This window comes from Myotis yumanensis, unplaced genomic scaffold (assembly GCF_028538775.1).
Source record: "Myotis yumanensis isolate MYYU_CA2020_CCGP unplaced genomic scaffold, mMyoYum1.0.hap1 SCAF_6, whole genome shotgun sequence".
Lineage (NCBI taxonomy): Eukaryota > Metazoa > Chordata > Mammalia > Chiroptera > Vespertilionidae > Myotis > Myotis yumanensis.
The window spans coordinates 73,412,549-73,700,614 of record NW_027223757.1 but is presented as its reverse complement, the minus strand read 5'-3'; the positions used below and the strand labels follow the sequence as shown (position 1 = coordinate 73,700,614).

Below are 288,066 nucleotides of genomic sequence, written 5' to 3'. Positions count from 1 at the left end.
GTTCCTTATATTTCTGGAGTACATAATTTTTAATAATAATTATATATGAATTGTATAATTTTTAAAATACAGAGGTAAAATTATAGGAATTAGAAACATCATGACTTGGTGACAGGGTGGATATAGAAGGTGAAAAGGAGTAAGTAATCTCCCTGGCTTTCAGGCTTGAAGAAATAATTGAATAAGAAATTCATCAAATGAAATTAGAAATTCAAGAAGGGGAATGTGTTTGAGAACATGGTGTAAGAATGATAAATTCTATGAAGAACAACTGTGTTGAGGACCTGTGTAATACAGGTATCTCCCACTTTTTGAAAGTTGGAATTTTGCCTCTTGCCTTTTACAAAATACCTACAGTAGTGCCTGTTTTCACTAATTAAAAGAAATCTGAAGAGGATTTTCACTTTTACTAAAACAAAGATGAAAACCAAAAATAGCATTGAGCGTTTTTTTTAAAAGGAGCAGATCCATTAGAGAGGCAATGTACACCCCAAGCAGAGAGAGTGGACCCTCTAAGATCCTCCCCCAAGAACTACACTCAGCATGTCAGCATGAAGCCACCAGAGCTTTGCACTGTGTGTTTGAGCACCTGTGTTTTATCTCAATTTATTTTGTGCGTTCCAGCTTTTACTATTTGTTAGTGTTATTTTGCGTTTTATGTGTTACTTGGTATTTGGTAGGTTATTTTGGGGGTCTGGGAATGATCAAAATTTTCCCATATAAATGAATGATAATTGCTTCTTTGCTTGACATCATTTTGGCCTACAAAAGATTTCATAGAACTATATTGAATAAGAGTGGTGAGAGTGCACATCCTTGTCTTGTTCCTGATTTTAGAGAAAAGTTTTCAGTTTTTTACCATTGACATGATACTGCCTGAGGGTTTGTCATATATGAACTTTATTTTGTTGAGATATAATCCCTCTATTACCATTTGACTGAGACATTTTTATCAAAAATGGGTGCTGGATTTTGTTAAATGGTGCCAATTAGAAGTCAAACATTAAGTAAATGAGTTATTTCCCATCCATAAGGTGTTAGTTCTTTTCTATGAAGATTAATGTTAAAGTACTGCTTTTATTCATCACCACTGATCATTTTCTTAAAATATAAATTCATTCAACAAAGTCTCATTTATTAACCAGACAATAGACAACATAGTGTTCTAAGCAGTAAGTACTAAGTTACTATGTACATTTGGTAATGCAGAATCAGAAGCTAGAAGAAGAATCCTTAAAGAAGTCAAAAGAAATGTAGGCTGGCCAAAGTTCTGTTGTTTTTTTCTTTCCTTTGGCATGCTCATCTTGGCTTTAATTTCTCTTCTTATGCTTAAATTTGTAAGTAATGAAGGCTTGGTATCTATTTATACCAACTTGGACTTTAATGGATTCATTATTGGTCTAATTCAAACATCACTTTCTACCTCATTTCAGAGTCACCTTCCTCCAGATTATACAGCGCACTCCCCATCCCTGCTCCCCACTGGTCTCTTCATCCCTCTCACACCCAGCTCAACCCCTGAGTAGTTACCTTGTCTTTATGTGGGCCCCAGAGGAAACAAGACAGTGAACTAAATTCTGTACATTCTCACTTAATATTATATAGGTTCTAATTTTATCATAGGCTAATTGATATAACCAATAGTTAAATTTCTGTGGCAATTCCTGGTCACAAAACTCACCAAACTTCAAAATAAAGATCCAAAACACTTCTAATATTAAACATTGAAATAAATGTGAGCTACACATACATTTAAGAAAGATAAAGACAAGTAAGATTAATGTCACACAGAAAGCGGCCTCCATCAGGAATCAATTCTCTCTCTCTCGATGTTATAATGAAAAAACATTGAATGGAATGATGTTATTCAAGGACCTGCTATTTACTTTTAGATTCCAAGGGGAGAATCCTACAAAATAAAACCCTGCCCCCTCCTTGGGTGTTTTGTTTGTTTGTTTTGGTTTAATTTTGTGTGTGTGCATCTGTGTAACTCCAAAATAACTCCTGCATAACTCCACTGTGAGACTCTCCATTCTATTTTTTTGAGACATCTAATTGTCTATTCACAACCTCTCTCCCTTCCCACTTCCATCCTGCAAGCACAGTGCCATAACTCTGATTCATTTAATCCATGTAATGTTGGAAGAACGGGAGGGGTGCTTCAGCAATATAGGTGGTGGAAAACATGGCTCTCAGTGTCCACTAGATTCAAGGACCTTCTGGTGTCCAAGTCTCACAAAGCCCTTAGGATTCTTTGTTTGCGTCCATGCTGCAGGACAATATCTTGAACAAAGGATATACTTTTCAGACAAAGACAAATTGTCAGTCAGTTTTGTTGATATAGCTTTAATCCTTAAAGAAGCACAAGATACAGTCTTCATTTGGGAGAGAACTCTGCCTTCTCGTAGAGTGAGGCACATTATTAAACAGAGAAGTAACTGTACTTCTCAAGAGTAGATCGCTTAGAAAAGAAGTTTGGGACAATTGTTCTATCAAGTCCTCAATAAACTTCTTTGCCAAACACCCTCGTTCTCAATTTCCACCTGGGGAGGTGAAGGAGGTGGTTTACTCTCCAGTGACTTCTGCTTATTTCATTTTGGAAGAAAGGCCAAAATCCACCATGACACCAATTTCAGGATACCATCTGACCTATCTGATATCTTAACTGAGCCATCTGTTTCTGCTCTATCCAAAATCTTTTCTTTGCAGTATCTCATGGTGACAGGGAATAGGTTTTTAGAAGTATTTATTTGTATTTTCATAGCACTTTTGATTCAAGACAGCCTACAGAAATTACCAGTACTTGTTGAGTTAGTCATTCAACAAAACTATTTTAGAGCGTCTCACTCATTGTGACTGACATTGGGAAAAGAGAGAGGAATAAGATACAGGTTCCTGCCCTTAAGGAGCTCACAAACAGTAAATTATTAGCCCCACGCTGTGTGATAATTGGCCTCATATCATGTCATTTTTCTGTCCCAGGATCCCATCCAGTTTACCGCATTATATTCATTTGTTATGTCCCCTTAAGCTCCTCTTGGCTCTGACACTTTCTCAGACTGGCCTTGTTTTTTATGACTTGGACAGTTTTAATATTTGTCAGTTATGTTTCAGAATGTCACCCAATTTGGGTTTTTCTGAAGTTTTCCTCATGACTAGACTGAGGTTATGTGTTTTAGGAGGATATATAAATTTTTCAGTACAAAATCTCATAAATGTAAGGGCAAGGCTGATCTTAGGCAAAACTGAAAAGTAGAGTTCCCATGGTCAACCCCCACTACACCCACACATGTTTCCACCCCCACTTCCTCAGCATCAACACCCAAAGCTGTCTCTCACCTACTTTTCCATACTTCTCAGGTTCTTCTCCAAAGAAAGCTTCCTTTACCTCCCTCTCTTCCTCTCGCTACCTGCATCCACTGGCTCACTATAAGATCCTAGACCATGCTTCTTTCATTCCTTAGAGCTACTATCTGCCTGGAATTTCTACACAACACTCCCCACTCCCCTCGATGACCATCTTACTCCTTTCCACATCTCATTTACATAATACCTCCCATTCATACTTCTGGTCTCCTGCAAATGTCAGCTTCCTCAGGAAGACCATCTGCCACCCCTGGCCACACCCTGCCTCTCAGGAAGTCAAATCATGGGGAAGCTTTACTCTTAGAGAAGCTTGAATGGCTTCTTCATAGTCTTATGATCAGGTTCACATGTGATTCTTTGATTCATGCTGACTTCCCCCTACTATCTGTAAGCTACACGAAGGCAGAAAATCTTACCATTTTTTTCTCACCTGATATTATCAGTGCCTTGCACAGGATGATAGCCAATGGATGCCCATTGCACAGCAGTCAGAGGGAGGAAGGGGGATTGGAAGATCACGGCAAATACAAGATTGGTTCTTTGACCTGATTAATCACCACCCTATGAACTATAGTATGGGATGATGGTACCTAGAGTAATTAGAAAATTGGTCTTGCATTGGCATATGCTATCCCACCTTATGAGACAGAAGTCTTGAGACCAACATCTTAAGCTATCTCAAACACTATTACTTACCTAACAGCTGATAGATCAATTTTGAAAATGAAATGCATTTTAATAAACATATAATTATTCAAAGTGTGTATATACATTTTGAGACACCCTATATATTAAAGATGCACTGTTATGAGAAGCCATTACCTACAACTCTCAACTCTACCTATAACCAGTAATTTCCAAACTGACTTTCTATTAGAAATCATAAACTCTTTCATATAGGAGTATGCACACATACATATGTGTGTGTCTGTCTGTCTGTGTGTGTGTGTGTGTGTGTGTGTGTGTGTGTGTGTAATGGGTACACTTGAGGAAGATTACAGCAGCAGGAACCAGCATTAAACCTCTGTTGGAATCATGAAGGATATAAGTAAGTAATTAACAAGTGAGGGATTAAATTCAGTTATATATATATTAAAATTTTAAGAAGCAGCATAAACAACATTATCCAGAAAAGAAATAAATAACATCCATAATATATTTTATATTCAGTTATGGCTGCCACTTAAAATAAATGCTAATGAAAGAACTGCATTATTCTAATTATATTTTTGGAACACTACCTAAGAAAGTCTCTAAGCTGACCAAAAACCCAAACGCCAAAAGCATGCAATATTTTTCCTGACACATACACACACCTCCCTAACACAGTGATAGTTTACAATCAAGGGACAGCAAGACAAGTTTTAGGTGACTGACCCAGCATCATACACAGCTGATATATGTTCTAGTATTTGAAGTTCAGTCCTTCTCATTCCAAAGTGAGTGCAAGTTTGGAGGAGACTTCAGAGATTATCCATCTTGTACCTGCAACATAGAATTAGCCCACTTACCGCGTCAATAGTCTATGAATTATTCTGGATATTTGCTTAGGAGAATAACAGTTAAAACAAAACTAATGGAAGTATTCCCATATGGAGTTCTTTTTCAAATTTTCTTAATGTTAAGAATAAGTTAGCACTTTGTAAATTATGATTGATTTAGGCAAGTGAAAATGAGTTGAATAATGTGACTATTTTAGAAAGGAATTCAAGAACAAGGAAAATTGTTTTAAATATAACTTTGATTGGATCCTGGAACAGAAAAAGGACAATTATGGAAAAACTGTTGAAACCCAAAAAGAGCCTTTAGTTTAGTTTAATAGTACTGTACCAATGTTTATTTCTTAGGCTGACAAACACACCCTTGTAATGTGGGATGTTGATGTTAGGGGAAGGAGAGTGAAGGGCATAGAGGAAATCTCTGCAAAGTCTTTGCAACTTTTGTGCAGATCTAAAATTATTCCAAAATAAAGGTTATATAAAAACAAACAAGAGGATACTGCTACATCTCATGGAACCCAAGTAGTTGAAATACCCCACCAGGAATTAGAACCATAAAAGAAGAAAAATTGTGCAGATGATCATATGCAAAATGTTCAACTTCACTAACAATTGAAGAAACAAAAATGAGATATAATATACTTACTGGTATCAGCCAATTTATAATGATAACCAATGTTGAGTAGATTTTGGAAAATTATCCTTTTGCACGCTGCGAAGGATATTTATCATATCAGGATATTTATATTACTGGTAATAGAAACTTACCTCACACTAGGAAAAGAGGCAATCTTTTAGTTCTGAAATCTGAAAAATTCAAAGTTAGGTCAAACTTCAAGTGAGGTTTGGTTCTAGTGTATAACAATCCAGGTTATTTCTGTCTCTCCTCTCTGCTTTCTATGGTGTTCATGGTACCTAAAATTTACTCCCCTTATAGCACAAGACTGCCAGCTGTTCCCATGGCGGTCAGTAGCCTTCCTCCTTTCCATCAAAAAGAAAGAGAATAATTTCCCCACTCATTGTGAAAAAGTAAGTATTTCTCACCTTAATGGCCTGAGTTAAGTTATGGGTCCATCTCTGAACCATTCACTTTGTCTTGGGAAATGGTTTCATGGATGGTGCTAATCCCTCTAAAACCGTCTGGATGAGAGTATCAGAGAGAAGGTCTATCGAAGGAAGTGGAGATTACTATTTCCAAGAAGGAGAGGGATAAATTAAACTTCCATAGAAGCCTTTTTAAGATAGGAAATTTCAAACAATTTTAGCTTTTTAATTTATTTCCAGTAATCAAAGTTATACAAAAAAGGAATTGTGCACAGAGATGTTTTGGTAATTTTATGCAAAAAAAGTTTGAAATAATCTTAATTCCCAGCAATAGTATGTTTGTTACATAGATTACAACATACTGCTCAATGGACTAAACATCGTTTTCAAATAATATTTTTAAATATGCTTTTATTAATTTTTAGAGAGAGAGAGAGGAAAGAGGAGGGATATAGAGATAGAAACATCGATGAGGAACATCATCCATTAGCTGCCTCCTGCACTCCCCCTATTGGGGACCAAGCGCACAAGCCCACCTTATGCCCTGACCAGGAATCAAACCAACAACCTTTTGGTTTCTGGGTTAATGCTCAATGGCTGAGCCACACCAGTAGGGCTCAAAGAATATTTACTGACATGTGAATAAAAGTCATACTGCACGGGAAAGTTCTACAAATAATTATTGATATCTTACCATGTACCAGCCACTGGGCTACATCAGTGAACAAAATAGACCAGGATTCCTGATCTCCTGGAATTAAATTAAAAAAAATATATTAAAAAGAATACAAATCAATGTTTTTAAACACCAACATTCTCAGATGCATGCACACACAAATGTCTGCAAAAAACAACATTTTCATATGCCTGCATACACAAATATCTGCAAAATTATACATTAATATGTTAAAAGTAGTTTTCTCTGACTGGTGGTTTAAACGAGATGTTTTTGTTTCTTTTTTGTCTTTTACTATATTTTCTAAATTGTCTACCATAAACATGTGTTGCCTTTTAAACCGGAAAATAAGTAACAAATTTGCTATGTTTTAAAAGAGTGAATATTGGATTTTTTTGGTATCTTGGCATTTGCAGAACACCTTTTAAGTATTTAATTCTTTTCTTTCTACTCTTACAGATTTGGGAATTGGATAGTGAGAAAAGAAGGGAACTTATTTTTCTACACCAAGATCTAATTCCATTTAATTTGCTCAAATCAAACATTACTGCATCAAATTTATTTATTTTCATAAATGCTGATGATGAACTTTTATTTCCCAAGGTAGAACTGCATTTTTAGATTTATGAAAACACAAGAGTAAATGGAAGGAATGGACATTACCTATTTTTATTATTTAAGATATGATTGCTGAGAGAATTACTCGTTCGCATTTTAGAATTCCCACCGCATGAACTTCTGTCATGTGTTAAAAATAACCCCAATACTGTCCAAGACATTCTGTATTAACCTTGGTGTGTGAATTCCAAAGTCATTCCCAGGGGAGAGATGTTTCTAAAGCCATTTCCCATGAGAAAACAAAACATCTGACTTTTGGTGATATGAAAAATAAAATGTCTACTCAAATAGCCAACTTTTCTGTTTTAACTATTCACTACCATGTCAACAGTGGTAACAACCTCCTTGGTCTGTATGGGCTTAAGGTAAGTCTTTTGAGGAGGCTTGCTCTATGGAATTGATTCCTACACACAGTTCACATGATGTATTAAGCTGAATGTGATTGACTTTGACCTTTTAGGATTGATCAAACAAGACTATAAAGGTTCTTTGGAACTTGTTGAGTGATGAGTGAATTCAAATGGACTCCCAGGAGTGTCGTCATTAAGTTACTACTTACTCACATAGTGAACAAAAATCTCTGAAATTCTTTTATAATCAGAGAAATTTAAAATGGTTTCATGCACATGAGGTGTTCTCTAAACATGATGACATCCTAGTCTGAAGGATTAATGACTCCCTCCTAAGTCCCAGAAGGTTCTGTTGTAACACTGACCTACGATTTACTCAAGAAAGAAATAAGAACTATTTTCTCACTAGATTCTAACAGTTGTCCTCTCACTATTTTTTAAACACCATTTAAGAGTCTTGATTCATCAAAATAAATATCTGGTATGTCAATTATTTTCATGAAAGGACACCCAATGAAATCATACAAGTATCAGATATCTCTTATTCCCAAATGTTTCTTTAGATCTTGGGTAATAAAGATATTTCTGCTATATCACAAATATATAATCACTCAGTATGGATGTCTGCTCAAATACATGGACTGAACTCATCACTTCCAGAGAGTGGAGAATTCATTTTAAGAAAATTAAGGCAGCCTTGTTTTTCTGTGAGATTTAACTTCTTTCGGAGCAAGTGATGATTAAATGACAGAGGCCAATGACAGTACAACATCTGCTCAACAGCAGATATTTTCTGCAAAAAGAAATAATTGGAAATAATATTAGATATAAACAGATTTAATTGATCCCTAACACAGTTTCATAAGTTTTATTATATCTTTTATGACTTTCTCAAAGATTTGAAACTTTTAATAAACTCTAATTTCAAATAAGATTTGGAGAATAAACGTAAGTGTTGTTATTTTTTAAAGACAAACACGTTCCAAATTCAAGGTCCATAGCACAATAGCAATAAAAGAAACGTCTTAAATGTTGTTTTTAAATTCTTTGTAAAACATCTTAACAATACTGCTCAATCGACAGTTAAACACAGAAATACACGCTGATATTCATGGCTCAGTATTAAGAAACTGATTCTGCAGAAAATCACGAAGATCTTCTAATGCTTAATACAAATTTCAGTGTTCAAATGGGAAAAACTCTAAAATAAATGTCTACTCTGGCAGTCCAAAATCACAAATTCTCCTTTCACTGTTGTAACAGAATATGCTAATCCTATATAATAAAAGGCTAATATGCAAACCAACCCAACAGCGGAACTACTGGTGGCTATAATGCACTGTGGCAGCCAACGGGCCAGATCCCCCATCAGCCCCTCCCCAACCAGACCGCCCCCATTGCCTCCCCCAAGGTGTTGAGCGGCTGCCCTCCCCCTCCCCCCCCCCCCCCCACACACACACACTTGGTCTGTGTGGGGCCGAGGCTGCTCCAGCAGGTGAGCTGCGCCCACATCTACAGCGCCCTGGACCAGATGGCCCACAAGATCAACCTGGCCAAGTTCACCCGGCAAGTGCTCCACCTCATCGTCAGTGACCTGGTGGCCCCGGGACTGGACATCCCTCTGCTGGACAACGTCACCAACTTCAGCTTCCCAGCCAAGGGCAAGCTCTTCCTGCATCACATGGGTGTAGCCAGGCTGGCCGAAGTGGCACAGCCTACTCCTTGGTGGCCCCAAATGAGGTCCCCTAGCTGCTGGACTTGGGCCTGTTCCTGGGCGGTGCCCTCACCCTCGCCCGCCCCCACGAGGAGCCTTCAGGTGCAGTGGGCGGAGAAGGCTTGCTGGGCCGGGTGTCACAGAGCGTGGTGGATGGACGACAAGGACTGCGGCCTGAGGAGCACCCTGGAGGCGTCGCTGCAGCCGTGGGGCCTGGGCCGCGTGGCCGACAACGCCCAGCAGCAGTATGTGTGCTGGCGGCCGGCGTCCTCGCCAGATTCCATCAAGCCGGCCAAGGAGCTGCACCTTGCGGGGCTGGGCCTTCACCCCCACTGCAGCGGCTGAGGCTGGTGGACAGCATCAAGCAGTACAGCTCGCTGGCGACCATCTTTGAGATCAACGCCTCCAGTCGGACCCTGAGCAGCCAGGTGATGCGGGCCAAGCTGCAAAGCCATCGCCAGCTTCGAGCAGGGCAGCAGGTGCTGCCCAGGGTGGCAGGCAGAGTGGCCTGGGACAGAGGAGGAGGTGGCGGAGGAGGGGGCAAGCATGGAGGATGTCTACAGAGCGGCCGTGGGCCTGAAACAGCAGCCAGGACCTGAGCGGGGAGCCAAGAGGAGGAAGGAGGAGGCCCGGCTGCTGGACTAGGATTTCTATGTCCCCTATCGGCCCAAGGACTTTGACAGTGAACAGGGCCTGAGCATTGGTGGGGACGGGTCGCCTTTGAGCAGCAGGTGGCTGGCGCTGTCCTGGACCTGATGGGTGACGAGGCCCAGATTCTAACCAGGGGCAGGCAGCAGCTCAAGTGGGACCGGAAGAAGAAGTGGTTTGTGGAACAGGACAGGAGGACAAGAAAAAGATCAAGACAGAGAGTGGTCACTACATCAGCAGCTCCTACAAGCGGGACCTCTACCAGAAGTGGAAGCAGAAACAGAAAAGCGCCATACGCTCAACACTGAGACCCCGTGGCCGCCAGCAGTCGGCCCTGTTGGGGTGCTGTTTTGACCCAATCCGGTCAGGGCATGTGCAGGAGCCAACCAATTGATGTGTCTTTCCCACATTCATGTTTCTCTCTGTCTCTTGCCTTCCCTTCTACTCTAAAAGTCAATGAAAAATGTCCTCAGGTGAGGATTAACAAAAGAAACAAAATATGCATACATATACACATATACATATATACATGAATATTAGGGAGTTGGGGGGCAGGGCCCCACATGTGCATGAATTTCATGCACTGGGCCTCTAGTTAATAATAAAATGTACAATTGTTTGGCTTTATTATAATAAACCTTTTAAGATCAAGAATAGGGTGAACTAAACTAATAAACAAATAACTAACTGTTAAGTATCTGCTAGGATTGGTATCATTCCTGAAAAGCAAATTAAACTGCCTGGGGCCTTGATATTCAGGAAATGCACTCAGGAGCAATTCAAGTTAATCTGGATTTTGCACCTGGATTTATCAAATTCTGTTATTTATAGACTTCCACCCAGAAATATATTTAACTCTAGAAAAGCTTTAACTTCAGGTTCTTCTATGTGCCAGGGCCTGTCTCAAGGCCCTTGAACGAACTCTAGCAATGTTTGACATGGTGATATGTTTTCAATAATTTAGCTGTGACCTGTTAAGACCTTTCCACATGGACTTCTTCTCCATCATACTTCTCCTTACACGAGGCCATGTTGAAGAGGCCATGGACATTTTGGTGATATGGCTAAGAGAGTTGCAGTTGGGGATCCCTTTGGTTTGGTTTGGTGGGATATATTCATGAAGTTTGCAGTCCCTCTCATGTATAGTTACATATTTGTTCACTATCTCAGTGTACAAAAGGTGTCCAGGAACTATCCAACTGCTACAGCTCAGCCAGCATAGAGGCACAAAGATTCAAAATACAAGGAAATGATATAAAATGTCCTCGGGCATCTGGCACTGGAAATATGTGGGCAATAAAGAAGGAACAAGCCTTAATGTGGATAGAGAATTGGCCAGAAGACAGAAGGATCATGGATTTGATTCGAGTCAAGGGCACATACTTCAGTTGGAGGCTGATCCCTGGCCTAGTTGGGGCACATGCGGGAGGCAATCAATCCATGTGTCTCTCTCACATCGATATTTCTTTCTCTCTGTCTCCCCCTCTCCCGTCTACTCTCTCTGAAATTCAATGGAAAAAAATATCCTCCGGTGAGGATTAACAATTAACAACAAAATGAAACAATATTATTCAGTTTATTTGTGATCTCATGAGTGGATTTCAGATAAATTCAGGATAATAAGTCTAATAAAATGGACATGTGATTTTAAATTATTCCTGCAAAAAAACTTCAAAATATATAATCTTCATGCAAACCCAAGAGGATAAGAAATAGAGAAGCTTACAGTTCTATTCTTAGTATGAACTGACAGCCACATTAAAAGACAAAATAATGATGACCTAATGTTATGTGCTAAGAAGCTGTTATAAATTATGTTTACCACACAAGAATAATAATGCAATATGACTTTAGATCCTTATCCTAGGGTACATTGTGCCTTAAGATATTTACTAATGCCAGCACAAAGACACTCTTCACCACAGCAAAACATGAAAAAGCAAAGGCAAAACACTATTTCTAAGAGCAAAAAATGCTTTATAACAGTAGTACATTTTAAAATATTTTCAATATATTATCTTCCCTGAAGAACACAGATGCAAAAGGCTTAAAAAAATTAGCAAACCGAATCCAGCAATACATTAAAAAGATCACACACTGTGACCAAGCGGGGTTTATTTATAAACTAGAGACCCGTTGCCGGAAGATTCCTGCAAGAATAGGGCTTCCTCGGGCCTATTCCTGCAAGAATAGGGCTTCCTGAGACTAGAGCGAAGCAGAGAAGGGAGCGAAGCCCACTGAGGCAGGCTTCGCTCCCTTCTCTGCTGCCTTGCTCCCTCCCTTCACCGCTGCCTCACTTCCTTCCTTTTCCACTGCCTCGCTTCCTCCCGTGTTCGTTGCTTCACTCCCTCCCTTCCCCGCCGCCTCCGCTCCCTCCCATGTCCGTGGCCTCGGTTCCCTCCATGTCCGCCGCCTCGGCTCCCTCCCGTGTCCACTGCCTCGGCTCCCCCCACCCCCCATGTCCGCCGCCTCAGCTCCCTCCATGTCCGCGGCCTCGGCTCCCTCTCTTCCCTGCTGCCTCGGCTCCCTCCCTTCTCTGCCACCTTGGCTCCCTCCCGTGTCCTCTGCTTCGCTCCCTCCCTTCTCCGCCACTTCACTCCCTCCCATGTCTTCTGCCTCAGCTCCACTCCTGTCTCTGCTACCTCCGATCCGTTCCCTTCTCCACCGCTTGGCTCCCTTCTGCAGTGCTTGTCTTCCTTCTACACTATCTTCAGTCTTCCCTGGGCTCCTGTGTATGCAAATTAACTGCTACCTTTGTTGGGTAATTTGCATACTCTTCTGATTGGCTGGTGGGCATAGCGAAGGTACAGTCAATTAGCATCTTTGTCTTTTATTAGTGTAGATGTTTATAAAGCACATAGTGTGTTAATATTTGTAGCTAACATTTACATTACACCAGGCACTGTTCTAAGTACTTTACATATGTTAATTAATCCCCAAAGCAAATCTATGAAGTAGTATTATTATTCTATTTACAGAAGAGGAAATTGAGTAACTTGCCTTGGCTAAGATCATACAGACAGTACAAGACGAAATGGAATCTGAACACAGTTTCTTACCTTACTAGTATTCACCTTACCCCTTTCTGTCCACTCTCCTTCCACAGCACTTCTCATCTTCTGAAATAAGAAACTAATAAAAGTAAGTGATAAAGTCAGGGGGAAGTATTCTGACACTCAAAAGGAAATATTAAAGAAAAAAAAAGGAGATCCCTTGGAGTCCAGGCTAATATAGAGGGCCTTCTCCCTCACCTTCCTTCCCCAGTGGATAAATTTCTTCTAACCTTCCAAGAGACTTGGCTTTATATTGAGATTTTAGTTGCAACTCCATAACTTACACGGCTTCTTGGAATCTGAATGAGATGCTAAAACTCTTGAGTCAAGACCAGAGAAAGCAGAGAAGTGAATCCTGACCCATTCCCGGCACCCAGCTGAACTTGAGGTTGGCTAATACAGGTGGACATGTGGATACCTCTCTTTGTCATCTTTTAGATAAAAATGAATATAAATGCATACAGAAAAGTTCTGTGTCTGACTAATATTTCTAACTGATGTCTATTGTCTGTGAATGTCCATATAAGTATCTGTTCTTAACAAAAAGCAAAATGTTTAAAATTGAATTTATCTACCATAGCATTTTCATATATTACAGTATATAGAATTTATTAGCTCTGAGAAATTTTATTTAGGGGTAAGGAAGAGTTCTAATTTAAAGTGAAAACTGTAAATTTCTCATTTTGTTTATCTCACATATCACTATGATGTGATAATTGTTCGAAAGGTGTGTAACATTTGACATTGTTGATAGTTGTAGTTCATTCGTTTGCAAAGCTACCTTAGGTTATTTCATAACGTTAGAGAATTTTCTGATTGGGAGGGTTTTCCAAAATCAACATTTTAAAAATTCAGAAACAAAGGCATAACTAAATTAAGCACCTTGCTCCAAACCTTAGAGAGACGAAGGCAACTCTGGAAATAAAACGTAGTGTTGTTCCCTATTTCTCTCTTGCTCTGTACACATTTCTCTCTTGCGTTATACAGATCTTCCTATTCCAAAATAAAGCTCAACATTTTAAAATAATTTTGCAACCTACTTTTTAAAACTTATATACACATAATTTTCATTTTTGAGAGCAACTTTGCATAGTCATAACATATCTTTTCTACTTCTGTGATGTCCTAATTTAAAATACCAACTAATAATTCCCCTAAAAAAGAAAGAAAGGAAGATCCTACAGAACAAGGAAACTTTTTGTTCATAATTGTATCTTTTGGCCACAAAGAAAGGCAGCCTTGGGTCTAACCAAATGCAAAACGATAACCCTGAGTCAGGACCTTCCTCGCAGCTTCAAAACCCCATTGCTGCTTTACAGCTGTGAGATCCTGGGCAAATGCCTTAACTCCTCTGAGACTCAATTTCCGCATCTCAAAGTGCGGCGGGAGTCTGAGGGGTGAGGGTTTGGGGAATAGCATCAGTTCATGGGGTTTTGAAAATTCATAAGGCTCAATGTTATGAGTATCATATAGAGGCTCCAAAAAATACTCTTAAGTATATCCTTGTAGAAAACTATGAGTATCATTTCCTAATATAATCCAAGAATAATAAAACCTTTCATTTCAATGAAGGAGTTTCCACTATTCTTATACTTTTAATAGCAAGATTGTTATAATTTAATACTAGGAGAAAATGTGAGTTTCCAAATGCAATGCTCATAGCAACAAGAAACTAGCTGGATTTTGTAAGCCAGCTCATGTGGAACCTATTTCAGATGAGGGGGTTTTGAGTTAGAATCCTTTAAGATCACACACTCAGAAGCTGTTCAATTGCCATTGAATGTAATTTTTCTATAGTTCAAATAACTGCAAATTGTTTGGCTGCATAAAGACTTCAGTTACTTTAATATTAAACCAACAGATATTTAAATCACTTCCTCGTTTCTGTTGATGAGGCTAGCCATGCAATAAGAATACATTCAATATTAAAGTAAAAAATGTTTGGGGGTTTAAACTTACTATTTTGTCATTTAAACTAATTTACAACTTCAAATAATAGTTTAATAAATCAATTGAAAGATTTTCATCAAATTGGACTCACCTCATCTGTTGTTTCTCAGAGACTACTGTTTTTGTTGCCTAATATCCAGGATCTTGAAAACCCTTCCCTTTATTTTGACTGTATTTTTCTTGCTATTGCTTCGGCAGGGAGAGCAAATATGCTTCTTGTTACTCCTAAGCTGGAAGCAAAGTTCATGAACTGATTTTAAGAAGAAAGTGTTCATGAACAATTCTTGAAAGTGGGAAATCCTTATGCTGAGGTAATTGTAGATGATGACATGCCAGGCCTCGTGGAATAGAATGGGAAGTAGCAAATGCAAATTGAACTGATTTATTATTGTTTTAATATATTTCATTGATTTTTTACAGAGAGGAAGGGAGAGGGATAGAGAGTTAGAAACATCAATGAGAGAGAAACATCAATCAGCTGCCTCCAGCACACCCCCTACTGGGGATGTGCCTGCAACCAAGGTACATGCCCTTGACTGGAATCGAACCTGGGACCCTTCAGTATGCAGGCCGTCGCTCTATCCACTGAGCCAAACCTGTTAGGGCTGAACTGATTTATTATTTAACCAGACACAGACATTTTGATTTAGTCCACTCTAGAAAGAATGTGAACATGCTATTTATCAGTCAGCTTAGGGTAATATTTGCTGCAGAAACAAAGAAACCTCAAAAGTCCACATATTGCTCTGTCAAAGGACTCAGGCTGATAGAGCCCCCTCCATCCAAGATGTATCTTGTTTGAGGGCAGAAGTAAATGTGAAAGTGCTGAAACTGGAAATGTTTTATAGCTTCTGCTCAGATATGGCACACATGATGCTCCCCACATGCCTATCCCCAGTAAAAAGTGGCCCTATACGTAAGGTTCCTTAATATTTTTTGAAATTAGCAAAATCTCCCATGTCAATAAAATTTAAAATAGTGGCTCTAAATCTCCTTTGAATTCTTATGAAGTTTTCCCAGGAAAATACAAATATGTAACAAAAATGGATATTTTCCATATAATATCCTAGGCTTTGTAAATCCCTGTAGGCTACCCAAGGACTGGAGGCCGTATATTCTATAGTTTAAGAACCTTTGATTATATAACTTTGATGTTCTATAACTTTGGGGCCAAGAGAAATCTTAGTCACATTAATTTAAATTTTATAAAATTGAAAGCTCATATTAGTATTTTGAGAAAACCAGAATATATTCTAATTCTGTTGACTATAAACTCTAATCAGATTGTAAAATATATTCCATTGAGTAAATATACATTTATTAAACATTTGTAATACATGAGAATTAAAAATTCATTTAATCTACTATGACTTATACTTCATTTTCAGAAATATTAGTTGAGCCATCTTAACAAAAATGTTCCTTTGACTGAAGCAAGTTTGCTAAATTTTATTTGAACTTTTAACTCAGTCATTTCATAGGGCCTATGAGAATAGTAAAACACCTGTTGGTCAGTGTTACTTCTGTTTCTTTTAAGAAATCTTGCCAGATTTGTCAGACTGAAAGTACACATGCTCCATTAAAAGTCAGAGAAGACCATAATAATATTGAAATAAGAAACAAAAGTAGTATTGTTTCATTTCTGTTTGGAGGGATGGAAAAGCAAGTAAATCAAGAAAAAGAAATACCAAAGAAAGGCCAAAGAGTACATTATTTCTCTTTAGGGCATAATTTTATCCATCTCATTTTGTATGTGAGCTCTGTATGTTCTGTTGTTCATACCTATAATCATTATATAGCATATGAAAATAGGTGAGAGTAATTAATGGTTTACAAAGCAATATTATTTTCATGTTTATAATATTTAATTTATAGATAATTTAAAGATTATAATATTGTATTTACAAACAATAAAAATATACACATACATTTTCTTGTGGTGTTTTTAGGACAAGGCAGGAAACAGATATAATTATGACACAATAAGATGACTAAATATACACTGTAGTATTCAGAGTCCCCCATTCAAAATAGAAAAATCTAAGAGCACTCATTCACAAAGGAACTATTTTTAAAATCACAGGCAGAGTGTAGGGGAACCTCAGGAATACTACAGCTCTTAGAAACAGCAGAGCTTCACTATGCAGGAGCTGGAAAGAGAACAGCCAATGGAGCCCAGAGTCAGAGAGTCTTAGAGAGAAATCTTCCTGGGGAAGAGTAAGGACACCAACATCTCAAGATGATCACCAAGAGGGGAAAGATCAAGACCTTCTTCTCCCGTCTCCTCTGCTCTGCTGGGGCATCCCATTGGTCAAGTTGAGCTTGAAGAAGCCGGAAATCAAGAAACCATGTGATGTTGGGAGTGGATCTCGAGGGGCAAATGGGAGGAATCTGGCTCCAACATATAAGTACAGAACTGGATGATTTTAAGAAAATTAAATATGCCAGGCCAGAGTGGCTCAGTGACTGACATCAATCTATGAACCAGGAGGTCATGGTTTGATTCCTGGTCAGGGCGCATGCCCAGGTTGCGGTCTCAATTCCCAGTGTGGGGCATGCAGGAGACAGTTGATCAATGATTCTCTCTCATCATTGATGTCTCTATCTCTCTCTCCTTCTCCCTTCCTCACTGAAATCAATAAAAATATATTTTGAAAAAAGAAAATTAAATATGATCAATGAGTGAATTATACTCCAGATATCTCTTTTACTTCCAAAATAGCATTAAGTATTCTTTCATCATTATTTTACCCAATTTCTCTCATGGGAAGGGGGAGAAGTTAAAGGGGGAGTAAGTTTTCTCAGAGACTTATAGTCTCAATGGTCTGCAAATTTCTTTCAATAGGATGCCACACTTAGAAATTTTTCTATCCTAAGCACCTGGCATTTATTTAGCACACAATAAATATTTACTGAATTAATCAGTAAAGTGAATGAATCGTGTTAAAATGGGAAGACATTGGTGTATAAAAATCCCAACAGTAAAAATGGAAAGCTATACAACAGAGATTGTTAATCCTAAACGTAACTCCTCCAGTGGTGTCTCATAAATCTACGTGACACGGAGATACTTTCATTCTGTAACACCCTGGCCTAGGTCTCAAAATTATTCCTTTAGGTATTCTCACACAATTCTCTGCCTAGCTACACATATAATAGGCCCCACGTTTTCCATTTATTTTATGGTAAGATGGTTCTCGAAATCCATCATTACTAATTCCTCCAGTTTTCTGTGGGTGTTATATTGTAACACATTAATCTCTAAAGGAAAACAGGATGATTTGTTGGAATCAATCAGTACGAACTTAGGCCACTCCAGAGAAATAAATTGCAATCCTTTCAGGAGAGCCAGTGGAGCCTTGTTCTTTTGGCCTCAACTTGGCTCACCCAGAGAGTGATCATCTTTAAATAGTATAAGTAAAAAAAATCAAAGTTCCTTAGAGACCTAAAATGTGTAGCTTAATCCATTTCCACGTCAGTTTTCACTTGACTGAAAACACTGCTCCCTATGTAATTCACACTCAGAAAGCCTATAACCTCAGGCTAATTATGAAGTCATTCTTCTCTGTCCTTTCCTTTCCTTTCTCTCTTTTCTGCTTCTCTACCATGCAGCAGCTATGAAACATTCCCAAGTGACATAAACATTTATATAAAAAAGGAAGGAAGGCCACAAGTATTTGTATTTTTCTCAACTTCTTTATATATTTTTCTGATAGAAACTGAGGGTGCTTTTGTTGTTGTTGTTGTTGTTGTTCAAAATGTATGTATTCTACCTGCAACATAGTTATGACCAAAATATCACATTTATCATGGATGGTGGAGGAAGAAATTGAAGAAAAGCTGGGAGGGCAAAGGAAGAGAGAAAAGAATGGAGAAAGGGAGGGAGGGAGGAAGGAGGGAGGAAAAGAGAGGGAGGCATTTTCTTCCACTTAATCCATTCATAATTTCTAAATCAGACTCTTCACATCAAAGTAACAAAGGAAAAAAGTGAAGAAAACGTATAAGAGAAACAATGTGTCGCACCAAATCTTCCCGAACCTTAAATAGATCACTATCATAGTTTGATGAACTCTAAACTTGAAATAGAAAACATTTTATAATATAGGAATAGTGTATGGCTTAGATCAGTGATTCCCAAAGTGGGCGCTACCGCCCTCTGGTGGGCGCTGCAGCGATCCAGGGGGGCGGTGATGGCCACAGGTGCATTTGGGGGCATATATCTTTCTGTTTAATTGCTATTAAAGTTTTTAAAAAATTAATTTCCAGGGGGCGCTGAGTAATATTTTTTCTGGAAAGGGGGTGGTAGGCCAAATAAGTTTGGGAACCACTGGCTTAGATAAACTGTAAGGTAAAGTCAGAGGGACTTAGGGGGATAAGATGTAAACTTTGTATGCAATAAAAACCCTTGCCCTGGCTGATTTGGCTCAGTGGATAGAGCGTCAGCCTGCGGACTGACGGGTTCCAGTTTGATTCCGGTCAAGGGCACATGCCTAGGTTGTGGGCTTGGTCCCCATTGGGGGGCATGCAGGAGGCAGCCAATTAATGATTCTCTCTCATCATTGATGTTTCTATCTCTCCCTCTCCTTTCCTCTCTGAAATCAATAAAAATATATTTAAAAGAAAAAGAAATACCCTGGGCTTTGGAGTGAGAATGTGCAGGTTTGAGTTGTGGCTATGACTCCCAGTGTGTCTTCTGACAAAGGAAAAAATGGATTCTGATCAGTTACAAAATTAAGGTGCCATAAAATTAGCGAAAAAACAATTACCAAGGAGAAGCTTCTCTTAGAACTGAGATCATTTCTTCTGTGGCTGTTCTGTGAGAAGACATATGACAAAGAAAAAAATACTAAAAAATGAGTAAATGAGATTGGTATATATAATGTACAAGGACCCTTCTAACTCCCCCAGAGTGATCCAAGGACTCCAAGACCCAGTTCTATTCCCTCTTTAAATCCACACATTCATCTTTAGAAAGCTGCTTTCAGTAATCAACCAGCATACAGCTAACAGTCTTATAGAGCAATTCAGTGCAGTTCGCTAGCAAAGGGTACGTTTTGACACCTAGTTCATCTTAGTGGTCACAATGTGAAATTATGTTGCTTAAGGTTAGACATTCTTTGGATGGTTGAGGTTTTAATGGTGGGAATTTAATGACATCATTTTTAAACTTTTTTTTAAAAAAACTTTTTTTAAATGTTTCCAAACATATGCATGTCCTAGGATTCCTCAGACACTAAGATTGGTAGAGAACAGGGAAAAAGTGGGAGAAAAGATAAGAATTTCAAAGTTCAAAAAATGGTGCTGGGAAAATTGAACAGGTACATGCAAAAAAATGAAACTAGACCACCAACTTACACCACACACAAGAATAAGCTCAAAATGGACAAATGACTTAAATGTAAGTCACAAAACCATAAAAATCTTAGAAGAAACCATAGGCAGACAGATCTCAGACATCGCTCACAGCAATATGTTTACCGATACATCTCCCAGGGCAAAGGAAACGAAGAGGAAAATAAACAAATGGGACTACCATAAAGCAAAATGCCTTGTGGATAGATTCACGTGGCAACATGTAGCCAACAGCTGGATAGGAACGGAGGCCTTCAATCCAACAGTCCTTAAGAAACAGAATTCTAGCAGTTTCTGCACTTGGATTTAGCTCCTTTGTCAGTCCAGCCTTGGGAGTCTCTGAAGCAGAGGACCCAGCAAATCCGTGCTGATACTCTTGACCCACTGAAACTGGACAGTATGAAAGCATGTTGCTTCACACCACTATATTTGTAACTATTTATTATATAATAATTGATAACTAGTATTATGAGGAGGGGGTGGTCTGAGAATGTGAATTTTTAGGAGCTATGTTTGGGCTAAGAGATCAGGTACTCTGGCCACACTATTAATTAATCCATAGGTAGTCTCCTCACCTAAACTGGCCATTCAGAATGTCTCCCAAGAATTTAACAGTTAGAAAATAGAGAAGGGGGTAAAGGTAAGTCACATTCCTACTGCCATTCTAGAAAAAAAAGGTTGAAAAATCATACTCCTATTGCTGAGGGTACAATTCAATAAATCATATTTCTATCAATGGCAAAGTGAGTGGGTTTCAAAGAATCTCCTAAAGAATCAGACAAAAAAATACTAGATGCAATTTATCTATACAATCTTTTAGATCATAATTCAGCTGTGAGATAATAATTTCAGAAAATATTTTATATTAAGAGTTGAGTTCAATTTAGGGACAATGATTTTTTTTTAGTCAACAATTTTCATTGGTGACAATGGAATTTGGGGATACAAAATATACAAACCTAATCCTGGGACTGTGATTGAAGAAAGTAATCAGTGATAAGAGTTTAAGCTGGAAGTATAGGATGATTTAAATAAGTTATAATTTTGAGAGAATAATATGAAAAATGCAGAGGTACCTTCTTTTCTTCAGAAAATGAAAAATAAAGGAAGGATAAAATTTTATTTTTAAAAACCTGTTTATCTATATGTAAAATAATTAGATTAAACTGAATGTATTCCTAACCTCCCTTAAAAAATAAAAGAGAAAACCCATCTATTCAGCTGCCACTCCATTCTCCTCCAGAAGAAGGCAGTACTAGGAAACAAGATGGAAGAACCTTTTCTACCTTTTAAGTTCTTGGAAACCCAGTTACATTGAACATTATAAATAACCAAAGTAAAAGAAAGAGATGCTTGGGTCCAAGAAAAATTAAAAATTTTTAGAAACCTATGTTTTGGCATAACACAAAGGTATAAACTTGAATTATTAATTATGATTTGTAATTAATTTTGTATCATCCATCAACACAATTACTAACACACACAGATCACCAACAAATGAGGACTTCAATAAATATCAGTTTCTTTTCTAAAAGCAGCAGTATTTTTTGGTTCATAGTTAGGCATAAAATGATACACAGAATGTCAATGTTAACTCAAGGCACCAGGAGGCAGCAGTCACTCTGCATGGAGACTGGAATCTGATTAGCATGGCATTCCTTGCTGGTTGGTGAGAGCATGGAAATTTGAAAAGCCACTTTCCTTGTCTTTAATATGTATGCATTATCACAAGAGATGGAGAAACTGACTTGTAAAGTTGAAATAAGATGCAGGCAGGATTGTTTTTCTGTGTGGTCTCTTCTTGAAGTCTAATTCAATTTAAAAGTCTCCCCAAAACATAGCAAAGAACAATAGTGGAATTCTGAATTGATTCAACCCTTTCTTTTTTTCAGCCCTCAGGCTGTCCACAGACATAACCACCAAAATCTAAATTGTGCCTTTCGTTGCTGAGAGGATGCCTTACAGACAGTCTCATGTGTGAATATGGTAGAATTTGGCCCAATATTCTGTCTTAGGCAGGTCCAGTTTAGTTTGCAACATTTTTTTTGTTTGTTGTTCAATAATCATTACCTTAGCTGTCATTCATTAGTGTGTCTGTTAGTATATTCTGAAAAAGAATAAAATTATGCAATCATTTTTAAAATAGGAGATATTAAGAAATTATTCAGTTCAGGCAAATTTTCCTATAGTGTATAGCTGTGTATCTATTTTAATAATCAATATCTAATGTTTGTGCAAATACATTTTACCAGTAGGTAAAGGTTTTATGATGTCCACTTATTTAAGGTATCCATTGTTAAAATAATGCAAGAGCAAAATAATTCAAGTGTAATATAATTCAAGTATAAAAATTGTGAGGCAGAATTGTGAAGCAGAAAAATGTAAATGGTTGGCTAACTCAATTTAGCCAACCATTCACAAAAGTAGTTCAATTTATATAAAAATTCAGAGTCTGCACTGAAATAAAATATCTAAGTCATTGTATAACCATGAAATTAAAGTATAGTAAATATAAAGACACTGGACTAGAGTTCAAGAGACAAAGAATTAGGCTAGAACTGGCAAATAGCTTCAATTCAAGTATCAGTTCTAAATAACAGGACCTACCTTGCACACTTTGTTGAGGATGAGTTATGAACCATAGCTAGGCTCAGCAGAAAAAAAAAATACTAAGTAACAATTTCTACCACAGATATGTATGAAAAGAAGTGTGTCTGGAGAACCAGGATGGCAGCATAGGTAAACACTGGTACACATCATAATTAAAATGCCAAGAGTTAAAGACAGAGAAAATCTTAAAAGCAGCAAGAGAAAAGCAGTTAGTTACCTATAAGAGGTGTTAATATACTGTCAACTGATTACTCAACAGACATTTTGTAGGCCAGAAGGATGTGGCAAGAAATATTCAAAGTGATGAGTAGTAAGGACTTACACCAAGATTACTCTACCCAACAAAGCTATCATTCAGAATTGAAAGTCAGATAAAGAGATTAAGAGACAAGAAAAAGCTAAAGGAATTCATCACCACTGAACCAGTATTACATGAAATGTTGAAGAGTATTCTTTGAGAAGAGGAATAAGAATAAGAGTAAGAATAAGAATAAGAATAAGAATGAGAATGAGAATGAGAATGAGAATGAGAATGAGAATGAGGAGGAGGAGGAAGAGGAGGAGGAGGAGGAGGAGGAGGAGGAGAAGGAGGAGGAGGAGGAGAAGGAGGGGGAGGAGGAGAAGGAGGAGGAAGAGGAGAAGGAGGAGGAGGAGGAGGAGAAGGAGGAGGAGAAGGAGAAGGAGAAGGAGAAGGAGAAGGAGAAGGAGAAGGAGAAGGAGAAGGAGAAGGAGAAGGAGAAGGAGGAGAAGGAGAAGGAGAAGGAGAAGGAGAAGGAGGAGAAGGAGGAGGAGGAGGAGGAGGAGGAGGAGGAGGAGGAGAAGAAGAAGAAGAAGAAGAAGAAGAAGAAGAAGAAGAAGAAGAAGAAGAAATATGAACAATAAAATGGCAATAGATACATATCTATCAACAATTGAATCTAAACATCAAAATAAATAAGACATCTGATGAGCAAAATAAACTGATCAATAAAATAGAGTCAGAGGGGCATGGAAACATGGAATAGACTAATGAATCTCAGAGGGAAGGGGATTCCGGGAGTGAGAAGAGATTAACCAAAGAACTTATATGCATATATGCATTACCTGTGGACACAGACAATAGGGTGGTAAAGGCCTGGGGTTGAGCAGGAACTGGGTGGAGAGGCAATGGAGGTTGGGGGGAAGGGAGGGGGCATTTGTAATACTTTCAATAATAAAGATTATTTTACAAAGTGAGAGAAGTGTGGGGGTGGAAGGAGGGAATGGTGACCAAGTGGCATTCCTGATCTAAGCAATATTGCCAACAGCCAATTAGCGAACTGATTTTCCCCAAAGTCCTTTATTTTAGCTTTATTATTTGTAAAACAATAGAGTTGGACTATATTATATTCAACTATATTAAATCTGTGCATATTATACTCATGCATTTTAGGAATAAACTCAAAATTATTGATAACATGAAAACATTGTAAATGCATAACTTGATGCTTTTTGTGGGACCATTGGGTGAAAAGACATAATTCTGGATTGTCATAAAATCTGATTCAAGAGCCTACCAAGAGTTGTACTTACTGATGGGGTAACATTACAATTATACTCCACAGATGGAGTTAATGAAACAAAATGTCACAGTGTTTGAAGAAGAAATCGTTCATTGCTTTCACACCGGCATCTAGAATAATGCCACAAAGAAGTTTCATGACATCAACCACATGCAAAAACAGATTAGAGATCTGCTCAAGAGAAGTCTACCTGCTCCCTCAACTATTTTTTAAAAGTATATTTATTGATATTTAGAGAGAGAGGAAGGGAGAGGGAGAGAGAAAGCGAAACATTGATGTGAGAGAGAAACATCAATGGGGTGCCTTCTGCACACACTCCGACCAGGGCTTGAATCTGCAACTCAGGCATGTGCCCTGACCAGGAATCAAGCTGGCAATCCTTTGGTGCATGGGACAATGCCCAAGCAGCTGAGCCACACCAGCCAGGGCTCCCTCAACTATTAGGCCTCACATACCACATGTGGAAGGCACTATTAACAACAGATGATTTTTTCCCAGTGGTTATGATTTTATTTTTTAAATTTATCTTTACGGTTGAAAGTATTACAGATACCCCTTTTCTTTCCCATTGACCCCCTCCACCCCACACCCATCCCTCCTAGGCAACAACAGTTGATTTTTAAAAAACAAATCCATCAATATTTTACGTCCAACTATAAAAAAAAAAAAGAAACAAGATGTCATCAATATATGAAAGATTCTGTAGTAATTATGGCAAGACTTTTTAATATAAAATGCTTTAAATCAAAACTAAGTCCTTGGTAGCTATTGATCTGCCTTAACCCAAACCTGAAATTATAACTCCAACTTCAGTCTAACCTATTGAAGCCTTACTAGAATGGGGAGGGAAGTGGATTATCTCTATTACTTTGATCTATTTTTTTTCTGGTTCTTTCATCGCTAAAAAGAATATGTGGAAATAACCACATTTTTCTACCTAAAAACTGTTTTATTCAAAATTTGCTTTAATATTTACAGAGAAAAGCCAAAATATTAAAAGTAAAAAAATCTTTATTTTTTTTCTAAAACTAATTTCTAAAATGGCTGAAACTCTGCATCACCAAACCATTGCTTTTACTGAAGCATGGGCAGGAATCAGGATTAATTAGTTGGAGAAAATAACAAACCCACTCTTGTCAAGGTAACCTCTTCCTAATTTGGGGAAGATCTTCACAAGTTCTAACACACACAAAGGAAATAGTTCCCCTTCTCTTAATTCTTTACTATGAGAAGGCAATTTAAAGGCGCATTTTAAAACCAAGCCAAATAGAGAGGAGAGAGACTGGTGCAGCAGACAACTAAGTTTCCTCAGATGAAGCATTGGTAAATAATGGCAAGAGTTGTAAAAGCTCTTAATGACTTCCCTCTTAAGTCTTAAATAGGTTGTTTCTCACGTAAAATCCTTGAAGCCATTAAAAGCCAAACAAGGAATATTCTCTGGAGTTATTCTGATCCGCAGATGCAGAATTTTACTTCTGAAGTCAGATTAAATGGTAACCGATAATATTTGTAGCTTTGTGAGCAGTGAAGAAAATTGTGCGTAGGTATTTACGTCTTATGAAATCATTCTTGTGCCAGTTTTCATAAATACCTTTGGAAAAGACTGACAGTTTTTATCAAAATCACAGCAACCAAGTTGTAGCTGGAAGATACTTCCCAGCCACTCCTGCAGCCTCGTCTGGCCCTCAGCATCCATTCTCTCTACTGCAGAGTGAGCAGGGATGATGTGAGCCACATGATCTCGGCCTTGGCTTTTTTTTAAATCATTTTTATTTTCAATTATAGTTCACATACACCACAGTGACCAGACATTATATAACTTAATAATTGAGCACCCCAATAAATCCCACACCCATCCCGCACCATGCCTTGTTATTAGAATATTACTGACTATATTCCCTATGCCAGCCGTGGGCAAACTACGGCCCGCAAGCCGGATCCGGCCCGTTTGAAATGAATAAAACTAAAAAAAAAAAAAAAAGACCGTACCCTTTTATGTAATGTTTACTTTGAATTTATATTAGTTCACACAAACACTCCATCCATGCTTTTGTTCCGGCCCTCCGGTCCAGTTTAAGAACCCATTGTGGCCCTCGAGTCAAAAAGTTTGCCCACCCCTGCCCTATGCTGTACTTTACATCCCCATGACTATTCTGTAACAAGCAATTTGTACTTCCTAATCCCTTCACCATTTCTGCCCCCACCCCATCCCTCTCCCATCTGGCAAGCAGCAAAAAGTTCTCTGTATCAATGACTCTGTTTCTGTTCTGCTTGTTTATTTTGTTTGTAGATTCAATTACTGATAGATATGTATTTATGGCCATTTTATTTCTTCTTCTTCTTCTTCTTCTTCTTCTTCTTCTTCTTCTTCTTCATATAATACTGGTTTAACATTTCATATAATACTGGTTTTTGTGGTGATGAACTCCTTTAGCTTTTTATTATCTGGGAAGCTCTTTATATGTCCATCAATTCTAAATTATAGCTTTTCTGGGTAATCTTGGTTATAGGTCCTCAGTCTTATCTTAACCTTGGACATTTGTGATCTTTTCTCCCTTCCTGTGAGCTGGCGCGCGCGCACACACACACACACACACACACACCTGTGAGCCAGTTTATACCATCCAGATGAGGACAATGCTCTGGGGGAAGATGGAAGAAGAAAGGAAGAGATCTGGGTCCCTGAATGACTGTATGAAGCAGAGAAACCCCAGCAACCTGGACTGTTTCTCTAAGGATGCTTCTGTGAGAGAGGAATAAATTAATTTTTTTCTTTAAGCCACATATTTGGGAAGCTCTTTGTGTAGCAGTTTTGCACTAAAAGATTTTCTGTAGGTATTTTTATATTTGTTATGCAATGTTTTATATATATACTAGAGGCCCATTGCACGAAGAGATTTGTGCAATAGGTCTTCCTTCCCCTGGCTGCTGGCACCGGTTTTCCTCCGGCTCCCAGGACCCAGGCCTTTGCTCCGGCCGCAGTGGAGAAGGCAAGTCTCTTCAGTCTTCAGTCATCTTCAGTCTTCTCAGTCTTCGCTCTGTGCCTGCTTATGCAAATTAACCACCATCTTTGTTGGGTTAATTTGCATACTCATCCTGATTGGCTGGTGGGTATAGCAGAGTGACACCAATTTGCATGTTTGTTTCTCTTTTATTAGTGTAGATATGTATATGTATATACACACACACACACACACACACACACACACACGTATATAATAAAATAGCAACTATCCCTGTACCCTTTGCTCATAATATATAAAATATTACCAATATGGTTATGCTTCCTTTGTACTCTTTACCAATTAAAATTCATCCTTTCTTCAACCTCCAAAGTAAATATCAGGTAATCTTCAATTTGTTATGTATTGGTCCTAAACCTGTGTTTATTATGGTTTTACTAAATGTTTCCTTAAATAATATATACATATATTTTCATTTGCATGATTTATAATATTACATAATTGGTATCTTCATCAGCTAGGAATCTTAGTTACAAATGCAAAAGAATCTACTTTGGCTAGTTTAAAATCTACAGGATTCTCAATAAGGCAGTGTTGAAAACTACACAGTCTGACCACATCACAAATAATCTTTTTAACACCAACTCTTCTAAGCAGTAACTGTGATGCTATGGGATATAGAAAAAATATTTCTGTGTTTCTGCACCATTTGGGCTTTCTGAATAAATTTTTCTGAAAACTTGGCCTCCTGGGATAAGATGGTGAGAGAATTTCAGAACGATTCACTGAACTCTGAAAGTATGTTTATATTATATTTCAAGAGAAAATGAGGCCCAGGACCTCGGAGACATCTGTAGGTCATAAAAAGCCAGAGAGACCCACGAGGCTGTGGCCCCTGGAGAGAGGTACGTATATTCCAAAACGTTAGTGAGGACCCAGGATCCTTTCCATCCCTTCTCCACGGAGCACAGGTTCTCTCCTCTCAGGAGAGGAAAGGGGGCAGCTGTCGCTTTCTTCTCTATATAAGGAGAGAATCCACTTTCCTCTTTTCCCCATTAGTGGAGTGTCCAGCTACTTATGTAGACTTTCCCATCTGGCTTTCATCACATCACCTCAGGGGTCAGGACTGAGGCGACAGGGAAATTACATACTTATTAATTGTAAGGTAATAAATACAAAATCTGTCTCTGATCCAGAACACCTCATGTACACATTCAGAATAAAATGAATAAAGATGAATATTAAAATCCCAAGTGCCTGGGACTAGACGCTAGAAATTCCAACACTACTTCCCCGCAAACACTGTACTAAACAGATGCCTTAGGTCAGGTTATTGAGGAAACGGCCCACGAGGCAGAGATTTCTATGCTTGAGGTTTATTGGGAAACACTCCCAGGAACAACACCTAGAGGTGGAGGGAGAAACTGAACTGTAATGAAATTATAACAAGGATTCAGTCAAACCCCTTAGAGTAGTAGTTCTCAACCTGTGGGTCGCGATGCCTTTTAGTTGAACGACCCTTTCACAGGGGTTGCCTAAGACCATCCTGCATATCAGATATTTACATTATGATTCATAACAGTAGCAACATTACAGTTATGAAGTAGCAACGAAAATAATTTTATGGTTGGGTCACAACATGAGGAACTGTATTTAAAGGGCCAGAAGGTTGAGAACTACTGCCTTAGAGTGACCCAGACATGTAAAGTTGGCCCAGATTTAGACCAAAAGGTTGGACCCCTAGAATTGAGCAGTCATTGGATACAAGCTATCTCTGGGGAAAAGGTTTTCTTCAGCTGCTCTGCAAGGGCAAGTCCTCTGAGCTGAGAGCTATCAGCACCAATATGAGCAAATTCAAAATGAGTGCCTTAGTCTTGAAGGAGGATCTGGGCAGCACCTGCCCCAGATCACTTCCTCCACATGTAGCCTCGCCTTCCATTGCTCACTTCTGAATCCAAAGCCTGCATGAATGGATCCGATGGGAGGAAACTTTCGGAAGTACGGTGTATCCAAAGTATCAAAATCCAAGTCTATGTTCCCATAAGGACCAACAAAGTGCTCCTGTCCATGATAGAAGGTGTTTCCATTATACTCCACCTGCCATCAGTTGGCTGCCAGTTCCCTAGTGTGGAAGCAACTGCACTTTGGGAGCAGAGGGCACAGATGGGAGGGGCAGGAAAGAAGAAGGGGCAGTGATCTCAGGGTTGGGCGCTGCTAGAAACCGAGGCACTTAGCAGTGGCAGTAGCTGGTCAGCTTTTATGAAGGGGCATCCGTGCTGAGCTCTAAAACCACCATACTAGCAAATATTAATAGTTATTTCAGACTGATGATGAGAGCAGATATAAACATGACATAGAAAAATAAAATAACATATACTTATGTAGATAAGGTTTAACTTGCTTATCTGACTAGAGGAAGAAGTTGGAGTAGTCAGAATATTGCAATCAGAATATCGCAATCAGAATATTGCAGAGATTAGCAACATTATTCTTGAACAGATTTTGGTATGAGTTTCCATGTTCTCCTAAAAAAAAGGGCGGGGGGAATAATTTCAGGTGAAAAACCTGATTGAAAGCTATATCAAACTTTTTGGAAGCTCACATGCTACCCTTATAGCTTAATGTCATGTATTTAGACCTAGAAAACGTTTTTACACAAACTAATCTGGATATGTGCCAGACACTACTTCATGTGGGCCAGGTAAACATCATCAACCCAGGTGCTGTACAATATAAAACATGACGATGGAAAACATGATATAGTTCAATCAGAGGGTTCATTATCAAGGGTTCATGTATCACCCTGGGCCTCTCTGGTTTAAGTGTTCTCCTGAAATTAGAGCTAAGAAACTGTGTGATAACAATGATGATATCTGGGAATCATGCTAGCAGGCACTATTCCTATTGATGCTGAAGTGTAGTGCTGTCTCTGGAGGGTGAAAACCATATTTCAGATCCAATTATTGAAATGTGGGGTAGGGGGATCTGCTTTCCAGGACAATAGCTTCATATTGAGGACCAGAGCCTGTATAGATTTGCTCTGGTTAAAAAAAAAAAACAAACACCCTACATTTTCAGTGGAGTCACCTCTTGATTAAACTTACATTCATAACCTTTATTCTCCAAGACCAAGCAGGACAGATGAGGTAAAAGAGCCTGCAGTATAGATAACCACACTTGCATCTTTTGAGGGTTTTTTTTAGTGGAACTAACCTCCATGATTCCCTGCAGATGAGTATTTCTTCAGTTTATATTTTAGAGAACTAGTTTAGGATTTCAGTGTCTAACATTTGACTCTTCTACCGTAAGAGCCTTTATGGCATTTTGGAAATTTGATGGTATCTCTAATCCAGTCATATACTTAAGAAATAGGCCCATCCAGTGTAGTTCAGTAGTTGAGCATCAACCTGTGAACCAGGAGGTCATAGTTCAATTCCCAGTCAGGGTACATGCCTGGGTTGCAGGCTCAGTCCCCAATAGGAGGCACTCTCTCTCATCATTGCTGTTTCTATCTCTCTCTCCCTCTCTCTTCCTTTCTGAAATCAATAAAAATATTTAAAATATATATATATGAAATAGGATGAATGATAAAAGGCTGTGTTTTCACATCTGATAGGCCCACTAACATGATCCTGAGCCAAAATTCCAATTTATCACCCAACCTCAACTCCCCTGAGGCCCACTATGACTGATGAAACATAAGATATTCTGGGTATTGGTATCAGTTTTCTTTTGCTGATATAATAAATTACCCTTAACACAAGGCCCATTTATCTCACAGTTTATTAGGTGAGAATTCTGATGCATCACATGAGGCCAAAATCACAACGTTTCTTTCAGGTTCAACCTGATTGTAGCCAGGATTGTGTTCCATACATTTGTTGGACTGAGGTCCCCATTGCCTTTCTGGCTTTTCTCCATGGTCACTCTCAGCTCCCAGAGGCCACCTGCATTCTCTGGCTCATGATCAACTCCTCCTCATGTTCTGAATCTGATTTCTCCTTCTGATGTATCCCTCTCTGCCTCCCTCTTGTGATGGTACTGAAGTGTACTTTCTCAAGGATGTCTGATCTTTTATTTTATTCAAGAAACTTTGGGTTTGTGAACTATGGGCTGAAAAATTGATAAGATGCCAAGCCTACATGATGTGGCCAAAAAGGTATTACACTATTAGAAAATAGCATAATATAAACTTGGCTAAAACAATCTCTAATTCTAATGAAGTTTTCAAACATCAGTTTCCTGTAATAAAGTAATATTCAAGTAATGTTTTTAATGTTTAACAATTTAAGTTAATTGCACCCTTTATTTTAAATGGGGATGTATTATATCAAATGGAGAAATGAGGCTATATATGAGCTATTTTACATTTTGATGCATATATGTGTATTATATGATGTGTGTATGTGGTTTGAGAATACCAAACTATAGGTGTGGCATTGGACACAGAACATGTCTTTAATGTTATATGCAAACTAAATAAAAATATTTTTATTTTAAAATGTGCACATCTATTATTGTATTTCATGTAAAAAAGTAGTATAGTTCACATAAAAGAATTAGTATTATTAGTATATTGATAAGCCAAATACTCTGATAGTTAACTTGATGTTTTTAGATAGAATATATATCTGTACTATGTAACAGCATTATTTCTATTGCTGGTTATTAAGACTAAACAACAAAAAATGCATTTAGTAAGCATATTATAATATAGAAAGAACTATGGTACAGAAAGACATGTTATTTATGGGAAGCATAATATGTAGTTCAGGAGTTGATATGACACAGAGATGACCATTTATAAAATGATAATCAATTTTAAATATATTTTAAAACACCTAACAATAGCAGTTTGTTAAGTTTTATAGCTTTTTAAAAATAAAATCTTTGTATTAGGGAAATTTTTGAGCACACAAAATTAGAAAGAATGATATAAAGACTTCTCCTTACATATCTATTGTCCAACATTAATACTTATGAACATTGTGATCTTTTTTTATTTTATCCATAAATACTTTAGTCTGCATCCTTTAAAAAGTATATTTTTTTGAACCACAAACACCATTCCACCATCAAATCTAATTTACAATATTTACAGAACTAATAGTATTGTTCATAGTAACATATACCAGTCAATATTTACATTTCCCAGTTGTATCAAAGATATCTTGTTTCAGTTGATGTGTTTATATAAAGGTTCAAACAAAGTTAAAGAATTAATAAATAATAAATTAATAAATTACCTTTTATTCTAGCCTTCCAGCTCTATTCACAGTATCTCTTAACTTTGTTTTAAAAACTTGAGGAATTATATGCAATTCAGAGGAACTGTGAATGCATGTTCTGTAAAAGCAGAAGCTGAAGTAAAATTAGTTCCAGAGATGATCTTCTTTCAATGTCATGATTATTCAGGGTATTTATTGCAATGCAGAAGATGTACTAAGGTTCTCATATCTTAAAAATCCAAGTAAAAAATATATTTGTAATCTCCAGAGTAGATAACTTCAAAGTTTATACAAATGTCAAAAATATGTCAATTAAAAATAATCAAATATGTGCTAATCCTCATATTAAGAACCATATAATAAAATTCGCAATTAAGAAGCATGAGTCCTAGCTGGTTTTCTAAGTGGTTAGAGCCTCAGCCCTCAGACTAAAGGGTTTGATTCTGATCAAGGGCACTTACCTCAGGTGCAGTCTCTATCCCCAGTCACATCGATGTTTCTCTCTCTCTGCCTCTCCTCCTCCCTTTCACTCTCTCCAAAAACAATGGAAAAAACATGCTCGGGTGAAGATTAACAAAGAAAAAAGAAAAGAAAAAGACACATGATAGTTCAAGAAATCAACGTGCATACCAATTCATTACAAAAAATGTATTAAATTCTTATTGTTCAAATCTAGTTTCTATCACATGTGCTGCAGCTATTCAAAGGCAATTAAAATGTTTATTGAAAGTCCCTTAGACTCCAATGTCCACATAGATTTATGCAGGCTATTTTAAGGGTATTTTGACATGGGCAGAGTGAGGCAGCAGAGTTGAAAAGAAAATATATTGCACTGGGAATTTAGAGCTAAAAGTTCTGGCATATTCTCTTATTTTAACTAGATACTAGATATTAGGAAAGTCAGAATGTCTTTGCCTCTGCATGCTTCTCTAAAATAAAATTTTAAAAAAACAGTTGTCCTATTTAGCTCAGTGTTGTGAGCTTTTTTGTAAAGCAAGATTTCTCCAAAGATACCAATAACATTTTTCTTCCAAACAAACCATCTTTTTGACAGGCTGTTGTCAAGAAATGTGTTTTATAATGTACTCCTTTCATTCCCTTTCCAGAAACTATAGGCAGACACAGTTAACTTTGAATTTAAAATAAAGCCATTGTATTCTAAAGCTCAAAAGATCTAGTTTTCAACACATGATGTGCTTGGTGGCTGTACATACTGAGGGAGCCGTGGCCTTCCACAACGGACCAAAGTCATTCTTTCCAGTCACAGCCACATCCAAGTGGGTTTCGCCACTCTCTCCACACACTGATTGAAATGCAGTGCTGTGGCGCTTACAGCAACTTTAGAGACACCCGATGTCCTCATTCAGAGTTCAGCCAACTCCTGTGCTCTTTAAGGAAGTCCCCAAAGAGGATGATGCTTCACTTGACTTTTGACAACACTTCTATGTAAATGTGACACAAAGTAATCTTTTCTCCTCTCTTCTTTCTCTCTCCTCTATTTTTTTTCAAAATAGCTATAGGAAAACAGCTGGCTGTTCTGCAGTTCTCTCAGAAGTAGGCCTGAAGATCACTGTGGAGGAAGTTGACTGTATCTGACATTCTAGTGCCCCTTTAAAAATTTCAACCTTTCTTTGAAATTTTGTTTCAATTATGCACCATCATGTTGGGATAATGACTTTGGTAGGTTTAGAACCTGTTATGTATGTGGTACTATGTTTGTTTGTTTGTTCATTCACCTTAAAACCACCTACTTTTATCTGAGGTGAGCTTTTCTGGAAACAGGCAGAGTCTGTGAGAAGTGGGCATGCTGTGGTTGGGGGAGGCTGAGCCAGAGCCTGGCTGGAGGAGAAGGCAGACTCAAGGGAAAGAGGGCATGTGAAATTCAGTGTCCAGGATGCTCATTTGGTGTGGGGCTGCCACCTGCTTACGCAAGAAATCCAGAGATCATTTCAGAAGCAACTCTGAGATCTTTCCTCCACCTTGTTCAAAAAGTCAGACACAAAGTGGCAACTGAGTCTCTCTGCTATTTCCTTTTTCTTTGTTCATTTTTACAGACATGATCATCAAGGAGTCTTATTGGTTTTGGTACCAGATTTCACATTTTGATATATATAGATAACGTTTTCATGATGCCCGTAAAATTTCTTAGATTTTTCTGTTTCTTTGACTTGGGATTGTAATAGCCTTATACTTTGTGGGTTTCTCTAGCTTTTATTAATATAAGTTATCTTTAGTCATTTAAATAGGTTTTACATTGCTTTCCTACTGCTGCTTTGCCATGTATAAGTTTTTCTTTAAGATCAACTGTGTTTGCTACATATTTTCAAACTATAAGCTTGCTGCTGGCTGTTGTATTTTTTTCCTAAAATCTACTTTCTAATTTTTCTATGGTCAAATATCTATAAAATGAATTCGTTTGACCTTTTCCTTATTTTAAATAAATAAAATCATTCATATTTTTAAAAAGACAGTATATATACAGAACAAATAGAGTCTTTATGACGTAACCATGATATAGAAACGAGGCTTTTCTGTGGTTTAACCTAAGAGAAATTTGGACAAGTGCATGTTGTAAACTCCAGAGATACTAAAAGGTATGAGCATAGCTAGTAACTCAATAATGGAAATAAAATGGAATACTAGAATATGCTAAATCCATTAGAAGACAATAATAAAGAAAAATAATAAAGAATAGATAGAACAAACTGAAAGCAGATAGAAAGATGGTAGCTAAGCCCCAAACCAGATTAATAATAACTGTAATTTAAATGGTCCAAACCAGGTGTCCACAAACTATGGCCTTTGGGCCAAAATCCATCCCACCACCTGTTTTTGTAAATGAGCTCTATTGGAACACAGCCATCCACATGTGTTTGTGCATTGTCTATGTATACTTTGACACTATAATGATAAAGTTGAGTAGATGCAAAGAGATACTGTGTGGCCTTTAAAGATTAAAATATATGTACTATCTAGCTTTGTTACAGAAAAGTTTTCTCACTGCTCATCTAAAACCTCCAATTGAAAACAGAATTTCCAGGATAAAGGCTGGATAAAAAGCAAGATTCAACAATGCTTGTAAGATATCTTTACATTTCTGATGTAAAAATGCAGATAAGATAAAAGTCAAAAGATGAAAAAAGTGCAGACATACCTCTGAGATACTGCAGGTTTAGTTCCAGACAGCCATAATAAAGTGAGCATTATAATAAAGCAAGTGGCAATAATTTTTCTGGTGGAGGGTCTTGCCTTCAGTTTATAAAAAACACAACACCTGTGAAGCACAATAAAATGAGGTATGTCTGTATTATCATCAAATTCTTTTCAAAATAGTGCTGGGTGTTTATATTAATTTCAGACAAAGTTTATTTCAGAACAAGGATTGTTATCATTGGTAAGGAGGAGTACTTATAACAAAAAGAGATCAATTCTTTGAGAAGACAGCATTCTTAAATGTGTGTAATCCCTGTAAGGGAGCTACAAAATACATGAAGCAAAATTTAACAGAACTAAAAGGAAAAACAGCTCCACAATTATGGTTACAGATTTCTATACTCCTCTTTCGGCAATTGAAAGAATACGTAGAAAGAAAATCATTAAGAATAGAGAAAATATGAACAAATACTATTAATCAATACAGCTTAATTTATAGAAAGCTCCATTAGATGACAGTAGAATACATTATTTTCAAGTATAAATGGCATCCCATTTAATAAAAGGATAATATGCAAATTAATCGTCACTCTGTCACAAAGATGGCGGTACCCATAGTCACAAGATGGCGGCACCCAGTCCCCTCAGCCCTGCCAGAGTCCCCCAGTCCTGGGAGGGCAGCTGCTGAGAGCAGGCAGCGTGAGCCGCCTGGCAGAATGCTTTCTTCGTCGCTGCAGCAAGGAGGCAAGCATTCTGCCCCAGCCACAGAGGCCTCTGGACAGCACACATACGTGCGAAGCGGCCAGGATGGGATGCTTGCATTGCTGCAACAATGAGGCAAGCATCCCACCCAGGCCACATAGAGCCTCTGGGCCACGAAGAGCCTCTGGGCAGCGGGCCCGGAGAGGCCAGGCCCCGCAGAGAGCAGAGAACCACCGGAAGTGGGCCCAAGACATCAGGGCTCTCGGATTGGAGAGGGCTCTCCAGAGGGCTCCCAGATTGGAGAGGGTGCAGGTCGAGGAACTCACCCCCATGCACGAATTTCGTGCACCGGGCCTCTAGTATTTCTATAATAGACCTGCTCCTTAAATTAAATCTCTTTCAATTGAGTTTCCTCAAAAAATTAAAAATGGAACTGCCTTATGATTCAGTGGTTCCACTTTTGGGAACATATTCAGACACCCAAAACACTGATTGGAAAGAATATATGGTACCCCTGTGTTCACTGCAGCGCTATTTACAATAGCCAAGTATGGAATCAGCCCAAGTGCCCATCAGTAGATGAATGGATAAAAAAGCTATGGTACATTTACACAATGGAATACTATACATCAGAAAAAAGGAAGGAAATCTTACCTTTTTGGACAGCATGGATGGACCTGGAGAATATTATGCTAAGTGAAATAAGCCAGTCAGAGAAAAACAAATACCATATGATATCACTTATATGTGGAATCTAATGAACAAAATACTCAAACAAAATAAAAACAGACTCAGATACAGAAAACAGACTTACTACTGTTAGCAGGGTGGATTAGAGGGCTGGGTGAAAAAATTAAAGGGATTAAACAAAAAACACACAAAAAGAAATGAAACACAACTCATAGACACAGACAATAGTATGGTAATTACTAGACAGTAAGGGTGTGGATAAGGAAGAAAAAGGTAATAGGAGGATAAATGGTTGTGGAAAGAGACTTGACTTTGGGTGATGAACACACAATGCAATGTACAGATGATGTGTTATAGAACTGTACTCCTGAAACCTATACAGTTTTATTATCTAATGTCACCCCAATAAATTAAATACAAAATTTTTAAAGTTTGATAGTTTTTTTTCTATAAATTAGGAATCAACAAGAAATAAATCTGAAAAATATCCAAATGTATGAAAATTAAACAATAGTTTTAAATAATGCATCTATCAAAAAGGAATCAGAAGAGGAATTAGACAATATTTTGAACTTAATTAAAATCAGAATACTAGAGTTTTAAGATGCAGCTAAAGCAATGCTTAGAAGGAAATTGATAGCTTTAAATGTTTATATTAGAAAATAAGAAAGGTCTAAAGTCAATGTTTACCTTAAAAACTAGAAAACAAAGAACAAATTAAATCCAAAGTAGGTCAGAGAAGGAAAAAATAAAGATAAAAGCAGAAAGTAGTCAAATAAAAAATGAAAACAGGAAAAGAAAATTTATGTAACCTATATCTGGTTCTTTGAAATTCTAACAAATCTACCAAAAAAATATCTACTTGAATTAATAATAAGTACATTTAGCAAGGTCCCAGCATAAAAGATCAGTATACAAAAATAAATAAATAAATAATAAATAAATAAATATTTTAAAAATCAGTAGTATTTCTATAAACTATTTTAGCAAGGAACAAATAAAACGTAAAGTTTAGAACATTGCATTTACAAGAATCATCCAAAAACATGAATAACTTAAGAATAAATTTTACTAAATAATGTACACAAGACCTGTGAAAACTACAAAATATCTCTGGAAGAACCAAAATAGGTAAAGAACCAAAATATGCCATGAGAAGATTAAATATTTTTTAAATCTCAATTTTCCCCAAAGTAATCAAAAGTCCCAATAAAAATTTCAGCAGGCTTTATTTTTTTGTAGAAATGGAAAAATTTTTCTAAAATTTTATAGAAATGCCCTGGTTGATTTGGCTCAGTAGATAGAGTGTTGGCCTGCAGACTGAAAGGTACTGGGTTCGATTCCAGTCAAGGGCACATGCCTGGGTTGCGGGCTTGATCCCCCGTAGGGGGTGTGCAGGAGGCAGCTGACCAATGATTCTTGTCATTGATGTTTCTATCTCTCTCCCTCTTCCTCCCTCTCTGAAATCAATAAAATATATTAAGAATAAAATAAAATAACATTTTATAGAAATGCAAAAGCATTAAAATGGGCAAAACAACTTTGGAAAAGAAAAAGTTGGAACTCTAAAATTAAAGTAATCAAGGTGGTATGATACTGGCATAAGGATAAACATATATATCAATGGAACAAAAACTTTCTGTATATTTATGGTCAATTATTTTTTTACCAAAGTGATTCAATGGGGAAATGATAGTTTTTTCAGCAGTGTTTTATAGCCCTTTTGTGGAAAAAGGTAGCTTAACCCTCAGTCACACTAACACAAAACTTAACTCACAATTGGTCACTGGAAATATGGAGGAAACACTTAGTAAAAGATCAGTATCAGTCTAACCACTGTGCTGATTACCTGAAATTAATATAAAATATTATTAAATGTAAACTGAAATTGAAACATAAAATTAAGAAATAATTTGATCACAGACCTGCCTGAACATAAAAGCTAGAAGTCTAAATACGTCTAGACCTATGTTGTCCAATGCAGTCATTACTAGAAACATATGCCTATTAAAATTGACTTAGTTCCTCAGTTTTACTAGGCATATTTCAAATGCTCATTAGCCATATCTAAGTAGTGGCTACAGTACAGATATAGAAGTTTTCCATCACTGCAGAAAATTTTATTAGTTCTATTCTGGCAAGAAAGAAAAGGAAAAAGTCTTTATGCTCTCAGATAAATATTTCTTAGATGGAACACAAACTATAGACACTAAAAAATAGATAAAACTGTACTTCATACAAATTTAAACTTCTCTTTAAAGAACTATAAGAAAACATGTATGCAAGCCACAGATTTGAAGTAAATATTTCAAAATATAGCAAAGGACTGCTATCCAGAAAATATGGCTGCTTACAAAGCTAAGAAGAATACACTTACAGCACAATCCAGTAACTCTACTCCTGATGCCCAAGAGAAATGAAAACATCTCCACACAGACCTGTAGATGAGTGTTCACAGAAGCATTGGGTTGTTTCCAGAATAGTTTCACCCTGGACACAACCCAACTTTCTACAAACAGGTAAATGAATGATCAACTTGAAATATAGTCATACAAAGGTATACTATTCAGCAACAAGAAATAAATCATTGGTAAACACAGCATCATGGGGGAATCTCAAAAACATCACCCTGAATGAAAGAAGCCAGAAACAAAAGGTTACATAAGTATGATTCCATTCATATGGGACTCTAGAAAATTCTAATCCATAGTGACAGAAGGCAGATCAGGGGTTCCCTGGCGCTAGAAGAGGCATAAATTATCTGAGGAAAGGCACAAGAAAACTTTTGGGGTATCATGGAAATCATCTGTATCTTAATTGCGGTGGTTGTTTCATGGGCACGTACATTTGTTATAACCCATCAAAATATGCACTTTAAAATGAACGCATTTTATTGTATGTTAATTATGTTTCAACAAAGTTTTTTAAGGTAACTAATTATACTTATTAAAAATATACAGTAAATAAAATCAAGTTTTAGTTTGTATTTTGGTCTTTATATAAGCAAAAAGAAAGGAGAGATAAGAGAAAGGCGGGAGCTAGAAAAAATACAATGCAGACCAATATTAGGCTATTTGGAAATTGTGAAATGAGGAGAGCGGGAAAATATTTGTCTGATTTATTAGGATACATTTTATATTTTCATTTGAAGTATCTTTTATGTGATCAGAAGTACAAAACAATCATAATTATTCTTGCCCTCAGAATTTTCTTTCCCCTGAGTAACATTTTGTACAAATTTCATTTCATAGGCATTTAGACAGATTTTCATGTAAATACATATTTGGGAAAGAATGTCTCCTTGCCTATTTCCTTGGAAATTAGATAATACTAGGCATAAAAAGTTATGTGGTTGAATACTTTTCTTTAATTTCCATGCCTAAAGACCAAAATCTCTAATATTCAACAAACTTGTCGAATTTCATCAACAGTTAGTCTTGTGGAATCGAGAATTGGCACCAAAAAGCCACATTATTCACTGAAAATTAGAAAATGTGGTCATGTTTTGAGAAAGCACCAATATTAAATTAGTAGAATATTAGAAAAAATAAATGTGAATTTTGATTTCCCATAGAAATATATGCACTTTTTCTATTACTTGTTTCCCCAGTTTCCCCCAAACTGACTAGTATTCTATTTAGTGTTCAATGTTTTCAAGGCATTAAAATAGCCTGAATGCTTAAAATTATTCAAAGCCTTATTTCCCCATCTAGAATAATAAAAGCGTAATATGCTAATTAGACTGCTTCCAGACAAAGCCAGGACTGTGAGGGAAGCCCGGGTCCTGGGTGCCTGCCAATGACCAGAGGGAAGCCGGTGCCTGCAGCCAGGGAAAGGAAGGCCTACTCTTGCGTGAATTTCGTGCATCGGGTCTCTAGTTTACTATAAAATAATATGTGATTGGGGTATGCTAACAAAGATATCACAGTGCCTTTTGTTTTTCACAAATTTTAAAATGGAAAAAAAATATGTTTGGACACATCACTTGTTATATAGCTACAGTAAGTTTCATTCAAATAATAAAAATCAATTTTGCAAGAATCACAAAAGAAAATAAATACTTTCACTTACCTCCAAGGAGTTATTTAACAATGTACCCCTAAAAGTACTAAAAATTCACAATAAGTTGTAATTCTTAGCAACAATGAGGCTTGATTCTACACAATCTTAGTGATTCCACAAAAGTCAAATGGATGTATTTGCATATTTATGTATGCACATATCCCGTATATCAGGACACAGGGGAACCGTGCAACACTTCCTATCATCTCAGCCACTGAAGCCCCTCTGAAGCCACTTGCAGGCAGTCTGTTTAGTTAGTGCAAGAGGAGACCTGTTCCCTAGCTGATCTTGATAACAAAGATGCTGATGGCACTCAAGTAGCAAGGTTGAACATACAGAATTCTGCTTTATTCATCCAGTTAAATAATAGTAGGATAATCGAATAAATAGGCTTCATTAGAGAAAGAGGCAGACTAGAGAAAGAGTTAGGGTCAAAGTCTGAGATAAGATTTGATCATTGATTGTCTGGGTCAAACTTGTCCCAATACTTCAGCAATTAGCCACACAGGACAAGATGGTGGCTATCCTGAGACCTGCACTCCACCAGCAAATCATAACAGCTCACCTCTCATAGGGGCCTACTATGTGATGGGCACTTGTTCTGTATTTTAAAGTGAATTATCACAGTTAAAAACAATCCTCTGAGGTAGTATTGCCATTCTCTTCAGAGATGAGAATACTGGTGCTTATCATGACTAAGTTCGAGGCCACACAGCTAGTAAATGTAGGTAGCTCTGTCCAAAACCTGTGCTGCTACGACCTTCCCGGTTTCCTTGTGTTTTTCTTCTCATCTTTGATGAAGTTTCATGGAAAAGCCTATCATCAGAAAGTTATCAAATGATAGCTAATAGTTATTGAGACTTTCAGTGTCCCTGGTACCCTGCTAAGAATTTTACTAAGCTTGCCAACATCCTAGGCTTATTGGCACCACCAATACCTTCCTCCATATGATCATTATACCAATAAATACAATTCAAAAAGAACTTCAAATCAAGGCTGGTCAAGAGGTATACTTGAAAACATATTTTCAAACACTGCATGAAGCTTGCCCTTAGTGAACCTACAGACGGATGAGGGAGAGTGACAAAAAACAATTGCAAAACAGGGTTAAAAACAAAAATGCCATCATGGGGTGAATGCATAGGATGTTAGGGGAACACTTAGCAGAGGTCCCAAAATTGACCTGGGATATTCTCTCTGAATGAAACCTGCAAATGACATTCCAGTGGACAGGAAAAACAACCTCACACAAACAAAAAAACCCACAGACGTAATGTGATGTCTTTCTACTGAACTAGATAAACTGCTAGGCAGTGAAAAGTTCTGCCTGATGAACACAGATGTAGAAATATTAGATGACTTCCAGTGGCCAATTATACACTGTTTTGCAACATGGAGAGCACAATTTAGTTTATATTAAGGCTGAAAACATGAAGTTGGAGTGTGGCAATCTTGGATTCATTACTGCCCCAGTGGTTCTCAACCTTTCTGGCCCTTTAAATACAGTTCCTCATATTGTGACCCAACCATAAAATTATTTTCGTTGCTACTTCATAACTGTAATGTTGCTACTGTTATGAATCATAATGTAAATATCTGATATGCAAGGTGGTCTTAGGCCACCCCTGTGAAAGGGTCGTTCGACCGCCAAAGGGGTGGCAACCCACAGGTTGAGAACCACTGGTAGACAAATGAAACTCAGTGTTTTAATTTACAAAATGAAAATAATATTACTTAGCAGGTCCCTGTTACTTCTCTGTTTGGCTCCTAAGATTCTAAAACCTTCCTGGGCCACTACCTTTTCAGGGGGACATACAACAGCATTCATCTTTTATTCCCGGTGTGTTATTTCAGACAGTAATCATTTCCTATGTGAGCTAATGCCTCTAAAATTTTAACTAGCTTGCCCTAAACTGAACAACAAAATCATGGTATTATGTGGCATGAAACTAATCAGAGCCAACTTTCTTTCCCCCCCGCTTTTCCTACCTGGGTGCCACATATTTCTATGAATGCTTAAAAATATCTTCCCACTTCTCCTTTCTTGACAAGCTGTAAAGAAGTGTTTGTTAGTTAAGTAAAAGCCTGACACTTAAATTTAAAGAAGCTAATAAAATACATTTTCTTAAATGGAGTTAAATATATTATTGTCAAAGGGATCCTTGGGCAAGTACATTAGAAGTAAAGAATCTTAGAAGTTTCTGAAATTTTATCAGAAAATGACATAGTTCTTAACATTCTTTCCTTTTGTCCTCAGCAAATACCATCTTTAACCACAGACTTCCTTTTTCTTCTGCATTACGCATTTGCATAAGCAAAATGCTAATTAGCATTAACATTTTGCATCTAAAAATGCTAAGTTAACCCACAAAACTTGTTATAAAAGCAATTACCTAACATTACACTCTGCTTCTTATTCCTATTACCCTTTTTTTTAAAAAAAATAAAAAATAAAAGAACTAGACCCTTTGTTTCCCTGGACTGAAAATTATAGAAGCAAAACACTTGATCTTTTCACTTATGTGGACATAAGAAGGTTCACCTTTTAAATACATGTGACATCATAAAAATATACTCTCCATTGTAAGGCCATCCCAGCCCCAATCACTACCAATGTGTTCTCACTGTTTTTTTACTGAACATTTGAAGTCTGAGTCACTTCCTGCAAGCAAGCTTTCCCCTTTCCCTTTTGCCCCTAGTTGTGAAGGATGAAAAAATCCTTCCCCCTCTCCCCATCGCCCCCCAAAGTACTGAGCAATCCTCTAAGACTCAGTTTGTCAAGGAATTCTTTTTTTAAAAAAATATTTTATTGATTTTTTTACAGAGTGGAAGGGAGAGAGAGAGAGGGATAGAGAGCTAGAAACATCCATTCAGCTGCCTCTTGCACACTCCCTACTGGGGATGTGCCAGCAACCAAGGTACATGCTCTTGACCGGAATTGAACCTGGGACCCTTCAGTCCACAGTCCAACGCTCTATCCACTGAGCCAAACCAGTTAGGGCTAATGAATTCTTTATCATACAAGAATTTAATGACTCTTAAGAAAAGGAAATACATTTTCAGAAAAAGTATTTCTGAAAAACCTTTAATACTTAGAGATTTTCTAAGTTTCTATCACTTCTTCACTCGTCATTTAGAGCTAGTTTTAAAATACATTTCTTAATCTTTGGGTCTAGAAATATTTGTTTATTACAGTACCAGGGAAGGAAATTTCTCTAGGAGCCTTGTGGGGTAACTAATGTTAAATTAATTAAACAAGGAGTTCCATGAGACTGAGGTGATTTCAATGCCTTAGTAACCTATATAAATGCCTCAAGATTAGAATCTATTTTTGCTCAAGTTAACTATTTAGTTTTTACAAGCACATCCTGTGTGTTAACAACCAGGTACAAATTTCGGTTGTACCTTATCTCACAACTATCACAGTTAACTCACCTTCCCAAAGTTACTGAGGATGGTGTGGGCACATCTGGAAATTATCTATGATTTTAGTAGTGTTAATATAAAAACATTCAAACCTGTAAAGAATTTTTGTGAGTTTATTTGAGCCAAAATGTCAACAATTGCCGGGAAGCAGAACCTCAACAGATTGGGATAATGCTCAGGAGAATGGAGGTTTTCCATCTATTTTTATACATTGCAATCAAAGGAGGAGGTGTAGGTGGGTTACATGACAGCAAAGCAGGGAAACCTCTGGGATTGGATACAAAGTAAAATGATAGACACATACAGAGGTGGGTGCAGGACAGTTAACAGTCAACAATTAACATGATGACAATAACGATGAAGAAATTTATGGTCTCCTGTCTTAGCTCCCAGGGCATTTGGTTATGGCCTGAGGGGTCTGGAAAAAGGGAAGTTACAAGTTACCCAGACATTTCCAGGATATGTTATCATAGATGCAAAAAGACAGATAGGCTCAGTTAAGGTAAAGGTTAACCTTGTCAGGGAAGATACTGGCCTAGGAGGTGACTACCCACCATAACTGCTTTTAGTTAAAGTTTAATTTCAGACCATCATTTGTGGTTACTTTAGGTCTTCGAGTTTGCAAGACCACCATGCAGGCAGGCCTTCCCTGAGTTTGTCAGGTTAGGATGTGGGCCCTTTTGTCCCCAGTAGAACTAATAAAGTGATGGTCTTTTTTTCCTATCCCTTCTGCAATTTTATCCTCTTTTATCTTCACCTTCCTCCTCAGTGCTACTGCAATGGCATTTAATTAGCTTATCCACTTCCAACTGTCATCCTAATGTCCAAACCTGTACAGAATTTTTATTAGAGTTTGAGCCAAATTAACAACATGTCAGGAGCAAGATCTCAAATGCTCAGGAGAATGACAATTTTGTAGTTTCTTTTATACATTTGGAATGAAGAGGAAATGTAAGAAAGATCACATGAAAGCAAGATGGAGAAATCTTCATGATTGGGTTAAAAGATTATGTGCTCCCTTGAGGGTGATTATATCTCTGAGGGGTCTGGACTTCTAGTATTTCAAAGTCACCTTAACCTATATATGTAAGAGCAATGGACAAGGCTTGCTTAAGGCAAAGATAGACCTCTTATAGGCCTGGGGCATACTAACACCATGACCTGCCTAGCTAAGAATTTATGCTCAGCTCACCCTGTGAGGATACTTTTGGTCACTGAGATTGTCAAATTTATAAGAGCCCCTTTTTTGTCCACGCAATCATCACTAAGTTTCATCTACTCTTGCATCAGCCAGAAAGATCATCCTTCAATGCAAATCTCTTCATGCTACTTCCTCCTTAAAATCCTGAAAGATTATTCGGTATCTCCTTTTCCCTCTCCATCCCTTTTCCAACATCTCTACCCTTATCCTCTGCCACCCTCTGCAACCAGCTTTCTAGAAATAAGTATAGAATTACTTTCACTTCCACTGAGCTGTGATCTCTTGCTCAAGACCTTTGTAAAGCAGTTTCCTCTGCCTGAAAGACAAATCAATTACACCAGAACCCGCTGGTGGATCCCAAGTAAGGAAATTTTTCTAAAGCTTCTTAAGTGATTCTAATGTAGAGCCAGTACCTAAATATAACTATTTCTCTCTTATCCATATCCAGCGCTGCTAGAGAGGGGTCCGGTTCCTGAGTAGGGACTTGAGAAAACAAAAGAGACAGACACAGAGATAGAAGGAAAAAGCTGGGGCCGGGTGGGACAGCTGCACTCTGATGGAGAGACAGTGACCCAGAGCCTATACAGCATGTTTAATTTATCCAGTCTGATTAAAACAAGGGTGGATGAAAAACAAACAAACAAACAAGGATGGATTAACATGTATACAAAGGTTCTTATTTTGGTGACACTTGCTGCACCTCCCACAGCCCATTAGCTACTTAGGAAGGAATTAGGGAGGGCTACAAGGTCAGGCTTAATTATGCTAGGAGACTCTGCCCTCCAGGCTGGGACTTGTCTGTGGCCCTGCCACAGGTCAGTCCAAGGCTTAATCCTATAGCTGCTCCTTACACCTAAAACCCTTTCTTTTAGAGATTAAAAATAATAAAAAAAATTCAGGGAAGTTATCTGATTCATCCAAGGGCACACATGTCACAGACCTCTCTTTACTTTTTTTTTTAACCTTTTTTTTTTGTTGTTGTTAATCCTCACCAGAGGATTTTTTTTTTTCCCATTGAATTTTAGAGAGTGGAAGAGAGTGAGAGAGAGAGAAACACCGATGTAAGAGAGACACATAGATTGTTTGCCTCCTGCATCTGCCCCTACCAGGGCTGGGGATCAAACCTGCAACCCAGGTACATGCCTTTGACCAGAATAAAACCTGCAACCCTTCAGCCTGTGGGCCAGAGCTCTAACCACTGACCTAAACCGTCCAGGGCCATTTACCTTTTTTAAAAAAATCAAAATTATTTCAAAATTTTACTTTGAATTTCACTCTGTAAGAGCTCTAGACACTTTTCAAATGTCATCTTAAATGGCCATAAAATAAAAACGCAATCCCTTTTTCTCAGTTCTCTGTTGATTCAGAATGATACTCCAGTCAGTTGTTTCAAGTTGTCATTCTCTTTTAAGATATCAATATGGGACTTTGAAATCTATCTATTTACTCAAATTCTTCTGTGAAACCTACTTTGGGGAAGGCAAAACCCAGAAATACTTTAGTGAGAAAAAACAGTAATGTTCCGGAATATTCCTTATTTCAAATATGTTATTTGGGACAAAATAAACTTTTCTATGTAGCTTTTAAGATAAAGTTCTGTGAAAACATTCCAGAGAAAGCTTTACAGCTCAATTTAACTAAAGTATGGGTTGATTTCTGGTCTTTTCCCTTAAAACTACAGACAGACTCCTAATTTGAGTTTCCCTTCATGCTCCTCATTAGGCCCCATAGCTCTCACAGTTTAGGTTCTCGATGCTTTAGCCACAGAGCTGCTAATTTCTTGTGTTGACATTTTATACAATGTACTGTATAAAACCCTATAGGATTATAGGATATGTAGATGAACTATTCATTGTAATCTCTAGGTAATAAGAACAACTTTCTGACTTCTTTAAGTACAACACAGCTAAAATACCAGCCGCCCAGCCAGTGTAGCTCAGTGGTTGAGCAATGACCTATAAACCAGGAGGTCATGGTTTGATTCCTGGGTCAGGGCACATGCCTGGATTGTGAACTCAATCCCCAGCGGGGGCTTGCAGGAGGCAGTCAATGAATGATTCTCTCTCATCATTAATGTTTCTATCTCTCTCTCTCTCCCTCTTCCTTCCTCTCTGAAATCAATAAAAATATATTTTAAAAAACATACAATACAATACAATACAATATCAGTCAATGGACCACATTAGTAACTGAGGAATACCATGAGTGAGCTTCAAACCTGTTTTGACAATAAATTTACCACTTCGAAGAATTCATTAAAGCTCCTAGCCAGAACACTTTAATTAGATAAACTGCATCATATAAAGCTAAAGTAGAAAGTCAAGACATCAAAATGTAAATGGCTTCATTAACTGGTTTCAACTCATGAAAACAGTATTTTTTTTTTCTTCTTTGGAATAAATCTTAAGAATATAAATCTAACCATACTTAGAAAACTGAAAACAAATGTTCAGGCTAAATATATGTAGCAATAGTCCATATGATAAATGTAATAAGATATATATATAATAAATATAATAAAACATATTACTTTTATATATTTTGCTGCCCTCTACTGGGGAATCAAAGAATGGTTTCCAACTCCATCTCAAGCTTGGCCTTATGTGCTCAGATGGCCTAACATGTGTGCAGGCATGGTTGTGGTGTGTGTGTGTGTGTGTGTGTGTGTGAAGAGAGAGCAAGAGAGAATCTCTTCTTCTTCCTTTGATAAGGTTGCCAATCCTATCAGATTAGGACCCTACTCTTATGACCTCATAACCTTAATTAATTACCTCCTAAAAGCCCTATCTGTAAATATGGTCACATGGAGGTTATGGATTCAACATTTGAATTTGGGAGCGGCACGATTCAGTCCATTGCATCTTCCTATACATTTCTACAGTATTTTCTCCTTTCTTAGAATGAATGTACAGAAATCACCTGTTTCCTTACTTCTGACTCATCGATATATATGAAACCCTAATATGCAAATAGACCGAATGGCGGAACAACCAGACAACTGGTTGCTATGACATCCGCTGACCAACAGGGCATGTGAATGGAACATGGTAGGCATCGGCAGCAGGTGGGATGGTGGAGCAGGTGAGCGGGGGCACCAGACCAAGTGGGGCGCTGCTCGCTGTCATCGGGGTGAGCCTCTTGTGGTTACTGAAAATTCTTTGCTCCCACAGGCGCTGTGGTCCCACCCGGTGCTCACACCTGCTGCTGGCGCCAGCCCCGCCTGCACCTGCTGCCAGTGCCAGCGCCACTGGCCGCACCTACTGCCGGCCCCGATTGCTCAGCGCTGTCAGTGGGTGCGAGCGGGGCTGGTGCCGTCAGCATGTAGGAGCTGCGGCAGCGGGAGCAGGGCTGCCAGCAGACAGGGAACCGGGGGCTTCAGCAGGAGGGGCTGGGCGGGGGTGCAGAGGATGGGCCGAGATCCGCCCCTGTGCCCACTGCAGCCTCGCTGCCCACAGTTCCTTTCAAGGTGCACAAATGTGTGCACTGGGCCCCTAGTTAGATATAAGTTCTCTCAGGCCAGACTCTGTACAATGTTGCTATTGTATCCCTAACACAGTAACTGGCACCTAATGGCCCTGTGATCAACGCTGGTTGAATGAATTAAGAAATGGTAGCAACTACATATTCTGCTCTTTACCAGGTTTTAGCATTAAATGCCATAATTAGCAAGGGTACTAGGATGGTTAGACCTAGGCAGATACCTGGGGTTTTGTTGAAGATAGAACATCAAAGCGAGCCTTATGTTAATTCAGCTACTAAATGTCATGGACTTCATTTTCCTCCAAGGTCCTCCCTGAAGTGGTAGAATGACATGCCAGTAAAGCTAAACACCGACCAACAGCCATTTCTTGGCTTGGAAGCAAGTGCTGCCCACTGAGGTAAGTAGCATACCAAATGAATGCCTAAGCTCTTATTTCAGATGATCCAGTTATTTAAGAATAGCATATATAACTTAATACAATTATATCCACTGAATAACCATTGAATATGAATAATATACTTAACAATTAGTTTAAATTATGTATTTAAAAAGACACCGCAATTCCTCAGATCCCTTGCCTCCAGAGAACTTAAGAAACACTACAGAGAGAAAAAGAGGATTTCCCTCTCTCCCTGAGCACAAAATCAGCCGAGTCCGCTCTGAATGGCCCAGAGGTCCTAGAACAGTGGTTCTCAACCTTCCTAATGCAGCGACCCTTTAATACAGTTCCTCGTGTTGTGGTGACCCCCAGTTTCATTGTTACAAATTGAACATAATGAAAGCATAGTGATTAATCACAAAAACAATATGTAATTATATATGTGTTTTCCGATGGTCTTAGGCGACCCCTGTGAAAGGGTCGTTCAACCCCCAAAGGGGTGGCAACCCACAGGTGAGAACCGCTGTCCTAGAGGTATGAAAATCAGGCTGTTTATCACCAATGAAAGTTGAATTCAACTCTGGTTCCTACAAGCTTCTTCTACTGACTTGTCTCCTGAAACCCTGTGTTCATTTTTCTGGGATGTCCTTAGCAGATTCCAAAGGGGTTCATGACTCAGAAAGGGTTCAGAGCTACTGCCCAAAGGGTTAGAAGTTTTATCTTTGGGAGCCATACCTGCATCTGGCTGTCAATACCAGGGGGAGGAGGAGGAGAGTGGGGGTAAGTATTGGGTGGGAAGAGTTGAAGGAATTGAGCAAAAAAGGAAAAACTCATGGACACAGACAAGTTTGGTGATTGCGGGGAGCGGGGAAGGGATGGAGGAAGTAGGGGAGAACATGGGAGGCGGGTAAATGTTGATGGACGGAGACTTGACTTGGAGTGGTGAACACATAATATAGTGTACAGATGGTGTGTTGCAGAATTGTGTACCTGAAACCTGTATGACTTTGTTAACCAGAGCCACCCCAATAAATTCAATAAAAAGAAAATGAAAAGTAAATTATAGTACAGTAAAAAAAAAGACACTGCAATTAGGACTGTAAAAACTTTATTGTACTTTGAATAACAAGCATGCAACAAAACTTAAAGCATAATAAAGATAAAATATCTCAAATTATGTTCCTTACAAAAGCATTAAGTACAGTACCCAAAGACTACTCATAATATTTTAGTCTACTAAAAACATCAAGACATACTAGGAACTGTGGAGTTTCCTTTCAACCACAGCATTTATTCCCATTACCTTTGCTACAATGAACGTTAACATATATGAACGTACACATATAAGTGCAATGGAACATGAAGGCATACAACAACCATTCCAATTACCCAGCCAGTATGAAGAAGAAAGTCTTCTTACTATTTCTGAACTTCTGCACGCTTTGAATATATTGACCAGGTACAATGGCACTTACAAAAAAATACTTTAATGTTACATAACTTTCACCATTCCCTGTGTAATGTTACATAACTTTCACCATTCCCTGTGTAATGTTACATAACTTTCACCATTCCCTGTGTACTTTCTCAGCGTAGTCATTAATCAAATTTGATAATTTGCAAGTGAAATAAGAAACACATTAATCTTATTCACATGTAATACTCAGGATGTTGAGCAACCAGCAGTCCATTGCCCCATCCAATCAGCACAGACACTGGAGTAAATGACCGGTATGGCAATAAGGTCGGTCCCAGCTGAATATCAGCCCTGATCTCATTTCCAATCACCAGAAACGTTTTTTTTCTAATGAAGAAGCATGCGTTATGAGATATGAAGCATGAAATTCACACAGACATGAAATGGAACTCAAATGCTCTGCTGCATGGAGGCTGCGTGTGAAATATTTCACAGTGACTGACATGCACTGGCTAACAGGCAATGGTGGTTTTTATATTCAACTTTGATGAAAACAAACGGACTTACAAGAAACCCTTGAGATTTGGTTAATGCTACTAATCTAAAGGCTCCAAATTACTGAGGATCCTTTAAGATCAGTATATGTGACCTTTTATATATATTTCCTTAAGGAAAAATAATAATAAAAACATCGAGGTACTTTAGTTTCTTTTCAAGGGATTACTGTTGTTATCTTCCTGAGATGCATAAGACCACAGAAGAAAAGCACCATGCCTAGGTCGCTGAATGAGGCATTAGACCTTAATAGTTTGGTCCTTTTCTAAATGGATCTCTTCCGACTATTACACTAAAACATAGTGATGGGTCGCAGATGCCAGGGGGACCTGGTTGCCCTTGGACGCCAGGTTTTCCATGATCTCCATCTTTGCCAGGGAGACCGGGGTCTCCTGGGGGACCTTCTTTGCTTATTCCAGGAGGGCCCTCTGGACCTAAGATGGGACATTAGCAGCATATGAACAGAGGATTTTGATTTTTCAAGGCGATATTGCTCATCTTGTACAATATTTAAACTGAAAAAATTTCCTTGAAAATTATACATATTTGCACTAATGTGAAAAGAGGAGGTATAACTTTGTTAATTCTACATACCTCCCACTTTAAAAAGGACCATACAAAAGTAATCAGTAATTTTTGTAAAACTAAGCCAAGCTATATTAATTAATATAACAATCATGCTACTAATGAAGACACTGCAGTAACATTCTAATATTTCAATTTGTGGGCTGTCCAAACTTACTAAATTATTTGATCCACCCAAAGCCTTAGGAGGTAATAACATCATCTAAAACAATAATACACATTTATTGAAAACATAACTATGATTGTCACGTTCTGTTCTGCAAGCACTATATGCATTAACTCATTTAATCTTCCAATAATGTCATGATGCAGATGACATGTCACCACCATTTTACAAATGAGGAAACTGAGGCATGGCAATATTAAATAACACAGAGAGTGACTTAAGAGTTTTGGTTTCAAATTATTTGACATAGATTTGTGAAGATTTTCTTAAAGCAAAGTATGCAGCAACACTTATGAACATATACCAGTTCTTACCTGGTGGACCAGGAGGCCCTTGGTCTCCAGGGTACCCAAACCCTTGGTTCCCCTTTGCCCCATTTCTTCCTGGGAGGCCTGCAGTGTCAAAGATTGAAATAAGCTAATTTTTCCTATAAAATCACTGCCTCCTAGATTGTTTCTTTCCAAGCTCTTGATGCACAAATGGAAAGAAAAAAATGCATATTTTAAAAATATTTTGCTATCTGTTTATTATTACTAACTGGAAACAGAATTTTTGAAGCAAAAATTCCTAAAACTATCAGTAGTCCAGCAATATTTAATAAGGGTTAAATATTAAAAATGAAAATGATTTGGGATCATTTCTGTTAATCATACTTGTTCTCTTATTATTTTAATGAAACATCTATATTGTTTATATGATATTAAATTAGAAGAATTAGCAACCAACACTTCACATAAACATTCAAAGACAAAGAGAAGTTGTGGATTATTAGGAAGTTTGGTTGCAAAACATAATTTTTCTTATAATAGAAAAATTAATTGAATAATCTTTGATAACAGAAATTACCACAGTCGAAATAAAAGAAATGGCACCTTTGATTTTCTACTTAAAGACCTTATTAGATTCAAGTAAAATTTCTAAGTGCATTGTCAACATTTTCTAATTTGTTACTCTGCATGCTTCCTAACTCTGAACTATCTACCCATACTTGAAAATGTTGCTTCAAGAAAATGGAATAAGCATTCTTCCACTCAGTTGACAAATTATTGAAAGACTAAGGCAGTGGTCAGCAAACTCATTAGTCAACAGAGCCAAATATCAACAGTACAACGATTGAAATTTCTTTTGAGAGCCAAATTTTTAAAACTTAAACTATATAGGTAGGTACATTGTTACTAACTTAATTAGGTTACTCCTAAGGCTTAGGAAGAGCCACACTCAAGGGGCCAAAGAGCCGCATGTGGCTCACAAGCCCCAGTTTGCCGATCACAGGAGTAAGGGATTAACATAATTTTTTGGTCATCATGAAAACAAAGATGATTTTCTACTACATGAATTTAGGGTATGGATACAAAAAAAAAGTACCTTTCTTGTTCAATTGCTTACGCACGTAAGTACCTTTTATTCCTCTGGCACCTGGGCGTCCAGGAGCACCCATTAGTCCAGGAACACCATCTCTTCCTGGCAAACCAGGAAATCCTCGGGGACCTTCTGGGCCTATAGGACCAGGTGGCCCAGGGACACCAGGGGAACCATGTTGGGACTGGCAACGATCGCAATTTTGAATTCTTCCACTCTGAAGTAAGACTGGTAGCTGGGCTTAAAAACAAAGAACCCCACCCCCTTATGCTTAAGTATGAGTGGTAATTAACAATATCTCTAATAATTTTTTAAAAATTTACAGATATCTCTTGCCAGTAATTTCACTTCTAGAAATTTATGTAATTACTCATTGCTCTGTGCAATTTTATTGTATAATTTGCTTAAAATTGGGGGGAAAGGGTGAAAGTGTCCTGAAGAAAAATTTGATAAATTATACACATCCATCTTTATAAATTGTTATAATTATGTCAGAAATTTTATTAATGGTGAAATAATAAAAAAATTGCTTTATTAAAATATTACAAAAGAGAATATATAGTATTTCATCTTCATTATAAAAATACTCATCTAGAATAAAAACAGACAAGGGTTTATAAATGTTCTTTATTTCTTCTTTATCCTACTTATATGTTTTATAATTTCTACAAAGAATTGCTTTTACTTTTGTAATTTGAAAAGAGTTATTAAAAACTCTGTTTGAGACTTACCTCTTAATACATCAGTGCAAATTTGTCGAATAAACTGTTCTGAAAATTCTCTCCCCTGCATCAAATTATTAGGGGTTATAACATGTATATACCAAGTAAAAAGCAATAAAAACTATGAAAGAAAGTGGAATACATACAGGCTTCCCATCCAACCCTGGAGGTCCCCGAGGACCTGTTTCTCCAGGTTGTCCCTGGGGACCCACAGGCCCCATCAGGCCATCCATCCCAGATTCTCCTTTTGGTCCAGTGGCACCTCTGACACCAGGTTCTCCCTTTTCACCTTTCTAAAAGCAAAAGAAATCCTCAAGAGTTCTATTTAAGTATTTCAGGAGGTATAATTGCATCTTGAAAATCCTCAAGGATATGGATATAAATATAAAACATATATATGTTATATAGGAAGACACTGTTAATAATTAGGAGGAAAATTTTATATCACATTCAATAGCCATTTATCCATCCATTCCCCCCATCTACTATTTCTTCAGTATATTATGTAGGCCAGTGGTTCCCAAACTTATTTGGCCTACCGCCCCCTTTCCAGAAAAAATATTACTCAGCACCCCCTGGAAATTATTTTTTTTTAAATTTTAATAGCAATTAAACAGAAAGATATATGTATTAATGTTTCTACCTTTTTCGTAAAATATAGTAAAGAAAGGTGTAAATTAGAAACATTGAAGTTAGAAATTATGAAACTATTTATTGAACTCAGAATAGAAAGGTAATACAAAAAAAGTTAAAACAAATGCACCTGTGGCCATCACCGCCCCCCTGGATCGCTGCAGCGCCCACCAGGGGGCGGTAGCGCCCACTTTGGGAATCACTGATGTAGGCAATAAACAGTGCCAGAGATACAATGAATGTGACACAGTCCTATTTTCAAAGAGTTTAAATTCTAGCGAGACAGGCAAATACGAAAACACAAAATATTATTCATTGAAAAATATGCAGCAAAAATTTAGCACCCAGTCTAAAAGAAGAATCAATAATATTGACAAATACGTAACATTTCATACCTAACTGAATGAATCTACAGATCCTGAAAGTCACTATTTAGGAACCACTGAAGAACATAAAAGACATTTTCTGTTTGCCATACCAATTACTAGATTTATATAGTAGTGAAAATCCAAGCAATAAGAACTGAGGAGGGAGCATAATAGGTGAAGAAACATACCTCTCCTTTTGCACCATGATGACCTTGAATTCCCTTTGAAAATTAACAGGGGAAAAAACTGTAATAAATGTGTAAGCTACAGTACCAGCAATGTGGCATGCACCATTTACCACACAAATCAAATTTAATTTGTACTTTGAAAAATATTGATACAATTAGTGTCAGATTTACACAGATAAGAGATCTCCTTTGCCTTTTTAAAGGAGACTAGTGACTAGGCAATATGCTAACTGAATATATAAAAATGTTCATTTACATAACTGTTTCATTGTTAGATATGAATATTTTATATGCTGCAGGCCAAATATAAGGTTAGAATGAGATTTTATCTGAATTCTACTTAAATTTAAAATAACAATAAATTTTATGCTGAACTTAAAATATATTACTATTTTAATGAAAATTCAAATTCAAATAAGGAAAGATAATGTATATTTATTCTTTTATTTTGCAATTTAGAGTATTACATTTTCTTGTAGATGCTGGTAAAGTTATACTTTATTGCATACTACTGATCAAAAGATAAAATAAAGCAAAGATACCAGTAAAAGTGATTAATAGGGAAGAAAATGCCTATTTGTCCTATGCCTAAGCCACTCACTGCTAGTAAATCACTGGATATGAATACATGCAATGGCAATATCGAATTATTTTCCACTCATCTTTTTCAGATATTCATTCCAATGATATAATATAGATAATAAGAACTTTCAGGGAAGTCATTAAAATTTCCCATTTTTGAAATTCATCATACACTCAAGGCTCTAAGATCACCAATATCAGTTCAAAACAAGGGTATGGTTTTCCTAGACACATTATTCTCACAGATTTCATTATTCAACTTTAAAATTAAAAATTGATGTTCTTCAATTCAATATAAAATGTAGTGTAGAACATTCCGTACAATGAATTTTGAGTTTGAGGATTTATTTTTATTTATTTCTCAGTTACCTAAAAATGGATATTCAAATCAGACAAAAAGAAGTAAAAATTAGGTAAAATCAGTGTATGGCACAGAGAGAGGTAGATTCTCAAATTAAAGTGTAACTTAAAAATATAAAAATCTTAGTGAGTAAACTCTCTCTGTAAGGCCATTCATGAAATAATGAGGATTCTGAAGAAATGCAGCAGTATTCCCTACCAGACATAATCCTACAAGTGGGTTCAGTGTAAGAGGAAAGATAAAATAGTAAGTTCTCAGGACTAAAACTGAATTAAAGCTGAAACCGAAAACAGCTGTCATCCGAGAATCCACTAAGATGATTTCATGAGAGAAACATTCACTTGAATTTCATTCATAACAGGAAGGCCAAGCAATTACACACGCACAGCACTTAGTAGGAAGGCAGGTAACTCAGACTTAGTTGACTTTTAAAGAGTTTGGGCAGAGTATCCAGCTGCTGAAAAAGCAACAAGTGTTCTGGCCTCGAGGGTCCTCCACATCAGCTCAGTTCCTGGGGGTGGGAAATGCAGTTTTCAATGAAGGGCAGAAACTGCCTAGAGAATCCAAATCCTATCTTAGGGAGCAGACTTGCTATTTTCCTTGAGAAGTGAGAGAAAAACAAACCAGTGAGCTAGCTATGTGTGAGCTCAAACTCCAAAGGAAGTATCCCTCTGTTTAGAGAGTTATTGTGAGTAACAATTTCTGGTGAAAGGCCTGGGCTAGGGAGGTTGAATGGATGAAGACCCCTTCTCCTCTGGGAAGACTGTTTATAGAGAGTGAAAGGGAATTTTTGAACTGGAACCCGAATTCTATGTCCACTGAAGTCGAAGAATGAATCCACGGACAGAAGATGGTATAGGAAATGTGGCAATTTATTAAAGAACAAGTACAGACTCCTACGGAGGGAGGGGGCAGAGTCCCATAGAACAGACTCCCAAATGGGGAGGGGGAAAGGGTCCCACTGAGTTCCTTTTCCCTATGGCTTATACGGGCTGAAGATCTTGGTGCCTTGATATCCCCTCTAATTGGTCACTATTCCCTTAGCCTGGTTACTATAGTAACTCCTGGGCTCAAAGGTTGAACCTCACATGGGACACATGAGGTTCTCCCCTCCTCCTTCCTTATTGTTTTCCTATTCCCTTTGGGCTTTCTTCTTCTTCTGCATGAAGGGCTTCCTTCCCTTTATTTTGTAAATATAGACCTTTTGCTGTTTCCAGCTCCCTCATTCTATAGAAATGTACCTGTTGCAGCTTTTCAGTGTCCCTGTTCTATGGAAATATACCTTCTGTTGCTCTGCAGCCCTGTGCTTCCTCCATGGTCTCTTTAATTTCCAAAATTTCTCAAATTTCCTAAAATCTGTCTTTTTCACCCCCAAAATTCCTGTTTCAATAGGTGTGATTAACTTAGGGAAACTGAGGAGGTTGGTATATGTGGCAAGGGAGGGGGAACAGGGACAGGGTTGGTAGTGTCATCAAGTGAATTTGAATCAAGTGGAGGATCACAAAAATTAAGAGACATTTTCCATTAACATTGTGGTACCATGGGAAACTCAATCTATTTCTCCTCTTAGATACCTTGGTGCTTATTGTCAGCTTCTAAATTATCAACTCTTCTTAATATCTTGCACTCATCTTCCAGCCCATATTACAGACAACCTTGGGGCCATATGCTTTTAAACATTCTTCCCGAGAACTTTCAGATTTCTCCAAGTGAGGGACACAGAGATCCCTGTCCTTAGAGACAGCACTAGATAGTTTTATCCACGTGTCTCCGGAACTGGTGTAATTACTGAATCTTTCTCCTTCCCACACACAAAAGTGACCACCCAATGGGAGGGCTCCTATGTACAGCTTGCCCTTTAAATGTGGACCAAGTTGGAACTGAGCTTAAGTATAGGCGATGCAGCAGGAAACATGCTATGTAAATATTAATCACTTTTGTGCTCTTTTTGGTTCAATTTGGCTCCAACTGAACTTATGTGCCAGATGGTAATCTCATTAAAACACTAATTAATGAGGAGAATTTAGTCAGGGAAGAAGCAAAACAATCTTATTATGCATCTGTTTCATGACACGGTCCCTCAAAATAAGATTTTAATAAGTCTCCGGTGTAGTAATTTATATCTCTGAACAAACTAGAGGAAAACAAGTACATTCCTCCACTACATATGGCCTTAACGTTCATATTGCAAGAAGAAAATCAAGATTAAACAGTAGGTATGGAGATGCTGTTGTTGTACCGGTGCCTTTGGCCAATAAATGCTCCTAAAGTGGGTGGCATTGTCTACCTTCAGTCATGTAAATGGCCATAAAAAAGCATTGAAAAGGTTTCAGAGCCGATAAGAAAGTAAACATAAAACAATTAAAGCAAACCAGTATACCACCACCACCTAGCATTTTCATCCTTGTATGATTAGAATTCATCTTACATTGACCCTTCCTCCCTATTTTTAATGAAAGTAACCCTCACTCAGCACTGCCCAGTTATATTATTCCTTATTTCATTTTCCATGAAAGTAAAAAATATACCTGTTGCCCTGGAATCCCTGGTCTTCCATTTTCTCCCTTTTGGCCCTTTAAAATTTAACAAATGTTATTAATTAGTTTGCACAGTTATGATGCAATCACATATAAAAACAAACCATGTATTACTTTATAGTCTAGAATAAATGTCACAAAAGCAGTAATGCAACTATGTAAATGATGTTAGATGTAGGGTAGTCTCTCAACAAAAAAGTGAGAGAAAAATTAACCTAATATATTTAAAATGGATAGACAAGGAATAAACTTTGGGATAACAGGTAAATAATTGTAGGTAGCTGAGAATGTTTTTCCAAGTCCACATAAACAGCATGAAAGTAATTTAAAAATCCAATGGCTGAGGACATTTTATTAATTTCAATGATACAATTATGTTCAGTGTTGATTATACACATTTGAGGACAAGAAGACCTCTTTAAAGGAATATTTAAACATTAAAAATATACTGTAAATATATTTTGAATGAATATAATTAAATCAGGACACAGAAGAAGGGAGAAAAATTGATAAAGATATAAACACATTTGTCCACTCAATAAATATTTTTGGATATCTACCATTTATAAGACATTGTACTAGACCTGGAAGCACTACTTCATTCCTCTGTGGAACAAGATAATTGACCGTTTCTGGGAAAATATATGCCTTGATAATATAATCAATTAAAAATCTAGTGACTAAAATTTTAAATCACTCTTACATAGTGATTTGTTCATTTTCTTACATAGGTGAATTCCCAATATTCATTGACAAGCACCCATTTGTGGGACCTTAGATACATGAAAACAAAGATAGCATTGCTGCCTTCAAACTGCTTACTGAGTAGGGGAAAGATAATCAATTAAGTCAAGGGTGAAAATTTTAAAAAACAGAATACCGAAAATACTGTCTGATAAGTATACAATGTACAATTAAACATCTGGCTCGGTACTATTGAAACATAGAAAGGGGCATCTGACAGAGAGAGTAAGGAAGATGACTCAACTTTGCAACCTTTTGGGATGACTAAGAGGTAGCCAATGAGAAAAGATAAGAGGGTGTTTGAGGGAGTCAACTACAGAACAAAGGCAAGTAATTTCTTTTGGCTAAAGCAGGGGGCAAGAATGGATAACAGTGGGAGAGTGGCAAGAGATAAGACTGAAAAGAAGATTCAGTCAAACTAGGAGGAATTTTATGAGACAGACCTTATCTTGAACTGTGTGGGGCACCATTGATGGATTCCTAAGCAGATAGGTAATTCAGTTATTGCATACTGGTAAAGGGGGGCAGGGAGGGGACGTGGGTAGGGAGGAAGTAGACTGGACTCAAATAGACCAGTTAGAAAATATTACAGTGATCCAGGACCACTGATAAGAAATGATTAGGATGGGCGGGGGGGGGGGGGGGGGGGGGGGGCGGGCAGGGAACAGAAAACATCTAAGTTCAAGAGACATTTAGATATAAAATTGCATGTAAAGAAAGAGATTGAGTTTTAAGATGACTTCTAAGACTTTATTTCTTGGGTAACTGTGTGGTGGTACCAGTTACTATGACATAGAATCTATGGGTAGGAGATAGTTTATGGGGAAAGATGACAAGTCCTGATTTAAACATGTTGAGGTACATGAGACCTTGGTATTCCAAAAGCAGTACCAAGAAGAAAATTGGAATATATGGGTTTAGAGCTCACAGTTACTTAAAATTTACCTCACTCCTAATTTCAAAATTAACTTAGAAGAATCACAATAATACAATAATACTTGAGTATCTTCAGTAAAAAACAAAACACATAAACCCTGCTTTTTCTGAAAACAAAACAACTGTTAGACTGTTACAGATTTTGACTCTATTATTATCTATTTGAAATTTCCTTATATGCCTCCAAAAATTCTAGAACTCTCAAAATTCTGTGAAATTTGGCAAAGAATTTTTCTTTTCACATTAAGCTTATTCTACATAAAACTAAGCCATGATAACTGAGTTTTATAATCTTAAAAACATTGTAAAAGTACTGTCTGGACATTACATATATAATTTATGTAATTAGATATATAATTGGTGGTTAGAAAGGTCTTCCATTCCTAAAACTTAACAGGTTGAAAGACCAACAGATATCATTTATTCCAGATAAGCATACCATTGATCCTGGTAGTGGCATCCTATTTATGGGTCAGTGTTCTATTAGTGAAAAAAACCCTTTGAGTAGCTACTTAAATTGAGGTGAAACTGTCCTTGTCTTCCATAGTAGTAGCATGGTTCTCCTCTTTGTTTTTGTTGCTAAGACACCCAAAAGGAAATGACCTTCTTAACCACCCTCGATTCCTTGGCCCAACATAATTTTCTGTTTAATTTTCCTTCTGTTGATTAGTATGTTTCCTTCTATAGATTAGTATTACATTAGATATTAATAATTTCTTATCAAATTTACTTGTGCCATAAGCCATTTCAAATCATTTTGAAACATATTCACTATAAACATAAGTAAATATATATTAAAGTGTGTAATAAAATATATATCTTTATTTTGTTGAATCAATGGTTTTGAGTTTTTTACAACAATGAGGTGGTAAAAAAAATCATTTTTTATTTTATTTTATTGTTGACACTATTGCAGATGCTCCCTCACTTCCCCCCCTTTTCCTCGCCTCAACCCAGCACTCCACCCCCCAATCCTTCACCACATTATTGCCTGTGACCATGGGCTATGTGTATATGTTCTTTGATTAATCTTCCAGTTCCCCCAGCCCCCACCCATCTTGGATCTGTCAGTCTGTTCCATGTATCCATGCCTCTGGTCCTATTTTTTTTTCATCAGTTTATTTTGTTCATTAGATTCCACATATGAGTGAGATCATGTGATACTTATCTTTCTCTGACTGGCTTATTTTGCTTAGCATAATAATCTCCAAGTTTATCCATACTGTCTCAAAGGGCAAGAATTCCTTCTTTTTTATAGCCATGTAGTATTCCATTGTGTAAATGTACCATGAATTTCATACACTGATGGGTACTTGGGCTGTTTCCAGATTTTGGCTATTGTAAATAGCGCTGCTATGAACATAGGGGGGCATACATTCTTTCTGATTGGTGTTTAGGGATCTTAACGTTAGATTTGACATGGTCTGAACAGTTTAGTAATGAAAGGAGAAAGCTGGAATTTAACAATTAGATATTGACGGTAAAAGACAAAGGAAGTGGAAAAGCAACCAAGGCATTAAAAGAATAAAGACCTTATTTTATAGCCAAGCAGAAAAAAAAAAGCCAACAATATACCTGAATGCCTTTTTCACCTTGATTTCCTTTGTCCCCCTGCAAAAAGGCAGTTTTATATGTATCATAGTAGCATATTATGTCTCAAGCAAAGAAAAATATATGATCTCATACAAATTCCACAAATGCCTTATATACAGAAGCTGACTCCAACATAACATTTGGGAAGAGAATAAAACCACATTCTGTCAAAATGATGTTCTAAATGAACATTTTCTTGTGCTTTTACAGTCAAAAGAAAATTTACTACTATTTCTATTTTACCAGAAGAGGAAAACTTTTCTATATTGATCATAATCTGAAGTTAAACAAACAAGGAAAAGAGGACTTATTTTGGCAAATGTTATTTTAAGAAATCAAACTGAAAAATCTTCCATTAAGTTCATAGTAGCCACAATGTTAGAGGAAACAATGAAATAAAACATAATGTTAAGATTATATTTTTAAAAAAATATGCTTCAAAATGAAGTTTGGGGGGATTATATTCCATAATAATAAGCCTCCTAGAATTTCTCAGTTAGAAGAGACATTAGAGACCAACTAGTTCAAGGTCCTTGTTCGTATTGATAATGAACCCACAGATCAGGAAAGGAGACCGCTCTCCCAAAGTTGAACTTGGACAGTTTCCAAATTTCTTTTTACCGCACCAGGTTATCAGCAAAAAAACAAATAAAAAAAAAAACACAGCTTCTGTGTTTACAGCAAACAGAATACAGATTTTCTTTTATATGGCAAATTTCTGAACAAAGAAATGCTCGAAATCTATGTATTCACAGTAGATTTACTTAATATTCACTAAGAATCGAATACCTAATTGCTGCTATGAAGGTCATTCCTATGTCAGCAAGTGCTGCCTACTGCTAATCAGAACCGAAAGGTCAAGGATCATTCTGGGCATAATAATTTAGGGGCCAAGTAGATAATACACGAGGGACAGAAAAACAGAATGGCAGAAAAACCGAAACAGCAAAAGATATGAAGATGAAGACCTAAGAGCTTGTATCCTTTCCAGAATACTAAAAGCCACTATATCTACTTTTAACCGGAAATGCATATATTTATAGTGGCATAGACTGTTTTGACAAATGGGCAGTCACTTGTTGCTTAAAACCTTCAAACAAATGATACAGCTTAGGGTTCCTTGAAAGAGAAGAGAGAGAATTTTATATGAGCATATACGACTTGTATTTTAAACTCCTTAAAGGAATTTAATAATTTCTCTGTAATAGAATTGTTAATTGATAGGAACTTCATGGTGAAATATCTGATTGTAATTTTTATCCTTTCAGACTCTCACCCCGGTTTCAGTAAGAGCGATTCATATTTTGGTAAGCGTGCCTGACATTGAGTACTTTTCCTGAGACATTCTTCACTCACCTGGATTGACTGCAAAACAGTCTAAATTTAGAGAATAGTATTTAATTGGATGTTCAGATTTTCTGATCTGAAAGCCTCTTCCCAAGTCCTCATCTAGAAGATAATTCCCACATAGGGACATGAAAGACACCACAGCTTTTAGCATGAGCTTAAACATAATATACAGGGCAGCGTATCACTAAAGGTATAATTAGTCCTACTATCCAATTTTCATCAAAGGAAAACTTACATGTTAGCAGCTCATGAAAAGTGAATTATATCTCCTAAACAATGCTTACCTTTTTGCCTTGGATTCCAGGTAAACCCAGGTATCCTGGTTCTCCCGGGGGGCCTGCTGCTCCTGGCTCTCCCTAAGTAACACAGAAATTACAGAAATATCACAGACCTAGTGCTTATGAAAAATACCGATGTTTTTATTTCTACATATACCTCAAATTTTAAATTGCTGGTAAAAAAAATTGGATGACATTTAGAGTTATTACTATAGGAATAATAAAAAATAACAAGTTTACTGGACTCCCAATAAAACCTCTTATATATTTTTCTATAGTTAAGAATTTCTGATAGCATACCATGACATTTTATGAATATTTGGTACTTTTATTATATTTCATAACATTAATAAAGTAAATAATAAAGTAGTGAAAATAATAAACATAGGTATCTTTTTTTCCATTTACTAACCACTTTTTCTTCCTCCTTGAAACTGCTTTTTCTGATATTGCTACTTAAAAATTTTTACTTTATTGTTTCAAAAATGTTAAGTAAATAGAAGTAATAAAAAGTATTGAAAATCTCATTACCCACTATTTTTATTTTGTTGTCTATTTTCTCTCTACCTTTCACAAACACATATACATAACTTAGTTACTAATACGTGCTATGTATGCATAATTTTCATCTTTTACTTCAACACATATATATATTGTGCACTTCTTTATATGACATTATGTTTTTTAAAACATGATTTTTAAATCACAGAATAGTATTCAACTCTGTTGATTTGCTATATTTTATCGACTAAAATTCCCATAGTGTTAAACATTGGTTTTCAAAATTTTATTTTTATAAACAATATTGAGGTAAACAAACATCTTTGTAGTTAAATTGTGTGCACATTTGTAGTTTTTCTTTATACATATGGAATATTATTTTCTTAGAAGTAAACTCTTGAGCTGTTTCAAGAATAAAGAATATCCCTGAGTTATCTTAACTCAAATTGTCTACTCTTCATCATCTCATAGGGGTTATTTTCTTTCTTTCTTTTTTGAGTTCTGAGAATCACTTTATTGCACGTGTTAAGGGGCTTGGAGTGCTGGGGAGCCTGGAGAGGGAACACACAGCAGGCTCCATCCAAGCGAGAGGCTCAGGGACTGGTGCTGGGACACGACCCCCAGTGGGGGAGGCCCAGGTGGTGGCAGCAGCTGGTGCCTCTGCTGTCACCCCTGCAGGAGCCTGGCTCTGTTAGCCCTGCCCAGGCCCGAGTGTCATTGTAGATGACTGTGCTGATCCGATCCTCTTCATCCACAAAGCTCCATTGCACCTGCTTCAGCGTCCAGAGGCAGTACAGTGAGGACCCTCCTGCCAGCATGACCTGGAGGCAGAATCCCAGCACCTGCTGGCGTGTCTGTGCTGCTGCTGCTTCTACTCTGGTCCCTGAGGCCTCACTCCATGAAATTTGACCTAGTATCTTAAACATTTTAAATAAGGAGGTTCTCAGAAAGCATAGGGTGAAGATGTATCAACAATTTTGGGGTTAAAACTGTAAGAGATGGGACACGATCCTGAATGCTTCATGGTTTTTTTTGTGTTTTGTTTTGTGTTTAACCATCAGTCTAAAACTCTGTCCTAAAACCTAAAGACTACCCTCTTCTGTAGAAACTAAGTTTTGTTTTCTTTGCTCATTGTGCCTGCTCCTGAGCTGCTCACTATTACACTAGATTTTTAAAAGCTGAAGGGGATTGAAAATCTCATGAAATAAACACAAGCACGGTTTGAGGGAAACTGGTAACAGCAGCCATGGGCCCCCACTCTGAAAATAAAGCAAACAAAGGAACAGCACTATTTATGGGAGCCACCCACTCTTGTTTGCACCCATGTGGGAGAGTGATATTCTCTAGACCAGAGAGAATGTTCATATTAGCACATGACTTTTACCATTTCCAGAAAAATCAAGTCAAAGCATATTTTATGCATTTATTATCCAAACTATGAGAAAGTGTCCAAAAGACAGAAGTGAATTGGCCCACGTTGGTCATTTCCTTCCATGTACCTTAATTTTGTGACAAAGGAAATCCTAATTTCAGATAACTTTTCTTAAGAGATACAAATGTTAATTTCATCAAAGAGGGAAACTTACAATTCTTTGAAAATATTTCCAAGTGCATCAAATCTCAGTTACCTTGAGCCCAGAAACCCCAGGAATCCCTTGAAGTCCAGGTTCACCTTTATTTCCCTGTCAATGCATCAAAATCATTTGAATTAAAAAAAAATGAGTCATAATTTATCTGATATAGACATTTACAGAAATATATTTAAAATAATTTTTAGCCCTAGCTGGTTTTGCTCAGTGGATAGAGCATCAGCCTGCAGACTGAAGGGTCCTGGTTTCAATTCTGGTCAAGGGCACGTACCTTGGTTGCAGGCTCAATGCCTGGCCCTGGTAAGGGCTCATGTGCGAGGCAACCAATTGATGTGTCTCTCTCACATCCATATCTCTCTCTCTCTCTCCTCTCCTCCTCCTCCTCCTCCTCCTCCCTTCTACTCCTTCTAAAAATCAACTGAGGAATATCACTACCCACCAGAGTGAGAATGAACAAAATAAAATAATTTTTACATTTTCAACTTTCTAATTGTTTGAAACATGGACTCTATACATTGAGCCTACTTATGAAGAAAAACTCTTTTATGCAAGGAAGTGAGTTCTCACATTTATAAAAGCTCTCTAAAAGTATGTGCTTTTTATACCAGCAGGTCCAAGTATAAGGGGAGAGATTAAAATATTTAGGGACTGGAGCTAATTAGCTAGGTCTCCACACCGCACAGACTGAAGCCACATATTTTCACAGCATCCTCTGGGCTGAAGATCTTTATCTTTGCTGTTTTACTTTCTCACTATGGCTCACCCTCAGGATGCACCTGAAGGAAAGAAACCTAGCTTCCAATGTACAGTGGCCTTTGTGAAGCAATGTACATCAGAAAATGTTTAGTTTGTGCTCTTTTTCAAGATTCCAGCACAGTCCTTTCTAACAGAAACTTGGCAAGGAGGACTGAATTGACAGCAAAGAATGTAAGACAGGACAAGATGATTGGATATAAAAGAGAGAAAAGGCCTGCTGGCTAATAAGGAGAGGTTGTCAAGGCTGTTCTGATTTACAAATACACAATAATACCTGAAATCACAACCCAGTCAGTATCTGGCAAAAGCCCTGATTAAACAGGTGTGTGTGACACCTGGAAGGGGCAGGTGATGATCATCCATAGCCAAGTTGGATTCACTCATAAGGGAACCAGCTTCATTTTCAGCTTTTGAAAAGGGCTCATGTTGAGAAACATGTGAACCTGATATGTGGATTTAATTAAAGCGTGTAGCACATAACAGCAGTGTTGAGCCATAAAACAACAGCTCCTTAACATTTCTAATGTTACAAGTGATTAAGCTGGAAATCAAGGATGTCAGAAGCCTTGCCAAAAGTTACATGGCTTGATTATGTTAATATGCCCTAATATCAGTCAAGTAATGTCTTTGAAAACCGGAATGCAGTGTGGTGAAGTAGACTTCTAATGGTTAAACAGCTATTTTAAAAAGAGGTATTATCATCTAAATTAGAAGTGTTCTAAAGATCTACCACAAAGTTTCTACCTCACCCCTGCCCTTCTAAGATAGCTTTTTGTCCCACTCCAGCCAATGATACTGAAGGCATAGTCCACATACATACACTTGACAAAACTGGCAGGAATAAGCTAATAGAGAGGTCAGTAAACTATGACCCGTGGGTTAAACCTAGCCCAAAGCATGTTCTTCTTTGTGTGTGATGTTTTGTTTTATTTTTTAATATGGAATGCTTCACGAATTTGCATGTCATCCTTGGGCACGGGCCATGCTAATCTTCTCTGTATCGTTCCAATTTTAGTATATGTGCGGCCGAAGCGAGCACCAAAGCATGTTTTCGTAAATGAAGTTTTAGGGGAACACAGGCATATCCCACATGGTTTGTGTTTGCCCATGGGTGTTTTTGCAATAAAATAGAAGAGTTGAGTCGTTGCAACAAAGACTATGTGGTCCTCAAAGACTAAAGTACTGTCTGGCCCTTTGCAGAAAAGGTTTCCAAAACTTGAGCTAATTAATAAACTACATGAAAAGAACTTAAAATGTTTCGTTGAAAAGATTGCATTAATAGGTATAATTTTAACATCCTGAGTCTATTTTTAACTAAATTATTGTTCAAGTACAAGATGAGGGAAATTAAACTTTATAGTAACTCATGTCAAAATAACAAACTGTGTGATATTGGAAACAACCACTTGCCTCCCCAGCCAAATCAGCGAAATCAACAAATGCCACAAATATCTTTTAGGAAAAAGCCAGCAGATTTAATTAACCTCCAGCTAAGTAAAGAGCCAATAATGTGAAGTGGCTAATTTTAAAAAGCTGATGAATGGGGGCCATCTATAGTACTATCAAGAATAAAAAATGAAATCTTAGATTGTATTCTCAAAATTTAGAGAATCCAGAGTACGATGGGAGAGTCGTTGTATCTCAGATACTTAAAGAGTATACAACCACTCCACATCTTCTTCAAAAAATGACCTTGAGAAGTTACGGAGAACCTCTGCTCGGCAAGCCGTCACTCAAAGGTTTTACAGCAACTCCGCACACCTACTGCTGCTTGGACCCACAATACTCCCAGAATCCACATGGGTCCACACTGGTGAAAGGGCAGCTACTTTTCCCTAATCACTCGGGTCCCATGACATTTTATCCTCTCTTTTTTAATGCTTCAGAAACTCAAAGTACATTATGTCATCTACTCATTTAGTATGCCAGGTTCTATTCCCCTGGGGGCGGGCGGGGGGGGGGGGTGTCTAGTTAAATGTTGAATACCTCCAAAACAGCAATTATATAACTTTCTTTTGAAAGATTTTCCTAGAATATACTCATTAAATAGTTGAAATACTTTCTGAGTCTAGCCAGGACATATTTAGTTCCATCCTCAAAAAAAAAAAAAACACAAAAAACACAAAAAACAAAAACCACAAAGTAACAACAACAACAACAAATAGTTTTCTCAGCACAGGATTCTATATACTAGAAAATGGTCATGGTATTACAAGAATTTCATTCCTACCATGAGAATACCTAACCTGACATCCTAAATATTTTCATCAACCTTGCCTTACTTTTTTAAATTCTGAAAGTAAATATACTATCTTACCCATAGTCCTTAGGGAAGAAATACCTAATAAAACTCACTACAAGGCATTTCACATTTCATGAATAAAAATTCCATGTACATTCCACTAAATAAAAATATCACAGAGAGGACTGGAAAACTGGTGATTATGCTCAATGGTGACCATTAATGCTTTAGGTCGGTGTGTTTGGCACTAAACTTCGTAGAAATCTACGTGTTCCTCAGTGCACTCTGAGATGCCAATAAGGGAGGAGGAGCCGAGTAGTGAAGGAGCCTAGAACCTTCCCAGTTTAAACCAGACCTGCTTTACTTTAGTCTGTTCTATATGCATAATTTTTGCCTAAGATTTTATTCCTATAAGTGATTGTTCCTAGAACTAAAACCACATTCAAAATAAAATCAATTTAGCTAGTTAAAACTTTTATTTAAGTACATAAATGGTCATTTGACACGAAGTTCTCAATCTTAGTAATTGTCCTATATTTACCTTAGATCCTGGAGTTCCAGGCTGACCTGGTAAGCCATCGGTTCCCATCAAACCCTACAATTTTAAGTGGGAATTCAAGAGAAATACAGAGAAAAACATTTTAAAAATTTAAATTCATTTCCAAGCCACACATTCTCATAACAATTGATCCACTTATTTGCAAAATTTCCTTACACATATCCAAATAAGGATAATAAAGTAAATAAGCAACCTATACAAGATAGAATGAAGGCTAGCAGAGCCCTTGTATATTTTTGCTCAAAGAATCTACAACAGCACAAGTTACTGAAGGGCTGGTAAAAGACAGATGTAAGGAAAAGTTTATTTTTTTCTATACTCATTCTTCCTTTTATCATGAGGGTGAAGAATTAGATTTCTGCATAGATGTTACCTTGATCAACATTACTTAGAATTTGTATTTTCTTGAACAGTATTTTGAAAGAGTTACAATCTAATAAATTCTTTGAATAAAATAATCTCTTCAAGTTACAAAATGGCCATATTTTTAACTAACCATATAATTCATAATAAGACAATGAGAACCACTATAGCAAAAGGACCTGATTTAGTTTTTGTTGTACTTTAAATACCATCATGTATACTAAAAATATCTGCTTTCTCTTAAATATGGCAAAGGAAATGTGATGAGCAAAATAAAAATTCAATTAATATCATCAGAAAATATAATGTCAACATGGCCATATTAAAAATACCATGTCATCAATACTATGCTTTGCTGTCAATTTAGGATGTAATTGCAATTATAAAATGTAAAATATACTAGTTAATAGCACAGTATATGAAATATTAAAAATTTATTTTCTGGTTCATCTATAGTAAGGTCTCTGATCTTTACTTGGGTGGTCAAATTTCTGAGAGCCTGAAGAAATCTAGACTTTTCTAGAAAAATGGACATAAACAGTATCTCTTTCATACAAATGGATGGAATTGGTGAACCCCAAGTATCTTATTGCTGGACCCCATCCAGTTTTGTGATCTACAGAATAAGAACTCCTGGTACACAGTAACAATATTCCAAACGCCTGATAATAATGGCATTAACATACAGGTATCCCCGGAGCTCCTTTTTTCCCTAATGGTCCTGGAGGCCCAATTTCTCCCTAAAAATCAAACACAGATCACATTTAAAATTGGAAATTATCAACTCATTTCCAGAAATTTCCTACCCAAGGACTACAGAATGAAAATGCAATACCACTCAGCCCAGTGTGGTCTGTTTTCCCTTCCTGTAAGAAAGGAGCAAGGCAAGGCTGGAAACTCAGGAATTGAACACCTTAATGACGTGGGCCTGGGGTCTGTGGTGGACTTACAAAGTCAAATATTTTCATTAGGAAATCAGGTATGACACTTGCCAGTCTTTCAAAGATGACCTAGCAGTTCACTAAAAGGTGAGACAACAGAGGGGAATAATAAAGAATTTTTTTTTTACTTATCAGAGTTTAAGATCTATGATAGTAAAAACAAACTAATAAAAAAAAAATGAATACGGAATAACAGCATTCAGATCTAAACTTCTGGGATTGTGGCTCACTGGGTGCTCCAAGGGACTCTCGGAATCCAGAACAAGCACAAACAAAAACAAAAAACAGAAAGAGCATCCTCTGTGAGAAAATGTCAGTCTTCTAAGAAGTAGGGGAGGTCTTCAAATATCCCTCATTTTAATAAAATATCCTCTGGGTTGAGGCTATAATTATGAGATTTAGAGCTGTGCAGGAGTCAGAGGATTGGGGTTGTCTGAGAGTGCATGCTCAGCTCAGCAAACTGACTGCTGGACCAGCCATCTGTAGAGGCAGAACTTTCAAAGGGGGTTGAAATCGTGTCCACGTTACCAATTGGAGGCAGCTCTCCATCTCCAATTAGGCTGACAGGACTCCCACCAACTAAGATAAGCAATGAGCTCACAATCAACCAGAAAAAAAGAGGCAGCAAGCCACAAACTGAGACTCAACAGGAATATCCACAAATTACAGAAGCAGAATTTAAAACTGTATATGAAATATTTACAAATTAAAAAATGAAACCAGGAGGACTAGTAGGACTGAAAACAGAATAAGAAAATTTATTAAGAATAAAAAGATATTATTAAAAATTAGAACTTGCCCTGACTGGTTTGGCTCAGTGGATAGAGTGTCAGCCTGCGGACTCAAGGGTCCCAGGTTCGATTCCAGTCAAGGGCATGTACCTTGGTTGCGGGCACCCCCCCAGTGGGGAGTGTGCAGGAGGCAGCTGATCGATGTTTCTAACTCTCTATCCCTCTCCCTTCCTCTCTGTAAAAAATCAATAAAATATATTTTTTAAAAAATTAGAACTTGCCATGGCCAGTGTGGCTCAGTAGTTTGGAGTGTTGGCCTGCACACCTAAGGGTCTTGGATCCGAATCCTGGTCAAGGGCACATATGTGGGCACCAGTTGGGGCCAGTGCAGGAGGCAACCAATCCATGCATCTCTCTCACATTGAGCTCTCTCCCCCCGCTTCCCCCCATCCCAACTCTACCTCCCTTCCACTGTCTCTAAAAAATCAATGGAAAAGATATCCTCAGGTGAGGATTTAAAAAAAACAAACAAACAAAAAAACCCAACAATTGATTTAAATAGATTAGACACAGTAAAGGAAAAATAAGTACACTGGAAAATATATCCAAAAAATTGAACCAGAATGTAAGACAGAATAAAGAATATGAAAATAAAAAACTATTTAGGGATATACTGGTAGAGGACAAAATTAGAAGGGATAAATATATCTCACAAGAATTCCAGAAAGATGCAACAGAAAGAATGAAATAGTAGTAATATGGAGGTAATGGTTGATGTTTTATAGAATTAATACAAATGATTCCATAGAGCCGGGAAGCAAATTGTGTTCCCACCAGGATGAATAAGGAGAAATCTTTATCTAGATACACCACAGTGAGTTTCAAGAACACTAAAAACAAGAAAATACCTTAAAAGAATACCAAAGAAAGGGACAGACACAAATCAATGGTCATTAGAATCAAAGCAGATTTTTCATAGTAACAACAGAAGCCAAGAGACAATAGAAGAAATTTCTCAATGTGTTAAGAGAAAATAATCTTGAATTGTATGCTCTACAAAATTATGTCTCAAATACAAGAGTAAAATAAAGATATTCTTAGTTAAATCAAAACTGAAAGTTTACTATCAAGATATCTGTACTAAAAGAACTTCTAAAGGTATAGTTCAGGAAGTAGTAAAATTACTACTAAGAGCACAAGACAGAAAAGTAACCTAGTAAAATAGAAGGCAAGTATGTAAATGCAAATTTATATTATCTGGATAAAATAATAATAAAAACTAATTTGTAAAATAATAGCTTCTGAAATTATATCATATTTGAACAATTGAGTTGCCATGAATGTAGTAAAAAAGTATTCTTGGTGAAGACACATTGCCCTTTTAATAAGCTGATCCAGGCCCAAATCTTTCAACTTTCATCAATACTTACCTTTTGTCCCATTAATCCTTGGTTTCCAGGAAATCCTGGGATTCCCTAAAAAGAAATAAAATATATTTTTAAATAAAATGTTGACTGTATCATTAGATAATAGGTCATAATTAGATTTTAACTTATAAGTAATGCATAATTTCAAATATATCCATTTACAGTATAAGACTTCCACTTATAATAATCCAATTTGGAAAACAGAAAATTTATGAGAGTTGATACTATATGAACATCTACTGATATTAAAAGTTTAAAATAAAGGCTTTCAAAAATCTCTGAGGATATTAACTGTGGTTCTTCCTTCAGACCAACATAAGTGATAAAATAATGACATTTCATCTAAACACATTCCTGTGTTACTTATCAAGAATAATGCAAATCAAAATTGTCAAATCAGAGTTCAGATTCAACACAATAGTTCCAAAGGCCCTCACAGTATCACAACTATAATTAAAAACTGATGAAACTAAATAATTTCCTCCAAACTGAGCCTTGAAATACCCAGAAACCTAACTCCTTGTGTAAAATATGGTAATCTTTCTCCTAATGACTCCCTTGCTAATAAAATCATAAAGAATATGCAGGCCACAGCTTGTGGAGAGACAGGAAAACAGAGAGGTCTTTCACATGGCTCAACCCGAATGTACAAGTCCTCTAGCAAAAGTCAGAGGAACTTAATGTTAATTTTATACATTTGAGAATAACGTTAGTACATTTATTAATGAGAAAATTCTACTCAGTCTTTCAATACATTTATCAAAATGATCATTTCTCACCCAAACAGTGATGGTGCTAATCACATTAATCAATTTTCATTTTTTAATTGTTTTTCTTAGCTCCTTTCTCAATGATGGAATAATTACTGTGTGTGTGTGTGTGTGTGTGTGTGTGTGTGTGTGTTCACAATCTGGCAGGAAAGGAAATGTGAAAGAGAAAGAAATTGGGCCCCATCAGTATTTTTCTGAAAGACCTCTGCATCATTAGGGCTTACAAAAAATAAGCAGTGCTCTCCTCAGTAAATCAGGACAAGTGGTAGAGATGCCACTATCAGTGAAATCAAATATCTCCTATTACAGGGACAGTCTACCATAATTTTGCCTCTCACATCTTGACTTTATTAATATAGCTAGAGGCCCAGTACATGAAATTCATGCACTGGAGTGTGGGGGAGTGTGTGTCCCTCAGCCTGGCCTGTGCCCTCTCGCAGTCTGAGACCCCTTGGGGGATATCCACCTGCCACTTAGGCCCGATCCCCGAGCCGGCAGTCGGACAGCCCTCTAGCAATCAGGGATCCCTCACTTCTTACCACTCAGCCCGCTGCTCCTTAGCACTGCCGTGGAGGCAGAAGAGGCTCCTGCCACCACCGCTGTGCTCACCAGCTGTGAGCCCGGCTTCTGGCTGAGCAGCTGCTCCCCCTGTGGGAGCGCACTGACCACCAAGGAGCAGCTCCTGCGTTGAGTGTCTGCCCCTGGTGGTCAGTGTGCATCATAGTGACAGGTCATTCTGCTGAAATGGTCGCTTAGGCTTTTATTATATAGATTCTGTTCAGTGCAGGAGCATATAGTTCTAGTTTAAAACTCCACTTGAATTATAAATTGCAATTCAATTTTATTCTACTCAGCTCAATTCAGTTTGCTAGGGCTCTACGCCCTTTGCAGAGAAAAAAATGCATGTAAGCAATGGCTATCTACAGGTGTTTGAAGTCTACTTGAAAACACAAGCCTTTATAAATGTACTAACTAGATATAAAATAATATTAAATTTAAATGTAACATTATAAAACATAAACACAGGACATTCTATAAACACTCTAAAATATAAAGCAAAAGTAAACTGAGTTTTAAGTATAATGAACATAGAATAATATAAACTGTATCCTTATATACAGAAAATTTATATTCTCAAAGAAATCAAGATTAATATTGTTTAGAATAAAGGCCCCATTTAAATAGATAGCACCTGCAACCAAATCACACACACACACACACACACACACACACACACACACAATCAGTAGTTTAGATCAAGTTCTGAGTTTAAATAAAATCTCCTTATAAAATCGTATCAAGATGGCCACACATTATTCTATGCTGATACAGTTGTGGCAACAGTCTCTTGGCCCCAAGAATCCCTAATGGGGTCATGTAATTGCCCATGATACAAGCAAACCTGAAAAGCTGAAATTTTGCTGCACAGAGTAGTCCTTCATTATTTAGGGTTTCATCACTACTCAAGTCTCTATGCCCTTCATAATCTATGATAGTAATAGGAAATAGTTACAGATATCCTGACTTGTCTTGTTTCTAAAGCCAAATTAGGAGTCAGCAAGTCTGCACCTTCACCCTGGGGGCGGGGGGGTGGGGGGGGAAACAGAGTTATACCCAGGCATCCCTGAGTAGCAAGCTGGCTTCCACCTCCCAGAAATTCTTGAGAACCCCACATTTACCCACTGGGTCTGATTTGACACCCTTCTATCTGAGTAATTCTAAGACTGAGCTTGGTTTACATTAGGATATAGCCACAAATCTTACATTATCTCAACATATCAGATATTGAGAATATTTTGGGGGAATTTCAGGTTGGAAAAAAAAGGTTATTTTTCAACTATGTGTTTCTTCTAAAATTAGTGAACATTAAAATACATCTCACAGATGTGAAAATAAGTCATATCCTCTATTCCACTTACACAAAGAATTATTAAATACTTATTTTGTAACTAACAAACAAAAATATATAAAACTATATATTAAAAACAAAATGTAAAACTAATTAATAAAAGCAATTTTTGGCCAAACTAATATAATTTCATGAGCATGCATGAAATAAAAGACTGTTGAGAGAGAGCTTAACCAGAAGAGCTGAAATCATTCAGAGCTTTATTAGTTAATAAAATTCTCCTAGATAATATTTTCCTGGGCTCTCAATGCATTTACTGAAACAGACTAAACTTTGCCAATTTTACATTAGCAGAAATATCATTCAAAACCATTTAAAAGTTACCAGTTTGTTGATCCAAAAGTATTTAGTAACAATTACTTTATAGAGCAAATGTTTGTCCAAGCTAAATCTTTATATTTATCTTTCAGCCTGTGTGGTTTGGGTTCAGACAACTGTGAAATGTATAAGTAAAGACAAAAACAAGTCTTCCATTTGGTGAGAGTAAAGAGACCTATTTCTTCCACTTACGTGATTTCAGTTTGGGTTTTGAGGAAAAGGAGAGAATCAGCCAGAAATTCCTGTATAATGTTGTGGTGAAAAATGTGGGTATAAAAATAAATGTTCTAGAAGCTTCTCTGTAACCATTAAACCATTAACAAACAGTCATTAAAAATAGGAATTTAGATTAAAGTGTCTGGTCCCTATTTCCTAGCGACCACTTTATAATGAAGATGTCTCCATGGTATATTACTTAGAAAAGACAAAGCATCACTTTATACTTCCCCACATATAATAAATACATTTATCTCACCCCTGAAATTAGAGCATCTTGAATCAAGTCTGCTTTTAAGTAATGCAATATTTTCAATGCACTGAAGACAGATGCAACCCAGTAATGGTATTTTAAAACCAAAATTTTCAACGTTTCTATGTAGTGGTGAAGATACTTAATATTACACAGCTTTCAAAATATTAGAAGCATATTATGTCTTCTTTTTTATATATAAAGAAGTTATTTATTTATGCCCAGAGATTCAATGAAAGAAGAACTCATGTTGAAAGTATTATTATTAGTTACAAAGTTTACAATGATTATTTTAAAAGAACATAGAAATAGTATGAAAGTTAAAAATTTAGTCTCTGGAGTCAGTCAGTCCATTATGAAGTGGCTAATTGACTCCAAGCCAGTTATTTAAACTGTGAAATATCAGTCACTATATCAGACATGGGGAAAATAATAGAACCTACTTCATGGAGTTGGTACATTATATCAATGAACTTTCACAAGTGCTTAGCTCAATTCGGGCATGATAATGATTGGATTTTCATGACTGTCTTTTCACAGCTCCACCTTGACCTTTGAAAGTTACAAAATAAATGAGTCAACTCTTCAGTATCTCAAAATTTGTCTTTTTTCTCCATTTTGAGGAAATCTGTTTTGTCTTTCCACCTTGCCTTTTTCTATGCTCATTTCCAAAAGTTTCCATTGTTTCCAAGATGACTCTTGCAATCTACGGCTTCCCACTAGGGGGCGGCAACATGCTGGAATTACCCTCATTCATTACCTTTGCCTTTTCATGTTTGGCTGACTCTGAATATATAGAAAAATACTACAATGACTTCTCTTTTCTAAAAAGCAGAACTACAAATACATTTATATTCCATCACAATTAAAAACATTTATATTTCAACACATTTTCCCCCCAGAAAAATATAACGAAAAGTTTCAAATATATTTACAGGTGAACTCCACAACTTTTTTCAATCCAATGTTTTTAAATTCCAGACTCACAGATCATGAATGATGTACAAAAGATTGCTCTGTGGTAAGATAACTCTGAAGAGAAGTCATAGTCATAGCTGCCAGACCTTAAAGAAACCAATATAAAAGGACTTGCAATGAACCCTTAATAAGGAAATTACCGGTTTTACTACCCTCTTTAATACTTCAATACAGTTTTACTACTCTGTTTGATCTGTAAGGGGAGAAACAGCAATGGATGAATTCTTTCTCCCTAGCCTACAAACCAGGACCCACATGGGATTGGATCCAAATTACCCAAATAATTTCAATAGAAAATTCTTTGGTAAATACTTGTGGGCTCCTCATACTTATGTACAACAGAAAATGTCACCCATCTGTCATAGTAAGTTACATAAAGAGACAAGGGATGCCACAGAGAGGAACAGCTATCAGTGAGCCCTTTGCAAAGTTGCTTCATGTTACTGGCATTTCTCACTCTAATCTAAAGGCATTTATACAGTTTTAAAGCCGAGAAGATATTCTACATGATTTGCAAGTGCATTATTTTTTAGGACAAGATTTAAAAAGGCAAATATTTATTAAATTAAAATTACACACCTGAAAACCCAGAGGAGGTGGAGGAGGATGGAAATGAAATACCTGAGAACACCCTGCACTGCCACATCACAGGAATGTCATAGAACTGCCCTGACCCCTCCCCTCAACTACAGAAAAATAACCTACCCCTGGACATCAGCAAGTGAAATCATGCATGTGAAATACATTAGTGAGTTAAAAGGAACATGTACACATACACATATGTAAACCTGAAAACCAGTTCCATTTCAAAGAAAAGTTCCAAAGTAATACCAGAGCTGTTCTAAACTAAGCTCTGATCCTCTGAAACCTAAAAAGTGCAGCTCATACTATTTTGGGCACATGGGATGTCACTATATAACAAGACAAATTGTGGTGAACTTCTCATTAAGGAGAAAATGGGATATGGATTTTTCAAAGACCTTTATAGCTGACTCGGTAAAGCTGTATACCATTTCCCAGAGAAATCTGAAAATTATAATAAATATTTTTAAAAATACAAATGCAAACTGGTGCAGCCATTATGGAAAACAGTATGGAGTTTCCTCAAAAAAATAAATATAGAAGTGTCATTTGACCCAGTGATCTCACTTCTAGGAACATATTCTAAGAATCCCGAAACACCATCAGAAAGAATGTATGCACCCCTATGTTCACAGCAGCACAGTTTACAATAGCTAAGATCTGGAAACAGCCCAGTGGGCCATCAATAGATGAGTGGATAAAAAAGCTGTGGTACATTTCACAATGGGATACTATACAGCAGTCAAAAAGAAGGATATGTCCCTTTGAGACAGCATGGAGGGACCTGGAGAGTATTATACAAGTGAAGTAAGCCAGTCAGAGAAAGACAAGTATCACATGATCTCACTCATATGTGGAATCTAATGAACAAAATAAACTGTTGAACAAAATAGATCCAGAGATAGAGAAGCATGGAAGAGACTGTCAAATCTCAAGAGGGAAGGCTAGGGTGGGTGGGTGACTGGGAAGAGATTAACCAAAGAACTTATATGCATATAAGCATAACCCATGGACACACAATAGGGTGGGGAAGCCTTGGGGCAGGGGGTGGGGGTGGGGGTACAGGCAAGAAAAGGTCAATGGGGGAAAACAGGGACATATGTAATATTTTCAACAATACAGATTTTTAAAAAAGAAAATAAATTTTTAAAAAGTAATATATAAGTCAAATAAAAATATTTTAAAACACCAAATCAAAGGTGAAAGTAATTTGAAGAAAATGAATTAATTTTTTAAAATTTTGTTTTATTGCTTAAAGTATTACAAAGAGTATTACATATGTCTCCTTCCCGCCATGATAAAAAGCAAATAACCATTTGAAAATTATATCTATAACTTCCTAAGTATCTTTTATTGATAACCTCAATTTTGAAATATTACATATGTAATTTTACACCTAAATTATTGTACTTATTGTGTAACTCAGCCCATTGTGAGTTTTGTTATGTTCATACAATGTATATCCCCATTTTTTCTATTGACAATAATGAGATGATACACTAATAAACATTTACTAAAGAAAAAATTAAAGGGAATTGTATTAGCTTTCTCTTGACCTATGACAAATTACCACACACTTAGTGACTTAAAAAAATAAATTTTATTCATTCACAGTCCTATACACAGAAGTCCAGCATGGGTTTCACTGAGTCAGATCCTGCAATCCTTTCTTAAGTCTCTAGGGGAGGGTGGGAGGGGAGGGATCCTTTTCCTACTCATTCACGTTATTGGGAAAATTGAATTCCTTGCTTTTGTAGGACCAAGGTTTCTGTTTTCTGTAAACTGAGGACCATTCCCAGTTTCTAGATGAAACCACATTCCTTGGCTCATGGATCTCTTCCTTTATCTTTAACACCAGCAGTGGCCAATCAGATCCTTCTCCAGTTGAATATTTTTACTCATCTTCTTCCACGTTTAATTATTTTTTTATTAGATTGGCCCACCCAGATAATCCACGATAATCTCAAGGTCATTAACCTCTATCCTATCTGTAAAACCTCTTTACCATGAAAATGAACATATTCCCAGGTTCTGGGAATTAGGATGCGGGCATCTTTCTGGGGTTGGGGGAGTCATTATTTTGTCTACCTCAGAAATATACCTATTATCCCAGAACCAGATAGTTTCTATGTTATTTAAACTTCCCCAGGGCTTTAAAAAGATGGAGATTGTCTAAATTCAAGTAAGCCTAATAACAAAACCAGTCAAGAATAATTCCTAAAAAAGAAATCTACAAACTCATCTATATTATAACTACAAATGCAAGTGACTTCACTATTATGTTAGGGAATCAAATATATCAGTGCATAGAATAAGTTGAGCATGACTAAGTAGGGCTAGTTTCAGGATGCAATGAGTGTTCCACATTAAGAAATATACCCATATAATGTGTTATATTTATGTAAATTACTGTATTAATAGAGAAAGAACAATACAAAATCACTTCAAAAGATATTAAAAATATATTTTTTAAAGCTTATCATGCATTATTTATTTAAACTTTTTAATAACCCAGGACTAAAACTTGGTAAAACTGGATCTGAATCCGTGGGAAACCAATTAATAAACACCAGACTTGATGAAACACTAGACATTTCTATTTAAAATTAGGGATAAAACATAGGCGGCTTTGAAGTAGTAATTTCACTTACAGTAATACATCCTTTATGAAAAATAGTTAAGTATGTGTGAGTATAAGTAACTTCAATAGGAGAGGTTAAATGAAATACATCCATGCTATAAATAGATTCTACATTCTCTCTTATAATCTGATCTGGTAAAACATCCACAATATTATAAAGGTAAAATTTCAATGGGCATGATTTTTTATTATAAAAATATGTATATGTATTATTTATGTATTTGAATATGAAAAGAAAAAGTTTGAAAAGAATCTCATTGAATGAATAGCAGCTATTATCTCAGAGGTGGGAATGGGATTTGGCTAACAGACTTTAAAATTAACCACATAAGTTCCATATATTTTGCCTATTTAAAAGAATTAAATAATAAGAATATGTAATAAGAAATATAAACAATAGAATGAATATAAATAATAAAACATAATTAAAATGTTCAATAAAAATTTGGTCCATGAAGGTTTTTCATTTCAAAAAATTCTCAGAAAAAATACTCTAAGATTTTTTTCTTTATGTTTAAATCATTAAAGAAACTACAGTGAAACATCAGTTGGCCAAAATAAAAAGGTGGCTATCACTGGATTAAAGAAAAAAGCTAAAGAGAACGCAAAGATCAATTGTGGAAGAATCTTAACATGACTCATCATTGTGACCTCAGAGAATAATGCATTGGCTCAGTTTTCATGACTTGGTAGATTATTCCTGTAGATAATTTTGCACATGTTGCTAAGGATAAACTTAGACAGGGTACCAATATCTCTGAGGGAAGGAAAATGCTGTGTATCTAACTCTTTTGACAAAAGAGCTAAAATTTTGGCATTGGACAAGATTAGCCTAACCAGGGAGCATTTCCCCACTTCTCCACAGTAACAGAAATTAACTTTTCTAAAATAAAAATGCTAATACAGTATACCTAGAATTAAAAATTGTTTTATTATTAAATACTATAATAATTTATAGCATTCCAATTTTTTAATTTCTAGGAAATTTAATCACCTAAAAATGTCATGTAAAATTGAAAATAGAATAAATTTGAATGATCAAATTCTTATCTTTGTGAGGATTTACCTCTTTCACAAACAAGTTTAGTCATATTCAATTGCATATACTAGTATACTAGTATGTATCTTTGTCTTACAAGATAGATTTGTTTCTGTGATTGTGTCAAAAATAATAAAGTATTTTAAATATACAAGGAAACTGAATCCATTTGGAAATAAAATTTCACATTATCATTCATGACAATACTAAAGCTTATTTAGGCAGAGGAAGCTATTAAAACGCATATTGCCTAAAAGGATAAGGTCATAATTCCATTTTCCCTTTAATTTTTCACTAAAATTGTTTTCCTCAGTTGGGTACCATCTTTCTACTTTCATATCCCTCTATTTTGATCAACCTGTTCCATAGCCTCCATATCACTAGTTGTTAAACTTTACATAGATTCACATAAAGCATTGATTAAAAATACCATTTTGCCTCGCCAGCATGGTTCAATGCTTGAACGTTGACCTAAGAAGCAGGAGGTTACAGTTCGATTCCCAGTCAGGGCACATGCCCAGGTTGCAGCCTCGATCCCCAGTCTGGAGCATGCAGGAGACAGCCGAAAAATGATTCTCTCTCATCACTTATGTTTTCATCTCTCTCTCCCTCTCCCTTCCTATTTGAAATCAATAAAAAATATATTTTAAAAAATACCATTTCTTGGGCCCTGGCCAGGTCACTCATTTGGTTAGAGCATCTTTCCCATATGCCCAGGTTGGGGGTTCCATCCCTGGTCAGAGGATATACAAGAACCAACTAATGAATGCATAAACCAAATAAGTGGAACTACAAATCATTGTCTCTCTCTTTCTCTCTCTCTCCTTTCCTAAAACAAACAAACAAATAAATAATTCTTTAAATACAATTTATTGGGCTTCAGCTCCTGGTTCTGATTCATTAGGATGGGGTCGGGCCCAGAAAACTGAATTTTAAATGGTACCTCTGGTGATTCCAAATAAGAGAATTGGTGGATCACAGTTGGAAAAAAAGTGTTCTTTATGAAAAAACAAAACAAAACAAAAAAACACACTCTTAAAAACTATCTGTATTTGGGATGTTTAACTAGGAGACTCATCAAGGAATTTTTAATTTGATTTATTATCTGCCAATTAAATTTCCGTACAATCCATTTTATGTCTCTCTGCTTAAAAACTAATATATATCTTATTTCCCCACCAATCTTTGACTCCTGGATCAACATTTTTAATACTTTGCCTTTCATGATTAACTTCATTTTTCTTTAATGTCTTGTAACAGTCTTAACCTGCTATAAGATTTTTATGTTTCTTGAGTGAATTTTCTCTTTCCCTCACTGAAGAGCATGTGTTCCATCTGAAACCACCCGGTATAATGTTGTACATTCTATTACTGCTCAGCAAATATTAGCACCTAACTATGCATCTCAATAAGATTCTGCAACAATTCTAAGGCCCTCTAGTGGAGGCTACCCATTTTGTATGATTAACACTGAATTTGTAAAATATATTTTCAGAAATTCTTTGTTTTACCTAATACATCAGTTAAGCGCCTTCTTTTTTATGTAGACAGCAGAAGAAAATTTTATCACACGAAAAAATTATTCATAGTTTTTAAAACCAAGAAATCAGCACACGACTCCTGGGCCCTGATTTATTTTTAATATTAGTTTATCAAATTACTCTTTATACTTTATTAGCAAGAAAAAGATTTTCATTGAAAAAGCCTAGTCCCTATGTGTTAACAAAATTAAAAGAAATTTACATTCTAATATCCTGTGTTGATATTTTTCATCACATTAAATTAATGGTGAACCATTAGAGTAGCACATGACTTCTGGAATGTATTTATAAATACTAGTCTCTTTAGTTAACAACACACCTTGGTTTTTTACACAACCGACAAAGCATTTATCCATGCCAAAAGCATTTCAAAGCCACAATCTTTTAAAGAACTGAAATTAAAACAGAGTATAAACAGATAACTATGACTTAATTAGGCATGTCTATTTCAAACAATGGAACACTCCTGTTCAGTATTCAAAATTACAAAAAAAAAGTATATTATAAATCATTTCAGTACCTAGAACTACTGGCAATCAATTAACTAATTAGGTGCTTACCTCATTACCAAAAATAAAAATGAACATTAATATAAACAAAAAATATTTTAAGTGCTCTTTCTCAGATATTCCCCCTCAGTTTTTTTTTTTAATATATATTTTTATTGATTTTTTACAGAGAGGAAGGGAGAGGGATAGAGTTAGAAACATCGATCAGCTGCCTCCTGCACACCCCCCACTGGGGATGTGCCCGCAACCAAGGTACATGCCCCTGACTGGAAACGAACCTGGGACCCTTCGGTCCACAGGCCGACGCTCTATCCACTAAGCCAAACCAGTCAGGGCAAGAAAGAGATCTTTAGAATAAAATGATCTAGTTACCAAAGTGTGCACTATGGATTACATAAAAAATACGGATGTTTCCATAGCCATTGAAAGTAGAATGATTGTAAAACATTATCATATCATTTGCTCAAATGGCAGATTATATGGGTCATGAAACCAGTATTAAAATAAATGCCTTGTCTTGAGCAACACTGTTTTGTTAATTCTGTATTTTTCATGCTTTGAAAATGGAGAATGCATTTGAACTATTCAAGAATATCATATGAATATCTCTTAGGTATCAAAGGTTTTTAATACAAAAATGCCTCTGGTCCTCATATGACTAAAGAACATATTTACTCAGAGGATATGTTACCCATTCAGAGACTTAATCACACATTATTGCTTATGTTCAATTGTACTTATTCCTCTTGTCATTTCAGGGTTCAATAAAGCCTCTTCAATTACAAAGAAATGGACAAAGAAGAGGAGGACTCAAGTAAATATATTTTAATATTTATCACTGATCTTACAATGACCAGGTTATAAAAGATTTCTTCAAAACAACACCAACAAAAATTACCAATACGATAGGCAAAGATTTTCTAAACTTAAAATCCTCAACGTCACTTTATAAAGTTGGTTGATGGTGGTCTGGTTTTACTATGCCAATGAAATCATTTATAATTGGAAAGAATCAAACAGATCTATGATTATACCTGGTGGTGATTTATTAATAAATTTATACAGATAATTAGCCAACATTTGCATTTTAAGGTTAAAGAAAAGATACTATATTTTCAGTAATTACAATGCCAAATGCATATTTTGGGACGCCAAAAAAATATAGATGTTAGTTATAAATTTAGTCACTCCTATAGATACTCAGACATTTACATTTCTTAATTTAGATAAAATATACGTCACCATTCATTCAAAGAGTTATTCTCAATCAAGTTTTAAAACCTAAACCTGGAATTAGGAGGAAATTATCACTGAATTTCTTAAATTGTTCAATGTGGGTCGCCTTCACCCAAAAAGTGCCATTTGAATTTCTTAGCAGATACCAGGCTAAGGTGGTTCCACTCAAGACATACCAAGGATGTGCCACTCCTGGTGCCTGCAAGAGGAGTGGGGGGGAAAGTGTTACAAATCAGCACAAAAAACTTTAAAAAAGCTTGCCCTACAATTGTAAATCATATAAGAACAAGGACAGAACTAGTGAGGGTTTCCCCCTTATCTTTCTTCTCAATCTAAATAAGAAACACAGTCAAGTGGGCAATTAAAGACACCTCCACTTTTCTAGTATAATAAAGTGGATTATTCCACATAGGAAACCACCATAGCAGTTCAACATGAACTTTTCCCAGGAATTGCACGCTTGTCTTTGGTATTTACGCATAACAATGATATGTCAAGCAATCACACCACAGAAAAGGTGATTAAACAAAAGAGCTACTTCTCTCTTAAGTAAATGATGACTTGGAAGGGATCAGCAGTTAACATTACACCATTAACACAAGCATAACATGTGGTTTAGCAAGAATTTAAAAGGCATGAGGAAAGGAAACAACAAAGGCCTCGAGAGCCAATATCCGCAAATACAGCACAATAACCTCCACGTCTTTATTCCTGGAAAAATGATAAAGCAAACATTTCCCTCTCCCTCCCTCCACCCCTACCAAAAAAGAAAGAAAGAAAGAAAAAACTTAAGACATCCCTAACTGAGAAATATGTGCTCACCTCCATAGATCCAGAAAATGCAGCATCTTCTCTTCTTCAGTCATGGAGCGCTAGGGATCTTGGTTCAAACAGTGGAACCCTAGTCCTGCCTACACATCATCATGAGCCATAGGCTCCCTGTGCTCTAACAAGCAAAAGACTCAGAGTGCCTGAGGAAAAAGTTCCTCTAAATAGGAGATGGTACCAGGACTGAGGGTCAGGACAAGAATAGCCATGACACAGAGGCAATGGAACCACTGCTACTGCAGGTAATATGGTCAGCAACAATTGGCCAAGGCAGGCAGAACACTGGCCAACATGATAATTGGCCTTAAAAGTTGATTTGACCAAAATTAGTATTTCCAGTTATCATTTCTAACTGCTGCTAAATGCAGTGTGCTGCTGCCCTGGACTGCCCTGTCCCCCCACCCACCCTAGGTAAAATTAGAGTAAATATTTGAGAAGTTAGGAAAGCCTAGATTCAACAATTGAGGATTCTTTAAAACAATCTGACTATTCTTCATCCCCTGGCATGAAAATGAAAATGTAACCTGACAAACTAAACATCTTTTAAAGAGAAGGACAGTGTAAAACACTCAAAATCCAGGTCTTAATTTTTTTCAGAATCTATTTCAAAAGCATGTTCATGGGGGGAATAAAAGCCAGACAAGCAAAAATAGAATATAACAAACATCAGAAACCCAACCTGGGGGAAGACATGGGCAAAGTAACTCAAGTGTGATTATACCATGTTTTCCATGCAGATTCTTTCTTATGCAAGTTTTTAGAAACAAATGAGAGTTTAACAAAATTGATATACAGAAAATATTGGTGACTGAGGAGCCCTGCTTTTAACCAAATTGTTGCTAGACCTATTTATCTATTTTCTTTAAGTACAAATGTTTTTGATTAATACATGCACTATCAAGAGTTTGAGATATGGAGCAGTGTGTATTCACATGCCTTTTTACATAGGTTCATTACATAAATGATTGTTAAGGATTAGAGTAGATGAAAAGCCCAGTGTACTGGTTTCCTTTGGCTGCTACAAAAAAATTACCACAAACTTAGCTTAAAACAACAGGATTTTATTCTTGCGTAGTTCTGGAGGCCAGAAGTTTGAAGTCAAGGTCTAGACGGGGTTGTACTACCTCAGAGGCTCTAGGGGAGAATCCATTCCTCACCACTTCATCTTCTGGTAACTGCCAGCACTCCTTGACTTGTGGCCTCATCATCCCAATCTCAGCTACTACGTTCTCGTTGCCTCCTCTGAGAAACTTCAGTTTGCTCTTAATGTCTTTCAACTGATTAGATCAAGCCCACCCAGGTAATCCAGGATAATTTTCCCTTCACAGAACTTTAATCATATCTGTAAAGAGCCTTTATTCAAAGAAGACAACATTTATAGATTTCAAATTATAATAGGGTCCGATATCTTTCTGGGGAAGCAAAGCATTTTTCAATCTACTACACCTAGTATTCACAGTAATTCTTTTAAATTTTCCTTGAATCTGACTCACTATTTCTTACTGGAATGGTGGTAGTCCCATTTTTACATGTCTATTTTAATCATCCAAAGCTTAGTTCTCCTGTTTAAATGCCCTCATTGTTATCTAGATCTCTTTCATTTAAAAACATGCTAGGATCACCTCCCTGGCCAAAATTGACTGTGCTTGCTCTATTTCCAGTTTGTTGCTTGGTCTTCTTGCGCCTCCATCTATGTGATAAGATTCTGAGAGTCATGCTTTTTCATCTTACCCACATGCAATTGATCCTTGAACCCTATTGGTACCATTTAGTTCATTTCAATAATCCCAAGCTTCCCATCCCAACTCTGAATGTTCTTGCCTTAGTTGACACTGGAGGTGACAGAGCTCAACTCCTAGGCTCTGTCCTCGATCTCAGCTCACCTTCTATGCTTTCTCTATTCTATTGTCAGTGTGATCTTTCTAAAACTTCCTAAATCTGATCAACTTACTCCTCTACCTAAAACCTTTGCATGGCCCCCACCACTGTCTCAGATTTAAATCCAAATAGCACATGCATACAAGGCCTGTCTTGATTTGTAGTCTACCTAACCCCTACAACCTCGTCTTGTATTTTTATCCCATCCCCTCCATGTATCCTTAGCAGCTTTTCTCAAATTATCATGATATCTTTTACTTCTATGTTTTGGAACATGCTACAGACACCTGCCTTGCCAGCCCAAAGAACCAGTCAACTCCCATTTATATTTGAGAATTCTGCCAAAAGAGCATCTTGTTTAAGAATGAATCTCTAGCCCAGCAGTGTGGCTCAGTGGTTGAGTGTAGACCTATAAACCAGGAGGTCACAGTTTGATTCCCTGTCAGGGCACATGCTAGGGTTGCAGCTCGATCCCCAATAGAGTCCATGCAGAAGGCAGCCTATCAATGATTCTCTCTCATCATTGATGTTTCAATCTCTCCCTCTCCCTTTCTCTCTGAAATCAATAAAATATATATATTTCTAAAAATGTATCCCTATACTCTTTAAATAAATGAATTATATAGTATATGAACTATAACTCCATAATGCTGTTATTTAGAAAAATAATACATTTCTTTCAGTAGCATCCTCAAATTCATTTAGTGTTATACATGTCTTCTACAAATTTGCAAGACCCCCTGTTCTCACCTCCATAACATTTATACTAAATTATGATCTAGTGGCTCATCTGACTGCTTAAGGGCAGGGCTGTCACATTAATATTCCCATTCTCCTCCACCAGTGTGATGTCTGGCACAAAACAGACACTCAGCAAATGTTTACTGGATGAATGACTGAAATGCTATAATCCTTTGATGGTTGAAACCAATTATAATAAATCCAGCAGAAGTTAAGTGGGTATAATTTGCTACTTAGAAAGCAAGTTACTTTTAGGACTGAATTACTATTAGGACCGACAATACTAGCCTTTAAAATGCAAAGCATAGGCATGTGAATGTAATTGTACTTTAAAATGGTATAATCATTTTCCAGTAAAATACAGCCTTTGTCCTCAAGTTGAATTCAAGGAGTTAGTTCATATTTACCAACCTGCTTACATGAATGAATCATCACTGCTATAAGCTGTGTTTAATCAGCTTTAAAGCATTTTTTTCTAAGAGCTCCTGTCCTTTCAACTTAAGCTCCATTAATTTTCTTGGCTGCCACATTACAGAACAAATAATATAGTGAACATGTCCTTTTTAGTGGGGTTAAATCTTTCATTATAAATACTTAAGACCAGCACCCACATGCAACAGAAGAGTCTTCATTTCTTGGTGTCACCAAAATATATAAACTTTCATTTTTCTTTATATTCAAAGCTTCTCCACAAAGGGTAAGGATCAATCTTCACAGGATGATATTTCTAACCATATTTTCATTCATTGCCAAAATAACAGAATAGTTTGTAATGTTAATTGTTCGTAACTGGAAGAGAATAAAGACCAGAAGAAATGTATCCAAGTAATATGAGCAAATTTTAGAGGCCAATCTATTCATAGTTTTCCTAACAGAGTAGGTCTCCTGGCATAGGCGGCCTGACTGCCGCCCCACCATTTTCCAGGGAAGAGAGAGAATTGGAAGAAAAGGGATAAGGGATCCTTTCTTGCCTCTCCTGACCTGGTGGGAAAGGAATGAAGAGTCTCACGTGGTCACTCCCTGTTTTTTATCTGGTTGGTTAAGGAGGAGAGATTACATCTAAATAACCCCCACCACCCCACTGCCATCACTCCCTGCCCCAACTCCTTGCATCTCATTTTTTTTAGAACTTTCTAATTTAGATTTTGTTTTGTTATCCTTTTACTGTCTATCTTCACTATGAGGTTGTGAGTTTCTGTGGGGCAGTCCTGTTTTTCTCTCCTCACTAAACCCAATGCCTTACACATTCCAGGAATGCACTAAACGTTGGGTTGAAATCTGAAGGCTCATGCTGCCTGTATATATGCTAGTGCAGAAGCTCCACGTGGGGCAAGTCTTGAACAAAGCAGGACCAGGCAGGGCAGCAGAAAACACAAAGTGGTGTCTGCTCCTGGCTGACAGTGAGGAACAGCAGCGCTAGGAGAGGAAAACATCCCCTCAAGAGCTCATGTTGTACTTGTTTTCTTTTCAGTTTGTTAACAGGAACACAGCTGTGCTAATTTCAAAGTAAATATATTCTGTTCCCATGGCATTTTGGTTTACCTAGACTTGCTGACCTGCGCTATCACGCTGCATCTTTGGAAAATGAATCATTAATGCTTATAAATAACTGACACAAACATTTAGAACACTATTCATAATGCTAACCTGTCTCTGATGTCCATTGTCTCTTCTCTCTTCCCTTGCACCTTCTCACTCACCTGTCTTCCCTTCCCAACCCCCTTCTAATCTTCACTCACACAAGCATGAGTTCGCGCGCACACACACACACACACACACACACCCCTTATATTTTTCTGAAAACAAAAATATAAATATAGCTAGTCTCATATCCAGTTACCAGTCCTAGAGTTATACTTTAATAATAATGATGGGTCAGACATACTGAGTTGGTTTGGCTTATATGTATGCATACAAGTTCTTTGATTGATCTCTTCAGAGGGGGGAGGTTGGGGGTTAATGGGGGGGTGAGGACACATTTGTAATACCTTAACCAATAAAGAAATTAAAGATAAAAAAGCCTAGTGGAGGCCTTATTTGCCTATGACTAGTCTGTCAAAATAGCCAGGTAATTACTATCCTGATTCCTTTTGTTCATTCTGCATATACCAGTACCTCATAACTGCCTCTAAAGCACTACTTTTTATCATGTTATTCTTGTTTTCTTACACCATTTTCAAGGCAAATGAATAAAGTTTGCTTTCCAGGATCTCCATACTATGAGCCTAATCACTTTACAAATTTTACTTCCCACCAACCAACAAGGACCCTTCACAGGACTTCTTTAAGATCATTTCATTATTTCATGGGGACACCCTTAACCAACCTACCTGTGTGTCTTTTCTCATATTAGTTCTTCCTCTTATCTTCCTTTCTTTCCCAGTCACCCTTTTGTGACTAAATCTAGCCCTAAATCCTTGGTAAAAATGTTTCAATCACTTCATGAATCAAGATTTCCTTCCTATAATCTGCAGCATCTTGAATAAACCCATGCATTTGTGCAATGGTTTCACAAATGTTTTCACATTTCCTATGTAAGCCTCACAAGAAATCTATAAATCAGGCAATATGAGAAAGTACACTTTTTGAAGAGGAGAAAGGTTTGCAATGATGTGAAGTGATTTATCCAAACTCACAAAGCTGGAAGGTGGCAGAGACTATCATCAAGCCCTGGCCTCCATATGCCATGTGAAATCCATGGTTGGTAATTATTTGCATCCCATTTTTCGCTATTCACCAAAGTAGATTATAAGCTCCTGCTATGTAGAGAAACTTGCCCCAGTGCATCAAAATACACAATATGAGAATTCAAGGACTATTGGATTGAATGATTCTAAGAGTAGTTCAATCCCTCGCCCCACTGAAGAAGCTTCAGTGATCCTTCTTTCCCTCTGATGTCCAATATTAGATTCTGAATGCTTGACTGAACACTGTGATAAACTCCAATAGATAGCCTATTATTTCATTTCTTGAATCAACTCCTCCCAAAACTAAGTGCAAATTCCCTAAAGATCAGTAATTTTGACAAATAAAAGGAAATCAGCTGGTATTTAAATGTTGGCCAAGTTGGCCCAGAGCTGAAGGAATAAAAAGTGGAAAAGAACTGTATTTCCAAAACTCATCTGAAGTTGAGTCATATGGCACACTTGCCACACATACATGTATCTAGGGTTCAGGCTCAATACTTTTTCAATCTTATGTTTCTTAACCTTGATTCATATTGAACATACAATCCCAGAGAGCATACTACAAGACAATGAGCAAGTGGCAAAGTCACAATGGCTAACGGCTCACCAACAGATCATGCTGTTGTGCTAAACACACTCGGTGTGGGCATGACTGCTTGTGATTCATACTGCACAGAAATTTCCTGCTGGCAAAATTCTCCCTCCTGTGTGAAAGAGGATTAAATATTTCCCTGCTTAAAAGTGTTCCACAAAGAGCTTTGACAACTTCCAAATCTGGAAGTCACTAAAGAAGGATAGGGCAACTGGGAAGAGAATTTAAATAGTCGATAGACTTCATGACAGAGAAAGAGCTTCATCCCTTAGAACTGAGTTGAGAAGGTACTCACAGGCTCTCCCCGTGGTCCATCCTGCCCCGGAGCACCTGGAGGGCCTGCTTCTCCCTGTTAGCAGTAAGAGGAAATATAAAATTCCATTTTCATCATGCTTACAAAATAACTGTATGTATTATATTACATAGTAAAGTATAGTAGACACAAACAGAAAAATAAAAATTACTCCTAGATGATTGATATTAACTTTTCCTGGAATCAAATAACTCATTCTGCAATTCATAAAGTGACTATATAAATAGTAAATCTATATAAGACAGTGGGTGGTTAAGTTATAAAATAATTATGTACTGTGTACTCATGAGACTAGGGCAGTATTCTTATCTTCCAAGTAAATTTGACCAAAGTTTACATCAATCCTTTTAATATTTATTTTTATTTTCACTTTAAAATTGATCATCCTATTGGGTCTATTTTGATCTTGCCTCTCGAGAGTTGCATTCTTTATAACCTGCAGCAGCGATTCTCAAACTTTAGCGTCATCAGAACCACCTGGAGGGCTTGTTAGTCTGCAGATCCCAGAGTTTCTGATTCTATAGGTCTGGAGTGGATCCCAATAACTTCCATTTTAATAGGTTTCCAGGAGGTGTTGTTACTGCGGGTCTTGGGATCTCACTTTGAGAACCACTGCTCTAGCCTAGATCTCAAGAAGAGACTTCCACACACTTTCTGCTCTTACAAGTCACTCTGTGATCTGCAATGACATTACACAACTTTACACTTGGCACTGAATTTACAATGGCCAGGTTGTTGAACTTGTTTATGTAGGTGTTATTTTCCTGACTTAACATTCTTTTTTTTTAAATATATTTTATTGATTTTTTACAGAGAGGAAGGGAGAGAGAGAGAGAGTTAGAAACATCGATGAGAGAGAAACATCGATCAGCTGCCTCCTGCACATCTCCCACTGGGGATGTGCCCGCAACCCAGGTACATGCCCTTGACCGGAATCGAACCTGGGACCCTTCAGTCCACAGGCTGACGCTCTATCCACTGAGCCAAACCGGTTTCGGCACTTAACATTCTTTAAAGGTAGAAAACACATGAGATTTCCTTAATCACCCACAATATTTAGAATAGTGCTGAACAGAATGTAAGGCTATATATGAGACTATATGTCCCCTTCTTTACAAACACTGAGGCAATCTCAAGGAAGAGGGAATGGCCTATTTATTCTTAAATGCTCAATTTCAAACAGATAAATAAAATGGGAAAAAAACTTTTGTGGAGAGGGCTATAGCATTTGTAGTTGGAAGAGTATGAAGGTTAGTTATGATAACATGAGAGTCAATAATCTTTACCGAGGAGTGTTCTCTTCATTCTCTTAATGATGTTTCATTGGGAGATGAAATGATGATTTCTGACTGGCCATTTTCCTTAACATAATCAAATGCAGGACACAACTAACCTGTGAAACTCAGTATTGTAACCAGAAGTGAGCCCGATCACTTCATTACTTTCATGACCTGGAGAACTGGATACATGCACACCCCTTTGTGTGGCTGGTGGAAAATGGCATAGAGCATGCCTTCACCTCTAATTTATCATTTCACTATCTTATTAACTTCTTTCTTGATAAAAATAAATAAATAATTGAGAAAGTGTCACATTAAACATTATTCCTCAACCCAATTTCTACAGCTAATGTCAAAGATGATTTATTCCACAACAAACCAGCTATTTTTAAGAAGGCACTTTAACCAAAAGCAGACATATGAAACATGCATTGCATGGGTATTGCCTTTCATGCCATGGTCTTGGTTCTTACCCACACAAAAATAAAAGGATGGAGAGTAATTTAGTTTGTGAGCATGGCAAGCCTCAAAATCAGGTGAAAGATGTGTAACCATTATGATACAATTTAATTTTGAGGAATATCCTTACTTTGCTATTAAACACTTTATTTTGACTTTGATCTTACTACGTAGTTTATTCTTCATATGTAAACAAATCTCTAGCGTGCCAGAGGTTATTCTGAAGCTATAAGGCTGGGAAGCATCTCCTGGCTGACCAAATAAACAGACATGAAGCTCAGACAGCAAAAGGCATGGACAGGATCACACAAACTAGCCCTGGAATTTTAGTTCTGCCATGTAACTGACTGCACTTTCCAGTCAATTATTTAAGCTCTCTTAATCTGATCTTAATTTCTAAATGACATTAACATTCCCAATTTCATAGGTCTTTTCTTTACTTAAAAAATTAGAGTCTTGACCTGGCCAGTGTTGCCCAATTGGTTGGGCATTGTCCTGGGCACCAAGATATCACTGGCTCGATTCCAAGTCAGGGCACATGCCTGGTTGCAGGCTTGATCCCCAGTGCGGGGTATGCAGGAGGTAGCTTTCTCATAGATGTTTCTCTTTCTCTTTCCCCCTCTCTCTAAAAATTAATAAAAACATATTTAAAAAAAATAAAAATTTTTGTGAAAGTGCCTTGCATAGATCTAAGCACAGAAGGGAAGGTCCATAAAAGCTACTTCACTGCCACCAAAAAGGTTAGGGTTTCACAGTCCATTACTTTTATGATTCGTTTTAGGATTAAAATGTTTTATTTTTGTACTCCTGTGGCTTGGCAATATAATTTAGGCAATGTAAGTATTTTTAAAATAAGGTCGATATTTTAATCTAGCTAAAATGCATAAAAAACAGTAAAATCAATAATTTAATCATTTCCTATATTTGGAAAATATTATTTGGCTATGTTTTTTAACAATTTGGTGAAAGAAATTTTCATTAGTTATTAAATTATGGCTATATAATGATATACAAATTACCTCATCTCTCCATTCTTTAGATTCCTCAACTGTAAAAGGATAAAATTTTTTCACTTACAATTCATAATGATTTATGATATTAATGAGAAAATGTGTATAAAGTGCTGGGGAAAATGCCAGGCATGTAGTAAGTATCCAATAAATTATGTCCTTTATTATAATTTGTCCTTTTCTGTGTTTGCTTCTTTTCAAATCCAGTTTAAATGCCATGTTTCAGTATTTCAATTGCCCCCTAATTAAGTTCTTACCCCTTTACCTCACTGTTCATATACTTCACTTGCTTATGCAAACCCCAGGCCTGACCGAAATCAAACCGAAAGCCTCTTCAGACCCACGATTGGACTTCCAAGTATAGACGTGGGAGGGAAGAAATGGTACAATAGTCACACAGATTGTAACTTCCAACTTCAACCAGACTTCAATGCAGCTTCTATATTTATTTCCTTGATCTCCTCTCTGCCATAGTTTCCACACAAATATATAAAAGTTATCCAATCAACAAGAATTGCCTTTCTGTCCCATCTCTCAACAGGTGACAACTTCCACTTATTTTTTTTTTAAAAGAAAACAAGTCAAACATCTTGCCACCAAACCAATACACTTACCTGCATTTGCATTTTTAAAAAATATATTTTATTAATTTTTTACAGAGAGGAAGGGAGAGGGATAGATAGTTAGAAACATCGATGAGAGAGAAGCATCCTGCCTCCTGCACGCTGCCCCCCCCAACCCCCCCGACTGGGGATGTGCCCGCAACCAAGGGACACGCCCCTTACCAGAATCGAACCTGAGACCCCCCAGTCCCCAGGCCGACGCTCTATCCAGTAAGCCAAACCAGCTAGGGCTGCATTTGCATTTTTTTACAGTGAAATCTTTGTCCCTCATACAATCTAAGATAATCTTCCAACTCTATTCAATATCCCATTCATTTCCCATTCCGAATGAGATGGAGCTCTAACCTAGATCTAACTACTTGCTGGCCTTCTACTCTTGGATGTGCCACAAGACTCTTAAATGAACACATTATACTTCTCACCTCTCCACCCCCTCAACAGAAGATGTAGCAAACACTTTCCAGTAAACAATTCCATTGTTTAAAGTAGTTTCTAACTTCACTATACATAAAAAAGGGTACACTCTAAGAAGACTAGCAAGCCACTCAAACTTTTACATCCTGCCTACTATTGCAAGTCTAAATATACATGACATTTCAAACAGCAAAGAATTGGCAGACAATACCCAAACAAAACTACTGAAACAGAAAATATAAAATGAAAATCAAAACTTTCCTGTAAGTTTCCCTCACACAAAAATAAACACAAAGCAGAAGAAACTTGTAAAAAAGTGCTGCAGCCTAGATTAACAATATACAAGCATTTTCAGATGTTAAAAAATAATTATATAAAATAAGAATTAAATTAATTCAAAAAGTGAATTGAAAAGACAAAATCATCTTGGATATATATGATTACTAGAAACCAAAGGGAAATAGATTTAATTTTAAATTTTAAAAGGCACTGAGGAGAGTCCCGGCTGGGTGGCTCAGTTGGTTGGAGCATCGTCCCATACACCAAAAAGGTTGTGGGTTTGATTCCAGGTCAGGGCACATACCTAGGTTGAAGGTTGATCCCAGATCAGGGCATGTACAGGAGGCAACTGATTGATGTTTCTCTCTCTTTCCCCCCACTCCCTCCCTCTCTAAAATCAATAAAAACATATCCTCAGGTAAGAATATTTTTTAAAGAGGGATTAAGAGGAAACTAAACATAGCCCATAAAATAAAAATTTTAAAAAGATAAAAAGGATGAGAAAGTGAAAGAGACAGAAGACAGCCAAAGAAGTCTCAACACACCTATAAACCAAAACAATGTAAAAAAAGTTCTATTTAAAACTAAAAGAGAGGACATTCCAGAATTACAAGAAATACTGAATCTACTTATTAAAAGTATTTTGGGATACCTGAAATTCTTAATTCTGATACATAAATTATGCTTTTGGACCTTAAACATTAAGTTAAAAATTAAAAACTCTCTGGGCTTCCATACAAAAACACAAAGCCACTTACAAAGGAAAGACCATTAGGCTGGTATCAGTAATGTACATGACAGTAGTGGAGCAACATTTCCAAGAAATTCAAGGAAAAAAGGTGAGATAAGGGTTTTATAATAGCTAGCTAAGTTGTCATTCAAGTAACAAGAATTTGGAAGAATGTGTTACAATGTAAGAATTTAGAGAATACTGTATTTGCAAGCCCTACATAAGGAATACAGTCATAGAGAATTTTCATCAGACTTAAATTATGACTATTAAATATTGGTCAAGGGGCTGGTGATGAATCCTAAATATATTTAACTGCTGATCTGAAAGAAAGGTGAGCAAAGATTAGAAAAATAGTTTCTAAATATTATATGATCTGAAAAAGTAGAACTGATATAATTAAACAAATAAGGAGAATGGAAAGGGGAGAGTAGAGTAAGTTCATTAATTGTAACATAGATAACATGGTTATCATTTAAAGTTAACAAAACAAAACAAATATTAGATGCCTAAGTAAGGTAAAGGGGGACTAAGGGAATTCTGAAGTGTTTATAGACTACAAAAGGCATTAGTATAAAGACCATTCGTAGTTAGTACTGCTATATGGTGCATTTGAAAGTTGTTAAAACAATAAATCCTAAAAGTTCTCATCCCAAGAAAAATATTTTTTTCTTTATCTTTTTCATATCTATATGATGGATGTTAACTAGCCTTATTGTGGTAATCATTTCACAATATATGTAAGTCAAATCATTATGCTGTATACCTTAAACTTATATAGTTTCGTACGTCAAATATCTCAATAAAACTTAGCGGTGGGAGGAAGACAACTAGAAAAAAATACATATAAATCTTCCTAAATCCCAAAGAAAACAACAGACCAGATGGAAAAAGAAGCATAATAAATATAAGATAATGAATGTAGTAAGTATAACAAAATTCTAACATCAGTAGTATGACAAAAGACCAAATCTATTAGCCTAGCAATAAAAATAGATTCAATTAATCTCCTAAAAAAAATATTTCAGATTGCTTTGAAAAAGCAGAAATCAACTTTATGCTGGACATGAGAAACAACTAAAATAAAGTGATTCCAAGAGGTAATGCTAACACGATAGAAGGACAGGCAAAGGTCTAGTAAGAAAATAAAGATGATCAGAAAAGAGAAATGTAATCCGTTATAATTCAATGTCAAATTCAAGCTAAAAATTAATAAAGGAGACAGAAAATGAAATTTTAAAGTGCTAAAGACACAATTAAAAATGAAGATGTAACAGTTATAAATATCTATGCAACAAATAACATAAAAAAACACACCTTCATGAAACAGAAGATGGCACTAAATAGGATACCATCATACCAATAGGACACCACCCTTCCCCAGACAGGTCATATGCCCTCATCATACAACCCAACTATTCTAGGTATCAACATCCCACCCCCAAATTAAAACATATCCAACTCAGATGTCTATAAGAATATTCATATCAACATTATTCTTAACACATTGCATACCGCATAGAAATCTCTAAGACATATGCCCCAGACCGCACGTTTTGGGGCAAACTGCACGTTATTTAAATCATCATAATGCACTTTAGGTGTTGTTTTTCAATAATTATAACATTTTTATTTACAAAAACAATTAAACAATTAAGCAATTAAAGTTCCTAGTACTTTTTTAACATATAGTACTGCGTAAAACATTTTCCTCTATGAAGAGGGACCAAACAAAATTTATCTAAGTATCTAGATTCGCTCCTTTTTCCATGGGCGTGAAAAACGAGAACACTCATGAGTGGTCCTTAACAGATGGCGCGCAAAACATGAGAAAACTCCTGAGCGGTACGAAATGTGTTAACTATCAAATATAGGAAGCAAGTCAAATGTTCATCAATTGATGAATGAAAATAATAAATGTCATATATCCAAATGACTAAATACTGCATGATTACATTCATTGAAATTATAAGAGTGGTATAAGTAGTGACAGAAAGCAGAGAAGTAGTTGCTTAGTGCCAAGGATTAGGGTTAGTAATTAACTGCCAAGGAGAATAAGAGAATTCTTTGGGGTTACAAAAATTCTAAAACTTGAATTTGGTGGTAGTTACACAAAATGAATAAATTTTATTTATACATAAATTGCATTTATACACAAAAGCTATAAAATGACACTATTTACAATAACATCAATAATATTATACACTTGGGAAAACTAACAAAATATGTGTTACACCTTTATAAAGGAAACTATTAAAAATTTTAGAGACATTTAAATAGGACCTAGATAAATTAGAAATATTCCATGGATAAAATAAACACAAACACATACACAGCTATTTTCCCTTTCTTAACCATGTGACCAAATTTGGTATTACCAGGAGAAACCAAGATGGCGGCATAGGTAAACACCGGAAATTGCTGCCTCCCACAACAACTTCAAAAATACAACAAAAAGACAAAACGGACATCATCCAGAACTACAGGAAGGCTGGCTGAGTGGAAATTCTACAACTAGAAGGAAAGAGAAAAGCACACTGAGACTCAGAGGAGCTGCGGAAGTGCAGAGGTACGGAGGCTCGAGCACGTGCGGAAAGGGACTGGTACCTGAGGACGCGGCTGTCTTTTTGAATCGGGAGGGAGTCATAAGCTCCCAACTGCTCTGAACTCCGGTTCCGGGAAGTCTCTGGGGACCCAGGGCTCATACAGGGAGAAACTGGACTGTCTGGCAGCAGGCAGAACTAGGAACTTGAGGGGGCTTTCCCTCAGAGGTGCTGGCAGCAATTACTTGGACACTGAGACACGGGGGGCCCCTTAGGGCAGGGCTGAGGATCAACCATAGCTGCTTGCTCCACCCTGTTGATTCCTAGACCCCGCCCACCCAGGCTGCGGCAGAGGCTTTTGCAAATGAATGCCCTGGCCTTTTGCAACCTGAAAATTACCTAACAAATTGCAGCTGGGTGAGACAGACCCAGAACTTCCAAGAGAAGGCCCAAGGCCCCACAGCAGCTTGCATTGCTTCACAGCTGGGCCTCATCTGGGCACCTCCAAACCCCCAAAAAGGAAGGGGAATCTGCAGATCTCTTCGTAGCTCCTGCTGGGTAACATCAGGCAGAGGCTAAATTAGCACCTCCTTAGATCCAAGAGCCAGTGTACCCAGTGGTCAGAGTGGGACCATCCAGATTACAACTCCTCAGATCCATAAGGGACACACTCAGGGGGCAGACTCAGTGAGCACCAAAGCCCCATTGAAGCAAGTCTTGCCCCAGAAGGATGTCTTCAGCACAGAAGTTCTCCCACTGCAGACACAGCTGATTCTCACTGCCAATTGGCCTGGAGGTCAATTCCTCCCAGTGATACCTACAACAATCAAGGCATAACTACAACAAGACTGTGCACAAAGCCCACAAGGGGGTGCACCAAGAGTGTCCACCTCAGGTAAGTAACTGGGGAGGCTGAGCCACTGGGCCCTGTAGGACACCTAGCACAGAAAGCCACTCTATCAACACAGGGGAGCAGCCAAAATGTGAAGACAAAGAAACAGGTCACAAATGACAGAAATGGAGGAAAGCAAACTACTGGATATAGAGTTCAAAACCACGTTTATAAGGTTTTTCAAGAATTTTCTGGAAACCGCTGATAAATTTAGTGAGACCCTGGAGGATATGAAAAAAGACCAACTAGAAATTAAGCATACACTGACTGAAATAAAGAATAATATATAGAGATCCAACAGCAGACAAGAGGATCCCAAGAATCAAGTCAAAGATTTGAAATACAAAGAAACAAAAAATACCCAACTGAAAAAGCAAAAAGCAAAAAGAATCCAAAAATATGAAGATAGTGTAAGGAGCCTCTGGGACAACTTCAAGCGTGCCAACATCAGAATTATAGGGGCGCCAGAAGAAGAGAGAGGGCAAGATATTGAAAACCTATTTGAAGAAATAATGATGGAAAACTTCCCCTACCTGGTGAAAGAAATAGACTTACAAGCGCATAGAACCCCAAACAAAAGGAATCCAAAGAGGACCACACCAAGACACATCATAATTAAAATGCCAAGAGCAAAAGACAAAGAGAGAATCTTAAAAGCAGCAAGAGAAAAAAAGTCAGTTACCTACAAGGGAGTACCCATACGACTGTCAGCTGATTTCTCAACAGAAACCATGCAGGCCAGAAGAGAGTGGCAAGAAATATTCAAAGTGATGAATAGCAAGAACCTACAACCAAGATTACTTTATTCAGCAAAGCTATAATTCAGAATTGAGGGTCAGATAAAGAGCTTCACAGATAAGCAAAAGCTAAAGGAGTTCATCACCACCAAACCAGCATTATATGAAATGCTGAAAGGTATTCTTTAAGAAGAGGAAGAAGAAAAAGGAACTCTTACCATTTGCCACAGCATGGATGGAACTAGAGAGCATTATGCTAAGTGAAATAAGCCAGTCAGAGAAGGATAAATACCACATGATCTCACTCATTTGTGGAATATAATGAACAACATAAACTGATGAACAAGGACTGATCCAGAGACGGAGAGGCATTGATTGGCTGTAGGGCCTTGGAGGAAAGGTAGGGGAGGGTGGGGTAAGGGGGAAAGATCAACCAAAGGACTTACATGCAAGCATATAGGTCTAACCAATGGACACGGACAATGGGGGGGTGAGGGCATGAGTGTGGGGGGGGGGGGGGTAGCGGGAAACGTGGGTATAAGGACACATATGTAATATCTTAATTGATAAAAAATATATTAAAAAAAAATTTGGTATTACCAATAATAGGACAAATATTATGGTCCTCCTACTGGAATGTAATAGAAAGCATAAATTATCACCTATATTGTATTGCCAAAATGTTTATCCTGAATGCAATCATAAAGAAACATTCAGACAATATTTTTAATATTGATACAATAATAAAAAGGGGTCACCTTTCGATTGAAAGAGTAGAGTCATGTCATCTGTGATAGGTAATTTTATGTGTCAACAAAATAAGCTTATGTATTAATATTATATGACTAGGCAATAGTGCCCAGATATCTGGTCAAATACCAGTCTAGATAGTGCTCTGAAGGAGTTTTTAAAGATATGATTAATGTTTAAATCAGTAAACTTTGAGTAAAACAGATTACCCTTCATAATGTGGATGGGACTTATCCAATGGGCTGAAGGACTTCAGAGTAGGCAAATCCAGAGAGACAGAAAGTAGGTTAGAGGTTGCATAGGCCTGGAAATGGAGGAATAATAGCTTGGGTAAAAATAGGGAGTGACTGCTAATGGGTATATAAGGTTTCTTTTTGAGGTGATGAAAATGTTTCAAAATTAGACTCTAGTGGTGATTGCATAACTGAAAATATACTAAAAAACATTCAATTGTTCTGAAATCTGAAACTATTAGGAGACGGAGCTAAGAACTTAAGCCTCTAACCAACCAAACAAACCCATCAGAATGGCTTTTCAAAGATATCAACCTTTTAATATCCTGAAGTTTTATTTCTAACAATAAGAATTCACTATAGAGTCAAAAGTAAATGTAGTATCATTTGTAAATTACAGTGAAATAACTTTTAGCTCATTAATTTTACACCAGTGCCATAGGAGAAGTCTATTATTGGTACAGTTTTCTAATGTACATTCATAAATTACATAAGTTGTTTTATTCTTTGTGTAAATACCTTGTAACCAGGACTACCCATTAATCCATCCTTTCCATGTCGTCCTGGTTCTCCCTGAAAAATAAATACATTTATTTTAATATATTTTGCAACAATTTTTAAAGAAATATACTATCAGATAATTTTTATTCAAAGCAAAATATGCAAGAACTTTTTCTATTGAACTCACAGCACGTCCAGGAAGGCCAGGAAAACCAGCATTTCCCTTTTCACCTTTTGCACCCTGCATTAAAAAAAGAACGCTTAAAAAACAATCCTTACAATACTCTCTTAAACTTCCAACTCAAACTTAAGTAGGAAAGTAAGTTAACCTCATTATGGGTTGACAGAATTCATGAAACTACTATTTGTGTTGGCTTTGCAGCTTATCGGTGGAGTATTATTTTATCAGGCCAGTGGACAAAACAGACATTGAAAATATTGATGGATGCAGAATTATTACAAGCATCGAAACACAGAAGCCACATCTTGGAAAAATTAGAAGGGCAATGAGTATTTTATTTTTATTTTTAAATATATTTTTATTGATTTCAGAGAGGAAGGGAGAGGAAGAGATAGATGAGAGAGAATCATTGATAGGCTGCCTTCTGCATGACCCACATTGGGGAATGAGCCTACAACCTGGGCATGTGCCCTGACCATGACTTCCTGGTTTATAGGTCAATGCTCAACCACTGAGCCACACCAGTAGGGCAGCAATGAGTATTTTAAATATACAGAGAATATAATCTTCCTTCAATGTGGAGAAATAGGAAGGCCCATAAATCAATTGTCAATGGAGATGCAGCTACCCACTCCCAAGGAATCTCTCCCTATAATTATTTTAAAAGTTCGAAATGATCAATAAGACAAGGTATTCTTATAGAATATCATGCAAAATAATCACCAGTTATTATTTCAGTTTCTCATTGTTTTTAATAAGTCTCCTGAGAAATATGAATAAAACTGATTGCTATAATGGTGGGCTGGGACCAAATTCAAGTTTTCTATTTCCATTACATTGAAAGTTCAAAATGGATACTTAGTTTTGTGATCAATACTTCCCTTTTTGCCATAAAATCCAGGTGATCCTTTCTCTCCTTTGGGGCCCATTTCACCCTAGAAGACAACACACATATATTGTATTTTAGAGATATATGAATATTTTCCTCAGAGATTAAAGTAAAAGCAATACCAATCATAAACAAAAGAATTTAATATGCCAACCTTAAAATAAAACAGAAATAAAATATTTTAAACTATGCTTACAAAAGTTGTCGTCTCCAGGCTTTATAAAGAAAAACAAGGTAAAATAAGGACAGTTCATACTATAACAGGGCTTACAGTATAGGACTTATAGTTAAGAGAATTTCTATATAGTAAAGCTCATAAATTTTAAACACTTCAATATTTATGAGTGGAAATTTTAAAGAATGTTGGAAAAGCCTTGTGAACTATATTAATCTTAACTTAATCATTTACTTTAACATGATAAATAAATGCTTTATATACGAGCATTTATTTATAACACATTTGTGATATAAAGCTTGAAATCTGAAACAATATATGGCATTGCTGAATTTAAAAAGACCAGATTTCTTCAACCTTTGATCCTGGCATTCCGTGAAGCCCAGGAAAACCAGGAAGTCCACGGTCACCCTGAAAATAAAACTGAAATTAATAAAAGAAAACACATTTCAGCCTAAAAAATAACAGCATATATTTTTCAACATTATTCTTTTCAAAATCCATTGAAAATAAAACTGTGAACAGTTAAATGCCTATCTACATTAAAGCCCTCTATCTTTGAAAGATTAATGTTCATTTATCCTGTAATCCAATCCCCAGCTTCATTTCTCCCACCTGCATGCAATCTTCCTTATGTTCTCTTCTTAATTTCAAATGCAAAAAAGAAGCTGTAAAACTGTTACAGTAGGGAGCATTTGAGATCTTGTTCTCTGGCATATGTCGTCAGTTTGGCTCAAATAAACTTATAAAAATTTGCTGCAGGGTTGGATGTTTCTTAAATAACAAATCTATTCATCTTTTACCATCCTATATAATAAAAGGCTAATGTGCAAATTGCCCCCTCAACCAGGAGTTTGACCCAGAGTTCGACCCGGAGTTCGACCAGGGGGCAGGGCCAGCCGGCCAACTGCCCATGGCCCCTCCCCTTGGCCAGCCCCACCCCTGTCCGGCCTCCCACCTCGATCAGGGCGGGCCAGCCAGAACCCCCCATGCACTAATTCGTGCAATGGGCCTCTATAAAATATATTTGTGTCTGGGCACATAGCTGCCCAACTAAAGACTGTATTTCCCAATTTCCTTTATAGTTAGCAACAGCCATGTGACTAAATTCTTGCTAATAGAATGTCTATAGCACCATGATATGCAACTTCTACATCACTGATTAAAAGAAAATTATTGCTACAACTTTTCTTTCATTCTTCCCATCAGATTAGAATGCATATATGATAGTGACTAGTGCTATAGCCTTGACTATGTAGAAGAAAAGATGCTAAGAGAGATTAGAACAAAAAGAGGAGAAAACATGAGCCCCTGAATGAATTCTTAGACAATGAATTACATAAAAAAACATCTTTCTCATTTATGCCACTGCATTTTGAAGTTTGGGAAGGGATCTATTTTTTTTTTTGTTCAGTATAAACAGGAATATAATTTTTAAAAAATCTACATTTTATTTTATTTTTTTTAGAAAGCTAGGTTTTTGTTTATTTATTTATTCACTTATTTATTTTAGAGAGAAAAAGGGAAAGAGAGAGTTTACCCTTGACTAATTTTTCACCAGATATTAAAAACAATCTGGAGTATGTCTGTGTGCGTGTATGTGTCTGTGTGTCAGAGAGAGAGAAGATCCACTAAAAGCCCATATATTCTAGAGTTTGTCAACATAAGAAATGTTTTTATGAGTTTATTTAAGCCAAGCTGACAACACACCAGGAATCAAGATCTCAAATGCTCCAGAAAATGATAGTTTTGCAGTTTCTTTTGTACATTTGGAATTAGGAGGTAAGTAAGGAAGATTGTATAAAGTTGGGAGAAAGCAAGGAACAAGTTCGTTAGCAATACCATGTGTTCCAGTAAGGGTGGTCATGACACCCAGGGGTCTAAAAAAAGAGACTACTCTGGCATTTCAAAGGTGTGTTAACCAGATGCACAAGAACAATGGACAGGACTTGCCTAAGGCAAAATAAACCTTTTAACAGGGTTGGGGCTTGATTTCCACCATGACCTACACAGTTAGGCATTTGTGATCAGATCACCCTGTGAGGTTATTTTGGTTAGATTTATTATCAGACTAGAGGCTCGGTACATGAAATTCCTGCACTTGAGAGGGAGGGTTCCTCAGCCCGCCTTGTGCTCTCTTGCAGTCCAGCACTCCTTGGGGAATGCCCACCTGCTGGATTAGGGGGATCGGGCCTAAGCCAGCAGTCTGACATCCCTCTTGCAGTCCGGGACCCCTTGCTCTTTACAGCCTGCCAGCAGCAGAGGCGGGAGAGGCTCCCGCCACCACCGCTGCTCTCATCAGCTGTGAGCCCAGCTTCTGGCTGAGCAGTGCTCCTCCTGTGGGAGTGCACTGACCATCAGGGGGCAGCTTCTATGTTGAGTGTCTGACCCTTGGTGGTCAGTGTGCGTCATAGTGACCAGTTGTTCTGCCAGTCATTCAGCATGTCGGTCGATTTGCATATTAGGGCTTTATTATATAGGATTCCCTTTTTCATCCACAACCTTGTATCCCCAAAACTCAACAACTTAGCCAAGCAGAGGATAAAAGAAAAGGACAAAAGAATTTAAGGAGCCACCAAGAGACATAATAAAACTGGATGATTTTCTTTCTCTATCATGTAGACTCCTAATACAAGAACCAAAACTATCTTTTGAATATATTTTTTTTCATTTTGTTTGAAGCAGGAGGGAATGGTAAAAGTTGTTAAAGAAAAAGCAGACCAGTAACACTTTCAATAATAAAGATTTTTTTTAAGTTACTAGAGAGAGAAAAGAAATTGAAGAGAACAACTGAAGGTAACTCTTCAGAAGGCTGAAATGAGATAACTAGGCTAGATTAAGATCTAGTTGACAAAAGGGAATTTAGCTGGGCATTAAATACTTGATAAAACTACAGAAGAAAGGGGCAAACCAGGACTTTCTATTAAGACTAAGCAAAGTCCCAGCTAAGACTTCCATTCTCTGCCTAGGAGTTATAAGAGACATAACGTTCAAACTTGAATTTCCTGAAATGACAAACAAGGCTCAGATACAGTGAGGAGTCCAGGAGCATATTCATCAACACTGGGACAAAAAAATATAAACTATGTACATAAAATATGTACCTTCATGTACATAAGCAGGATTTTTAAGTAAAATAAAAAGGCATGTAAGTCATATTAACATCCAGAAGTTAAGGGGGCTGGGGAGAGAAAGGGGAGCAGAGAAACTTACTGAACAAAATGGTTGGGAATATTGAGATAGTATCTACAAAATATAAAACACAAGAAAGTGTGACCCAAACACATTATACTCAGCCAAGTTCTGGTCAAGGTTTAAAGGTAATTAGTAGCAAATGTGGTAAAGTTTATCCACAATGGGCATGTAATGTGAAAGACAAATAAATGTTCTTGTGTTGGCCACTGAGCCATTGGGTCATCTGTTACTGCAGTATAGCGTAGCCTAAGTTAACTAAAAAATAAATTGGTATAGTAGTAGAAAGAGGAGGCTGCCAAAACATCAATATTAAAAAAATATATATGGCACAGTTTAAAGGGTTATGTAGTGAGCAGTGAAAAAGTTATTGGAGGTTGGAAAAATATTTATTCATGTAATGCTATGGTGAATATTTTATTTAAAATTTTCTTATAATAACTTGCAAAGGCAAATGATGCATCAAATGAACTTATAGCTAGAGTAAAGAACTGAGAAAACAATGTTAGTATCATGAATTGACTGGTATTGCCTTAATTTAACAAGGTATTATAAGAGGTGAAAAGAATTGGCCAGTTTCCAAGTAGTAAGTAAAATAGACCACATCCAAAAGTACTGGGATTAGATGATGCAACTTTTTCTTCACTTCCAACAGATAAAGAAGTTCAATTAAAACTCAGCCTCTGTGAAGGATCAAATCAAGGGTATGAGTATAAGTAACATTTTTGAATTTTCTAAATCAATTAAGGTGGATCCACCAATAAGTCCTTTCAAGCTGGACATAATGGCTAGAAAAAGAAAAAAAAAAGAAGCTAAGGATAGCTCTAGCTGGTTTAGTTCAGTGGATGGAGTGTTGGCCTGCGGACAGAAGGGTCCTAGGTTCGATTCCATTCATATGCCCGTGTTGGAGGCTCAATCCCCAAGGTGGAGTGTGCAGGAGGCAGCCAGTCAATGATTCTCATCATTGATGTTTCTATCTCTCTCTCCCCTCTCTCTGCCTCTCTGAAATAAATATATATATTTTTAAAAGAGAAGCTAAGGATGTAGGGAATGTCTGATAAATTCAAGTCACCTATTATCAATTATTAATAATTAATGTAGAGAGGACCATAACTAATATAGGATTGTATGTTTGTGTTAGTTCTTTTTGTTTGTTTATTTTTTTATCCTTACCTGAGGCTATTTTTCCATTGATTTTTAGAGAGAGTAGAAGGGAGGGGGAGAGACAGAGAGAGAGAAACATTGATGTTAGAGAGACACATCAATTGGTTGCCTCCCGCATGCACCCCAATAGGGTGAGAATTGAGCCTGCAACTGAGGCATATGGCCTTGACCAGAATTGAACCCAGGACCCTTCAATCCTCAAGCTGACGCTCTATCCACTGAGCCAAACTGGCTAGGGCAAGACAGGACTGTAGATGCTGGTAATGGCTTGAATCAAAAATCAAAGGTACACAATTACAAATACATTTATGCCGTTGATAGAGTTATACTACCTAAAGAACCACAAACATGGACTAAAAGTGACTGACTGTTTGAAAGTTAAAAAGTAAAGTTGCATAGTCTAACCACTATTTTTAATGTTTTTATAGCCAGTTTTCACTGGCCCACAAATCTTGACAAAATATAGAAAGAAGAAAGGTAAAAACTAGAAGAAAAAAAATTAACTTTATTGATGATCATACATTTATTATGTCTAATATCCTACAAAAGTATAAATAAACATTAGTTAATTGTTGTTTAAAAATTAATAAAAGCAGTATTTTATATATAACAATAATCAATATGAAAATATATTTAAGTAAAAATCCAATTTTAGTAGGAAAAAAAGAGATAAAAATTCCTAGATATAAAACTTAGGTAATGTTGAGGACCAATACAAAAAAAAACTTCAATATTATTCCATTGAGATTCAAGATTAAATAAAAATATAAGTCATAATTTTGAACAGGAAAACTCAGTATTGAGATTACATCAATGCTTATAAAGTTTATTCATAAATTCAAAGGAATCCAAATTAAAATATGAATAAGAATTTCTTTAAAAATTGGAGAAAAGATACTGAGCTTTATCTGGAAAAATAAGCCTCCAAGAATAGCCAGGAAAATTTTAATTGTATGAGGAAGGACTGCCAATATTAAATTGCATTATGAAGTGACAATAATTAAAAACAACTTGGCAGTAGAGAAGATGAGTGAAACACAACGGAAAGCCCCAAACACCAGACCCCAATTAAAATGGAAATTCAATAATAATGGTTTTTCAAATAAATGGAGTTAAAAAGTGATATTCCATATATATTGTTGAGACAGCTGGCTAAGCATTTAGGAAAAGAGAGGGGGAAAATATGAATGCTCATTAACTTTGCTGCAAATATAAAAAAGTTAAAGGTTAAAATATAAAATAATAAGATTCTAAATTAAAATCATGGGTAATTATGTTCAAAATTATGTAAAATCTTCCTATACAGAAACAAACAAGAGAAATAAAAAGAAAAATAACTATATATATGCAAACATTTAAATTTTCTGTTGGGCTAAAATTTTTACAAACAAGTCAAAACACATAATATAAACCCGCAAAAATATTTTCACACAATTTGTGAAATGCATATAAAATCTATTTCTAAAAAGATGACCAGCCCAGTAGGAGGAAAAAAGGAATATGAATAAAAAGTGAGTTACAGAGAAATAACAAAATGTCCAAAAATCACATGACACAGTACTTTACTCACTAATAAATAAATGCAAATTAAATCAGTGCCATTTTTGATAGTGGTGAAATTAGAAACTTTAAGGTAACTCAGTGCTGATAAGAGTGTGACAAATGATATTTTCACATACTTGTTAGAGGAATAGAAACTTTCTAAATAGTAAATAGGCAATTGTGGCAAAGTTTAAATAGGAATTTAACCTTATGGTCCTATAATCAATTCATGTCTGGGAAATTTCCCTATGAATATAATCAGAAACACTTAACTTAGAAATATACATAAAAGATGTTTATTACTGTCTTGCTGAAAACACACACACACACACACACACACACACACACGCAGGATAATTAATAAAGAACCACAGAGCCCCTATGTTAGAGATTTCTTAAATTGGATAAAAACAGTCTCTATAATGTGTAGCCGGGTTTAACTTTCTGTATACAGTTTCTTTCTTTAAGTCTTTTTGAAATTTCAACTTTCCTCTAAACTGGAAAATTTTATTCAACTCCCTTCTTTGGCACTTAACACTGACGATCTTAAAATACAGTTACATTGTATGTGTTCTGTGCTTTATAATCCCAATCTTGTTAATGATTCACTCCTATGACCACCTTTTATCAATATCCAGATTCTCTCTACTCCCAAGTACAGAAAGGAACCACACTTTCCTGACTCTTGAAATTGGTGTTATTTACAAAATTTTTGCTATGGTTAATCAAAGATGAATGGGAGAGGTTTAAGAGCCACTGTTCGATTCTCCATGTACCTGCTACTATACTTATAATCCAAACTAGAGGCCCGGTGCACAAAAATTTGTGCACTCGGCGGGGAAGGGGGGTCCCTCAGCCCAGCCTGTGCCCTCTCGCAGTCTGGGACCCCTCGGGAGATAACAACCTGCTGGCTTAGGCCCACTCCCCGGTGGCAGAGGGCAGGCCCAATCCCTAGGTGCAGCCCCTGGTCGGGCTCAGAGCAGGGCCGATTGGGGAGTTGGGGCGCCGCCCCCTGTCACGCACAGAGCAAGGCGGATTGGGCGGTTGCGATGCCACCCTCAGTCACGCACAGAGCAGGGCTAATCAGGGGGTTGGGGAGCTCCCCCCAGTCACGCACAGAGCAGGGCCCATGAGGGGGTTGGGGAGCTCCCCCCTGTCACGCACAGAGCAGGGCCCATGAGGGGGTTGGGGAGCTCCCCCCTGTCATGCACAGAGCAGGACCCATCAGGGGGGTTGGGGAGCTCCCCCCTGTCACGCACAGAGCAGGGCCCATGAGGGGGTTGGGGAGCTCCCCCCTGTCATGCACAGAGCAGGGCCCATCAGGGGGTTGGGGAGCTCCCCCCTGTCATGCACAGAGTAGGGCCGATAGGGGAGTTGGGGCACCGCCCCCTGTCACACACAGAGCAGGGCGGATCAGGGGGTTGGGGCGCCGCCACTCTCACACTCAGGGCATGGCCGATGGGGAGGTTATGGCTCTACCCCGTCACACACAGAGCAGGGCCTGTGGCGGGGGGGTGGGGGAGGGTGCGCCGCACCCTGTCAAACACAGAGCCGCAGGGCGGTCAGGGGGTTGGGGAGCTCCCCCCTATCAGGCACAGAGCAGGGCTGATCAGGGGGTTGGGGCGCCTTCCTCTGTCACGAACAGAGCAGGGCAGATAGGGAGGTTGTGGCCCCGCCCCCTGTCACACACAGAGCCGCAGGGTGATCAGGGGGTTTGGGCGCTGCCCCCTGTCACGCTGATCCCAGTGCCAGGAGGCCTCGCTTCTCTGCTGATCCTGGTGCTGGGAGGCATATTACCCTTTTACTATATAGGATAGAGGCCTGGTGCATGGGTAGGGGCTGGCTGGTTTGCCCTGAAGGGTGTCCTGGATCAGGGTGGGGGTCCCCACTGGGGTGCCTGGCCAGTCTGGGTGAGGGGCTGAGGGCTGTTTTCAGGCTGCTGGGTGACTGAAGCTCCCAACCACTCCTTTTTTTCTTTTTTTTTTTTAATTCTGGGCCAAAGCCTCTGCTGCTGAAAGCAGGTACCTGGTTTGTTTGGATTCTATAATCGAAACACTGTATCATCTCCAGCTCTGAGATCCCAGCTGGCTGAAAGCTGGTTTCTGGGGTTTTGTTTAGCTTTTATATTTGTTACAATGTTTCAAACTGCCAGTTCAGAGTTCTGGCAAGGCAAGCGGGGAACGTTGGAGTCCTCCTTCACTGAAGCAAGCAAACCTCATGTTCACTTCCAGCTGCCTGGCTGCCAGCCACCATCTTGGCTGGCAGTTAATTTGCATATTGCCCTGATTAGCCAATGGGAAGGGTAGCGGTCATAAGCTAATTACCATGCTTCTCTTTTATTAGATAGGATGGTGAAACTTCTATTACCCTGAGCCTCCATTTGAGGACAATGGGGGAACCCTCACTGCTGCTAATTAATATGTAGTTTGATGAATAACAACTTTTTTTTTTAAGCCATAGGCATTTGGGATTCATTTGTTATTGCAGCATAACCTATTCTATCCTAGCTGATGCCTTGCTTGTGACTAATGGTAATTTGCTGAATATACAAAATATTTTCATTTTCTAAAATATGATAAACACTCGATTCCTCCAAGAAACTTTTTTTTTTTAATTTTTTTTTTTTTATTGCTTAAAGCATTACAAAGGGTATTACATATGTGTCCTTCTTTCCCCCCCACCCTTGACAAGCCCCTGCCCTCCCTTACCCCCCCAGTGTCTTATGTCCATTAGTTATGGTTATATGGATGCATACAAGTCCTTCGGTTGATCTCTTACTCCCCTCCCTCCTGTCCCCCAACCCTCCCTGGCCTTACCACTGAAGTCCGACAATCGGTTTGAGGCAGCTCTGCCACTGTATTTATTATTGTTCAAAAGTTTGTAATGGTCTTAATTATCCATGAAAGAATGAGATCATGTGGTATTTTTCCTTCATTGACTGGCTTGTTTCACTTAGCATAATGCTCTCCAGTTCCATCCATGCTGTTGCAAATGGTAAGAGTTCCTTCTTTTTAACAGCAGCATAGTATTCCATCATGTAGATGTACCACAGTTTTCTAATCCATTCAACTACTGATGGGCATTTAGGCTGTTTCCAGATCTTAGCTATGGTGAATTGTGCTGCTATGAACATCTGGGTGCATATATCCTTTCTGATTGGTGTTCTCCAAGAAACTTTTAATAAAACAAGTATTCTGAGGATTCACACTCTTGGTTCCATCCAAATTTACAAGAGATTAGAATCAAAGAGAATCCAAGATTTATAGTAAAATGGTTTCATTTCCATACCTTTCATGACATGAAGAGGCTGTCCATCTCATAAGTTGTTCTACAGCTATAGTTTCTAAAGTCAGGTCCACATTATTTATTTCAGTAGTAAGAGAATATGAAAAGTAATATTTTTAAACCTTATTCTTTTATGGTTTCTCAGTGTGTTTATTTGTTTTTAAAGGACATCATGCTTTACAGTAGCATAGGCATATAACTCATACATTTATCTGGGGTTCCATGCCCAAAAGTCTTTTACTGCAAAGAGTTTGCTACTTAAAGTTTGGTGATCTGTGGCCTAGAGTGAACTATCCCAGTTCCCTTAAGAGACATGTAGACAATGAAACCTGTCTCATGGCACAATCTGCGCAACCTAAACTCACTCACCCAGCCCCCTCCTCCTACTACTCACTTAGCAACAGCCAGACATTCAGGGATTCTTCTCAGAGTGCAGGCAACAGCATGAAAGTGGAGCAAACCACACTGCTACAAACTGCTCTGGCCAAAGCAGGAAAAAATGATGAAAAGAAAGCCACATTGAGATCAAGACATTTTATCTCAACTCCTTGATCCTTGAATAATTTCAAACAAATGATTTAAGTTTTTCACTTCTCAGTTTTCTAGACTGTAAAATAGGAAAGGCTTACTTCACAATTAATGTAAAAATAGGCATAGCATGACTTATTTTACTAAATGCATATGACTTTTGTTGAGGATTTCATGTGGTAAAAAAAAATGACTAAAACTGATGCAAAATATGTCTAAAAATAAAACAGAAAAATGTACACACAACACTAAAAGCCTCCAAAAGCACCCAATACATAAAAAGCTTTACACATTTTGGTTGTTTTTTTCTCCTCTCAGTTAAGAAGAAATGCTGTCTTACTCGGCTCATGCAATAATGACTTACTGGGAACTGTCCAAATCTACTCAAATGTTCCTCCAACACAAGGATGGGCATTTCCCTGGGGTTTGGTGATCACACTGGACTACTCAAGCCTAGAAAAAAAAGTAGATTCCTGAGCTCCTACTACAGGGTCACTGCTATAGTTTATCAATGACCATAGAACAGAGTATGCCCAGAGTGAAGATGAGAAGTCAAGTTTAGAACCAAGAAAATATGAATAATGCTGTAAAAATTCAATAAAAGTTGTAAGTTTCCCAATGATGCCAGTAGAGGAAAGTTAAATAGGACAGAAAGAAGCATAGCAGCCAATAAAACAGGCAGGACATGGAATTACTGGTTCTTCATAATAAACTGAGATGCAGAATCCATTTTAGAGCCTTAAAAGCAAAGGATTGAAAGATCAGAAAAGTACCCAAAGAAGTACTGAACAACTGAGCACACCCAGGTCAACACTGTCTGTACAGAAGGGACTTCCACCCTGACTTCAGAGAATATTTAGGGAGGGCACAGCTAGTGCTGCTTTGGAAGAGCCTCTGAGGAAAGAATGTAGGAAAGAAGGAAATGTGGTACCGCCTCTTCCATAAAGAGTAAAGAAAGTTTTTCAGAAGTCCGGATTGTAACAACAATTCCATGGACTCTCCAGATTCAGATAAAGCAAAATATTGTATTAGAAAACGGAGCGTGTTCATTTGATAATATTTTCATTTAATAATATTTTTATTATTTAGTATATCAATTATAACATTAATTATATCAACACATTAATCATTACTATACTTATCACCAATATGCATTTTTATATATTTGCTACATAAGTTTATATTCCTATAAGTTTATATTTCATCACCCTAACATTTAGAGACTGGAAAGTGGAAGAGATGATAAGAAATAAACTGTGAAAAAGTAACCAGTTAAAGTAAGAGAAAGCATAGGAACATGTGATATTCTAGAAGTCAAGAGAAGAAATCATTCCAAGAAGAAGAAAATAGTCAATTCATTCAAAGAAGAAGGAAACATTCAATATCTTGTTGTATATCTCAAATACTGCCGATAAGCAGAGATTATTGAAAAAATTGACTAATGAATTTTAAAGATGGTAGACATTAGTGATCTAAATATGCAGCAGAAGATTAGGATAGAAATCCTACTGTTGTTTTAAGTGGGAAAGGAAGTGAAAAAGTGCAAGTGAGTAAAGGCATGCTTACACTGGAATGGGAATGAGAAATGTGGCAGTAAATGAAGGAGGCTGTGTGATTGGTTTGAGATGGCCATTTTGGGTTATTGGAATAATTTAACTAGAAAAGATAAAAATTAATGACACAGAAAAAGGGCTAGTTAATAACACAAGGTAATGGAGAAGGATGGGATCCTGAGCACAAGAGGAAGGTTGGTATTATATATGGATAGTTCATTCATATTAACAAGAGGGAAGGCAGAATATAGGTACCTATACAGGTAAGAAGATAGATGCAAAGGAAAGGAGGTAAGGAAATTTCTGTCTGCTTCAGATGGGGCACCTCAACATTTAGATAAATGATAAAAATAAATCAAAGGTATTTCCAAAACATTTACATTATGTAATCAGCACGATGGTGGCCCCCATAAGCAAATCATCATTATCACATCACAAATTTATAGCAGTAATTTTGACTCAGCCTCATTTAATCTTCAAATAAGAGTATCCTATATAATAAAAGCCCAGCAACCTAATGGCGGAATGACCAGAACAACCAGTCGACCAGTCACTATGACGCGCACTGCCCATCAGGGGGCAGACAATGCAGGAGCTGCCCCCTGGCAGTCAATGCAGGCTGATCCCCACAGGCCACTACCCCACCAGTGCATGAATCCTGTGCACTGGGCATCTAGTAAAATAATATCATAGTCCCCATTTTCTAGATTTTGAAAATCAAGTTTAGAGAGGTTAAGAAGTATGATCGGGTGGTTAAGTAGCCTGAATTTAGAGCTCAACCTGTAATCTGTAACTGCTTTAAATCTCTCTCCCTCTCCCCACCACACACACACACACACACACACACACACACACACACCACTGTTTGCATTGTGATTCTTTCAAAAAACTACACAGGTAGAATATGGACAGATTACTCTCTCTTTTGGAGAAAGCAAAAAAAGTGGCAACTTTGCTAAACCAGTTCTATTTCTCCCTCCTATGTCACTAATGGCTTTGCTTTAATATTTTAAACTTTTTTTATTTTGCTTCAAAAACACTGCAAGAAGTAAAACTACTAATGTACTAAGTTTAATGTATCATTCCCTAACAACCTTTTTATCTCAATCCTTTGTTACTGTTCTCTCAATGTATATATTGGAGTTCTTTGATCATGACTGACTTTATAATAGAAATCATGATAGCACCACTTAATCTCTTGACTTTGGAAGCCCAGATAATGCACATAAGGGACTGATTTAAGCGGGAAATTCTCACTCATCACAGGTATTGATGCTGAGGACAATGGGAAAATGAGGTCTTGAAGGAACCATTTAAATGTTAAATGCTCTAACAAAGAAATTAAACAAAATGTATAATTTGTTCCATAATGATACCTTAGATATAATTAGCATATTGTATATCCTAAACCTAGAAAAACCAAGTCTGGATAGGTTAAAAAAGAATTTATTAATACTTCCTGTGTCTCCAGAATTGAATTTGCCTTAAAAAGTTTCATACACTTTTCAAAAACCCATAAATAGATAGCAGTTAACCAATACAACCCAATATAAGTGTTAAAAAAATTTCTCCGAACAATTTAAATATATTAGGTTTCCTTAAGGATGAGGAAGTGTTTTCAAGTACTTAAAGTATTTCTTGGATTCCAGAGAATAGCTTTAAAGCATGTTATAAAATGAGTTACCAATTGAAGACCACTTGGTGGATTAAGTGTTCCTTTTGATTTGTAAACTCAGAGGAAAAAATATCCTGCAAAATCTATATGCATTCAATTTGTCTGATATGTGAGGAACATGTTAAAGCAAATGAGAATGTACATGTAATTTTAATTATCGTAAGTGAGAATTCCCGCTATGGGAGTTTTCAGAAGAAATCCACAAAATGGAAATTGTTCTGGAAATTTTTCCTAATGGAGAACAGTATTCTGTGGAACAATCTCCCCAAAGCCACTGTGTAACGCCTGGAAGAAGTATCCTGCCCTGTCACACGTCAAGGCCCCCTCAGGGGTATGATGTTAACAGTCCCATTTCTGAAAGTCAAGGAAATGTATTATGGAGAGAGAGAAAAAAAACACAAGGAAAAGTCTGTAAGTAACTTACTAAATTACTGTAACTTTAGATAAAGAACTCGCTGAAGCCACCGGGAATGTGAGGCAGAATTTAAACGGTATTACGAAGTGATTTTAGGCTCCGACAACCATGTCAAATCAGATTTATGCCCAATGAATTTCAGAAAACAATCAATTCTGAATGAAATCATTACTGGATTGAAAACGGAGACCTTTGCATAAACATACATCTTAGTTATCTAATTCAATAAAAAGTATGGCTTTGTAAAATCCACACACATCTATTTTAAAGACAGCACAATAACCCTAACCAATAGAGCAGTTAGTTTGAGGTGTGATCAATTGAATTATTGTTATTCCTTTTTTATTTTTACTTTTTTCTTTTACTTTTAAAAAAGCACATCTATTCCCAAGGAAACTCACTCCAATTCTTTAAAGATGAATACAAAGCCACCTTTCTATATTTGGTCTCTAAAACCCAGGTAAAAGGAAAAATAAATAAATTTATTCATTCATCCATTCATAGATGCATTCATTCATACATGCATACATTTATGCATCCCCCCAATGCCTAAATCAGGCTATTTGTAAGAATGTCAAAGAAACAGCAATGATCCTGTACTGAAGGTCTTCTTTGAACAGGTATCTACCTGACCTTGCCAGAGGAATTCCCCATTCACCTGGAGAAGCACCAGCTGTCTCTCAGGATATAGAAAGACCTGAGAAATATGAGACATCTCCCATTCCTGTAAGCCTGGCCTGCCCCCTGTCATCTTTTAAGATGCACCTCTGTAATTTAAAATGGGCGGAGAGCCCTAGCTGGTTTGGCTCAGTGGATAGAGCATCAGCTTGTGGATTGAAGGGTCCCGGGTTCGATACCAGTCAAGGGCACATGCCCGGGTTGTGGGCTCAATCCCCAGTGGGGGAGGAGGGTGCAGGAGGCAGCCGATAAATAATTCTCTCTCATCATTAATGTTTTTATCTCTCCCTTTCCCTTCCTCTCTGAAATCAATAAGAATATATTTTTAAAAAGTAAAAAACAAAAGGGGCAGAGATTGCTAAGTGGCTAAAAATATCCACAGAGGCCCAAGGCCACTCAGTAGACAAGAGAATTTCATACTACTTCTCAGGAATTTTATCAATTACTGCTGCTGCTCTACCTCCTGTAACTCTCCCCCTAATATAACGCTGCCCTGATCTATTCCATCTTCTCTGTTTCTTTTGCAGTCACTAACCCTCCTGTTTCCCCTGGTGACCACTCTAACCCATGTCTGCCCATGACACACCAGCCCACCCCATGCCACATCTCAACTGAACCAAGCTGCTCGATGAATAAAGCAGAACAACAAAACAACAACCATTTATTTAAGAAAAAATCTGTACCAGGAACCATACTAAGTATTCTTTATACCATATCTCATTTAAGTCTTCACGAAAGCCTATAAGGAAATCTCCATTGTGTCAATGAAGAAAGTAAGAGTCAAAGACATTATAAGTAACGTGCCCAAGATCAAACAGCTTGAAAGTGGCAGATCCATCAGGAGATCTGTTAGAGATCCATCCAATAAGAACAACCATAAAAACATAAAATAGATATAGTTTGCATCAGGGTTTCTCACATGTGGATGCAGTGCACATTGTTTTAAAAAGATGATAATTTTGTAAAGATAGTAGTTAGAAAATTAATGCAGGTTTTTACCAGGAGCAAACCAAGAACTTAGAAATAAAATTGTGCTTTAGGAATTAAGCTAACAAATCAACATGGGGATATGAGCAAATACAAATAGGCATCTTGGATGTGGACCAGCTACCAGAGCCAGTAGGCCTTGACTGGATCCATGGGGAGGTACTAACTTACTGAATATATTTAAAGAACACGTACTTCAAGGAAAGTCATCAGTTCAAATGTTCTCTTTACCCACTGAAGCTTGAGAAGTTCAGTAAAACTAAGCCAATAGGCCACCTGCCAGACAGGTATCTATTATGGAGATGGACATGTGGATATTGAACTATCTGTGGCTAACAGGGGACACATTACATTCATATAATTTTCTCTTTTCTAAGACAGTAGCTCGCTCCCACCTCCCAGAACTTAGCCACAGGAGAGAATATGGAACCAGGATAATGCCAATAACTGTTCCATTTGACAGTGGTCATCAAGTAAAAACCACTTTCATCTAGTAATAAAAGCCTTAAAACATTTTAAATATAGTTTATGGATTTCAGAGAGGAAGGGAGAGGGAGAGAGGGAGAGAAACATCAATGATGGGAGAGAATCATTGATCAGCTGCCTCCTGCATGGCCCCTACTGGGGATTGAACCTGCAACCTGGGCATGTGGCCTGACCGAGAATCGAACTGTGACCTCCTGGTTCATAGGTCAGTACTCAACCTCTTAGCCAAACCGGCCAGGCAATAATAAAAGCTTCATTAGCCAATGGCCACTGACAAATTTCTGTAGCCACAAATCTTGGAATTCACCAAGGGGAACACTATTGAATGGGAGTCATCATAGGTAACAACATCCTTATCTTCTTTGAGTGACTAAAACAACTGGACATATTTGTGTGTGGATGTGTTTACCTTTTCACCATCTCTCCCTGGTTCTCCTTTGTAACCTGGTAGTCCTCGTGCTCCCTAAATTAACCACAAAATGAAAGTCTGTCAGTTATGGTTTTATGGCTCACTAGAAATAGTATTTCTAAAATATGCATAAACAGGTCACATACTTGTATTCCTGGGGATCCTGGAACACCTGGGGATCCTGAGATTCCCTGATATCCCTAAAGAAAAGTGAAGAATAAATAATTAACATTCCAGCACATTCCCAAAGAGCAGCCCTCCATTTCAGGATTCACGCCTGTCTCAAGTTTCTCACACCTAAGACTTCACTTAGTTAAGAAATCAAAACAATAAAGTGTCAAATGCTTAATAAGGAATTCATATCCTTCAGCTTTTAGGAAAAAAGGTCTTAAATATCACAAGATTAAGAAAACTACTCAGAAATGCTTTAATTAAAAGGAAGACTTTGGAATCAGAATATAAAGCCAATGTTCACAGCCTCTAAAGAAATGTACTGCACATTAGAAACATAGTCAACACATCCAGGAGAAAACACCTAGAATTAGAGGATTAAACAAATGTAATACATTTTTAAACTTCCTGAATTAATGACCATCTGAGCTAATCCCTAGAATAAATTAAACCTTGGTGAATGTTATCCTTCAGAATAAGTTTAAAACAGCCTTTGGAATGCTCATTTTAGAAAGCTGCTATGTTAACCTCAAAAAATATGGCTGTAACATGTGTCCCCCAGCTCCCAAGACTGAGCTGTCTGCTGAGGGCATGGTCCACTTTCATCTCCACTTCTTCTTACATATCCCTCCAGAAACTGGACCCTTGGTAAAACAGCGCATCTTTTTTAGACAGGGGGAACTCTTCATTCTTCACTTAGTATATGGGGATTAAACTCCCAAACAAACTTACAGGCCCTGAACATTTATCTAGGTTCTCAGGGTCAAGGTCAGGTTGATCTGGACCACCTGGCACCTGCAAACACATTTACCTCTTATTCAGATTTCAGTTTTCTCCCACACTCTATTCATATTCCATCTTTCTCAGATCTTACTGTTTGGACACAGCTTTCTTTTGTCGATAGCATTAACACAGATCTCATTCATGTTTCAATCACATTTTCATTCTTAAACCCAAAAGCTTTATTTGTATGTGGCTCCTCATAGATATCTGCCTTGGTCTTTGTAGTCACCCAATCACTTGTCAATACATTTTCAGCTGCAATTTTAGAGACATCATAACTACCTGCTTTTCCAGTCCCATTTCCAAATATTTCTTTTACTACTCTTTGCTAGCTCTAACAACAACAACAATACAGTGGGCCCTTGACTTAGGAGTGTCCCGACTAACGAATTTTTTGAGATAACAGCTGTCTCTCAGCCGATTTTTTGCATTGAGTTGACAGAGTAATTTGAGTTAATGAGCTCCTTAACGAGCTTGGCCTTGGAACAAATTAAACTCGTAAGTCAAGGCCCCACTGTAGTGGTTGTCTCCAAAAGATCAGTCATAGATTATAGTTTTCCTCTTTTTATATACACTTGCATTTCTTATTTTGTAAAATGCTCTCAGTTACTCCCTGAATGATGATGACTACATCATTTCTATCACTAATGATCATCCTTTCCTTCATACCCCATTCAGTTTTCACAGAGTATATCATTATGCTTTAATCAGGATTTCTCTCAACTCCCTTTGCCCGATCCTTAAACATTTTACTTCACCAGTGAATGAGATTCATAAGCAACCTTCCATACTCCATACAAAACAACCAGCGATTCTCAAACCCGCCCTTGGGCAGGCACTATCTCTGTGTCCCCTTGAGTAGAGGAACCAGATCTAATTCATTTCTGTATTTCCAGCATGAAATAGAGCATTTGGCACATTTTCTGTTTCTCAAACATTGGAAGAAGTCACCTTCAAGTCATCCACACGGCACACAAGCGAGAAACATCTCTTCCCCTCAGGAACCATGTTATGTTTGTGCTCTTTCCAGTAGCGAATTGAAACTTTAGTAATGCCATGTAGTGCATGTTCTCAGGATCAGTCAAAAGAAAGAAGAAAGTCAATCTACACAGAGTTTGCTCAGCTGTACATCTGTACCACTCTGGTTAGCACTGAATCTCCTTCCCTCACCACTTTGGAATCAAAGAGGCCTGGAAGTGAATTTCAATTCTATCACTGTTGGCACATGCCAAAAGAGAACTAGGTTACTTATAAATGCCACCACTGAGGATATCCTTCAGATTCTTCAGAATGCTTCATGAACTCTCTGGATAGTCTGACATAACTTGCAATAGGTTGTTGCAATTGGGAGAAATAATAATAGCAATGATTTATATACAACTTTCATGATCCAAACTAATAAATTCACTTGATCTTCACAACCATCCTTTAATGTAGCCTTATCTCCATTTTAAAATGAGGACACCAAAGCACAGCAGGTTAAGTGAGTGCCCAGAGGAAAGACATATTCATAAAATTCTCTAAAAGAAAGTTACCGTGGAGATTAGCTATTTATCAAAATGATTGGTCATCTGCAAAGTTCACATTTACTGAATTATTTTTCCTTTCACATTTTTTTCAAAAGTTAAGCCAAATGTCTTATCTGCTTTATTACTTTTTTCAGAAAGCTAATCTTTTGGAGAAGATCAAAAACTGCCATGCTATCTCTTCTCTTCGAAAAAGTTAATGCATTTTTATAGAGAGAACACATGACATTTCAGTGGATTAAAGTAACATGAAGATGACCCAGAATGTGTTTCCAGCTCACCTCTGACTCATAATGTGACCTCGGGCAGAGAAATCAAATCCCCAGATCCAGAGACAACACAATGAAGTGGAAAGACAATGAATTTTGAAATTGGAAAAGACCTTGAGCGGAATGTTTGCTCCTCCCTTTCTATGGGATTTTGTCAAAGTCACTTTGCCCAGTTAAACCTCAGTTTTTTTTACCATAAATCAAGATACTAATGCCCACTTTACTTTGGAAATGAAACATAGTGTCATAGGTGAAAATGTCTGGCAGATGCTAAGATCTCAATAAATATTTCTTTCTTTTCTTAGAATCAATGACTGCTGTATAATCCTATGAGACACCATGGAGAATGTTATTCTGTAGCTTTAATAGCCACCATTAATGCATGGGGAACGGCAGTCATCATCATGATTTAACCATTTTGCAACATTCGTACATATCTAATCTTGAACATGTGAACAAGCCAGTGTATTTTACAATGGCTCTGTTGGTTTTGAATTTGGAAGAACTGCAATAAAGGAATAGTAACTGCTTCCCAAAATACGAGAACCAAGCTATTGTTGTTCATTTTTTCTTACTTACAATGAGACAAGGTCTTAAAAACTTAAATTGTATAAAGAAATTCAAAGATTATTTTAGAAGCGACAGGAAGCATGATTGGTAATAAAATAAAAAACAAAACCACATCCAAAGTGGGGGAATCCCAGGGCAAAACACCAGAAAAAAATTAGATTAAATTCAGAAAAATAAGTTTGGACTAAAAACCAGGAAAATAAAGGTTAACAGGGAGGAATATCATAACAGAGAACAATTTCCAAGATGAGCAAGAAATAAAACGTTGAGTCATAGCAGGGCACACTAAAACAAACAAACAAAAAATGCCCTGAAACAGGAAAAATTATAAGCTTTTCATATAGTTTACTGAGTTTTTATTTTTCTAAATACACAAGTTTCTGTGTTGTACACTGCAACTTTCACATGATCTTTGACTGCTTAATACTTGCCAACATTAATTTTACCATTTTGCAATTATTAGTAGATCCAAATATCCACACTACCCCATCTGCAAGATTTCTGACAGTATTTAAGTTTTTCCCATGTTCAGAAAAAGTTTCTTTGTAGATGAGTCATTTTATAGGAAAAAAATATTCTCACTGCCAAATTGTAGGGTTGAAGTATACAAAGTCAATTTACTTTTCTTCCATGATTCATAGTTGCCATGCTCCAGGAAAGATATATAGCTTTGAAATGGAAATTGGTAATAAAATCATCAAATGTGCTAGAGTCAAATGTCTAGTGAGCCCAATTCTAATCACACTACAAAATATTCTGCCAATATAAATATATAGTTTTTTAAGTAGTAAGGAGGTTTCCTTTAAATACTCTAAACTTTAAAATGAGAATAAAATCCAAAGAAATTATTTGGAATATCACTCTTATTTTTAAAATGTATGAATGTAATTTAAAGTTTATTCTATTTCATAATTTTCCTCAAAGTTTTCCAAAATTCCAACATATATACCCTTCGGTACACAACCAGGGTAACTAGGTAACCAAAATCAAGTGGAATCCACTGTGGAATCTTCTAGTCATTGGTGGACTTTATAGCTCTATACAACTAAATTCAAAGGATATTCATGAATCTCTGTCTTTTCATATATATAAATTAGAAGCCCAGTGCACGAAATTTGTGCACGGGGGTGGGGTGGGGGGGAGGAGGTCTCTCAGCCCGACCTACACCCTCTCCAATTCAGGAGCCCTCAGGGGATGTGCTACTGAAAGCTTGGACCCACTCCCCGTGGTTCTCTGCTCTCTACGGGGCCTGCTTGCTCCACACCACCAGGATGGGCAAGCAGGCCCTGCTTGCCTGCTTGCAGGTCGCCATGGTGACTTCCCAGCAGGCCCTGCTGGGTGCTGCCTGCGGCCCCGATTGCCTGCTCTGCAGTCTCCACGGTGACCGCCCAGCAGGCCCTGCTGGGTGCTGCCTATGACCCCACTTGCCTGCTGGGCTCACATTGCCGGGTTGACGCCACCAGCATCCTGCCCAGGCTCTATGGGCGCCACCATCTTTGTTGTGGAGTGATGGTTAATTTGCATATTACTCTTTTAGTAGATAAGATACAGAAACTAGTTTGCCATCTAACCCAACTAATCATCAAATAGTTGAACTATTTAATTCTCATTACTTGACTAACAGGTCACATGAATGTATATAAAATTACACCTGAGCTAAGTTCTAAGAAAGAACTGTGATGCTATGGGAGATGAAGGGTAGACAGTTAAACCCTAGTCAGTTTGGCTCAGTGGATAGAGCATTGGCCTGCAGAATGAAGGGTCCTGGGCTCGATTCTGATCAAGGGCATGTACTGCAGTTGCAGACTAGATCCCTGCATGTGGGAGGCAACCAATTTATGTGTCTCTCTCACATGAATGTTTCTCTCTGTTTCTCCCCCTCCTTTCCATTGTCTCAGAGAATCAATGGAAAAATATCCTTGGGTGAGGATTAACAACAACAACAACAAAGTAGACAGTCAAGGGAAGCTTTCTGAAGACCTGAGCTCAAAGGAACACTAAGGAAAGCACAACACATAAGAGGAAGCCCTTCAATGTGCTAGGTGGCATGGTAGGATGAGCCATGTTCCTGGAGATGAAAGAAGAGATGGATGTATGCATATTGCACACAAGACTAGAATGATAGAATGGAGGTTATGTACACAGCTTGTGGGTCTTATGAAGGACTTTAATCTTAATCCAAGCCACTAAATCAGGGGTCAAACAATCAGACTTGAGCTGTAAAAAGCTCACTTTCTACACTGAGGAGGACATATTGAAGGAAGCAAGAAAAAGTATGAAGATCATATGGGAGCCTCCTGAAGGGAAGAGATAATGGTAGGGAGAATCTGAATCCATTCAAGGTGTATTTAGTCTAACCTGATGATGGGTTACAGAAGATGAGGAATTTGGAAACATGGAATGATCAGAAATCAGGCTTGTGCAGTGGATGGCTGATTAATATCACTGATTGAGTGAAGGACTCTGGGGGAAAATATAGTTTAACTGATTGCAAAATAGGAGGTATTACAAAATTTTAAAAATATTTTTATGGGCTAAGACAAATGACTTATATTTGAAAATGAGAAGCTCTATGCTTCTGTGAGAGAAGAACAGAATTGCTACTTTAAATTAAAGCAAACCACATTTACTATAAATGAAATTTAATCTAAGTCTAATCCTCCTTCCCTTAGATCAGCGGTTCTCAACCTGTGGGTCGCGACCCCTTTAGGGGTCGAATGACCCTTTCACAGGGGTTGCCTAAGACCATCGGAAAACACATATATAATTACATATTGTTTTTGTGATTAATCACTATGCTTTAATGATGTTCAATTTGTAACAATGAAATTGGGGGTCACCACAAGATGAGGAACTCTATTAAAGGGTCGCAGCATTAGGAAGGTTGAGAACCACTGCCTTAGATAAAGGTGGATGGGTGATAAATACAAAGCAACATCGGCCACTTTTCATTAATAATTAGCTTTGAGCTAAGCTTATGAAAGAATAACATTGTCTACCTTTGGCAAATAATCTCTGCAGATATAGTTCAGTTCTTAGATTCACAGAATTTAATTAAATTTTGGTAAATTAACTTGTTCCCCAAGGAAGTTTACACTTAAAGTTATACCAAGCTTATTTCAAAAGAAAAATACACAATTTTTTAATATAACAGATATCATTTTCCATAATTCTTACTTCTCAACCTAAATTTCTAATAATTATGCTTTATAGTCAAAAGGAGGTGACTAATAACTAACCCCACTTCCTCTCTTGCTGCTCTGCAATAATTTTGCCATAGTACTTACCATCATCTGATATTATTTACTTATATTTAAGTTATTATTGTGAATGGATTATCTTTCTCTCCCCAGTGGACTGTGAGCTTCAATAAAGCAGGAGTTTTGTCTATTTTGTTTGCTGCTACATTTCCTTAGCCTAGAAGAGTGCCAGGAACACAGTGAAATACCCAACAAATATTATGTATATGACCAGATGAATGAAAGAATAAAAAAAATAAAGCTAAACAGACATAGAAATAATGGTGAGCAAAAGTAGGTTTATAGTGGTAATACAAATAAATAATACAATAATTGATAAATAATAATGCAAGAATAAATTTTGTGTTTCATGTACTCATGACTATAAAGCTACTTTTGCCCACTCCTGTACTTATTGAGCCTAGCTGGTCACTAATACTGAGGGCTCTAAAAATAATCATAGAAACAACCCTGCATTCCTAGAGATTACAATCAAAAGAAGACATACTATACACATGAATTTATCTTTAAAATTATAAATACCAGATGTGGAATCAAACAATTCCTTGAATAATTTAATTAAATACACAAATAACATTATTACATATATGATGTCTATGGATACATCATTACTGTCTATACTAACTATAACATATAAAACATAAGTAATCTATTTAAGAAGCATATGCGATAAATTTGGAAAGATCCATATATGAGATTTATATAAGGGGAGTGCTGGAGAACAATGACTTAGCTAGTCAACTCAGCTTTGTCTAGGAAAGCTTCATGAAAGAAGTAAATAACATTTTGTTACAGAAAAGGAAGATAAACTGCCCAAGTGTAGAATAGTTCATTCGAGGCAAATGGCCCATCTTTTAGTTTATGAGCGTGACTCTCATGGGGGTGAGTGTGTGTGTTTTATACGAGTGGGCAACACTGAGATAATAAACACTTTTGCTAAGGAACCCAAATTGAGGTGAAGTGAGAGTCCAGGTAGTCACTGCTCTTTCTAGAAGGATGTTTTTATACACTTCATAATTAAACTTCCTCTTGTAATTCCCCTTTCCGAGCCAAATAATAGCCATGTCTTTGGCTTTTGTCCTAATGTATTCCAGTTCCCAGGTCTTTAATCTTCATGGCTCTCAGCCCTAAACTTCCCACAGCTCTTAAACTGTGGAGTCTACAATTGGCACTTTTTCAATTAAGAGCCTGGAAATAGAAAAGCATAAAAATCTTGTCTCATGGGTCCTATTGTTCTACTACTAATTATTCACCCTGTCAAGCATACTCTGCAAGCCTCAGTACTAGTCTCCCCTGTCCCCTTTCCTCTGATTCTCTACCATCATTCTTGAGTATTTTAAAACATTATCTCTTGTTTGGATTACACCTGAAGTTCAGTAAATCCTCCCCCATAGCTGTTTTCTGAGTTCAATTATCTCCCAGTTATTCTCTTCTGAATGAAATCCAGACCCTACACATCCCTAAAAGTGTAGTATCCTGAACCAAATCCAAAAGCAGGGCTGCCATCTTTCTTAATATAGACATTATATGTTTACTAATGATGCCAAAAGTTACATCATACTTTTAGGCATCCCCATCACATATGTTGCTTCCTTTTCACCAAGGTTAAATTTAAATAACATCTCCCAGACAAATAAGAGCCATATGTTTACTCCAGTTGAATTTCACTATGCTAAAATAGTCATCCTTCAAGTTTGTCAAAATTTTTTGGACCTTCCTGTCACCTCAAACACCAAAGCAAATCCCAAAAATAAAATCAAGAATTTAATATTCTTAAAAACCATAAAAAAGAAAAATGAATATTAAGTATTTTGAGCCCACTAAAACAAAAACACTGGAAGAAACTACAAGAGAAAAATATTTGTGGGAAAATATTACATTTATTAAAAGTAAAAACAAAATTATAAACCAAAGAAATAGAAGAAATATTTACAATTAGATAGATAGATAAAAAGAATGAATTCTCTTCATGCATAAGAAGTTCTTCTTAATTGATATATAAAATACTATAAAAATGGGTTTTTTTTAAAAATGAAAAACACTTCACACTTCATCAAATATCAGACTTCAATATTCAACTACCACTGAAAATTTCTATTTGACCATCTAACATAAAAAATTAATATATCCAAACCAAATTCCTGATTTCTCTTGCCTAATTTTCTCTATCCCATCCTTCTACATCTCATTGGAGTTTCCTTTGACTTTTCTCCAAAATTTACATCTAATACATCAGCAAATCCTGTCAGCTCTAAATTCAAAATATCCCCAGACTGTGAGTAGTAGTTCTCTTCACCTCACTACTACCATTTGGCCCCCATCATCTCGCTCCTGGGTTATTTCAAGAGCCTCCTGACTGATCTCGCTGCTTTTGCCCTGATCACCCTAAAATTTATTCTCAACTCAAAAGTCAGAGTAATTCCTTTTGAAATAAGTTTTATCACATTTATCCTTGACTCAGGACCCTACAATGGCTCTTGAGTTCACCCCAACTGAAAGCCAACGTCATCACAATGGCCCAAAGAACTGAACTCCATCTCTTCTCCTTTCTTCCTCCTACTTATACAGCTTCATCCCCTACTAGCCCCATCCCTACCCCTATTTTTTTATTCACGGTTTGATAAAGTCATGTAACTCTGAAATTCCCCATTTGTGCTGACTACCACTTCTGTAAGGTTTAACCCTCCATGGTAAGCTGGCCAGCTTTGGAATCCATAGACCACTCAGGGGGGATAAGGGGTGGGGAGCACTGCATCTCTAAATGTGACCTACTCTTAAGTCTACTGGTCCTGAGTCACTTCTTAAGGCCAGTGATAAGAACAATCATCTCCAGAATTCTGTAGCTTTATCCAGCTTACCTTTCTTAGCAAACATGGTGGCCCACATGGAATCTTAGAAAATCAGAATGGAGAGAACGTGGACGCTGTGTCATTTTCCAGATTAAGGAATAGGAGACTCTTAGTAACAAAGCCATGTTTAAAAGCAAAGCAGAGGGCAAAACAGCCACAGGTCTCTCCGCCTGCCAGCTAAAGCTTCGGTTTCAGTAAAGAACTTTACGTCCTAAAAAGTAATTAATAATGACGGAAAACAGACAGAAGAGAGCACTGTAAAAATATAAACTTCTACAGAATCCTAAAATAGTCCTGTTATATGTTTCCACATATGGCCTCCTTTTAAAAAAATCAGTGTTGTGTCTTTTTTTTTTTTTTAATCCTCACCCGAGGATATTTTTCCATTGATCTTTCAGAGGGAGTGGAAGAGAGAGGGAAAGACAGAGAGAAATATCGATGAGAGAAAAACACATGGATTGTTTGTCTCCTGCACGGCCCCGGCCAGGGCCCAGGCTGGGGAGGAGCCTACAACCAAGGTACGTGTCCTTGACCGGAATCAAACCCAGGACCCTTTGGTCTGCAGGCTGCTGCTCTATCCACTGAGCAAAACTGGCTAGGGCCAGTGTTGTGTCTTTAATAGTTGTTCTACTCTGATTACCTAGCAGGACAGATAAATATTTTCTTGCCTCCCCTTTTATAATGATAAAAGAGTAAAATATGTTCAGGCACTGTGCTGATATAAGTTATTTAACTAATAGAGAAATGAGAAATGAGTGGAAGGATTTGAAAATAGCTCTTTAATTTTTGTGGAAGGCATTTTCCTTATGAAAATTAGTATTTCTCCAGAGTGGAATAATTTACTATTTAAAGCTTTGGTTGACTTGGCCTGGTTATAATGAGAAAGAGAGTCAAATTGCTTATTGAGGGGGGTTGCACAGAACTAAATCCAAACAAAGCAGAATTCCCTTCGAATTGTTCCATCCAAGTTTCCTTGGTCCAGATGGCTTCCATCGCCAGCCAGAGGCTCCACCCACACCTTCCCTCTCCCGCTGCGCTGGCCCTGGACACAAGCTAATGACCCTCAGCTGTTCTGGCTCCCAGGCTCACTTTCTCTTCCTGCCTGGCCACCCAATCTCCTATCTCCTGCAGAGAGAAAGAAACTGAGGGACAGGGGATATTTAAGACAAAAGTCATGCCTCTGGGTAAACAGAATTTAGGTTAGTGTATCTGTTTTCTCTTGCTGCTATACCAAATTACCCCCAACACAGTGGCTTAAAACAAAGCAGACTTCCAGTTCTGCAGATCAGAGGTCCAAAAACGGTTCTTAGGAAGCTAAACTCATAGTGTCAGGGGCTGCATTCCTTCCAGAGGTTCTAGGGAGAACCTGTTCCTTCCCTTTTCCAATTTCCAGAGCTGCCTCACTTGGATCTCTGCTTCCATCAGCTTACCTGATTCTGATACCCCTGCCTCCCACTTATAAGGGACCTTGTGATTACACTGGACCACTCAGATAAACCAGGATAATTCCTGCATCTTCAGATGCTTAATTTAATCATGCAGGCAAAGTCCCTTTTGCCATGCAAGGTACCATATTAGCAGGTCTTTAAGATCAGAATGCTACCATTATTTTGCCTACCACCGTTGGTTAGTTCTTTCTTTAGCATCAGATATCATCTAACCACATCTAACGTCTAATATTTCCTAACATCTAATACCAAATACTACATAGCTACATCTATATCTATAATAATCTACACTAATAAAAGAGAAACATGGTAATTGGCGTACAACCGCTACCCTTCCATTGGCTAATTAGCGAGATATGCAAATTAATCACCAGCCAAGATGGCGGTTAACTGTCAACAAAGATGGCGGTTAATTTGCATATGTAGGCACAATGCAGGGAGGCAAAAGGGAAAGCACCGAAGAAGCCCCCTGGCACTGACAGCGATCGGAAACCCAGGGGGGAGCTAAGAGCTGGGGGGCAGGGCAAAGGCGGCCCTGGGGGAATCCTGGCCTTTGCCGCACTGGCCAGTGATAGTGGGAAGTAGGGGTGGAGCCAGCGATGGGAGCTGGGCAGGGGCGGAGCCCGCGATCATGGGGTGGCTGCAGCTGTTGATCTCCGCTGCCCAGAGCCCACTATCAGGGAGCGGTTGAGCTGGGTGCGGGGGCGGCTGCAGCTGGGGGTCCCCGCTGCCCGGGCCTAATGCCTCGGCCAGAGGCGTTAGGCACGGGCAGGGGCGGAGCCCACGATCGGGGGCGGCTGCAGCTGGGGGTCCCCACTGCCCGGGCCTCAGCCCACTATAGGGGGGCGGCTGCAGCTTGGGGGGTCCCCTGCCCGGGTCTAACGTCGGCCAGAGGCGTTAGGCCCAGGCAGGGGTGGAGCCCACGATCGGGGGGCGGCTGCAGCGAGGGTCCCCTGCCCGGGCCTAACGCCTCGGCCAGAGGCGTAAGGCCCGGGCCGGGGTGGAGCCCATGATCGGGGGTGGCTGCAGCTTGGGGTGTCCCCTGCCTGGGCCTAACACCTCGGCCAGAGGTGAAAGGCCCGGGCAGGGTCGGAGCGCACGATCGGGGGGGCAGCTGCAGCTTGGGCTCCCCGCTACCCTTGCCTAACGCCTCAGCCAAAGGCGTTAGGCCCGGGAAGGGGCGGAGCCCACAATCGGGGGAGGCTGCAGCTGCGGGGGTCCCTTGCCCGGGCCTAATGCCTTGGCCAGAGGCATTAGGCCTGGGCAGGAGCAGTGCCAGTGATCATGGGGAGCAGGGGCACAGTCGCTGATGGTGGGAGCTTGGGGTCCCCTGCCCAGGCCTAATGCCTTGGCCACAGGCGTTAGGCCTGGGAAGGGGTGGAGCAGGAGGTCCCTTGGAGAGCTGTGGGTCCCCTGCCCAGGCCTAATGCCTGGGTGAGAGGCATTCGGGCAGAGCGGTCAATCGCAGGGAGCAGGGGCCGAGTTGACGATGGTGGGGAGCTGGGGGTCCCTTGCCCAGGCCTAATGCCTTGGCCAGAGGTGTTAGGCGTGAGCATGGGCAGAGCCAGCGATCGTGAGCAGGGGCAGTGTGGGCGATCGTAGGGAGCTGGGGGTCCCCTGCCCACCCTGATCTGGGACACCCTTCAGGGCAAACCAGCTGGCTCCCACCTGTGCACCAGGCTTCTATCCTATATAATAAAAGGGTAATGTGCACATGCAATTTTTTTCCCCCAAATATATTTTATTTATTTTTTACAGAGAGGAAGGGAGAGGGATAGAGAGTTAGAAACATCGATGAGAGCGAAACTTCGATCAGCTGCCTCCTGCACACCCCCTACTGGGGATGCGTACGCAACCAGAGTACATGCCCTTGACGAGAATCGAACCTGGGACCCTTCAGTCCACAGGCCGATGCTCTATCCACTGAGCCAAACCCGTTAGGGCGGTAATGTGCAAATTGATCCTAACAGCAGAACGACTGGGAATGACTGGTCACTATGACACACACTGACCACCAGGGGGCAGATGCTCAATGCAGGAGCTGCCCCCTGGTAGTCAGTGCACTCCCACAGGGGGAGCTCTGCTCAGTCACAAGCCAGGCTGATGGCATCACAGTGGCAATGGTGGGAGCCTCTCCTGACTCCTCAGCAGCTCTGTGGATGTTCAACTGCAGCTTCGGCCCGCTGGCAAGTGGACATCCCCTAAGGGATGTATCACTGCCAGCTTAGGCACAATTCCCCGGGGAGCAGGCCTAAGCCAGCAGGTGGACATCCCCCGAGGGGTCCCAGACTGCGAGAGGGCACAGGCTGGGCTGAGGGACCCCCGAGTGCACAAATTTTTGTGCACCGGGCCTCTAGTAAAAATATAATATGCTAATTAGATTGGATGTCATTCCAGACATCCTTCCAGACGAAGCCAGGGCTGGAGGGAAGCCTGGGTCCCGGGAGCCAGAGGGAAGCCGGTGCCGGCAGCCGGGGGAAGGAAGGCCTACTCTTGCATGAATTTCATGCATCGGGCCTCTGGTCTATACATAAAATCACATACACATACATGAAAACATGTACATGTACTGAAGGTAATGAGACAATATGTCTATGATAGCTTAAATAAGACTCAGAGCAATATCCATGATTATTGTATCAGGCTAATTGCAACAAATTTCCAGCGCTTTCATTCATTGCAAGATATTGATAAAGAAAAAAATAAATGAAGCAAACTAGAACTGATAGCCTGTGAAGGGCCTGCTAAGCACTCATCTCCAAATACTGCCCAGGACTCTTCACCACTGAGAAATACAAAAGCCTAAATAAGTTAGCAGTGTCGGGTTGTTGTGAGATGCCAGCAGATGACACCTCAGCCTGTGAAGTGTATCTGCCTTGGAGTTGGCACAGCATGCAGCTGCCAGGAACAGAAAGTGTACATCCCAGGGAAGGGGTCTCTAGGCAAAGGAAGGCTCATATTTATAAAACTCATCTCATCCATTGTGATCAGATCAGAACCTACACAGGACCTCAGGCAGTATCTTTGGTGGGATTAGGAGTTGCAGTGAGAGAATGCAACAAATTCACGTGACTCTAAGTTAAAGTGAGAAAGGGATGAATTGTAAGAGACACTGCAAGGCTAATGCTGGAGATGAGAGGAGTTAAGGATAAAGGCAAAAGCGACATGTTGGGTTTGGAATCTACTCATTTCATTCTATCAAAATAGAAGCAGTCGGATAAATGTCACCCTGTTTTCTGAACTACACCACCTCGCTATTTCTGTACTTATTGGCTTGGTTCTCTAGCCAATATGAAGGTTTAACTACTCATGTTTTTATCCAGGATGAACTGGAACCAATGCTTTCCAACCTACCGAAAGAATTTTCTTTCTGCAAAGATCTCAAATATCCCAAGTCATCATTTTTTTTCCTTCTGCTTCATTTTTTTCATCATGAAACATGCTATAATATCTCCCATCTTTTTAAAAACCTTACTTTGGCCCTAGCTGGTTTGCTTAGTGGTTAGAGCATCAGCCCACAGACCAAAGAGTTTTGGGTTCAAGTCCCAGTCAAGGGTACATACCTTGGTTGCAGGCTGGAATGCCAGCGGGGGTGGGGCCATGTGTGGGAGGCAATCAATCAATGTGTCTCTCACATCTCTCTCTCTCTCTCTCTCTCTCTTCCCTCCTCTCTCCCCCCCTCTTCCCCGCCCTCCTCCTCTCCCTTCTACTTTTTCTAAAAATCAATGAAAAATATCCTTGAGTGAGGAGGATTAAAAAGAAAACCACACAAACCTTCCTTTTATCCCACAGACTCCCCATGCTATTACTCCATTTCTCTGTTCCTCGTTATAGCCTTCAAAAGAAGCATCTATAGTCACTGTCACCATTTTATTTCCTATTCTCTCTTGAACCCATTTCAATCTAGCTTTTGTTCTCCTCCTCCCTGAAACTCCATTTATCAAGGTCCTTAATTACCTCCACACAGCAAATCCATCTGGGCATAGAACTCATTTTTCTCAATCTCTTGATAACAATGACACAACTGATCACCCGCTTCTTGAAACTTGGCTCCTGGATTGTCACACTCTCCTGGTATTCCTCCTACTTCACTGGTCATTCTTTCCCAATTCCCTTGGCTGTATCCTCTCCTTTTTTTCTCTGTAAGAGAGCCCTAAGCTCAGTCCACTGCCACCTTCTCTTCTCCAGTTATTTGTACTTATTCCCTAAATAATCTCATCCACTCTGGTGGCTTTAGATATATCCACATGCTAAAGTTTCCCAAGTGTGTATTTTCATTCTCAAACATATCCATGAAATCAAGATTCCTATATCTAATATCCTAGGAGACAACTTCAGCATGTCCAAAAATGCAATTTCTATTTCCTCTGCAAAACTTACATCTCCCAAGTATTGCTCAGCTCCGTAAATGGCACCATAATTCACCCAGTTGCTCAAGCTCTAATCCACAAAGTCTTCCTTTACTCTTTTTTCTTCACATGTAATTTAACAGAAATAATCAACAGTTTTACATTAAAAAACAATCTAGAATCTGACCACTTCTCTTCCCCGCCACCACATCACTCTAGTCCAAGCCACTCTTACGTCTCAGGATACTGAAATAACTCCTATCTGGTCTCCTGCTTCCACTCTTGCCCCATATTAACAGGGTGTGGCAAAAGTAGGTTTACAATTGTTCATATGGTATATAATTCAATAATGAATAACTAATAATACAAGAATAAACTGTTTCACATACTCACAACTGTAAACCTACTTTTGTGCCATCCTTTATATTGCTCTTTCTAAGAAGTCAGTTCAAGTCACTTTCCTTCTCAAAATCCCCAAAGAGATTGCCATCAGCATATTTAGAATGAACCCCGGTGGGTTAGTTGAGCCTCAATGCCCCATTACCCAGCTCCTCAGCCCCAATCACCCAGCTCCTCAGCCCCAATCACCCAGCTCCTCAGCCCCAATCACCCAGCTCCTCAGCCCCATTACCCAGCTCCTCAGCCCCAATCACCCAGCTCCTCAGCCCCGATCACCAAGCTCCTCAGCCCCGATCACCAAGCTCCTCAGCCTCAATCACCCAGCTCCTCAGCCCCAATCACCCAGCTCCTCAGCCCCATTACCCAGCTCCTCAGCCCCAATCACCCAGCTCCTCAGCCCCGATCACCCAGCTCCTCAGCCTCAATCACCCAGCTCCTCAGCCCCCATCACCCAGCTCCTCAGCCCCAATCACCCAGCTCCTCAGCCTTAATCACCCAGCTCCTCAGCCCCAATCACCCAGCTCCTCAGCCTCAATCACCCAGCTCCTCAGCCCCAATCACCCAGCTCCTCAGCTCCCTGCAGCTCCAGCTGGCTACCATTTTGTTACCTCTTCAGAATCCCTTCTTTGACCACCTCTCTCTCTCTAGAGACTCACCTGCATGATCAACCCCTCTCCCATGCAACACTGGTGTCAATAGCCCCAGAACATCATTACTCTTCAAAAATTGGCTGTATTTTTTTTGTATTAAATTTGTCAGCACCTCCCAAGGACATGACAAGATCCTCTTTCATCCCAATGGGGTACTGATGTTTAACATTAAGCCTACAGTGCTTTAACTGCTCAAACATTATTGGCTCATAAGAGAAATTTTCCCATTCTTCATGGCAACAGTTAATATCTCATGATAAAAAAACTCTTAGGAGATACTTTTTTGGTGGCAACTATTTAACATCCAAAAGCTAATCCCTTATGTTTATTTACTGGTATAAACATTCTTTTTTAAATATATTTTAATGACTTTTTACAGAGAGGAAGGGAGAGGGATAGAGAGTTAGAAACATCGATGAGAGAGAAACATCGATCAGCTGCCTCCTGCACACTCCCCACTGGGGATGTACCCGCAACCAAGGTACATGCCCTTGACCGGAATCGAACTTGGGACCCTTGAGTCCGCAGGCCAACGCTCTATCCACTGAGCCAAATCGGTTAGGGCTGGTATAAACATTCTGATAGTAACTTACCTGTAAATATTTGCCAAAAATGCTCTAAAGTGGACCTGCTTTATGTTTCTTTAACTCATAAATGCCCCTTAAGTTATCTTGAACCTTAGAGGATATTTTTTTTTTTTTTTTGGCAAATTATAAGTGTACAGAAGTGCATTCATTCTTAGGAAAATAATATAACCTTAAAAAGAATTTTAATGAATAAAATAAACTGATGAACAAAATAGATCTAGAGACAGAAGCATGGACCAGATTATTGAATCTCAGAAGGAAGGTGGGGGGCGGGTAGGTGGAAATAGATCAACCAAAGACCTTGTATGCACATATTCATAACCCATGGACACAGATAATTGGGTGGTGAAGGCCTGGGGCATGGGGCAGGGAAGGCTAGAAGGGGTCAATGGGGGAAGAAATAGGACATATGTAATCATTTCAACAATAAGGATTTAAAGGAAAGAGTTTTAATTTGTATGAGAGAATTTCAATCTAAAATGAAACTGAAAGATATAAAATGGAAAATCTCATGCATGTGCAGAAAAATAAAACTTAAAGGAATGAGAAACTGATTTCCCATAAATGCCTGATTTACAGAAAACTGAGAATGTTAGAACTTTCTTAAATGATAAAAACTTGATCAGGGGTTGCCTCATATCAACCTTGGAAAGTTTTGCTCATGGTTCCCAGAGGCATGAACAAAAACTGGCTGGATTGAGCTTTGCTCGTATGAAGACTGGTTTTTGCCTGCTTGAGGAATTTTCAACACTAATCTTCATTTGTTCATGATTTTAACTGAACTCTCCCCTCTTTACATTCCTTCTCCACAAATATCAAACCCTCAAGAGACTTGGTATAGTTTGTGTGTCCTGGATTACAATTCCTCTACTATTCCCAAATAAACGTCTTTTTGACAATTCTGAGCTTGACACAATTTATCTCTATTTAGGTCAACCCTTGGGAATTTCCATAGATGTGAAGGGAAAATATAAAAGGATTTCTGAAAATAACTAAATATTGATACTAAGAATTCACTGAACAAGTTTTTAAATGTTGCAGAGATGTATGCAATTTTGAAGTATAATACCTAAGAAATCACTAGAATGCTAATTCTATTGACCAAGCCAGCCTGGATGCTCCCCTCAGCTTGACTAAACTTCAGACTGGCTTCTTCTTGACCCTAGGCCTGCCTTTCCTGAGAAGATTTACTTTGGAAAATTCGTAATTGTAAATTCTTTACCTGCCCCTTTGAGTTGTAAATCTATTTAAAAACCTTCTTAACTAACTTTACAACTAGTAAGGAAGATCCTTCTCAAGGACCAGCCCTTTGCAATGTAGTCTTCAAAAAAGATAAGTGTCTGCATCTATCAGTCTCTGTGGGAGGGCAGTACCCTAACTTCCATGGATGCCACTTAGCTAACACAGATGGCAGATGGCTTACTTACCTACTGAGGAATATGTCTGCCAAACTCAGGATAACTCAAGTTGCCCCATCCCACTAATCAACCTCCCCTCCCGCCCCGCAAAGTCCTCCAGTACTTTTCTACTAGCTCACCCCAGAACTCAAAAATCCACCCTCCTTTTGTTTGAGCTAAGTGGAGTTCAACCTCTCTCCCCTATTCCAATAGTCTTAGATAGAGTCTCCCTTGCCTGTTTAACTTTGCCAGGTGAAATTTTATCTTTGACACTATAATCCCAGGACTGGAGATGACTAAGCTTTCAGTACTCACAGGCTTACCATCTTGACCAGGCTGTCCAGGGTAGCCAGGGTTCCCAGGCCGTCCAGGGTCACCCTAGAGAGGAAGAAACACTTTTCAATACAAAACAACCAACTATATTGGTGCAGTCAGAGCCTACCAAGGTTCAGAGCCAATTCCATTAAAGGCAGCTATTTGTTATGTTAAAAACAAACAAACAGAATTCCTAAAATGGGGATTAGAAAAAATGATACCATATTCTAAATGCCTAGCTTAACGAATAAAGGCTTTTTAGTATATAAAACTTACAGGGATTTATTTGTGTGCGACTACCAGGTATAATAGGTAAAGTACATTTCCCTGATGTAAAATGTTAATATTTAAAACAGGGTACACTTTTAGAATTCTAAAAAAATGATTAAGTATCATAGCAAATACAGTTTCAATGAGAGTAATATTTCACTCATTGTCTACAGACTTAATTCTATTCTACATGTTATACTACAGTTATCACTGACCTATGATATAATAAGTCAATTCATAATTATTAAGAAAAAACAGTTAAAAGCCATGTGATCTTACACATGGGACTCACATTTAAAGCTGCACAAGTCATTTCTTTAAATCCAGTCAATGTGCCTCTTTGCCTATATTTAGAGTGTCATTGAACATGCTAAATTTCTAAAACTTGAATATTTTTATGAGAGTGAGGCCCAAGCCAAACAACCCCTTAGTCTTTTAGTACATGTAATACCTAAGAAATGAAGAAATGACCTTTGCTCTCACAAACCAGAGATCTTCAAAGAACATTATTCTGTACAACATGGCAATGAGCCCAGGCACATTCTATGGAACTCTAGACTGTTGTGCAATGGCCAGTACTAACCATTAAGAGGATCACCACCCTTAAAACAAAACAAGGAAAGCAACATTTTTTTTGAGGTGAGGTTGTTTTATAATTTAACTCTAAGAAATACTTCACAAATCTATCTATAATAATAAAAGGGTAATATGCTAATTAGACCGGGCATCTTCCAGACGTCATTCTGGACATCCTTCCTGATGAAGCTGGGCCAGCCCGGGTCCTGAGTGCCTGCGGGCGGCCCAAGGGAAGCCAGCCCAGATCCCGTGTGCCTGCGGGTGGTCCGAGGGAAGCTGGTAAGGCAGCCCGGTCCCAGGTGCTGGAGGGAAGCCAGTGCTGGCAGCTGGGGGAAGGAAGGCCTACTCTTGCAGGAATTTTCGTGCATCAGGCCTCTAGTATATATATGCCTAAGCGACTGAATGACCGAACGACCAAATGACCGGTTGGCTGGTTGCTATTATGCACACTGACCACCAGGGGGCAGACGTTCAATGCAGGAGCTGCCCCCTGGTGGTCAGTGTGCTCCCACAGCCAACCTCCTGAGGCAGGCCAAACTTCTGCGCCCCCCCACCCCCATCAGCCCTGATTACTGGCCAGGCCTAGGGACCCTACCCATGCACAAATTTGTGCACCGGGCCTCTAGTAATATCACATTCATCTATTACTGAGTTCATGAGGTCCACATGGGATATCTTGCCAAAAAAACACAAAGTCTTGGCCATCAGTACCAATAAATTCCTGCACAGAGACAACTGATTTTCAACTCAATAATTCTTCACTATTTTCAGCAAGAAATCATTCACACAAAACCCCAGTGATTATATATTAACTAAGGTTACTTCCACAGAGCCAGCTTTGCTGGTTGGAAATACTACTTCAGGCTACTGGCTAGGGAGATTTGTTCCTGAAACTAAACAGGAAAAATGGAAAGAACTGTGTGAACTCAATAAAGGAGCCAATGAAGAAGGGATGGGCTCTTCACTTAGGAGTTGCCCAAGAGGCTCAGTATAAGAAAAGGTGGAAAAAAGGAAAATGTCATTTTTTAAAAGAGAGAATCACTGTAAATCTAGAGAGAAAAATAATGCTGAAACATTTAATGTCTTGCTAAGAAGGCATAATTTGGAATTCGGAGCCAAGGATTCCAGTGTTAACTAAGAAGCAACATTCTGTCTCTCTAGAGTGCTAGAATGTTTCTCTCCTTATTTTCAGGGGATCCCCATTAATCTCTAGCCTCCCTGCCATCCTTCTCTATCCATGTTCATGTTGGACTCACTGCCTTTCAATAAATTCCATTGTTCTTTTCTCCCTGGAAGAAGATTTTCTTCCCTTTCTATGTAAGAGTCATTACGCCAAAATGTGCTGTCACTGCACCTTCCTTGTAACTCCATTTCCTCCTGATGTATTTTTCTATTGAAATGCTATAGCAGCCCCTGTCTCACTGATCACTTCTTCATAACTGGAGTTTTCTCAATTTTTCTTGATTAGTCTTCTTCACTTATCATTTGGATTTATATTCCTTGAAACATGGTCCATATTTTCTGCTTTTTTTTTCAATGCTGTATATCAAGTAGAGATTCACTAACTATTTGCTGATTGATTTATTTCAAATCAAATCTCCTGTTAACGACCTCTTTACTGGCCGAGTATTAATTATCCACAAAATCTAGGCCATAGAAAGTCTCTGAGAAGGTTTAACCTCTACTATGATGAGCCTGAAATAAAACTTCGGCACAAAAAGAAACAGAATTTGTTTCTATGCTACACAGAAGTACAAAACACACTTAACAATAACATTTTAAATGAATCAAAACCAAGTTTCCAAGGGGAAAAAAATCACCCACAAGATAAATCCAATGTGACTTCATAAGGACCATAACACTGGTCAATCGCTCCACAAACAAAAAGTAATCTCTTTTGCAGGTTTTATTATTACTGATAGATTTTAATCGTTATTTTGACCACTACCCTACTGACTTATTTGCAAAATCTCAGGTAGGTTGGTGTTGTTTCCATTAAATTGAAAGAATAAAGTAAAATCCTAACTAATTTTGGAGAGAAGGCCAACTAGAATAAAAATTCCATTTTATTACTATAATAAAAGCTGACACCCAATCTTTATTGGTTGTTGACTGTATGCTAGGGACTGCTTTTAAAAATTTACATACATTATATGACTTCTCATAAGAAAGCGCAAAGCAAGTAATCTTATTATTCGCATTTTATATGCAGGAAAACTGAGGCCTGAGAAGGTTAGGTAACTCACTCAAGGTCACAGAGAAGTAGTGGGGATGGAATTTGAAATCATCCAATTCTGCTCCAGAGACCCTGTGTCTACTTACACTACTCACCCTGACTACATTAAAATTCAAAAACTAATCAGAACCAGACCTGGGGACTGCTAGCAAATTGAACATGGAAAAAGATTTCCAAATGCATTAAATTAGACATATGACTTATCCTACAATTGTGAGTAAATTCTCAATCACTTTCTCCTAATTTAGTTGAAACATTTGCATTCTTTGAATTTTTAAAAATATGTATCCAACTGAAAAGCAAAACTTACTTATGTTGAATTGAATTTGTGCCACAGGATTTTTGAGTTGTCAACAGGAGTGGAAATGTCATGGATTGAGCTAAACCATCTCTGAACGTGGCCTCTCAAGCAGTGTAATTATGAATAATTAAAATGAAAAATAGCTGTGCTTGCAAAAGCAAGCTAATATTTTAAGTTACTCATCTAAAACAAATGTCTTCAGAGCTCTTCATGTAGGACCAAATCCCATGTTATCAAGCCCTTTTCTCAAACTCTTTGTGCTTTCATTCTAGTCTTGGTCTCCACAGGAGTATCGGACCTAAGACCTATTCCATTCTCCAAAACCAGCCTCTTCCCTCCCTCAAAACTCAAACACCCACTCTCTTAGGCAAGGAGGAATCTACTGAGCCTGGGGAAATTAACATAAAAATGTAAATGCTTAGTGGCCCCTGAAATTTTCCAAAGCCTTTTTGTATTCAGACAGAGGATACTTTGAAAGTCCAAATGAATCTCTTTGATGTAGAATTTATGAGGGTGAAACAAAGGGCATCAGAAGGAATACAGCTGGAGAGAGAGAGTGGCATTTCAGAGCAAAGAATTTATTAAGAAATTGTTCCTTTCTAAAAAAAAGCTTTCTTTTCACTTCTGAACTAATACATCTAACATTTAAGGTTAGATCAAGGGTAAAGTGTGTCCCCACAAATGTTCCTATGTCTACTAAAAGTGATGGAAGAAGCTGCCATCTGCATGTTAAGGTCTTTCAAAAGGGAGTTCTTTGTCAACTGGAGATTGCTGGACTTTTCATATAGAACAAAGGCATTCCAGATAAGTTAATAAGGAAGAGGGGTATATCTTATTTTTTCAATGATTTCATAATTCATTAAATTAAAAAAGTATTACTATTAAACACTGGGTTAGATAGTAGAATTCCAAAGGAGAGTTTAGTTTGTATTTGCCTTCATTGTGAAGTACTTGCATATAAAAATTACTCCAATAGATTCATTTATTAATTTACTCACTTCCTAGGTTTGACACTAAGGATACAAAATAAGCAAGCTATGTTCAAGGCATTCATAGTCCAGTAACAGATATATTTTTCTTTGCTTATTAAAGAGTTATAATGTCATGATAAGTGTGTGGTATTATAGTTCATTTCACCTGTTTTTTTAATAGGGTTGTCATATTTTTTGGAAAGTTCAAGAATTTATAACAGATGACATTATCTTAGAATAAGCACTTACCCACCTAGCCATAGAAGACTCTCCTCTGTTTTACTCACAGGATTCCTAGAACTCTATTTCTGGCTAATAAAATGACTAGATCTATTTTTCACAGGTAACTCTGATTGATAGACATCTGCAAAGCTTTCCAGAGAGCATCAAACAAAGACAGTCAAAAAGTCTCAATTTGATCTATAGTAAAATTGCTTCATCTCAATTAATTCCAGTTTTGTTGATCTAAATAAAACCCCATCAATTTTCCAAGTCACAAATTCTCTACAAGAAGTGCATGAAACTCAGAGTGTTGCTAGGGATTCTGTTTTTCACATACAGGTCCCTGATGTGGCTAAGGAACCACTTCCAGGGGAAAGAGCCTTAAAAGGATGGAGGAGTGTGTGTGTGTTCCTCACTTCCAGCCAGATTTTCTGAAGAAAATGGGAAGCAGATCAAGAAGGCACGCCAACTTGAAGATTGGTGGAAAACTGCAATTTCACTTAAAGTAATAGGTGGCAATGGGGTTACATTATGACTAAGAAAAGAGAATGAAAATGAGGAACACGTGAAACTTAGAAATATTGGATATCAGATAAGACAAAGAGTTCTCTAAAACTTTGCTGTAGAAACATATGTGAATAATAAACAGTGACACCACAAGATCCCTAATGAACCACTAATGAAGAATCAGAAAACATCAAAAGCATCTGATTCCTCCTCAAAAGTAGACTGCCCTTTAGAGCCCCTGGGGGGACCAGAATCATTAAGAGTGAGGAGAGTGCTCTGGGCTTTTAGAGAATAGGCAACATGGAACTCTGGTTTCCATATTGTATTTCTTGCAGATCAAATCATTTTTATGTATAACATTTCAGTATTGTAAATACATTTTAAAAAGAAGTCTGCTGGTAGGTCACAGCAAGCTGTCTTATATTCTCCTTGGAACATTTATAGGTATTTCTCATTAATGTCAAGGCATCCTAAATAACGGAGTTAGTTTAACTAAAGAATTCTTTGGTTAACTTTCTGAAAAGCAATCTGAAAATAGTTTACAATAGTAAATTAATTATAATATACTGAAGTCAAATTCCAAACCAAATAGATACATTTTAAATGAAATATTGAATGTAAACTTTTATTTCTTAAATTTAATTTATTGATTTTAACAGCTAGGCTTGAAGTATTTCATGAACTATTATATGAAAATGAATGGGAGAAATAGGTATAAAAGATAGGAAGAATTAAATTATCTTAGCAGTCCAGAAGCTAAGATTTTTTTAGTCATGGTGATTGAAATACTAAGAAAATTCCATCTAGCCCTAGTCATTTGGCTCAGTGGATAGAGCATTGGCTATCAGAGTGAAGGGTCTGGGTTTGGTTCAGGTCAAAGGCACATGCCTGGGTTGAGAGCTCGATCCCCAGTAGGGGGTGTGTAGGAGGCAGCCAATCAATGATGTTTCTAGCTCTCTCTCCCTTCCTCTCTAAAATCAATAAAAATATATTTTCAAAAAGAGAAAATTCCATCTAAATATAAATTATAATTCATATTTAAGAAAAAATTTTATGGTCACCTCAAGTAATAGATGATCAATACAGAAAACACTTTTTCCCTAGAGAGTCATACTTTGCTTTCAAGTTAGACATTATTTGTACTAGGTAATTTTTAAAATAATATTAAAAATATTATAGTGAACAGACCACTTCTCAGTATCTTAGGTTGTGTCTCTGATGCCATAGTAAATATCAACTTACTTAAAAACTTAGTCATTCATATTTAATAACATGGGAACATATAAAAGTATTTTGTTATATAAAAAATAAACTGGTTATAAAATAGTATGTACATCACGGCTCCAAACATACTTTCCCAATGTAATTACTACATAATTAAGTGAAATAAATGCATATGCCTCCATTTTTAGAATTAGACATCTAACACAACATTAAAATCAATTTTAAATTTCTTCTCCATTTTTCTATCTGAAAATCATTTTGACAAATTAAGATCTTAGACATTTAAGAATTTAGAGCATATCTTAAGGGCCCTTTCTTAATTTTTTACTGAGATGTAAGAATCATTCCAGGATCTAGCAGCAGTGTTGAGGGAGGGGGATGGAGAGGGAGCAAACAGATAAATAAGCAAACTAATATTGCTCCCTCACTCTACTGTGGGCTAGCAGTATCAGTTTTAGGTTCAAAGACAAATATGGACTAGAATATGCTTTCAAAAAGGTCACTAACACTCAGGTTTTAACCTGTTCTAAAGCATTAGGTGAAAATTTCATAACAGGGTCCATGGTGATTTGGAATTTTGTGGAAGCTCCAAATTTGGAAGCTCTTGTTTGTATATTTTAACCAAAAAAAAAAAAAAAAAAAAGCATTTTCGGTATTACTCACTTTGGGGCCTTGTAGTCCTGGTTTTCCAGGAGGACAAACACAGGGAGCTGAAGTTGAACCTACATCACTGGGGCCATTGAGACACTAGGAAGACAAAAATGGAAATAAACATGGAAAGACGCATATATATGTATATGTACATATGTATCTGTATATTTTATTTAGCCTAACCTAATAAGAAATTCCCAATCACAAAAAGGTATGAATACTAAATACACTCAAACTACATTTAAAAAGTGGGTGTAATTTCTCTAAAATACTTACAGTTGATGAAAGGAAGCTAAACAGTCGCACAATGCAAATATTACCTTAAGGAAAACAATAGTATCCAGGCCTACCTCGCCATTCTGAAAGAAAAACAATAACAAATGTGGTTGAAAATATGTTTTTAATTAAATTTCTATATTATCTTCCTAATTTTCAGATATTTCATTGTTCAGGTTATAGATGATTGAAGTATCAAAACCAACCTTTAAAACATTTATTTGCAATTATCCTAAAAAATTATTTATGTCTACATGTTATTATTACATTCACAGTAGGATAAACAAGAAAATTAACAACAATAAAGAGTAGGAGAAAATTAAAATGCCAAAGCTGCTTAATATAATGACCATGCAGAAACAAAAATACATCAATGTGGAATTTACATGCTCTCTTGAACTTACTGGAAATCCTTTAAGAACCAGAGAAAAAAGCCAAAACATATCTAACCAAGTCCTAAAGAGCATGAATTAAATTTCATGCACTCCAGGGGCACTTCTCCCTAAACAGTCTATTTCTTACTGAATAAGTCACAGTTTGAGACAGGTTAATAATCTTCCCAAACAATACCACATTATATCAGAAAATGAGAAGGTGGGAATAAGGGTATAAAAAGCAAACAAGCTATACCAAGTCACAGCTAAGAGGAAGGAAGGAGACATAAAAACACATACAAAAAAAAATGAATGTGAGAATTCAAAATCTGCCATGTAATGTTATGCCTTTATTATACGGAAGGGAAATGGTAACGGTTATTACAATGATGCAGAAATATCAATAAATAAAGTATGTACAATGGACTCTCAAAATGCAATAACATTAATATGTTTAGTAAAGATTTATATTCCAAATTATAAGTATCTAAAAGGTATATTGCTTAAGCAATTACCTATCTAGAATACCCATAATGAATCATTTGTAAAAGGTTCCATCTTTGAGTTTATTGTAGATCCATTAATTATGTTGCTCAATGTTCTCAAGACTTTAGAACATGTGGATTCATAAGTTATTAAGTTTAATAAGGAAAAAGGAGACTATGACAGCCTGACTATATAAACTAAAAAAGCTCAAATAGGGCTCAAATATCACTGGTAATCCACATTGTCAAAAAGTTTTACAACATTCTACATTATTTGCAATAGCAGCAGTACTGCATACCATTTTTTGACTAGAGGAAAAGACACTGATTATATGCCCTTGTATATATAATCAGACTTTGTAACATTTTAGCTTATAATCCTTTCTTTCTTAACAAATCAATGAAAATAGGCAAATAAATATATCCTAGAAATATAAGAAAATCTTAGGTAACAACAATAAAAATAAAACTATTGTTTGAAAAAATGTGCTGGTCAACAGGAAAATGAATCATTTCCTGCTCCAGAACTATAATGCGTAATATACTAATTATAAATTTAATTAAGAACAGAAATGTATTTCACACAAGATATTCAGACAAAATATCCTATAATTTTCTAGAGCAAATCTAGTCATGCTTCTCATGAATATTAGGACAGTCAGAACTGGACATGATGTGGGAAAAACAGTTTCTTGTGGTCTTTCATTCATTCTTACACAGTGAAACATTAAATTTTTATTTCAATTATGAGCTTCAAAATATGTTTTAATTGATATAACTTTATTTGACAATTGAAAAAATAACTCTATACATTAAGTTAAAACTCACATATTATCTGCTTTTTAGTGATGGCTTTGAAAGTACTAAAGCAACACTTGGAAAAAATAATCCATCCTACTTACAAATCCAGGAATCTCGCATGCTGTCTCCCGGTTGTTCTGTTCTGGGTCACAGTAGATTCGCAACTTTTGGACATCAAACTAGGAACATAAACCCAGTCAAGTAAAAGTTGAGGCCCAAGTTAATTGTTATATAAGAACAACTCAGAGACACAGAAACAGCCAATATAGTTAGCAATTATGGAAAGTTTAAATCACAGCATTCAACTAAAACAATGAAAATATAAAATTTGAATACCTAGCATATAGTATAAAGATGTGATACAAACTTCTCTAGCACCAAAAACAAACCTTTGATTTCCTTCAGGAACCCAGTGGAGCTTTTTAGTACCCCTGTATTAAAAGCTAGCCTAGAAAGAACTTTCTAGGACACTTAAAAAGGGTGGCTCAAAAACCATCTTTAGTCTCAGAGATTTAGTTGCTGGCATGGAATGTTGTGTGATGAGTAGGCCCAGCACCTGTTACTATTCAAATACTTACTATAAATTGACATGTAACATTAATATATAGATACCACGTGTGCAATCACAGATTTAAATGTGACAGCCTCCCCTTAATAAAAAGAGTGGGAAAGCCTTACTTTTCAAATAGACGATTTTATAAGAAATTACTTTTACATGCACACTTCTCAACCCACACATAGATAGTCCACTTTAAAGAGATATTGAAAAAGTTACTTTTGTTCATGAAGAACCCTGACATGCATTAATTTAATTTTATCTTCACAGCTGTAAAGAAATGTTTATAATGCTACTTATAACTCTAATCACATTGCCATTTTCCAAATTCATTATTTAATCTATGCCTCTCCTGGGATAGTGTATATGAAATTGTTTCATGAGAATGAGAATTCTACCCTGAACCCAGGGGAACATTTTTCTAAGTATTCTTATTAAATAGATTAAGTCTAATTTTTCATTTTCATACTTATACAGAAACACACAATTTCACTGATGAACTGACCACATTTTTTAAGTATCTTAAAGAAATTCACAATTAAGTTAAATGTGATAAATACTATCAGAAAGGACAGCAAAAGCTCCATTTTATATAATGCAAAAAGCAAGTAATTACTTATCCACCTGAACAGTTTCTTCTTTCCCAGAGTATTTTCCAATTTGGGTTTGGCCACTGATGAAGATCCCTAAAACTGGATGTAAGGATTTATTTTCAATTTGTTGATCATCGATATATAGAGTTACATCCTGTTCTGTTACTAAGAGACGAATTTGATGCCAGCCTTCATCAAACAATGTCTATAGGAAGAAAGTATAGAAGATTCATAAATAAAATTCCTAACAATCTTTTATTTTCTTCATGCTCATTCCTTTGCTGTCAACCATAAATCCACACCACATAAATTAGCTATACTATATACAAATTCTCTCTAACCTAAGCTGGGCCTCAAATGCCATTAATCAATTATTTTATTAATCCCCAGAGTTTCTATTACATATCCCAAAGTAGTTGTGTCAAACAACTCCCTCAAGGTCACAAATGAGGTCCTAATCTCTGAATCCAAATGATTTCTCTCATTCCTCATCCTTTTTACTTCATTGAACTTTGGACTCCATAACTAGCCCCTTGTCTTTGATATTCTCACTCAACTTCCATGATTCAAACCCCCTGGGATTATCTTCATTTCTTCTCCAATTGCTCATACTCTTACTCTTTGAGGACCCCTCTTCCTCAACCTGCCCTTTATTGAGGCATTCCCCACAAGTCTGTCCTTGACATCTTTCACTCTCCTCTTTGACTATCTCATCCATTCCTACAGGTCAATTATTACTTCTATGAACTAATTCCCATACTTACATCAACATATGGTACCTATAATTCCAATACTGCTAGAAAAATTTGCTAGGATGTCTCACAATCAGCCTGACAGAGTATATTACAAAACAAACTTGAACTATCCCCCAAACTTTCTTTTCCTTATTTTCTTTATATCACAGTATCTTCAGTTTCTAAACCAAAACAAGTTTCTTTACTTCCTTCTCAGTGTCAATAACAAATAGATGCAAAGTTCTACCAAATATGTCTCCTAAACATGATTGAAATTCACTTCTTCATGTCTATTCTCACTGACATAAGTTAGGCTCATGAGTAGCTTGCTTTATTTGAATAATTTTCAAACATATCTCTATCTCGAACCCTTCCCTCTCCAGGCTATCCTTCATACCTCCATTAATCTCTCTCACTGGAGTTTTGTCACAGAACATGCCCCATCTTATTTTCTTATTTCCAGAATCTAACACAGTTCCAAGATAGACTTAAAAGTATTGCTTATGAAAGAAAAAAAGAAAAAGAGAGGAGAGAGTTTCTTTCACCATGACACATCTATGGTCAAGACTTTTGAATGGAATCCTGTCATCCACAGAATGAAGTCCATACCCCTTTGGGTGGCTTTCCAGGTCCCCACAAGTTGAGCTCATAACTTGCTAGTCCCTTCTTTCATGCATCTTATACTCTATACACAGGGGATACAAATTTCCATTCTCTAAATAAAAATTCTGAATTGTACAACACATGACTATTCAATATTGAACTATTGACCTAATGTGTCCTCATGTCTCGCCATCAAAATCCTCTACAAACATGCTTCAAGGTCAGTCCAAAAACCATATCATTTATGAAGATTTTCTCATATTTTGTATTAGAATCCACTTTTCCCTCCACACTCTGCTAACTATGATATACTTCTATTAGATATCAGAAGCCTTAAATCTTTCATTATAAATAAGCTCCTTGAAGGAAAGAAACAATCCTTATTTATTTTTCATTTTTCACAGAACCTAGAATATTGCCTTTAGTGAAAATGGCAGACAACAATTTTTTTAAATTTAATCTATTTACCAATTGAAGAAATTATATAAATGCATAATTTTACATATAACTTTGTACATTTCCTAAATTATATACATCATCAGACTTTCATAATTATAATAAACATCAAAACTTGATTGTTTTTATCATCACATCTGTATTCTGAACACATGACTTAGAAAATACATTTTTATTTTTAGTATATTTATTTTATTAAATATATCCCTTTATGGGGAATAAAATGTCCTTACAATTAATGTGAATTCTGCATCCATTTTCTGCCTGTATTTAATGTTCTAACAAATGTCTTTATTTCAATATCCTATGGGACATGGCCATGTAAAACAGACCAACATGGGCTTTGAAAATGACCAGACCTAAATTCAGTTTCTATTGTCATCACTTAACTAGCTCTGTTACTTGGAGTAGGAACTTAATATCTCTGAACCTTGGTTCCTTGTCTATAAAATGGGAACAACAGGTTCTTCTTTAGATGGTTATTACAATTCAATGTGCCTGGCACTTAGTAGCAGAAATTCAAAAATGTTAGTTCCTCCCACCCCTAAATTCCACATGGATTAAGAAAGAATTTTCCTGCCCGGATGGCGTGGCTCAGTGGTTGAGCATCCACCTATGAACTAGGAGGTAACGGTTCAATTATTGGTCAGGGTACATATCCAGGTTGTGGGCTTGATCTGCAATGTGGGGCATGCAGGAGGCAGCCAATCAATTATTCTCTCTCATTATTGATGTTTCTATTTTTCCCTTCCTCTCTGAAATCAATAAAAATATATTTAAAAAAAAGAATTTTCCTTCGTTTTTTCTTTCAATAAAGCAACATTGAAATCTGAAGCTGACATCTTTCCAGTCACGTTAAAATTATAGCTCTCTTCCCCCAATACACATAAACCTAACAGTGTTTCCTCATGAATAGCATAATCATATCCAGGCATCATTACCTTAACTCGAGGGTCAACAAAGGTGACCACTTGTGAGCCATTAACCACGCTGGTTGTTGTAAATAGTAATGTTTTATCCACACCATTTAAGGTAACTGCTATTTGTGGCCTTCCATCAATGGTTAAAATTCTCCATAAATCCCATATTTTCTTGACCTTAAATCTCTGAGTGGAGACAAATACATATGATGGAGGAAGACCTTCTGGAAAAACATTGCTAGAAAAAGAAGAACATAAATAAGCTTAAAGAATTCTCAACAAAGCTATAGACATATCAAAAAATATATATCAACACATAACATTTACCTTGTGAATTCTGATAAATCAACTTTTGATGTTACTTCATATCCTTTTATCTTTGTTGGTGAAAGCTGGATTCTTTTCTTAACCTTTTTCTTTACACCCAAGCCTAAAAGAATATCAAACCCCTTCTCATCTCGAGCTGCCACTGGAATTCGTGTCGGACAGACAGATTCTATAAATCAAACGCAAAAGCAGTAAATGTTGATTAAGCATGGAATACTTCAATAAGAAAAGAAAATCAATAGAGGGATACTAGAGAATATAAGAATTATAAAATCTATATATGCATGCAAATATATATCAATGTATGTAAGTGTATTTTCTGAGAAAACATGGGAATTTTTTTTGGCATTCGAGAGTGAAGTCTCAACTGTCTTTTCTCCCATTAAAAGGGGATATACATAAAACAGAAATGCAAGAGGAATATTTGTTAATGGATTATTTTAAACACTATGCTGAAGTTTAAAAGTTACTATGTATTTTGAATATGGAGCAACCTAATACTTGGAGAGGCAGGAGGACACTGAAACAGGATTCATGATTCTCATCCAGGATTTACTATTAATTAGTCAAAAGACCTTGGATAATTCTGAAATTTCTGGGATCTAAATGAATCCTAAGATTCCTTTCTTGCATTCCTAGCATTTGAGGGGTAAAAAAAAAGTGTTGTTCTTCATATCCTTCCCAGTTCTAGCAGTTTATAATTCTACAGTTTAAATATCACTGGTTCTGTCACTCTGGAAAAAACTTAATTGTGGGTCTTCTGTTCACGAAAGTTCTAAAAATGGGCCTATTATCTCTTCTATGATTAATGACATTATATATTATAATAATCATTTGTAAATACGTAAAAACTATTTCCTTAACAAGAAGAATTAAAGTTTGCATTATACAGTCATCTATGTAAGTTATAAAATATGATATGCCTTTCACTTCTCTGGGAAACTAGTGTCTCAAATGAGGTGGAAATTTTTATATGGTTGAAATGCTATTAAACTGTTATGCTGTAGAAATGTTGTAATATTTTCAGTTTCTTCCAAGGCCCTCATATAACATACACATTGAGCATGACTGCTTATATTTTATAGAGCAGCTAACAGAACAAAACAAGAATAAACTTCACTAAACATACCTTAAAGTAATCACTCTCTTACATAACACTAGGGAAAGGGGAAGGCATTATATTTATAACACCATAAAAAGTAATGAGATGAATTTCATTAGCCCAATATGTACAGTCATATCTTATACCACAGAATATTGGAAATAAAGGATTAACATAAATAAAATCAGATGGATATTTCCCTGGGAAAAGAGGTATTTTTTTCCTCTCAGGTCTTAAGATGTGAATTTTGAAGGGACCCAATCACATCCTTCTTGCTCTGGATAGTTTGGAGCTAACTCATGAGGAGATAGGTAAATCAGGCAAAAAGAAGATGTTGGTTAGATGTGTGATTCAGTGAATTTCATGAGGCACACCCTCCCAGCAATGTAAGGCTGATTTATTCCTACTCCACCTCAGGGGCATGCTCTGCCCACTACGCTCACTTGTGGTCTACCAATTACTTTTATCAAACTCACTAATCTGAAACTTTTTTGCTCATTTAGGGATAAGGAGTGAAAGAAAGCAGGAAGAGAGATCAAAAGAGCTGGTCTAGCTAACCCCTCCATATGAAAACATGAGAAGTAGGATAGAGTCTATTACACAGTTGTAAATCATAAACCAATGCAAAAAATTAAAATTTTCCTGTCATTATGAGGCAGTATTTAGGAGGAGGATACACAAAACAATAACTTCAAATGCATTTGATTTAAAACTGAAAAAGAAAAAAGTTCAGCTGAATAGAAAACGTGTTTAACATTACATCATAAGAATATTCAGATTTCAATTGCACCTTCGATTTGCTTTACAAATGAAAAGTTATAAGATGCTAGGCAAAGAGCTCAGACTTAATACAAGAACTTTAGATTTAGACCTTAGCCTCTCTCATAACCTCTCATGAACCTTGGATTCTAATCTGTGAAGTGAGAATATGTAATTATCTCCACAGGTGATTGCATATTGTCTGAGAATCAAATGTGGTGATGTATGCAAAAGTGCTTTGTAACTCCATAACTGCATGTGAGCAAAGGGAATAAAGCACACATTGCATCCATAATTTTCAATAATAAAATCCTTTGCACTGTAATCTAATTCATCAGAATTTATAGAAAGCAGTGTGACAGTTTGTGAAATCAGGGATATAAATTAACAAACACAATATAGCCATGTTTTCATGTTCACCTAGGCACATCTCTTCAGGGAAAATGTATTTAAATAATTTTTTGGAGGAATAACCTTCTCCCCAATTTGCTCACCTACAAGGAGAACAAGATTACCCTTACAGCCCAGTCAGTGTGGCTCAGTGGTTGAGCATCGACCTATGAACCAGGAAGTCATAGTTTGATTCCCAGTCAGGGCACATGCCCGGGTTGTGGGCTCAATCCGATCCCCAGTGTGGGGAGTGCAGGAGGCAGCCGATCAATGATTCTCTCTCATCATTGATGTTCCTATCTCACTCTCCCTCTCCCTTCCTCTCTGAAATCAATATATCAATATATCTGTACCCATCTATCTATATCTATCTACCTATCTATATCTATCTATCTCTATCTATATATCTATATCTATATCTATATCTATCTATCTATCCTATCTAATAATAGAGAAATATGGTAATTAGCCATACATCCGCTACACTTCCCATTGGCTAATCAGGGTGATATGCAAATTAACTGCCAACCAAGATGGTGGCCTGCAGCCAGGCAGCTTGAAGAGAATAGGAGGCTTGCTTGCTTCAGTGACGGAGGAAGCCAACGTTCCTTGCCTGCCTTGCTGGCCTCTGAGTTTGCAGTTTAAGAAACATTGTTACAAATATAGAAGCTAAACAAAACCCCAGAAACCTGCTTTCAGCCAGCTGGGCTTCAGCCAACAGGACCGCAACATTGTTTCAATTATAGAACAAACGCAGATCCCTGCTTTCAGCCAGCCGGGATCTCAGAGCTGGAATGAGCAGGACCGCAACAGTGTTACAATTATAGAACCCAAACAAACCAGATACCTGCTTTCAGCAGCCGAGGCCTCAGAGCTGCAGCCAAGCCTCAGAGCTAAAGCTGGCCCAGAATTAAAAACAAAAGAAAAAAAGGACAGGTTGGGAGCTTCAGTCACCCGCCAGCCTGAAAACGGCCCTCAGCCCCTCACCCAGACTTGCCAGGCACCCCAGTGGGGACCCCCACCCTGAAGGGGGTGTGACCAGCTGCAAACAGCCATCATCCTCTCATCCAGGCTGGCCCGGCACCCCAGTGGGTACCCCCACCCTGATCCAGGACACTCTTCAGGGCAAACCAGCCGGCCCCCACCCGTGCACCAGGCCTCTATCCTATATAGTAAAAGGGTAATATGCCTCTCAGCACCAGAATCAGCGGAGCAGCGAGGCCTCCCAGCACCAGGATCAGTGTGACAGGGGCCAGCGCCCAAACCCCCTGATTGCCCTGCGGCTCTGTGTGTGACAGGGGGCAGGGCCACAACCTCCCTATCCGCCCTGCTCTGTTCGTGACAGGGGAATGCGCCCCAACCCCCTGATCAGCCCTGCTCTGTGCCTGATAGGGGGGAGCTCCCCAACCCCCTGATTGCCCTGTGGCTCTGTGTGTGACAGGGTGCGGCGCCCCAACACCCCACCCCCCCCACCGGCCCTGCTCTGTGTGTGACGAGGTAGAGCCATAACCTTCCCATCGGCCCTGCCCTGAGTGTGATAGTGGCGGCGCCCCAACCCCCTGATCGGCCCTGCTCTGTGGGTGATATAGGGCGGTGCCCCAACCCCCTGTTCCGCCCTGCTCTGTATGTGACAGGGGGCGGTGCCCCAACTCCCCTATCAGCCCTACTCTGTGCGTGACAGGGGGGAGCTCCCCAACCCCCTGATTGGCCCTGCTCTGTGCGTGACAGGGGGCGGTGCCCCAACCCCCCAATCGGCCCTACCCTGAGCGTGACTAGGGGTGGCATCGCAACCTCCCGATCCGCCCTGCTCTGTGCATGACAGAGGGCGGCGCCCCAACTCCCCAATCGGCCCTGCTCTGAGCCCGACCAGGGGCTGCACCTAGGGATTCGGCCTGCCCTCTGCCACCCGGGAGCAGGCCTAAGCCAGCAGGTCTTTATCTCCCGAGGGGTCCCAGACTGCGAGAGGGCACAGGCCGGGCTGAGGCACCCCCTCTCCCCACCGAGTGCACAAATTTTTGTGCACCGGGCCTCTAGTATATATATATATATATATTGCTACCCTCACATATGGGAACTGAAAAGAAAAATGCTATTTTGATTACCAGCCAATAATATTTGCATAAATTTAAGGGAAAAGAAAACAGGCAAATAATTAACATTTCCATTGTGTAGAAAAAAGAAATATATGTATAAGTATGCAACCACATTCAGAGAGGGGAATGGAAACTAAAAATAAAAACTGGAACTTGAAAGTTATAATTTTAAGTACCAGGAAAATCAAGTGCTAAGAGAAACTCAGTTGGGAACTCGCTATAAAACCTACAATAGGTAGACAGAATAATCTAGGTAAACAAATAGTGCATTCAGTAGCAAGTGCAAAAAAGACACACAGAAGACTTAACTTCACAAATGGTTGACTACACAGTTAAAATTTCAGTTTACACCACAAATAAATGCCCATACAAATAAGTGCCAGAGAAAATCCCCTAGCTTGTGACATCTCCCTCAAGGGGGAGGTGAGTGGGAGTAGAGTTTGCTTCCAATACTCCAGCTTCTCAGAAGGCTCCCCAAGAGACTGGTACCTGCCTCGCCTCACCTGGAGCATAAAGGAATCAGAATAATCTGGATGCCTGTGGACTACTGAGAACAAAGAAGAGTGAGGGGTGGACTGCTGTGGCTGCATGGCTCGGCGGGAACAGGAGAAGACACACTATTTGAGGTTTCTCCCTCACAGGAAGAGGAATGAGTGGAACATGATTCCAGTATTCCAGCTTTTCAAAGGGCTGCCTGACAAGATATGTGTCTTGCCTAAGAATGTTGACAGGAAACCAGCATATGTGGCTGCCTGGTAGTCATTGAGAACAAGAAAAAGTGGGGAAGTTATGGCTAAAGAACTAGAGAACTTGAAGTGTCGCAGACAGATACCAAAGGGAGTGAGAGATTATGAGCACCTGGAAAAGAAACCAGCAAGTCTCCCTAATTAAGAAATTACTCACACAGGCCCAGAGAAATATCATCCCCCAACCTCCTTAAAAAGGGTTCAGAGGCCCACAGAATCTCTAGTCAGACAGATTGGTGTCAGACTCCCCTGTACAAAGCCAGTTGGTAAAGTCTGGGAGAGGTGACTCTTTTTCAAATGTGTGGATCCCAAAACAAGATTATGAGATAGACAAAGAAACAGGAAAACATGACCCAATCAAAAGAACAAAATAACTCTCCAGATACCAATCCTAAATGAAGGGAATATATTATCTGACAAATAATTCACAATAGCCATCATAAAGATGCTTTATAAACTTAAGAAAATAATGTATGAGCAAAATAAAAGTATCAACAAAGAGGCAGAAAATATAAAGAGGAACCAAACAGAAATATGGAGCTGAACAACACAATAACCAAATGAAAAAACTGACTACAGGGGTTTGAAATCAGACTTATCAAAGAGAAAAAAGAACCAGCAATCTTGAAGACAGGTCATCTGAAATTATCCAGGCAGAGGGACAAAATTTTTAAAGAATGAGAAAAATTTAGAAAACCCTAAAGGACTCTATGGGACACAATCAGCTAGACCAGTACACATAGGATGGGAGTTGCAGAAGAAGAAAGGACAAAGCTTATCCTATATAATAAAAGGCTAATATGCAAATAGACCGAATGGCGGAACAACCGAACAACCGTCACTATGATGTGCGCTGACCACCAGGGGGCGTGTGTGAAACATGGTGGGCATCAGCCGCAGCAGGATGGTGGAGCAGGTGAGCGGGGACGCCAGAGCAAGGCGGGGCACTGGTTGCTGTCATCGGGGTGAGCCTCTGGTGGTTACTGAAAATTCTTTGCTCCTGTGCACTGTGGCCCCGCCCGGCACTCACACCTGCTGCCAGCACCAGCCCCACTCACACCCGCAGCCAACGCCGAAGCCGCCGCTCACACCCACCGACCCCAATCACTCCACACCATCAACGGGTGTGAGCGGGGCTGGCGCCATTAGCACGTGGGAGCGGCAGTGAGAGCGGGGCTGCTGCAGACAGGGGACTGGGGGCTGCAGAGGAAAGGGACAGGCGGGGGCATGGAGAATGGGCCGAGACCCACCCCTGTGCCCACTGTAGCCTCGTGGCCCACAGTTCCTTTCAAGGTGCACAAATTCATGCACTGGGCCCCTAGTTTTAAAAATAATAGCCAAAACTTTCTCAAGTCTGAGAAAGAAAATGGACATCCAGAGACAAAGAGAGAATTTTGAAATCATCAAGAGAAAGCAACTCCTTATGACAAGGGTATCCCAATAAGACTATCAGTGGATTTCTCAGTAGAAACCTAGCAGGCCACAAGGGAATGGGATGATAAATTCAAAGTGCTGAAATGAAAAGAAAAACTACCAACCAAAATAGTATAGCCAGCAAAAGTGTCCTTCAAAAAATGAGTAAGAAACACTTTCTCAGATTTAAAAAAAACTAACGAAGTTCATCACCACTAGACCTGTCTTACAAGAAATGCTGAGGAAGTCCTCCAAGTTGAACTGAAAGAACATTAAATAGCAATACAAAAGTACTAAAAAGTATTAAAATTGCTGATAAAAGTAAACAGATAGGTTCAGAATATTAAAATGCTATAAGGATGGTATGCAAATAACTTAATTCTGATAGAAAAGTTAAAAGATAAAAGTTTAAACAATAACTGTAAAAATGATAATGGACACACAAATAAGATGATGTAATTTGTGGCATCAATAACAAAGTGTGAGAGGGACAGGGAGATGCAACAATGTAGAGTATTTGTATGTGATTGGAGTTAAGATATTATCAGCTTAAAACAGATTTTTATAACAGTATAATGTTTAATGTAACCCCCATGGTAACCACAAAGAAAAAAACCTATACAAATGAAAGTGAAAAACAAATCAAAGCATGTCACTACAAAAATAATCAATGAAACACAGAGGAAGACCACAAGAGAGAAAAGAACAAAAAGGCTATATGACAGCAAACAACGAAAGAGCAATATGAAATCTTTCCCTATCAGTAATTAGTTCAGATGTAAATGAATTAAACTCACCACTAAAAAGACACAGACTGGTTAAACGTGTTTTTAAAAACACCAAAATTCAACTATATACTGTCTATAAGACATGTACTTTCTAATTAAGGACACACACAAGTAAAAAGTAAAAGGATGGGGAAAAATACTCCATGCAAATAGTAACCAAAAGAGAGCAAAGGTGTTCATACTTATATCAGATAAAACAGGCTTTGAGTCAAAACTGTCGAAAGAGACAAAGAAGGACATTATATAATGATAAGAAGGTCAATTCACCAGCAAGAAATAAAAGATATAATAACTCCAGATATATATATATATATATATATACACACACACACACACACACACACACACACATATATGACAGAACTGAGGGGGGAAATATACAATAACATAATAATAGTAAGGGATTTAAATGCTTCACTTTGGATAATAAATAGAACATCCAGACAGAAGATCAAAAAGGAAACAAAGGATTTGAAAAACACTACAGATCAAATGAATCTAACAGACATATGCAGAACATCCCACCACACAGCAGCAAGTACACATTCTTAAGCACAAAAAACATTCTCCAAGAAAAAAAAACATGTTAGGTCAAAAAACAAGTCTCAACATATTTATGAAGATTGAAATGATACCATGTATATTTTCCTACCACAATAGAATGAAACTAGAAATTAATGTTAGGAGGAAAATTAAAAAATATGTGGAAACTAACAACACTTATTTGAATAATCACTGAGTCAAAAAAATTAAAAGAGAAATTAGAAAGCATCTTGAGTAAAACTAAAACACAACATAGCAAAACTTATGGGATGCAGCAAAAGCAGTACTAAGAAGGAAATGTATAGCAATAAAAATCTACATTAAAAAATAAATATCTCAAATAAACAACCCAACTTTTCACATCAAGGAACTAGAAAAAGAACAAAGCCCCAAATTAACACAAGGAAGAAAACAATTAAGATTAGAATGGAAATAAATAAAATAGAGAATAGTAAAACAACAGAAAAACTCAACAAAGAGTTGGTTTTTTTGAAAAGAACAACTGACAAAACTTTAGCTAGATTAAAGGAAAAAAGAAGATTCAAATATAAAAACTTAGGAATGAAGGAGGAGATATTACAACTGATGCCACAAAAATGCAAAGGATCACAAGAAACTGCAATAATTATACTAACAAATTTGATAACCTAAAAGAAATAGATGAATTCCTAAAATATATAACTTAGCAAGACTAAATCAATAAAAAATCAAAAACTGTCACAGACCTGTAAATAGTAAGGAGACTGAATAAGTAATCAAAAAGCTCCCAGCAAAGAAAAAAACTCCAGGACCAGATGTCTTCACTGGTGAATTCTACTAAATATTTAAAGAAGAATTATGCCAATCCTTCTCAAACACTCCCAAAAAACTGAAAAGGAGGAAATATTTACAAACACTGTTTATGAGGCCATCATCACCCAGGTACCAAAACCAAAAAAAAAAAAAAGACACTACAAAAAAAAGGAAACTACAGGCCAACACTCTTGATGAACATAGATACAAAAATCCTCTACATAATACTAGCAAATTGAATTTAATAGCATATCGAAAAGTACCCCACAAAGTGACCAAATGGAACTTATCCCTGGAATGCAAAGATAATTCAACCTATGAAATCAATTAATATGATATACCACATTAACAGAATAAAGCATAAACATTACATAACTGTCTTAATAGATGCAGAAAATGGACTTCTCAAAATTCAACATCCTTTCATGATAAAAACACTCACCAAAATAAGTATAGAAATAATTTACCTCCACATAATAAGGCCATATATGAAAAGACACAGCTAACCAACATATTCAATGGTGAGAAACTGAAAGCTCTTTCTCTAAGATCAGGAACAAGATAAGAATACCCACTCTTGCCACTTCTATTCAACAAAGATTGGAAGTGCTAGCTGGGGCATCAAAATAATAAAATACTAAGAAATAAACTTAACCAAAGAGACAAAAGACTTAAATATTAAAAACTTGCTGAGAGAAATTAAAACAAATGGAAAGACATGTCATGCTCATGAACTTAAAAACTTAATATGTTTTAAATGTCCAATATCACACAAAGTGATCTACAGATTCAATGCAGTCCCTATCAAAATCCCAATGACCAGTCACAGAAGGACAAATACTGCACAATTCTACCTTTATGAACTATCTAAAGTAGTCAAACTCATAGAAACAGAAAGTTGAATAGTGGCTGTCTGTTGTGGGGAGTTGGAAATGGGGGACTTGCTATTCAACGGGCATTGAGTTTCAGCCATGTATCATGAAAAAGGTCTACTACCTACAGCACAACACTGTACATGTAGTTAGCAGTATTGTCCTGTATACTTAAAATACTTTAAGATGGTATGTCTCACATTGTGTTTTTTACAAAAATAAACAAATAGAAAACAAGATGCTCCACAACACTAATAATCAGAGAAATATAAATAAAATAATAATGAGATATCATCTCACACCTGTCAGAATGGCTATCAGTAAATCAACAAACAACAAGTGTTGGTGAAAATGTAAAGAAGAGGGAACCCTTGTGCACTGTTGGTGGGAATGCAGATTGGTGCAGCCACTATGGGAAAAAGTATGTAGTTTCCTCAAAAATATTAAAAATGGTACTGCCTCAGATCCCAGTGATTTCACTTCTGATTATACAGGGTGTCCCAAAAAATGTTTTACACACTTTGAATAATTATAAAGGCAGTGTTTGTTAAAATATATTTCATTTTCAAAATTGAGCTATCAGTTATTAAAGTGTGTATACATTTTGGGGGACACCCTGTATACTCGAAGAAACCCAAAACACTAATTCGAAAGAATAGATGCATCCCTGTGTTCGTTGTAGTATTATTTACAATAACCAAGATATGAAGCAGCCCAAGTGCCCATCAATAGATGAGTGGATAAAAAAGATTTTGATGTCACTCATATGTGAAATCTAATGAGCATAATAAACTGATGAATAAAATAGATCCAGAGACATAGAAGCATGGAATAGACTGATGAATTTCAGAGGAAAGAGGGGCGGGGAGGAGGTGGGGAGAGATTGCCAGAGAAGTTATATGGATATATGCATAACCCATGGACACAGACAATAGAGTGGCGAAGGCCTGAGAGGGGTGGGTACAGGTTGGAGGGGGTCAATGGGGGGAAAAAACAAGCAAAGGAGATATCTGTAATACTTTCAACAATAAAGATAAAATTTTTAAAAAGTTTCGGTACAAATATTCAATGAAATATTACTCAGTCATAAACAAGAATGGAATTTTGCCTTTTGCAATAGCATGGATGGACCTAGAGGGTATTATACTAAGTGAAATAAGTCAGTCAGAGAAAGATAAATATGGTATGATTTCAATTATGTGGAATCTAAAGAACAAAATAAATGAACAAAACTGAAAGAGACTCAGAGAGAGAACAGACTGATGGTTTCTAGATGGGAGGGGGAAGAGGGACTGGGTGAAAAAGGTGAAGGGATTAAGAAGTATAAATTGGTAGTTACAGAATAATCATGGGATTGTAAAGTACAGCATGGTACTTTACATTCATAATATTGAATGTAAACTGTAATTTAGAATTTAAAAAAATAAGAAAAATAATAGAAAACAAAAGAAAAAAATGTTAGACTCTGAGACAATATAGAAACCATTGCTCATCAACAAAAAGTGGACCTGAAAAAAGGAATGCAGTGCAGAATACACCTCAAGGGAAATAATAGGTCAGGGAAGATGAAATAATCCATATGGGAACAATCTTATATAATAAAGAGCTAATATGCTAATTAGACCGAACCACAGAACAACCTTCCAGACAATCTTCCAGAAGGACCAGTGGGCGGGGGGCAGGGCCGCAGGGCCATGAGGCAGCCAGGGCTGCGAGGGCCTACTCTTGCACGATTTTTGTGCATTGGGCCTCTAGTGATATAAATAATATTTTGTTCACTGTGGATCAACCACAGTAGAGCATAAAAGCAAACAGCATTAGAAAATGGTAATTGTACATGCTGAGAACCTCAAAGTAGAAGTTAATTATTTGTCAAAATATGGAATTGTCAAGTAATTCAAATGTAAATTACATGATGTGAGGCTGCTGCAATATAACAATGATAATTTAGTCAATTATCACAATCTAATATAGTATAAAAAGTCAAGTACAAAAAGGCCATATATTCCATAAGCATGATTTCAAAGACTATACTTTATAAGATAGCTACTGTACAGCATATATGTGAACTGAATAGACATGGACATTATCTACATTCTTTTTTTGAGTGTGGATGAAAAAATATTTGGCAAGATTTCAATTTTTGTTTTTGTTTTTTACAGATTGTACATTTTAGCTAAAGAAAAATTATACTCCTTTTAAGCACAGTTACTCTTTCATGGGTAATTAGAATTTTTAAAATAAAATGCATTTTCCAAAATATATATCAACAGAAAACAAAACTATGAAGCAAATATTGAGCAGACATATTTAATCAAATTTGTGTTTTAGGATGAAAATCAATGGTAAGTGATGTCTCACCATGAAGTCTATTTTAATAATGAAATATATCTACCTTCAAAACCAAATATTGTATTTTGACAATACATTAAAAATCTAAATCCCAGCCTGTTCAAGATGACAAAAGTCAACACAGTCTTACTGTTAGAGATTCATAAAGAGAATAACTGTGATGACTATTTACACTTGTTATAGTACCTTTTTAAAAGTTCATTTAAAGAATATGCTTATTTTTTTAAGTAATTTAAAAAACTTTAAAATGTTTTCATTTACTATATCCCCCAAACAGATACTTTTTAAAATAGAGGAATTAATTTTTTTCTAAGCCACAATCATTTTGAAATGTGAACTAATCAAGTTTTGGAATTTCTGATAGTAAACTGGATTAAAAAGTCTTTCGATTTTACATGAATATTATTTTTCTAGGTATATGATATATTAAATGCCATTAATGTTAAAAATAAAAGATTTGAACAAATTACCTCCCCCCAAATAATCTGATCATAAGTAAATGTTTACCAGAAACTGGAATTTTCTCATACCATGGAGTCATCATGAAGTTAGATTTTATGGTATGACATATACATCCTATCTAATAATAGACAAACATGGTAATTGACCATACCTTCGCTACACCTCCCACTGGCTAATCAGTGTGATATGCAAATTAACCCAACCAAGATGGCGGCTGGCAGCCATGCAGCTGAAGCCAGCAGGAGGCTTGCTTGCTCCAGTGATGGAGGAAGCCAAGGTTACCCACCTGCCATGGCCTGGCTCTGAGCTCCGAAAGCAACAAAGTTTCAATTATAGAAGCTAAACAAACCCCAGATACCTGCTTTCAGCAGGCCGTGGCCACAGAACTGGAGCAAGTAGGAGCCAGCTCTCAGCTCCAGTGATGGCAACAAAGTTTCAATTATAGAAGGTAAATAAATCCCAGAATAAAAAAATAAAATAAAATAAAAGGAGAGGCTGGAAGCTTCAGTCGCCAGCCAGCCTGAAAACGGCCCTCAGCCCCTCATTCAGGCTGGCCAGGCACCCCAGTGGGGACCCGCACCCTGAATGGGGTGTGACCAGCTGGAAACAGCCATCAGCTCCTCACCCAGGCTGGCCAGGCACCCAAGGGGACCTCCCACCCTGATCCGGGACACCCTTCAGAGCAAACCAGCTGGCCCCCACCCGTGCACCAGGCCTCTATCCTATATAGTAAAAGGGTAATAAGCAAACTGACCCTAACAGCAGAAAGACTGGGAATGACTGGTCACTATGACACACACTGACCACCAGGGGCAGACGCTCAATGCAGGAGCTGCCCTCTGGTGGTCAGTGCACTCCCACATGGGGGAGCTCGGCTCAGCCACAAGCCAGGCTGATGGCTGTCAGTACAGCGGTGGTGGTGGGAGCCTCTCCTGCCTCCTCAGCAGCCCTAAGGATGTCCAACTGCAGCTTAGGTCTGTTCCCTGCTGGCAAGTGGACATCCCCCGAGGGCTGCCGGGCTGCCAGAGAGATGTCTGATTGCCAGCTTAGGCCCAATTCCCCCGGGGAGCAGGCCTAAGCCAGCAGGTGGTCATCCCCTGAGGGGTCCCAGACTGCAAGAGGGCATGGGCCGGGCTGAGGGACCCCCTGCCCCGAGTGCACAAATTTTTGTGCACCGGGCCTCTAGTAATAAATAAACTGGTAAGCACTATATTTCCAAAGGTTCTCTCACTGCTGATGGAAGTTTCATTTGTCTCTCAAGTACAATTTATAACATTTTTCCAGAGCTTTAAAAATATTAGTAATTTGCCCCGCCAGTGTGGCACAGTGGTTGAGTGTCAGCCTATGAACCAGGAGATCATAGTACAGTAGGGGGCATGCAGAAGGCAGCTGATCAATGATTCTCTCTCATCACTGATGTAGGTGTCTATATCCCTGTCCCTTCCTCTCTAAAATCAATAAAAAAAGTTAGTAATGTGATCTTTCTTTGAAAAAAATAATGAAAGATTCTCATTCAGAATTATGTTCAAGAATATTCCCTGTTTTTATAATAGAAAAACGTAGAAATGAACTAAATATATAAAAATAGAGAGATTATTAAATAAATAATCTTAGGAGATTGGTAACATGTTAATAGTATGCAAATTATACACACAACAATAAAGTATGTAATAATATGAAAATTGAGTATTAAATTATATGTACAATACTATCCTTACTTAGGCACATGAATAAACTCTCAGACAATCTGAACTAAAAGAAAAAGAGAGAGAGAAAAAGAAAAAGGCCAAAATAAAAAAAGAGAAAAAACTCATTAACAGGAGTGATATGATCATGTGTAGTTATATATATTTTTATTCTTTATGTGTCTTTATTTTCTACCATCTCTACAACAGAAATGTTGCAATTGAAAGGTAAAACAACAAATATAACAAAATATTTTATTATCCAACTGTAGATTTTTATAAGTGTTTCTAAACATAAAACTTATCCATAAAAAATTTTTGCTCACCTCAATTCTAACATAAATTACTTGATATTAAAAATAACTATATGAGTGTAAATAAACGAGCTATGCCAAAATGTAAGAAAGTGCAGTTATTAATTGTTTCCAAATTATATTAAGGCTTACCTTCACAAAGTTTCTGCTTCATCACCTCTCTTATTTTGGATATCACAATATAGTCTTCAACATAAAACACATACGTAGATGAAGGCTTGTTGGCAATAGCTCTAAGTTCTGCATCTTCTGTTTCTGAACCAACACCGATGGCAAATAATGTTATTTTATTGTCTCTTGCTGCTTCTGCTGCTTCTTTGACTTCGTCTTGGGATTTCCCATCCGTAAGTACTACTGCGATCTTAGTCAGAAATCGTGGGGACTTGGCAAAAAGGTAATCAAGTGCAAACTGGATGGCCTTCCCTGTCCTTGTGTTTCCTCCTAAGTAATGTATGGATTCCATTGCTGCCACCAAATTCTCTCCCGAATCATGTCTTCCAAGAGGAATCTCCAGTACAGGGTAGTCACTATATTGGACCACTCCCACCTGAATAAACTTGGGTCCTATGTCAAAGTTTTTTGTGATGTTGACAAGCCACTTTTTCACTATTTCAAAGTTTTCTGGGCCAACACTGTAAGAACCATCTAAGATGAAAACTAAATCTGTTGGAGCAGTACGACAACCTAAGTGTAAAAAAAAAAAAGTCATCAGTGAGCATCTATACTAATAAAAGGGTAATATGCTAATTAGACCGGACATCTTTCGGACATCCTTCCGGACAAAGCCACGGTGGCAGGGGCCAAGGCAGAGGTGGTTAGAGGTGATCAGGCCGGCCAGGGAGAGCAATTAGGGGCAATCAGGCAGGCAGGAGTCCCAGATTGGAGAGGGTGCAGGCCAGGCTAAGAGACACCCCCTGCACCCCCAACCATGCACGAATTTGTGCACAGGGCCTCTAGTTTGTTATATAAAAAGCAAAAAGTGGAAAGTTTTAAAAACATGATTTTTTAATTAACCAGATAGACTGAATTCTTTCCCAATTTATGTGTATGTCAATTCACTACAATGAATATTTTAAATATTTTAAAAGTTACATGTCAATTATACCCCAATAAAGCCGATTTTTTTAAAGATCATAGTAACTATAGCAGCTTTGTGAAGATTGAGATACACTGCTTAGCTCATGAAAAATCTTAGTAAATGAGGGCTATTGCTTTGGTTCATATTTTATTTTTTAAATGAATGATTGAGCTTTAAAATGAGGAATAAAATATGTATGCTGTATATGAACATGATATCTAGATATTTCTTTGTTGTACAAGTATTACCTATCATAAAGCAGCATTTTATTCTATTTCCCCATTGAATAAATGAAAATAAATAAATGCCTGGTTTTCAGCTATACACCAACATTGCTTTAAGTTATCAATGAAATATGTTTTATTTAATACTACCTGAAATATTTACCAATATATATAAACCAATTAATAGGGAGAAAGAAATTAAAAAAAAACAACAACTTTCTGCCAACTAAGCCATCACTCTTTCACTACATGCAAATGAGTTTTTAAAGGTCTGATCTCTCATCTTCAGCAAATAATGCAGCCAAAACATTGGCTTGTGCTAAGTGAATCTATATTCAAAGTTATAAATCTATTTCTCCATAAAAATTCTTGTTTCAAGAAACCAGGAAACAGTGTGATCAGCACATCTTATAGTTCTATTGGAGAAAAAAACTAACTCTGGTGGAAGTTATATCTGGACAAGTTCTAAGCACTTTTAGAAAAAAAACAAAAAAACTCCACTCTCTTTTCCAAAGCACACAACATGCCTCTAACCCTGTCTCATTCTTTTGGTGTATGTATATTGAATACCTACTCTGTGTCTGATATCATGCAAGGTACTATCTTCAAAGATACATAAGATATCTCAAAAAAGCTCATGGTGTAGTAAGATAGATAACTGGTTGGTTAGGGAAAGTACAAAGTATTATGAAAACATTTAGGAAGGGTAGTAACCTAACTGTGGAAAGTTCGGGAAGGTTGTATGGGAAAGCCGACAGGCAACCTGATGTCTGAAAGGAGAGCTTGGGCCAGGTGAAGAGGACATTCTAATCAAAGGGAACAGCAAGAGCGAAGGTCCAGAGATGAGAGGCAGACACAGCCAAAAGACGGTTTGTTTGGATAACTCCAACAGTTTGAAATGGCCAACAGAATTCGCAGGATGGAACTGCTATATTTGCCTTCTCCTTCTCTAACTTCTGAATTCAAAGCAGCAAAAATACTACTGCTCATGGCCCATCTGATAAGGATCCCATGTCCCTGGATTTGATGGATTGGAATAATATGGGATGAACCGAGGTAATATGATAACAAATTTTAAGTCTTGTGCTTTTACTCATATTAATGGTCTCTCTTAAGTTGTGATCTGAGGCCCAATTTAAAGTTATAAGGATGATTTATTTTCTGTATACTTTTCAAATAAGATGTAATTGCAAAGAACGGTATTGGCTAAGAATTGTTTAGTGACAATTAGTATTAGTATTTTTGTATCTCTTTAGCGGTAAATTATCAGTCAATCTCTCTCTCTCTTGTCCTCTTTTCCGCTTCCTCACTCCCTCCTTTCTTCTCTTTTCCTTATCTTTGCCTACTTACATATCATATCTGGGATGATGATGACAAGGCTCACATGAAGAGTCCTTAATTTAACAGTTACCTCAATGTAACCCATCAGAGTAACCAGCTCAATAAACACTGTAATCAGGTGAACATGTCTAACAGTCAAGGCGTTATTAAAAATAAAAACATCTGCCAAAATATGGATTTGTCTCAAAAACACAAGTGTGATTATGACGTTACTCCTAAGGTGGTGGTGCAGTGCAGACGGGCACAAGGGACACCATCCAACAACCTCTGCCATGCAACCGTTGCCAGAGTTCAGGGCAGGGACAGCAGAGTGGAAGTTGGTCCAGAGGCAACTTTTCTAACCAAGGGAAATAGCTCTTCTGTTATTTTTGAACACTGGTCTTAGGTTATGCTTTTATTGAGGTTTTGAAGGACAGGAAGTTGTGTTTGCAGAGCTCTTCAGTGTTGCCCTTCCTACATACTATGAGATTCATTACTGTCTGGACCTGCCAGTGTTTGTGTGCCTCTTGATTCTGTGGTTATAAACGTTTACAGGGTTATTCTTGGCAATTCCTACCCCTTTCCAGAGCCATAAAGTATACATTTCATAACTGTAAGGTTAGCTAAGACCATGGGTACAAAAAGCAAATATCACCATTTATAAACACCAGACAAAATAGCACTCCAAGACACCTTTTCCTTAGGGAAATGAATCAGAGATGTCTTAGAAAAGAAAAGGACTGAAGATCAAAAGCATAGTTTAAATACTAGTTACAGCTCTTGCAAGCTATGTGATACTAGGTAAGCCTCTTAAATTTTATGAATCTCTTTTCCCTATTAAAAAAAATAGAGAGAGAAAAGAATATCTACTGAAGTAGAGTACTTCAGTGGATAGAGAAAAGAATATCTACCGAAGTAGAGTACTTCAGTGGATTAAACTATAAAACTGTTATGCAAACATATATATAAGCCTAATATGCAAATTGTCCCCTCGGGAGTTCGACAGGGATGCCGGGAGTTTGATTGCTTGCTATGACGTGACTGACCATCAGGGGGCGGCGTGGGAAGAAGGAAGGGCCCAGCAGGCAGCCAGCAGCCGGCAACCGGAAAGGAGGCCCCAGCCGGCAGCTGGAAGGCCCGGATCAGCCCTGATCACCGGCCAGGCCTAGGGACTCTAACCGTGCACCAATTTCGTGCACCAGGCCTCTAGTTATTTTAATAAATTTTAAGCCAAGGTAAGTGAAGTTGTCAAACCACCTGATTTAACTGTTAGAGAAACCAGAACTAATTTACAGTAGAGCCTTTATGTTTAGAAGTTTTAAGATATGAAAATAAGCAAACTCTTAAAAAGAAGTGTGGTATCTGCACTGGTGGCCTGGGTAGCAGAACTACATTAATAGAGCCCTCCTTCTCTAATGAAAGCTTTCCTCTAGGCCATCAGAATAATAGTCACCATTCACTGAGATGTCACTATGCTAAGCCATTTACATGCATTATCTCACTTACATGGATTACCTCATTATGTCTATGAGATAACCTCATAGGATGGTCCTGATATCCATCCTAATATGAAGGTATTTTTTTTTATCTTCATATCAAGAAGCTCATGAATGGCTGAACTCAACACCAGACTTTTTATTCCAAAGTCTGATGGGTTAACAGAATAAACAATTACCATAGAATTTTCTCAGAATTGCCTCTGTTCGAAGTTTTTCCTCTCAGTTAATGTGGAACATAGCATTTTAGGAAATTACAGCATCAAAGACACTAGGAATAAGATCCTTAAAACCATTGCTTGAGCTCCTCTTATTTGATTTCTACAACTTGTTGATAACAAAAAGGGGCAATGCTGGTTGTTCTTACTTGATCTTATTTCTCCATCTTCAGCGAATACAGAATTCCGTAGAAGCAGAACCAAAACTATCCAAAGACATGTGATATGGTGAGCCATGTTTCTGTTTTTGTTCTAATATTTTGGTTTTCAGATTCCTAAGGAAAAAAAGAAAAGTTAAATATATTTTTAAAATAAAGACAAATACATAGCCATTGTAAGTTTAATTTTAAAATTGCAATACCCAGACGCCACACAGTTAATTTTTACTGTCCTTAAAATTAATTTGTGTGTCTAAAATAGCCACACAATGAATAGGAGCTGAGGAAGACCATGATAAACCTCTTAATTCATAATTATCTTGAAAAATTATAAACTTTCTAAAACTTTGGGCTTTGCCCAAAATATTTACTAGAATTCCTTTTAGCATATCCGGTAATGCCTTATCACATTCTTTTTATTATCTCAATGGTAGCAAACATTCTTCTTTAAATAAGGATTTGAATTTTAAAAACACTCAAAGGATATGTGGTAAAATATTAATATGATAAAACTGAGTGACAAAGTTTAATTTTTAAAAAATGGGCTGTAATTATAAACCTTAAGATATATTTTATTTGATTTATAAACAGTTGTATGACTTTAATATATCTTTTAAGTTAGTCCAAGGACTTCACTTGTGGTTAGAATGTGGAAAGTTGTATGACTTTCACCCCAACAATGAGAACATGCAAGATAAATTATAAAACAACAGTATTTTTAAACCCAGAAGAAAAGACAGGATTTAAAGAAACCTAAATTAACCAAATTCCAACAGTTATTAATCCTTTCTAAGGCGGAACAGATTCAGAGCTGGTTTTGTCCCTTGCAGAAAGGGAATCCTCCCCAAGAAGAGGAATTTGCCACAGCATGGAAGAAACTAGTCAAAGCTGGTGAGGCAGATTAGCATCCTGAGGGGCCCAGCCACAGAACAAGTGTGCCCCACCCAGCAATTCTTCCCCATGAGTTTTAAGTGAATACACGGAGTAAACATGTAATACAAAGAAAGATGAGAGCAGTTGAAACAGCCTAGAGAGATCCTCCCCTGTTCAAATACCCAGGGTACATGTCAAATACAAATCCTTGGTCTGAAGGCCGGGAGAGGCACAACAGAGCTTAGAGGAGTCAATCCAGGCACCCTAGTCTTTCACTACAGTGAAAGAGAGATCTTGAATAGTAGGAAGCCAAGGAAGGACAGAAAAAACAGAACTCAAAAATAAAAAGCTGTAAACCATACTGAAAAGCTGAAAGAAATCTCCCAAGGGTCTTTGATTTCTGATCAGGAGAAAAACACTCTGTATAAGCAGATCCAGAGATGATCTAAATATCAGATATGTTAAACGGGGTTTATAAAACAGCAATAATAAATTTGTTATAATATCTAATAACTAGGATAAACAACAATGTGCAAAAATATGGAAAAATTAGAAGAACATAGGAAACTATAAAAAAGATACAAACTGTCCTAGCTGGAGTGGCTCAGTTGGTTTGGCGTTAGTTATCCCATGCACCAAAAGGCTGTGGTTCAATTTCTGGTTAGGGCACATACCTAGGTTGTGGTTTCCATTCCTGGTCAGGGTGCTTGGGGAAAGCAATCAATTAATGTTTCTCTCTCACATTGATATCTCTCTCTCTCTCTCTCTCTCGCTCTCTCTCTCTCTCTCCCCTCTCCCTTTCTCTCTCTAAAAAAAATCAATAAAAACATTATTATTATTTTTTCAATATACAAACTGAGCCCTAGATGGTTTGGCTCAGTGGATAGAGCATCGGCCTGTGCACCAAAGGGTTCTGGGTTTGATTCTGGTCAAAGGCACATACCTTGGTTACAGGCTCCTCCCCAGCCCAGGCCCTGATTGGGGCTCGTGCAGGAGGTAACCAATTGATGTGTTTCTCTCACACCAATGTTTCTCTCTGTCTTTCCCTCTCTCTTTCACTCTCCCTAAAAATCAATGGAAAAATATCCTCAGGTGAGGATTAAAAATATACAAACTGAAATGCTTACAATAAAAAAAAATATCAATAAAGAATTCATGCAATGAGCTTAACTGTGTACATATAAGGAAAAGATCAGTAAACTTATGGATAAGTCAATAATATATATTATCCCAAATGAAACCCAAAGGAGGTGTGGGGAGCCAGTGATAAAAGCAACAGAGCATCTGAAATCTATGTGCAAATATCAAGAAAGCTTGATTTAGCATACAAGTAATTCATTTTTGAGATGGAAAGGAGAAAGTGAATGAAGAGATACTTGAAAATACAATGGTCAGCATTTTCCAAATTGACAAACATTACAAGCAATCAGAGCAAAGATGTTCATCAAACGCCATCAAGATGTAAAGTAAATCACACTTAGGAACATCATAACCAGTTGGAAATAGAAAATTCTTAAAACTACCAGAGGAAAAAAGGCACATTACATACAGAGGGACAATAATCAGAATTTTAGATGGAAATTTCATAGTAATAAAATGGGCAACAGATCAGAAAGCTAAAAAATCTTAAATGTGTAAACATCTAATAATAAAGCTTCAGAATACATGAAGCAAAACAAAATTTAAGCTAAAAAAGAAAAAGACAAACTCAAGTTACAATGTGAGATATCATCAGTTTACAGTAATTATAGAGTTAGAAAAAAAATTAGTAATGATACAGAATATTTGAAAAACTGCTACTTTTCACCTAGTGGACATAAAGAACTTTCCACCTAACAACAGCAAAATATCCATAATTTTGTAATGCACATAAAATAGTCACCAAAATAGATCATATGGTGGGTAAATAACAAGCTTCAAGTTCCAAAGAATTCAGATTACTCAGTTTATGTTGTTTGGCCTAAATTATATTAAATTAGAAAAGAAAATGAAGATTATCTCAGAATACTTGAAAATCTAGCAATATACTTCTAAATAATACATGAATTAAAAAGAAAATAATATTATTAAAACTTTGAAGTGTAGTTTGAAATCAGGCATATACCTCCAGTTTTGTTCTTCTTTGTTAAGATTGCTTTGGTTAGTCAGGGTCTTTTGTGGTTCTATCTCAATTTTAGGATCATTTGTTCTGCTTTTGTAAAAAATTAGCAATTACACTGAATCTTTAGATTGTTTTGGGTAGTATGGACATTTTAACAATATTAATCCTTCCAATTCATAAAAAAGGTATATCCTTCCATTCATTTGTGTCTTCTTCAATTTCTTTCATCAATGTCTTATAGTTTTCAGAGTACAGGTCGTACACTTCCTGGGTTAAATTTATTTCTAGGTATTTTATTCTTTTTGATGTAATTGTAAATGGAATTTTCTTAATATCTCTTTCTGATAGTTTAATAGTATATAGAAATGCAACAGATTTCTGTATAATAATTTTCTATCCTGCAACTTTACTGAATTCATTTATTCATTCAAATAGTTTTTTGGTGGAGTCTTTAGTAATCAAAACAGTGTGGTAGTGGCACAAAAACAGACACAGATCACGGAACAAAATAGAAAGACCAAAAATAAATCCACACATATGGTCAATTAGTCTATCATAATGGAGGCAAGAGTATACAGTTTTAAAAATGACAGAATATTTAATAAGTGATGTTGGGAAAACTGGACAGATACATGCAAAAAAAAGTCAATCTGGATGACATTCTTATACCAGATACAAAAATAAACTCAAAATGGATCAAAAACTTAAATATAGCCAGAACTGGTTTGGCTCAGTGGATAGAGCATCGGCCTGCGGACTCAAGGGTCCCGGGTTCGATTCCGGTCAAGGGCATGTACCTTGGTTGCGGGCACATACCCAGTTGGGGGCATGCAGGAGGCAGCTGATCAATGTTTCTCTCTCACCGATGTTTCTGGCTCTCTATCCCTCTCCCTTCCTCTCTGTAAAAAAAAATTAATAAGATATATTTAAAAAACAAAACAAAAAAAAACTTAAATATAAGACCTAAAATCATGAAACTCCTAGAAAAAAAACACAGGCAATAAACTCTTTGACATTGGTCTTAGCAGCATTTTTCTGAATATGTCTCTCTGGGCAATAGCAAAGAAAGTAAAAACTAAACAAATAGGATTACATCAAACTAAAAAGTTGTGTGTTTTTTATAGTGAAGGAAACCATCAATAAAACAAAAGAACAACCTACTGAGTGGGAGAATATATTTGCAAATGTTATATCCAATAAGGGGTTAATATCCAAAATATATAAAGAATTAACAGCTCAACATCAAAAAAACAAACAATCCAATTAAAAAATGGGCAGAGAACTTCAATAGGCATTTCTCCGAAGAAGACATACAGATGGCCAACAGACATATGAAAAGATGCTCAGCATCACTAGTCACCAGGGAAATGCAAATCACAACCACAATGAGATATCACCTCACACTTGTCAGAATGGCTATTATTAACAAATGACAAGTACTTGCATGGATGTGCAAAAAGGGAACCCTTGTGCATTGTTGTTGGGACTGAAAATCAGTGCAGCCAGTATGAAAAATAGTATGGAGGTGCCTCAAAAAATAAAAAATAGAACTTTCACACACAGCCTAGCAATTCCACTTCTGGGTATATATCCAGAGAAATGAAAACCCTAATTCAAAAAGGTATATGCACTCCTATGTTCAATGCAGCATTATTTACAATAGCCAAGATATAGAAGCAACCTAAATGTCCATCAATAGATGAGTGGATAAAGAAGATTTGGTGTACATATATACCCAAGGGAATATTACTCAGTAATAAAAAACGAATAAAATCTTGCCATTTGTGATATGGATAGACCTAGAGGGTATTATGCTAAGTGAAACAGGTCAGACAAAGAAAGGTAAATGCCATATGATTTCACATATATGTGGAATATAAAAGAATAAAATAAATAACACAGAAACAACTAATGGATACAGAAAACAAACTGATGCTTACAGGAGTAAGAGTGGAGAGGAGGATACATGGAAAACATGAAGGATAATAAGAGATACAAACTTCCAGTTATAAAACAAATAAGACATGCAGATGTAATATACAGCACAAGGAATATACCCGACAATATTGTTATAACTTTGCATGGTGACTTCTTGTGGTGATTACATTATATAAATGTTGAAAAACTATGTTGTACACTTGAAATTAATATAATATTGTATGTGAACTATAGTTTAATAAAAAATCATAGGGGATCTTTAAAATATTTCAAACTGATCAATAATTATTTTTAAAATCAAATTAGCTATGAAAATCTACAGCTAATATTGAATAATGAAAGACTAAATGCTTCCCCTCAAAAGTCAATAAGTTAAGATATACTTTCACATCACTTCTATTCAAAATGTACAGGGAGTCCTGGCCAGTGTCATATGCAAAATAAAAAATAAAAAATATAAAAAACTAAAATATGACTGTATCTACATAGAAAATTTCTGGAAATCTACCAAAACACTACGAGAACAAATACATGAATTAACCAAGGTTCTCAAAACACAAGGTTAATAATTTGTTTTTTTAAGTGACTCTATATACCAGTAACAAAATTGGTAGCAAATGTAATATCATATATTCAATAGTAGCAAAAGCATCATATGTGAACCAAGCAAAAAAACTAATGAAAAAATGTGAAAGATCTTTATACTAGAACATACAATACATTGTTGAAGTCAATTAAAAAAAATGGAGAGACCTAATTCATGGATTAAAAGACTCAGTATTGGTTATGTCCATCCTCTTCTAATGGACCTATGGATTCAACACAATCCCAACAAAACCCCAGCAGATTTTTAAAGAAATTGACAAACTTATTCTAAAATTTATATAAAATGCAAATGATTTTAAGTAAGAAAAACAAATTTAAATGAGAAAACAATCTACACTAATAAAAGAGAAACATGGTAATTGGCGTACGACCGCTACCCTTCCCATTGGCTAATCAGCGTATCCTTATGCAAATTAACTGTCAGCCAAGATGGTGGCCGGCAGCCAGGCAGCTGGAAGCTAACATGAGGCTTGCTTGCTTCAGTGAAGGAGGACTCCAACGTTCCCCGCCTGCTGCTGCCAGGCTCTCAGCTGGCAGTTTGAAACATTCTAACAAATATAGGCCGGGATCTCAGAGCTGAAGTTATACATTTTTTCGATTATAGAACCGAAACAAACCAGATATGCAGCCTCAGAGCTAGAGCCAGAGCTAAAGCTGGCCCAGAATAAAATAAAAAAAAGGAGCGGTTGGGAGCTTCAATCAATAACCGCCAGCCTGAAAGCAGCCCTCAGCCCCTCACCCAGACTGGCCAGGCACTCCAGTGGGGACCCCCACCCTGAAGGGTGTGTGACCAGCTGCAAACAGCCATCATCCCCTCATCCAGGCTGGCCAGGCACCCCAGTGGAGACCCCCACCCTGATCCAGGACACCCTTCAGGGCAAACCAGCCGGCCCCCAGGCCTCTATCCTATATAGTAAAAGGGTAATATGCCTCCCAGCACCGGGATCAGTGGAGCCACGAGGCCTCCTGGCACCAGATCAGCGTGACAGGGAGCAGCACCCAAACCCCCGATCGCCCTGTGGCTCTGTGTGTGACAGGGTGCGGCGCCCCAACCCTCCCCCCCCCCACGGGCTCTGCTCTGTGTGTGACAGGGTAGCGCCATAACCTCCCCATTGGCCCTGCCCTGAGTGTGACAGGGTGCAGCGCCCCAACCCCCCTGATGGGCCCTGCTCTGTGCGTGATAGGGGGCAGCGCCCCAACCCCCTGATTGGCCCTGCTCTGTGCGTGACAGGGGGTGGCGCAGCAACCTCCCCATCGACCCTGCCTTGAGTGTGACAGGGGGCGGTGCCCCAACCCCCCAATCAGCCCTACCCTGAGCGTGACTGAGGTTGGCATCACAACCTCCCAATCCGCCCTGCTCTGTGCATGATGGGGCGGCACCCCAACTCCCCAATCGGCCCTGCTCTGAGCCCGACCAGGGGCTGCACCTAGGGATTGGGCCTGCCCTCTGCCACCTGGGAGCAGGCCTAAGCCAGCAGGTCGTTATCTCCCGAGGGGTCCCAGACTGCGAGAGGGCACAGGCCGGGCTGAGGGTCCCCCCTTCCCAACCCCCGAGTGCACAAATTTTTGTGCACTGGGCCTCTAGTCCATATATATAAAAGCCTAAGCGATCATCACAACCGAACAGATGAGCAAACAGGCTTCATGGGGCGACTAGGCCGGCAGGAGGGTTAGTGAGGGGCAACCAAACAACCGAGCAGTAAGCTGCATGGGGAGACCGGGCCAGCAGGGGGGTCAGTGAGGGGCGACCAGGCTGGTAGGGGAGGGGCAGTTGGGGGCGACTAGGCCAGCAGGGGGGCAGTTGGGGGTGACCAGGCCAGCAAGGGGGCAGTTAGGGGCGATCAGGCAGCTAGGCAGGTGAGCAGTTAGGAGCCAGTGGTCCCGGATTGTGAGAGGGATGTCCGACTGCCAGTGTAGGCCCAATTTCCCAACATCCCCAAAGGGGTACCAGATTGGAGAAGGTGCAGGCTGGGCTGAGGGGATCACCCCCCATGCATGAATTTTGTGCACTGGGCCTCTAGTCCTATATAATAAAAGCCTAATATGCTAAGTGTCCGGTTGTCTGGTCATCCATTCAACCAATCAAAGCATGATATGCTAATGATATGCTAAGGCCACTCAGCTGCTTGCTATAACATGCACTGACCACCGGGAGCAGGCAGTCAACCAGTCACTACGACCTGCACTGACCACCAGGGGGCAGATGCTCCAACCAGTAGGAGCGCCTGCTGCTGGGGTCCAGCTGATCAGGAATGAGTGAGACAGGCCAGACATACTTGGAGCACTCCTGTGGTCCCTCCCTGGCTGGCCAACCTCCCACATCCCTTCCCGGCCCCAATTGTGCACTGGTGGGATCCCTCAGCCTGACCTGTGCTCTCTCGAAATCCGGAACCCCTCAGGGGATGTTGGAGAGCCAGTTTAGGCCAGGCTAAGTGACCCCACTGGTACACAAATTCATGCACGGGCCTCTAGTCTTGAATAAAGAACAATCTTAACTAAAAAGAGCAATGTTGTATAATTTACACTACATGATTTTGACTTACAATAAATGTACAGTAATCAAGTATGCTATTGGTGTAAGGATAAGCATCCTATATAATAAAAGCCTATGTGGTTGTGACACCCTCAAGCGGTGATGCCCTCATGCCATAACAAGTGATCACCAGGAGACTGCATGTGCAGCAGGCACGTGTGGGTGGGCGGGGCTGTGTGTGTGACGAGGCGCACACGGGTGGGCCGGGGCTTAACAATGCGTGCATGGCACGAAGGCGGGTCACGCGGCTCTGTGCGACGAGGCTGGGGGTCCTGCGGCTCCGTGCGGTGCAGAGGCAGGACCCCTGGCTCCGGCCTACCTCTTTGGGGCAATCCATTGAGGAGCCCCAAATGAGTGGGTGGGGCCTACCTCTTTGGGGTGATCTATCATGGAGCTTCGACACTGTGAGAGGGCACAAGCCAGGCTGGGGGACCCTCCCACTGAGTGCATGAATTTTATGCACCAGGCCTCTAGTATAGAATAGAATACAATAGAGTACAGAAATAGCCCACACTTACATGGTTAATTAATCTTCAATAACAGTGACAGAGTAATTGAATAGAAAAGGAAAGTCTTCAATAAATGGTGTTGGATCAACAGAGTAAACAGAATAAAATGAACTTTGACCTTATCCCATTCCATGTACAAAAATTAGATGAAGCACAGATCCAAATGTAAAAGCTAAAACTTCTAGAAAAACACATAAGAGAATTTCTTCACAACCTTGGAATTAAGCAAATTTTCTCAGCACACAAAATGACTAGCAATTTTAAATATGGATATATTAGATTTCAACATTTCTATTCCTCAAAAGACACTATTAAGTGTACAAGCCAATATTCAGAATAAAATACTTATAAAAATGACTCATATCTAGAATATATATAAATATATTTTCTTTTACAAATCAACAAAATGGAAAACCATCCAATTTTTTTTAAATGGCTACAAGTCTTGAACAGACACATTACATAAGATATAGAAATGGTCAATAAACATATTAAATGGTGTTCGTCATTAGTCATCAGAAAAAAGTATGTTAAATCCACAATATCATTTCACACGCACTTAAATGGCTAAAATTAAAAGATTGACAATATCAAACGTTTGTGAGGCTATGTGAAGAAAAAGAATGATATAACTGTTACTGGAGAAATCAGTGGGCCAGATTTCCAAGACACAACTGGACATGAGGTCCTTAGGGTACTGCTGAAATAAGCATTTTCAGAAGCCCCAGTGGGAGAATGAGATGTGGTAAAAGGGTTTATTTGCGTGGAGTTACATTCCTCGGGTTGTAAAGTCTCATGCCCTTAACCCCGTCCTGAAAAAGGTGCAGCTGGGGCTCCAGTCGAGTCAAAAGGAGGGCCAGTGTCCAGAGCTTCCTTTCCATGTTGCAGCGGGTCCAGTTCAGCATTAATTAAGTCCATTAGTCCAGTGTGTGGAGTCCACATGGCCCATGGCAAATGCAGGGGAGTGTGCCCCCTGCAACAGGAGTCTATAGAGGGCTGAGGGCCAAGAGCCAAACTTCTAACATTTTGTCTAAAAGTTTAAATATTCCACTTTCTTGCCCTTGCAGTGGCCGTGGCTATCCTGGCCACTGACTCACTCCCAGGTGTGACTACAAACAAGTAGGCACCTTCCCATGTCACTCAGACCTTACTGGACGTGCATTTTGTTCAGTCCCTTCCCCCACTGATCAGCGGGGAACAGACTTGGAGAGTACTGAATTAGCAGAACTGTGTAAATGGCAAGCCTATATTGCCTAGTCTTCCCTTTACTCCTTTCCTGTTAAATAATAGCCAGATTATTACAACAGTTTCATAATCACTTTAGAGAACTACTAGGTTCAGTTTCTCATAAACTATGACTAGTAATCCTTCTGCTATGTATACAACCTAGAGAAATGAAAACATGACTCCACAAAAAAGACTTTAATGATGTTGATAGTAGTTTTGTTCATAATGCAAACTAAAAAGAACTCAAACGCTACCAACAGGAGAATAGATAAACAAGGTATGTGGTGTCTTCACATAATGGAATAATGTATAGTAACAAAAAAGTAATGAACTGTTATACATAACAACATAAATGGATTTTAAATATGTTCTAGTTAATGTAATAAGCTAAACACGAATATATAGAGCATGATTCCAGTTATATGAAGATCCAAAACACAAAACTAATCTCTGGTGTTAGAAATCAGGAAAAATTTGCCTTTGATGGAGAAGTCAATTGTAAAGTGGCACTGGTAAACTTGCTGGGTGACAGAAATATCCTACATTTGCAGTGATGATATTCAGGTACATGAATCTGTCTAAGACTGTTAACATGAAGGCTTGACAACTATATCATTTGTTGTGTAAGCTATATCTTAATGAAAAACATTCAGTCCAATATCACCAATGTCATTTTTCAAATTAGGCAAAGGGCTATAGAGGTTGAGAAATGTCAATGAGAGGCATTTTTGGTGAGTCATTTTAATTTAATGGATGTGCTGTCTTATGGCAACAATGTGTACTAATAAATACTGACTAACTTCCTCCTCAAAAGCCTCAAAATTAAGTTACTCTGCTCTTCTATCAAAAGCATCCTCTTTATTTCATCCTCTTTTATAGTTTTTGAAGTTTATCTTTTTTAAAATATATTTTTATTGATTTTAGAGAGGAAAAGCAGAGAGAGAGATAGAAACATCAATGATGAGAGGGAATCATTGGTTGGCTGCCTCCTGCATGCCCCCTACTGGAGATCAAGCCAGCAACCAGGGCCTGTGCCCTGACCAGGAATCAAACCGTGACCTCCTGATTCATAGGTCGACACTCAACCACTGAGCCAAGCTGGCTGGGCACATTTTCTTTATTTCTAAATAGTTTATATTTCCTTCAGAATTCTTAGGCTAAACTTTATTATCTAATTTTATTATATTTTTAGATTGACATTCTATAAAGTAATCATATGAAAAAGGGCTTCAAATACATGTTACTGCCACATTATTTAACCCTTGACACGTAACTGATATGTTTCATAAATATGTTTCATAGCTATGTATAAATATTTTTTGTGTGCTTATGTAGAATGCATATAAACTGAGGCATATCAAGTTTTAACATTTACTTCAATCATCTGGGGAGCTTTTTAAACATATGAATGTTCTAGCTTCAGATTATAGAGCAAGGGACCAAACCTTAAATTAAAAAAACCCAAAAACCTTCCCATATGCTAATGAACACCAAAGTTCTAGAAATTCTGGTATAAGGTAATACAAACATGATAAGAGAAAGAGGCCTATGGTTCCTATTGGTCCTATTCCCCTGGCAGATAAAAAAGGCGGCAATCCCAAATGGTGCAGCTGGGGCTCACTAATAACTCAGAGAATCTTTACAAGCAAAAATGTCTAAAGATTTGCTACTCAAAGAGTGGTCAGGGACTTTAAGCATCCCCATTTCTCAAAGGTTAACATACATAGAAGTCATTTTGAGATCCTGTTAATACGCAGATTCTGATTCATAGAGTTTTTTTTACAGCCCAAGATTTTTCATTTCTAACAAGCTCCCAGGTGGCATGGATGCAGCATGAAGCACTCGCCTCACCGCTAGTGAAGGGGCCTCTAAAGAATGTAAGAATATATGCTCCTTTTAAACACTGAAAATGCTGTTGGGGGAAAAATTTAACCATTTAATGCCATAAAATAAATCTTAATGGATAATGGGAAAAGATGAAATTACTTATAGCAGAATGTAGTTACGTAGAAATTTAAACTGAGCTCACCAGTTAATATGGAACATATACTACGCTAAATATAAACAGGCAATCCAGACTATAGATATAACACTTCCACTAACTATAACTTGATATCATTTTTATATGGTCTAATGTCCAAAAACAAAGGAGATGAAATGGGTGATCTGTAATCTTACCTTCAACAACAAAATAGTGATCTGTATTCCTAACCTCCCAGGATTACTGTGATAATGAAAACTTAAGAGTTCATGATGCTTGAGACAACACTCTTTCTTTTAATCTTAGGAAGTGTTGAAACAAACAAGGCAAGTGGGTAATATGGCTTGCCTGTCACATGGCCTCTACTAAGCAACAGACCTAAAACAAACCGGGGTTCTCTCCCTCCAGCACTCCCTCCACTACATTCATTCAACAACAAATATTTTCCAAGTGTCTATTATGTGCCAGATACTCTCATAGGTGCTGGGAACTTGGAAGTGAACAAACTGGATAAGGATTTTGCTTTCCTGTAGCTTATGTTCGAGGAACTAAATAATTGAATGAGATATTTTCAGATAGTGGTAAGTGATATGAAGAAATGAAAACAGTAACGTATCACGTGGGGCCAGGAGGAAGGAAGGGCTCCCTCCTTTAGATTTGGAGTTCAGAGAAGGCCTTTGAAAAGGTGCTATTTGAGTTAACACCACAGTAACATGAAAAAGCCAAGTTGGCCAGGAACCGAAGACAAACTTTCCCTTCTGGGGATAGAGTAAGTTTGATTTGTTCTAGAAACAGAAGGAAATCAGGGAAGAATGAGTGGGAGCGAGAGAAAGAATGGGGGGACCTAAAGAATAGCAAGAACCACATGTAGCATGTTAAACTTCGATTTGTTTTCCCTAAATGAAAATTAAATCCAATGGAGGGTTTTAAGCTTGGGTGCATCATGGCCAGGTTTTCACATGAAGTAGATTGTCCCATTTTCAAAATCAAAGAGCTCTATAAACTTTAAGAATTTGATTCTGAGAGAAGTAGAAGAGAGATAAATTGATCCGTTGTTATCCTTTTATTTTCACATCTCTTCTATTTCCTTACCTTATGTGGTTATCATATCCCACTGTCATTTTCTCTGGCACTTTGTTAAAACCAAAATAGGTACATGTGAGTAAATTTCTGAGAATAGTGGATACAAATGAAAGCAAATTTCTCATCTCCTTGAAATTAATGTATCTCCCAGTGGGTCCACGAGAAAGGCATGGGAATTCCATGAGGAGCCACCAAGAATTTAATAAGAGCTTTCAAAAGGAGGGACTCTCAGGAAAGATGCTTATCAAAATGTAGTTGTTTGCTTGACTGTAAAAGCTTCGAATATAATTGAAGACCAAAATAGTCCCCTCAGGAGACACTAACACTCATGCTTATTTATAGCCTGTCTTTGAACTAAAATGTAAAACAGGAAAAGGTGGGAAAACTGAAATTCTGGTCATCACGCTGTTATGCGCGCGCACACACACACACACACACACAAACACACACACGCACATGCATCTATTGTATTCTATGTTTCTGGCATTAAGGTAGTAGTACTAGTAGAGGGGAAACATCAATTGGGACAGATAGAATTAAGAAGAGCAAAATTCTGGCAAACTGGTAAAATAATTAAGAATTAATTCATGTATCTATGTAAAGTTTGGTTTGTTTAGTTATTAAAACAACAGGTCTATAGTTATAACTTTTGAAATCTCATAGGTCAAATCATGCCCCCTCAAATATGTAATTAATTAATGCCACCTTGACTGTGTATAACAATTGATGATTAACTAAACAATTGACATTTGCTATCATATCTAATATGGTAGGCAGACATGTAATCATAAATCCCCAGTTTATAGACAGGCTAGTAGATTCAAAGAAGCTATTATGTTACACATTGCAGAGTTTGCTTTCATACTGCAAAGTGGGTGGCTGCTTTCTTGGTTTCTCTAAGAGTCCATTACCTAGCATCTACCAGTATTAAAGCCACATAAGACAGCCCTGGCTAGTGTGGCTCAGTTGGTTGGAGCATTGTCCTGTAGACCAAAAGGTGGTAGGTTCTGTGTGGGTTTGGTTCAGAGCACATACCCAGGTTGCAGATTTGATACCCAGTAGGGGCACATGTGGGAGGCAACCATCGATGTTTCTCACCGCTTCTCTCTCTCTCTTTACCCCCTTCCTCTCTCTAAAATCAACTTTTTAAAAAAGTAAACAAAGTGAGATGCAGTAACTTGATTATCTGTAGCTTGGTGTAGTGATTTAAAATCCTATCTGGCCAGAGCAGCTTCTAAATATTCAAGCAACAAGAGAATATGCATGTCTGTGCAATCATTCAAAATGAGACTAATAAAAGACAGCCAAAGAACATGCAGTACAGTGTATATTATTTGCCTGTGCGAGCAAATCAATTAAAATTAGGTCGTGGGATTCTGTTGGTAGTTTTAAGCTGCGCTTAAATTTAGCCCTTTTTCATCCCTAAATTCCTATATTTTTGCCAACTTAGCTCTAATTTTGATGATAATGTATCAGGAAAGTAAATTCCCCAAAGGAAAGCTGATAACATTTTAAACACCTAACTCAGCTCAAACTGATCTCCAATCAACTATTCTTCCATTTCATCCATATACCTCAAAAAGAATGAGGATAACAAATCATGAGATGTGGGTTCAAGTCTTTAATGCTCCTTGCTTGCCTACTTAGATAATAATAAATACAAAATAAATGAAATAGACAAAAGAGGAGCTAGGGTAAAAGCAAATGGGTGGAAGTGAGCAATTTTTGCTTAAGTGATATGAATAAAATCATCAATAAACAACTTTAGCACCCTAATTGTGGTTTCTAAATATCATTTCCCATAAAAAGGAACCAGAGCCTTTGAGAAAATAGCAGATCCAGATCTAGGGTACATGATATATGAGACAGAGAAATCTTGTCATTCTGAAAACAAGGAAAATCTCAAAAATGACTGGGCTTAGATCAAAAGGACCCAAGAGCTAAGCTGAAGGACTCCTATTGGTTAAAGATGAAACCATCTGATCATAAAAATAATAACTACAATGGATTGAAATATAACAATTTACTAAATATATGAGTTCATACTTTGATAAATATAAAAAGAAAACACAGCCTGGGTCACCTTTGGAGGTTGCTAGAATACCTAAAAGAGAATCAAGCATTTACCATGCTTACCCTACATGGGTGATATTTCAGGATAATAAAGGTTATTAAATGCCAGGAGATTAATATAATTAAAAAATCATATTTTTCAACCCCTAATGATATAATGGAGCTAGGCAAAGATCACCAGAGGTGCTATTATTACATGAAAGATTAGATAGAAATTAAGTCAGATGCATTAGGCTTGACTACACTTGAACCTACTCATCTACCATTAAAGTAGAATAAGATGTTCCTCCTGACGTGACATAATTAGAAGGAGCACATTTCCATCTGCAAATTATTTTTGGCCAATAAAAAGTAAAACCAGAATTTATTCAAGTGTCTATATCCACCCAATTAAAAGAAATTTGGGAATTTGTTAAATGACATCAAGAGGATGAAATCAGCAAAATCTAGAAAATGAAAACTTATATAATTAATAATTAAATGGCATGAAAACAAAAGTAAGGGAACTTGAGCAGCATATCAATTAAATACAATTGTTAACTTTGTTGAGAATCTGATTTAAACAAACTGTACATAGATATTTTTGAGACAGAGAAAACTGATCATGGACTGCACATGAGATGTTATTCACCATTTAGCACGGTGGTTGTGTATGCTTTAGCTTATTAAGTATTCAAAGAAAAATAGGGGTAGCATAATAAAGGTATAAGCCCAAAGTAGTAAAAAATATTTGTATCACATATAATCAACAAAGAATTCGTATCCCAAACAAATTTTCTATTGTAAATTTTTTCTAAGGTGAATAGTAAATCCAGGTCTTGTGCTTGTGTTTTTCTTACTTTAAACCTTTTTAATAGCCAGGATTTATTAAAAATTATGTCACAAACAAAATTCCTAGGTATAGCTAATAGTAGCAGTACACTCAAAGACCATGCATGATAGTAATAAAAACAGCCATTTCAGTGGAGAAAGTACTATATTAAATCATTTACCTCTATTTAAAAAACCACTCATCTGGCCCTGGCTGGTGTTTCTCAGTGGTTAGAGAGTCAACACTCAAACCCATCTGGGTTGCAGGTTTGATCCCTGGCCTGGTAAGGAGGGTGTGCAGGGGGCAACAAATCCATGGGTCTCTCTCACATTGGTGTTTTTCTCTTTCTCTCTCTCTTTCTGCTTCCCTCCCTCCCTTTTATTCTCTAAAAAAATCAATGGAAAAAATATCCTCAGGTGAGGATTGGAAAAATAAATTTAAAAACTCATCTGGTTTGTAGTGTTTCTATTCTAGACTAATTACCAAATGTAGCTTAAATGTATGTGTGATATATACATATATATAGTTATATATATAGTTATATATATAGTTATATATATGATATATAACATATAGCATATAACATATATTTATAAAATAAAAAATACATAAAATAATTAGTGCAATTCCCCCAAAACTTTTAAAATAAATGTTATTTCACTGGGCCATTCTCTAAAATGTACTTATTTTTCTTCATCAAGTTTCCCCCCTCTTGCAGTTTCCAGTTTCAAATTAAACTAATTTAAAAGCTGCCTAATTAATAAAATACATCAATCTGTACCACTATGTTCAAAACCCTATGTTTGCCAAGAAAAGCAATTCTAAGCACTGCATTGTATGAGTAGTTATTTTTCTTATTTTTTTTCTAACCAAGTTTGATGAGTTTCAAAGATTGTGAAATTGTCAAGTGGACACTAGAGAAACAGATGGCACCAATTCAAATTTCCATGGATGGTTTAAGAGACTTGGTCTAACCTGAATAAATTACTCCTAAATCATTCTTAATTCTAAGAGGGCCAATAAAATTAGCGCTAAGCATTTCGTTAACATTTCTTATATTTACACTGTAGCTATGATATTCTCTAGAGGGTGTATTGGAAATGCTTTATGATACCTTGGGGTCTCATATTATTGATATGTACTGCAAACTTAGATTCATTTTTAAATGTCTGAGTCATTATTTTTCTATTTTGAATTATCATGGGTCTATGACTGCTGTTGAGAGATAGCCAATAATATATTATTTAATGTTAAATTAATTGCTAGTCAGGAATAAAGCCCCTCCCAAAATAACAATATTCATATAGTGAATATAAACCACTTAGAAAGTCATGATTTTATAGCATAATTTTACTACAAATACAAAAAAAACTTCCTACTCTAACGTATTCTAGGTTTACAGGAGAAATTTTAGTTTTGTTAGAAAAATGACACATGGATAAAAACTTAGCATTTAAGTAGGATAATGATTATGATTTTCTTTCTGAAATTATAAGTTTTCCCCCCTCAAGGAAAACAACTAATCATGGAAAATAAAAATGCATTACATTTACATGGAACCCAAGAGAAGACCTAGAGGAAGACATTTGGAAACATTGTCAAAGAAACAAAACATCACCAAGGAAAAGGTACCAAAAATAAGCGAAGGACAGATATGAAGCATTATTATGACCTAATTTAATACTGTAATTAAATTTTTCGGTAATTTCTAAGACTATTTTGTACAAGGTTGTGAAATGTATGGTTTGCACAGTAAGATATTTCTATCATAGCTTATTGAAACATAAGAAAACAAATGACAGGTACTTAAAATTATTAGAATTATTTTTTATCTGTTAAAACATAAGAAAACAAATGATAGGTACTTAAAATTATTAGAATTATTTTTTATCTGTTAATGATGTGTACTCATCTGCTACAAATCAATGAGTGAAAACATTATGTGGCTTCAAGAACATTATTAGACTTGGTGTTGGAAGGCTGTCTTTAGCCTGACTCTGCTGTTACATGAATGTAAGCAAGAGAGAAAGAAAACAAATCAGCTGGGACTGTGCTCTGAGACTTGACTTTCTTTTCTATAAAACCAGAAGGGTTGGCCACCCTGACATTCTATGAATCTATGATAATGAGTAAAATCAATTTACATGTATTCTTTTGTGTGAGTGTGTGTGTTTTTTAGCCAAAATTATAATTATGCCATTGTGTAGCCTGTTTTATGAGAAAGCAAATTGTAGACATTTAAGAAACTAGTCTCAGAGTCAAGGTATTTTATTCTAGTGGATAAAATACAAATATATAGCATTGATTAGATATACTGTAGAGTTCATCACTTAGTAAATGGTACTTTTATTTACATCATCCATGAATACTCTCATCCATATAACCTTTCCTTTTCTGAACTCCTCACAATCAGTAACATTTACTATTATTTTCACCAACTGTTTCCTGTACAGAAGAATTGTCTCTCCGCCTAGTAAGTGTACTTGCCAATGGAGGTCTGGAATTCAAAACCTGGTCCACCAATCACTAACCTGGGCAAGTTCTGGAACCATGCTTAGCCAGTTTCTTCATCTGAAAACTCAGTATAAGACCACAGCCCTTCCAGGACTATTCTAAAGATTAAATGAGATAGTAAAGCTCTGGTTTATGTGAGGGAAAATAATAGCAAGCACTTACATTTCATTCTTTATCCTCCCCTCTTCCTTAATTACAAACAAGAAAATATGTCTTTTGTCTTCCACAGAGTCCTTAATGATGCTAAGCCCGCAGAAAGCACTGAAATATTTGTTGCATCACTGACTCAATAAACACTTATTGAGAATCAACTTGTGTCAGGCCTTGGGGATAGGCATGGTGAGAAAATAAAAATGAAGAAGAACTTTACAATTCTTTCACTGAAGATTTCTAAACCAGCTAGACACCTCGTGATAAAAATATTAGAAGTATGAAGTAATTTTAACATAACTTGGAATAATTGTGACTGGAGGTTGGGGCCAAAGTATTTAAAAAGACATGGCAAAAATAACAAAAATGCATAGTTATACCTAAATAGGAAAGGTTCTAGAATATGGCCATGGTTTATCTCTCTAAATGAAAATGTCCCAATGGAGTTAAACTTTAATGGGCAGAAGGATAATATTTTTCTAATTGGAAACCTGTTTTCTTTTTCTTGGAGCAAGAATCACAGGAAAAACATTGCAGAGGTTCAAGTTCCATGATAAAGAAGAAAAAACAAAATGGGTTTTCATAGATGGGATGAAATCATGTTTCCATGGAAACACTGAACTGGTTTGTTGCAGCTCAACTTAAGTTGGCAATTTTGGCTAATTTCAACTATAAAAATAAGTTTGGCAACCTAAAACATTTGCCCATTCTATCACAATGTAATCTTCATATGATAGCTAAATACATGAACAGCATCTCACAAGATTGAAGACATATTTTTACATTTCTGTAATCATTACCAACTTCACCTGGCAAAGATATCATTTCAGTTGGAAACAAATCCAATGAACTAAGTTGTGCCAGAATAAATAGAATCTAGAATATGGTTGTCCTCTGATTCTAATGTTGGAGCAAGAACAGGGACAAGCACTTCCTCTGTTACAGACCAACAGAGCCTGTGGGTTTAATAGCTTTTACTGAATCATGATAACCAAAATAGATTCAACATCCTATTCCAAAACAGGCAAGGCTACTTTTTTTAATTTAGGGTTTTTTTCCACATTCGAGAGCCATTTGATCATTGGCATACGGTTGTTAAGCCATAAATAAAACACAAAAGTATTTGCTTTATTAATGATCTAAAAATATTTTTGTGCCATGTTTTACATTTATTAAAGACCTCATTGTTATAAGGCAGGGATTGGCAACAGCCTTTAAATTTGTTTCATATGAAATTCTTTTGTGTGACCCCCTGCCTTTAGACACGAGTAAGAAGAGCCAAAGGGTAGGCAAATATATACCTGAACAAGCAACTCTGCATTAAAACTGTCCACCATACAACCTGGATCAGCTTTTCACCACTATCTCACCATCACATTTAACTAAAGTTTAACCTCCTATGCTTTACCCATATGACAATTCCAAAAGTGAGAAGCTTACACCTAATTCTTAAACGATCATTCTTCCCTTGACTCTTTTATTTGCACTTTCCTTTCTCTCTTTCCCTTCATGGCCAAGCTCTGTGAGAGAGGCCTTCACTTGTCTTCCTCCATTTCCTCACGTCCTGCTAAAGCTTCATCTACCTGAAATCCAGCGTCTGCCTTTAGCACTGAAACTGCTCCTGTGCAAGGCACCATGGGTCCCCCAATTGCCAAATTAAGTCAACTCTTGCTGGCCATCTTTCTTAACTTTCCTGAACTGGGTTCATATGGATGAAACTTTCCCCTTAAGTTTTCCTTGACACCCCGCTCCCCGGGAGTAACTTATTTCCCTAAGAGTCCTGCCTACTGTTCTTCATGTATACAGGTTCCTGGGAGTTAGCCAGAGTCTCTACTTTTCTTATTCTGCAAACTCTCATTGCTCTGCATCCCCTTTGGTACCCCCAAGCCACAAATTTTTATCTCCAGAGCATACTTAACTCTTACATTCCAGAGTCCATTTTAATTTATTTATTTATTTATTTATTTATTTATTTAATATATATTTTATTGATTTTTTACAGAGAGGAAGGGAGAGGTATTGAGAGTTAGAAACATCGATGAAAGAGAAACATCGATCAGCTTCCTCCTGCACACACCCTCCTGGGGATGTGCCCGCAACCAAGGTACATGCCCTTGACCAGAATCGAACCTGGGACCCTTCAGTTCACAGGCCGATGTTCTATCCACTGAGCCAAACCAGCTAGGGCCAGAGTCCATTTTTTTAAAAATATATTTTTTTATTGATTTTTTACAGAGAGGAAGGGAGAGAGATAGAGAGTTAGAAACATCGATGAGAGAGAAACATCGATCAGCTGCCTCCTGCACATCTCCCATTGGGGATGTGCCCGCAACCCAGGTACATGCCCTTGACTGGAATCGAACCTGGGACCCTTCAGTCCGCAGGCCGAGGCTCTATCCACTGAGCCAAACCGGTTTCAGCGGCATTTTTAAATAATTATATCTAAAAGTCTGCTGAACATCAACATTTAAACAGCCAACACACATCTCAGTTTCAACAAATCTTAATGTTTGCTCAAAAATCTACTCCTAAAAATTGCTATTTTCTTTCTATTCTGTATTCAAATAATGACTCTATCATTTACACAGTTATCCTAAGTCAGAACTGTGTCTTCCAAAAGCTACTTTCTGTCTACCCTTTCTCACAACTAATAGCAAAATCCTCAAAGTTCTATGTGCTCTATGTCCACTGCCACAGTCATAGGATGGGACTTTATCATCCCACACCCCCCCCCACACTACTGATATAGATGCAGAAGAACATTTGAGCATTTAAACACTCATTCATTATTTTGTAATATGCAACACCCATTCATGATTTCAAAATAAAAAGGCAAGTTATTTGCAATAATAAAACCGAAATTAGAAAACATAATAATTAGTGGTGAGATGTTAGAAGAATTCTCTTTGAATAAAGCCAGGATAATACAACAATGCCTGCAATCACCACTTCTGTTTAGCACTGCAATAGACATTTTATCTAAGAAAATAAGACAGCACAAATAAGGCATATGATTGAGAAAGGAATAAAATTATTTGGGGCAATTATCTAGATTTAAAAATCTACATAAAAATAAAATGACAGATTTCACCAAAGTTGTTGCATATAAAATGGAGCTTTCAAATATCAAATAACATTCCCTCATTCTAGAAGAAACTTTTTAAATGTATTTTTGAAGATACTATTCATGATGGCAATAAAAACAATGGCATTTCTAGGATGAATAAAACCACATTATAATTGAAGTATAAAAAAGTTATAAATTATGAAAAATAAATGTGTTTTATGGCAAGACTTAATATCATAAGGGTAAAAGGTTCCCCCTCAAATAATGCATACAATTCTCATCTAAACCTAGTTTTTTATATTTGAGTATAAGAATGGAACTTGTCAAGTTGATCAAAAATTTCAAATGGAAGAAATTAGCCAAGACAATTTTGAGGAAGAAAAATGAGGAGGAATAGATTTATACACTACCAGATAGCAAACTTTATTTTAAAGATTTAGTATTGACAAAGGTTTAGACTAGAACAGTGAGTTTGTATAAACATCCTAGAAACAAACCTACCTATATATGGGAGTGGTTGTAAGAAAGACAACATTACAAAGGAGTTGCAGAAATGGATTATTGAATGTGTGTGCTGTGGTAATTGCTCATCATATAGGAAAGGGGAAATATACATAAAAGTGTACCCTTATTCACACCATATGCCAAAGATGGATCAAAGTCCTAAATGTATAAAGCAAAATGTTAAAACTCTTAGAATATATAGAATATCTTTTTAACATTGGGAAGGAAGATATTTATATTTCTCTAACAAAGGACATTACAAAGTTAAAAGATAAAACCAACCTGGAAAAAAATATTTGCCATTTACATTTTTACCAAAGATTGGTGACTTGAATATATAAAGAAACCCTATCTATATTCAATAAAAAATATAAATATTCTTATAGGGCAATGGGTAAAGATCATGAACAAGAAACTCAAATAATAGAAATCCCAGATGTCCAATATAAAAATATAAGCAATCTTGACAATAGGAATATACAAACTAAAGCAAAATGCTATTCATACCCCAAAAATATGTTAACAACAAAAGTTAAAGTGGATAAAGAAAAATAGGAATTCATGCTTCTAAAGAGAATACACTGGTGTAGCCACTTTGAAGAGCAATTTACAATGCTTAGGCTGAAAATGTTACAATTTCATGATTCTACTTCAAGGAGTACATTCTGAAAAAATACCTCTGTACAGGGGAGACATCAAGAAGACACATATATTACTACAGCAGTATGTGTAACCAGAATAAAAGGAAACAGCCTAATTCTCCATAAAAAATATAAACCCTTGCTATTTCAAACAGTAAAAATGGATATTCTAGAGCTGTGTGTACCAATATAGTGTTAAGTGAAAACAGTAAGTTCCAGGAAGAAATGAATAGTATGATGTAATCTATATGAAATTTAATTGATTTAAAAAATTTTTATTTTTTAGAGAGAGGAAGGGAGAGAAAAAGAAATATTGATCGGTTGCCTCCTGTACATGCCCAGACCTGGGATCGAACCTGCAACCTGGGTATGTGCCCTGACAGGGAATCAAACCTATAACCTTTTGGTGTATGAGATGACTCCCCAACCAACTGAGCCACACTGGTCAGAGCTAAATAAATTTAAAAATTTACAAAATAATAATATGTGTTGTGTGGCAGTACATACATATTTGGTAAAGTACAAATGTACACATTGGAATAATATATAGCAACCTTCAATGAGTGATTTATTCCTGGGTTTGAAGAGATCAAGAAAGGCATGGGAGTAGATCTTTAGCTGTTTATCTGCAACTTCATTACCTTTAAAAAGAAAGAACTACCTGAAGCAAATAAATATGGATGATGAGTTCATGGGTGTTTTGTATTATTTTTCTACGTGTTCAATATATCCTCAAATCAATTTTTAAAATTTAAATCCTTTAATGACTTTCTAGTGCCTTCAGGACACAGCTCTAGCTCTTTCTCAAACAAGCCCTTCATGATGTGGTCCCCACCTATCATTCAAGAACCATCACTGTCCATCCTGCTAAACATCATGATCCTTGTGGTACTTTCCATGGTGATAGCTTTCCCACTCAGAGAGAATTAGGATTCAGTCTCATATCAAAACTTCAAGGGACCTCTGATATAATAATTGTTTGTATACATATCCATCCTTACCCACCAAAATGTGAGTTTCTTGAGGACAGCGATATCATCTGAATATCCCTGTGTGTTTCATAATGCTTTCATCTATGAGAAATTCAATAAATGGGGGGTGGATGAATATATCTTACCTAATAATAGACAAACATGTAAATTGACCATCCCTCCGCTACACTTACCAGCCAATCAGGAGGGTATGCAAATTAACCCAACAAAGATGGCAGTTAATTTGCATACGTAGCTGTAAAGCGGCGGAGTGGCAAAGATGGAAGGCTCCGGGCCGGAGCGAAGGCCTGGGTCCCGGGTGCTGGAGGAAAACCGGTGCCGGCAGCCAGGGGTTGGGAAAAGCCTATTGCTCGAATCTCTTTGTGCAACAGGCCTCTAATATATATATATATATATATATATATATATATCCTTTGCTGAATGTCCCCTTTGATTCCCACCAGCTTAAGGTTCTTAAGGGGAGGTTCTTTACCAGTAAATTATTGGGCATAAACACATGTCCAACCCTGAGAGTTTGGGTGGCCTCTTTATCTCCTTCATGTTCACTTATGCAGCTCTAGATTTCTAGTTTTCAAAGACTGGTGCTACCACTGACACTGTACCTGTAGTTTTTGCACCACCACCCCCGCCCCCACCATTCCTGACTCACACCCTCTATCTGCAGAAATGTCCACCATCCTCACCTGGCAGTGCAATTACCTACAGATCAAAATGGAAACATTTTTGGAGATTTCCCCAAATCTAGACACTTCTATATTTTCTGCACATAATTCTAAAAACCATAGCATAGTTGAAAGAGTACAAGCTTTCAGTTAAAACAGATTTAAATTCTTATTTACCACTTATTGTGTGACTTAACACAATTTTTTTAATCTCTCTGAATCTTACAGTCCTCCTCTCTATAATCAGAAATAAATCTATCCTATCTATTTTGAAGGCTTGTTGTGAATACTAACTGAAATGGTATAAAAGCACTTTATAAAGTATCTCGCCCATTATACAAACTCAATAAATAGTATTTTTTCTTCCAGTCTCCTTAAATTTAAATTTTTTAACACCAGGATTTGCAAAAACTATGAGTGGAAAAACAACTGATTGCTATAGTTGAAAAGAATCATTTTCCTGAATACACATAGTGCATTATCTGAAAATTTTAAGCAAATATCTATCACTTTTCTATAAGGTAATATACAATCATGAAGTGTATCTCCTACTTGCCTGACTAGCTGTGAGTTCCTGGAGGGCAGGATTCAAAACCACTAATTCTGTAAGCCACACTATGCTTTACAAGCGATAGGCAATCAGTTAAATATTTTGATGGCTCACCCACCACTGGTAAGATATTTAGTTTTATGTCTTAACAACGGTGGTAGACTTCCGCTAATCCGGCTGCACTTTCTGAGATGACTTCTTTTGAAGGCACACATTAGTGGAATGATCGGCTAGGACAAAGTGTACCGAGCGTGGTTGTGGAACGCTGTAAAGTCAGCTGACACATGAGACCCACTGCCACGCTAGTGGTCATGTTCCAACCAACCAAGCAAGCCAGCCCAGATACCATCCAACTCCACAGAAGACCAACATTATTATTTTTGGAGAAGAGTTTATTTTTAGAAGTATCATATTTTAGCTTTGAAATTTTGACCCAAGTAGAGCCCAAAGGTGGCACAACCAAATATAAAAACACTAAAAAGATATCCATCCCCTGTTCGCAAACACAGGAATTCCCTTTCAGGCAAAAGATGTCTTTTAAAGCTCAGGCCACACTAGGATGACTCAAAGAGGTGCTGAGAATCCCATCCTCTCTCCTTCTACTCTATTCTCTGTTATCCAAACAATTCCCATCAGAACCATCAATAGAGCCTCCTTCCCATCGGAATCAACGGAGCCTCCTGATTATGGTCAACCTCACACAGATGTGAGGCTCGATAGTGCATGGAGCCAATGCTAAATCAGCATTATTCACTGTCTCTTACTACAAGATGATTCCAGTTCAATTCCCACCCCTAACCACCTGCAGAGAGCTATATTTTCTTGACATGTGTCTTATTATTCAGGCCAAAACTTCTTAACACATGAGGGCTAAGCTGGATTTTTCCACACCTGTTTCCATTTTTAAACAATGAAAAAAACTATCAGATCCTTTGCCTGAACATCTTTCATATTTTAAAAATAAGATAGTCATTTCTCTCTGAAAATTAAGTACATGAGAAAATAAGTTTGTATATTTAGAAGGTGAGTCCTAATTATATATTCCAAAGCAACTTACAAGTATTTCCTATATTAAGCAAACAACATATTCAGCGGTATACGTATTCTTTAATTGTGTGAAGTTCTTATACAAATATGGCAAGTCCATATTTTTTTAAAAAAATGTTTTAGGTGAGGAGTTTGAGTGCTAATTATAAGACATATATGTTTCAAAATAAGAATAAATAGTGTTTGAGAATAATACTTTAAAACGTGAATGAAGTATAATGTTAGCTTTAAAATAAGATTTCTATGAATGAATACTATGTAAGTTTCACTGAATGGTGTCCTCTCTCTGGACAATTTGACTAGTCAATGAAGAGGACTCCATTTAGTGAGGGTCCCACTACTGGGTCATTTGAAGCCAAACAACTTTATCTCAGTTAACTTAACACCAGGTTAGAATAGAAATACAGCTCAACTGTGGGCTCCAAAATAAATTTATAAAAATTTAATTAGCAAAAATTGCAATAAAACATCTATTGCTTTCATGAAGCATATTTATCCTTTGTGAGATCAGCAGAATAATTCCATTTCATTACACACTTAAGATAGCATTTTTTCAAGCAGCTGACTTTTATTGCAATAAAATTTTGCTCATCTATCCACTGAATGGCTTTGTTCAATTGGGGGTGGGGGACAAATTTTTATTGAGTGTTTGATTTACTGAATACCTGATAGTTATTGTCTGATAAGCACTGAGGTATTATAAAAATGTATAATCCATTTTAATTAAATCACTGTTTAGAAGAAGTTTATTATAAATATATTGTTTCTCCAACAAAACTAAGAGCTTTTAGGGAGTAGGATGAAGATATATTTTATATATTTTTATTTTTAATAATAACGGTATTACCACATAATACATAGGAGTTCAATTAATGTTGCTTTTACTGTTAACATATTTGTTCATTTATTTATTCAATGAACATTTATTGCCTGTCTGGCAAATGATACAGATATAATACATGTACAGCACATTGCAGGGTACCTGGCATACAGGGCTGCTCAATAAATGTCATGTTAGATGGAAAGAAAAATGGCTAGCCAGCCATGACCTGTACTAGGCAACGGGCACACATGGATGTGCTGGAGAGGACAAGGGTCTCAAGGTCTGGGCGAGTCTTTCTAAATGCTATTCTTGCTAAATGCTAAAATGGAGCACAATATTTTGCAGACTCAGCTATTACAGATGAACTTGACCAGAATCCAACTGGATATGTTTAGCCAACTGAAAAGAAGAAGTCAACATGTAATTCACCAAATAGTGTATATGAGCGATGGCTAAGCTTCCCATCCAGGAGACAGAGCTTTCTATGTGATTCCCCTGTCTACTTGCTGCAAGTAAGTAAACTACCTACTGACAACGTCTCTTCTTAAACAGAACACTCCTTGATTTTGGTAACAGATGTACAAAGAAACACAGAAAACAGCCTGGGGGAATCCATGCAAATAACCAATACTGCTTAGCAGTGAGAACTAAGGGAACGTGTGGGAAAGAAGTGAGAGTCAATGTCTTAGTATTAATGTTTTAATATTACTGAATGTATCAGTGGTATCTATGCTTACTTGACGTCAAGCTTACCTAAAATTTTGTAGCTACTAAAGACTCGAGGAAAGCCATCAGCCATTTTATGCTTTATTTAGGAATGGTTTTGTATAACTAAGAAAAATGGAATGCCATTTTAAAAATTATAGAGTTAAAAGAAACATAAGATGTCCATAATTTGCTTCAACTTATTAACAACAGGAAACTTAACTACCTCCTAAATAAACCATCAATCTTTAGACAGTTCTAACTGCAACAAGGTTTTTCCTGATAATACCCTGAACAATAGTTAACTTTTACTGAGATCCTATATGAACCAGGCAATGGATTAAGGAATCACATACATTATTTCATTTAGTCATACAAGCCCTTGAAATAGCAACTATACTATTAATTATATTTGACAATAGCACAGTGAGGTCTGAGAGATTTAAAAGGCATTAGTCAAAAAAGCAGAGCCAGAAATTTTAGCAAAGTCACTCTGAGGTCATATGAGCCCTGCTTTCTACCATACAATTCAATGCTGATCTTGAGGCAAAAATCTGTCTCTCGTTAACTGATATTCTGTAGTTCTTCTTTATGCACTACTGTGTATTTAGTTCAAGTTTTCTCAACTATTGACATTTGGGGCCAGATAGTATTTATCATGGAGTTTGTCCTGTGAGTTTTAGAATGTTTGTGGCACCCCTGGCTTCCACCCACTAGATGCCAGTAGTACATCCGTCCAGTCACGAAAACAAAAAAATGTTCCTAGTCATGGCCAGGGGACTATATCAACCCCATTGAAAACCACAGAATTATCAATAGAGGTTGCCTCAAGGATTGGCAATTAGAAGGCCTTAATGAGTGAAACTCCATTTGAACTTTGTCTTAGATTTCATGGTAGGAATCAACCATCCTTGTTCATAGTCCTTTGCCCAAAAAATAAAGCAATAAGATAAAAAGCATTAGTTTGTTTAAAATATTAAACAGACTTGAATTTGTTGGTTAGCCTTTCTGTTTCAGACTTGAAATCAACTCTACTTTTCCGCTATTAGTATTTCTAGGATTTTACTTCTATTTCGTAATCAAATGTTCTTAAAAATAGATCAAGTCATTAAAAAAATAATCTAAAAGCAAATTTAAAAAACTTACCACACTCAATTTCATGGCTTGTATTTGCTTTTCATTCTTTGGCCATGAACAACAGAGTCCTTTTAAAATTGAAAGTGTTTAAAATAAAATTGAAGGTGTTTTCTTTCTATTTTATTCTGGTTTCACAGATAATTAATTATAAATATTATAATAATGTTGCCTATGAAGATTTTTATTATACTTCACTCCCTCACATACTGGTGGTTATATGTGTCATGTTTCTCGATCCACACATCTACAAAGCTCTAAGATCTCATGCATATAATGAAATTGTTATATAGTCTGAATGTTAATACCCTTAAAAAATATAACACAAAAAAGGTACTGCTTCTCTAGGGAGTAAAATTTATGGCATGTCATCCATCTCTGTGACAAAATGCAGGTTTCCCACTGGAAGACAACTCGTTCATTTAATTCACTTGTGTAGGATAGTACTAAAGGAAAGTTCATCTGGTTACATTTAAAGTTCAGGGGGAAAAAAACATGTACAAAAATATTCTTTGGCTTTCAGCCTAGAGGATTTTCATGTGATTGTCAACTGGATATAGTTTCATTCCGTTTAAGCACATATTCTTCAAAAAGAGGGATTCCCAGGGAGGTGCTGGGAAAATTTCAAAGTGGCTCACACAGATCAGAACTCCCAGATTCCTAAATACTAAGCCTAAATACATGATGATTTTGGCAAAAGTGAGTGGATTAATTCTATTCTATGCCCATTGTTTTTTCCATCCTTTACATCTTTGCCCTCATACCAAACAGATAAGAGATCTCATGTAAGAGGTTCAGATATTTATTTTTTTACTAAATGTTTCTGAGAAAATACACAGTGAGGTTTGAAGAGATATCCTTGGTCTGTTCAGAATAAAAAATGTTTTGTAATCCCTGGCTAGAAGTTATGATTGGGCCAGTTTCTTCTGAGATAAACAGTAATCCTACCAATATTACTGTCCATGAAAAATCAGTCTATGTATCAGTTGTGTTTATTTGAAGAAAGGCTGTCAGTGACTGACAGCACTATCAGTAGGAGGAGGACAGTAATATGTGTTTTTCCTATAGCCTTTTTTTATTTACTTATTGTCTTAATGTTATCTCTCCCTTTCCACTGAAGAGTCAAAATGTCCTGCATGAAGACAATATGAACGAAAAGGCCAGTACTTTCTTATTTCATCTCTTTATTCATGCTTTATTTGGATGCCATAAGTAATACTCTTCATTCCACAACATTCCTCGCAGAAATGCCAATTTATTTTCTTTCCCAAATAACTACATCATTCAATTTTAAAAATAAAAAATATATGAAATTCTCCTAAGAATTTAGGTAGTAGGTTCATGTCATTCTCTATACATGTTGGCAAAAAAAGTGCATTAAAATCTTCTGGAAAAAAAGAAAAAGAAACTAAACAAGCAATCCCATTTTTAAAAAAATCTTTTGGAGGCCACTAACAAAAGGTTTCTGATAAGTATAGTTACTTCACTGTTTTTTTCACAGGTAAAGAAATCATTTTACTATCAAAAACGATATAAAAACTTAATCAGTGAAAAACTATACTTGCATAATGCAGTTATGGTAAACTACTTTTAAATCAAAGATGCTCAGGAACACGATAGCATTATCTATTGCCAGAGTAACAAAATGCACCAGGGCTCCTCTTGACAATCACCAAAAATGTTTCCACCTCATAAGAACTAAATTAGTATGTAATATATATTTATTTTTTATTTTAATTGATTTTTCAACTGACAATGGAGACTAGCAAGACTCTTGAGTAAGATACCATGTAATATAAATTTTAACATTAAACAAATACTTAAATTAATATATAGGAAAAGACAAAATCCTAACCCTCCCGGAAAAAAAATCAGAAAAAAGATATCTCTTTTTGAAAATTTAAAAAATGGTCACTCTAACCACTAACTTAGTTTAAACACCATTGACTCTTTCAAAACCACAATTTAAATTTCCCTCCACAAAGCCCTTAAAATATTCCATTTTCCTTTAACATCATGTGTTAAAATAAGTCTTCCTTTAAAGCAAACATTGTTCTCTGTACTAAACAGTCATTTCATTAGGTCATTTCGAGATCCTGAGCTACTGAGAAACTTCTAACCACTAGATCAGCGATTTTCAACCAGTGTGCCCCAAGAATTTTAAAACATTCAATACCTGACTATTTAATCAGGGGGAACTGACCTCTTTTCCCTTAGGTTGTCAAATTAAAAAAAACAAAAACAAAAAACGACAACAGTGAAAACAACAATAGCCATCTGGTGTGAATGAATCAAAATTATACCTATTTCTTGTCAGATTAGTAAAAAATATATTTTTTGGTGTGCAGAAGATTTTAGCAATTAGCTTATGTGTGCCATGAGATGAAAAAGGTTGAAAATTGTTGCAATTGATCAGCTGATCATCAATTCAGAACACCTAATTCTGAGTGAGACAATGACTCAAAATTTCTGAACCACTTTACAGAATTTCACTTTTAGTGCTTACTGCTGGTTCATCGGTAAAGAAACTTAAAAGCTTTAAGTAGCTAAGTTCTTTGCTCAAGTACAGAGAGAACCTACGGTACTTGCTAGAATGTCAGCAACTAAAACCTACTCTGGAAGCAAAGACCTGGCATTGGGCTGCCTAAAGTTTGTCACTTGTGTGAGTTTTCAGCTTGTCCCAGGCCAGTGGAGGTGCTGTTTGCAGGTGCTCAGTGAAAAGGAAATTATCTTCATCATAAAAATATCAGGTGAGGACTTCAGCACAAAAAAGGTCATTTTAAAGAAAAAGACTTCAAATCACAAGGATGTGTCACTGATATGAACCATAGGCAACATTTTGAAATTTTTAAATATGCTCATGACATTTAATTTTTAAATATATTAGTCATTTAAGAGAGCATCTATCTTTCTAAGGTGTGTAAATTTATAGTAGTTATGTTGTAGGTGGCAGGAATGACACCAGGTGTCTGACCAGTGGTGTTAGACTGGACCTGGGTTCAGCAACCTCAGTACTTGAGTTCTGGCTAGGGCTCAGAGCCAAGACTCCAACTATAAGAGAACACTTATTTGGAAAAATAACTAAATTATAATCAGTATTACGCCTTCTATTTTATAATATTTTTTCACCTTATTTCAAATACTCTTCCTAAGAATAAACAAGTACTATACAGAACTGTTTAAAGAATCATATTAATCAAATTCTACTTTTTAAACCCAACATCAGAAATGTTACTAATGGTTAAGTCATTCACTAATAGGAACATACTGAAACTATCAGGCATAGATGAACCCCCAACCTGGTGGCTTTTACAGCCAATTTTATGCCAAGATAAAACTCTTTGATTTCCTTACCTTCAATGATAGGAATGTCATATTATTCCTTTCCAGAAATTAGAGAAAGGTAACTTTTTTAAATCTAATGTCCCCCCCATCATTTAATTAACATGGATCCATCTTCTAAATGATTCTACATTTCAGGAGATAGGTATCTGTCCCTCTCCTTCACAATCTTCAAAGATAAAAGATCACTACCATGAGATATTTTAATTGCTTCATGAATTAAAACAATATAAAATAAACCAGTTCCTCAATTATATTAATGTTACCTGGTTTTTCAGGGCAGAATTCATTGGAAATGTTGGGAACACAAACAACATACCAAACTGTCAGCCTCCTCCCCCCGGATCCCTCCTTAACTAGCAGGTCTGCTTTGAGTCACATTGTGTTCAGAAAACCCCATTTTCCTAACTTAATTTAACTTGAATTGTATTTGTGATGGTGTTTTTTGATTTGCTTTGATTTTATGGGACAATTTACTGCTTGGTTTCTTTAGTATTGCAGTTTATGTGAAAATCAGATGTTCCTCCTCTATGAAGAGCAGAATAAAGTGACAGAACTAAATTAGACAGGATTTTAAGTTAGTATGAGAAACTTTTGATGAGACCATAAGACATAGAAAGGGGTCATTAAGAAAAATTGGGAAACAATGTGTATGGAATTTTTTTTTTTTGAATGACAAGATTCTCATCCCTGTGGGATGACTTCCATAGAAGGAGCCCACTAAAAGTTGAATGGACTTTGAAATCATTCAATTGCTTTTCCAAGGCTATAATGGTGACATACGGGGTCTTCAAAGGAACTAAGAGTAATTTTTTTCAATAACTAAAAGCAGAGTACAGTTCCAGATTACCAAAACTCTGCAATGCAGATTTTGTGACCTTGACTCAGAGTCACTGGGATGTCCCAGGAAACCACAATTTTTGGCAGATGCACATTTTATGTCCAAACGTTTACCAGATGTGAAGTTCATATGATCTATGCTGTGCAATAGAAACAAAAATGAATTTGCGGTGTAATTTGACATACCAGTTCATTTTGTGAGCCAGCAGGTAACAGGACTGCAGCTCTCATGTTTAAGCAGAGCAAAGAAAACTTCTTAAGCCCTACCACTACTCTCAATTAAAACAACCCCACATGCTTGGTAAGCCTGAAATTCCAAGAAAGCTTTCTTTCTTTAGATTAAGAAATCTATCCTTGTTAAAATTGAAATGCCCTTGGGAGACATAAACAGTTATCAGTTATTTATACTTCAGAATAGATGAATTTCAAATCCTGTCCTCACAGCTGGTTTTGATAAGACTACATGAAGCTTGGTTATTTGGATTGTAAAGACAGTAGAAAAAGATCTTTCAGAGATAAAAGTTAATACATGAATAATTATTTTACCACTATTACTTGTCTATTCATTCAATAACATTTACAACGACCTACTATTTTTCAATCAATGTGCTAAGCATTGGGGATACAAGATGAAAGAGCGAGGTAATTGGCCTTAAGATATGCAGGGTTTGGTGTAAATCTGTCAAATCCACAGTTACCACAGAAGAGCGGTGATATTAAGGGAGGTGAGTGCCCCTTGCACAGAGCTCGGAGAAATGAATACCTAAATCCACCTGGCAGAGAGAAGATGGGAAAGTTTTCCAAAAGGAGGCAAAGTCTGACCTGTGACTTAAAGAAAAACCAGGGATTTGTAGGTAACCTAAGGATAGAAAGATAATGTGGTACCTGATTTTGCCTGGAAACACTAAAGAGCAATATGTTCTCAGTGAAACAGCATTTCTGAAGTAAAGATTTCTGGAGTGAAGTAACTGTAGGGAGTGGGGGGCAGTGTCTCAGCTAGGGTTGCCATAACAAATTACCATAGGCTGGGGGCTTAAACAACAGACATTTATTTTCTCACAGTTCTAGAGGCTGGATGTCCAAGATTAGGGTGCCAGCATGGTTTCTGATGAGACCTCTCTAGAGGCAGGCCACCATCTTGCTGGCTGTGTCCTCACTATGCCACTTGTGGGTGTGGGTGCGGATGTGTGTGTGTGGGTACGTGTGTGTGCATGTGCATGTGTGTGCATGTGTGCAGGTGCAGACACACACTGGAGTGAGAGAGAAAGCTCCCTGTGTCTATTCTTATAAGAACAGCTAACCCTAATCCAATAGTATCAAGCCCCATCCTCCTCATGTTCTCATTTAATCTTCAATATCTCCTTACTAGAGGCCCGGTGCACAAAAATTTGTGCACTGGGGGGGGGGGGGGGGGGGGTCCCTCAGCCCAGCCTGTGCCCTCTTGCAGTCTGGGACTCCTCGGGAGATAATGACCTGCTGGCTTAGGCCTGCTCCCGGGTGGCAGAGGGCAGGCCCAATCCCTAGGTGCAGCCCCTGGTCGGGCTCAGAGCAGGGCCGATTGGGGAGTTGGGGCGCCGCCCCCTGTCATGCACAGAGCAGGGCAGATCGGGAGGTTGCGATGTCACCCCTAGTCATGCTCAGGATAGGGCCGATTGGGGGGTTGGGGTGCCGCCCCCTGTCATGCACAGAGCAGGGCAGATCGGGAGGTTGCGATGCCACCCCTAGTCATGCTCAGGATAGGGCCGATTGGGGGGTTGGGGCACTGCCCCCTGTCACACTCTAGGCAGGGTCAATAGGGAGGTTGCGGCGCCACCCCCTGTCACGCACAGAGCAGGGCCGATCAGGGGGGTTGGGGCTCTGTACCCTGTCACGCACAGAGCAGGGCCAATCAGGGGGTTGAGGAGCTCCCCCCTGTCACTCACAGAGCAGGGCCCATCAGGGGGTTTGGGGGGCTCCGTACCCTGTCACGCACAGAGCAGGGCCGATCAGGGGGTTGGGGAGCTCCCCCCATCAAACACAGAGCAGGGCCGATCAGGGGGTTGAGGCACCGCCCTCTATCACCCACTGAGCAGGGCCGATCAGAGGGTTGGGGTACCGCCACTGTCACACTCAGGGCAGGGCCGATGGGGAGGTTATGGCTCTACCCTGTCACACACAGAGCAGGGCCCGTGGGGGGGTTGGGGCACTGCACCCTGTCACACACAGAGCAGGGCCCGTAGGGGGGTGGGGGGGTGGGGCGCTGCACTCTGTCACACACAGAGCAGGGCCAATCAGGGGTTTGAGGCGCCGCACCCTATCACACAGAGAGCAGGGCAGATAGGGAGTTTGTGGCCCCGCCCCCTGTCACACACAGAGCCGCAGGGCGATCAGGGGGTTTGGGCACTGCCCCCTGTCACGCTGATCCCAGTGCCAGGAGGCATATTACCCTTTTACTATATAGGATAGAGGCCTGGTGCACGGGTGGGGGCCAGCTGGTTTGCCCTGAAGGGTGTCCTGGATCAGGGTAGGGGTCCCGCTTGGGTGCCTGGCCAGCCTGGGTGAGGGGCTGAAGGCTGTATGCAGCTGGTCACATCCCCTTCAGGGTGGGGGTGCCCACTGAGGTGCCTGGCCAGCCTGGGTGAGGGGCTGATGGCTGTATGCAGCTGGTCACACCCCCTTCAGGGTGGGGGTCCCCACTGGGGTGCCTGGCCAGTCTGGGTGAGGGGCTGAGGGCTGTTTTCAAGCTGGCGGGTGACTGAAGCTCCCAACCTGTCCTTTTTTTTCTTTTTCTTTTTTATTCTGGGCCAGCTTTAGCTCTGAGGCTTGGCTCCAGCTCTTAGGCTTGGGCTGCTGAAAGCAGGTATCTGGTTTGTTTGGGTTCTATAATCGAAACACTATATCAACTCCAGCTCTGAGATCCCGGCTGGCTGAAAGCAGGTTTCTGAGGTTTTGTTTAGCTTCTATATTTGTAACAATGTTCAAACTGCAAGCTCAGAGGCCGGCAGCGGCAGGTGGGGAACATTGGAGTCCTCTATCACTGAAGCAAGCAAGCCTCATGTTCGCTTCAAGCTGCCTGGCTGCTGGCCGCCATCTTGGCTGGCAGTTAATTTGCATATCGCCCTGATTAGCCAATGGAAAGGGTAGCAGAGTGACACCAATTTGCATGTTTCTCTTTTATTAGGTTAGATAGGGCTCTAACACAATTCAGTCCAGAGCAGGCAGTCAGAGAAAAGAATGACAATGATGGGGAGGATAGTAAGGGAAAAAAAAACATAAAGGGCATTCTAAATCAAGTGAAGAGGAATGGATTTTCTCTTTATAGCTCATTTTAGGACTCCACATAGGTATTTCAAGCAGGGAATGGCATTCTGGTTCATGGTTTAGAAAGCTCACTACGGCAGAAGTCGGGAGAACGATGCACAGGAAAACAGGAAAGACACTGAGGGGCAGTGAGGGCCCGAGGTGGGAGTGAGAATAGAATTGAGAGAGATTCAGGAGTTAGGAGAAGCCAAGTTTGATTGATTATATCTGTGTGGAGGGGAGAAATGTGAATTACCCTAGCCCTCCCTCTGACTTATGCATCTAGTACAGTGATGGCGAACCTATGACACGTGTGTCAGAGGTGACACGTGAACTCATTTTTTGGTTGATTTTTCTTTGTTAAATGGCATTTAAATATATAAAATAAATATCAAAAATATAAGTCTTTGTTTTACTATGGTTGCAAATATCAAAAAAATTCTATATGTGACACAGCACCAGAGTTAAGTTAGGGTATTTCAAAATGCTGACACGCCGAGCTCAAAAGGTTCGCCATCACTGATCTAGTAGATGGCAATGACCTTTCCTGAAAGAAAAAGAGAGAAAGAATCCAATTTTGTTTGCTGGGGAATGAGGAGAGGAAATACAAAGCTTCTGAGTTTTTAGAAAATTGAGTATAAGCTTTGCATGAGGTATACGTACATATGGAATTGTTTACTTGGCCACTCTGCCAGGAAAGGGCCAATGGGGAGATGAAGATGATGCTAAGCAGAGTCAGAGGATGTGAGTCCTCCCCTGGTTTGGTATTTGCTTTTGAGCACCAAGGGCTGTGATTTCAGACCATTAAAACTATTTGTACTGAACAAAACAGATGTCTAACATTACAAGCATAGCTAAATAAGTGCTGGTTCATCTATATGATGAAGCATCACAGAGCATGAAATCCATGTATTCCAAGGGTATTTAATGACATTAAAAAACAGTAAGAGATAATGCAAAACACAAACTGTAAATAAAGTAATTGATTAAAATATATTTTTCATAGAAATGTCAAAAATTATTACCTCTGAATAGTAGTGTTACAAATATATAATTCTTGCCGAACCGTTTGGCTCAGTGGATAGAGCATCGGCCTGCGGACTGAAAGGTCCCAGGTTCGATTCCGGTCAAGGGCATGTACCTGGGTTGCGGGCACATCCCCAGTGGGAGATGTGCAGGAGGCGGCTGATCGATGTTTCTCTCTCATCGATGTTTCTAACTCTCTATCCCTCTCCCTTCTTCTCTGTAAAAATTCAATAAAAAAATAAAATAAATAAAATAAAAAATATATATATAATTCTTTTCATTATGCTTTCTCATATTTTCCAAATGTGTCTATAAGGAACATATCTTGTTTAATAATCAGAAATAACAAACTTATTTTTAAGCTTGTATATATTTTTAGATAGAGTTAATATTCCAAAAGAAGGTTCTCTCTCCCACCACCAGCAGAACACATAATTGAACTATTCTCTACCAATCAGGAGAAATTGGAGTATTCAGAGTAGCAAATTTAAAAATTGTGCCTTATAAGAAGCGTTTTATTTTTTTAATGTAAAATATATTTTTATTGATTTCAGAGAGGAAGGGAGAGAAAGATAGAAACATCAATGATGAAAGAATCATTGATCGGCTCCTGCACAGCCCACACTGGGGATCGAGCCCACAACCTGGGCATGTGCCCTGACCAGGAATCAAACCCTTCATAGTTCAACGCTCAACCACTGAGCCACTCCAGCCAGGCAGTTTTATTTTGTATTCACACTCTATGTCTACTATGGGCTGGCTACGGGCTCTGCCTCACATTTCTCTATTTGGGACCCATTTCAAGGAGCACAGCCACTTACATGGCAGAGGTAAAGAGCTTTAGAAGGTCTCAAATAGAAACTAAATGCTCCAGTCCAGAAACATACCTATGACAATTTCCACTGAACTTATAGAACTTATGGAATCAGGAGATGTAAGCCCATCGTGTACCTGAAATATACTTGGCAAACAGAGCTAACAACAGTCACATATAACTACTTCCCAAAAAAATTATAGAGGAAATTTTATGGCAATGTTGTTCAAACCGCAAAACCATGACCCATCGTTAGATTGTAAAATCAATTTAGTGAGTCATGACCAGTGTTTTTCCGTGGAATGGAAGGGAAGGGGAAATGTCAGAACATAATGCAGAAAAGGTAGATATTGATCATGACACAATTACCAAATAAATACAGATGTGTCACAATGTGAACTGTCTTCCTGTGGGTTTTGTAAAAACTTTTGAAAGCAATTGTTCTATGAGAGCACCAACTAAGCCAGATATATAGAAACATAATTTTCTGTTTATACTGTCTCCTCTATTCCAGTGTCCTATAACTACCATAAAAGATTTAGGAAAATATGGGCTTCCTCAGTGGTATCAATCTTAAGAACTGAGTCCAATTTTTACTCTTTATGTAATGTAATGCTCTCTTAATAAATCAATTAAGAAATATTATGAAGTGATTCATATTTTTAGCACCTTGCAAGTACTGAATTCACTTTTTATTTATCCAAAAATTCAAGCTTCAAAAGCTTTTCCTCAATTCTACAGAGCCTCATTTTATTGGTTTGTTAGGAATATACACAATTCTTATATTAATTTAAATGGCATCCTTGACCAAGATGAATGGTACTGATTTTTTTTAATTCTGTATTCCTGTTAACATATAAAACACATTGTCATGGATGATTTCTGACTTGATGCTTTGATGTTTAAGGGAAGAATGCATATTTCAAAACTGCAAAATACCTATTGTACTTAACTTCTTGACATAGACTTAATATTTCCAGTTTTCAATTTTCTCCTTTTTATCATCTACTAAGAAAATACAAATTTAAAATATGCACATTCTATATGCTTATTCATGGGGGGAAATGCAGTATTTATCAAGTTAGTTTCAATTTTTTAAATGAATTCATCTTAATGCTTACTTTCTATCATCTATGTGAAATGTTTATAAGTGCTTACTTAAATGTGAACATTTCAACCAATTTCAATGTTTTCTACCCTTCCCTGAAATATACTGCCATGGTTTTCCCTACCTACCCTTCAGAGCAGTGCCAGTTCAAAGGCCAGCCTCTTGTCCCTACCCAGAAAATGCTAGCTAAACATCCAGGAAAAAAAACAAAATGCTTCAAAATGGTACAATCTTCTTTTGCCTCCCAGATGGCTCCACTACCACATACTAGGTATGCCAGAGAGGTTTCCTAGGAGAAAAGGAATCACTGTGAATTATTACAACCTAGCATCTTGACATTCAAGGGAACCAATGAAATATGACTAATTGTTGAAAAGAATGGAAAATGAAAAGAACATCCTCAAAAATAAACTAGTGTGCAATTTTTTACCATCTAAAAGGAAGCTCTGGTATGGAAAAATGAACATCCTGCATTTGTTAATTAAGGAAGTATTATATTCAGTTCAGTAACAGTAACTTGTTTAAAAGTGATGAGTCACAATATTCAGTTCCTTCCTGGTCTTATTCAGCTAGGTGTGGAGGAAAGAGGATTGTACCGGCAGCTGGTCCATCTCTGTCCCAGACCCAGCTAGGCCACTGGGACACGGGGAATCTGGGCAAGAAAACAAGCCTGGCTGGACTTCAGTATCTCCTCTTTAAAACCAGGATGTGAGGAGATGAATGAGTGAGCTGGAGGATCTCTTCCATTTCAAATTGACTACAATTCTATTCTCATAAATAATTTACCTATTTATTTCATTAAAACAAACCCCCCAAACAGGGTAATTTATTTCCATTATTCCAAACTGAATCTACTAGATCTAATATATGATGAATTTTCTACAAATTAGCATTGTGTGACCAAAGTTACAATATCATTAACATTTCTGTTGCATTCAAAGAGCTCCAGAGACATGCACACTATTCTGATCATTCTCTTTACATGATAGTAGTGTTTCTTTTTTATCGCTAAGATATCAGACAAAAAAATAATTCCTTAAAAATGCCCCTCCTTTTAAACAAATGACAATCACTACACAAATTCAACTGAATGATTTCAATATGGTCCTGAATTCTAAAATGGAGAGCTTCTTAAACTATTTACATTGTTCTCCCCAACACACACACACAAAGTTAGTAAATAAATGCCACAGTCAAGTTTTGATTATCTGTCATCTGTAACGGCAAGAGAGATATCTTATACAGATTTTCTTAAATGGTGGTGGAGGGGGGGAGTGTACAATTGGGCATTGGAATGTGTTTTATTCTTACATTTGAATGAAGCTATGCCTGGCATTCTGGAAACTGACAACACTGTACTTCAAGCTGAGTAAATAATGAAACTTTCTGAGGAAAAACCAACTCAAGAGAACTAGAAAACATTTTGTTTTGTATATATTTCGGTTCACACCTTAGCAAATGAGAACAGTGTGCGATGTTTAGAAAGATATTGTTAAATCCCTGCTCTGTGAGACTATTGTGATAAAAAGAATAAATTGTAGAAGGTGACATTAAGCATTTATATAATAATATTCTAAAAATTCTTGCAGGAAGTAGCCATAAAAGGGATTATGATATACAAACTTAAGTTAGTGTTATTATTATTATCAAATACATCTACAATGTAAAAAACTCATCAGGTGGGAAACTTATGCTTCACTGCTCACTCCAAAGTTTATAGGTTACATTCTCTTATACAGATGTTCAAATTCAATGATCTCAAACAGCAACATCTGCACTGGATGGACTTCATTCACGCTGGAAAACTGACATTTCTCTAGGAGAGGTGCCAAGTGCATCTCAGAATTACAATATGTCGGACTATCCAAATGGAGCTGCTCTTATTTTTCAATATCATCCAATTGTGTTCAGAAGAAATTGTAAACAAGATCCCTAAAGCCACAGTACCAGCAGCCCATCAAGGACCAACTGTGATGATCTACTACATACTGCTTGGTCCAAAATGTGCACTTCATAGTAGAATCAAGCAGGCAGCAAAATGATTTTTGATCCTTTCTGCAATTACAGGTGCTTTAGATGCTGTCAGGTTAACACTGAACATGATCCCTTCATTAACCCCATGGCCTACACTGCTGGGAAGATCAACAAAATAATAGCATTACTCAGCAATGGAAGAAAAGAAAGTCTCAGGAACAAGAGGAGGAAAAGTATCCTGACAGAGGTAGATGCCTCTGGGGCTGAGCAGGAAGCGATTTGTGCGAATGAGAAAGAACAGTGGCCTCTTGGACGTTATGCAACTTTTTCCCCATTGCACCCATGGGAAGCCGTGAGTATGGGCTCTTTGCCTAGTTTGGCAAAGCAGGCCTCAGGTAGGCTTCTCACTAGCAAAACCCAAGAGAAACTGGAAGCCACCACGTCCAGAAAACAAGACATGAACTAGGACATTGTTCAACTCCACAAGCATTAGGAGCCATCTGTAGTAAAGAGGGGGGAAATCCAGACAGTAGTAAACATGAAACTGCAAACATACATATTCAATGAAAACCGGCATCATGGAGGAAGACCATAAACTCAACAAACATGGTAATGAGCATCCAGAGATAGAGTTAATACAAACTTAAATGTAATTAATATATTCAGAGATGTGAGAATAGTTGTAAAGTAGCTAGGTGGGGGGGAAAAGTTGAGGAATTCTACCAGATTACAATGGAAAAGGACACAGATTTTCCAAAATATTAAAAAAAGAATTTTTAGAAGGAAAGCAGGGACAAATGAAGAAATAATGAAAAGCTTTCAGAGCTAAGTAAATATTTGAATCTTCAGCCCATCCAGAGGGGCTCAGTTGGTTAAGCATCGTCCTGTGCACTGAAGTGCTGCCAGTTCGATTCTAGATCAGGTATACTGGGTTGCAGGTTCCATCCCGGTTGGGGCATATACAAAAGGCAGCCAATAAATGTGTCTCTCTCACCTAGATGTTTTTCTCTCTCCCTCTCTCCATCACTCCCTCTCTCCTTCTCTCTCCACCTCTCTCACCTCTCTCCCTCTCTCTAAACATGTCTTTGGGTGAGGATTAAAAAAAAGATTTGAACCTTCAGATTTGAAATGGTTTCATAAGTACCAAATTAATTCCATATGGGGGAAAAGACCTCCTTTATATACATATTGGTGAAAAACCATAATTCAAAGGATGAAGCAAAAAATCCTAAGAGTTTCTGTGGGGGATGGGGAGGAAGAGGGGAGAATACCTAAAAAGAAATAAATAGATTGTCTGAGATTACCACAGAAGTGAGGCTAAAAAGAATGGATCAAAATCTTCCAAGTTCTGTAGGAAAATATGGACCTAACCAAAGAAACATTCATTTATGAAAATTTTGATCATCTGAACATAAAAGAACTCAAATGTTTACTATCTATTCACTCTCTCCAGTAAATTATCAGAAGATAAACAAACGAAGCTATTTGTGGGGTAGAGAATTATTTTTAAATGAACAAAATTTGCCTCTTTCCTCTAACCATTTCTCCAAAATAAACTTCTGTCTAAAATTGTTACTTTAAAAAGTTAATAACATTCTAGAAATAAAATACGAGTTCTCAAACAGGGAGCAGGGTGGGGAGTGGGGGATGAAGGGCAGTGAGGGTGAAACAGATCCTGTAAAGAGAGTAAGTACATTATCTCAGAGGTGGTGGAACGATTCCAACTGGCTATTAGAAAACCTCAAGTTGTAATTGATATAGAAATATAATGGTAACCATTATTATGTAAACAGGAATATAATTTCCAGAGATGACTGGTAGGAGAAGAAAATGAAGCCAACTTAATTCCAAACAAAAATTTTAAAAAACTAATAATAATCATTATAATAAAGCACAAGAGAGCATGGTAAAAATAAAAACCCAAGTAGCATGAAAGAGAAGAGTCCAAATATGTTAGCAATTATAATCAAGTTTAATGGGTTAAATTTGCTATTTAGAATTCAGAAATTTCAGGTGTGTGTGTGTGTGTGTGTGTGTGTGTGTGTGTGTGTGTTTTTAAGTCCATCTATATGCTGCTTAAAACAAGAAATCTACCTAAAACACTTGTTAAGTGTCAAGAATAAATGATATCGAATTGACCTGTAGTTCTCTGATGGGAGTACTAGGCTGACATTAGAATACCATGCTCACTGAAAACAGATAAATGCAAGCTTAATATAAAACTAATTAAATGGCTCCCCGATGAAGAGTAACACCTTATGCCAACCTAGTAGGAAGTTTCTAGTAATATGTTTTAGAATTCTGCCATTCGCCCTGGCCATTTAATTAGATATTTGTAATTTGGGTGAGGGCAAAGATTAGTTGCAAATCAATTTCCAGACAAAGCTAAAATCTCACCTGGATAAATAATGGACCAACTGCAAGAAGACACAATTCAAAAGAAACACAGGAAAATCCTGGGAGCCAAAATCTGGATCGTAGAAGGCTCGGTAGGAATCAGTTGGCTTACTAGCAGGTCTGAGTAGACTGAAAGGTCTAGGGTCAATGGTAAACTAAAGTCATTAGTGTGAACTGGTTGCCAACAATTCATTTGGTCTTGGGCTCTGAGAGAGAAAGAGAACAGGGCAGCACCCTTTCTATTCAGCAACCAATGGTCAGAGCGAATCAAATGCAGTGTGACCAGGGAAGGCTGACCAGATTGGAGATGTAACTCCAGACCGCTGCAAAAGAGAAGCAGTTTTAGAATATGATGTTTCACTTGTCTTCAGATACTCACAGACTGCCATGTGGAAAAGAAATTAACTTGTCCCTGTCACTCCCAGAGTACAGAATTAGGATCAATGCCTGGAAATTCCAGAGAGGACGTTTTCAGTTTAATTTGAGGGAAGTTTTAAATAAATGGGGATGTCCCTAAAACTGAAAGTGGCCCATCATTGGATGTTTCTGGTACTGAATAATTCGCACATTAGGTGTGCTAGAGAGAGAGGTTAAGGCATCAAGTATTGTTGGTGTAAACAATATTTGTATTGCAAACAATAACTATTTGTAGGATAATTTCCAGCCCTGTGATGTATTTGACTAGAGTGTGTATATAAACTGAACCATTTGTTCAAACTGAAATATGCTTCAACAAGCAGGTTCAAGCCTCACCTCCTCTATGAAGCAAATCATGACAAAAACACCGTATCTTCCACAGTGTCTACTTCCAGTATTAGACCATTTGAAGATCAATTGCAGAGTCTTAATTTGCTTCCTAAAAATTATATTTGAAATAGTCCATCTCCCAACTGTATGACAAGTACTTGGAGTAATGGAACCTCTATCTACTAGGCACCCTGGTAGCCACTAAAATTAAACACGCTGGCTTATCACTTCTCTTGTTTTTTTGTGGTTGTTTTTTTTGCAAATAGCACCTATTTAATGTTTTTAGAGTCACCAATAAATCCTTGCTGTGAAAGTGATGAAATACACATTACTGACTTCCTTGGGAGTTCCTGTGTCCCCTTTACCCCCTTGATATATCAAAATCCCTGAATTTTTCCACTTAAAACTTCCAAACTCTCTAATGAGAATAATGGTTACAGAAACTAAAATCCATTTTTGCAACTTTTGCAGATAATAAAATATGCCTTCTTCCTTTCTCTTCTTACCTTAGAACATACCAATAGACGACCCTAAGAAAACAGAAAGATTTTGAAGAAATAAAAGCCACAATTTGAAGTTCTCTAGAGTGCAGGATAATAGCAGCAAAGTCTTGCACTCTGAAGAAGCCTGGCTATGTCTCTTCTTCAATGCAGTTTGGCAAGACTGTAGCTCTGTATAAGTGGTTTCCTTGAAAACATGGCTTTGGATAAGAAAACAGCTTCAGATAAAATAGAGTGGCCTTGCCCTAACCAGTTTGGCTCAGTGGATAGAGCGTTGGCCAGCAGACTGAAAGGTCCCAGGTTCGATTCCGGTCAAGGGCATGTACCTTGGTAGCGAGCACATCCCCAGTAGGAGGTGTGCAGGAGGCAGCTGGTCAATGTTTCTCTCTCATCGATGTTTCTAACTCTCTATCCCTCTCCTTTCCTCTCTGTAAAAAATCAATAAAATATATATTTTTAAAAAATAGAGTGGCCTTGCCTAAGGATTAAAAATACTAAAGCAAAAAAGAAACGAAAAGGAAAAATTTTCTTCTGCTAAGTTTATAATAAATGCTCATCTTTGTGGATAAACTGGAAGAGGGGATAAACATACACACATTTACTTTTAAATTTGTCATTAGTATTCAAATTAAGTTTGAAAATGTGACATTATAATTTCTTTTCTAGACTTACACAGGCTGCTTTAGGCCCAAAGCTCAAAAACATGGCAAGTTACTAGAAGAAAAATTTGGAATTCAACTTGACAGCCATATCCAAGATGATGTAGAAACGCTTAAAATGCACAAACTCATTGCATGACTCAGGCTTAGCACTTAATAATGTAACAGGTCTGGCCAAAAATGACAAATCTGAAGTTACCATCTAAAAATTAAAAATACTTATAGCCACAGTTATAAAAACACAAATGCACAAGAGACCCTAAGTATCTTATATTGATAACTGTCTAGACATTCATTTAATTAAATCATTTAGAAGGAGTTGGAGATAAAAAATATTCAGCCCAGCTGGCATGGCTCAGTGGTTGAGCATGGACCTATAAACAAGGAGGTCACATCTTTCATCATTGATGTTTCTCTCTCTCTATCCCTCTCCCTCATTCTGAAATCAATAAAAACATATTTTTAAAAATTCACGCTTTTTTCCAGAGTTCTGATATCTGTCAGTTTGATTCATGTCATCATGGCTTTTTGATTTGTTTTTTGGGGGGCTGAGTAGAAGACACGCTTAGTCTAAATCAATGGTTCTCAACCTTCTGGCCCTTTAAATACAGTTCCTCATGTTGTGACCCAACCATAAAATTATTTTCGTTGCTACTTCATAACTGTAATGTTGCTACTGTTATGAATCATAATGTAAATATCTGATATGCAGGATGGTCCTAGGCGACCCCTGTGAAAGGGTCGTTCAACCGCCAAAGGGGTCGCGACCCACAGGTTGAGAACTGCTGGTTCTAAATACTTTGTAAAAACTTACTGACGTATATTATATATGTTGGACTTAGGAGAACATAGATCTAACCACAGCCACAAATAATAATAGAAGTAATGAGACAATTAACCCTTTGAGTGCCAACCAATATCCTAGGAACTATGCTAAAATTGCCAAGGCATTTTTGCTGATTTTACAGCAGTTTAGGAAAAAAATTATGAATCGCAAGTAAATGAAGTCACATATTCAAAAACTTAAGGAAACCTTTACTACATTGACATATTTAGCAATATCATCATCACTAATAAAAGCAGACTTAGAACTGGAGGCCATTTCGAAGCTTTGATAGCGCTCCCGGCACTTTTGGCGAAAGACAGGAGGAGCGCGATTGCGCTCCCTGGCACTCTAGGGGTTAACATAGGAACAACCACAAGAACCTCCTCAAGACATTCTAACCTAAGCAGCAATGGAATAGGGTTGTGGTATGACAACCAACCCTGACATTCATGGGGAAAACTCAGAAAGAGAGAATATTGTACTTATGATAATAACAAATGTTAAGCTAATTTGAGTACTTTTATCGGCCAGGCTCTATGCTACTCGCGTTTATTTGCATTATCCCATTTAACCTTGCTGACCACACTATGAAATAGGTCCCTTCGTCTTCAGTTAACAGATGGGCACATTAAGCTTTAAAAGGTTCAATGCCATGCACAAGGTCACACAGGTGCTAAGTGTCAGGGCCACAACTGCACAACACCCATGATTTTAGTTATTATCTTATATGGCCTCAATGTTAGTAGAATACATAATATTCTTTTGGCATTCACAAGAGGTAATAAACTGATTCTTCTGCTTTTAAAATGTTTTTCTCATGTAATTTTAGCCAGATTGTACTATCTGTACTTAGTGTGTCCGATATTTAAAAAGCACATCTGGCACAATATGTGCTTTATGAGTTACAGGGACATAAATTAATCACATTATTACACCATTATCTCTCATTTGTATGGGAATTCAAAATTGTAGTTTCAAATGTTTCTGTCTACAAAGCATGTAGTTATGTATTCATTTTGTATTGAAGGAGTAATACATGTATATTAAAAAATAGCCCTAACCAGTTTTGCTCAGTGGATAGAGCGTCGGCCTACAGACCAAAGGGTCCCGGGTTTGATTCCAGTTGAGGGCATGTACCTTGGTTGCAGGCTTCTCCCCAGCCAGGGCCCTGATCAGGGCACGTGCAGGAGGCAACCAATCGATGTGTTTCTCTCACATCAATGTTTCTCTCTGTCTTTCCCTCTCTCTTCCATTCTCTCCAAAAGATCAGTGGAAAAATATCCTCAGGTGAGGATTAAAAACAAACAAAAATAAACAAAAGCAAAAAGAAAATATTTATCATTCTGCCACCCAAACACAACTGTTAACATTTTGAGAAACATGTAATTTAGAGCTTATAAATATCATTTGATTATTCATATAAACATGATTTCCCTCACAAAGCCCATAATTCAGAATCAGAAAAAAAATTTTTCAAGCGTTGAAAAGACCAATGAACATTATTTATATAACTAGTGGCCTGGTGCACAGATTCATGCACATTGAAAGGAAATTAATTAGAAGAAAATATTTTAATATCGTTATTCACCCTTTCTCTGTAATAGAAGTGTCCGAGGTGAAAGAAAATTAGTAAAATGTACATGAAAACAATATATAAATTGATTAATAAATAAATAACATGATATAACAACAACAAAGACATGATATGAAAACAACAAAAACATAATATAAAAACAACACTGATATGATGACTAATAAATTGATTAAACTTATTCTAATGTCTCCTGTATATCACAGTAAGAGTAAAAACACTTTCAGAGTGCTTGCCTAATTTCCCTTGTGATGAAGTATTTACAACTTTAACGTCACACACTCTTCGAACTCAAGAGAAAGCAACATATAACTGATCATGTCTGAAAACAAGTTCAGGTAAAAATATTCCTACTCTGTCTAAAGTTTGTCCTTGTGATTTATTAATAGTCAGTGCAAATGCTGGTATCACAGGAAACTGTCTTCAAATTAATTTAAATGGTAGGCCAGTGTCAGATGGGGACAAATCAATTCTTGGAATCAGAACAACCTCTGCTTCCTCAGATCCTGTTAATACTTCAGCCTCAATTATGTTAGGTCATAATCTTGTGATAATAAATCTAGTACCATGACAAAGACCCCATTTACTATTAAGATTTCTCAGTAGCATGATGATTGCACCTACTTTCAATTTTAATTTATGGCACAGCATTCCCGAAGGAGTAATACTATTAAGAAATTTGATGGGAAAATTTTCCTTTTCAGCTTCACCCATTGAATCGATGGAATCATCACTCAAATAGGTGTGAAAATCTCCATTGAGTAAATCCAAAATTTCTTCATTTAATTTATGAACATGCTCGTTTTTAGGACAAAGAATCAACTTAGCCTTTTATAGATGTAGAATAAACTTGCTTAATTAGAGCTGCTTTCTGATTTAGCTAAACTTTTTCCAGCCCACTGAAGCACCCCAACTTCTCTTTCAGATAATTGTCAGCAACACAGCAGTAAATATCAACACAAAGCAGATTATTATTGTAGATCACCCTGCGAGAACAAAGGGTAAAATATTTAACTGCAACAGTGTTTGACTATATTCTGTGCAGTGAGAAAACCTGAAGTCATTTTCAAGGTCCACCATTTATTACTTCTTTTCAGTCAGGTGAAGTTTCTAAGGTTTCTAAATCTCTGTTTTCTGGCTAATGAAAACAGGATTCCACCAAGTCTCCTATCTACCTACTCCAGGACTTCTGTGAGGATCAAATGAGATGAGGCACAGGAAAACGCTTCACAGATATTTGGTTAAAAGTGTAAAATGTTTGCACCTGGCTATAAAGCAAGTCGTTCCAGGGCTGAAGAAACTGTAAGAAGGCTAATTGCTAGGGAGAGGAAGCTGGGCGTTGCACCTGGCGCCCAAAGCTGGGCTGGGCTGTGGGCCGCATTTTGCACCATGGGGTCTCGGCGGCATTGGCTGCGATTTGGTGGGCTGTCACTCTGGGGTGGTGGTGGGACCTGTGTCCTACTTGGGGGAAGCTGAGTGTTGCTCTGTGGGCGCCAGGTCCATGGTGCCATTTCTCTGTAAATGGCCAGTCAGATGGACACTAAGCATATTAACCTTTTATATATATATACAGTGGGGCCTTGACTTACGAGTTTAATTCGTTCCAAGACCGAACTCATTAAGGAGCTCGTTAACTCAAATTACTCTGTCAACTCAATGCAAAAAAATGGCCAAGAGACAGCTGGTATCTCAAAAAACTCGTTAGTCAGGACACTCGTAAGTCAAGGCCCCACTGTATAGACTAGAGTCCCGATGCACAAAATGCACGAAATTCATGCAAGGGCCTTGGCCCCAGCCCCCGCCCACTGCTGCTGTGGCTGGGGGCCTCTGCCACAGCCCCTGCCCGCTGCAGCTTTGTCCGGAAGGAAGGACGTCCAGGAGGATGTCCAGTCTAATTTGCATATTATGCTTTTATTATTATAGATTCCCACATGGAGGCCAAAGAAAAATTTGTTTAGCCATCATTAAAATTTTCTGGATATAAAAAGATCTGTTATTTCATTATTCCTCATGTACAGTAACATCCATCTTCAGTGCACAGTCAAGAAGTATGTAAACAGGCATTGTAGGAATGCCTTCTCCATTTCTCAGTAAATTGACTTCCCGAAGGATGCTACTCCACAGTGACTTAAACAATATGGATGCTCTAAGCTGCAATTCTTTACATGGTCCATGATGGTCTCAAAGGGTGCTTTTGACCAAGAAAAAGAAAAAAATGCAAACAGCAAAATGAAAGAAGACTTTACAATCACCCCTGCCCGGCTCTCCCTTACCATAGGCTTTTCTAAGCTACCAGCTTTTCAGTAAGTTGGTGGCAGGCTGGGATGAGAAATCAGGTTCTCCATTTCCTGATTCACATCCTTCTTAGACATAATGAGAGCATCTATTTATTTAGTGGTTAGCATATAAATATTATTACTATTATTTAAACGGTGGTAGAGAAATGACATATAACTTGGACTGTACTACTCACTACACACTCACATGTTTGCTTTCACTAAATATACAGGAATTCATAATAGGCTCCATGTGCCTCTGCTTGCCATCAAGAACTCTGAATCCCACCGGCTGTTTTGATCCCTGCTCCCTCCTCATTCCACAGGGACCCAAGAAGGGATTCTGCCTGTAACATTCTGGTTAAGACAGTTACCATGTAATCCCTGCTCCCCACAGCTTTTATTTCACTCTCATTTCAAACCTTAATCCAGAGGTGCTAGGTGACTACCGATTTGATCAGGATGAGAAAGTAAAGGCATTGTACAATTATGAGAAGGCAGACTGCTGAAAGGGAAGGGTGAGTTTCTATATTCTTAGGACCGAGGATGTTTACCTTCTCTATGGTGCCTCTCTAAGATAACCTCTCCACTTCTTGCTAAGATATACCTTCAAACCACATCCAACCCATTCTACAGATTGACACATAACATTATATCAAGTGAAAATAAAAAATGGTTTGAGCCCTGGGTGGTGTGCTAAGTGGTTAGAGCATCAGCCTGTGCACCTAAGGGCCCAGGGTTTGATTCCCAGTCAAGGGCACTTACCATGGTTTCAGATTCAGTTTCCACCCCTGGTCAGGGTATGTGTGGGAGGCAACCCATCTAAGTGTCTTTCTCACATCATTCTCTCTCTCTCTCTCTCTCTCTCTCTCTCTCTCTCTCTTCTGCTCTCTCTCCCCCTCCTCCCTCCCATCTACTCTCTCTGAAAAGCAATGGGAAAAATATCCTCAGGTGAGGATTAACAAACAAAAACATGATTTGAGAGAAACCAAGTGACACATCATGCTATGCTTATAGATTTTTCTAAATTTAAATGAAAACTCTTTTTGTCTTATACGTTTTTTCACTTAAAGATATTTATAAAATGTTATTTTTATATAATAAATTGAAGGGAATATTCCATTTAAAAGAAATTTCCAATTGGCTATTAATAGACTAACTAAACTGAAGTTAGCAACTTCTCAGAATCCTCTGAGGATAGCTAGGCATTTGATAGGCACTTAATCACTACCTGAAGAATGGCTGAACCCTTACAAAGAATATTTCTCCCTGTCTTATCTTTAATGCTCTATTCAGGTTACTACTGGAAAACACATGCCTACACAAACCCCATGAGGTGGAATCAAACTCTCTCTTCCCAATAAAGTAGCAAAATTCATGTACAAAAGTTTCAGAATTTTTAAAAGTATATATTTCAATAAGTTATTTCAATCATTGAGCCTCCTATGGATTTGAAAAGTCATCATAAAAATACAATACATATTTTCTGAATGTTTGTTTTTATTTACCCGTTACACAATTTTTAAAAAATTAAAAATTTTTTCCAAAGAATGTTTTTAGTGGAACAAACTTTCTATAAAGTTCAAACTTCATTAAAATGTCTTTTTACTTTAAATTTTAAAAAGGAAATTTTCTTGGTCCTTAATCTTTTGTTCTTAACACCAGTCACTGTAAAAACAAATAGTTAAGGGGTAACGAAACACTGCAATCATAGCTAAATTGACCTAGATCAAAACAAGACAAGTCAAAACAAAAACTAAACACTGACTCTAACACAAGCCACTGGCAGCATTCCCAGAAGGTCACCAAACTTGGACTTGAGAAAACTGTCAATGTTTCCTGAAATTTTCAACCATATCTTCTGAGTTTTTCATTAGTGAAAACCAAAATGTCAAAGAAACAATAAAGGGGGTAGGGGAGGACTAAATTAAATCCTTAGAAAAGACAAACCTAGTGGAAAAGATGATCCTTTTCACAACAGATACCTACAGAGTAATTTCTTGTCATTGTGCACATATTGTTTTCAGTGGTTTTTCATTAAGGAAATCTTTGGAATAAATAACCCTGAAATCAAACTGGGTTAAATAGGACAAAAAGACCTACAGTATTCCAAAAACACTCTCCTGGATTATGTGCCTCTTGTTACACGATCTGATTTTTCAGAAGGCAAGGTAGGTGAATGAAAAAATGCAGAGTAGAAGACAGGAAACCTGAGCTGCTATCCTGGGCCACCTTGAGCCCTTAGTCAAGAATGATGCCTCCAAGCCTGTTTCCTCATTTATATTACACAAAAATCTAATCTCCCTAACTGTTCTAAAAAGTTTATGAGTACATGGGAATCCCATGGATGCCGTTAATAGACCTCTCTTTATAAAGGACACTATTACATTATTCCTTTTCACAATAAATTAACCAAACGAATTAAATTTTTTTAAATCAGGTTGAGCATCAGCATTCTAAACTGTTCTCAAGTGATTCCAAAGTGCAGTCAAGTTTGAGAACCATGGACTTAATGCAGCGACTCTTAACGTGTGGTCTCGGGCCAGCAGCATCGGTATCTGAGAATTTTTACAGATGTTCAAAATATTGTATTATTTTCTGAGAAACTTGAAGTACTTCATGTATTCTGAAAACAAATTCCCCCACTAGCTAAAATAGAAGAAAAAAAAACAAAACATCAAATGAAGATCATGTAAATGGCTACTTCTTTTTTAGGGTCCAGTTTTCTGAGGTAAAAACAGAAAAGAGAGCTTCAGCTTAAACCATTCATTAATGTCCACAGTAAAAGAATTGCAAATTCTGCCCTAGCCAGTTTGGCTCAATAGCTAGACGCAGGGGTGGGCAAACTTTTTGACTCGAGGGCCACAATGGGTTCTTAAACTGGACCGGAGGGCCCGAACAAAAGCATGGATGGAGTGTTTGGGTGAACTAATATAAATTCAAAGTAAACATCATTACATAAAAGGGTACGGTCTTTTTTTTTTTTAGTTTTATTCATTTCAAATGGGCCGAATCTGGCCCGCGGGCCATAGTTTGCCCACAGCTGAAGAGTGTCGGCCTGCGGACTGAAGGGTCTAGGGTTCGATTCCGGTCAAGGGCACTTGGCCAGGCTATGGGCTCGATCCCCAGTAGAGGGCATGCAGGAGGCAGCCTATCAATGATTCTCTTTCATCATTGATGTTTCTCTCTCTCTCCTTCTCCATTCCTCTCTGAAATCAATAAAGAAATATATATTAAAAAAAAGAATTGCAAATTCTTATTAAGTATTTACTATGAGCCAGAGCCAGCCGTGGGCAAACTACAGCCCGTGGGCCAGATTCGGCCCGTTTGAAATGAATAAAACTAAAAAAAAAAAAAAAAAAAAAAGACCGTACCCTTTTATGTAATGATGTTTACTTTGAATTTATATTAGTTCACCCAAACACTCCATCCATGCTTTTGTTCCGGCCCTCCAGTCCAGTTTAAGAACCCATTGTGGCCCTCGAGTCAAAAAGTTTGCCCACCCCTGAGCCAGACACTGTTAAAAGAAAAATTCATGCTCTGACTGGTTTGGCTCAGTGGATAGAACATCGGCCTGCAGACTCAAGGGTCCCAGGTTCGATTCCAGTCAAGGGCATGTGCCTTGGTTGCGGGCAGATCCCCAGTAAGGAGTGTGCAGGAGACAGCTGATCGATGTTTCTCTCTCATCGATGTTTCTAACTCTCTATGCCTCTCCTTTCCTCTCTATAAAAAAATCAATAAAATATATATTTTTTTAAATTAAAAAAAAATTCATATGTGTCAACTCACTCCTTACAACAATCCTTCTGAGGTAGGTACTATGACCCCATTTTTACTAATTAGAAAAAAGAAGCAAAAAAAAGCTTATGTAACTCGTCCAAGTTCAAATGACTAGTAAGTCCCAGAGTCAGGGGTAAGGCTAGGCAGTCTGGCTGAAGAGTGTATGTCTTTTTTGTTGTTAATTCTCACCCAAGGATATTTTCCATCAATTTTTAGAGAGAGTGAAAGGGACGGGGAGAGACAAAGAGAGAGAAACAGCGATGTAAGAGAGACACGTTGATAGGTTGCCTCCCGAGCAGGCCCCAACCAGGGCCAGGGAACAAGCCTGCAACTGATGTATGTGCCCTTGACTGGAATCTAAGCCAGGACCCTTCCGTCTGACAGCCAACACTCTATTCCCTGAACCAAACTGGCTAGGGTGCAGGAGCGGGATAGAGGGGGGACATATGTAATTCTTTCAACAATAAAGATTTTTTTTACAACGACTAGGGCAAAGAATGTGTCTTTAATCATGAGGTAGAGAAAGTTGAGAAACTCAGCATCCATGGCTAATTCTCTTTGAGATTAAACCACCTGCCAGAAATAAGCATTTCAACTTTGTTTTCACAAGAATGATAATGAATCAAGCTAAAGAATTACTATTGCATGCTGAACAGTGTAATCTAAAGATAATAAATAACAAAATTAAAACATGTACCCATTTTCTGTGATGTGTTTACTCACAAGACTTTCAAGACTGGATTTAATAGTAAAACAATCCACTTTAAAACAAATAGGCCCTCAAAATGAACCCAAATGAATGCCAGGTAACTCTTATCAAAACCTTTCTAAGTGAGCCAGGTTATGTAAATCAAGTGCAATTACACAGGCTTGTTTATGATCATCCCTGCTCCAGGCCTTATGGGGAATTATAAAACTACTGCGGGGCATTGCAATATTGATCGTTCCTAATTGGCCATATCCTGTCACTGAATTGCAACATCACATACTCTCTTAGCTCTTCAGTTAAGTTATCCGGAACACTAATTTGAGTACTGAGAGTCTGAATTTGCTTCCACAATCCTTCATTTTTCCCATCAAGAGATGTGCCTCTGATCTTCCCTTTTCATCCCCACAGCTATTCATTTCATACACAGTGAGCCAAACAAAAAAAACCTACTTACATTAAAATGTAATTACAATTAATTTAATAACATTAAATTCTAATTCTATTCAATTTAATAACATTAAATTGTAATTTCAACAGTATCCTAATAAAGACCTGATTTCCTGAATGGATGAGTCACTAAGATGTTTATATGCTGGAATTTGGATTATGTTTAGTCTTTTAGAAGTCATGCAAGTTTGGTAATAGGCAGAGTTTGAAATGCAAATCAAAACTACAATGTGATACCACCTCGCACCTGTCAGAAGGGCTATTATCAATAAGACAAGTAAAAACAAGTGTTGGAGAGGTTGTGGATAAACAGAAACCTTCATTCACTGATGGTGGGAATGTAAACCGGTACAGCCACTATGGAAAACAGTATGGCAGTTCCTCAAAAAAGTAAGAATAAGTTACCATATAAGCCAGCAACCCTTTTTCTGGGTGTCTACCTGAAATTTTGAAAGCCTTTATTCACAAAAAGATTTATGTACCCCTGTGATCATTGCAACATTATTCATGGTGGCCAAGTCATGGAAACAACAGAAGTGTCCTTTGATTGGTGATTAGATAAAGATGTGGTATATACATACAATGAAATACTACTCAGCCATAAGATGAAATACTGCCATTTAGGACAACATGGATGAATCTTGAGAATATCATGCTAAGTGAAATAAGTCAGATGGAAAAAAGTCAAGAACCATATGATTTCACTCGTATGTAAGATATAAAACTGAAAACAACAAATGAACAAACAAGACAAACAAAAATTCATAGATACTGACAACAGTACGGTGGTTACCATTAGAAAATGAGAGGGGAGGTAACAAAGGGTAAAGGTGGTCAAATATATGGTGACAGAAGGAGATTTGACTTTGGGTGTTAAACACACAATGCAATATACAGATGATGTGTTATAGAATTGTACACTTGAAACCTAAATGATTTTATTAACCAGTGTCACCCCAATAAATTTAATTAAAAAAAGATGCAAGATGAGTGATAAAAAGGTACTTAAGTTAGAAATTTAATAGTCATTTTATCACTGAAGTTAAAGGAGAATTAAGACTACTTTCAAAGTACAGAAGCATTTGGCATCCTTTTTGGAATTAATATAATAATTTTTTTTTCCAGTAGAACCATTTGATCCTCAGAGAATCATCTGAATCAGGTCCAATCAAACAATGTGAAAGAAATTGCTTTTAATATATATGATTTGATGCATTTTGAAATTACTGCAATTAAGAAGAAAAATGACCTTTAAATGACCTCAACTACCCTTTTTGCCAATGTAGGCCTGTCCTTGCTGTGTGTCCTCATTTTGCTTTGTCTTTTTTTTTTTTTAAATATATTTTATTGATTTTTTACAGAGAGGAAGGGAGAGAGATAGAGAGTTAGAAACATCGATGAGAGAGAAACATCGATCCGCTGCCTCCTGCACATCTCCTACTGGGGATATGCCCGCAACCCAGGTACATGCCCTTGACCGGACTCGAACCTGGAACCTTTCAGTCCGCAGGCCAACGCTCTATCCACTGAGCCAAACCAGTTTCGGCTGCTTTGTCTTATATTGAACAAATCTTGATGTAACTGGTAAAGGTTTCATTTTATTCTCTCAAGAACCTAAGAAACACCAGACAGTACTTCCCAACTGGTTCTCTTGGAGGCCATGGTGTGCCACTTATAATGCCCTCTTCCTATCAGTATATGAATTTTCTTTTATAAGGAATGATATCCTGGATAGTGTGAGTTTAAGACTATTTAAATGTGAATGTAAATAGATTATAAACTCCACCACATGCTGAAATCCTTCACCATAGACAGGGAGTGTAGCTAAAGACAAGGCTGTTCATTTGAAGCTAGGCTACTTTAAATCTTTTTCTAGAAAGTTCTATATAAAACACAATAAAATTCTGAAGATAAATTGAGGATGACCGTATGTTCACATTCAGGTAAAAAGCAAAAACTTTACATTCTAACGGTGGTGTCGGCATGTAAATAAATACAAAACCTGATCATGTTATCAGTATCTGTACTTTTTCTATCAAGGTGTTTGGATTAGGTTTTTGTTTTCTTTCCAGTTTGTATGTGGTATGTGCATATTTTAAGCTAGCAAATATTTAATTTACTCTGTGAGACATTTTAGAAGAATCATTTCATTTAACTCAGGCAACAATTTTGGAGTATGCATTATACGACTACAGTCCCCATTTTACAGATGAGGAAAGTGAGGCCTGGAGAATTGATGCCACCATCCAAGAGCATGAGAAGCAGACCAGCAGGTGTTGAACCTGCGGCTGGAGCCTCAGACCAAGGCCCCTGTTCCTAATCACTATCTCCATCTCCCCCAGTTTTCTCAACACAAGTTTAGTGCCTGTCCCTTAACACGTTCATATACCTCAATCATAACTTGGCACAGGCAGCAGCTTGGAAAGTAAACATTCTCAGTACAGAAAGTCTTGGTACAGTTAGCACTGTGTCCGCCCCGGCACACGTGCTGGGACTGGAGTCATGCCTATTCTAGCTTTTGTGGCCAATGTTAGATTTTCTAATCCACTTAAGCTTATTTGCAAAGCCATTTTTACTTCTGTACTAATGACTTTGAAAAAGCTGGATTTTTTTTTTTTGGCCAAAATTTTGAAATCTCAGGTCTCTATTAAAAGAGGGGGGTTGGAGGGAGCGCCACTTCAGACATTCCAGAGACCTGTAATGCTGAATTCCCTCTCACTCTGGAGAATTGGCACGAATCCCTGAAAACTCCAATTGCTTTTTTTAAAAAATGAGACTGCGTATGAGTCCTGTAATGTGCGCTGATGACAGGACTGCTCTGGGATCATGTCATCGGGGGCCAAAGGTTCATGCGATTACAGCTAGAAGACTCTCATGTACATTTCTCCTTTGGCTTCATTTCAACTCTAAAGAAAAAAAAAAAAAAAATTCCTAATCTCTCCTAAAGCAAATAAGCGAATTCTACGATGTAAAAATTGCTGGAGATGATGGCAAGCATCTGTCCTTTATGGGATCCTCCAAAGTCCACAGTATACCTTAGATTTTCCAAAAATGGTCTGTTTCCTCCCCCATCCCCCCTGGGAGGGGGCTTTGCAGGTGTTTGCCCTCACCCCAGCTGAGATCCAACCCAAGCTCTCAAAGTCCGCAAACTCTAGCAGCACCTGAGGGCTCACTAAAACACAAAGCTGGGCCCGGATCCCAGTGTCAGCTCCGCCCTAGATTTTGCATTTCTAAGAGTTCCCCAGGTGACGCTGAAGCTGCGGGCCAGAGAGCACACTTTGAGAACCGCTGCTTCCACTCACTGGTTCCCAATCTACTTCACATGGGAATCACCTGGTAACAGTTTTCTACATGTGGATGCCCAAAGTCCCGCTCCTGGATATTCTGATTTCATTGGACCGGGATGCTGCTCAAGCACCGGATTTTATTAAGCTCCCCCGGTGAGTCTGCTGTGCCCCAAGCGCGAAGAACTGCTGGTCCACCCCCCGCAGCCCCAGCCCTGCGCGCCCGCGTCCCGTTCCCTGGGCGCACCACGTGCGGACGCCACAGCCCCTTCCAGGGAGATAAAGGCAGAGAGCGATGAGTTTAGGGAAGTAAATCCCCGCATGTTATTCATTCTCAGAGGCCAAACACTGAGGCAGAAATCAGCGCCCAGGGAACCTCTACATTCATTAACACCCAAGTAACTTTGCAAGACAAACTGACATCCCATCCTCCAAGCCGGGCGTGGAGTCTACCTCCCGGTTCGCCGGGAGAAAACTGCACCCTCAGAACCCCCAAAATGCCAACCTGCAGCCCCGGGGGGCCAGCTCTGAAGCCCCCTAATGGTCATTCTGGCCAGGAGAGAGGAGAAAGAGGTGTCACCTTACCTGGCGCGGTGTCCAGGGTCCGGGTTGCCCTCGCAGGCAGCTGCGTTCTGCACCAGGGGTACAGGGTGTCCCGGGCGGTGACCAGCCCCAGCGCGGAGAAAAGCTGGGCTGCAGCGGGTTTGCCGCCCTCCGCCCGGAGCCCGCGTCCCGGCAGCGCCAGTGCAGAGCGCCGCGGCTCGGAACTCGCTCTCAGCCCCCGGAGGCGGAGCCCTGGAGATAAGGTTCGCGCTCCCCACCCGCCCCCTTTCCGGGGCGAAGGCCAGAGGGTGGGTTTTGGATCTGGATCTGCAAGTGCGAACTGTTAGTGGAAGCCTGATGGAAACATACTTCAAATCCTGCTGGGACCAGAAAATGTACTCCTGGGAGGAAGCAGGAAAGATAAAGGCAACTCAGAGGTTGAAAGGACAAGCACTAAGCGAGGCGGGGGCGCTGGGAGCCCTTCCTCCCTGGGCCTGTGAGCAGGGCACTGGGGCACCTGGGTGAGCCACCCTAATCCGCCCAACAGCAAACTGACTGATGTGCCTGCCTTTAACCTCAGGTAACAGTTGCCGGAAAACCTGAGAGGAGTTCCCTCTCAGACAGGCAGTTACCTCCGAGGATTCCGGAGGTGCAGGGAAGTCCTGGAACAAGGGCACTGCCTTCTGACTATAAAAGGACGCTCTGTGCTCTGCCCCTCTTAGTCCATTCTTCACAGAGCAGTCGGGAAGTTCCTGTGCTTAGCACTCCACTGCTTTCTGGCCCACAGCTAGCTGGCTCTCACCTGTCACTCTCCCCACTTCTCATTCTAGTTCCCTACAGTATGGCCTGTGGCCTTTCCTATCCACACCCCTGTGCTCTCCTCTCATCTGCTATTTCTCTGTTTCCTAAACTCTGCTCCAGACCGTATCATGATGGCCTGCGTCTCCTCATTCAAGTCTCAAGTGTCACTTCCGGAGAGTCCTTCCTGCACAGCCCATCCAAATGGAAACCCCCACAATCATGCCCATCCCCTAACCCCACTTCTTTTAAAATTTTATTATTTTTCTGTTACTCTTTTGTTTTGATTCCATCTCAAGGTAACTCTATGAGGACAGAGAATTGGTCTTATACCCAGCTTTATCCTCTGCATCTAAAGCAACACCTGGAACACAGTAAGTGTTTAATAAATATCCGCTGAATGAATGAGTGGATTAATATCTCCTCAAGAGAGACTCTTGACAAAGAAATGGCTTCTTTCAGTATCTCAAGCCTACTGAATTCAAGGTCAGATATAAACAACAGGAATGATCATCATTTTCTACATTTCTTCATTCATTCATTTATACATTCATGTTATAGCCCATTGTTATGCAAATATGTTCCCTCATGGTTCATATCAATGAACATATAAAAATAATCTCCAATATGAAGATGTGGATAACAATTTCAAACAATACTTTTATTAATGAAGAGAATACATTCCAAATTCTCAGCAAATGGCCTCTTCTACTTTGCAGAGAAACCGAAGCCTGCCAAAACCAAACCTACACCCAACTGTTTCTGCTTGGCATCTATTAAAATAGAAAAGGGCTCCCCCACATTTTCTCTGTCCCACCTCTTCCTGTCTCCTTAGAAACCACCCCATTGGTGGTTCCATCATCTTTTATATATTTAAGCTCTTCCTCTTAAATAGCTTATTTGAATGTACTCCAGGCTCTCCTATCCCAACTCATTAGACACTGGTCTTCTTACCACTTCCTGAAAATGCTCCAGTCAAGTTTGCTAACCATCTTCAGTATTCAATGGGCCAGTGGTACTTTATCAGATTCCGATTCAGAAGGATGATGATGAGGCCTAGTGATCTATAGTTTGCAGAAGCTCCCCCCTAGGTTATTACAGTTTTTGTTAAGACTGTTGCACAGACTACCTGTCAGTTCTTTCCTTTCTGAATCTCTCAGTAGTTTTTGACCTAGTTGGTCCCCACTCTATCCATCTTGAAATATTTTCTTTCCCTGTCCTTATTAACTTTTCACCTACCTATCTGTCTCTGCTATGGGGTCCTCTTCTTCTATCTCTAGGTGCTCAGCCATAAGCCTTCTCTTCTCCCAGTGAACTCTACTTCAGCCATGTTACCCATTTCCATAGCTTCACTGATAGTTAGGGCTCTTAACATGGGATCCATGGTTAGCCATCAGGGAATCGGTTAATCCCTAAAATTTTCACCCAGTATTCTGTATACATATATGTTAATTTTTCTGGAGAGAGGTTTTTCAGATTCTTCTAGATCAGTGCTTGGCAAACCACGGCCCGCGAGCCACATGCGGCTCTTTGGCCCCTTGAGTGTGGCTCTTCCACAAAACACTGCGTGTGGGCGCGCACGTACAGTGCGAAGTTGACTTAAAACTTTAAGTAAAGCTTATTAAGTTAATTTTAGGGAATGTTGTGGAGTGAAAGAAAGTGTAGTGTCGAGGATTGAGAAAGGTATGTTGAGATGGTTTGGACATATAGAGAGGATGAACGAAAGGAGATAGACAAAACAAGTATACAAGATGAGTGTGTTGGAAGGGGTCGACCTCAGCGAACATGCCTCAATCAGATTGAGGATGTTTTTAGCAAAGGCCAGCTTAGGAGTACCCTAATTAAGTTAATAACAATGTACCTACCTATATAGTTTAAGTTTAAAAAAATTGGCTCTCAAAAGAAATTTCAATCGTCGTACTGTTGATATTTGGCTCTGTTGACTAATGAGTTTGCCGACCACTGTTCTAGATTATCAAAGCATGACCTTCTTATTGCTATTCCATCCACAAAAAGGTTAAGAGCCCTTCATCTATTCGCATGTCTACCAGATTTCTTTCCCCACATTTCAGCCAGTGTCCCAACTGTTTGCTGGACATCTTCACTTGCATGAATGACACACACTTCAAATAAAATATGGTCAAACCTGAGTTTATCTTTCTGTCCCCCTCAGTACAAAATATATACAAACAAACAAAAAACAACCTGCTCCTCCTCTCTACATTCCCTGTCTTTGCCAAGGACCCACCATTCATCCAATTGCTCAAGACAGGACTTTGTCATAGTCTCCACTCTAAAGTAAATCTGACCCTGTCCTCATTTAAGCACTGACATGATTTTCTAACACTCTTAAAATAAGTTCTGAACTCTTCAACCTTCCTCCACAGCTGTTACATTGCTGATCTCTCCACTCTCAGGACCTGCCACTTCCTCCCCACCTCCTTACCGCCTGGTCCTCTCAACACTATCCATACTGACCTTCTGCTGCCACAGACCCTTCGTGCCCAGATTTGCTTCCTATGGAAATTGTGATATGATCCATTTATGTTGTTTTAAACTGCAGAGTGTGTAGTAATTTGTTACACAACAATTAAAAATTAGCACAGTAAGCTTAAGTCCAGCTCTTCTAATATAAGGTGATGGAAGATGATTTGACTTTTGGTGGTGGGCACACAGTGCAATCTACAGATCTTGGAACATAGAAATCTACACCTGAAACCTATGTGATTCTATGAATCAATGTCACCCCAATAAATGTAATAAAAATATATAAATCAATAAAAAGACCTGAGGTATATAATTTTATTTATTTAAGTAAGACTTACAATGTAAACCCTCAAATTTTAAAGTTAGAGAAAATATATGCTTGGAAAGTAAAATTTCTCAATTTTTGTCTTAGAACATAATTGTACCAAAATCCACAATATTGCCTCTTCCTCTTCAGCAACAGAGATCTAAGTCATAGACTTCAAATATTAGTACAGAAGAGACCAAAAGAATACTCCTTTCCTTTACACTCCCCATTGTCTTATTTCAGGACCATCCAAACCTATGCCGCTGATACAGAAGCAGCTGTTACAAAAAGATTGCTTGTGACTGCCCAGCTGGTGTGACTCAGTGGATTGAGCATCGTCCCTTGCACCAAGAGGTCATGGTTCAATTCCTGGTCAGGCCACATGCCTGGATTGCAGGCTAGATCCCCAATAGGGGGCGTGCAGGAGGCAGCTGATCAATGATTCTCTCTCATCATGAATGTTTCTATCTCTCTCTCCCTCTCCCTTCCTCTTTTTCTAAAATCAATAAAAACATATTTTTAAACAAGAGTGCCTGTAATTGACATATTTTTCCATTAGCAATGCCTTCTGCTCTGGCTTTTCAGGGTTTACTTTTTCTGCTTAGGGTAATAATTGTTTCTCTTCTCCAGGAGAATAAGCCTACATTATTGCTATAGTATCGCATTTTATGTATCAAATTCTCAACAACTAAAGCATATTTAATCAAGCTAACACAACTGGGCTGAACAGCTACAACCAGAAGTCAGCACCAGTGAGAGTAAGTGCCATATTTGTATTGCTCACCATTACATTCTGATGGGAACAATCGACATTTATTAAATGAATAAATGAATGAATGAATGAATGAACCTAATGTGCCAAGACGAAGGGAGAATAATGTCACTGAATATATACCGAATGCACTGATACATTCCAGGCACCAGGTTATACTTTTGGGGCATACAGAGCTGTGAACAAAACAAGCCCCTGCTCTTCCTCATAAATAGCTCACACCACCCTGAAATACTGCACCATTCACAAAGGCAGGCAGTTCTCAAATGCTCTTTCTAGAATTGTAGGCAGGGTCACTTTTTTTTTCTGTGTCTCTGAAAGATTCCAATCATCTGAATCCCAAAGTTCCTACATGCTAGAGCTTAACAACTTTTCCCCTATTGAATCATAATGATAGCCAACTTCTCAGCCCCAGATAGATGTCTTTTCTGTCCTCCAGCCTCCCTCGCCTAGATAATTTTGCACATTAGGCTCTGTGACTTGAAGCATCCTACCTCGGGCCCTCATTTCTTTATCAATTAGGGCTCCTTGGTTGTAAGCACAGAAATGGTTTCTAATTTACACATAGAATGAATCCTTTGGAAATATATCAGTAGCTCACAGAGGGCTAGAAAGCCACATTTAGGAAAAGAGGAACCAGGTAAAGCTACAGAGGTAGCAGGAATTACTTAGCATTCTTAAAAGAATATCACCAGTGGTAGAAATGAGCTACCTGCCCCGCCCCCCATTCATATATTAATTTACTCAGTGTATAAGGATAGTGAGTTTCATTGGCCTAGCTAATGAACAGGGGAAGCATCTAATTGTACTGGCCTGCTAAAATTGCCCACAGTGGTGGGAAAGAAATTCTCAAAGGAAATCAGGATGCTAGTACCATAAAAAGGAGAAATGAGTGCTGGGTGGGCAAAACAAAACATAGCCACCTCAAAAAAAAAAAAAAAAAAAAAAAGCTATGCCATTTCCTTAGGACATTTTTAGACCCAGCTATAGGAGCCACCTCCTGCTGCTTCCAACACCTACATCCTTGGATTGTACATACACCTCCAGTTTGATGGATAAATCCAAAGGGCCTGATGTACAATAATTTCATTCTATGCAAGAAGATATGGCACATAATAGCCATACCCTAGAAATAATTGGAAAACACCTCAGGTTATCACTACGGAGCTACAAGACCTTGAGCTAGTATTTCTAGAAACATCACAGCCCAGAGGACATCATCCACACAGACTGGCTTAGGGATGACACATGACACATGGGCTAGAGGTTTCTCTAGGACTTTGGAAGGTAGGTAAAAGAGGGTTCTTTGTTGGTTTGGATTTTTTTCCTTCAATTTTGAACTGAAAGGACTATGTAAGCCTAGATTTTCCCAGGAGAGACCCTGGCTGAGAATGAAGCCAATACGGACAAGAGCAGAACAACAGAAAGGGAAAACAATCTACTGACATCTTTTGGGTATCTACAGGTGTCCCAAAAAATGTATACACACTTGGAATAATTATAAAGGCAGTGTTTATTAAAATACATTTCATTTTCAAAAGGTAATAGAATCTACAGACATAGTGTGTATACATTTTTTGGAACACCCTATATATCCAGCCATTGCTGAAACTAAGCCTATTTTTAGATTTTTCCCTTATGTGAGCCAATGGATCCTTTTTTGTTTAAGCTAATTTGAAATGGGTTTCTGTTGCTCTCAATGAGAAGAGCTCTAACTTGAATACCCAAAAGCAATTACAACGCTGAAAGACTCTCTTAAAAATGTCAACATAAAATCCTTTTTTGTCTCAAATTCTTCTTAAATTTATAGCTTTAAATGCTAAATAGCAATACTTAATATCAGAGCTTGGCATCAACAATGAACATTTTTATAAGTCTTCTTTAGAGTCCAAAAATCCAAGATGATTTGACTCATACACTAATATGGTTGGATGATCTTCAGATCTTTTTTCTGAGGGAATGTTCTTAGACCCAAATGTGACATCTCAAATTGTCAGGTAAAGATGCAAAAACATATATAGATATACAAATATACCCAAAAGTGCAGTCAGAGAGAGTTTGAAGATAATTCTCCTATTTCATAGTTTCTTTCGTCCTCAATTTCAGAATACCAAGTCCTTTTGGCCAAGAGAATATTAAATGAATTAATATTCTCCAGACTTTGGGTCATGTTTCTTATATTTTTGTCATAGGGCTGCATGGAAAATTCAACCTCCCTTACAGTGAAACCATAGCATAAAAATGAGAAACTACTTCTTTCTAATTAGCTGTAGAGATGATTTCTTATTAGCCATCTCCCTACAGAAACTCTTCAAAGATGCTTCACTGTGGTTAGCCCAGTGCAGAGGGAAGACAAGAGGTGGTTGGCCTCAGTGTTGAAGTCATTCATGTGCAGGCATCTTCAAAAGTAGAAGGAAGATATAGTCTTTGTTGGTGAATTCGTTTATTATTGAAATGTTGCATCTAAAGTGAAACAACATATTCAGTACTGGCTTTCCTTTGAGTTACAGTTAAAAATTGGAAATGTCTGTTATATATGTGTGGGAGATATTTGAAACAGTGGGTGGGTTTTCTGGTCTGTTCAAAGAGGAGTCCCCAAACTAGTGTATCTAGGCATAAAGTCCATAGGGTTTGTTTAGTAGGATATAACTCTGAAATCAATGATTGTATCTTACTGATAACAGATAGCATTTAATGAATAGCATACACATATGTGCAAGAATTATTTTCTTCAGAAAAAAATGGAAATAGCTTCCTATCGACAAGGACTCTACAAGTCTCTGAATTCTTTATAAAAATGGTTAGTAACAGGCTAAGATAGATTTTTTTAAAAAGAGTATTCCATTAGCTTTGAAGTTAAAATATCAATATATAAAAAATAATTATTTCAAGATCCAATAGGTGTGTGCAAAAATGAGAAATATTTGAAGGTATTAAAGTTACTTAACAATTTTTCTAAAAACTGTAACAAACTAAGTTCTCTTAACTGGCCTTAAAAGTCATTGTTTTCTTCCTCCAATCATTTTCTTAGTGCTCTTCTGAGATATCTTCAAGTTCTGCATAGGTCTCAGAATAATAATTCATGCAGGTAATTATCAGTGATGACCTCTTGGAAAAGACATTCAGTAAGTATGCTGCTTACTTTTTAAATAATCCTATGCTGATTGGGTTCACAATTCATTTTAACAATCACCAGGTTTTTTTTTCTGTCATAATAAGTCCTTTATTATCCAATCTACATTCCCCGCCAGGTAAATGACTCAGCACTCATTTTCTCAAATTTTAATTCTGTTTAATTCCAAATATATTTTTATAAAGGTCATTTTGACCAGATTTGAGAGATATTTCATCATAGATATGAAAAATCCAGATGATGGGTGAAATCATGTCTGTGGTCCCTTTCCAGCTCTGACGTGCATGGCCTTCTGTGGGGACGGTCAAGTCTTAGTTACAATCATACATTACAACCTTCCTTTTTATCCTAGTTCCCAAGTTCTATAAATCAAAGTTAACTTAATGGACTATTTTAGATTTATCACTTTCTTTTTCAATTCTGGGTAGAAAATCTTTCTTTCCTAACCTTCTAAACTGGTCATTATTCTTAAAAGTAAGAGTGTATGTATACTTAGTGTTTGTATGGATTTTTCCACAGTCCAACTGCACAGGCCCCTGTGAAGCTAATCTTTTCTTAACAATATACATACCTTCTTTTAAAAATTGGATGCTGTCTCCAGAACATTCCTTCATAAATGATGCCACCGGCCTGCATATCGTCCTGTTGTGGGGAAGAGGGAGGGCATCTCCTCCTCCCACTCTGCCAAGGTAGTTGCCTGGCTAAGAGCTTACTTGGGAAGCCTCCCGGAGCAGCAGCGGGCAGGATGAATGCCTTGGCTGGCTGCGCGCAGACTTTCCAAGGTGCCAAGTTATTCAAATAGAGCCATCCCTCTGCTGTGCCAGAGTCCTCTGCTAGGATCTGTGTACAAGGAAATGTGGCTTCCCCTCAGCCCTTCCAGAGATTGAGTTTGATAATGCCTTCGAACATGAATTTGAGAACACCACATTGGACCTGATAAAAACAGGTTTAAAAGGGGCCCCAGCCCGATCTGTCACCCTACCTGGTCTCTGAGAAGCATGGAACGCACAGCAGAACCTCTCCTGGTTTCTCCCAAATGTGGACCGGACAAGCCTAGGAGGTCTGCTTGGCTCAGCTGAAAGAAAGAGCCTCACCAAAGGTTCTCATCTAGTCATTGCTGGCACCTATGTGAAGGTGGAGGTAAGAAAATAATTCTAGAGTCTCCCTTGGAATATTTCTGATTTTTAAAAATATTTTTATTGACTTTAAAGAGGAAAAGAGAGAGAGAGATAGAAACATCAGTGATCAGAGAGAATCATTGATTGGCTGCCTCCTGCACACCCCCCACTGGGGATCCAGCCCACAACCCAGGCATGTGCCTGACTGGGAATCAAACCTTGACCTCCTGGTTCAGAGGTCAACACTCAACCACTGAGCTACGCTGGCCGGGCTATTTCTGATTTTTTTTTTTTACCCTACAGAGTTAAGGAGCTCCAGAGTATTTTTAGCAGAGACTTTAACCCTTAAAGAAATAAAGGAACGAGGTTCTCTAAATGACAATTAGCCTAAGATCAGGCTAAAACTAAAGGCAATTTAGTAGTCTCATTACAATGTTTAGCCCTAGTTACTTTCATCCTGCTCTTCTTTAGGAGTTGGGAAAATTTACTCTGAGGATGCCCTTCTAGGGCTTCAGATCCAGCCCCCTTATTTCTGGTGGATATAGCGATATGGGCAGAGATGGGAAGTGCTCATCTCATAAACAACATTGTATTTTCCTTCATATCCTAATAGAATGTGTTCCTGCACTTTTATTTGGTTTATGTAAAAAAACAGTTTACTTAAAAATGTTTTCCATATGAATAGAAAAAAATTGAAAAGTTTTAAATTAGTGTCAACTTACAAGTAATAACAAGTGTTGGAGAGGTTATGGAGAAAAAGGAATCCTCATTCACTGCTGCTGTGAATGGAGACTGGTATAGCCACTATGGAAAACAGTATGGTGTTTCCTCAAAAATTAAGAATAGAGCTATCATATGACCCAGCAACCCCTTTCTGGGTACCTACCTAAAATTTTTTTCTTTTTAAAAAAAATATATTTTTATTGATTTCAGAGAGGGAGGGAGGGAAGGAGGGAGAGAGAGAGAGAGAGAGAGATCAATGATGAGTGAGAATCATTGATCAGCTGCCTCCTGCACGTCCCCTACTGGGGATTGAGCCTGCAACCTGGGCATGTGCCTTTGACCAGAATCGAACCTGAGACCCTTCAATCCTTGGGCTGATGCTCTACCCACTGAGCAAAACCGGCTAGGGCAATTTTTGAAAACATGTATTCGCTAAGATATATGCACCCCTATGTTCACTGCAGCATTATTCACAGTGGTGAAGACATGGAAACAACCAAAGTGTCCTTTGATAGATAATTGGATAAAGAAGACATGGTACACACATACAATGGAATACTACTCAGCCATACGAAAAGATGAAATACTGCCATTTGTGACAACATGGATAGACCTTGAGAATATCAAGCTAAGTGAAATAAGTCTGACAGAAAGAGTCAAGAACCATATGATTTCACTCTTAAGTGGAATATAAAACTGAAAGCAACAAATGAACAAACAAGCAAAATAAATAAAAACTCATAGACATAGACAATTATATGGTGGTTACCAGAGGAAAGGGGGTGAGAGGGTAGTAAGCGGTAAAGGGGATCAAATATATGATGATGGAAGTTGATTTGATTTGGGCGGTTGGCACACAATGCAATATTCAAATGATGTATCACAGAATTGTACACTTTAAATCTATATAATTTTATTAACGAGTATCACACCAATAAATTTAATTTAAAAAATTAAATAAATGAAAATTGGTGTCAAATTAGAGTTTTGAAAACCTGACAAGCAAATATTCAGAATCAGGACCCAGCATAACTTTTGTGTGGTGTCAAAAGTAAAGCTTCAAACAGAAAGAGATTCAAACTGTACCCTCTACAATATAAATCTATTTCATATTAAGGAGAGGTAAAATCTAGACTCAAGATTTTAAAGCCTAATTACCAATTCTCCCACTGGTCCAACCAAACAACATTAACACAAGTGTTACTCAGTCTGTTTCATGGGCACAGCTCTATCCTTTTTAGTGCCACGTGGGAGTGAAGCTAACAATGCTTCTCTGTTCAGGAGGCAAATCTATTCTTCAGCTGGAGGAGTAATGAGTGTGGGCAGGTTCAGTTAGAAGGTGTAATGTTCACTCTAACATCAATCATTCAAAATACAAGTAAATTCATGCAGACAGTCAAAGGAGCCCCACTCTCAGAATTGCACAGAATCAAGTGCAGACTCTGATGAATCTTATATCCCTGTCATATAGCAAGACTTTTCTTTATTAAACACTCCTATTTATAATGACTGAGGAGTAAGCAAGTTCTATGAGGTCTCACAACAGGATGTGTGGAGAGCAGAAGCTGCATAGATTCAGGGCTGTATTAAAAAGAAAGAGAAAAATTATAAAGCATGTGGCACTCCTCCAGCACATTCTCATTACCAGCAAGGTAGGACTTGATTAACACTGTTTTATTATTAATTTTAAAGTAGTATAAGGTAGGGTGGTCTAGAGATTATATTGCCAAAAAAGAAAATCTTTGTAGCTCCCATATGCTTTCTTTGGGAGTAGAATTTAGTTTGAGAGCTTTCTGGAAAGAAATTTGACAGTACGCATCAGGAGCCTTAAAATATCCAGACCCTTTGATATAGTAATTCTCTTTTTAGGAAACTACCCAAATAGAATAATTAGAAAAGTAGGCAAAGATGTATGTGCAAAGGTAACAATGAAACATCATGTATACAATAGGCAAAAGAATAAAAACCAAAGGAGACCCCAAATGATAGATTGGTTAATTCACAGGTCAGCACACATTTTCTGTAAAGGCTTGAAGAGTAAATATTTCAGGCTTTACACACAACGACTACTCTGTCATTGTGGTGGGAAAGCAGCAGAGACAATAGTAAGTCAGTGAACATGGCTAGATTCCAATAAAACTTTATTAAGGGACTGAAATGTCAATGCAAATAACTTTCAAATATTGTGAAATGTTATTCTTCTGATTCTTTTCAACAATTTTAAAATGTAAAAGACATTCTAGGTCCTGGGTTAAAAAAAAAAAACAAAAAAAAAAAAACAGGTGGCAGACCAGATTTAACAATCCCTGGCTTAAATTCAACCATCATTATTAAATTTTTATGTTCATTATTTAATATGAGTCAAAATTACACAATTGAGGGAGAGGAAGGAGAGAAGAACGGAGAGGAAGAGGAGGAGAGACTGGAAGCTAATAAGCCAAAATACTTATAGTAGTTATTTCTAGGTTGAGAAATTATAGATGATATGGATTTTTTATTATTTATTTTTTATACTTTTGGATTTTTCAACAAGAAGGTATATGTTATTTTATGATTCAAAGTGATACTTTAAGGAGAACAATCCTTTTGGCTCAAAGGATTCATTTCTTTCTCATTCTTTAGACATTACTCAAACTTTGGCCTTTCTGAAATTCTTGACAAAGAGCACACTGTTTTCTAGCAATAACTTTTAAACAACACCATTTTATTAAACATAAGATAACAATTCACTTACTTTTAGGGGCATATTATTTTTAAAATTAAATAACTTAGGTCTTAGCCCCAAAGTCAGAGTCTGTCTCCCTTCCTTTTTCATTTCCCTCTCAGCGTGTGCACCCCTCAGCCTCTCCCCAGCTACTTGGCAAGTTCATGCTGCCCCAACTCCCCCGCGCTGGCATCGGAACACCTCCAACTCTTTCACCCTACCTGCACCCAGCGGAGTGTCTCAGATGCACCCATCTAACCTCAGATGCTCACATTCCATCATCTCTAGCTCACCTGTTATTGGCTCACAGTCGGTGGTTATATACCGGATAGTGGGCTGACTCTGTTAGACCTTCAGAAATATCTTTATATTTATTTTAACAGGAAGTTTGGAATCTGAATATCTTATCGCCATTGAAAAATTAGCTGATGGGTAAATTTCAGGCCTCCGAGCCAGGATTTCCCAAGCATATTTCACAAACACTTGTCCTATGACATATTGCATGGGGGAGGGGGTGGTGGGAACCAAGATCTGTGTTCATATCCTTTTGAGAGATGCTGCATATAGTATTTGTATGCAAAAATGCATACAATTTTGAGACTCAAAATTCATATTAGCACATGAAAGGCTTTGCAAAGTCCCAAAGTAAAGATACCAATTTAACTTTGTACAGGTCATTGTGTTCCAAATTTATTCTCAGCCTCCCTGTCCTCCCCTCCCGCCTTTTATTTGAAGAGGAACATTTAAACATCCAGCAGAAGGCAGACGGCAGTGTTTCCAAGGACCGCTCTTGGGAATACCCAGACCTGGCCAATAAAATAGCTGATTTCGAATGGGGTGGGTAGAATAGGCTCTAGAGTTCCTCAAATCATTTTGCATTGAACCGTGATGGTCTCAGACTCTGCATCACACCATTCCTGGCATGGGGTGCACTGTATTCTCCCCATGCTCCATCATTACTCTCTTTGCATTTCTACTTAGACCACTGAGTTCTTTCTACCTCCTTTTCCACCTGCTGCTTTTTCTTCTATCATTCTCGCTGACTCCCTGCCACAGGTGCTTTCACTCTAGTACATGGCCATTATTGCTGAATGTTCACTCAGCAATTGTGTATTTAAATTGACATTAAAATCACCATAGCTTCCCTTGGCTGCTGCCAAAAATTAGCATATGTTTTCACTATTATGAGACACACAGCTGACATTTTTTAAAATAACATCGTATCTACAAAAACATATGTATCCAACTGTAGTGAGATTAGATGATCCAAAATTTATTTTTCTAAGAATTGAGCACATCCAATATACTCTTCTCTGAATGAATCTCATTGTTTGTATTTTGGCAATACCTTTCAAATATCCAACCACCAGGGAGAGTTATGCATTGACCTTTAATTCAATTAATAGCTTCTTAGAAAAACTTGTACTTCTCCCAAAAGCTAATTTCTATAGCTAGGCTGAAAGTACATAGTTAGAATATTGCTGCTACTGTCACAAAACCAATTATTCCAAATTGCAAATATGTGCCCCTTATAGCTAAAGCTCAAAGAAACACATGGCCAGTTCAGCATTTGTCGGTTTCCAAGCCACAATATGATATCCTGGATTTGTTCTGGTCATTTTCAGATAAGTCTTATTACCAAGGAGAAAAGACATACTTTCTCATATTAACATTTGTATTCTGACCACTACCGTCCCACCATATACATAGAGCAGGTTTCAAATTAAACAACAGTGAGAAAGACAGAAAGTTCGAATCAAATAATGAGTCTGGCTTAACAGGAGAATATTATTCATGAATGCAGGCATAAGCTAAATTCTATTTTCTCCTCCCTCAAGGAATGACTCTGAACCTGATAGAGGGATTCTTCTGTAAGCATGAATTTCACTCACAAGGAAGCCTCCATGAAGTTGTGAGACAGTGTTATATTATCACGGACAATGTGGAAACCCCAGGGAGGATTTTGAGAAAGTAGAAGTAGAAGGCAATTTTCTTCTCAAAGAACTTTTTTGGAGTAAAATTTGCTCTAACTAGTAAAAGCAAGTTTTCTGTGTCTAACTAAATTCCTCTGGTTTTGGTTTTTCTTCTTGAAATGTCCTTGCCTTCATTTTTTATAGAAAATAGGAGTTAACTATAATTCCACTACAAATCCAAAGATCACTGATGGTCTTTGGAGACTCAACCTCTCAGATCTCATCTCCCTTCACTCGTCTCCCATTCAACTCTGCTTTGGTCATAATATCATTCACTTGCACAAAGCTAAGAATGAGTGCCTCCTTCAATCCTGCACCCTAGCTCCTGCATGCTTGCCTTATCCATAAACCCTGACCCAGAAGGTAATATGGTAGTCGGGAAGCTTAATCATTGTATTAGTAAGGATGAGCTAAGTTAAGCTGCAATAACAAAGCAGTCCTATAATTCTGCTGGGCTTAATTCAACAAAGGATTGTTTCTTGCTCTCAGTACAGGCAGGTTAGCTGGAGCCTCTGTTCCACTTAGGGAACTGAGTGATAGCAGCTCTACCATGTTGTATCCCATCCATCTGGAACATGTAATCTCTAGTCACTGCAGTAGAAGAAGAATATAGACTTTACAGTGTCCTCAGCCCAGCAGTGACACGTCACTTCCTTGATTTCAATATCCAGAACTTCAAGAGGACTGGGAGGTAGAGGAAAGAAAGTGAAATATTTGATAAACTTTCTGTCTCTGCTAAATGCATATATACGAGTAGCTGCAACTAAATATAACAGATAAAAGTTTTAACTATTAATGCAGCAGTTCTCAACCTGTGGGTCACGACCCCTTTGGTGGTTGAACGACCCTTTCACAGGGGTTGCCTAAGACCATCCTGCATATCAGATATTTACATTGTGATTCATAACAGTAGCAACATTACAGTTATGAAGTAGCAACGAAAATAATTTTATGGTTGGGTCACAACATGAGGAACTGTATTTAAAGGGACAGAAGGTTGAGAAACACTGTATTAATGCCTCCAATTCCTCATATCTATGCTCTTTCTTATCCTCAGGCTTTCAAATGTAATGTTTCTACTGTTTGGTATACTCACAAATGTACTCCACTATCAAATCCTACACTTGGCTACTCAACATTCAGGTCTTGGCTCAGACAGAATTTTTTCTGAGAATCTTTAAGTAATCCCCCTTAGTTCAACCTAGATCCTTCTCTTATATACTTCCCCCCACAATGACAGCCAGCATTTGTTACCTACTCTACGTAAGGTACCCTCTGAGAACTTTCCACTTAATACTCACAATAGGCCAATGAAGTGGTGTCTTAGCCCAAGTCTCCTAAAAAACAGAGCTTTACCCCAAAGCATATAATCTAGCCCTGTCCTAGGTGAGTGATTCAGGGAGGCAGGAAGGTAAGAAGAAGGCAATGAAGCAGAGAAAGGTGGAACATATATTGGGGACTGGGATATATAACTGGCCATAGCTTTGTGAGAAGCTGGGTGCTCATAAGAAATCAAAAAGGATTTAGAGAGGCAAAAAAAAAAAAAGGCACTAACTACTATGTCTCTAAAAAGTCCATCCCATCTAAAGGGCGTCCCAAAATTCATGCAAGAAGTAATTTTGATAGAAACCACAGGTTTATAATTAAAAATTGTAAATTTTTTATTGATTCATAAAGTATGCAGTATAGGGTTATGGATGGAATAGCATATCGGGTAAATGGCCTCCATGGCTCTGCTGGCACATACGCACTCTCTTGTTGAAATTTTCCATGACTGTTTTGCATAAATGTGGCTGAATTTCGATGAGGCTCATTTTCATCTTGATGGCTTGGTTAATCGACAAAATTGTCACATTTGGGGTTCAGAAAATCCACGAGTGATTGTTGAGAAACAAATGCATCCACAACATGTCACTGTTTGGTGCGGATTTGGGGCTGGAGGCATCATCGGACCATTCTTCTTCGAAAATGTGGTTGCTCAGGCAATAACAAAAGAGTGTGTATGTGCCAGCAAAGCCACGGAGGCCATTTACCTGATATCCTATCTATACATAACCCTATACTTTATGAATCAATAAAAAATTTACAATTTTTAATTACAAACCTGTGTTTTCTATCAAAATTACTTCTTGCGTGAATTTTGGGACCCCCTTTACAATTAGGCCAGGGCAGCCACTCTGCAGGCTCCGGGTGTGCAGTAGTGGCAGCAGCCTGGGCCCTGGCCCAGGGGAAGAGGACGAGATGTTACAAGGACAGCTCCCGCTAGAAAGCAAGGTGAGGACATGCCTCTGGGGTGGCCCACACACTGAAACCAACACTATTTCTTTCGGTAGTTGTGATTTATCTCCAGTTTTCAGATGATGACACTTATGCACAGAAATATAAAAATTTCAACAAGATGACACAGCTAGAAACGAACATAGCCAGGATGCAAACCAAGGAAAACTGACCCCCAAATATATGGTCTCAACCACTACACTGCCACAAAAAACGCAGACCCCAGAAAGTTAAGAACTACTTTGTCCCCAGCACCTATCACAAATATAAAATCTGACATAGTAGACACCCAATAAATATTTATTGAATGAATAAATTATAAATAAGTGATATTTCAAGAAAGGTTAAAAAGATATCAGGAAGAAGGCGAGATTACATTTTATGGGGTTGGTCTCAGAGGTTCCTCAGCAGAAGTCACATCTGAGCCAGATATCCTGGAGATTTAGAGAAGAGTCTGAACCAGGGGAACAAAGGCAATATTTGGAGGTTTCGGTTTTACTGAAATAGAGGATTGAAATAGGGGAGTCGTGGGAGATAAAGTTTAAAAAGTACATTGGCATCAACTTGTAGAATCTTTGCCATCTTCAGGGTGAACAAGATGCTTAAGTTAGAGAGCAGTTAAGAATCGTGTGCATTCCAAATGCAAGTTTCACTTGTAGCAATGCCCACGGCAAGGGCAGCGAAGAGTATGCCCCAGAATACACCCAAATCATGATTCATTTAAGCCACGTTTCATTCTGTCCTGCAGGAACCCACCATTGTTCATTCTGTTCTAGGAAACAGCTCTATTTTGTTGTTACCCAAGTTTCTATGGCTTAAGATGAAGCCGTGTTCTTGTTTTTATCGGGAGAAATAGAAAACAGCTGCCGAACATTCTCTTTATAATAAGCTTTATACAATTCATGCGGTTATTTAAATATTTTCCTGATATTTGTTAATTAACCCAGCACACAGCATAAACAATAGTGCAAGAAATCTTAGAAGAAATAACAAATGATAACTTTGGCTTTAGAAAATGAATTTCTCTCTCTCTCTCTCTCTCACACACACACACACACACACACACTTTTTAAAATCTATAAAGAATGAAATTATATTCCTTTATTGGATGACTCCTCATTTATAATGTTTTCCTTGTGATACATAGAGCAGTGTCTTTATGATAAATGAAGCCTCTCTGGAAATGATTATAACACACATGGGAAGCAAATTGCTGAAATAAATTTTTATTTAACAACATGAACCTTTCAAATAGATCCACAGGAGTTTCATTATGCTTCCATTTGCATTTCCATTTAGTTAATGTCCTCATCATAGACAGGAGCGATATAAACAGAATCATTTCAAATGACCCTTCTGCCACTTAGTTCTTATCCTACCATTCTGTCTTACACATCTTGTCCACCCCGGAAACCATCTCCTGGTTTTCCTTTTACCTCTATGGCTGCTGCTTCTCAGTCTCCCTTGGAATGCTTATTCCTATTCACCCAACCATTTACTGTTAGAATTCCTCAAAGATCATCCTAGACACCCTCATCTTTCCATCCCAGACTGTATCCCTAGAAAATTGCATTCACATGACTCACAAATGTGTATGTGTTTCAAGACCTGGCTCCTGGGTCAAATGGGAGTTCTATTTCCAATTTTTTGAGGAACCTCCATACTGCCTTCCATAGTGGCTGCACCAGTCTGCATTCCCACCAGCAGTGCACAAGTGTTCCTTTTTCTCCACATCCTCTCCAGCACTTGTCGTTTGTTGATTTGTTGATGATGGCCATTCTGACAGGTGTGAGATGGTACCTCATTGTTGTTTTGATTTGCATCTCTCGGATGATTAGTGACTTTGAGCATGTTTTCATATGCCTCTTGGTTTCCAGAAACACCAATCAGAAAGGATATATGCACCCAGATGTTCATAGCAGCACAATTCACCATAGCTAAGATCTGGAAACAGCCTAAGTGCCCATCAGTAGATGAATGGATTAGAAAACTGTGGTACATCTACACGATGGAATACTATGCTGCTGTTAAAAAGAAGGAACTCCTACCATTTGCAACATCATGGATGGAACTGGAGAGCATTATGCTAAGTGAAACAAGCCAGTCAATGAAGGAAAAATACCACATGATCTCACTCATTCATGGATAATAAAGACCATTACAAACTTTTGAACAATAATAGATACAGAGGCAGAGCTGCCTCAAACTGATTGTCAAACTGCAGTGGGAAGGCCAGAGAGAGTTGGGGGGCAGGAGGGAGGGGAGTAAGAGATCAACCGAAGGACTTGTATGCATGCATATAAGCATAACTAATGGACATAAGACACTGGGGGGTAAGGGAGGGTAGGGGTTTGTCAAGGGCGGGGGGGGAAAAAAGGACACTTATGTAATACCCTTTGTAATACTTTAAGCGAAAAAAAAATAAAAAAATAAAATAAAAAAAAATAAAAAAAAAAAAGACCTGGCTCCTGGAGTACATGTAACTAATCGCCAATGTGACATTTCTACCTGGATGTCTGCACCATCATCTAGAACTCAACATATCAAACACTAAATCTGTGGCACATGATTCAACCTGATCCTACTCTGGTGTTCTGTCTCTTCTCTTTCTCCTTTACTCCCTATACCTAATCTAACAATCTACTCACCACGTCCTATAAATGTGATCTCCTAAATATTTATAATCTATCCATTTCTATGCTTTATCACTACCATTAACCTAGTCAAAGATACTGAAACAGGATGTTGAGTGGGACTTCCTTGTTGCCCAGGAGGCATCAGTAATTCTTGGTGAAGTATTTTCCCCACAAGGATGGGTCGGTACCCATCACAACACAGTGAGGGAGAGACTATAAAAGAATCACTCAGTGAACTGAAGATGCCTATCTGAAGGGGAGACTGGCATCTCATTCCATAGTGGATATCTGCTTACACAGAGGTCTTCTGGATTTTGCCCACTGGGCTTATTTGAACAAGAGGAAAATACAGTTGGAGTGAGACAGCTGGGCTAAAACTGGCTGGCAGTGAAATAGTCTACAAACTACTTGAAAAAAATCAAGAATGTGTGAGTTTGCCATGGGTCAAGTGGATGGATGCCCTGCAACCCTTGATGGGGGCCCCAGGCACAAGACACTCTAGAGTGGACTGCCCAGGGCAGAAGCTAAGTGGGGAGTTGGAAGATGTAATAGAAAATATGCAAGTTCTTCATGCGGAACTAGAATTTGGATGTTTTTCCACACAGGATTCACCACAGGTTAGTCAAGTTAATCCAAATAAAAAGCAGGGACCAGCAGCTCAAGGACTACAATAGAACCAAGGAAGAGACACTGCCCTCTGTTCCCTCCTTCCTCCCCACCCCACCTACCAGAAGGACATGATTCAAGGGCAGACTCTGATACTCCCCACCCCCATAACGAGTCTAAAGTCTAGTTCAAAAACATTTGTCACATAAACAAATGCTGTAGATAATTCCTTTACTTAGAGAAGGCTCTATATCCCGCGGTTCACATGTGTGACACTATCTTAATTCAGTGGGCAGGCCTGCTTCTACCTGCATCGTTTAATTCAGTCTCTTTATGGGCTTCTGCCAGATGCCCAGGGTTGCTTCTTATTTTTCACTCTACTTGCTGATGACAACATTTTAGAAAACAATCCCTCCTAGGTAGTTTGAAAACATTAAATAAAATGATTGATGCTACCCGGAGTCTTACAGTGCAAATCTTTTGAAGTAAGAAAATTAAATTCCATCTACCTATGAGAAGAAAAAATAAGCAAATACACACAACTAAAGTTTCATTAAAGGCTGATTTAGTAAGAAAGGCTTACAAACCCTCTTTAGCCGTCACTGCAGCCTTTCTACCAGTGCTTTTAATGAGGCAGCTTCTCTCTGGGAAACCAATGCAGGCCTGTGATCTACCTAAATGTGCCAACACAACTAAGATTTATAGCTTCATTAGTGCTGATGACAAAAGACGTAATCAGTCAATGTTATATGAGGTTGTGGTAATTGTTCCCACCAAAAATCAAGGAGAAAGTAAAACTCCAAACTCTTTAGAGAGAACCAGCTTCATAAATGTCAGAAACATCTAACATCAAATTAGAAAATGTAACCTTTTTAGAAAGTACAGAACATTTCTGACCAGGATTCAGTAAACTATAGCCCATGGATCAAATCAGGGCTGCTGCTAGTGTTTGTAAATAAAGCTTTATTCAACATGGTCTGAGTGATTCATTTACATATTGTCTACAGATGCTTTCATACTGAAACAGCACAGTTGAATAGCAGTGACAGAGACTGTGTGGCTTGCAAAGCCTAAGATATTTACTACTTGGCATTTTACAGAAAACATTTGCTAACTGCTGCCTTACCTGAAATGCAATCTCTCTAGTTATGCTAGAATGACTGCTCTCCTTTGAAAGAAAAGTCCCAGAGTACTTGGCCTTTTTTAGGGTATGATTCAGTTAGATGATGATAGGTGGATAAGTGGATAGATAGATAGATAGATAGATAGATAGATAGATAGATGATAGATAGATAGATATTCTACCCATGTGTAACATTTTCATTCAGACCATCTAAAGCAAGCATGTCAAACTCAAAAGCTAACATGGGCCAAATAAACAAGGTTTAAGTTTATGTGGGCCACAAAAAAAAAAAGCTTCAATTTTCATAGAAACGTAGTTTTCTTTCGATAGAGACATGCTGAATACAAAGAGTGAAATAAATGAGTTATCGTTAACTTAAAATAATAGAACATTTTAATAAAAATTAATATTTTTTAAACATTAACTTTCACTGAATAACTACACAAATTAATAAGCATAATGCAAATAAACCTATTTTTCTTGTTCTCCAAAAGTGAAATATTTCCTGTTGCACACACCAAACAAGTCAGTACAAGACTAATGACTCGGCAATCGGCTGCTAGAATATTCACTGCTATTATTAGTGGAGAGAAATGGTGCGCCTGCACGTAAGGTGCGTCAGGGAAATGAATGCAACACGATTATAGTAATCAGTCATTAGGGAACGTTGTAGTTCGTTATTAATAATTACGTTTAACAGGATATTATAAAAATTAAGTTACAAAATTTTTATTAAAACATTTCTTACATACAGTGGGGCCTTGACTTACAAGTGTCCCCACTAACGAGTTTTTCGAGATACGAGCCGTCTCTCGGCCAATTTTTTGCTTTGAGTTGCGAGCTAAAATTAGGGTTATGAGCCAGCTTCAGATACCCCACCGCTAGTTGGCGCAGCAAACGTCACAGTGAACGCCACAACATCAGCCCAGCATCACGTGTCTCACTCGTTCACTTTAAGATTTGACATACAAGTTATTTGAGTTGTGAGCTCCGTCACAGAATGAATTAAACTTGTAAGTCAAGGCCCCACTGTACTGTTATATTGGCTGGTCCTCAAAAATTTTCATTGTGGGCCGCATGTGGCCCGCAGGCCATGAGTTTGACATGCTTGTTCTAAAGGAAATGATAAAAGGACATTGGAAGTGCTTTAGTAATCTCATTTTAAGAGTCATTTTTATTCTTTAAAGAATGTATTTGATGAAGATTATCTACCTCAACTATGTTCAGGAAAAGGAAATAATTCCACCATTCTTTTCCTTTTCAAGGTTAACTATTAATAAGACTTAGTCATCTCTACACATTTTCCATTGCATATAACTCAGACCTGAACGTAAATAGTTTAAAAATACAGTTAATCCCTGGCTGGGTGGCTCAGTTGGTTGAAGAATCATCCCATACACCAAAAGGTTGCAGGTTCAATTTCCGGTCAGGGCACATACTTCGGTTGTGGGTTCAATCCCTAGTCAAGATGTGTACAGGAGGCAACCAATCGATGTTTCTCTTTCACATTGATGTTTCTCTCTCTCGCTCCCCCTTCCACTCTCTCTAATCTACACTAATAAAAGAGAAACATGGTAATTAGCGTACGACCACTACCCTTTTCATTGGCTAATCAGTGAGTATATGCAAATTAACTGTCAGCCAAGATGGCGGCCGGCAGCCAGGCAGCTGATGCGAACAGGGAGGCTTGCTTCCTTCAGTGACAGAGGACTCCAACGTTCCCCGCCTGCCTTGCCGGCCTCTGAGCTCCAGTTGGAAACATTGTAACATTTATAGAAGATAAACAAAACCCCAGAAACCTCCTGTCAGTCAGCCAGGATCTCAGAGCTGGAGTCGCAACATTGTTTCGAATACAGAAAACAAAGGCCAGAAACCTGCTTTCAGCCGAGCCTCAGAGAGAAAGCTGGCTCTCAGCTCCAGTGACAGCCATAGAAGGTAAATAAATGCCAGAATAAAAAAAAAGAAAAAAAGGAGAGGTTTGGAGCTTCAGTCGCCCGCCAGCCTGAAAATGGCCCTCAGCCCCTCACCCAGACTGGCCAGGCACCCCAGTGGGGACCCCCCCCCCTGAAGCAACAAGATGGCGGCTAATTTGCATACTGAAGGCAGGCGGCAGCAGGCAAGGCTGTCTGCGGTCTGGGACCCGGATCTGTGACCCTGCCGCACAGGATCAGCGGAGCCGTGAGGCCTCCCGGCACTGGGATCAGCGTGACAGGGGGCAGTGCCCCAACCCCCTGATCGGCCCTGCTCTGTGTGTGACAGGGGGCGGTGCCCCAACTCCCCTATTGGCCCTACTCTGTGCGTGACAGGGGGGAGCTCCTCAACCCCCTGATCGGCCCTGCTCTGTGCATGACAGGGGGGAGCTCCCCAAACCCCTGATCAACCCTGCTCTGTGTGTGACAGGGTACGGAGCTCCAACCCCCCTGATGGGCCCTGCTCTGTGCATGACAGAGGGCAGCGCCCCAACCCCCTGATCGGCCCTGCTCTGTGCGTGGCAGGGAGTGGTGCCGCAACTTCCCTATCGACCCTGCCTTGAATGTGACAGGGGGCGGTGCCCCAACCCCCCAATCGGCCCTGCTCTGAGCCTGACCAGGGGCTGCACTTAGGGATTGGGCCTGCCCTCTGCCACCCGGGAGCAGGCCTAAGCCAGCAGGTCGTTATCTCCTGAGGGGTCCCAGACTGCGAGAGGGCACAGGCCGGGCTGAGGGATCCCCCCCCCCCCGCCCGAGTGCACAAATTTTTGTGCACCGGGCCTCTAGTCCTATATAATAAAAGGCTAATATGCAAATTGTCCCCTTGACTAGGAGTTCAACTCGGAGTTCAACCAAAGGGGCGGGGCTGGCCCACCAACTGCCCATGACCCCCCCCATCAGCCCCCCCTCCCCGATCAGTCCCCCCGACCCTGATCGGGGGCAGAGCTGGCCTCCAACCACCTGTGGCTCCTCCCCCTGGCCAGCCTGGCCCAATTGGCCCCGATTGGAGTGGGCCGGCTGGACCACACCAGTGCATGAATTCGTGCACTGGGCCTCTAGTAATCAATAAAAAACATAGCCTCAAGTGAGGATTTATTAAATTTACACTTACACTTGACTTTAAGGAACAGACTAGGAGTATCCTCTTTAACACCTCTCCCAAATAGAGGTCTAGATTATTAATCTTAGTTCTCAATGTGGCATATTCACCAAAAAGTGTTCTATCCTGCACATCACCTAAAATATAAAGGTGTATGCGTCAGGAGTCAGGCGTGAGCAGCAGAGAAAGAGAGTCCTCCTTTGTTCACAAGTTAAGTATCTCTGATTTTTCATGCCCTTGCAGTGGGGAGGCCTATTCTGGCCACTGACTTGCTCCCATTTGTCACTGACAGACAAGCATCTTTCTATGTCACCCAGACCTTTCTGGGGATGTGTCCATTGTCCAGTCCTTTCCCAAGCGATCTGCAGAGGACAGACTTGGAGAATGTTAGCTGCAGCTTTTTGGCAAAGCTGTATAAACGACATGCATATATTATCTAGTCTCCCCTTTACATCTTTTCTGTTAATAATAACCAGTTTATTATAACAGTATCAAATGGACATAATTTGTCACTTTGAACAATATTATTATTTCATGCTCCAACAAATAAAAGATACTTCATAGGCCTTTAATATTGATGAGAATTATATAAAAACTTGTGAGAATTAACAAATAATAATTTGTAGGGCGCAGCTACAGGGTTAAGCCTCCGACTGACCTGTTGGCAAAGCCACAAACAAGTCCCAGCTTAGAGGGCACAGTCCTCTTAGCATAATTAGGCTTGACCTTATGGCGCTCCCTAGATCTTATTTGGGTAGCTAATGGGTGAGAGAGATGCAGCAAGTGCTGCCAAAACAAGTGAAACTCACAAGAACATTGTAACTATGGTGACCACTACCTTGTTTACCTCTGGCTATAAAATAAAGGCTCAGCTTGCCTCTGGATCTCTCTCTGTGGCCTCAGCCAGACATAGGAAGATCCACCTAGACCCAGCTTATTCTCTTCGCCTGTCATTTCTTCTTCCTTCGCCGCCCTCCCTCAGGCTTGGGGAACCCTTGTCTGAGCTGACTCGACACAATAATTTAAGTAGGATCTTTTGTATAACTAGTTGCCTTTGTATAATTGGTGCAAATACCATCATTTCCTTGTCAAGGGATAACTATCAGTCTGTGTCTTATTAACCAACCTCACGTCTCACCTGAACTCATAAACCACTATTGACATTGTTATAGTTCACATGATTTTGTGCAACTTTTTTAGTATTCATTTTTTAACAAGGATATTTAATGTCTGAAATGACTTACCCAAAGGTGATAAAAAAAATAGAATGTAAATTTCTAAGATAGGTGGTTTCAGGACATTTAAAAAATCTTCTACACAGTTGCAAAAAATATATATGAGTTGATGTGTTTTTATAAATTACTTTGTTGATCTTAATAGAAATGACCAGTACATATGGTAGATACTACACATGCATAGTAACCATAATAAAAATACCTCTTGGTTAAATTACAGTGCCTACTAGAGTTATGGTAACTGTGATAACAAACAAATCTTCAAATGTATAAATGGTCACATGTTATAGAAGCCTGACACTACATCGGACCCCACTCCACCATGGACGGGAAACGCTGGACACGGGCCCTACTTTTGCCTCTGCTGGAGCCCCAGCTGCATATTGTCCAGGACTGGTTTAAGGACAATGGGACTTTGCAACCCAAGAAATATAATTCCACGCCAATAAAAAACATTCACTCTCCTGTGCGAGTATTAGAACATTCATTTTCTAAAGAAATTGTAGGTACCCCACTCCCACGAGTGTCAGGGAAACTGGACCTACTGATTTCTCCAGCAACACTTCGTATCTGGACTTGACTTAAAAACAATTTTGGATAGTTTGTGCCATTTCTATCTTCCCTTCCCCATAAGAATTCTTAACCAACACTTTCCTCTCCCTTGAGCATTAAGTCTGCCTCATTCAGTTTATGTGACTAGGTTAACAGAAATGGTGCAGTATTTACAATACTGTGAGACAACGGCATGGGGGTTAGGCTTCATGATTTCAGAAAGCATTCCAGCTGACACATCCCTGTGCGAAGCCAAAAGGGAGCAGGAGGTTTGACAGCAGGGGGCTGGAGAGGGCGAGAAAAAGCAGCTCATTCTGATAAACCATTCTTTGTCTTCTCTCTCTCTCATTTAGTGCTGCCTATTGAGAAGCCTATAAAGAAGGCTCCCCCACCATTTGCCACAATGAGCCAAACTCCTGACAATGGCCAGAGAGGCTTCCTTTCCCCTATTCCTCTTTCCCCTTCCCTCCAGATATGCACAATATAAAATATACACCTTTGTGCATGCACACGGCCCACTCACCTCCGTTCTCACTGATCTCAAGAACAGCCCTGTGGCTGAGTAGGAGCAAAGTCACAATCCAAATGAAGAACCGAGACTCGGGACTGGCCCTGAGTCCCCTACATCACCGGTGAATGGCTGAACTGTGAGAACCTCCACAGACCTTCCTAAACACCCTCCTACACACCCACATGCCGCCACCTCCCTAAACACATGTGCTCTTGAAATAGTAATAAAATATTCTAACCTCCAAGTCCTTTGATAAATATGCTGTGCATGAGAATAAAGCCACTTGGCACTGAGTAGGAGTTAGTGGCCATCGAATGAGGCTGGTGAAGTGTCAGTGGCTTGTCTGTCATGGTGCGGGGGGCTGGCATCCTTGCCTGGGCCCCTGCCATTCCTAGGATCACTGACAGCAACAGCAGGGGTCGGGGGTGTCTTTCTCTTGGAAAGAAAGCAGCATCCAGCCCTCTGAGATGTAGTCCTCATGGGAATCCCTCCACTCCATTTGCCGAATTTGATAACCCCAGGCTTGTGCCCGAGAAATAATGGGAGTGCCTAAGGGTGACTCACACACCTCAGCTGCAAAATGAAAACCGTGTTCCTTTAATTGCTTAAAACAGCAAATGAAGTTTCTTGGTTTATGCTGATGAACAATATGGTCTGTGAGCAGGTGAACTAGAAAGAGGTATTAGCCTGAATGAGGTGCCATCTCTTCCTCTGTGCACCAGGATCCGACAGCTTTGTATCTCAGCTACGTGAGTCAGGTGAGAGTTTTCCCTTTGTCTCCAAGACCACCAGCCTCCCTCAGGAATGTAAGTTAATGTTGAATAGCAATGACAGTGTCACCGCTGGGGAGCGGTCCTCATCCCCACCTGCTGCTCGTGCGAGTGGAATTCTTGTGATGGCCCAAGAAACAGAATTTTCTTAGACTTGCAGTGATATTTATTTGTGTGGAATTATATCTCCGAGTTTCCAAAGGCCCATTTCCCTCAGTCCTGCCAAGGGAGATACGTAGTGTGGCTTTACTCGGGCTACAGTCCAAGCCAGGGTCCCTCCCATGACTGCACAATCCAGTCCTCCATCAGCTCGCTTAGCTTGTGTTTCCTGCTGCATCTATTAGTCCATTGCATGTGGGGTCTGCATGGCCGTGGCCATACTGGCAAATGCAAGAGAGCAAACTCCTTTGTTTAGGGCAGTAGTTCTCAACCTTCCTATTGCTGCGACCCTTTAATACAGTTCCTCATGTTGTGGTGACCTCCAATTTCATTGTTACAAATTGAACATAATTAAAGCATAGTGATTAATCACAAAAACAATATGTAATTATATATGTGTTTTTTGATGGTCTTAGGCCACCCTTGACCCCCAAAGGGGTCGCGACCCACAGGTTGAGAACCGCTGGTTTAGGGCATTATACATTCCCACATTTTTGCAGGCTTGCAGTGGCCACACCCACTCTGGCCACTGATCTCTGTTCTCAAGTTTGATTGATGAGCACCTTCTCTAGGTCACCCCAACTTTAATGCACATGTGTCTGTCTCCCTCTTGTTGGACCCCTTCCCCCAGTGTTTTGCAGGGAATGGGCCGGTGGTGCCCTGGGGAGTGTAAAACTGCAGCTTCCTGGTGAAAGTGCCCAAATGACATGTCTATGTCTGGTCTTCCCATTGCTCCTTTTCTATTCTTAATAACTAGCTAATTACAATGATATCAACAAGGACACTAAGCTTGATAAATCACTCAGTTCCTCAGTGGTTCATCTGAACACCGTTTCCCTCTCTTTGCCTGCCCTCACTACTTCCTTCTCCTTCTCCTTCTCTCTCTTTCTCTCTCTCTCTCTCTCTCTCTCTCTCTCTCTCTCTCTCTCTCTCTCTCAAACCCACACACAGGTGACATACAAATGGTTACCACTTTCCATCACATACATCACCTTGCAAATAATCTGATTTACTTAACTACCATCTGTGACTTTGTTGTGTCTTCTGTTTGTTTAATCACTTTTTCATTGATTCAGTGACTATATACCCAATGTCCAGTACCTGCCGAGCACTCAGCTAGGTCACCTAATCCCAATTCCACATGCCTTTCCTGTGCAGCTCATTCACAAAGGTTCTTATTCATGTCATTCATTCAATGGGTATTAACCAAACCCTGAACTATCTAGAGATGGGTGACTAGGTGGACCAGGACCAGGCTTTTCTTGCTCTATTCTGCTTCTTTCCAAATTTCTCAACTCTTCTCCAAATTCCTGACATTATTGTGGATTCCTTTGCACAACTGAATGCAGCTCAGTGTAACTGCCACTCACAGACTCCAGTCTCTGCCCGGAACTGAACTGGTCAGAGATGAAAAGTGAAGAAGAGGCAATCCCTGCCCTTGAAGGACTCAGCAGTCCAGGAGGTGACGGTAACATGCTGAGTGAAGTGCCGCCAGAGAAGCTCAAAGGCTTTGGCTGCTAAGGCAGGAGGATGGAAACACCCTGGTCTTGCACATGAAGGATGTTCTACTATCATGTTGTATAGGTGAGGTAACGGAGGCCTGGGAAGTGAAATAACTTACCAAAGGCTCCCTGGCCACAAGGGAAGTGTTCTTTCCACAGCACCACACAGTCTCTTCTGTGATCCTCGTGGTTAACATCTCCGCCCTCTGCATTTCCTGCAGCTCTCATATCCAGGGGTTCCCAGGTGAGAAGACTTGGAAACAGGAGCACAGCCTGGTATGTGAGGCCTGACAAAAAGAAAGAAAATGGGAGATTTTGTCATGGAAGATAATTACGTTTTCACAAACAATAACAATATCAAATAACAGAAAGTTATAGTTTATAAAGAAGGGTCACAGTAATGCACACATGGTAAAAACCATGGGAGGGTACTAAGAAAGATTTTATGCTTTTGTAAATAATGTGGTGAGGAGAAAAAGCAAGGAAGAAACTTCACGCCGAGCCACCACCAATGACATCATCCTCAACCCAAACGAGCATTCATGGTATGTGAGATCTAGACATCAAGAATACTTCCATAATTTTATAAAAATAAAATCTGCAATTCTGCTGATATTCTTCCTCATCATGGACTGTTCTACTATTGCTGTATTAATTTATCCATTTCCTTCTTTATGCCAATTAACTTCACGCTGCTGATCTAGAGTGGCTGCTCCACAGGGCCTGTGAGCTGAGTGACTACCTCCAGACCTCAAAGTGAAAATTTAAGAAAGTATTGAAAGAATTTAAGTACTCAATTATTGTATTAATTGGGTTCATAATATGTGGGAGGCTGGGTGCAGGTATATACCAGATGGTGCCTAGAATTGGGAGATAAAGCCTATAATTATAATTAAATAAATCCAGTACCCTAAGAAAAGGTTAGGTGTCATAAGAAAGATATGGTAAAAAATAGTCTGAGAGTTTAACAAGGAGAAATACTGAATTCTAGAACCTCCTAGAAAAATGTCTTCAATGCTGCATAACTTCGCTGTTGTTTTGGGAGATGATGTGTCAGGCGTTGGTTTTTAGGATTGCTGTTTTCTAAGTGGTAAGTTTCCATTGTAAGTATTTTGGGAGGATTTCTAAAAGCCCTGGTGCCTTCAAATTACAGTTCTAGGCATGCCAAATAAGCAACTGTTGATTGGGGTCACACACAAAAAGTCTGTGTTCCCAGATTAAAGAAACACCCCAGAAAGCCTTAGTATTGGTTACCATCAAAACTTGACTACAATTGTAGGAATCAATGAGAATTGTGATGGAATCCTAAAGGAAGAAAGAAAGAAAAAAAAAGAAAAACATTAAATGGGAAAGGGTAAACAAGATCCTTGTTTCTGTTGGGGGTGGTGGTAAATTTCATTTAAAAATAAGATTTCATCTTCTTTTACATGCCTGGTTTTTCCATAATAAGAAAAAATAATTTTGGAGCAAACGTTCCCAGGGGGAAAAAGTAAATTACAAACAAAGGTACAAAGAAAGATCAGTGCCATGTTTCTATTGTTCTATTATTACAAAACATGTGCAGAGAGAAGAGCCCTGGATGCCAGATCCATGAATAAATGGTTCGAAGTTTGTCCAGCACAAGCTTATGATGGGAAAGCGCCTCTGTGGTCAGACGGGCGTGCAGAACATGGCACAGCATGAAGACTTCTTCCAGATGCATTGCTGTGTGTCGGATTAAATAAACTAGATCCAGACACTTGTTAGCCTCACTCAATTTTTGATATAGAAAGGCTTCCCAAGAAATGTATAGGTTGATTTTAACTATCTGATTATTCCTTACTCAGTAAAATTCCTTGCTACACAAAACCACATTGCAAACGTATTGTAGGACCACTGAGCTAATGAACTCTGGTTCTTAAAAATTATTTTTATCAAGCCCTAGCTGGTTTGGCTCAGTGGATAGAGCATCTGCCTGTGGACTGAAGGATCTTGGCTTCAATTTCAGTCAAGGGCACATGCCCAGGTTGCAGGTTTGATCCCCAGTGGGGAGCATGCAGGAGGCATTCTCTCTCATCATTTATGTTTCTATATCTCTCTCCCTCTCTGAAATCAATAAAAATATATATTTTTTAAAATTGAATAAAAAAGTATTTGTATCAATGATCTCCTTCATGACTATAAAAAAAATATAAGAATATGCTGCATCCACTTACCAGGCTGCATATTAATCTATTAGTGTTAACTTTTTTCCCCATGGCTTTCTCAGCATGGATTTATTTTTTGGATTAATCCTTCTCATTTAAAAAAATGTTCAGTGTAGGTCAGAAGAAACTCCTATTATAATTAAGAAACATCAAGAGCATCACTATACATTCTAACTTTCTGTAAATATGCTCAAAATTTTTGAAAAGTAATTTAACAATCTGAATGTTCTTCAAAGATAAAGTAAATCTCCTTTAACCCAGTAAATCTCCTTTGAAGAATCTATCCTAGGGAATCAGAACTTGCAAAAAGATTTATGTGCAAGGTTCTCAGTGTAGCATTATTTATGAAGTAAATTTAAAAGGTCCATCAATGCTGAAACCGGTTTGGCTCAGTGGATAGAGCATCGGCCTGCGGACTGAAAGGTCCCAGGTTCAATTCCGGTCAAGGGCATGTACCTTGGTTGCGGGCACATCCCTAGTAGGAGATGTGCAGGAGGCAGCTGATTGATGTTTCTCTCTCATCGATGTTTCTAACTCTCTATCTCTCTCCCTTCCTCTCTGTAAAAAATCAATAAAATATATTTTAAAAAAATAAAATAAAAGGTCCATCAAAAGAGCATAGTCAAAAATTATTATGAATCCATTTATTATAATAATATACAGTCATTAAATGTTAATTTTTAACAAATGTTTAATCATGTGGAGAAATTCTCACAATCCAAGGTTAAGAGAAAAAACACAAATAAGGAGAATAATAATTTAGTGGGAAGCCATCTCCTAACTTTATAAATTAGTCTAGGCATGAACCAAAGGCATACTTGAAATATACCAAGATTCTAACAGTGTGAGAGAACTCTATTATGAATAAGTCTTATTTTCTTCTTCAACTTTCCTACATGTTGTAAGTATTTACAATGAACATGTACTATTTTTTTTCTTCAAACTGTTTCTGTCATTGGTGCCCAGTGATTTAAAAAAAAAAAAAAAAAAGGCATGACGGTTGGCCATATAAGAGGACCACAAATAATAAAAATTATGTTGCTCAAGAAATAAATGAGTGAAAATCACACAGAGATCTGAGTAGCTATCTGTGGGAGGAATCAATATTTTAAATAAACCTCGCTGGAGAGTGTACCATAGCTCAGAAATTTCAATAAAAAAGAGATCAATCTCAGGAAAGCAGGGACACACACACACACACACACACACACACACACACCTACACACACACACCTCCCCAACTGGAGAGAGAGAGAGAGAGAGAAATCAAAAGTAAACAGAACAAAGGTGGCTACCTGGAGCAAGCTTGCCAATTGTTTTGATTTTTTTTTTCTATCAATAGACATTAAAACTGTACTTACCAGGATGCAGATGAATGTCCGCAGTTTTTTAGTTGATGTTAAAAAGTTATCTTTATACCTGGAAGCACGATCTGGAAAATTTAGCGTTATCTGGGATTCTCTTTTTTTCTCATTGGCCTCAGCCAATTGGTTAGCCCAGTGGTCAGCAAACTCATCATTAGTCAACAGAGCCAAATATCAACAGTACAACGATTGAAATTTTTTTTGAGAGCCAAATTTTTTAAACTTAATCTATATAGGTAGGTACATTGTTATTAACTTAATTAGGGTACTCCTAAGGCTTAGGAAGAGCCACACTCAAGGGGCCAAAGAGCCGCATGTGGCTCGAGAGCCGCAGTTTGCCGACCATGGGGTTAGCCAGATTGCGAGTCTATTCCAGAAATGTCTGTAGAATATCACTTTTCATCTCCATCTTAGAGCCAGTACCTTTATTCACCTGGACTAGTGCGATAGCCTCCTGTCAATAGTGTTTTTTTTCCTCCCCATTCATGAGCCCCACTCATTCCGGAATGACCATTCCGAAGTACAAATCTTATTATGTCCCTTCCTTACAATTCTTCCTTAGCTCTCAAAAACATTTGAATGAATAAATGAATGAGGAAACAAAGAGATGAACTGGGTTGACCTTGCCACAACTTCTAGATCAGGTTTTTTCAACATCAACACTATTGATATTTTGGGTGAAATAATTTTTTCTTGTGGGGACTTTCTGTGAGTTATTGGATGCTTTGTAGCATACCTGGCCTCTCCCCATTAGATGCCAATAGTACCCCCTTAAGTTGTAACAATCAAAAATGTCTCCAGACATTGACAAATATCCCTCAAAGGGGGGTGGGTGGGCAAAATTGCCCCTTAGCTGAGAACCAGTGGTTTTGAACAGAGATCCTCAATTCTAGAGGCATATAAGAATCACTTAAGAAGAACTTTAAAAAGCCAATGCTGCCCGGACAGTGTTGCTCAGTGGTTGAACATTGACCCATGAATCAGGAGATCATGGTTTGATTCCTGGTCAGGGCAGATGCCCAAGTTGTGGGCTTGATCCCCACTAGGGGGCATGCAGGAGTCAGCCAATTGATGATTCTCATCATTGATGTCTTTCTCTCCCTCCCTCTCCCTTCTCTCTGAAATCAATAAAAACATATTTTTAAAAATATTTTTTAAAAAGCCAATGCGGCCGAAACCGGTTTGGCTCAGTGGATAGAGCGTCAGCCAGCGGACTGAAAGGTCCCAGGTTCGATTCCGGTCAAGGGCATGTACCTTGGTTGCGGGCACATCCCCAGTAGGAAATGTGCAGGAGGCGGCTGATCGATGTTTCTCTCTCATCGATGTTTCTAACTCTCTATTTCTCTCCCTTCCTCTCTGTAAAAAATCAATAAAATATATTAAAAAAAAAAAAGCCAATGCTTAGGCCACACCTCAAACTAACTAAATCAGAGTCACTTGGGGTGGCATCTCATCACTCCCAGGTGATTCGACTGTGCTGCCAAATGTTGAGACTCACTTCTCTAGCTATTTGCTACTGAAACTGTAGTCCATGGACCAGCTGTTGGCATCATCTGGAAGATTGTCAGAAACACAGACTCTCAGGCCCCATCCCAGACCTACTGCATCAATCCAGGAAAAAGACAAAAACCATACCAGTTATTGGAAAATGAAAATCCTATATAATAGAAGGCTAATATGCAAATTGTCCCCTTGGGAATTCAACCAACCAGGAGTTCGACCACTCACATTGACGTGCACTGACCACCAGGGGGCGATGCGGAAAGAAGGAAGGCCCTGATCGGCCCTGATTGCCAGCAAGTCCTAGGGACCCTACCTGTTTACGAAATTCATTTCATGCACCAGGCCTCTAGTTTCACATAAAGAATTGTTAACTAGGTATAAACTTATAAACTTATTACCTAGGTAATTGAAAGAGTAAAAATAAAACTATAATATATTATGAAGATAGCAACTGCAGAAAGTAGCTACCACTTGTAGAGTTAGAGGAACAAAGGAAAGAGGTTGTGTTTCCAGTGCTGGGGTCTCCTACGGGTATAATGAAGTTCACCCTAAGAGTGTTCAAAGCTACAAACTGGAAATTGCTGCAACATAAAGGGACTGTTGCTATAGGGTTGAAGAAACATTGCCTGGGTGCTGCCCACAGGAGCAACAAGCGGACTGGTGCCTTCTCCCCCCTTGGGCTTTGCGCTCTCCCTCTACCACCCCCTACTGGTAAAGTCTAGTACAGAGCCAGCTGGCAAAGCATAACGGTGGTTTGCTGAGTCCAGCCCCAGCAACACAGAGCTTGTTTGGGCAGGTTTGGAGTTGAACAATAGCTTAAAGATGGGCATATCTACTGATTCAGAATCTGCATGTCAGCAAGACCCTCGGGGATTCCCACACGGAGAGAGTGTGAGAAGTCCTGCTTCAGAGGCTGTCACTTCTTTTATCTACTCTGACTTGTAAACAAGTTACCCCGAGTAAACCAAAAGCTTGGCAGCAATCCCTGTTCCAAAACAATCACACACCGTTCCCTGATGCCAAGGATACAAACCATTACTCTATTGTGGTTTATCATCTTACCTGTAAAGACTATTTTCAAAGGGAGAAAGAAATGAATTCAGCCTCTGTGTTCTCATAAAAGCTAAATATTTCCTTGTCTCTTTCCCCCCTCCTATTTTAAAGTATTACAAGCAAATCATCATCCTTTTGTTTCTTAGTCCTTCCTTAAATGGCTGAGTAAAATCCAATAACCTAAATTGTGCAGTTAATACCAATAAAACAGCCACCCCCGCCCCCCATTGGCTCTGGGTCTTTTAACTCAGCAGGACTAGTATGTCTGAGAACTCAGTACAGTATTTCTTTCCCACACTGGCAACTGGGCTTCTCTGAGAGAAAACCCTGTTCACCAGTCAGAAGGGGTGTTTCACTCCACCCGGCATCTGCAAATGTGACTTTTTAGCCACAACGGATACCAGGTGGGGAGCAAGGCAGCTCAGGGCTTGCACACAGCACCGCGGAGGAAAAGAGCTGGCTAGCAAATGTCCTCCTCAGTAGCATTGCCTTGGCACAGCTAGCACCCTCCCAGGGCTGGGGGGGGGGGGGGTCTACTTGTGAGCATTTCTGATACGCTTCTGCCACCCAGTGGATGTCCCGAACACTTTAGCTTAGACTTGAGTCATACAGTCTAGCATTTTGAACTTATTCAAAGCTTAAGTGTAATTGTTCCTGAACGTTGCCAATCCTTTCAACATGTATTTAAAATTCATTTAAAATGGAATATATTCACACACGGGGGTTAGTATAAGCTATCTATGCATACATATTCAATGTTATAAGAATGGAAATTTATAGTATTCATTCATCGTGAGAGCACAACTCACATGAAAGTGTGAATTTTAAAAGTGGCCTCTTTTCCAATGTGGGAGATTCTTCATAGTTTAAAGATACACTAGGAGGATCACAGTTCCATCCATATGAACACGTTCAGTTTTTAACTTCAAATGTCATAAATTCTTTTTCAACTTTTACATGAAGAAAATTAAGTTAACTTAAAAAGTGTCAATGATTTTTGAATCAAAGGTTCACATTTGTGTAACAGGCTTGCCTAAACAAGTTGATTCTATAAGACTATTTTGCTTGTGTATAGGGTGATTCTCCTCACAAGTTTTATCAGCCATTTCTGAAATTTTTCACCTTCTTTAAATCTATCCATGACATATGACACCTAGGAATTCTTTCATTTTAGTGTGAGTAAACTGATGAGTAAATATGCTGATAAAATATTACAGGACATTCTTCAAAGAACAACCAAAAATGTACAATTCATAAAAATCATACATTTACTATGTAGAGACTAGATCAGGTGTCCTATATTAAAAGGGGAAAACTCTGTATTAAACCATGTTATAAATTTGTTATTAACTTTTGATAATCAATAAAATAAACCATAAGATTTAGATTAAAACTCTTCTGAAATTCTCTGACTCAATTGCTAACAAACGTATTCTAGAAATGCTGTTCTTGGTTTCAAAAAGAAAATTACTAGAGAAATCTAAGAATGATTAAGAAAATTTCAAGAAGGTAGGACAGACACATGAAAGCTGATTATTTGGATTTTTTAGCTTCATCAAAATAATGGAAAAGTTACATGACAATTTCAAAACAGTTGGCTGATTATACAAAACCCATTCAGGAATGAGAAGGGGAAAGTTTCTATTGTGTTATGTTTCAACTGAACTTGAACTATACCATCTGAGATGTGCTGGCTCCTTTTGGAATTTATTCTGGTTCATCGCAAAGCACATACGGTGAAAACTGCATGTGGTGAGTCAAACTCAATTAAAAGAAAACCACAAAATTGATTTGAAATGGCAATTTAGTTGAACCAGAACTGGACCCAAATTGTCGCATTACTCTACCAATCATAATCACTTCAAACTCCTATCTTCCTTTTGTTAAATTAAGTACTGAAGATATCATTACTATTATATCTTGATATTAAATCATACAGGAAAGCAAGATTGAATTAGGTAGCAATTCTCTGCTACTTTTGTGAGTTTACTGCAATGTGGGATGACATAACTTTTTTGCCTTTTCAGTCAAAGCTAAAAATAAATAAATCCCACAGAGCAAGAACATTTAAAGGTTTGAGAAACAATGTATATCAGATATTTTGCAAATATTTTTTCCCATTCCATAGGTTGCCTTTCAAAGTTACTAGTTTTTGTTTTTGCTATGGAGTTGTAGGAATTTCTTATATATTTTGGATATTAAATGGGGAGTTGCTCAATGGGTATAAAGTTTCAGTTATACTATATGAATAAGTTCTAAAGATATGCTGTACAATGAAGTGCCTATAATAGTTAACAACACAATATGTGCCCTTCAAAACTTAAGAGGGTAGATTTCATGCCAAATTTTCTTGCCACAAAAAAGTGGAGGGGGAGCCCCAGACCCAAGGAAACTCTGGGAGGTGTTGAATATGTCATTTACCTTGATTGTGATGATCATATCACGGTGTTTGCATCTGTCTAAACCAGTGATTTTCGACCTTTTTCATCTCATGGCACACATAAACTAATTACTCTAACTCTGCAGCCCACCCAAAAATATATTTTTTGCCAATATGATGAAAAAATAATTATAAATTTGATTCATTCACACTAGACTGCTATTGTTGTGTTGGCTGCTGTCACTTTTTTATTTGACAATCTAAAGGAAAAGAGGTCAATGCCATGACTAAATATTCAAGTATTGCATGTTTTAAAAATTCTTGCAGCACACCAGTGTCCCACAGCACAGCAGTTGAAAATTGTTGGTCTAGACTCACCAAATTGTACACATTAAATATGTGCAGTTGTTTGTTTATTAATTATCCTATATAATAAAAAGCTAATATGCAAATAGATCGAACAACAGAACAACCAAACAACCGGTCACTATAATGTACGCTGACCACCAGGGGGCGTGTGCGGAACATGGTGGGTGTTGGCCACGGTGGGATGGTAGAGCAGGTGAGTGGGGGTGCCAGCCTAAGGTGGGGCACCGGTCGTTGTCATCAGGGAGAGCCTCTGGTGGTTACTGAAAATTCTTTGCTCCCGTGTGCTGCAGTCCTGCCAGGCGCTCACACCTGCTGCCGGCTCTGGAGCTGCCGCTCGCACCTGCTGCCAGCACCGGCCCCACTCACACCTGCAGCCAGCGCCAGGGCCACCGCTCGCACCCGCTGCTGGTACCCGGTGCCAGCCCTGATCGCTCAGCGCCATCAGCAGTGCAAGTAGCAGCTGCCGACCCTGATCGCCCCTGAGAGCTTCTCCCTCTGCTCCTGAGGGGCAACTGGGGCAGCAGCCGCTGCTTGCACCTGCTGCTGGCACTGGCCCCAATCGCCCCATGCCGTCAGTGGGTGCGAGTGGGACCGGAACCTTCAGTGAGTGGGAGTGGCGGCAGCAGGAGCAGGGCTGCTGGCAGACAAGGGGACAGGGGGCTGAGGCAGGAGGGGGTGGGTGGGAGTGCGGAGGATAGACCGAGACCCACCCCTGTGCCCACTGCAGCCTCATGGCTCACAATTCCTTTCAGGTGCACGAATTCATGCACTTGGCCCCTAGTATGTCAATAAAGTTATTTATTAAAGAAACAATACATAATATTATCCTGTATAATAAAAGCCTAATATGCTAAGTGTCCAGTTGTCCAGTCGTCCATTCAACCAATCAAAGCATAATATGCTAATGATATGCTAAGGCTGCTCAACCACTCACTATGACATGTACTGACCACCACGGGGCAGAGAGTTGACAGGTCAACCAGTCGCTATGATGTGCACTGACCACTAGGGGGCATATATAATGTGTCTTCAAATGGAAACTAATTTCACATTCTTGCTTTTCAGATTTAAAGAAAAGTATAGATTTTCCCATCCACCCCATTTTCCGCTCCCTCTACACACAGTTTCCTCTATTAACATTTCACGTTAATATGTTGCATTTGTTACAACTGATGCATTATTGATACCTCATTACTAACTAAAGTCCATAATTTACATTAGAGTTCATTGGGTTGTACATTCTATGTGTTTTCACTAATTTATAATGAATGACATGTATCCACCACCATTACCGTACGATACCGGTGAGTTTCACTGTCCTAAAAATCCTTTGTATTCCACCTGTTCATCCCTCCCTCCATTCCCTTGAGCCCCTAGATATTACTGATTCTTTTACTGTCACCATAGGTTTTTCTTTTCTAGAATGTCATATAGTTGGAGTCACACAGTATGTAGTCTTTTTAGATTGATTTCTCTTACTTAGCAATATGCATTTAAAGTCCTCCCTTGTCTTTTTGTGGCTTGACAGCTCATTTTTTAAATCACTGAACAATATTCTATTGTCTGGATGTGCAGTTCATTTATTCACTCACTTACTGAAGGAATTCCTGATTGCTTCCAACTTTGGCAAATTATAAATAAAGCTGTATAGATATCAATGTGCTGGTTTTTGTGACATGAATTTTCATTTCTTTGGGGTAAATACTAAGGAGAACAATTGCTGAATCATATGATAAGAGAATGTTTAGTTTTGCAAGAAACTAACAAACTTTTCCTGCCACCAATGAATGAGTTCCTATTGTTTCACATTCTCACCAACATGTGGTGTTATCAGTGTTTTAGATGTTGGTCCTTCCGATACGTGTATAGTGGCATCTCATTGCTGTTTAATTTACTAAATGACAAGTGATGTTGAGAATCTCATTTGCTTAACTTCTTTGGTCAGAAGTCTATTCAGATCTTTTGCTCAAATTTAAATTAGATTACTTGTTTTATCATTGTTGAATTTCAAGACTTCTTTGTATTTTGGATACCATCTCTTTATCACATATGTGCTTTGCAAGGATTTTCTCTGAGTTGGTGGCTTGTTTTTTCATTCTCTTGAAAATCTTCACAAAGCAGAAGTTTTTCATTTTAACAAGGTCCAACTTCTCAAATTGTTTTTTCGTGAATCGTGCCTTGGAATTGTATCTAAAAAGTCACTGCCAAAGTCACAGCTGTCTAGATGTTCTGCTATGTTATCTTCTGGGAGTTTTATAGGTTGCATCTATGATCCATTTTGAATTAATTTTTGTGAAAGTCTGCATCTAGAATCTTTTTTTTATGTAGCTGTCCAGTTGTTCCAGCAACATTTGTTGAAAAGACTATCCTTTCTTTATTGAATTATCTTTGCTCCTTTGTCAAGATCAGTTGACTATATTTGTGTAGGTCAATTTCTGGACCTCCTATTCTATTCCTCTTAACCTACTTGTTCACCAATACCCCACTGTCTTGATTACTGTAGTTTTGTTGTACGTCTTAAAGTTTAGTTTTTCTCATTCAATATTCTGTTGGGTATTCTTGGCCTTTGGTCTTTTCATAAAAATATTGTGGCCAGTTTGTCAATAGCCACAAAATAACGTGCTGGGATTTTTGTTGGGGTTGTGCCAAATTTATAGATCAACTGGGAAAACAAACATCTTAACAATATTGAATCTTCCTATGTATGTACATGGAATATCTCCACATTTATTTAAATCTTTGATTTTGTTCATCACAGTTTTGTTGTTTTCTAATATAGATCTTAGACATATTATGTAATATTTATACGTATTTTTCTTTTTTTGGTGCTAATATAAATGGCATTGTGTTTTCAATTTCAAATTCCAATTATTGAAATTGGATGTAATTACCTTTTGTATATTAACCTTGTATGCTGCAATATTGCTATAATTCCTTATGAGTTCCAGAAATAATTTCATTGATTTTCTATATAGACAGTCATGTCATATGTGAACAAAGACAATTTTATTTCTTCCTTCCTAGTTGGCATACTTTTGATTTTCTTATCTTCTGTAGATGTCCAGTTGTTCCAGCACCACTTGTTGAAAAGACTAGCCTTTCTTCACTGAATTATCTTTGCTCCTTTGTCAAGTTCTATAGTATGATGGACTTTTAGTATGATGTTGAATAGCAGTGAGAGAAACATCCTTACCTTGTTTGTGATCATAGTGGGAAAGCACTACTAAGTATATGTTAGTATAGATTTTTTTGAGATGTACTTTATCAGGCTGAGGAAATTCCCTTCCATTCCTACTTTGCTGAGACCTTGATTTATTTTGATGTAAATATTAGTATGTTTCAACATTAAAGTAAATAAAATATGTCTTAAAACATGATGGGTAATATGTCATCTTTTCTTGTTTAACCTAAAACTTCTAAAGGAACAGTATATTCAACATATACCATATTTTGAAATGAAGATAATTAATCAATCCAAATAACTTCTAATGAGCATAGTTAAGTATCAATAGCATTTTTCAGTCTTTGATGAAAACTATAGTTTTCCAAATTTTGAAAAGCAAAATTACCCTTCAACCTCTTGGTCAAAAATTACTTCTTTGAGCTATTGAATATACTAATTATTTTAAAATTTTGTACACATATAAAGATATTTTAAAACTATTATTATGTTTCCTTTAATTTTCTCTTGAAACATACGTAGGTGCCAGAGTAATAAACATGCAAAGGCAATTTTGTAATTTGTCTCCTTGGCTCTAAATTGTTGACAGATAACATTGTGTGTTATGCTAAGCTTCAACCTCAAACAGTATTTAGACTGTGTCTCCATTACAGTAAACTAACATTTGGGGAGGAATATACCAACACATGGATAACCAGATTGGAATACGTCATGCAAAATCCCATATTACTAACCACCAAGAAGAGTTTCTCAAGAACAAAAGCTAGTTTTATATTCCATCTTCAGAAAAGTGTTCATAATTGTCCACAGTATACCTGAAAAATGTTTTACCTCAGGCACTAAATACATGAAACAGATCATAGGAATGAAAATATGGCACATTTATCAAAATGAGGATGGGTTTCCAAAATGACTTACTATCCATAGGCTCTTGGTTATTGACATGTCTAACAACCTGAGGAAGGCTCAACCGGGGCTATTACCATCCATGAAACATCTGAGGCCCCTATAACCACTTCTTGAATTTTCAGTCATCAGAAGTCTTGCTATAGCTTTAGAATATAGCCCACTGCCATATTAAATTGTCAGTCTCCCATAAAGATCCAACATGGACCCCATATATTTTATAAATTAAGGAAGGAGAGCATTAAAAATAGTCTAAACTGCCTGGTCAGTGTAGCTCAGTGGATGAGCATCAACCCATGAACAGGAGGGCACGGTTCAATTCCCAGTCAGGACACATGCCTGGGTTTCAGGCTCGATCCCCAGTGTGGGGTGTGCAGGAGGCAGCAGATCGATGCTTCTCTCTCATCAGTGATGTTTATCTCCCTCTCTCCCTCTCCCTTCCTCTCTAAAATCAATACAAATATATATATTTTAAAAACAACAACAACAATGAAAACAAAAACAGGCTAAACTGACAACACACTTTGTTAGAACAATGACTGAATACAGATCATGCTACAATGAACTAGAGTTATGTGGAATGAATAAAGCCTTGGACAAGTAAAAACTAGTTTCTGTCATTCTCTGCCCTTCCAATTCATCTCAGGAAAGCCCTCCCCAGATCAGCATATCTCAAAATTTCCTTCTTATTCCATTGTTTTGTTTATTTCCTTCGGCTTACATCAAGTGAAACTTGAGATTACTTTTCACTGACCTTAAAATTTGATCAGTAGCCATCTGCTCTTACAAAGGTGGGCAGGTCCCTGTATGTGGGCCAACATATATACTTTTATTTTGCTTAATGTTTTGTTGTATTGTGAAATAGCTCCAAGCTGGGGAAAAAGTAGTCAAGAATAGTTAAGATATTTACTATGTTCTTTCATGGATTGTAATTTCTTTTTATTTGGCTTCATGGCAACTGATGGTTATAGCTCTGCCCAAAGAATCGAGCTTAGTTTCTTCATTTATGGCAATCTGAAAATTAAAGTCCTTTAAAAATGAGCATGGTACATGCTGATAATGAGATGTTGGAAAGCAGAAACAAGTTATACACAATGAAGTTATAGTTCTCAAAGGTCACAGCACTGTGGACAGATGGCATCTAAATGCCATTATTATGACTCAGAATTTGTTCTTCAAACAGCTGAACATTGTTACAGCTAGGGTCTAAAAGTTGAACACCTTCTATAATTTTACCCTGTGGTTATGTCTTAATTCTGTACTGTTTCTTCTTCTTTAGACCTGAAGAAAAGATGGATGTGGGTGGAACCCTAGTAAAGAGTCAGAATATCTGGATCTACCATGCAAAAGTTGTGTTAATGTGAGAATTTTTTGTTGTTGTTTTTCTATGGTTCAGGTTATGTTAAGCAACATAGATTCTACAAGAAAAGAATATCTTGCACATGATTGTCACCATGTAGAAAAATAAATTGGGAGGCACCAAGTCTAATGGTGAGGGAGGCTATGGCCACAGTTCATGAAAAAGATGGTGCTGACTAGAACTGATATTTATATCAAGAGGTTTGGAGAGCAGCAAACAGATTGAAGATATATTTATGGTAGAATTAACAGAATTTGACTTGACTGAGTCAGGTCAGGTAGAGAGGGGCCAAGTATCATTCCCAGGTTTCTGTTCTTAGCAATTGCAAACTCGGGGTATATTTCTGTGAGACAGTGAGCACAGGACATGGAGTAGATTAGACAGTGGGATGGGAGTTAGGAGCAATTGAGTTTGCTGTGCCTGTACAAAACCTACCAATGTCACCCCAATAAATTCAATTTAAAAATGAATTAATTACCCCCAAAATCCTTACATGTGCATTTGGAAGCTGGATGTGTGGTCTGAGGATGGAAGAGAACTGATCGGAAAATAGTCATGGGGAGTGAGAAGGACACCACCCTGCTCTCAGCCCTGAGTCTAGAGGGTTAGGGGAATATATTCAAGGTAGAACAAAGTTTCAATGAAAGCAAGGAAGTGAAGGATGTCTTCAGAGAAACAGTAGAGTGTGTGAGGAGATTGCTGTTATTAGAAGTCTTTTGCTCAGCACTGCTATAAACACACCATCACCTTCACCAATATCAACAGTGGCTCCTAACCCTCTCTTCTTCCCTCTATTTGTATGTGATCTTCTGGAAATATTTGGCATAGTGTTATTACATTAATATGTAAAAGCTTAGCATTTGATTTTTAAAAATTCAAACCAGAATCTCACCTTATAAATTCATCATCATAAAGCTTGCAAGGACCTTAAAAGTCATGTACAAATATCCCCTCGATTTTTGAAAGTTCACTTAGCCATTTCACTTTTACAAAAGGCCTACGTTAGTACCTATTTTTGCCAACAGAAAGAAATCCTCAGAGGAGATTTTCGCTGTTTTGAAAATAGCGTTCAGGTTTGTTTTGCAGTGAACCACTCATTACAGAGGCAGCACACACTCTGAGCAGAAGGTTAGCCAAGCTCCTTTCCTGGGAACTACATTCAGCATCTCAGCATCAAGCCGCCAGAGATTTGAACTGTACTTTATCCCGATTTATTCTGAACACCCATTAGCAAAATGTGTCGTCCTAAGGTATCAGAAAAGCCTAAGAGAGTTCATGAAGGTATTAACACTTAGCTTAAAATTGGACACGATTATGCCATTTTTATCGTGGCGAATGAAGTAAAGACATTGTGTGTACCTTGAACTTACCTGCACCCACCATCCCTACTGCTTACATACAGAGAAAAAGAACCTTGAAAATGGCTGAAGTTACAGTTGGTTCTACCGGTAGCAAACTGCTCTCTTTTAGTTGGCATTTACTAATGGATGAAATTGAAAGTCTATTGCTTGAGTGGACTGATGAGTGTGCAAAGCGTCGTGTTCTGTTAAGTAATCTTATAATTAAGGAGTAATCCATCTGTTTAATAAGCTGAAATGAAAAGTACTGACAATAGTTGATGGAAGTTCTGCAAACGTGGAATTTAAAGGTAGTCATGGGTGGTTTGATCAGTTATTGAGGTGAGAGCAGCTTTATAGCTTAAAGTTTCCTGGAGAGAGTGCTTCTGCTGATACTGAAGCTACTGAAATGTTCCCAGGAGACTTGAAGAAAGTACTCATAGAGGTGGTTTCTATGAAGCAAGTGACTTTGGCTAAGGAAGCTGGGTTTGTGGAAATTGATGAAAATGATGTTGAGGAGGTTTTGGCATCCTGTGACCAAGACCTGACTCAAGGGCTGATGCAATTACAAGAGCCAAAGTTACAAATGGAAACCAAATACCATAGCAAACATCCCAAAGGGAATTCATCCAGGAACTGAATGTGAAATACTTACATGAGTTTTCGCTATGACTAACAGTGCTACGATGATTGCAGGAAAAAATGGCTTTTCTTTTTTCCCCCAAAAAACTATTTTTTTTCTAATTTTGAGAGGGCATGTAGGTATAGGGCAGGTTTGCAAGATGTTTTGAATGCCTACAAAAAATGTATAATCGAAAAATGTGTGAGGGGCTAAGCAGTCAAACATACTGTCATCTTTCAAGACTTTCACATGAGCTACACCAGCTATAGCAGATAACAAAACTTGACCTTCAACATCAAGGCAGACAGACATACAAGAAGTCAGATTCAGGTGATGGATTCTGGTGATGATATGCTCATAGATAACCCTCTTCCTCTCTCTCCTCCACCCCAGTGTCCTGTACCTGCCACCACTCCAACCTCCCAACCTCAGACTAACACACCATCATCACCTCTCAACCCTCCACTGTGCTTACTGTCTTCCCAATTCTGATAAGTGACACTATACTGTACATACATCATTTCTACTTCATACAGCCTGTGTATTTATCATATCATTCTCACTTTTACTATATATTAGTGTTATTTTAGGTTTTACATGTTATTTGGTATGATTTGGAGGTCTAGAAATACTCAAAGTTTTTTTCATATAAATAATGATAACTGCTTCTCCACACCATTTCAGTTTATGAAATGTTTCATAGGAATGCTCTACTTTTGGATAGTGGGAGAACCCTGTAACTCCTTGAAACAACTCTTATTCAAAGTCATATTACTTAAGTACCTATTTCTATACCATTCTAGTTAACAGAATCAAGTAGTTTTGTTCATTTGTCACTTGGCAAGTGGGCTGAACTGCTGACCTCTCAGAGAGAGAGAGGGGGGCATGGCTGCTGGTGAGGCCCGGAGAGAGAGAGAGGCAAGGACTGATCAGCAGCTGCCATGGAGGCTGCGGATCCGACCCTGCTTCCCTCTCCGGGCCTTGCCAGCAGCCATGGCAGTTGCTGATCAGCCCCACCTCTCTCTCTCTGAGAGGTCAGCAGTTCAGCCCTCTCAACAATCCCCACCCACCTGAGCCTACTGCGCACACAGTCTGGCGTTTGGTTGCCCCTTCAGTTGTTCTGGATGTTACGGACCCTGGCTCTTGATATATATATAGATATCCTATATAATAAGAGAGAAATATGCAAATTAGGCCAGGACATCATGACCAGCTCAGGAAGCTGTGTCATGACCAACTCAGAGCACGCCCCCAGCCCCAGAGGACACACACCACTGGGGGGTGGGCTCCGAGCGGCCATGGTGTGGCTCAGAGCCCACCCCCAGCCCCAGAACCACCCAGCTCTGAGGCCACTCCCGCCGGGGGTTCGTGGGCAGGCATGCCACGCTGCCTTCCCTGGGAGCAAGGCCCCCAGTCGGAGTGTGGCGCCACCCAGCTCCAAGGCCACTCCTGCTAGAGGTTTGGAGGTTCATGGGCAGGCATGCCGTTCAGCCTGCCCTGGGAGCAAGGCCCCCGGCAAGAGTGCAGTGCTGCCCAGCTCCAAGGCCACTCCTGCTGGGGGTTCAAGGGTTTGTGGGCAGACACACTGCACAGCCTGCCCTGGGAGCAAGGCCCCCGGTGTGAGTGTGGCACCGCCTAGCTCCGAGGCCACTCCCGCCAGGGGTTCATGGGAAGGCATGCCACGCCGCCCGCCCTGGGAGCAAGGCCCCCAGTGGACCCATGGACCCGTCCAGGGGGGCATGCTCCAAGCTGCGCAGGGGCTGGGACCAAGGCCCCCAGCAGACCCAAAGGCTCGTGGACCCGCCCAGGGGCTGCCTCCGAGCCGCTGTGTCAGTAGGACATTCCCTGAGGGCTCCCACACTGTGAGAGGGGGCAGGCTGGGCTGAGGGAGACCCACCCAGTGCACAAATTTCATGCACCAGGCCTCTAGTATTGAAGAAAGTAATTTATAAAATCTGTATATAGATGTATATGAAAAGATAGTATTTCAGTGCCCAAAAGAAACATTTCATATTTTTAATGTTTTTTAAATTGATTTGAGAGTGAGAGGAATGGAGAGGGAGAGGGAGAGAGAGAGAGAAACATTGATGTGAGAGAGAAACATCAATTGGATATCTCCTGCAAGCATCCCCCAACCAGCAATCAAGCCTGCAACCTGGGTATGTGCCCTGATGGAGAATTTAACCCATGACATTTGGTGCACAGAACAATGGTCAACCAATTGAGCCATACCAGCCAGGGCCATATTTTCATATTTTATAAAACTGTGTTTTGTATGGCTTCATATTTTATGATCAGACTTTCACTTTCATCAATATTTTCTTTCTCAGTTCTAGGTTGGAATTCACCTATTTCTAGAAGAAATTTTCCTTCAGAATATTCCCAATCCTGGAAGTCCTCTATGTTCCTTCTTAAACTGAATTAGATATGTTTTATCTTAAGATTATTTATTATGTGCCTAAAATAAGAAGAAATAGAGCTTGGATTTTTCACTCATATTTCCCCTGTGGTTAAAAGCTCCTCTTTCTCCCCTTAAGAAAAAAAATGCAAATATTGTTTTAACTCTACTTGTAATCTCATAAATTTCCACTTTGTAAGCTACTTTCTAAAATATGAATTGAAGTAATAGGAAAATTAAACAAGGCTGGCCCATTTAGCATTTTCTATATTTAGTTATGTTTGTCCTTCAGTACAAAATTCCACATAAGGCAAAGAAAGACAGTAAATGTCAGAAAGATTATGAAGCCGGCAAAATGTGCAGGAAGCCCACATGAATATGAGGAAATTCATTAACAAATATGCCCAAATGTGTTTATAAATGATTAATTTTATAAATAAAATGATGTAATTCTAAGATTTGCTTGAAAATAATGGGGGTTGGGGTGGAGATGGGGATAGAGTGGGAAGTGAATAGATTAAAATAAGACAGGCCTTAGGATGATAGTTTTTAAGCTGGGTCATAGGTACATAGAGTCTGTTATACGATTCTTTCTACTTTTGTGTATGTTTAAATTTTGTGGAATAAGTTATTATTAAATTCTTAATTTATAAATTAATAAATTACTCATTAGACATAAGTTCTTAATAAAAGTAATCATATATATTTTCATATACTAACTTCTTTCATCAAATAATGCGTAAGTTCTTGACTTAATTCCTAGAGAATCATGTTGCCATGGCCTGCATTAGCCCAAGATACATATTTAGCTAAAATAAACAAACCAGGGCTCAATTATTCAATCTATATTTGAGTTGTGAATCTGCTCCAAAATCTGTTTAATGGGGTGCCTAATCAAGTGATTGCTGAATAGTTCAATCCATGAAGATGCTCAAAATTAATTTACTGCCTCAGGACCCACCTTGTTGCTTCATTCACTCAGTCAGCATCTATCAAATACTCTCTCTTCTTTAATTTACTTTAATCAACTCATTCCAACACATGTATTTTGAGTGCATATGGTGTGAAAGACACAGCTTTATCCTAGGAATTACAATCAGTAAGACCCACTTACACCCAAGAAGTTGGATGGAAAATCTATAAGGCAAGACAGAATCACTGCAATAGTGGGATAGGCTGAACAATGGCCTTCCAAAGGTGCCCACACCCTAATCCCCAAGCCTGTGAGTATGTTATCTTACAGAACACTAGATAAAAAGCACTCCGAAGATATAATTAAATTAAGGGATTTGAGATGAAGAGACTATCTGGATCATTCAGATGGACCCAGTGAGGTCAAAAGGGTCATGATAAGTGAAAGAGGGAGGCAGGAAGAGATATGAAGATGCTATGCTACTGGCTTTACAGATGGAGGGGGCGGCCACAAGCCAAGGAATGCAGGTGACCTTTAGAAGCTGGAAAAGACAAAGAAACAGGGTCACTATTAAAGCCCCCAGAGGGAAACAAAGCCCTCCCAGCACCTAAGTTTTAGCCTAGTAAGACATATTTTGGACGTTTGACCTTCAGGAACTCCAGACCTCCAGAATTTATGCTAATAAATGTGTGTTCTTTCAAGTTACTAAGTTGGAGTAATTTGTTACAGCAGCAATAAGAAACATACAGACAGAAACAAGATTACGTCTAGACTCTAGACATATCAGATGCAGTCTTCCAAAGGAGATTAAATGGAAACATGACGTCACCACTTCTGTACTTTAGATCTGTAATGTCTAATACAGTAGCCACTAACCACGTGTGGCTCTATTTAAATTTAAATTTTAACTAAAAATTTAAAATTTAGTTTCTTAGTTGTACTAGTCTCATCTCAAGTGCTTAGTAGCCACATTTGGCTAGTCACGCAGTGGTCCGCAAACTGTGGCTCACGAGCCACATGCGGATCTTTGGCCCCTTGAGTGTGGCTCTTCCACAAAATACCACATGCGGGTGCCCATGTATAGTGTGATTGAAACTTCGTGGTCCATGCGCAGAAGTCGGTATTTTGTGGAAGAGCCACACTCAAGGGGCCAAAGAGCCACATGTGGCTCGCAAGCCGCAGTTTGCTGACCACTGGGCTAGTGTATGCTCTATTGGACAGGGTAGAGATAGAACATGTCCGTCATTACAGAAAATTTGGGGGGCAGCCTGGCTTTAGATACTTAAGAGTGGCACTAATTTCTCTTATTCTCTGGGACATAATATGCTGTAGATTAGCTATCTTGGCCGGGGTGAAGGGCAGAGGGCTGGGCAGATGGACAGGCTTCCGCCTGGCCTTCAATTGCTTGTTAACCATGCTCAGCCTTTTGTTCTCCATTCTGGCTGCACACTAAGATGCACTGGGGAGTTTTTAAAAATACTAATGCCCAAGTTCTCATCCAACCCACTGCATTAGAATCCCCAGGAGAAGAGCTTGAGAATGTATCAGAATTTTTAACACTCCCCAGATGAGGCTAATATCCATCCAACATTGGGAACCACAGTCTTAAAGGCACACTAATGCCTGACAAGTAGGAAGTCCCACAAAATTGAAATAAATTCCCCACTGCTAAAACTGTGCCCCATATTTACTACTTTCCAATAATTTTATGTAAATGTACATGTTCTTGTATTGGGATCATCTTTCTTTTTATGCTTATAAAAGTTACTTGGAGGCCATTTCCAAATACATAATTAGCCGTAATAGCTTGTCTGGCAATTAAGTATGACGTATGGCAAAAACTTCACTGTCCAATGCCAAGGGGTATGTCCAGAACAAAGGAATATATATGTATTCATTAGTATAGTAATGTGTTTACTATTTAAATACTGTTATAGGATATTTTAAATATACTATGTAAGCATATTGATATTAGTATATACATTAATATATTTTTCCTTTCACCAAAAATCTGTTTGGCTGGCCCATAAGCACATTTGAGGAGCAGATATTTAAAACATTCAAACATTTAATCCCTGGCACAAATGTAGCAAATTAACAGACTCTTAACTCACAAAGCCAGGACTAATAAACAGTTGTAGTTTAAAAAAATATATGACATGGGTTTAGCAATGAAATGCCAATGTATTTAAAAGCACCTTTCTATAAGGAAAAAACTTCCAGAACTCCTAATGGTAGCCCCTCAAACACTAGTTCTACAGAACACAATGACTCTTCCTGGCCAAGATGAACACACAAAGATTGTGAGTAAAAAGATTAAGCCAAAGAATACAAGTCTTGGACTAGTGAGTAGAAACTAGCTCCAGGACATGAGTTGTTACATCAGAACATTTGTTTGAAAACATGTGTTGCAGACATAATGATGGGAGTGGTCCAGGCCAGAGCCCCTTGGCAGGGAGTCCCTTGGGCCCCTGCAGTGCTACCCTGCTTACTTTAATGCCTTTTCTTGTTCTTTATCAGATAAGCAATGGAAAGGAGAGAAAACATTGAGAATAATGCTGTGGAACTTTTTACAATGGGAGGTAGAGAAAAATTACACTCTGTATATGCATGAGAGGGTTGGACCTTGACAAAGTAATTTTCCTTCCAAAGATCTGCAGTATAGCTCCAGATATGTATAATAGAGTTTTCCTGTACTTTTAAAGACAACAGTTACTAAATGTGCTTATAAATATATATATATATGTACATATATATATATGCATGCATATTACATGACTATATGTACATATATTAATACTAGAGGCCTAGTGCATGAAATTTGTGCATGGGTAGGGTCCCTAGGCCTGGCTGGCAATCAGGGCTGATCGGGGCCTTCTGGCTGCCAGCTGGGGCCTTCCTTCCCTGGCTGCCGGCTGCCGGCTGCCGGCTAGGGCCTTCCTTCGTTCTGTGCCACCCTCTGGTAGTCAGTGCACGACCAGTCTCCTGGTCGAACTCCCAAGGGGACAATTTGCATATTAGGCTTTTATACACATAGATAACTAATTATATAGTATAATTAATAAGTATAATTAATATAATATACATCTAAAAACTTAATGGTGGCTCACAAGGTATTGAAATGGGAGGCTCTGACATAAACAACCTGCCCTTAAATAACCTCAGTCTAACAAACATTTGTTAGGACCCACTAAGCATTGGGCTCAGCCCACTGCCTCTGAAGAGCAGAGAAAGACAGACATTAACTACAAAACGGTGGGTCCAATGGCAGAGGATTCTATATTAGCACAAAGAAAGCACACCTAGCCTAATGCAACTTCACCTAGCCTAAGGCTTCTTGGAGGGGATGACACCTAAAATGTGTCTTGAAAAAAAATGAGAAGTTATAAGCATTATTCTTGCTGAGTGAGGGTGAGCTGAGGGTTTGGAGCAGCAGTGACTAATGAACAGAGGAAAGAGCATAGTGAACTGACAACAGAATTATGTGAACAGGGAACTATAAAAATTTGGCAAACCTAGAATCTGATATATGCTATAAAGGTGACTAGAGATGAGGCTAGAAGGAAGGCAGCAACTGGATGATAGGGACTGTATGCACCTTGTGTTAGAGACTGAACTTTCTCCTTTGCAATGGGTTATATTAGTATTTTAGGTTACTTAGTCTCGCTGCAGTATGAAAGATTTAAGTGGGTCAATAATGGAAGCAGAGAGAGTTGGAAGGGCAGTGCAGGCAAGCAATGAAGAGATAGTGAACCAGAGTAATGGCAACAGGGAAGGAGAGAAAGAATAAAGTCTGTGATAGAAATGGATGATTGACTGGATAAGGGAGAAGAGGTAGAAGAAGAAAAAATGGGACTGACTCCAAGCATTCTTGCTTGGGTGACTGGAAAGTTATTGATATTTCTGGGTTTGGGAATGATGAGTTTGAGTAAAAACATTCAATGAATGAAAACTTCTAAGTTCTGATGTACAATTCGTTTGAAATAGCTCTCAGAGATTCAAAGAGAAATATCCAGCATGTACCTGATACAAGGATCTGAAGCTCAGGAGAGACTTCAGGACAGAAAGGAAAGAAAGAGAAGGTACTTGGAAGGCCTAAGAATATGGGTAGTAAAATAATAATAATAATGATGATAATAATAATAATAACAACAACAACAATAATAATAATACATAGGACATTAGATGCCCAAAGAAAAAATCATTTAGAGTGAGAACAATGACAGAGCTATTTGGGGAATACCAATGCCACAACAGTTCTTATGGAGGAAAGCATTACCTTGAGAAGACAGGGAAGGAAGAGTTAGATAGTTAGAAAGACAGCCAATAGACATTGGTATCATAGAAACTAAGGGAAGAGAGCTTTACACAGAGGGGATGGTCCACAGTGGCAAACCATCAGAGAAGTCAGTAAGAAGGTAGAATCAGCAGACTCTCAGACTAAGAAGACCAGCCACATGGTGCATGTCCTTTATTATTGTAATTACTAAACCACACTTAATAAATCTCCATTGGTTTCTTTGGATCATTAAAGGTGATATGGGGCAAGAGGGTGCAGCTTACAGGCAGCTAGTAAATGAACTAACATGGCCAAAGCACAGTGCCATGGAGTGAATGACCTAGGGCTTCAGAATCATGCAACTTTGGTTTGATTTATTGTTCCACCGCTTGCAAGGATGGTAAGTTATCCTCTGAGCCTTAGTTGCCAAAATTTGCAAAGTTAAAATTAAATAATGATAGCAAGTGTGTGGCACAGTGACTAGCATAGAGTAGGTATTTTACCTGGCAATGGGCCATGTACAGAATACCTGCTAAAAGTGGCATCGAAGAATCCATTTCTTGTGAACCCTCTCTACAGCTTCCAGAATGTGAGAAATACAAGGCAAAACAAAAGCAACCACTTACCTGGAGACTGTAGTAGGGATGCTCAATTTCTCTTATACTCTGCACAATCCTCCCTTATTTCTCAGAGTGATATCCTGAAAAGGATAAGGATGGAGTAAAGAAGAGAACCTATATGTGTCCTGTTTAGTCAGCTTGAGCTGCAATACAATAGACTGGGTGGCTTAAAGAACAGAAATTTATGTTCTCATAGTTCTAGAAGTCCAAGATCAGGCTGCCAGCATGGTCGGGTTGAGAATTCTTCTGGGATTGCAGATGGCACCTTCTTTCTGTGTCCTAACATGGTGGAGATCGCTCTCTCTCTCTCTCTTTCTCTCTCTCTCTCTCTCTTCCTATTATTATAAGGTGACAGTTCTATCCGATGAGAGCCCCACCCTTATTTTATGACCTCACAAAATTTTAATTACCTCCTTATCTTGAGGTACTCTATCTCCAAACACAGTCACATTAGGAGTTATGGCTTCAACATATGAATGGGGGCTGGGGTGTTACACTATTTACCCATAACACTGACATCTGTATCCCTGATAGAAAGAGAAGAGATGCCTTGGCCGAATCACCTTCTTCCCACATAACCTATTCTTTGAGTAAGAAAGAGTACCTGAGGTCAGAGACAGGGATAGAGACAGTCCTGTAGTCCCTCCCCCACTTGCCTCTGCCTTGCTCAGCATATCTTCTCCTCTCTCCAGCTTTGCCCAGAAATAATGCCCCAGAATCAATAAGGAAGATAATGTTTTTTCTCATTTTTACGGAAATGTGCTTTATTTAAACAAGTCTATTAAAGTAGAAATCACATACAAAAATACAGATTGACATGTTAGCAAAATAGCTTTTGTCTGGACTTGAGATTGGAAGTACTAAGTTCTGAGCGCATCTGGAAGTCAGAGTCCAACCAGATCCTATCTCAGCCCTTGCCACTAAAATGGAAACAATAATCTCAAGTAGTATTTAGAACTTTTAAACTACTGCAAAATTGAAACATAACCATTTCCAGTATAACTACTTTAAAATGTTCTTCCTTAGGTCTAGGCAGATAAGGGCACTTCATACCTTTGTTTCCAATATTTTAAAAATCTGATTAAAAAAAAACCCAATGTTAATAGAAATGATGGGTCTTGGCTTTTCTGTTCCATTTTGAACATATGGGGGAGGTCATTAATTTAAATAAGAGATTCATTCTTGGTGTTTTGTGTGGGATTTTTTATGTAGAATTTAATCTGTATGCTTCTATGTGCCATTTAAAAAAAAAATCACTGACACTATCAAAAGGTTCAACCTATTCTTTGAGTAAGAAAGAGTACCTGAGGTCTCTTGTACCTGCAGAAAAGGTCTTAACTTTTCTGCAGGTACAAGTTGTGCTTACTGAATATTTTTCCCTGAGAGAGAGAGAGAGAGAGAGAGAGAGAGAGAGAGAGAGAGAGAGAGAGAAAGCATATATCCTCCCCTTCCTTCAGACAACTGATGGATTAATTTTCCTTTCTTAAGATATCACGTCTTATTTTTTTATATAACAGCCTAAACTTTGAGCCCTCTCCCAAGTGAATGTGCATGATTGTAATATTTGGTTGCATGCAAGGAAGATTCTCTGCCCAGGAGACAGGGAACTTGGATTCTAGGCTCAGTTCTACTGGAAATTATCTGCAGCACTTTGGCCCAAATATTTAAACCTTGGAACTTTCTTTCTCAACTGTAAAATGACTGGACTGGATTCAATGGCCTTAAGCTTCATTTTAATCCTGATGCTATATATAATTCTAACAAAACTGAAAAGCTTCTAAGGTTCAAACATTCATCCTCTGTAGTCTCCAACTCAGGACCTTTTATTAGAGTTTGATGGGCCTAATTTGTGATTTTCCCATGGTAAAAAATAAATATTGTGATATTATTCAGTTTATTTTCTAAATGGAACAGAAGCAGAGAGTTTCCCTTATAACATAGAATTAGTGCAAAGATTGCTTTCTACATATAGCAGGCAGTACAGTAACTGTAAATCCAAGAGAAAACCACAAGAGGGCAGTACAGTAACATTTTTTTGGTACCTTGATATTTCCTCCTATAGTGGGTCAGCTGTAGACATGATGTAATTGCTAGACTCTCAGCACTGGCAGTATTATGGGGTGTCACAGCAAACACAAATGAAATCACTTTAAAAAAATGCAACTGGGATTTAATGCCAACATTAATGTAGATATTTTGAGTGCCTATAAATGAAGCAAATGCATGAATGTCAACTCAAACTGACTTTCTTTTTATCCAGATGTCTAATTACACAACACAGGACATCTACATTCTGTCCTTTTTGAAGGGGTAATGACTCACAAAGGGGCCCTGAATAGGTTGTCTCTCCTCCACCAGTGAAGGCCCCCCCCTCTCCTCAGGCCCACCCTCCTGCCTCTTGATTGGATGCCACCAGAACAGATGACCCATAGACTGGCCAACCAGCCATGAGGTGATTTGATACAAAAGCTCTACATAAAGGTGGCCAATGATGACTGGTGGCACCATAAGATTCTCTGGTTCTGAAATTTAAATTTACAACTATGGAGAGAATCAGTCAGTTGACTACAGAAGTATATATGAGAGGAAAATAAAGACCAATGATCTCTGATTCTTCTCCTGAGGGGCCATGATAAAGGTCTATCTTTATATCTGGGTTGAATCTTTTCCGTTTCCAAACTACAGTCCCCATTCTTCTCTAGAGGCTGTGCCTAGCTTTTGAGAATTCTCTCTTCCTCCCTTCTTCCCTCCTCTCCCTCTCCCCCATCCCAACTCTGTTCTTGCACAGGGATCTTTAGATGAGTTAGTTTAATTTAGTCCTTTTTCCTTCCCCCTGAAAAAAAAAAAAAAACAAAACAACTTAAAGTCACATCCAAAGGAAGTGTGATGTCACTGCGAACCAATTTCCTTTTGGCACATGGTACTTAATGTGTTCCTATATTGCAATTTCATGAACTTGAATTGCAATGGGGTCAGATTATAAATTATAAATTTATGTAAATTATGAAACAAATTAAAACACATTTCTAAGCAGATTATTGTTATTTAAAAATAATTCTAGTTTTATAAAAATACTCAGGTATTTGACATTAAAAATTCTGAGCAGCAGACTAGGTTACAGGGTGTCCAATTTCAAGCCCAGACTGAGGCACATCACTTCTCCAGAAGTGTCCCTTAGGATTGAAGACTGCAGCCTCCAGGAGTTTCTCATTTTCACGCCAGTCTACATTCAACCTCCAGCAAGTCATCGACATGATCATTTAAGTGTTTCCACCAGGTCATGGCTCCAGTGGCTTCTGCTCCAGTTAGGCAGATCACTGAGTTCACTTGTGAAAGTCTGAATTCAACTCTTTCTAGATCTCAGAGGGGTAGTCTGCCCCACAGCCTCAGTTCTCTGAGGATCAAGAAGAGTCACTGATTTCCAGTTTGTTCAACTTTTCTTATTGTAAGAATGGGAGTGATGACCTCTACGCTCTTTACAGGTCAGAACTAAAACAATAACTTCAAAAATGATTTCTTTAACTTTACTGTGTGCCTGGAACTGCATAGAAGCTTCCATGCCATGGAGCACACCTAACAAGATATCACACATAATATCTGTCAAGATCCTTAGCAACTCCTCCTTAATTAGAATGGGCCTATACTATTTCTCTCATTTGAATTCGTCCCCATCCCTAACCTTTGGAGTATCTCAGGGATCATTAGACCTCTTCCTCTCTTTTTTATCTAGTTACTAGTGGTTTTGTCTAGCCTGACAGCTTTTTAAATAACTAGATATTTACAACTCCATGTTCCTGTGTCTAAGTTGACATATCCACTTGAATATTTAATAAGCCTCTCAAAATAAGACATATTCAAAATTGATATCTTACCCTCCCCCTAAAATTGTTCTTCCCATAGCCTTCCACATTGCTATAAAAGGCTGCTCCATTCTTCCAGGTGCATGCTCCAAAACCCTAGGATCATCCTTGATAGTTTTCTTCCCCCTAGATGGTCTCCCTGCTTCTTCTCTTGTACTTCCTCAGGGTATTTTCAACCTATTATCTTATTTTCAGTGACTTACTATCTCATCCAGAGTAAATAGCAAAGTTCCTACAGTAACCTGCAACATCTGACACACACACACACACACACACACACACACACACACCACTTTCTCACATTATTTTATACGTCTCTCCCTCTCACTCCCTCTACACCAGACATATGACTCCCTTGCTGTTTCTCCAACTCACCAATTAGGATCTGCCTCAGGGTTTCATATTTATTGTTTTGTTTGCCTAAAAATCTCTTTCCTTTAATATCCACAGAGCTTATACCTTCACCTCTTTCAGTCTTTTATTCAATCATCACCTTATTAGAAAAGCCTAACCAACATTTTCTAGCAATGCATTCTCCCCCAATACTCCACTCAGTACTCTCTTTCCTCTTCTCTTATTCTTTTCAGAGTATTAACATCTTTGACTCACTATAAACTACTGAATTTTTAAAATTATCAATATATACCCACTAGGAGTAGAGAACTGATAGAACTTGTAAAACATAATTAAACACAGATAGTCATCACACCACAGTTAGGAACCAATGCTCCGTGTGTTGCTCGTGTTTATGCACATCTGATGAGCAGGAGCACTGACTGCCCTTTGTTCCAGACTACATTTTCAAGGATATCTGTCTTCTGATCAGTCCTAGAAATTAGAGATGGCAGTAATTTTGAATAACTGGATTCTTTAGTTAGCTTGAATTTATTATATTGAAATATAATTTATAATTCATATATATTAATTTAAACAACCTGGAAAATTATACAAATATACTGATTGATAAGCAACAGGATAATCACATTTTTCCCATTTGAGAAAGTATACCCCTTGTTTCTTTCTTACATACAACTCCCTTCTTCCTAATTTCATTAGGCTCTCAAATCTTGCCAGAGGAAAGATTCTAAAAACTAATCTAATTGTAATTAAGTGATATTGCAATGCAATAATGTAATATAGCATCACAAATCAAAATGACAGTCCTGTTTTTCTCTCTGGTTATTAATATTATATGGTGATCAGTTGACACAATTCTTGGAATTTTTAAAAATATGTATTGCTAGCAAAGTAACTATTTTAATTAAGTCATAGAGGAAATTCTGAAGACCCCTTTGTAAAATAACTATTAATTCAATTCATACATTCAACTAAAAACATATTTAATTCTATCTTGACTGGATCAGGCACAATAGTGTGCAACACAGGAATGACTTGGTTTTAATTGAGACTAGACATGCACACTTATATCTGTCCCCAAAAGTTACTTCCACTGGACTCCCAGACTCCATAAAAGGAAAATCTTAAAAGAGAAGAGGAAATTCTTTTATTTCAATTACTAGAGGCCTGTTGCACGAAGAGATTCGTGCAATAGGCCTTCCCATCTCCTGGCTGCCGGCACAGGTTTTCCTCCGGCACCCGGCACCCAGGCCTTCGCTCCGGCTGGAGCCGCCTTCCGTCTTCCGTCTTCGCTGCTCCAGCTCACCTTCAGTCATCTCTCCACCGCTTGGACCCTACGTATGCAAATTAACCGCCATCTTTGTTGGTGGTTAATTTGCATATTGTGCTGATTAGCCAATGGGAGGCGTAGCGAAGGTATGGTCAATTACAATGTTTGTCTATTATTAGATAGGATATATTTAGGAAATGGTTGATAGAGACATATGCATCTTCAAAATGGATTATTTTTCCTTTTTATATAAACCAGTATGATCAAGTTAACCTTCTAATTTGCAACAGATGGCATAAAACTTTATTGCTTTGATGTAATCCTTTTTGTGAACCTCTCTTAATATTCTGTATTGCCTTCAAATTTCCCAAAACTCTGTAAACATTTTTAAAATTCAACAACTTGGTTTTAGATACGCTCTAGATTTTAGAACATGGGCTTACAAGTGAGCAGAAATAAACTATTATGATCTTGTTACATTTTTAAAAAGGAAATTAAAATGTGAATTTTATGACACATGATCTATAGTAAATTTGGACAATAAAATAAAATGGTTCAGCCTAAGAATGGAAGAGACTAAAGCAATGGATTCAGAAACAAAAACCTGTGCATTTTTCCAGAAGCCCACATATAGTGAAGGGGAAAATGAAGCATATGAAAAAAAATATCAGGTAACAGATCAGCAGCTAGAAGCCC

The 288,066-nt window shown here is 38.2% G+C and overlaps 1 protein-coding gene, 1 non-coding gene and 1 pseudogene across 3 annotated transcripts; 1 reads left to right on the top strand and 2 right to left on the bottom strand.

Moving 5' to 3' along the window:
• The first annotated feature begins 7,466 nt into the window (after positions 1-7,466).
• On the top strand, positions 7,467-10,309 carry LOC139012893 (ATP-dependent RNA helicase DDX54 pseudogene; annotated as a pseudogene).
• A 40,540-nt stretch (positions 10,310-50,849) lies between these two features.
• On the bottom strand, positions 50,850-229,099 carry COL21A1 (collagen type XXI alpha 1 chain). 2 transcript variants are annotated; one of them, XM_070418364.1, is made up of 30 exons: positions 229,000-229,099; positions 170,283-170,408; positions 165,930-166,481; positions 151,487-151,655; positions 151,181-151,397; positions 148,478-148,651; positions 147,399-147,476; positions 145,712-145,720; positions 145,374-145,457; positions 138,404-138,466; positions 119,977-120,030; positions 119,831-119,884; positions 104,274-104,327; positions 103,736-103,787; positions 102,859-102,914; positions 102,690-102,743; positions 92,203-92,256; positions 73,193-73,237; positions 70,777-70,830; positions 69,710-69,763; positions 66,210-66,263; positions 64,087-64,158; positions 62,435-62,470; positions 59,171-59,215; positions 55,700-55,732; positions 54,657-54,803; positions 54,520-54,574; positions 53,828-54,028; positions 52,744-52,821; positions 50,850-52,112 (listed from the first exon to the last, which is right to left on the bottom strand). In XM_070418364.1, exons 2-30 carry the CDS (start codon positions 170,368-170,370, stop codon positions 51,925-51,927), a joined length of 2,874 nt encoding a protein of 957 aa, XP_070274465.1. In that variant the 5' UTR covers positions 170,371-170,408; positions 229,000-229,099; the 3' UTR covers positions 50,850-51,924. The 2 variants fall into 2 exon arrangements, with proteins under 2 accessions (XP_070274465.1, XP_070274464.1); XM_070418363.1 differs by lacking the exons at positions 145,712-145,720; positions 147,399-147,476; positions 148,478-148,651; ... (3 more) ...; positions 170,283-170,408; positions 229,000-229,099 and having other exon boundaries at positions 138,412-138,466; positions 145,374-145,380.
• Positions 67,859-67,965, bottom strand: LOC139013439 (U6 spliceosomal RNA). Its single transcript, XR_011472072.1, has one exon. It is a non-coding gene; the product is annotated as a U6 spliceosomal RNA (small nuclear RNA).
• Positions 229,100-288,066: the final 58,967 nt, after the last annotated feature.

Bases quoted from the DNA above. Each gene is read 5' to 3' on its own strand.
- COL21A1 (XM_070418364.1), bottom strand. From the start codon at position 170,370: ATGGCTCACCATATCACATGTCTTTGGATAGTTTTGGTTCTGCTTCTA. The intron at 151,398-151,486 runs GTAAATGTTATG...TTCTTTTTCTAG, and splicing joins GATTTATCAGAATTCACAAG to CAATGTTTTTCCAGAAGGTC. The intron at 73,238-92,202 runs GTGAGTACCTTC...ATTTCTTTTTAG, and splicing joins ATGGACCACGGGGAGAGCCT to GGAATCCCAGGATTTCCTGG.